Here is a 288,358-nt window from a genome sequence, read left to right on the forward strand (position 1 = left end):
GTGATGCTGTGTCACTGCAGATCAGTGTGTTGGTGACAACACATGCTTTGGTTTGTTTTTGAAGAACACTGACTGGCTGTGGTCCAGCTTTTCCGAACCGTGTTACTTTTGATTTCCACATCAAGACCTTTGACACTTTCCTTAAGTCATTTTGTTTAGTATACATTTTAGCAATACACTCATAGTTTGGTGTCATTTCGGTGATCGTTTGTTTTCAGTTGGAAAATCAGTTTGCTTGAAATTATACATTTGTTCTTGTATGTCCCCTTTTCTTTATTTAATGATGTATGATGGGGCTACTCCACATTTTTTTATAACGGATGATGGGAAGTGAAGTTTACCTGTTCTTTCCCTCTGTCGACTGTGTTCTATACTGCATTCCTGTAGCCACGTGTCGTCCTGTATGCGAGCACTGCATGTCCCCAGTATTCACTCCCCAAAGTGTTTTTGCTCCGTGTGTGAAGTCACTGGTGGGTTCATCATGCTTCTGCCTTCTAGGAAAACCCACTCAGGGCAAGAACATTGAAATAAAGGTGAACAGCTAATGTGGAAAAAGATTTCTTGCCTCATTTATTGGTCTTACTGCTGCAGCTGTTAGTATTTTACTGTACATCATGTAGAGGGAAACATGTTTGGATAAAATGTGTTTTGCCTAATAGTTCTATACATGTATTTGGAGCAGAACTTACTTACTTACATGTGTGTTCTCTGAACCCGGAGAAATCCCACACACACATATGGGGAGAACATACCCACTCAAAAGCAATTGTTCCGACTTTTGAACCCAGGTCTTTTTTTCTATAGGGCAACTCATTGTGTCTAAATGTATATGTTGAATTATTATCATGACCCTTATTTCCTCACTATAAAACACACATGAATTGTGTAGACAAAGAGCCCACCGCTTGACCTGGACAGGGATGTTATATCAGCAGACTGCAAAAAACAAATACATATTTGTTAATCCGTAGCCCTGACCTCCTGCCCCTCCCCCACAGCAGCATTTTCTTAAGAAAGGGAGTGTGAGATTAATGCACAGGATTAAAGCTTCAGGCATCTTGAGCGTTGATATTAATGTCCAGAAGGAGATTGAAAGAATTGCCAGAGATCAAATCAGCCATGTCCAAAATCAAATCAAGAATCCAAGATGGAAGCTAAGACTAAAAGTCGAGGGGATTAGATATCATGCAGTCCCAAATTAAAAGAAGACAGGATATCTTTTAATTATTATATGGAAAGATGGTGAGGGAGCAAACCCCTCCCTGAACAACAGAGAACAACGATTGGGGGAAATGAGGTGAATCAAACAACTACTGAAATTTTACTTTCTCCCTAAATCATGAACCTGCAAATAACGGTTTTATTGAAATTCAGTGAAAATCAAAAACCGGAAAAAATCAACATCATGGTAACATTTAATTTTACAATAAAATTTGCAACATGACGATCCGGTAAAATCAGAGGACATTATTTAGGGCTACATCTCTATCTATCTAATGCAGAGGTGTCAAACTCATTATAGTTCAGGGGCCACATCCAGCATAATTTGATCTCAAGTGGGCCGGACCAGTAAAATAATAGCATAATAACCTATGAACAACGAGAATTCTGAATTGTTTCCTGTTGTTTTACATTATATTACATTAGTATCTTTTTACAATGACATTTCTTGAGAAAATTTGTGCAATTTCAGAAATATGACCCTAAATTTACCATTTACACGTGTGCATTACAACCGACCGATCACAGTGGATCTATAAAGGCACAAACATTTAGTCACCGGTATCTGGAGCTGAAAAATAAAGTATAGTGTTTGACATTAAATTTTCACAAATCCATCCTACGGGCCAGATTGGACCCTCTGGTGGGCCGGGTTCTAGCCCGCGGGCCGTATGTTTGACGCCCCTGATCTAATGCAAGTCAAACCTAAACATGTTGTACTATAAGAATAAACAAATTCAACATTCATGTGCAATATTTTATTTACTCTGTGCGCAGGGTTCACCGATCATATTCACAGGGCAACAAGGGTTGGAAGGTGCAATGCTGCTAACAACAAAACTATGAATTCTTTAGGACATCCTTTCGTACTTCGTACAATAGAAAATCAGAAATATTCTGTCACTAAAAGATGCTGAGAACCCAAAGCTAAGAGGGTCCTGGAGAGCATCTGATTACTTTAGTCCACAGCAACAAAAATTATGAACAATCCCTCAAATTATTTAGCCGTCATCAAAACCTGAGAAATGAAAAAAAAGCAAATGCAAGAAAAGAAAAGACAGATCTGCTTCAAAGGGTCTCCAGGTCTCTTTTGCTTGGGACAGTCCAAGTCCTCTGAAACTCCCCTGAGCACGATTTTCAAGTAAATGAAAATGTTTCCAAAATGCTGCAACTCAAGTACTGACAGTGTTAGCTGTACAAACTGAGATTCTTAATCTCTCTGTTGCCAGTGTTTTTGTCGGACAGAGTGGACCCAACAACAGAGCACACAATCTCGTCTTAGCTCCGGTAGCTGATGTCACACAGTCAAGGCAACACCTTGGATTATTAGGATCAGATATATTCTGTCTGTCAAGTTTTGCGATATATCGGTCGATCTCCGTGGCAGTGAACATTGTCAGGTCCCGATCATTTTCGAGCATCCCACATGGCAGCTCCTAGAAACCAAATCACGTCCTGACGTCCTGAGCTCGATAGCAACTTGTGCTACAAAGTTGGCTGTGACAGACTCTCCTGAAAACCATCATCAAGCTTTGATTAACTTTGAGTGGAACTTTTTTCTCTATAATAATTTAAGCTAATGATTTGGCAAAGTTTTGCTTTGGTGGCAAACTACAAATTGAATTAAAATGTTTTTCATTTTCATTTTGTGGACTAGTTATTAAATGGAAGTTTAATAACTAGTGAAACCATATTTGTATTTCTTTGGGTTAATATATTATATATTATATATATATATATATATATATATATATATATATATATATATATATATATATACATATATATATATATATATATATATATATATATATACATAGTTTTTTTCTATTATCATTAATGCTAACATGGCAAATTGAAAAAACTATTCATGTTTCAATGTTCATGTGTATTGTTTTATTAGTGTTATTTTAAGTTACTGGCTGCAACTTCTGCCTTGTGTTTATTTATTTATGTATTCATTTATTTTCTTGTCTTGAATTTCAGGTCCACCACAGTCTACTATTATATCAGGCCAATCACAACAGATGAAAACTAACCTTTTGGCTCACTGGGGTATTTTCAGAATGTTTATGGGCATTGTCCATGTCGAATAAATTAATGAAGAAATAAGCATTTCTCCTGCTGGGGTCGATAACATGTTTTTTTAATTTAGAAATCACTTAGAGTTTTTTTGCTCTCTCCGTTTTTCATGGGTTATTATTTAGTCTGTGCCATGTTTTACTTTTATTGCGACTATATAATATACATAGGAAAATAATCAAGAGCAAAAACACAGAGCAGCCCACCTATTTTGAAATCTAATCTGCTGTCAGTGCACTGCCTTGGAATCATTCATTTAATTTCCACACGAATATCCTGACACGACTGGACAGTTCTGCGTGAGAGGCAACTCCAGGATGAGTTAATGGGCCTGGAGTTTTATGCCGGCACGATCTGAGCTGCTTTGGCTTTTAAGCTCCAATCAAGTGGGGAAATAGGAAATGATAGCCGTATCAAAATAAAAAGGATATCCAACTGACGAACACAGTGAGAGCTGGCCATGAGTCTGAGCACTGACAGGCCACTGCTGTACTGCAGGGAGTCTAATACGGATGTGAGAACACGCCGTTCCAACACATTGACTCCACGAACTTGTCTCCGGCATGATACGTGGGCATAATGATAACAGGAAAATGAAAAGATGAAGATGGAAATCAGCCCATGTGTGGACATTCAAGAAGCCAAAGAAATTGGTCTGTGATTTGTTCTGGAGAGGTATTTCATTTATGATGCTTTTTGCAGTGTCCCTTGAGGTAAACAGCGTGACAGCAGAGAAGGCCTTGATGCCCCGGAGATGTGCTTATTTTTGTGCGGCTGCTTTGCGTGCCAGAAGTGTCAAAATTGCCTACCATTTGAGAGGGCAGGTAGATGTCAGATCCTTTTAATAAGAGCGACCCCTAAAGCCTCTTATGTTTCCCTCCCCGTGCAACAAACCTTCTTATCGAGGCCTTAAGAGGGGACAACAAGCATGCTGATTAATTTTAGATCTTTTCCATGAAAAGAATGGCTTACAGTTTAAAGCAATCTCACACAATGTCCAGGCAAGACATGATGGCAGATTGTGTTTTACCTTAGGGATGAATATTAGTCAGGACTGTTTGTCCCGTTTCATGTTCGCATACAGTAAAAGCCCATATGGGGATCAACAATATCACATTCTTACAGTGGGCCTGCTGAACTCACTGTTATTATTAGATGGATGGCATTGTTTAATCTCTCCACCCCAACTGCTCGGCACAATTGATTGAACACATTGCTTTTTTTTAGCAGATGTTTTACTCTTAAAAACTGTTCTTTGCATTTCTACAACTCTGACATAGAATATCAGAATATCAACAATTGTGCCCTCCATTTTCTTATCCGTAACACAATTTGGGTATTCATGACAGTCTCGTGATTAGTGCCTGCTGCAATACTAGTGAGAACCGAGAGTTCAGCTTGATCGGGAATCATGTGCTCTGACTTTTCTAAGCATTTCGAGTGACCATGGCAACAAAAATCGTGAAAAACTGCGAATAATTTCTACATACGCATAAATGGGAAAGGGTCGAAAGAAGGATCAAAACCAAGCCCATTTTGGACCATCACAAAGTCATCATACTTTAACGTAGAGACGTGGATCAAACTTTAAATGGATCAGAAGACTTGGGACTGAAATTTTTGATACATATTAAGGTTTTTCAACAAGCATAGTTTAAGTTTTATACTTTTTTGGACATTTTCAGGTTTTATAATGCAGGCGTTAGAAACTGGTGTTTGGAAGGGGGAGGGGGAATCTAGAGTGGGAGGGGCTTGTGAGTCCCTTTTTGGATAAAACTATGACATTTTTGTCAAATTTTGGACGACATACTAAACTACAACATTTTTGTACATTTTTTGGACAACATACTAAACTATGACATATTTGTCAAATTTTGGTCGACATACTAATTTATGAAATTTTTGTCAAATTTTGGACCACATAAGCTTAGAGCATAAAAAGTATGACATTTTACCCTAGCAACTGAGTGGCATGGCGATGTAGTGGTTAGTAGGTCTTTACTATGTAACTATTACAAGATGTGCTGTGTTCAATCTCAGGTGTGGCATGTGTATATCACAGTTTAGTATGTTGTCCAAAATTTGACAAAAATGTCATAGTTTAGTATGTCGTCCAAATGTGACAAAAATGTCATAGTTTAGTATGTCGTCAAAAAAGTCACCAAAATGTCATAGTTTAATATGTCGTCCAAAATGAGACAAAAATGTCATAGTTTAGTATGTCGTCAAAAATCAGTAAAAAAGTCATACTATAGTATGTCGTCCGCAACCACCAAAAAGTATAGTATGTCATCCAAAATCACTGAAAAATGTCATAGTATAGTATGTCGTCCAAAATGAGACAAAAATGTCATAGTTTAGTATGTCGTCCAAAATCTGACAAAAATGTCATAATTTAGTATGTCGTCCAAAATTTGACAAAAATGTCATAGTCAGATGACTCTTTTAATTTAACAGTGCATTTGTACGTAAAATTACTGTTAAAAAAAAGTGTAAAGGGACTATTGGCCCGTCGAACATCTTTATATGGTCAAATCTGGCCCTCATTAAAACAAGTTTATACACCCCCAGTCGAAAAGCTTCATGTTTTAAATTTCAATCCACCCAAAATCGGCAGCAAGAAACAGGCACGCTCGAAATGTTGCCGTTGTGGTAGAAATGCATACAGTTTTCCAAGAGCAGCTCTAGACATATTTGTCCTTTTCAATTTTATAATTACTTTAAAAATAGCTCATCAGCTTTAGCTAATGGTTGAACAGGTGTGCCTAATAAAGTGGAGCTCATATCGGGCAATGATTTAAGAAAAAGGTAGCTGTAGTGCAGTAAGATTCCACAAGATGGTGCCAGTGCTGTATTTTCTGCACATCAGTGCATATCAGGCCTGTGAACATAAACTCTTCAATCACTGTTTGGATCTTTGAAACTGTGTTTAATTTTTACTTTTACTTGATCTGCAGCAAAATTGTCTTCATGCTTTTGTGTTTTTATGGCCTCTGTCATGACATTTACATCAGTGTTAGCAGCATAAAGGAAACAGCAAACTAACAAGCAGCAGCAGGTTGGTGGAGATTAATCACCCCTATTATATGAAATCTGAAAATTATTTAAGCTTCAAATAACACTTGTGGTGTTCTCCCATTCCCAGACCAGATTTTTTTTTGTTTTTTTTGTTTTTACACTTTTACAGTCATCTAACCATACACAAACCACGTAAACAATGACGAAACACAAACTGTTGCGTCTTCACATTCACATACAGATAACACTTCAGTTACAGCAGCAGCTCACACGGTGTTAGCGTTTTCTAGTGAGTCTTGTGAACATGATGGCATTTAGTGAACAGTTGTGTCCATGACTGTGGCGCTGACGTCATGAGGCTAAAAGAGGCACTGATTAGAGTTTGTGAAACAAATGTACAAATGTGGGCGTTTGCTCACTGGTTGACTACACACACAGTTGCAGGGAAACGCTTTTGAATTTGATATGTTTACAGCCTGTAATCTAAGATGTGCTATTGATTTACAGAGGCCCTGCTGCTTTAGGGGTTATGTAAGTGTTATGTAAGTACATGTTGCTGTCAGGGGCAGTCTGGTTGGCCGGTTACGACACGTTTAAGGCATCGAATACTGATTAAAACAAAAAACACAAATTCCATGTGTGAAGAGGAAAAAAAAAGCTTTATTAATATTTTAATATATATCAATAATACTTTATATACAAAATATCTACAACAAACAACCGTGTGTTACAATGTCAAAATAAAAATCCCAAGTACCTCTGTCTATACAAAACTATTATTTTTTGTCGAGCTTTACTTTAAAGCTCTTTTGCCATAGACACAACGTTTAAAGCAAATACATTAAAAAAGGAAACACCTGCTGTTGTTGTGTCTGCGTTAAAAAAACGAGTAAAGGCAACAGCACGAGCTACGATCAAGCCTGAACCTGACCCGAGAATCTGTGGGCATGAGGAAAATATGCAATGTACTGTACAACCGTTCTGCGAGCATACAGTAAGAAAAAAAAAAGACTTCCTGAACCTTCTTCTGCAACGCAGCGCAGATACACTCAGTGGGCGATGTATCAAAAATAGAGATGTATGAAGTAGTACGAACAAACAAAACAATAACGATAATAATAATAATAACAATAACAACAATAATAATAATAATAATAATAATAAAAATAATATTACAGGACATGACTTCACGGGACCGCCATCGAAACGCACAAATAGTTGTGACTCACAGATTAAATGATAATGGCGCGCTCGGCCACATCACTCTTTCAACAGACATGAGTGACACACCTCGTGCACCGACAACGCCCTGAACATTCTTTGAACATCAGGAACACTTGTGTTTACTGAGCTCCCAGGTATTGTGAGGGTTGAAGGACATTTTGTGACGTGAAGGGTCAACCTTTTTTTTTTTTTTTTTTCTTTAATTTCTTTTTTCTTGTCTTTTTCCTTTTGGTTACATTCTAGTCCAAACAATATTTTGTTGCACTTACAGGAGTAGAAAAACACTGAGGGTAGATCCTCCATTCACAGATCGACAGCAGTCAATAATTCAAGCAGCATCGACAAGGGGCTTTTGTTCAAATTTTACATTCATTTCAGACTGGTGGGTGTGTGTGTGTGTGTGCAAAAAAAGAAAGAAAAGAGTTTGTTTTTCTCTCGAGCACTGAGGGGGTCGTATCTGTGTCCTACATTCTGACTAGGGCTGCAACGATTATTCGTCGACGACTAAATTAACTGTCAACTATTTTGATAGTCAATTCATCGGCTTGAGTGGTTTCCTTTATAACAAATTAAATGTGAATATTTTCTGGTTTCTTTGCTCCATTCAACAACAAAGACTGATTTTTGGTTTGTGGACAAAACAAGACGTCATCATTCCCATGTTCAGGAAACACTGATCACTGACTTTCTGACACTTTTACAGACCAAACAAGAACTCCATTCACCGAGAAAATAACCGACAGATGAATCGATTGTGAAAATAATCGTTCGCTGCAGTCCTAATTCTGACCCCTGACATTCAACAGCGAGCGCGAAGAAGGCGAACATTGCTATGAAAAAGAGGGAAAAATGCTCTTGCGTGCGATTTTTACATCTATCATCTTCACAGTGATTCAGAGCCACGCGACAGGTGATATATGAGCCTGAGCATGGGCACTGATGCACCCCCTCACCCCAAAATAATCCCATTTAAACATAGAGGCTGATGATATAAGTGGTGGTGCCCACTTGGGATTCTTTACTGGGGTGAGTGTTCGGATGGACCAAACGATGGCGGCAGTACAAGTCCTCTCAGTCGGGGCCAACTGTTTGACCCCGTTCAACATTCAGGAGGGAAAGTTTCCAAGAGAAACACAACTGTTCAGTCTTTGGTTTCCAAGTTTAAAGGAGGAATCTGTTTTAAAGCTTTGTGCAGGGCGGAGGAGTCCATGGCTGGATGGAGGGGAACCGGTGACCCCGGCCTTGGGGACATCACCAAGGAGGAGGGAAGTGTCTCTGGGGTTACACCGACTGCGGAGCCACCCATTCCTGGGAACATGACTGGCATGCCTCCCTGGTACCAACATTTCTCCAGCATGGGCAGATATGCTGCAGCTGCAGCCGCCGCGGGGGGTATGAGGTAGAAGGGGAGGCAAAACGGGGGCTGGTTGGGTGAGAAGCTCATGTAGCTGCCGGGGCTTCCTGCCGTGTGACCGGCGACAACCTCGTCCTCTGGCGATTCACACCTCGCCCTCTTGACCTGAGGCTCATCGCCCTCCTGCTTGATGGCGCCGTTCGCACGCTCAGACGTGGCGCGCTTGAGCTCCACCTCTCTGGCGTAGCTCTCTGACCACTGGGATTTGGGGTCGCGCTTCTCGTTCTCTCCCCCGTACCCGCTGTCTGTGTCTGTGTCGCTGCCACTCAGCTCCCCCGCCACATGGGGGTAAGTCCTCTGAATAACAGGAACGCAGTTCTTGGCAGGGACCTCGGACCCCCGCTGGGGCTGTCCGGCGGGTGTCTTCAGTTTCTCTGAGGCTTGAGGGGCAGGGTCATCTGCTTCCACGCTGCTTTGATGCTGCAGAACTTCAGTGGCTACTTTTTGGATGTGGCTGATGACGTGGGAAGGGGTCAGGTTCCGGCTGCTTTCCTGGCTGGCCAGATAGTGGAGGACCTCTTTTGCACAAAAGTGAAAGCCAGAGCGGAACATCTCCTCGCTGCTGTCCACGCCATCACCTCCATGATCACCTGGTCATTCACAAACACAAGAGTTAACATCTTAACACTGCTGATGGCGACTGCAACTGTACAACTTGGCCCCCGCGGCAATGCTCGGAGCAAAACAGCACTCTTGAGTTTCTTTAGACTTACTTATTTGCAGGTCCTTCTGTAGTGCCATGATTTTCTGCTGCTGCTGCTCCAGGAGAGAACTCAGGGCTTTCACATGCTTGAGAGTGAGTTCCAGCACCACGGCTTTCTCCAAATGACCCAGTGTCTAAAACAGGAAGACCTTGGATAAGCGTGTTGATCTTACTTATGTAACACATTCTGCAGCCAAAAAGAGGACAAGCCTTCGGTGGGCAGTCATACAATACACACAAAAACTCTCTCCAAGATTTCAAAAAATCATAAACATATTCTTGTTCTTTTTTTGAGACTCTTACAGAGACTTTACACTGAATGTCTGGAGCAAACAGTAAAAATCATGTGGCGTCTCAGACAGACAGACAGACAGACGGAGAGATAGACAGACATGCCATACGTAGAATCCAACACTCACTGTAAGCTTCAGATGTTCTGGCAGCAGATCCTTCAGCTGGGCGATACATTCGTTGATCCTGTCACGTCGCTTCTTCTCGATGAGTCGGTGAGGCAACTTGTACGTGTCCTGTGATTGGGGGGGGTTGATGGACACAGGGTTGTCAGTGAGTCTCTCCAAAACCGCAGCAGTGAGTGGGAATGTGCATGTGCAGCCTTCACTCACCTTGTTCTCATCGCGCTTCATGCCTCTCCTGGGTTTGTACACATAGATTGGAAAATCCATTCTTTAGAGGGGGAAAAAAGGCAAAATTAGTTGAGTGTTAATTTGGTTATAATAATAATAATAATAAAAAGTGTTAAAGGGGGGAAACAAGCAAAAACAAAAACAAAAACAAAAAATAGCAGAATAAAATTGAAAGATTTCCATTTACCCTGACATGTCACTTATGTCCATAGACGGGTGTTTGGGTACACAGGGAGGTGGTTGCGCGCTGGTAATCCTCTCCATGTCGTTCAGCTGCAGACCACGAGCAAATTCAAACAAATTCAAACAAAAAACGATGCAAATGCGTCTCCACGTCAAAAACAAGAAGAAGAAAATAAAAAAATGAATAAGAAAATATCACAAACTCGCACAAGTGGAAAAAAAAATGTCTCCTGTTATCCAGTGAGTGTGCGAGTGTGTTCCCGCTGAGAGCAGCTGTGTTGTCACCCGCAGCTCAGTGTGTTTGACGAGGCTCCACGCGCGGCAGAGTCAGTGTGAGTGTGTGTGAGCGAGTGAGTGAGCGAGCGAGTGAGTGTGAGGGAGCTGGGTGGGTTTTTGACTACGTGTTAAATAAACCCTGTGACTACACGCACGTCTCCCTCAAGAGACACTGACTCCACTCCGTCACATGAGCCTCACGTGTTGGACGGTGCTTTCAACTGCTGCTGCTCAGTGTTCCCTCCCCCCTCACACACACACACACACACACGCGCAGTCCCGTGTACCACCATGCTCCAGCTCTCAGGGCACAGAGCGTGTTTACAAACGACGGCGGTGTGTGTTTGCTAGTTATATATCTATATATGAACAACATTATAACTATATAACTTCTACCTATCTATTATATAAATACTAATTATACATACACACTTAAGTGTGTGTGTTTGTGATATATATCACACGTACATATACACATATTCTAACTATATAACTACTACCTATCTATGACATTGATATTAATTACATATACATATATAACTCGGAAATATACACACATTCTAACTAATTATCTATCTATCTAATCTATCTACTATACAAACACATACATATGTATGTGTGTATATATAACAGACTTCCACATGTTCTAAATGTAGTCTAACTATTCAACTACTATATATATATTTACTAATTATACATATATACACACACACTGATATACATACATTCTAAATGTTTTATTTTTTATTAATATTAATGATCTATTTATCTATGTATGTTAATTCAGTATTTATTTGTCTATGTTAATTTAAATATGTATTGTTATTTACTTTGTATAAAAATATACTACATGTTGCACAGAGTTGTATAGTGTCACAAACTTTTAATTATTATCAAATGTGACATTTCTACTTTTATACACGTGCCACGCACTCACATTATGAACACGCACTTTTTTTTTTCTTTTCTTTTTACATTGTGTACCTGTATTGTGTTCAGTCCAGCACGTGCGCACACTGTCGCTGCAGTTTGGTTCTGTCTTTTCCTTTTTTTAACAGACAACGTTAAAACGGGACGTCACGTTGAGCTCCTCATGGCAGCAGGAGAGAGCCGAGGAGGGGGAGAGGAGGAGCAGGAGGAGGAGGAGCCAATCCCTGCTGGTGACGTCACGAGCGCAGACAGCCGAGTGTGCCCGACTAGTCGCTCGGTTCCATCCGGCGACATCCCGAAGTAACGAGAGACAGAGGAGAGACAAAACAACCCAGGAGGAGAGGAGGGAGCTTTGACACTTTATGTCTCTGATGTTCTGTGACAAGAAGGCATGATAAAAAGATGATAAAACAAAAAAATGTGGTTAATAATGTAATTTTTACAATATTGACATACATGTGACTGTGTAGAATGTGGTTGTCCACAGCTCTACTTTTAAAAAAGGTTTGTCCAAAATGCTCAGTGGTCAAAGAGATGAACAAACATACTGAATGTACAGAATTGATTGGTAAATACTTTGGTTTATGTAATATCGCCATCAGTGCCATCAGTGTCACATTCCATTGACACAAAAAGCACCTTTAAATTACTTTTTTGTCATTTTAATTTTGACACATCGATGGATAAATAAATAAAAATGTACTCAGGTATGAACAAAAAAAGGATAATATTAATTTTTTTTTTTAAAAATTAAAAAAAGTTTTAGTTTTGTAATTATTGTAGTTAAATTGCTGTAAAAATATGTACAACCAATTTTAAGAAATACAAAACAAAATGATGTTGAAAGATATATGCAAATTCAGAAATAAAGTGAAGTGGAAATTGTTTGTTTTTGTCATTGTGATTTACATACATGATTATTATATTTACATTGGACCAGTATTTCAAATGTTTATTATGGATTATTACAGATTACTGATGCTTTTCATGTCATGTAGGTTACTTTTACTGTCAGGACAGGAGTGAGTCATTTTAGACCCTGTGCTCTCCACCGTGTGTTAGTGTAGGAGGGCGTATGTATATAATCCGAAACAAACAAATTAAAAAAAAAAAATGAAATAAAACAAATAAAAACTGGTTTTACTTAATGCTGAGAATTTCTGATAATAATCCTGTGTTATTGTCAAACGATGAACAAATCCACAACACAGGCAGCAAAGGATAATTACGTAAATTTTAATAAATAATCCTACTTTTGTATACAAATTGACAATGCTTAGATTTTCATTAACGTAATCATTCATTTTCAGTAACAGTTCTTTTCTCCGTCTCACTTTTCTATACAAAAGCAAAAGTAAGCAACAAACTATGTACACACAGTAGTGGAAAAAACAAAATCAAGTCATACCTTTCAGAGAAAATGAGCATAAAAGCATCATATACTGTACGTGTGAGACTTTAAATGGAAAATAATAGGCACAAATGGAACATATTTGAAAAGTCTTTTGACTCCTGAACAAACTGTAAAAGCTGGAATGATAAATGAAATTCTGCAAAAAACCTTTTAAATGTCCTTGTAACTAAATTGAAAGATAAAGTACATTTATTGTTAAGTAAGTTTGCACAGATATGTGACGCACAGGTGAAAGAAAACTATCTGAATGTATTGCTCTCATAAAATATACTATAGAATGCAAATGACACTCAAGAAGGGGGAAAAAAAACAAGAAGGAAAATAAGGCTGGCGTATTCAATATTTTCTCTATATTTGCTTGAACAAAGACAAACCAACAACTCCCTAATTATCCAGTGACAGACAAAAATGTTGGCCCACAATTCAAGAACTGACTGATGGAACTTAAATCCACACACCAGTGAGGTTGCATATTTAAGTTAGTATATTGCACAGACGTACAAAAATTTAATACTGCGTGTTCTGCCCAAAACATAAATAGAAATCATAAAATAAACCTTAAAAAAACCCAAAAGTTTTCCAGTTGTCCCCATCGTGTGTCACGTTCAGTAAAGGCCTTATGTTAATAGTGATGAAGATTTATGTCTATATTTGGCACACATTCAGACCCGGACTGAAGAGAACGAGGAGGGACTGAGCTACACAGCGTCTTATCACTACCTACCTATGTTACAGAGCTCCTCTACCGTTATAAGTTAAACTCGCACTCAATATCAGTAAAATATCACTGACGTGCAACCTGTGACTGTCAACTCTGTCCAGATGCGCGCACACTCAAGTCCTCACGCAGGCTGCTGCGGGTTGACGTTCATGTGCTGCGGGTGTCCCAGCAGACCAATGCGCTGCTTCTGCTTCCTCTGTTCTGTCATCTGAAATCAAAGAGGAAAAAAGAAAATCACCTGCTGCTGTTCACACTTTTTGCCACGCTCTCCTCTCGTGTCTGCACTCCTCATTCCTTCACATCACTTCACAGAATTGACACAAACACACAATACGATGCATTTTCAATGACGGCAACGCGTCGTCCAGCGTCTCCAGACGAATGCAGCGCAACGCTCAACACTAATACTGAAACTCAGACGCAAGAAAATTTCAGAGATCAAGCAAAGTACACAAGTCATTACACAGGCGGTAACCTTTATACCGGCAGGAAAGAGAACATGTTTTCTGCTAAGGATGAACTTCAGTGAACACACGGGTGGCGATTTGCACCTCGACACTGAAACGCAACAACATTAAAAGTGAGAAGGCAGAGTGGTCTTAAAATGAGTGTTCCAGCAGAAATAAATCTGCGGAAAAAAAGGATGTGCTGGTGAAAAATATCACGACAACGTGGTTGAAATCCTGTGAGAGCAGAGCGCCGACATTGTCTCACTGCAATTTTCCAATTTAGCCAATTTACTTTTGAACCACAGAATGCAGAGAAGAATTGTGCCACTTGTGCTGCTTGTGGAGAAATTACGTTCCTGCTAAAAAAAAAAAAAAAAAGAAAAGTAAAGAAAGAAAGTAAAGAAACTAAGCAGGAAGTTAAAACAGTGACTCTAGACAGAATGTGATGCTGCCTGGCCTCCGCAGTTCTCACAAACAATAATCATTTCCGCCTGTCTGGGTCAAAATGTCTCCATAACACTCACTTCCTCACAGATAGTTCTCATTTCAAGGGTAAAGACATTTTTTACAACTCTGTTTACAAGAAGCAGTGGATTGCAACAATTGGGCAATTTCAGTGCACAAGACTGCTGTTGCACAACTGAGCAGTGCAGCTCAAAACCCGAGTTTAATGAAAAAGTAATTATCCTGAAAAAAAAGTTTCCAGCCCGCGCTCGTCTGAATGTCGAGAGAGGATTTATCTAGCACATAAACAAATCGATAAACAGAAGAACAAACACAAAAACTCCCAGAGATCAATAGAGATTTCCACAGAAACTAAAGATATGTTGTTGGTCTGTGGAAAAAATTAAATCAGGCCGACAGCCTCATGAGCTGCGTTGTGAATGATGACTCACTGCGTTTTGCATTTAGTAAGCGCTGCAGTTGAAAGAGCAACGAGCTGCAAACAAACAAACCCCGAACGACGTCTGCTTGACCACATCTGAAAAGAAAACCTCATGTTTTCCCCCCGTGATCAAGTCAGACTCGCTCCAGAGTCTGTGTCCGCGTGTCCCACGTCCCACCAACCTGCTCTTTGAGCTCTGTCAGCTGGCCCGAGAGGTTGGACACCAACTTCATGGTGGACTCCAGCTTCTCCTGCAGGTTTCTGAGCTCGTTCTGCTCCCCGTCTGCGTCACTGCTGACCAAAGACATGGCCCGCATCCGTGGGAACCAGTCCAAGTTATGGTCCTGGTGAACAAAAAAAATCTGCATGGTTAAGGCAGTGATTCTCAAACTTTACATACCAAGAAAATCATCATTATCATTAAAATACAGTGGTGTAAAATTTTAGTCTTGACTTTTCACAATAAGATAATTTGCTCTCTCATCATCCTCCTCTTCCTCACATATACTCCACACACTAATAAGGTGATTTATTATAATTTCCTCCAAATACCACCAGCTTGCATACCACTGATGGTACACGAACCACAGTTTGAGAACCATGGGGCTAGAACACCCTGGTGAATTTAGAGTGTCCTACTAATCGACTGGGTATCGAACTTAAGCGCCAGTGAGCCAATAAGCATGCAGTATGTTGTTGGACTGAGATCTAACAGTGCTCATGATTGGCCGTCTCGAGTCGAGCAGGATGTTGCGACCAGAGATGGAGCTCATTCTCCAAAGGAGGGCATATGTGTGTGTGTGTGTTTTGAGAGGCTGATGCTTATTTAATGAATGAAGATATGTTTCACCAAAATATGTAAAAAAAATAAATAATTAATTAACTGGGATTATCACGCATTGTTCGGAAATCGGTATCACGTTCCGGTATTGAACATTTTTCAACAAAACCCAGCCCCCAATGGAACAGAGTTATGATTTCATATTCATTAAATTAAAACTTGTCATTGACTATTTTGTTAAAATAAAGTAGTACTTTTATTTGTCAGTGAAGCTGGGCTGAGACAATTAAGCAAACAATCAACTACTAAATGAATCGTCAAATATTTTGATGATCCATTCATTGATTTGAGTTTTAATTAATCAAATGTGAATCATTGATTTTTTTTTTTTTGCTCACCAGTAATAAAGAAACCAGAAATGTCTTTGGCTGAGGACATTTTGAGATTTACTATTAGTCGACTATGAATGTGTTGTTGTGTCTTTCGTCACTGGTCTTGCCTTTTTTTTTTGTTGGTATAACGACTCATGAGGACATTGACGAAGTTGCTACTTTCAGGCTTTTCACTTATTGGTGATATGTTTATGTCACGTCTTGTCTTACTACATGTGACCTTAGGTGGAAAAACAAATGTCCTCATTTGATCTCACACACACACACGCACACACACACACGCAGCACACACACACACACACACACACACACACACACACACACACACACACACACACACACACACACACACACATACACTGCTGAACAGGCAGCACTCAGACAAGCACATAGCACTTGAATGCTCCCATGACTCATGGGAGCACTGAGGCACACTTTGACTTAGACTTTGGAGTACACATCTGAAATATTGGCTGTGTCAGCGAGTAGACTTTACTGTACACTCTGTCCTGGCCACTGTGCTTTCTAACACACCGGTGTTAGCAGCACTTAAACTATAACATGGAAAAGCATTGATTTTTATCAGCTCTTTCATATCCCTGAAGTCATATCTCCCAAAGAAAAGGGGACCAGTGATTCAGGTGTAGAGGTTTGACAAGATCATTTAAATGAATAAAAAAGCATGCTAGCGTGCTGCTGTTTCTGTCAATCAGCCTGGGACCCGTATACTTGAGGTGGCTGCTGACATGGCTGCCAGCAGGGGACACATACGAAAACAGATATTATCCACTTCACAAAAGAATCACCTAATAATGGAAAATAATGGAAATCGAAGTTAATCGAAATCGAAGTTAATAAAGTTTGCTCACTCCCCGCAAGTCCATAGAGAATAGAGCTGCAACTAACGATTATTTTCATAATCGATGAATCCGAGGATTATTTTCTCAATTAATCGTTTGGTCCATAAAACATCAGAAAACCTTGAAAATGTTGATCGGTGATTTCTTTATTATCCAGAGCAAAGAAATGGAGAAAATATTCACATTTAAGAAGCTTAAACAATCAGAAATCTTGTTTTAATCATGAAAAAAGCTTCAAACCGATTATCAAAATAGTTTTCGATTAATTTTGTTTGATAATCGACTAATTGTTTCAGCTCTAATAGAGAATATTAACAATTTAACACCAGATCTCACTGGAGTTGTTAATCCACTTCTGCCTCCGTCACTAAGTTAAAATGTTTCATCTTGTGATTTCTGCGTTTCAAATTCTTTGTTCAGATTCACCAAAGTCCAACCAAACGAGGCATTAGTAGACCAGCAGCTCCTGTGTCCTTGTGGGCTAAAATCACTGATTTTCTTGATGGACTTTAATGCAAGAAAGTGAGTAAGTTTACAAACTTCTTCAGTTTTCATTTAGAAAGACGAGGGGAGCACATTCTAGAGGAACAGCAGACATAAGAAGGCTTTTGTTCACAGGCTAAAAGATCATGAGCTGAAATAATGAACGCTAATCTTCGTCCATGTCTTTTATGCAAGAGATGTGTAAATAAGCAACTAAAAGCAACATTTTTATTAGATGAGTTTTTCCTTCTGTCCTCCTGTCAGCAGCCTCAGTTAAAAATAAACCAGACTTTAATGTACTGTTCTTTAGGTTTATATATAAACCACACACGTTTTGATACATTTTCTATTATTAATGATTAATAAAAGAGGAAAGATGGGGTAATCTGCCTTTTGTACATTTAGGATTGGCAGTTCATTCCATCACCACCACACCAAGGCTATGACGAGTTATCGCTGATGGTAAATGAAAAGCATTCAGCTCGTCAAACACAGAGTGAGTAATGTGATGCCGTCACAGGAAATGCAGTGTGCTTTATTTGTCAAACATGTTAGCACATGTCGTTTTTCTGTAGAAAAATGGTGGGTCTAGTTGTTTGCAGCGAGTCATGAAAGTGGCAGCAGGTGACCACAGCGACTTTACAGCAACTCGACATGTGGAGAAAAAAAAAAAGAAAAAAATAAATAAAGAAAAAAATAGGTTATGACACGTGGTTTTACTGGTCGCGCTATAAACAGTAAGACACAGTAGCTGCTCTCCTGGTGTGTGTTGGACAAAGTAGCCGCTCAACGGTGTCAAACTCCATGACCTGTTTTACTAAACCACACTTTTTTCTCACCAGTGATCACATGTCGCACCAAATCAAAGAGGAGTTCACACAAAGACAGCAATTGAACAGATAAAAGTGAAATCAATTCAAACAATTATAAAAGATGAAATGTAAATGTAAATTTAAATAATCAAAACAATGAGCTGAAAATTCTGATGGCTATGGGGACAAAAGACAGGAACGCAAGCAATGAAAGAGATTATTAAGGTCTGCATAATCTGGAAATATATTGTTTTGTGTCTCTAATTAACTCTACGTGTGAACATAGCTGAGAAGTTACAGCAGCCACACTCGACCTGGCTGTGTTCAAACACGGCCGTGGGGTCACTCGGGTGCATTCTTTCATGCTTCTGTCTCCTCCGGCACTTCATCAACACATGCCATTGTTATTGAGCGCCGCCTGAGCCGAACTCCGAACTGAGTCCAAGTCATGTGAACGCATCTATGTTTGAGTCTTCACAACATCGACACACATCCCGCAAGGGCATGTTACTGTCATGTGAACTCAATCAACACGGCCATCAGTACTAATGCAGCATGAATGAGGAGGGAGGCTGATACACAGCTACTGAGGTCACTGTCTAGAAACAGAGCGGTGCTGAAGAACTGCGCTGGAAAAAGTCCCTGGGTTTCAGTGGTTGATTTGGAGACGGATGGGCAAGTGGGTAGGCTGTCCGAACCACAAACCAATCCTGGGTTAGAAGGCAGCCCAAAAGGGGAATCACACAACACTAAGATAATGAGAGGCATAAAGTCATACTGAGAGAAGAGAAGGACTGTTATGAACAAGTTCCACTTCCTGAATGCAAAAAACGTCACAGATTATGTTTACCTATTCCACCTGCCTCCTCTCTCCCAACACACGCCGATACGATACCAAAACACAGATCCAGCAGGGCATCTCAGTGCAAGGTGTGAATAAAATAAAATAAAAATAACATATATAAGTTAGGCGGGGTATACCCTGGACAGTTCGTCAGTCCATCACAGGGACACATATAGAGACAAACAACCATTCATTCTTACACCTATGGTCAATTTAAAATGTGTCCAATTTACCTCATCCACCACAGCATTCACTTTAGGCAAAATTCATATTCTGAGCCTGGGCTGTTCTTTGGGCTGGTTAAAGCCTCTATGATGCTGTTGGTTTTCTGATTCATCCAAACAACACAGAAATTTGTACACCATGTAGGAACACCAGAGGACAAACCTCACTGCATCACTGTAGCCTCCACATACTACTTTTCCTCTCGTTGCACCTAAGGTGTGATAATGATCAGTTCTTACTAGGGATTCAACACTTTGTCAATTTCATGATATCACAATAGCTAAAGTGTCCGTGAGAGACGAGAGAGAGTCATCATCTGGGTAAAAGTCCAAACTGAAACTATACTTAATCAAAAGACCTTTTACACCATGTGCAGCTTCTTATCTAGGCAAAAGAAACGTAATGTCCATTTTCTTTTGTGGTTTATGCCCAATTCAAAACATACTAAATAATAACAAAAACTATACTACTAAACCAGCACGCTACATACATAGAGATTAGAGCAGCTTTTCTACTTAGGACACAACTTAACCACAATACGAATTTTAGCCCAAAACTTAACCAGCTCTTCAGAAATTCTGCTTCAATAGGACCAGGTCTCGAGAAGTCTTTAAAGAAGGACTACTGGTCCTGAAAAAGTCAGTCTTTATGTAGGAAAAGGTCCTACAGCTGTGACAAATACAAGTACACACACACACAGGCTTGTTTGATGGGGCCGTGTTGCTGGCAGCGTTGCCCTTTTGCCCTTGTGTTTACAAACGAAATCAGTTCCAGTAACAAGCGCAGCCACCTCTCAAGACACAACTTCACGCTGGTTCAATGGAAATGACGGAAGTTCATTTTCATTATTAAAACCGCACGGGCCTTGACAGAGAAACAGGATGCTCTGTGGTTAAAACAGCAACAGAGAACGTCAGTGCTGTGCCACAAGCCACCTGATGAGCTGAGAGCCCACTCTGTCTACAAATATGCAAATAAAAGCTAAAAATGGTCACACAGGCAAACAGGCAGATGTAATTCAGCACTAACTGATTTGAATGTTTGCAGGGAGTGGTTTTTAGTGGTGGACGTAGAATAAATTGCGGCCAAAAGTATGAACCAAACATAATCATCAATGTACATTTTAGACATATGACATTTCACCTAGAGCCCTCCACCATTGACGTCAGTCCCAGTCATTGTCAGACTAGTTTGACTTGTACACCCCCTTCTGAGCTGTTGATTCTTCCACATTATTGCAGCATCAAATAAAGTGAAACACAGTAGGGGAGAAAGAGAGAGAAAGTCATGGTTTTGTAACTGAAATCATGCAACATCACTACAGTATTCTATACAAGTGAATATCAGTCACAAGCGAGTCAAATGCGGCACAAACAGTCGGTCTATATAGGTCAAGAGCAGTGGTGTCACGTGTCATTGCCACAACAAATTAAAAAATGAGTTGTCAAATTAGAAATGTAGTTATAAAGTCACACTTACTGGTACTGGTATTCCTGTATGGCTCATGTTATTCACAAACCAAAAACAGCTTAGTCTCACACAATGTGGGACACATTTTAGTGCTTTTGAAAATCAAATTAATCCATAACTGTGGCCTGTTGCCTCCCTCCTATCACCACTACTACAACAAATGTTTTTTTTAATTCTTGAAGAAAACTAGCTAAATTAGCTTCAATTAGCTACATTTTGCTAAATTAGCTAAAAAAGTAACTTGATCAATTGAAATCATTCAAACAGCATAAGGAGACACATGGTACACTCCATCCTTTTTAATGGAGACCATTGTGACACAAACACAGATTATATATATTATATAGCAAGGCCATATTCTGCTGTCTATAATGTACATTCAACATTCTATTTTTAACTAATTGTTTACAGTCTAAGGGCTAATTTCTTCTTATATTGTAATTAAAAAATACACATTTTTTGGTAGTGCATATTTATTATTTATTATCTTTATCTTTTAACTGTCTTGCTGCTGTAACAATCTTATCTTATCTTATATATAAAGGAGGTGAAGAAGCTTGAGATTGGAAAATACAGTCTTTAGTATAAACTGTGAGTAAAACAGAAGTGCAAGGATATGATCCAGCTACAGTCATTTTAATGGCTTCGGTGTCTCTACAATACAGTGTGAAAGTGTGGTTCACAGGAATTTAGATGCTGAAGATAAACTGTGATTAATCACACACAATCATGCAATAATTACATTTTTATCATTTGACAGCCCTAAAAAATAGGCCTACGTATATCACGAATTTGAAAACTTTTCAATGCCTCCCGCACTACAATCCTTTTAGACAACACGATCACATGGAGGCCTGGAACCAGACACTAGCTCGAAAAGCTGTGAGTTAATGCTAAGGATGACTGGGTCAACTGACGGGGTCATCGGGGTCTTTCGCACCATGTGAGCCTCGTCCGCTCGGTGTTCACCTGAAAGCCACCGCTCAAAACACACAGCCTTGACAAACTTAATTTGGCTCAGCGGGGTGCAAGGTTAATGGGAGAGAGGATGGGGGCTAATCCCAAATCAGGCGGCTGCTCACAAGACTGCGAGAGTACAGCAGATCACGTCAAAAAAAACCCAGTGAAGTGGGCTAAACGGCATCAATGAGAAGCTGTGTCAGAAACTGACAGTGACACAGGAAAGTGCGTCAGGGAAGCAACCACTTCATAAGCAGGGGCTTTCCTTTGGCAGTTAATTGCTTACAGGTTATGAATATGATGCAGCAATCAAAACAATCAGCTCTCCCTCTGTCTTCATATTTTTACTGACACGTTTCCACCAAGAACATTTGGCTCAAGCAGTCGTGGCATACAATTAAAACCTGAAAAGGTTGTATGTGTTTCTGATGTGCTTTGTATTATGTAAAAAAGATTTATTTTATTTTTATTTTTGGGACATTGCCAGTTTGTCCCAAAGCAATGTTGTGAATAAACACTGACCTTAGCAGGACCTGAAGTCCTGGTTATAGTTAAGGTTAGGGCTTTGATTAAGCTGCGAAGAAGAATGTGTGTGTGTGCATGATTAACAGCCATGTTCCGCTTGGATGATAAAGCGAGGCATGGCTGTTTCGGAGGATTGACACATTTTATGCCACTGGAGGACTGTGAGAATGCTAATTTCTCATATGCTTTAAGCTGACTGATGTGATAATACTTTGGAAGGAATCAGGGTCACAGAGGTGGTGGATTACATAAAGCAGGGCAAATGAGTTTAAAAAAGAAAAGGAGGAAAAAAAGAAAGAAAACAAAAATGATTGCTTATTGGCAGCGCAGAGAAACTAAAGCATGCAGTAATCAATTCTATTCAAACCCGTTTAAACATGAGTGAAAGATTCACTGTTTTGCTTGCAAACGAGGTGGGATTTTCTGGATCGAGGAGTTGTCCAGAGTAAGAGTATTTCTGTTTTCCCTCTGTCAAAGCCTCTTTACCACTAAAATTAGCGAGTTCATCCCCGGCGAAGTGGCTGCAAAAGTTGACAACACAGTAGATCTCAGTGACAATGATGCACTGTTTATTTGTATCCTTTCACTTTGGTCCCTCTTTCAATTGATGTAAATAATTAAATAAAAAATAAAGTTTGAACCATTCATGGCCAGTGGCTATGCCACAGGAACTGGTATTGCTGCCAAAAAGGAAGAAGATGAAGAAGAAATCACTGTGTTCACCCGGGACGTAGACTTTCAGTTAGCAGGGTGAGTTTAAGCAGGAAATAACACACTCAACTATTGAATATACACAAAATGAGTCATTTTCCACATGATTTATAACGTGAACATTTTCCTGAGAAAAAATCTTTGATAGAGTGCAGCACATATGAGTAGCTGACACAGTGTGATTGACAGCTCGTATTGTCCAATAGGTTAAATCGCAAACTCAAACTGTGCATTTGCCGTTGTGGCCCCGTAAAAGTGGAATGATCTGCCTTTGCATGTAAGACAGGCCTCTGCCCTGTTTAAGTTGTGGATGTTGTTTCTATTTTATTAGGCCGTGAGCACGAACGCCAGGGGCCGAAATGGCTGAAAAGTGGATGGAGCAAGCCAAGATGAAGTTGCACTGAATTTCACGAAATTTGGTGGAAACTCGTAATAGCCCAAGACGAACAAAAGAAGTACACTGGGACCACGGCCTTAACTCAACAAGAAGTCAGTCATTTTGAATTTGGCGTCCATCTTGGCGATTTGCACGCAAAATTAACGAACTCGTCTGAGCGCGTTTATCGGACCAACGTAAAAAACGCAATTTGTATTAGACACATTAAAAAGTTATCGTAAGGTTTTGTGGATTCAAAAGGGGCATGGCCACAGTAACTATCGGAAGTTTGGCGAATTTCGACAGATGCCCTACTAACTTCATAACTTCAGCTTACAGTCTAGGTCGCCGAGGAACTTCGTGTGTGACACAAGAGACCAACCCTCAACACGTATACGCCATTATTATTATTCCGTGGCTTTGTGGTCATTTTTGACGAATAAAAGTGTAGACTACTGATTGAGGGACAGTAAGGACAGGGAATTGTACTGTACTAGTTTTATTTTGTTGTTATTTATTTTATTTGATCTGTTTTTGTGGTTTGTGGTTTATTGTTTGGCTGTGTTGTTTATGTCGTTTAATTTATTGTAGTTGTTTTTGATGTATCATAATGCCTCGTGTCAGCTTCTATGCCTTTCATTTATTGTGTTTATTTGTTGGACACCAATCCCAATCTGAGCTGAAGTTGATAAAAACCCACTTGCTGAGTCCTTAGACCCAGGATCCACACAAACCTTGCAGTGGAGATATGAATGTGTTGTTTGAATATATGTCTTTTAAACGCTTAAAACAATAAAACACAAATGCATGACAACATTCTTACCCTAATCATTTCAGCCACGTAGCTCTCTGGGCCAGTGTACTCTGTCGAATCCTTGACCTTCACCAGAACGATGAAGAACAGGTAGTGCCACATGTTGTGCTCAACTTTGATGTGTTCTTCAAAGGTAACTGTCTTATTGTCAAACTTATCTCTCTCCAAACCTGGGAAATAAATGACACACACACACACACGCACACACAATGTAAACTCAGTGCTCTCATTTCTTTGGAAGAGTCAAGAAACGTTGTGTTACAACATGACACAGGCCTGCTGGTTCTTGTGACCTACATGACAACGCCTGATTGAAATAACAAGAGGAAACAGAGTCACAAGAGAAAAGGCAGACAGAATGTCAAAGGTGAGATTTGCTTAAAATGTGAGTTAACTTTATTTTTGTTTGCTGTTGTCAAAGAGGAACAACCTTTTTCATGGTTGAGCAACACAAAACAGTAACGACGACGATACCCACCCAATGACTGTGTGTATGCTTCACACGAAATGACAACTGAGTGACTGCTTAGTGTACAGTCTAAAATGGTCAAGAGCCATATGGCAACAGGAAGAAACACTCCTCCACCACAGCAGCACCTACCATGACTAACCATTCATTCTGGGAAGAGGAGGCGTTTCGTTGTTTATGCTACTCAGAAAAACAGAGTTGTGATGCGAAGCTGCATCACAGCAACAGCAGCAGCAGCAGCAGCAGCATACTCATATATGAGCACGTACTACAGCAGCAGCAGCAGACGACTGTCACTCTTTCAGATGTCTTTTGACTATTGTCTGCCTCAGCATGGGGGCAACAACGATTATTCAATTAAACAATTATGAATCGATTTCCGTGCTTTTTTTTAAATAATTAAAACAAGCTCAGCTTAAAGAATCATTAAAATCTGATTCATTTTGGTTTGTGGACAAAAACAAGACATTTTAAGAACATCATCATTTCCAGATTTTGGGAAATGCTGATGAAAAATGGTCAACATTTTCTGAATTTTTACAGACCAAACAAGTAATAATCAACAGACAAATAGTTGTTAGTTGCAAGTCATACCTACTGATTATACTGTGACTACTGTGACAAATGGAAGGCAAGGAATTTCAGACAGGAGTACGACACTATACAGAGATGAGGGAAGGACGAGTGACCAAGGTCACGATTCACATTCTCCATAATAATCAACAATAAAATCAGCATTGACTTGGTTTACCACATTTATTTTTTACTTTTATGGTCAATATAAATACATAAATTAGACAAGAAAGTTCTTTTGCTGTTTCACCATTTTGAACACCTGAAGACTGTCATGTTATGTCTCAATTCTGGCAGGAGGTTCAGGAAATGTGAAGTAGAATGAATTTTAATGAATGAATGATTGTTTCTAACCAGATTTTCGGTCAGTTGGGACAACTTTCAGAGGCAGACCGTTAAAATATCACCATTCAGAACAAGTGTAACTGTGTCAAAAGGTCTCACCGCAAATAAAACAGGTCGTCTTCAGGATCTCCTCTTTCTTCTGCTTCTCGCTCCTCAGGTCAGCGAAGGTGTCAATGATTACACCAAAGATGAGGTTCAGGACAATAATGATGACCATGAAGAAGAAGAGCAGGTCATAGATCACTCTGGCTGCAAACAGGGGCTCCTGTTAAAGAAAAAGGGAGAAAAACTATGAAAACTAAGCTCACAGGCTGTCACACCTTTTAAAATCTCCACTGTAGAGAATTTGACTCCATTACAAGTTCACCTCTCCTTCTTTGGCTTTTAAACACTTACTCATTTGCACAATACAATCATAAATAATAGTAGTATTCATCATTTCACACTTTGGTTGAATATTCAGGTTTGGTTGGTCAAATGTGATATCCTATAATGAGTAATATTGTATAGAAAACAGGTACAGACCACATATCAACTTGACAAAAAACAAAACAAATCAGATTAACAGAGAGTGAAAACAATCATTGGTTGAAACCAAAAGATGTTTGTATTGGACACAAAGCAAAGAATATTTCCTTTACTGTCTTTAATATATTTGGAGAAGAAAACAAAAAAAGAAGACAATGTGGGAGGTTTAAAAGAGAGCTGAAGGACAGACAAACAGCTTGTCTACTTTGCAGTTCCAGCACCATAGAACCTGACACTCAAATCAATATCAATAACACAAGTTGCTGTGTACATTTTTTTTTCACAATTATAACCCATTCACTGCACGTTATACTACTTCGTTAACATAAACAACCCCCAAAGAAAATCATTAAAATTCTTCTTAATCCATCATTTGACCTGTAAAGTGCAACAATTCATTGTTAAAATGTTACGTTTTACTTAAAAACCTAATATTAACATTTCCAATTTTCTCTAAGGGGCAAAAGTTCTGTTGACGTAAACAGGAAGCAGACCCATGTGATTATTGTGCTGTTATTGAAATAGCACAGTGGAATGGCTCACAATGCACTGACAGGGAACTATCCCATTCTACAGAAGCCACCATTGTGTGTCAAGCACAACAGCAAACAGTGTAGAGAATTCACATGAATGCTAATCTGGCTGAGGTTTACATAAATCTCATGAGTCATGCCCTGGTTCTGTGGGTCAAACTGCAAACCTCCACATTCTGTGGTTGAATCTAAGCTCACCCTTATCCTGGATCAGTGCCATTAATGCTAGTTTTCTGTTTGGAGTTAAGAAAGTCCTCTGTGTAAACCCTTTGACCGAGCAGCACGGATCATATCTTCCTGGAGCTGAGAGCCACTTCAGACAAACTGATGCCTTCACTGCACTCGGTACAAAGCAGCTCATTCTTCTGAGATGGGACTGGCTGACAATTTTTTTCCTTTTTTTAATGGGTCTAATATGTACTTTTGAAGGCTTAAGGGCTCCTCTCGCATGTTCATTAAACAAATATGTCCTTAACTTAACTTAACTTTATCTATGTGGTAGGGAGAATGACGTGTATTTCATTTCGTTGAGGAGAGATTGGTAAAATGAATAAAACAGTTTAATAATCAAACTGATACATGACCACACCTCTCAATTGACTTTTTTGGACATGGAGTGACACTGACTTCCATGTTACTTGGAATTTAAACTGTGGGTGTGATTTTTTTTTTCAAAGTCATTGCATTCTGACCTCCTTAGACGGCTTCCGCAGGACATCCCCAACACCTCCTCCACTCCTGAGGCCGTGACTCAATACTGTCACAATGCACATGAGTAAAGAGTCACATGCTCGCTCCTTGTCCTCGATGACCACCGCTGATGGCTGGACCACAACGGAACCTATAGAGACAAACCAAAACTGTCAGACAGTCACTTCCTGTATGGTACACTAGTCCAGGTCTGGGCACCGAAATCATAATGCCACAAGGTTCACATACAGTTTCTCAACAATCTCAACATAATAGTGATCCAATGTTGATAAATGAGGTGGCTGCAAACAATCAGCATTCAAATACCATGTCTCCCTTTACAGCATATTCATGGCTCAGGGGCTACGCCCCCGGAGTTTACTGCATAGAGAAATGTAATTCTTTAGGGGATACAAGGGATATATATTGGGTCACCAAATAAATTAGTAGAATTATTCCCTAGCCCTTTTAAGATTCATTCAATCACACATTAATACGATGAAGTTGTGATTCATAGACATCTCTTGAAAAAGACGTTTCACCTTTTTAAAATTATTTTCGATGAAACAGTGAACTTTACATGATGCACAAATTTGGGAAATTGGGACCAATATAAGTAGCCAGCCTGATGGTGATGGATAGGGAAGCCCAGATAAGGTCAGGAATGGTCGGCTGATCAGTTTTTAGTTGGCAAACTTTCTTTGGAGAGTTTTTCCATCAAGGTCACTCAGTTTGCAAGAACTCACCATTTGCAGTGCAAAGTCCTCTGGGACATTTACTGGTTGGACTCCTTGACCTACATTAATCTGATGGCTATTAATCCTTGACCTTTTGATCCCAGGCACCTACATCAGCTCATTCACCTGAGACACACATGAAGCCTAAACCCCTGCCGTTTCACTCAGCTCCCTAAAAGCCGCGAGTTGGACCAGCCACTAATCCCATGACCAACCGACTCCGCAGGACGACTCTTGTCCGCCTGAGTCAGATGTCTGGGAGGACGCAAAGACCCTTAAAAACTTACACCCTTAAGCATGCATACAACAGAGCCAGACACAGTCACACACAAAAACACATGAAACACAGGAAACTCGAGACATGTATCAACATGCGGATTCAAACTTGAAAGAACCCAATGACCCCAGTCACCCAACTTCCACACACACTCACACATACACACATGCTTACCCTCCACCACAGTGTCTGAACAGTTTTCTCTCTGACAACCTCCACCAGAGAAGAACTCTCCCACCATACTGGCTCCATGCTCTGTTTGATTGGAAAGACAAAACACAAACAGTGAATAACCAGTCTTCACGTTTTATGCTTTATGCTAATGAAAATTTATGGAGACATCACACATACACGTCGTACGCGTAGGATATTACAAGCAAGGTAAACATAATTGTCGAAGTAAAGGTATGTGCATTCAATGAGACACACTTTTCATACTCTTTAGATGTGGCACTGGATTCATCTCCAAACTATGAAATAGGCTGTCCTCTCTAGTGGTGGGAGATGCTGCCAGTGGATTCCCGCAGGGTTCTAATTCGGGTCCCCTCTTTCTCTCTATTTACCTAAATCATTCGCAAGCTTAACAACTTTTAATTGCTATGTGGAAGACACCCAATCATATGTCCATGTTAAAGCCTGGTACCACTGGTGTGTCATGTGTTATGTCCTGGCTAACCAAAGCAAGACTGGATGCATGAACATTTTCTGAAACTGAATGACTACAAAACAGAGGTTGTTGTAATAACTCATAGTCCCAGCGCCTCTGGAGGTGACCAAATTATTAAATTTTTCTTGTGGGGTGTGTGTGTGTGTGTGTGTGCAGCAGGAAAACAACACATGTTTCTCTTGACTGTCTAGATCAAGACAGGACAAGTTCTTTATGTCCATTCTGGTAAGGGATTGAGAGGAGAGCGGAGTGTCACAGTACCTAGTGTTTTGTTGGGTATTCTGTCGACAGCCAAAATGAAATCGTCTTTGAAGAAGATGTAGCCCACGATGGAGAAGAGGTAGACAAGGATGAGAGCCAGCACTGCTGTCAGGACAATGGAGCGGCCATTGCGGGTCACACTTTTAATCACGTTCAGCAGAGTCTCTTCTCGGTAAACCAGATCAAAGAGCTGAAAAGACGTGTGTACAGCATGTGTTAAGATACACAGACATGGAAGAGAGAGTAGTGTGAGTGTACAAATGTCAGCATGAGTGTAAAGAAAGTTTTTTATTTAAAATTGGTTATTTTTTAAGAACTCAAAAGGCATCTAATTCCCATTTTTATATTGTCTTTCTCATGGGTTACAGTGCAAACTGACAACAAAATGCACACTGTACCTTCCTCATTTCTATTAAAGACATTAGCGATATGCATACATATTAAAGGTATAGTCACAGCCATCGACACTGACAGCCATGAGGAGATGTAAGGAGCTCAGGACAGAGAGCTGTGATCCCAAAACATTAGTATTTTAACAACCTGCAATTTTAACCATCTCTCTAGCAATCCTGCCTACTGCAACTTCAACAAGTTGGGTTAGTTGGTCATCCATGTATGTATGTCATTTGTATATAAAAGTGTATATATATATACATATGTATATATATATATACATATATATATATAAAAAAAGCATGATTGTATGGTTTGTGTTAGTGTCCACATACTAGCAAGCTGTAAAAGAAGACATGGACAAAGACCCCCAGGGTGCAGATAATCAGGTAGAGCAGGTGGTACAGGAACTCCACATCCAGGATCATGGCTATGTAGCCACGTGTGAAGGTTCCTCGGTTTCCAACGAAGCTCATCAGGAAGATGACCTTATTACATAACTGGAGAAAAATGGAAAATAATGTTCAATGTGAGAAAATCACTAGTGATATTAATAGTTGTATTTTTGTCACTGGTTAAGAAAAGAGAACGCCCTTTCGTCATTCATCTAAAAATAAACTGATGTGGTTGACCACCAGTGTGGTCTGGAATCTCCCAGGCTTATGTGTCAACACTTTGTATGTAGCTGAAATGATACCTCATTGGCTATAAACCAGTGTGTACAGGATTTTAAAATGGTTCTAGGGCTAAAATATTACCATTTATTTAGCTGGCTGGAGGACGATATGGAGGAAGATATTATTATTTATATTATATGTCAGGGTGGGGAAATATCATTAAATACCAGTGGTGTATCTCTCTTCTTTGGAGGATGATTAAATATCTAGATATGTGAGCGATGATATGATTCAGGGAAGGTACTTTTTTATTATGGAGTGATTTGATATGATTCAATATGTTTCAGTGCATTCTATCACTGCTTACTATCAAACAGATATTTCATAAAAGTTTTTTTTCTGCAGTTGTGAGTACATGAATCATTTCAGCACTCCCAACCTGTCATTGTGCTTTTAATTCAGCACAATACAAAGTGAAGTCTATCTGACAAACCATGCCCATAATATTAAAAGAAAACTTGTTATCATTTTGTCTTACTCAAGCATTTCGTCGCCGTCTTCTGGTTATCTAGGTCCGGGTTGCAGGGGCAGCAGCCTTAGCAAGGAAGCCCAGACCACCCTCTCCCCAGCCACTTCTGCCATCTCCTCGGGGGGGATCCCAAGGCGTTCCCAGGCCAGCTGAGAGATACAATCTCTCAGGCATCCTGGGTCCGCCTTAAGGTCTCCTCCTGGAAGGACATGCCTGACAAACACCTCCCCGGGGAGGTGGCCAGGAGGAATCCTAACCAGATTCCCAAACTACCTCAGCTGGCTCCTCTCGACATGGAGGAGCAGTGGCTCTTAACTGAACCCCTCCCGGATGTCTGAGCTCCTCACCCTATCTCTAAGGCTGAAGGAAACTCTTTTTCTGCCGCCCATATTCACAATCTCATTCTTTCAGTCAATACCCAAAGCTCATGACCATTGGAGAGTGTTTGAGCGTAGATCGACGGGTAAATCTAGAGCTTCGCCTTCTGGCTTAGCTCCCTTTTCGTCACGACAGACCAGCCGAGTGTCCTCATCATTCCGGAAAGCTGCCCTGATCTGCTTCAAGCATTTCATCCAATACATTGAGTCTTGCAAGCATAGTGAGCCTCACCAGAGTCTTTCACGGGCAAAGCAACTTTTATGAGCTTTCAAAGTCTTGCAGTGAGTCTCGGAGACACTTATACGAGATTTTGTAGTGAGGTAGTAGCATCATAGCAGTTTATCACGTATCAATGCATTTGTATCTTTAAAAATGACAGTCATATCAGTTGTGATCCTATGAGACTTAATTTCAGCATCGGAGACAATGTCAGCAGTCTTTATGAAGGTGAATGCTTAATTTGACACTAAACTACCAGGAGACGCTATGTTCTGGACTCTGTCGGTCATGTACCATGAAGTCCAATGTTCATTTAATGTGTGCCTCTTTCATGGGCATTGTGGAGTATATGGATATATGATGCACACTCACATTAAAACCCCCCAACAGTAGCAGAGTGGGCTCCAGGCCCACAGAGAAGATCAAGCGCAGGATGGTGGAGGCAATGAGTGCCCGGATGCCATGAGGCTGAGGTAAAATGATGACTATAGCCAGAGACACCAGCATGGCCATCCACAGCAGGGCAGACAGATGTGGCTCCAGTGTACCTAAAACGGAGCTCATGTTAGGCAGGATGCATTTAATCAGTGACACAGCAAACCATCAGTTACTCTGTTTTTATCAGTGACTCAGGGGTGAGACTCACTACGGCTTAACAAACGTTCCAAAGCTTATTCACTTAGTCGGTGCTAATATTATTCATTTGAGTCAACACATTAGTGCATGTATCGCGTTTGACAGACTGCTCAGGATTTCTTTTCTCTGAGGCACCAAGAGAATCCATTTGGAATGTCTCCTCTATGCCACATGCTCTGAGGCCTCGCTCCTCTCACCTCTCCACACTCAGGTCACATGACAGTCACTCATTTTTATAAAGCCCATCTGTTTAAAAAGGAACTTGGCTCCATTTGAATTCATCAGGGATGGTCACTGCATCGTAACCAGCTGCTGGGTACACGTAATTGGCAGTGATCCCAGACACAGCAGCACAGAGGACACACACAGACCTACAGCCTAAGATCATTCATCTCTGTTTACGCTGAAGGTACGAGAAGATAGAGGAACTGACCTTTACAATTCTGTTGTTCTGTTCTTCAACATAGAGGTGTGCAGCCTATAGTTATTTAAGGGTGTTCCCAACCACAGCCTCTCCTCAAATAAACCTCCCAGAGGTTACAATGCATATATACACGCACTCTAGTTCTGTTCACCAATTAAAATACATGTGAATACAAGGTTTCAGGATCCAGATTAAGACCTGATATTATTATTATGATATTATTACTTGAATTAGTCGTTGCTGTAGTAGTAGTTGTTCAAGTGGTCATGGCAGTAGCAGTAATGGTGGAAGAAATAATTCTAATAGTCACATTAATGATCTCAGCATAATTATTTTAGGTGCTGCTGTCAAACCTGCTGCTATTATTTACATTTTATTTGTTTATTTATGCACCCTAACCCCTTGGTACTGTATATTTTTTGTTGTGAATGAGCTTCCATGTTTCTCTTCCTTCCTCCTTTTCCTTTGCTACATTTGACTCATCTCTGTCCTCTCACGTTTGTTAATTGTAAATGAACACAATAGGCTGGCCAATAAATGCGATTAAAATCCCCTCCCTTGTGTTTAAGTCCTGTTAATTCTGCAAACCACGCATTTAAGCTACAAACGTGTCATTGTCAAAGTTGTAATAAATAACAGTCCCCTGGAGTCGTTTATTCAAACAGTTGGCTTGAATATTAACAGGAGATGTTTGAGCCCGTATGAACCCTGTCATTGTGACATTAATTATTCATTGTTGCGCAAACTAAACTGTGGATAAGTTGTTTTGTTTTTCACTTGATGACTGGTTTCAACATCACTTCTCCCATCCTGCACTGATTGGCCTGACCTGACATGAAATGCTAAGCTCTCACAAGACCTTTGACACCAGAAACCACATGGAGTTTCAAGAGCTAAGCTAACGACCTCTTTCTTTTTCTTTTTTTTGTCTCCTCTACACCACTGTGAGGAAGTTCAAACAAAAGAGACCTCGCCATTTGACCCCAGGCAGAACAATTGAAAGTTTATGCGAATCACAATGTGTGTCTTCTCTCTGCTTCTCTGCACTGGAACAATGGAGGCCTTAATGGCGACTGCTTTTCACATCCTCACAAATACTGCCCTCAAGGAGAAGTGCGGAAAAATGAAACAAATAGGGGACAGAAAAAAACTAACTGAAAACTGACACCGTCTATGTAAACACGGTCACTTTTTCCCACTGTCATGCAGGAATTCCTACCAGAAACCTTGACATCTCCCTGTGAGTCAGTTTCTGCTGATCTGTGATGTGACCATGTGACCTAATTTCCCCAATTTAAATCTCTAAATATGTCACATGACAGAACCTGAATGACCAAAGGTTAATAGGCTGTGGGCAGCAAGGTGAAACGTGTTGACCCACACAAAGAAGCTAAATCAGCCTCTGTTTTTTTCCAGGTAAAAACATCAACACTTTTATTTTTTTACTGACAACAAGGTTTTCTGTTTGTTTGCTTTTATGTGCTTTTTACATACTTAACTATAGTTTATATAAAGTGGTATATAAGACTGTACAAAAACTATTTAAGACATTTTATTTTAGAAGGAATCACATGTGATTCCATTAAAGATGTTATTACAGACTACATTTTATCTGAATCTACATTTTGTTGTATTATCTGAAAAGCATTTCAAGGGCACTTTTGTGGGCCCATAAAAAATCGATCTTTTCGCAGTGCGCCATGGTGGCATGGAGCCTCATTACAAGCTGACAACAGAATTCAAAGGACTTCGCACAAATTTGGAATTGCAATGCACCAATGTCTAGTCTAGTGTCTAGTCCACCATGAATGCGGACACAATAGCCAAAACTGTGTGCCAGCATGTCAGTGCCAGAATAGCCGCATTCCTCGTGTCACACTCAGAAACTTGTAATTAATACTAATTATTAATAATGCTGGCAAACAGCTCGTAATTCCTTTGTTGACTGAGAAAGGAACATGAGAGAAAGACGAGAAAAAGGAAAAAGGTAATATAATATCTGACAAGGACCTGTAGTTTCAGTGTTAAAATAAATGGAGCAGTCTTTAAAATTGTTAACAATATTTCCCTGTTATTGAATAAGGCTGTGTAGTCAACGATTGTCTTTGTCGTCCACCATCTCGCCCTGTTTCCACCAAGTGGTGCAGTTCGGTTCGGTATGATACGTTGCGCAATTATGCACATTTTGACAGACAAAAGTTGTCAAAGGTACCTGTTACGACCAGACCTTGGGGAAAACCTGATTGCAACATAAATGAGTGACAACCCCTAACAAGCAACCAGCAACATGTTAAAACCACTTTAAAGGTCCACTGAAAAACAAGCATGAGATGTCTGCTGGCACTCTGGCTGTGAGTGGTTCAACGGAAGTCCACTGCATGATCTGGAACAAGAGAACGAGGATTCAAGGCTGTCTGTGTTGCCATGAAGAAAGAACACAGAACAGCTGGGGCCTCTGTTGTTTCTTTGTTGACTGTTCTTTGTATGCTCTTCCTCCTCATTGAATTTGTTAAAGAACTACATGTGTTGTGCTGGTATACTGAAAGACTGGCACAACCAACGGTGTCTGGCCGACACACAGTGTGGTGCAAATGCAAGCTCGATCTGGTTCACCGTTCCAAACTGGACCACAGTGAGCCGAAAAGCACTGTAACACTTGGTTAAAAGTGGAGGTGTCTATTAGAAAATCTCTATCAACAATGGCCATATTGGCACAAAAACACAACAATGAAAAGAACTAATTAAGAGCAAATCCATTTTTACTCTCTGTGACATTGCTGTAGTTTAAGATCCAGATAGGATTACATTCTCATGTCACCTTCACCTCTGGTAAGGGAGGTGTGAGGCTACACCCAAACCACAAAGACAGGAGCACAAAATGTTCTTTTAAGACTAGTGCAACGGAACACTAATGATACATCTTACCGTGTGTGTGATCTGATCACATGCCAGCTACAATAAATACACAAGTGTATGATTGCAGGTGCTGGAATGTAAATACTCGAGTCACGTCAAGCGATGATCAGGACAATATGTCTTGTAGGAAAACAATTGAGATGAGTCAGTTGTCAATTAAAAAGTGCTCGTTTTGCTCATGGTTACCTTGAGGGTTAAAACGGGTGACATGAGGCAGATGTGCTCAGAAATGGCTTCTTGCCCTTAGTAACACAGGGTTCCCACTCCTTGGTTCATCAAATTCAAGGACTTTTCAAAACCCTTTCCCTCAAATTCAACGGCTGAATGTGCTGACACAGTTCAAGATGGGAGGGCAACGTGTAACCTGGGTGAAAAGATGGCTGCCAGCAGGGACACGTGTCATCATGTGTCTATAGAAGTGCGAGTAGAGTTTTGGTGATTACTCAGAATTCCTCGTGGGGGCCATAGACTTGGTTGAAGACTTTTGCACAGAAAAGTGCCAAACGGTTATATTTGACACTGTCACTAGAAGTTTTTGTTTTGTTTATGTGTTGCAGCTGCACCTGCATCTGGAGGGTGTCACTGAGCAGAGGTGTAGCAGTGTCCTTCCACAACCTGCAATAATGACGTAGTTGTTTGTTTGTTTTTTTAAAAAAAAACGAATGGCTGCCATACAGGTTTTCTAGTTATGTGTGATCGATACAGAATGTACAATATTTCTTCTGCTCCACCCTGGGTGCTTCCTGTACAGCTAATGTTTATACGACTTGTTCCAACTTCCTACGTAATTTGCCAAACCACTATTATTATCCACATAATTAAAACACACACACAATTCAACAGTGTGTGTCTATGTGTAAAGGAGTTAAAGGGAAGAAGTTTACAATGTAGGGACTGATGGTGACTGACCTCCACGGATGCCCTCCAGCGGGTAGAAGAAGGCCACCAGCAAGTTCATGAGCACTGCCAGGTTGAATGAGATGCTGCTCCAGAACGACATGTTCCTGGAGCACCAGTACAAGATGGGCTGGGCTGTGCATGTGAAGCAAATTGACACACATTACTTAGTGATGCAGAGGGAGCGAGAGTGGGGGAGTAAGCGGGAGGGAGAGAGAGAGTGAGAGACATTGCAGCAGCCTATGCACACAACTGTACATGGACTGTGCTACCAAAACACAATTTATCCAGTTTATCAAACTCCCTCACACAACACTTCAGGTTACACTGACAGAAATAAACACCACATGAGAAAGTGGTAACAATGATTTTGTGCTTGGAACAGTCTTCCAGAAAACCGTCAGCTTCTTGTTAGAATGTTTTCATATGTGGTCTAAAGTTTGCATGTGCTGATTCTCTCCTCTGCAGTTTCAGACCGTCCTTCTAATGAGAGGCAACAATTGTGAAGAGCAAGGATTTCTGATAGGAGACATGGTGTAACTTTAACACCTTACCATAACAATATGGTAATAATTCTGTAATACCAAAATAATATTATTGTAATTCTTTTTTATTACTGTGGCAATAGCCAATTTATGGTCTGATAATGAAGGAAAATGTGTGTGGGACATAAAGGAGGATAGTTTCAACTACATATTATAATATGGTAAATATTAATTTTAAATATCATGTTATCATATTATCATGTAATGATCAAAAGACATTGCCTGGCTATTACTTTGAAAACAACATCAACAACATAGTATAGAATGTAATACAAAACTGGGAATTACATTAAAATAAGATGGTATTGCAATGGTATTACCTCCTTATTACTGCATTATTACTACACAATTATCATGTTATTACTGTGTAAGTTACCGGTGAAACTGAAAGTGAAAGTAAGTGTTAACAACAACCACAACTTTCTTTGTCATCCACTACATCACACTAGACATTTGCAGCCTTATGAAGCACATATTGTTAGTCCATGCCATTCTTTTTATAACTTATACATAGCTTTACATGCTTTCTCCACGTCCATCCGTCCAGGGTTCAGAAGAAAAAGGAGCTATAAGTTATAAAGTTATAAGTTATAAGTTCTTTTGTCAAAATGAGATAATGTCCCGTTTGCTGTCAGTTATTTTGCCATTTGTGGGAAACCTGCTACGACTCTTCATTTTTCATAGTTGCATTGGTAAAAGGCTATTTAAGTGCTAATTGTTTAATACCTGGGACTGTTGCTGTCATCATTATTTAGCTATTATACTACTGTCAAGTCATTTCAACCCAAGAACTCAGGAAGAATGCATCTATTTCTCTTCTTTTACAAAGAAAGGAATTTTGACCGTGAGTAAAAGATTAACAAATACCAAATACATTATAATAATCTTAGTCTAATTTCACTGTACCAGTGTCTGAAGTATATGTGAGGATGAGGAGGAGGATGACAGAGCAAACTATCTTATTGGGAATAAATCTGCCTCCTGAGAAAAGTCTGGAGCTGACTTTGCTATTTGTCTATTTACACCACTGTATTTTAACATTGGCGATAATTACTGTGTTACTGTGTAAGTTTGAGAACCACTGTTCTATACTTTCTGTGCTCACTGTTTTCTGCTGTTATTTGTTGTTACCGTAGTTGTCCCGTCGTTCTTATGGCGCTGCTAACTAACGCCGTCTTGGCTGTACGCCTCACTTCTAAAACAGATTTTAATCTCAATATGGCTTCCTAATGAAATAAGGGTTCAATAATTAAAATAAAATCACAAAAACGTTTTTGAGACGAGAGAACAGTGTGCCCGATACCCATATATATTAAAACAAAATAGAATGTTAAAGTCCTCGTCTGCATTACTGTTAGTGATTATTCATCTAGGACCTGAAAGTTTTGTGTGTGGCATGAGTCAGAGAGACAGTTTCGAATGTGTCTGACAGTGACAGTGTCTGACATCTGTGTATAGGTGGTTTGTGTTTGCGCCGTCTCTCTGTGTTGCTGTGGTTACTCGTGTCTCAGCAATGACACTTTCAGCATTGCAAACACAGCACATGACAGGACACATTCAGTCAGGGAAGACGTTCAACACTTTGTACATTTCAATTACACAATCAGCCAGTGTGTCCTTTAGTGTACTGTGTGTTATGACTCTTGATCACACTTGCAATGTGGACGGGAAGGTAGGGAAATTTCAATGAAGCTTAATTGAGGGAATTGCCAGACTTGTAGCGACATTTTGTCTCAGCTTCCTGCTCACAAATAATGCCATCACTATTCTACTCTACTCTGTTCTATTCTATTCAAGGACCTGGAGGGATGTACTGGGAAAGTGTGTAAACCAGGAACTAAAATAAAATAAAAAAAGAGTTGAGGAGGAAGACGCACAGGGAACTGTGTTTGTGTTACCAGTAGCCTCTTGAGTACCTCGCAACTTCTTCTGCCAGATCATCTCATTGAAGAGATCCTCAGAGCGCAGGAAGAAGTCATTGATCTTGCTGCCCTGCTCGTCCCGCTCCGTGGTGTAATACACACGCAGCTTGGACTCTTGGGTGAGGAACTCGCAGATGTTGGGCACAGGGAACACGATCTGCTCCATGGTGCGATCCAGTCGCACAATCTGGACACAACCACAGCAACAGCCACTAATCACACACACAGTTACTGTCACTGCTGGCAGCAAATAAACCCCAACACTTTGACCCTGCTTTGTATTGTACAAGGAACAGTGCTTACAGATTAACAACCTTCTACTGTGAAGACCCACCCTTTAATCAAATACAAACTGACAACAAGTGGAAATTCACCTGCGTCATCGGGCTCCTATTAGGTGCCAATTAAACTGGCGTCCCCTCATATCTACCATGCTTTATCATCTGTTTTCCACCAAATGGGAACATAATTTACAACATTTACATCACGTGCTATTGAAGAAGACCTGAAACTAGCAATTGAGAGCATTAACTACTCAGAAAAATGTTGACACATGAGAAGTAGACACATTTATCTATAGAAAATCATTTTTTTTTAAACTGAGTTTTTGTGGACCTTTCAAATGGTTAAACTAAGTCATTTTTTTCATTCAGACCATGCTCTGATGTGAGAGAGAAAGGAATAAAGAGATGAGTAAAGCTGAGTGAAACGATCCTCTACTCACGCTGCTGTAACATGAAATAAGATTTTGAAGTTTTAGAAAAATAAATGACAATAAATAAATCAACATATACGGGTGTCTCCAATCCATGCCGCTTCAAAAATTCAAACTGTATATTGTTATAAATTGTACTTCGTACAGGTGACTTCAGGTGACTGAAAAAAAACTGAACCAACAACTCAGGTTCAGAACACAAGCCATAAATCAACATTCCTTTCAGTTATTTTATGTTGACAGGAAAACGTGCAAGCCTGCCAATGTACTTGTCATCATGCCAAGGTACACAGCGACACTGAAAAAACAGTGTCACCATCACGTGACTTGAGTCACTTTCAATGCCAGAACATGGCACAACACAGATGTCCTAAAATAGAAGTCAGGTGGTGGCTATGCAGGATGTCAACACTGGTAATTAAACTAAACAGTCAATATTGATAATTATCACAATTAACATCTGATAATTACAGGCTGATATCTACTCCTGAGTAAAAGCTGAATATGCCAAAAAGAAAGCTGTTAAAACTACAGTTATAAACTGCGTTGTGGGTAGAAAGGATTTGTTACACACATAATATTTGTGTAAATATAACACAATAATTATTATTAAGTTATCCATCAAGATGAGTTTGCACGATGAAAATATTACAAAGTCATATGGTACTGTGGAAAAAAGTCTCAGGGCACCACCTTTGTTTACTTTGTTGTTTTTACGTCTCTCCAAATCTGTGAGCATTGGCATTTTTAGATCGAGGTGATGTGACAAAGTTGGTCTTAAAAAGTCATCAAGCTGTACATTAGCTGCACACATACAACACGCGTATATAAAGCTCAAGCATGTCTCGTGTAAACCTTTTTCACAGCATATACTTGTCGATATGGAATAGTAGAACAAACACAGATTCTACCAGTAACATTAATTATGGTTCCACTCTAATTATAGGTCACACTAAATATTTTTTCTGGCTTTGTTCCCATAAAATAATTGAGAAATAACTATACTGTATGGTCATTAAAGCAGTGCTAAAACAACAAATCTATTAGACTAATAGGTTTTTGCACAGTGCTGTGTACTGGACCTGTGTGCCATGTATAAAACATATTTTGGTCATTATTAAATCAGCAAAATTGGATGTAATTCTTGATGTCTGAAGAAGAGCTTTGGCCTGAAATGTTGAAAAGTTTTTTTGTGACAGCAACAGTCGGTGATTTTGTCTTTTTGTCAATCCTGCCCCACCCAGTGTTGAATGAAGTTAGACGTGCCTGCCTTTTCACACTTTCTATAATTAGTATAAATGACTTAGTGTCAGGTAGTGGGAATAAAACAGTGACTGTGACAAATTCAAAAAACCAACTCGACACCCAGGACCTCACGGCCCAACTTAGATGAAACCTAGCCACTGACCTCGATCTGAGCCGTGTGTTTGGCATAAAACTCGAGAGCCTCGTCGCCTTCTCCGTATGTGCCCCCCGGCTTCAACATAGCCTGCAGCTCCTTGTTGTGTCGCGCTAACTGAAAACAACAGCGAGCGAACACATCAATAACACACGGACACCACAGAGATTATGTTTTGTGTGTTTTTTTCTTAAATATCAAAGCGCCGTTTGCTTTCCAGTTAATGTATGAACTTAGCATGTGCAACACTGAGCGACATTGCTGGTGTTGCACAGCTGACTACAATGCGTGCCATTTTCTCTTTCTTTGAATGCAGGACGTTTCCTCCTTTCAGGAGTGCAGGAGTGGCTGACGCAAAGTACAACTGTTGTTGTTAATATAAATAATAGTTTGAGCTCGACTATTAAGCAGTGCACAGCCTTGAGGGTGAAACGTGAAGATGCGTGTGTCACACGTCTTTTGCAGGCACAGCAAATGAAACAGACAAAAAATAAAACAAATAATAAAAGATAAAATATAAATAAATATATATATTTATAATAATAATAATAATATAATATAAATATATATATATATATATATATATAAAACAAAACAAAACAAAACAGAAATAGTAAAATTAAATTTCCTTGTATTGTACCTATATGTGCATGCTGCAGTATTTAAAAACAGCTGTGAGAGCCTTGGCTTACTTGATGCGCCAGGATGTAGATATTATGGCCGACATTGCGTGGGGACGCAGAGTGCTCTTCCTCTCCATCCTCACCCTCCTGTGGCTCCTCCACCTCGATCTCACCCTGCATGTAGGCCTTTTTTATCACTTCCACCTGCACGGAGATAAGACTGTCACCTAACATTCTACTTATTGTGCAGTGTGGCTTTGAACGATGGCCTACACACCAGCTCTTTGGGCCTCATGTTGTACAGTATCCTCTCAGCATTCTCGCTGTCATGGCGACTCTCCATGATTGCAAGAAGAAGCTTGGAGGCATTATTCTGCGAAAGAATAAATGAAGTCACAAACACGATCAACTCTCCGAGTCAGACCTTTTCACACCTACACTATCATCACTATCATATGTGGTGTGTTAAAACACCTGTAATCATAATCTCTAGAGAACAGTGTGTTGAACTAGCTGCTATATGTGATGTGATGGACAAGGGACTGTGTTGTACAAATGGAAACATCGTTAATGACAACTCACTTTGAGCTCCAGCACCAGATCCATCCTCTTCTTTCCCAGGGGGTTGATGTCATTGAGGATGAGGGCGATGATGATGTCAATGCCGTTGCATTCATGAGTGGCAATGCAGTTCTGTGAGGAAGTAAATAAACATAATATATAGTGACAACAAAGATACAACTCCGGTTTTGTTGAAGTTATCAGTAAACAGAGCAGCACAAAAGATAGATGGCGTTTCTAAATCAGGCATTCTTCAATTCTCACCAGTTATTCAATTACTAGGGCTGAGGAATGAGTCGATAACAGTTTAAAAGCTAAAGTCTAACTGCTTCTTTATTGGGCTGTGACCTACATCCCCAGGAAATTTCAATCAAATCAAAATTTGTCTGTCACTTCTTGAGTTATGCTGCTCACAGACAAACGCAAGTGAAAACATAAAGTCATTAGTGGAGGTAATAGTGTAATTTTTCCCCAAAAGCCAATGGAATAAAAAAAAACATCTGTATATACTGAATCAGTATGTTTATGCACATTTCCTCGCCTGTTTTACCTGAGTTTCTCCATTTATTACCATCTTATTTCTATAGTAATCACCGCTAAGGAAAATGTGTGTGGGACATAAGGAAGGATGAAGTTCAATTTCATATAATATGGTAATTATCAATTCTGATTCACAAAGCTTTTTATGTGAAGGTATGACACCAATTACCAAGCTACTAAATGGATATTAACAGTAAATGTAATTAAAGTACACAGGCAGGTTGAGTTGTAAAAGGGTGGTGGGGGGGTTTCATTGAACCATTAAGTGATGCCAGATTTGAATATCATGTACTTAAACAGTCATATATGTATTATTAAACTAGTCTTTTTGTTGCCACATACCGTCAGTTCAAGTTTTGTACTCCTAAGTAATGCTGTGTTAAGGTCACATTTTTGAATTATTGGTCAAGTTCTGAGTATTGAGTAAGTTCTGTATTGCTCTTCCATGGAAATCAAACTCTTCCCAAACTAATGTGAAGTTGTTACAAACTTCCAGATCCAGCTATAACTACAGTTAATTTTCCCAAACATGTGCCACACCCCAAAACTAATCTATGGCCTCCGGCAGTTAAATGGTTTGGAACAAGTGTGTAGCTCCAATTTAAAAATGCTGCTAGATAAATACCAGTGGAATAAAAAGAACAAAAATAATCCCAGCTCCTGCCTCTCTGAGCAGAAACACACAGCGGGCTTTGTGTAGCCTGGCAGTCACCGTTTTCGACACGTTTGAAGGAATTGTCACTTCAAACTGCAGCTCCAATTGCTTATTTAGTCATGCCAGTTTCACACTTGCCATTAAATGACCCCAAAACCAGTGGGAGCAGAAGACGTCACCATCATGTGAGAAAAGCAAGCGATGCTAATCCATGCCAAAGGACAAACACACACATGCTCCCCACGGTGACTAAAACACTTTGAATGGAGGGGCGACAAATGTCTCGCCAAACTGGACCTTCCATAAAAATGATTACCCTTAGAACACAAAGAATTTTAAATATACAGTATATACAGAGGGTATAAGAATGTGCAATTTAAAGTGTTTTATATCCTTTTTTCAGCATAACCTAGGCAATCTGATAAAAAAGATATTTTTTTCACCAATTTGTGAAATTTAGAAATGTGTCACAGTTCAAAGTTCACTTGGGTTGTTTTTATGAACAAAAAGAAAAGAAAAGAGTCTATTTTGTGACTTCTGCACAATTATTGCTGCTTTATATCACTACCGAAAATGCGATATAAAATGAATCATAACTTACTCAACAACACATAGCAAGACAAAAAACCCCCACATTATTTAAAGCCTGTATATGTGACCTATAAACACACATCCCCAGGATGTCCATTTAAGGAGCTGTGCATTATTCCCTGTGCAATTTACCATGGGTGAACCTGCGGTACAGATCTGTGCCACGTAAACACTAAGGGTTAATGTCACACAGTGTGAGCCTCCACGGTGGTGTTCTGAGAATATATGTATCACCTGGTTCTCATGACAGGGACCTTGGCAGTACTCAGTCAGGCTCTCCACAGTCTGGTTGATGAGTCCAACGTTCTTTTCATTGATGTACAGTCCCAGCAGGCCCAGTCCTCCCGTTGTACTGCCACAAATACAGTCCAGGAACTGGAGAGTCTCACACACTAGGTTATAGTTATTCTTGTTGTTCTGGTTGCGTAGAAAGTTCTGTGGATGGACAAAGGTCAAATATAGAGTCACTTACTGGGGCGAATCTTGTCAACATGGGTATATTTCTGTTAAAGGAGCAATATGCAACATTCGGCCTCGTGAGATGTCGGGAAACAAATATTAGCAATGTAAATATAAAGTACTGAGAGTGAGAGAATGACATCAGACATCCTTCTACGTGTGTTGTTTGTTATCTGCCTTCTGTTTTAGCAGCAGTTGTGTTTGAGTACCACACAGCCCTTCTATAAATAAGCTGCTTCCAAATGGGGTTGTTTACCATGTTCACAAGACAAGAACATTTAAACACTCCCTTGTCATATTCACAACCTGTATGGTGTTATGTATATGAAGTGTATGACATAATTCACAAGCAGAGAGGTGACCGGAGGGCGACTCTCTGGATTTACGTCCAAAGGCAGTTTGTTGTTGCATAACACCAACATCATGGAACATGTGACTGTTTTCTTTGGTGGCTGTACAAACTCTACAGCCACCAAAGAAAACAGAAACACACGCCTCCAGGGTAAATGATCTCTTTACTACAGTTTAATAATCCTTTACACTTTTTAATCTGCTCCAAACTCTCTCAATCTACGACATAAATGTCAAACATGTGCTTTTATATTCAAAACTCTGTATCAACCTGTGCAACGTCCTACATTTTTCCATCCATAACTAATACGAGACACCTCCCCCTCATTCTTCCAATAGGTATAAAGGGGCTAACCCATAAGTCAACATTTTTTTTTAGAATTTTAAAGACAGACTCAGGACCTGTCCACTGAATGATGTTTAGTCATTTTTACTGACTTGCTCCTCTTCTTTTTTGTGTATGCAAATGGCCTTATGTAATATTCAACATGTCTACACACTCACTTGTACAATACATTTACATTATTTAAACTGCTATGCTTCTTTTTTGATGTATGTTGCTCGTCTTTTGAAAGATGATATTGCTGCTCGTCTGTCCAGTTTGACTGAACTTTTGTGTTTGCTAACATTTGACAGTGAGGAGAGATTCCTCCTCATAAGCCCGGAGGAATCTCTCCTGCACAATGTTTTTGTAGTTATTTCACTGCTTTTCACTGCTTCTGCCCAGAGAATCTTAACCACATCTTTTTCAACACTTTCCTGTTTTATCCCTCAGTGAGAGTCAATTCATCAATGGTGCCTTGTTCTGCTTTTGTCTTATTTTTAGGTATGTATACAGCATCCTATACAGCAGCCAGACAGTGACTTGTCTGATCACAATCTTCTCAGTGAAATGATCGCCTGTGGTGTGATGCAACCAGTAAATCAATATCTAACAACCACACTCGGCGAGGCAAGGCAAGATTTATTCAGCAGCTATCATTTGCCTGTCACCACTTAGGTGTGTAAACGGGATCAGGGTGAGAAGGAAGTGTTCTGTCTGGCCTGCTGAAGCAAATCATTACCAAACACAACACACTCCTCAACGTGAAACTAGACCAAGATGGCCCAGATATGGAAACAGCCACATCAGGAAGTTATGCAAAAGATGACTATTTTCAACTCGGTTTCATTTCTGTATAAATGAGTGTGGTTAGGAAATGTTAGCATGTCATGGGCCATTTTTTTTCAACGCTGTTATGACTGACCTGCAGGTCTCTGTTGTGGTTCTCGCAGAGCAGCTGCATGAGGCGCAGGATTGGCTGCATGATGGTGATGATGACGCTCATCTCACCCTCCTCCTGGCCCTTATCGACGGGCGGGACGGGGGCGCCATCTGCGGCTGCCTGGTGCTCTTCGGCTTCAGCCTCGCGGCGGTAAGTTGTGAAGGCTTTCTTGGTGACGGCGGAGGCCTCCACCAGCTGCTCCTTCACCTCATCGGTCACCACGGCGACCACCGGCAAGTCTTTGACTGACAAGAGGTGTAGGACAGAGAGTCAAACATCATTATGAAAATATACTTGGAAAAATCCTGTTTCATGCAGCGACGCTTAGAATCTTGCACATAATATTTTTTTAGGGAGATTATGCTTCATCAGTATGTCACAATTTAATTTAACTTATGATTAAATTAAATCTACGGAAGCTTTATCACAGCCACCTGAAAAAAAACTAGAAAACCTCCAAATAACTGACAAATGTCGTTTTCCAAAAATATAATTTTGGCAAATTAATTTTCTGTATGAACAACTACTGTACTTGAAAACAACTGAAGCTTTCATTCTCTTCTTGAGAACTTGGTTTTAATGAAAACAAACATTTGTTTTGTTTTGTTAAATCCACTTTTACCGTTCTAGGTTTGTGACTCGGGGGATACTCAATGAGGTAACTTGGAAAGATATTCACAGATTCTACCTTCTGAGATCAAGTTCAAAGTAGAAAAAGTGACCTTGTTAATGCAGAATAATCATGTAAATAAATATAGGGCACTTTCTGTTCAAAAATAGAAAGTACACTGCCAACAGAGGTAAATTTTTCTAGCTCAATTTTTCCACATGTAATTCCCTTAAAAATTATGATCAAACAGTTACTCGTGACCTGAGCTCCTGACCCCTGACCTCGCTTGCGTGCTGGCGTGTCTTTGTCCTGTGGCTCCTCATCCTTCTTCTTGCTGCCCAGGTCACTCGTATTGACCGTTACAGTGGCTTTGATCTCCTGCTGAGCCAACTTCATGCGCTCGTTAAACACCTTGAAGAATTTCTCAGATTTGTTGTCCCTGGTCAGACGGTAGTAGAACGAGCGCTGGGCAAGAAGAATAAAAGAGAGGGAGAGAGGACAATTTATTTAAAAGATGATTATGCAACGGCTGCTCCAGACGGAGCTTTGGTGCTCTGTGATTACCAAGGTGGTTATGATTTGTCGGTCTGTGAGTGACATAACAGAAAAAATGCAAGAGGGAATTGGACCACATTTTGTGGGGATGAGAAATATTAAGATTGCATATGATTGGATCTGGCACCCTTTGGTCAAATACACACTGAAGAAGAAAATTATGTTCTCAACAAGTCTGACTGTACAAATGTGTCTGCTATCAGCTTGAGTGACAGGGAGAGAGGTGATGAGGACATGTGTCCTCAAACCACCTCCAAATGTGGTTTCTGTGGTTGGAACTGAGCCTTCAGGATGGACTGGGAATGTTCAGAGCTGAACTTAGTGCAATCAGCCCATGATTGGATCACTCCGAATGGGCCTGAATTCTAGGTATGACCAATGACTCTAGGCCATAAAATAAGTCTATGCTAGCATTAGGGCTGCAACTAATAATTATTTTCATAATCAGATTTTGAAATGATGATGTTCTCAAATGTCTTGTTTTGTCCACAAACCAACGATTCAGTTTGACTTATTTGTTAAATGATGCAAAGAAAGCAGAACATATTTACATTCAAGAAGCTGAAAAATCTGAGAAACTTGTTTTAACAATTTAGTGAAACACATCGATTGTCAAAATAGTAGACTCATCGAGAAATTCAGCCCCAGTTAGCGTGTGGGGAAAGAGGTTGTGGCATCATGCTGATTCAAGGTGGTTGACCTTCAATTTAACGCGAGCATCTTATCGAAATTCACCTCGATAAGAACATCTATGCGGTGTTGTCGCCTTTGCACTGACTCATTGTATGTCTTACAGTTCCCCCTCAGTGCTGAGAGTCAGATGTTTGGTTAGACGCCATTACATAAGCCGCTGCCGCCTCTTCCTCCTCCTCCTCCTCCTCTCACACATGCTGTGAGGCCTCACTGTGCTCACCTGATTTTGTCTGCTCTTTGTCCCCGGGCACAACATGTTTCTGGCTCCCTGAGGACGCGAGGTGTTTGCACTTAGGATCAGGACAAGCAACATCCTAACAAAGGCCCGAATGGTAATTTGCATGCAGCCAAATTCAAATAACATGCAGACACAGACGCATGTGCGTTAATGCAAAGGCATGTCAAAACACCACATTTACACCCGCAGGTAAAGACACACACACCCACATACAGCTGAGCTCTCGTAGAGCATGCTGCAGCTATGCAGCAGTGAAAGTTTGCAGCAGTATGAGTAACAGGTTTGTGACGCTGAGGTAAGGACACAAATATTCTGCCTATTGAAATCACACACAAAGGCCACTCTTGTCTGAGAGAACTGTGTGCACGGAGTTGTTGTTTTTCTGCAACACGCTCATATGTTCTGTCCCATTTTCCTGCCGACAATCCCTCCTTATGTAAGACCTATAATCAGCTGTGTGGTTACAGTGAGGGCATACGGCGTCTTGGCTTTGACACTGTTACATCAGCCTGTGGCGGGGCGAGCGGGGGAAAAGAGGTAAAGCGAGAGAGGGGAAAACCCTGCCCTACTTTACCGTGACAGAGCGGCACGGAGTGAACCTGTGGCGTGAGACGTAGCAGAGAATAGGACCGAAAAGAGGACAGGGTGGGTGGGTTGAGTTGCATGTAGGACTTATGTACAAGCAAGCATGTAGATCCTGGGGCACAGATGTGTTACATAAGACTCTAGCTAGGTTTAGCTCAGGAGCACTCTAATTTATTTTTAAGTGAAGAAGGTACCATAAATTATACAGAATTGTATTAGCCACCCATCTGCGTTTGAATTCATTTTATTATTTTAATCAGACACTTTTTTAATGCTTTTGTAAAGTAAGTGAATTTAGCAATGTTTTCTGTCTTCCTGCGCATGCTTTCATCTTATTATGTCATACTTGTTTGTGTTCACACCATGTGATCCCTGAGCACATAAATAAATGAAATTAAATGAAACATTTTTTTTTTTGAAATATGAAACAGTGAGACCCTCTCAGTGAAAATCTCTGCAGAGTCATTTGATTTCAGTCCTGAGTCATGCAGAACACTTAATGCGGTAACAAGTCCAGGTTGTTTTCCTCCAGTCTTTAAGCGAGTAATTTGGTCCCGCTTGTTTTTCAAGCCGCCATGTTGTTGACAGGATACGGGTCATTTGATGATTGTGATCTGATTAAGAGTCAAACTTGGGCAACTGAGCCAGCTGACAACTCCAGACGGAGACAACAGCCTCAGAATAGCAGCTCTACCGGGTAACCATGTAAAAAAATAAAAAATAAAAAATAAAAAATGTGGGCTTAGAAACTCACTGAGGCACAGTGCCACTGTGACTGATAATCTGACCATAGTGAAAGTCAACAGGCCCTCAGTATATAAATATAATTAAAATAACAAGATTCCGTCCAGATTAAGTCATAACAAATATATCATTGTCCCTGTTCAGGAGTTTCACAAAGTCATACTAATGAGAAACAACAATGTTAAAAATGTCTGTTGTGTTCCTTAATTGGACAAACTACAAGGTTTTAAGTTATCAGCTGAAGATGTGTCCGAGAAGCATCTTAAGTATTGTGCTTTCATTATCAAATGAAACCTACTAGGCAGCTAAGGCAACCAAAAGGCTGTTTACTACAATATATAATAATAGAATAATGTAAACAACAATCAGCTGTTGATAAGATATATGAGGGTAGGAAACCTGTTTGTAGCTTAATTTATAGGTAAGTGACTAAACACTGAATCCCAGGCCTGAATCAAGTATATTTATAGGTTAGTGAGTAAGAGTCCTGGTCTGGCCACATGCTTCACGCTCAGTGGCAGTTGCTACTCTTTGAACAAGGGGAAGCTCATTTGCAGGCCCAGTTATTCATATGTAAAACTGAAACAAGGAAAATGTAATAACAATGTTTTTATTTACATATTTGTGTAATATGTACAAACAGAAATGGGCTATATGGCCGAGCAAATAACACACAAGAGGCTGCTATGTGTATCTAGACTTAGTCAGAAAAGACTCCAGTCTCTTGTATATTTCTACAACACTGTCAATCAAAAAGTGGTTCCGCCTTTCAGACGGTTCCTCCAATCAACATGCATCGGCCCAGCGTCGGCGCCTGCCCACTGCTCCACTGACTCCCAGAAATGCTGACCTGGAAGTGACATTTTTGCCACATTTATCCAATCACCGTCTCACTCACCACAGTGAAAAAACTATTCTGTGCCATCTCATAGAGAATGAACTGTTATTGCGTTTTAGTGCACTTTTAATAAAGAAATGTAAAACACAATATTATATTTATTATATGACACCTTGCTATCTTAGAGCAATCGCCTCTGCTCATGCTGTACCTCGAGCGTCAACACCTTTTGTCATTCAAAGATGCGGCAACTTACATAAGGAAACAGATTCAGGTCATATTTTTAAACAATGCGTACCAAAAATAGCGCTAATTCCTCCTCAGTGAGTCATTCTTGAATTAAAGTGGTCCTTCCAAACTTTTCTTCCGAGGCAGATTAACCCTTCACATATCAATCATGCTGCTGTCACTTCAAATTCAGCACAACAGGTTTTAAGTCAACTCCTAATTCTGATCCAAAATAGTGCCTCAGTGGGTCCTTGTTTGCGATTATTGCGCACTTCTCCTCTTCCCTTCCTTCCCTGTCAGCTGCTATCCTGGCATCAACACAGGCCAGTTATGTAAGGCCTGTTTATACCGACAGCTCAATTTCTTTTTTATCTATCTCCCACCTTTCCAGCCTGACACTTCGGTGAGCGACACACAACATCTCTGTGCTTATTGGAGAGTTTCAGTTGCGCAGGGTGCGGTAAGTAACCAAGGAAATCTGCTCTTTGAAGCCACAGCAAGGTTGACAGATAGGAGGTTGAAATGAGAGAAGTGCGTGTTCTTCAAGATTCGGTTCAAGGAACAATGCAATGACAACAGCAAAAAACAACAAAGATTCAGATGATCTGACTCAATAACTGCAAAGGAAAAAATTTAAAACAAAAAGTATAAAGTATAAAGTATAAAGATTAAAATGCACAGTATGCAATTTCACACACAAAAAAGTGGAAATAATTCAGAGGTGAATTTCGACATACCCTCACTTTTCAGGTCAAGCATAAAACGATTAAGTATAAGGACCAAAACAAAAACTTGCGTGGATTCAGCCAACACTGAGAGGAGAGAGGAGAGGCTTGGTTGGTGCAGAAGCTTAAATTAGACTATAGATGATGTGTCAGACAGTTTGAAGAGGACACTGTCAAATGTGAGCATTTAATTATTAGAACATTTTTTTCTTTTGCATCATCCATAATACTAAACTCTGACTGATGCGATGCGTACTAGAAGGAATGAAACTGTAAAAACAAACAAACAAACAAAACATCTACCTTGGATTACAAAAAGAAAGCTGCAATATTGCTCAATAAAATCCCATCAATGACGTGAAAGCTTCTACTGATTACTGCACTTAAACAAACGTATGTTGCACATTTCGACCAATAAATCCTCCTAAATGCTGCACAGTGGCCCTTTAAAAGGAAAACCCCCCCGGCTCACTCTGTGGTTAGAGTAGTACAGATATATATGTGATGACGCTGATGCCTCACTCTGGAGAAGCTTTTTAAAGCTTTCCAAGAGGTAGCTGTGAAGTGAACGTGAACCAAGTGGTGATGGGAGACGAGGGGACAAGGAGGAGAGGGAGGGGTGTTTGGAAGGGGCTAAGGGTAGTAGCGTGCCATAACAAGCCTATTGAGTAAGAGTGGCGGCACCTGTTTTCTCCTGTGACAGTTGGGGATCTGAGGTCATGCAGGCAGCACCGAGTAGATGGATGGTTGGCTGGGAGGAGCAGGGACATCTACACTTCTTCTCTTACATAAAAACACACACACACACACACACGCATGCACGAGCACACACACACACACGCGCGTTTTTTTGGATAATCTTTCCAGCCTCTAAGTATATCCTCAGTGTGTGTGTGTGTGTGTGCATGCTTACTCATAGTCCTCTCTGCTGTCTGCTTAAGTTACATTGAACAACAACCTGGAGGATGTGAGCATAGATGCATACGTGCCACTCGTCGTGTTTTGTGGTCCGTGAAGTTCTTTTGCGGACTTGGGTTATGTGCAGAAATTTATGTAAGTCAAAAATTAATGCTGAACATGTGTTGCACCCTCTTTCAGTGAGTAACAGCCAAACATGCAGTCCTGCTCAAAATTACCGGCACCTGTCTCAACAGAAGAAATCAATGCAAATGAACCAATTCTGAAAAAGTCTAAATGTTAATACATATCATTCAATCAAATGTATATAATGCAAAAGCCTGTGCTTGTAAGTTCAGCTATTGACACATAATTATGTGTACTTGGCTTTTTTAAATTTGAAAGAAGTCCACTTTTTTTTTTTTTCTCAATTCTGGCCATCTTGTCCTTTTTAGTATTTCTTTTATGCTGCTGGACATGGATGTTAGGTTGTTGTCCCACTGTAAGACTCAAGACCTAATAATGTTGTTTCCTGCCACAAATAATGCATTTCATTCCAAAATGTTTTGGTCCTCCTTTGATTTCAGAATTTCTGAAAGCTTTCAGTGCCTCCAATACCAGAGGCAGCAAAGAAAGCCAGCGATTTAAACCCTGTTCAGGATTACCGGCAGGTTGGGGTCACACTTCGATTAATTATGCAAATAATCATTAGTTGCAGCCCTAGTTTGTACCTTCCTTCAAATAAAGATATTTCAACAAAGGCAGAGCTTTTTGAGGACACATTTTGTGAACTGATGAAAGACAACAACAACATGGCTGTTGCCTCTTTCATCAGAAATATATTCTCACATCCTCCTCCAGTGTAGCTACGAGTGTTGCCAATCAGCCAGTATGTGGACAGCGACAGCCAGTGCGTTTACATGCATGTTAAAAGTCATGTAAACACGTTAGAGTAAAATCAAACTACTCTTAGTTGGACTAACATACCTAAATAATTTGAAGTCTTAAACGGACTGGAGTACGTTCTGCGCACACACCAAAATGTCGTTCCTTTGACTCAGAAGTCGAAGGAGACGACGTATAATCTGCAATACTGTTGTCGGAAAAGAACAAACAACACCATGGCATTGGCTGCGAAGAAGACCCACTCACGATCCATCTCACCATTCACTGTTTGATTGTCTGTGACGTAAAAGGTCAATAGGAAACCGATTCAAAAGTGCTATCTTATAGAGAGATACAGCGCCCCCCTATGGAGGCGCAGTCAAACATAAACGGTCCATAAATTTAAATTCTCAGACTCAGCAAGTTGTCCGATTGACTCAGTTGAGCTATAGCCACTTTATGGCTTTTTTTCTTTTATTCAAACAATAACTGTAAGTATAATGAGCACATTGACGATATAACTGGTTGGTCTTCACTAATGCAAGTGCTGAAACTGCGTCAACAACATTTCATAATCACAAAGCAGTGACTGATGAGGTGAAGAAACTCATGACTCAGTGTTTAGGATGATTGGTGGCTTTTCCATTCAGCTGCAATTCAGTCAATTTAGTCAAAAAGTAATACTGTGACTGCAACTGCTATGGGACTGTTAAACGGATAAATGACCAGATGTGGGATACGTGTAGGGATGACGCGATACTACTTTTTTGTGTCCAATACCGACATCACATACTCAAGCATCTACAGATACTGATATTGTTCCGGTACAGTAATTTTAGACCCTTTAAACCATGACGCTGTGAACAACACATTTGTGCCATTTCAAGCTATTTCAAAGCCATAATTCCCCAACTGTGTAACATATTGTTTTCCCCATAAAGAAGAAATAAACAGCCCACAACATGACTCAGTGAAAATGCAATATCCGACCCAGTGAATTTGACCTGTATCGGACTCCTCCCTAAATATGAGGCAAGGAAAAAGTGTGAGCGAAACCTGCAACAGCTGAAATGGGCAACAAAATGAGTCTTTGAACAACAATGTTTCTGAGCAGACAACCCCCACAAATGCAATTATTGAGATTGAAATTTAATCAGAGGATCAGTAAGAGATCAGCCCAAATGGTCCAACTGAATTCCCGGGTTTTTAATATGCTTGACCTGATGTTTTAAGGTTAGGCTCTCATCATTTTGAAGTTTCCAGCTACTTTGATTATCAGGTGCTCTCTAAGGAGGTCGAGCAGTGGAGGGAGTTCTTTGTGTTCTGACCCAGCCTGTCCCACAGTGCTACCAAAGACAGTCAAGCTGTGCACCCTGGATGAATTCATTCTCAAGGAAACCAACAATTCACCGTCTCTCTCTCTCTTTTTCCAAACATTTGTTGGCTGCGCTACGACCCCAGATTACCGCAAAAACAAACAAATAGACTGCTTGGAGAAATCTGTGGGCATGTTTTTGTCCTGCTTTTCATTTAGACAACAACAACCCTTCTGTCCTAAAAAGGGGGCAGGCAACCTGTCGTTATGTAAGACAGGGAAATGTGATGCATCTGCTGATATGTTATAAATTCTCTCTGAACCATACACAAGCCATCAACAAAGCTCACTTGTCCCCGTGTCATGCCATGTCATGAAAAACACCTCACTTGAATTCTGACACAAGAAGCTTCTTTATCATCATTTACGACATTAACTGATGTGCTTATGAAGTTCACTGGAGGTTCTTTGCTTTAGGAACACCGCTCTGTTTTGTTGTGCTGTTGCTGCCGATTGCAGGTAAATCATGTGATTATCATGTGAGGCTTTAATTGTGACCTCAGAGCAGTCTTTGTCTTGTTTGTGTCACATTTTTGAATTATAATATCAAAGAGAAAGCTAGAGCTTCACAAAGGAATGAAATGGATCCACACCACAGGCTACTTAAAGCAGGGGGCTCAGGGCTTCTCTATCATGCTGTGACCTCACAAAAGTCAACCAGCACATGAATGACAGTCAACAAAGTCACATGAATTACAGGCCGTCCAGAAACGGTGTTTTTTGATAAACGCCTCCCAGAGTGGGAAAATCTCAAAACGCCGGCCTCGTTTTTTCCGTGTAGACGGCAAATGCGATACTTTAGGAAATGACGTCATATTGCATATTGTCATTCATTGTCTTGTGTTTGGAGATTGTTTGACAGCAAAAAAGTGTTGAATTGTTAAATAAGGAGAGGAGAAAACAAAACCTGTTTTTACTTAAAAACAAAACAGATCAGTGATTGTTCCACACACAGTCAGCTGCACTGCACATCCACAGCTCACTCATCTGTGACTCTGTTTATGACTGTGTGTGTGTGTGTGTGTGTGTGCAACGCCACCTACAGTAAATACAGTTGTATGGATCTCACTGCATTCTGCAGCAGAATTTAGCATTCTTGTTAAGTATTTAGGTTTATAACAGAAAGTCGCTAAATTTGCTAGTCACAGAGGAAAGTTGCTAAATATGCACAAGGAAACGGCACAAACCGTACACTTAACCAAACAGACACTATTTCCCTTTCTTTCCCCTGGATCAGTTCATTAGGTTTCCGTTTCTGTTATTATATCTAATGTTTACAAAGTCTTCTTCTCTGTTTTTTTAATGTTACAGCACAACTACAGTCCTGGCATAAGTACTACAGCATTTTGAGTCGTTTTAGGAGGTTCCGTGTGGACGGAGATATTTCCTGAAACGATGCGGTCCTTACGGGGAACTTTTTGAAAATGCAAAGAAGAAGAAGATTTGTGCCGTATTAATCTCTCCTGGGGAGGCTGTGAGGAGAATAAGGAGAAGGAGCTCTCCTGAGACCTGAGGGCTTGAGGGGTTGTCACTTTTATTGCCCTCTGTCCAGCAGCAAGGCTCAACCCAGTTAAGAGTTCAGCTGGAATGCATGAAGGCCACAGGGCTCAGGCAGCAACTTATGTAACAGGAGTCATGTGAGTGCCATTGTGTACACACCGGGAGGTCGGGCCTCATCAGGTAACGACACTTTGCAAAAGGGTCTGTTTATGCAAGACAACACACAGGAGCACGCACACACACAAACCACAAAACCAGAACACACTCACAGACTGCCTTCAAAAAGCACACACTCATGCAATAGGTAATTTACCAAGCTTACACATACTGTAGACGAAACACACACAGATAGAGAGAGAAAGAGAGGGAGAGAGAGCACCCTGCAGAGCTGAAATAATGCAGTTGCAAACACAGCAGCTCTCTCTTCCCTCTCACAGTGTTTGCTCTGAGGTTCGCAAAGAGTTAGCGTTGCTGTAGCAACGCCCCGGCTGGCTGTGCAGAGGCGATGACGTGTTTGGCTGCACAGCTTGGACTTCTCCCAGCTAGACTACTGTTCCTCTTCCTCTCACTTCCTTTTGTCCCCTTTGTGTATGGCCTGAACTCACTTTCTCTGTGTGCTTTTTTTTTTTCACCCTACAACTGAAAATGTCATTAGGTATTAGGAATATGTCAGATGGCTTTTACACCCAAGTGTGAAGGTGCACTTTAAAGACACAGACTCTTTCCGACTGAAATGAGTTGGTATACCCAGGATTTTTGCAGCTGAACTCGCTAACATCGTTCCCATTTTGTCCTGAGGAATTTCTTTCACCCCTGTATGAACTGTGACATCACAAACACAGCAGAAATGAGTCGCAGGAAGAAGTAAACAACAGCATGGAGATTTTGTACTTCTTACTTCAGGCCCTCCTAGAATCTATCTTTCAATTGATCGGACTGATGGAGTAGATAAAAACCCACATGCATCGCAGAGTCCTTTAACATGGGAGTAAATGCTAAATAAACACATCCCCACTGGTAAAAAGACCTGTTTAGGCCTGGGATAAAGCAGGTTTTTAAACATGTGGGAATGTGATATAGATTTGTTGATAACAGTGGACCTCAGGGGCAATGACTAAACTTGTTGACACCACTGCTGTGAATCCATGAGATAACAACTCTTTGTTAGAATTGGTTCATGCCTCTTTGAAGGGTATGTCTTCAGATGTGCCATTTATTTGCAGGAAAGACCTCTGCCCCATTAGCACCATGAACACTGTGACCCCACCCCACTTACCTGGATGACTGTGTTTCCGCCCTCCAGCAGTGCAATGGCTAAGAGGATGCTCTCCTGGAAGATCCGGTCACTGGTGGCATTCATAATAAGATCAATGACCAGATCAGATGCTCCCTCTTTGTCCAGGTGGCACTGCACCTCTGCCAAACTCAGGTCCCCTCGGCCTCCGACCCCGGAGCTGACAACTATGGCAACAGACGCAAAACATCGGTCACAACTACCCTCAGTTTAAACTGCTACACGTTATATAAAGTGATAGTTCAGGTGTGTGTGCTAATGAGTTAATAACATAGTCGACACTGACTGTACTCAGCGCACCCCTGTGCTGAGAATGAATTTAGCCATTTAACTAAAGCGTCACCTAATATAATGCACACCTGCTTAACTGGACTTGCTTGAGCTAAGTTTCAAACTTAACTCAAGTCTAGTCGCCTACAGCCAACTACTGAAAATGAATATGACTCGGATGACTGAGACCCTTCACAGACATACACCTGCAAACTGAGGTTTCTGTAACATTTGAAAAGTGCACTCCCCACACCAAACTCCCTAGAGAAAAATGATGATGATCTACTGCTTCCTCCTTCAGTAAGTTCAAATGTGTCATGTTGTGACTTCAGTGCATAAAAATCAAAAATCAAATTGACTCCGCAAACTAAAAACACTGATTTTCTCAATAGACTTTGGTGTGAGAGAGTGAGCATTTTACAAACGTCTGTTTCCGGGCAACAAAGGCTGCCAAATGGTGAGATAAAGCAGCAAACACGTTCTTAAGACATCATAGACTTAAGAAGCAGGTGGAGATTTTATTGGGTGAGCTAAAACTTATTTTCCTCCGTGTCCTTGCTGGCAGCCATGTTCACAGCGAGGGCGAGTGTCCATGTTTCAAGCTGGTTCATGGGGAAGTACCAGTAGCTACACCCAACACTTCAAACAACCTGTGTATTTTTATACATTTATCCATGGCAAGTAATTATAATATGATTTATTATGTGTCATTTAAATACTTGTGCTAATATTAATATGCTTTAAATGCTGCTGCCACAGCCAGCCAGGGAAGCCGTGATGAAATAACAGCACCCATCAGAGCCATCTCTGATGGGGCGAGTCACTGAATCAACAACAAATCCCATTCTGGGCAGAGCTTGGCTCTCTGGTCGCCTGGCAACAGCACGACCTACGTTATTGCTGAGGAGAGAGTCTGTGTGCTCAGTAGCCACAGCCAAGGTCCAAAGTCTTAAAGGGAGTACAAGGCCATGGCTGTGAATAAGATCTCTTACTTTTCTCTCTTTCCATCTTTCTTTCTCTCTCTCTTTATCGCCACCGAAGCTAGAGATGAAAGATGAGTCATCTCTCTGATGAGAGACAAGACGAGAGCGTGTCACTGGAATAAATAAATGTCATTTGTGAACTCTGTATTCAATTTGTGAATGTCGGTCTCAGTTGAGTTTGGATGACTGGAGGGACATTTTAAATTAGCTGGTCTTTGTTATCTGTAAACGTGTTGCCATGAACTTATGGAACTTGTGCACAGATGGCATGCTGGTGTACACAAACATGTGTGTGGTCCAGGTGGAAAGCTGCGATGCGTTTACTGAGGCACAACGGAAACTGCTGCGGCTATTTGTGATCTGTGTAACATCACACACATTTCCGGCATGACAGTTAGGTATGTTCTGAGAAAACATTCTGTGAGATTTGAGATTATTTTTAATTTTTAACTTCAAATTTCTGCCACGAGGGAATGCATTATCGACATTATCAGTGTCTATATTGTGTATCAATCTAGCATTCAAGCAAATAACAAATTTGTAAAAAATAAATAAATTGATATATATAATATAAATCAGAGAGTGTCCAGTTTACATTAATATGATGTGTGAGCGGTGTGGTAACTACTTTATGATCTATTTTCTATTATATTATATATTATATGCTTGATTCCATTTTTGTATGATACTCCAAACCTGATGGATCACTGACCCAGTTTCTCACAGTAAATCATATTGCAGTCATAAAATCTTATCTTTATGAGCATGCTATACAAACACTGTTACACACACACACCTGTGGGAGATTTTCCTTGCGCCCCAGAAGCGACTGGACCGTTGCTGAAAGCTTGGAGACTGTCTCTCCTCTGGCCAGGTTTGACATTCCCATAGTATCGATTAACCAAGATCTGCCGCAGAGCTTCTCCCTATCAGTGGAGGGGGAAAAAAATAAGAATGTTAGGAGAATAAAGTCAAGTTACTGCCATGCCATGTCACTGGAACCCAGACAGCATAACTGTGCTAATGTAGCACATAAGATCGCTACATTGGGACACACTAATGCAAGTCTCACATCAGTGGGTATATGCAATATTATGCTGTGATGATTGAAAAGGACAATGGTTTAAAAATATGTTTTGTTTTCTTGACCATCTACAATTTCTTCTCATCATTACACCCGAGAGCTTTTCCTTTCATATTTCTGGATGCTTAATCCTTTATTTAGTGATTAAAGCTGGGGTAGGCAACATATTCTTGGGCGTTATTGAACACAAATTCCATAGTATCCTTTAAGTAGAATGTAAATCAAATGATCTGAGAGAGAGCTATCGACTTCTACACTAGACGCAAAAGCAAACTAAGCAGCCGCTCAGGGCTCCAAGCCAACAGGGGGCACCCAAGAACGTCTATAATGGGTAGGAAATACAGATAATACTGTACAGGTTCAAGGGCCACATGGCGGAGTAGTGCCTACCGCTGTTGCCTTGCAGCAAAAAGACCCAGGTTTTAAGGAAGGCCTTTTTCTCCAGGTACTCTACCCCACCTCAATTTTTAAGTCTGTTTTTTTAATATTGCTAATATTTTTTACATTTAATTTAATTGATCTTTGCATTGCAAAAACAGCTCTCAGTAGATTTCTTTCAGAGTGCCATATGCTTATATAGTTGTTCAACCTCAAATCAATCATCAAACTCATATGCATACTTACTGAATCAATGAATAAATTAATCAAAGTTTCCTGGAGAAGTTAAGAGAGAGACACAATGCTCCTATTGGCTGATCTACTAAGCAGCTGTGCGTACATGTCCTTTGGGTGGGAAGGATGCTATTCCAGGATTGTCAACAACTGGGTTTTGGCAAAGAATATCAGCGATGGAATAATAAGCGGAGCTCAAGGTGGCAAGCGGCGATAGTCAAGTTTTTATACAACACTGGGATGAGCATCAACTGTTTCTCTTGCAATCCTGCCTACTGCAACTGTTTTGTAGAAATACAAATAAAACCAAATCTCTTTATAAAGCCTTTATAAATATCAGCTGCTCAGTGTGGAAGACCTTGTTCAACCTTTTCCCTGTGGTCATAGTCAAAGTCGAAACTGTGCTCTCTCGCCCACCACAACATACAGTATGCTGACATCAGCATTGCCCTGTTTCAGTTTGGTGTAAATCGGTGACACACAGTGACATACTGTACTGTATATGCTCCCAGCATAAGTCACAGTTTGTCAAAGAAGAGATGAACACCCAAAGCTGAAGTCTCAAATTGCATATCAAATAACCAATAGGCGGGTTAGGAAGTGAGAAAGTGAATGATCTGCTGGGAAAGCTGTGTCACTGTGAAGGCTTCACCACAGTCTGTCACTTGTCGACCAGCCGTAAGATGGAGGCCGGACTCAGTACCTACCCTCCTTTGATCCTCCAGTTGCTTCTGTGGCTGGCTGGGATCAAGCTCCTTAAATAGGCGAGGTGGGTTAGCAGAAAGCAATAAAATCAAACAAACAAAAAAAAGAAAAGAAACAAAAGAGGTAAGAAAAAAAAAAGGAGATTTGAAAATGAAATTGGAAAACAAAAATAAGGAGTTAATACAGTGCAAATTAGTTACTTTACTAGCATGCCGGAAATTGGGTATAAATTAGATCATGCAGTTAAAAGGGAAGTGGTTGTGAGGTTGAATCATGCAAGGGTATGTGCAGAGGAAGACTGATACTGTTGTACTATTGTAGATCATCAAAATCCAACACACTTAAAGCTGTGGTGCGTAACTTTTCCTTATCAATAAATGTCTGTTACATTTAGACGATTATCTGAAGTCATGGTTCTCAAAGTGTGCAGCTCTCTCACCCTTTCTCTCACTCCATCTTCATCTAATTTCACTAAACCAGTGTCTGAAGTATGTGTGAGGAAGAGGAGGATGATGAGGGCAAATGATCTTATCGGGAATAAATCTGCCTCCTGTGAAAAGTCTGTAGCTGACTTTACTCGGCCTACCACTGTATTTTAACGTTGACGATAATGGAGTTACCTCGAGAGGTTAATATTTTCTCAGGTGGTACTTGGTATAATAATGTTTAAGAACCACAGCTCTAATGAGATCACACAATCCTCATTTAGGGGCGGGTCACACTTTCCACATCCGCTTGTGTGCAGAGGTCCACTAGGGTCTCCGTGACCAAGAGCTTATATGCGTAAATGGAAATGCAAAGTGGCTAAATGGTGTTTAGATCTTGCCCGGAGACATTCCCATGCTGCACACAGGAAGTGATTTTTTTTTTTTTAATGTTAATAAAGATGGTGGCATCAGCAAACAGGGTGAACGAAAACACAAAAATGGAGCCCACAAGAAGTGAATCCTGCCGCTCAAAAAACCTGGTCGTTGAGCAGTTGGATGGGATAAATGCTTCTCGTCCCCGCCCACCCCTGCGCTGCTGCTGCATACACCCCCTCAGTGAGGTCTGATAACCTTGCTTTCAGATGAAGGAAATAATGTTACATTGTTTCTGTTCACAAAGACCAAACAGTTACGCACTGCAGCTTTAACTAAAGACGTTTGGTTTGACAGTTCAATCATCAATTATTTGTTAATTAATAGTCCAAATTCTGCTCTCACTTGACAGTCGACTTGAGAGAAGGACATTTCAGACCCCATACTGTCTGGCAAGTGGCGACTCCCTCATTAGTTTGCAGTCACAGCAGCGAAAGTGTTTAAATTATTTACATAATAGAATCACATGCTGTTGAAGGGGGTGGGGGCTGGTGGTGGGAAAGTAACACAAGCCATGAGAATGAGAGAAAAAAAAAACTGTCCAGCTTACATAATAAAACTGTGAGCTACTGACAAACTGTAGGCACCGATCTGACATGGAAAAACACCTCACCCATGACATCAACACCCACCCCACCCTACTGAAAGAAGTCAGGAAATTGGACCTGAGCTCCATAACCAAGTGGTGGAAGGAAGAGATGAACAGGGGGCAGGAGAGAAGGAAGGATGGATGGGTCGTACAGGAGGTTGGCAAACGCACAAGGGCAAATGTAGCATAATATTCACAGAGGTATGTACAAGGGAGCCCTCAAAAAATGGAAAAAGGGCAGAGAATGGGTTTTGACCTGATCCATTAAACACTGAGCACAAAAGTAATGGGGAACATGAGCAGTGAAATATGGGTCTTAAACACACCTCAGCTGGGACGTCAGGCTCAGGTGGAGGTGCCAGCTGAGTGGAAATAAAAAGCTGGTGTTAGTTAGTCACAGTTAAAGGATGTGGAATAAGCTGCATTCTCCAACAAGTAGCGACTTCCCTGAAATACCGCTCTGACCCAAAATCGTGAATCATAAATGCAGCTGTACACTGATATGTGCGTATAACAATGTTCATCTATATATAGATCTAGCTCCAGTGAGTGTTCTCAGACTTTTGAACAGCACTTTATATTTACACCAGTCTGTGGTATATGTCTGCATGTGCCTTTTTAGCAGCTCAGCAGTTTGCCAGTCACATGCAGAACTGCAAACCATACATATGTGTGCCAGGTGCAGAAAGAAAGCAAAAACACACCGTTACTCATGTTGTACCTTTACACAGCGTGAGTCTAACACAGTGCTTATGTTACACTGCAATAACAGCAGCAAGAAAAACAATAAGCACAAGCTCTGCACACAAGAACAAGGACAACAAAAAGAAGCTGTAAGCTCACCACTGCACTATTGATCAGCGATATCACCACTGCACTTTGGTGTGTGTAGTACTCTGTGGTTCCTTTAAAACACTCTGCTGCTGCAAAGGGTTGCTGCCTATCTCCTCCACAACACTGCAGTTATGAAAGGGGAATTTGTGTTTTTATATCCGTCCGAAAACACATGCATACACAAATGTGTTGCTGCTGAAAAAAAAGTATTTAAAATGATGCAAGAGTGGTAAAAAAAAAAAAAAACAATAATTTCCATCAGAGTAAATATCATATTTTCCTCACAATTCAGTAATTGTTTGCTAGTACAGACTTGGAGGCAATTTCCATGTTCTCAAGCTACTGGAACTAAAAAAACAGGTTTGACAATTCTGTAGGCAGTGAATATAAAAAACCCAAAAACAAAGCACAAATAACATTAAAATGAACCTTTGTGGTTTCCTAATGTTGCTAATGAGTGTAAGTTTATTTAAGTGGAGTAAAGTGGATCAAACTGAATTGATTAATAACTACATAATAAAACTGGCAATCACCTTATGAAATCTCTACATTTTCATTATATTTAATAAATAAAACAAATAGAACTCTAATGCAGAGCAGAGGACTTTGAATTACAGTTATTTAAGAGAAACAAAACTATATGTATACATACACTCGACACACACACACAGGTTTGTGCAGCTATCTTTTAAAGGACCTGCATCGACTCCCATTCATAAAGCCTTTAAAGTCAGTTAATGCCCAACCCTAACCTGTAACCTAACCACAAATCAAATCTTAGTCCTAAACTTAACCAGGTCCTCAGAAAAGTTTCTGCCTCATTAGGACAAAAAATTGTTCTCCATGAGGACGTCTGGTCCTGACAGTCAGTGTCAGTGCTTGTCAGAAAAGGTCCTAAAGAGGTGCCAAATACAAGTATGCACTAAACACACACAAAGTCACTTTGCAGAGTAGCAACTGTAAAACATTAAATTGAAAACATGCAATGGAGAGTAACATGGGCATACAGTATGTTTCCCCCTGTGGTCCAGTCATGCTGGTTTATGCTGACTAATTGGAATTTCCCTCTATCAAAGCATTTACGTCAACACACTGATTTCCACTGAAAAATGGTGATGCATCACACGTTGAATCAATGGTCGCCATCTGTCTCCGCTGTTGTCTTATTCAGTTCAAAAACAAACAGTTGTGGAGGGTGGAACATAAAACCCACCAGTTAGCGAAACACGACCTAATTACTGTCAACAGTTAGCGTGTGAGTTGCATCAGCTGGACGTGCTGTAATTGTCTGCATCAGTCGCACTTGTGATGCTTCCTACGATGTCATGTTTGTGGCAAAAACATAAAAAGAACCCCAATAAGATTTGTGGTTAAAAGAAACATTTGGCGCCGAAGGATCTCACAGATCAGTGAAACCTGTACACTCCTCCACAGATGCTGTTGCTTTCTACAAGGGGCTGCCAGAGGATAAACTCTGTCTCTGTATAAAATACAAACTAAGAGATGCAATCCACGTCCCAAGAAAAAAAAAAAAGCCAGACACAATGTGCACCATGTACACCTAATCTCACCAGGAAGTCGTAAAGGAAAATAACAGCTCATATTGGAAAAAAAAAAAGACGCCAGAGGAAAAGGCTAGAAAGGCGGTTTTGTAGAAACCTCTGCTGAAAAAATAAAATTGGCCTCTTGCCCTTTAACAGGGTCAGACCACGAACCACTAACAGGTGCTGTGTTGGCTGAAGTTCACACCCACTCCAACCCCAACTTTCCCATGTCTCCCCTCTGTCTGTCCTGGGTTGCCTGGGCCGAAGTGCACCAAGGCTACTGTCTCCTGGAGGACAACTCTGCTGCACTTTTATTGCCAATTACCACTAAAGGTCACACATCAGCGGAGGGTTTAGGATTCCAGGAAAACAGAGAGGGAATTTTTTTTTTGTTGAAAAAAATAAAACGTTGGTTGTTATGTAACTGCTGTCTAGGAGCTGGCGGAAGCCCAAGAACCATGCAGCATTGTTAGTGGAGGGAAGTGGGACAGAGCTGCCTGCCTGCTGCTGAGAAACACCAGCAGCACCCCCTGTTGACAGAGAAAAACACGGCAGCCCGACTTCAGCAGACAGGAGGACAAACAAAGACAACTGGAGTATCTGAGGCTCATAGAGGGGTGGCATCTGGATAAGGGGTTTAGTTACACACTGGATGTGACAGTGGAGAAGGGAAAACAGGCATGGCTAATAAAGTGAAATATGTAAAAGGTGAGAGGGGAGAGAAAACAGAAGTATAGAAGTAAAAAAAGAATAATCTAGAAATCTAAGCTAAACAAACAGGAACTGGTTGGGAGAGTTTGAAAGACACGTTCACACACCCTCGCATGCACAGTCATGCAGACCACCACGCTCTCCCTGCATAGAAACACGTCCCTTATATAACAGCCCATGTATGGGTTACGCAGTCACAGCCCCATCCTCCGCAAACCGTATTACATCACCAGCAAAAGACTCCATCTCCATCTGACCCTTTGTAACCTCTCGCAAAACAGAGGCTCTGATGTGGCCGTTGAGGAAACGCAAACACATGCAGTGGATGATACGATCAGGCCAGACAAAGAGGGAGGCTGACTCAACATGCCGTGTTTTATCACGTTTCTATTTCTGGAAGCATGAGATAATCTCGCTGCTAATGGGTGAGCTCTGTCCCGCTCCCTCTCTCTCTCTCTTTCTCTTCGCGTACACCATGCAGCATCAGGCCTACAGATGTTTCAGGCAACAAGTAGAAGTATGGTGGGATCGGTCACAGATCAGTGGAACTGATAGCCGCCTTCATTCCTAGAGACCTTTGGGTGGGTGTCGTGGTGGGTCAGGGAGCAGCCGAAGGGGGGTTACATAACAGCAATCAGTGGAGTTTATCTTGCTGTTCCTGCCAAGGAAGGCTGAGGTTTTGGCCAATCCACGTAGTAGCAGGGCATTGCATACTGTTGTTAATGTGTTTGTGTGCGTGTGTGAATGAGTGACATGCAGCATGTGCAGCGGGATAAGGGAGTTAGGGAGTACAGTACATTCTTGAGATACTATATATGGGAGGAGTCGATGAAACAAAGCTCTGGTCTCTGGACAGGAACAGCGCTGTTTTTGTGGAAGCTGGGGATTTCCATTGCTAAAGTACCAGACAGCATGTGTGACGGGGAGGGGGGGGAGAATATAAAAAGAGAAACTGAGAGAATGTTGCTTCCTGGACCCTTTCCAACCATTTCCCCAACAAACCCAAGAAATGTAATTGCTCACTTCCGTTGCACTCACCACCAACCTTGACAAACACTTTGTCAGAAATGTGTAAACACTAAAACCGTGGTAACTTTACCCATATTACAGTTACAGCATAAGTAATAATAACAAACATCAGGACATAATATTTAAATGTAAAATCAACGTGAACATGTGTGAATTAGTATGCCGTGCCAGAATCTGCTGCTATAATTCATGATAATTGATGGATATTGAATGACTTTTCTTTGAAAAGAAAAATAATTGTATTCTTCTTTACATATTTGCATATAATTACATACATTCTGCATTTATTATAAATTGGATTAACCAGTTTGAGTAAGGCATGCACAGTATAAATAAATTATGAACTTGACTTACAGTGCTTTTGCTTAATTTTTGGCAGAACTGTCCAGTTTCATATATGTAAATACAATTGAACCTAAATGAACAGTAAATGAATAAGAAATATATTTCAAATATCAAAGTGGTTAAAGTACTGACAATAAGCCCTGGTTTGCTTGGTTGTATATTATATTTAAATAATTTGTCCAAGAGAGAACTGATTTTAAATCTGCCATATTCAGGCTTTTGGTTTGTAATATGATGAACAATAATTTCTCTTCCACTCATCACTAAAGTGTACGTAACTACACCCACATTCTCATCACCATTTTCTCCTCACATCTGTGTAATTTCACATCTGAAATCAAGATCACAAAGTCAAATGTGGGACTACACAGGGACAAATATCTTTGTTGGCATGGGGGGGGAAATGAAGTTCAAAGATTTAGAATGGTTTTTACAGCACAAAAAAAAAAATGCATATGTATTATTAAAAAAATTAATTATCATAAATAAAAAATAATAAAAGAAAAAGAAACACACCCTCCCTCAATGAAAATTCCTGGGCCCAGAAGTCACACTGGATTTGTGATGTGCAATCTTAACTGCATAATATGCTGCCACAGGCAAAGACAGCTGGTGTCTTCTGGGCTTTTAGGTGAAGCTGATAACTGACGTCATAACAGCGTGCTTAAAGTCAATTCAGACTTTAAATAGATTTGTGTTTTTCAAAAATCTAATCACATCCCTAAAAGTGTATGATCATAAATCTACACAACAGACAAGCACACTGCGTAACATACTAGCTCAGGAGCGACACTGACAACAGCTAGGGATGGACTGACAACGTGATGATACACGCTACTCGCAGCACAAGCACATCTATGCCGTTAGTTGCAGACAAATTGGATGTACGTCACAACAACAGTAAGTAAAATGATCGACCTCAGCCACATCCATCTCATCATCAAAGGCAATCAGCTGCAAGAGAAGAAGTATAGGGGCACAGAGTTAGTGAAGCTCCATTAGTGATTTAAAAGCTCGGTGAAAAGAGTGCAGGTGTTAAAGCAGGCGAAGGAAAAAAAAACACACACACAGTGAAAAGGTGAAAGGACAGCATGATGAAACCAGAGGAATTAGTAACAGTAGTAAACACCTTCCCACGTTCATGTCACATTGTTTCACAGCATTGAAATCACACACAGTCTTAATGGGATAGTTTAGGTTTTTGAAGTGTGGTTCTATTAGGCGTGGATTTTACTGATTTAGTGACTTCAGTGATCCTTTGTCACATTTAACCTAAGTGACACAAACTTGCCAAACAAGACAGCAGTACATCAACAACTACAAGCTAAAAAAATGCTGGTTTTCTCTATGTACTTTGGTGTAGGAGGGCAGGTGGTTTACAGATTTCAGTGATCAGTCAGAAAAGGTTGACTAACAGTAAGTTCATAATAAAGCAGTGATTGAGCAGGTGTACATCAAAATACAGTAGATACACCTAAAATCTCTTCGCCCATGTGCTCCTGCCAGCAGGCATGTGAGGGCGAATGTCCTCGTCTCCAGTTGGTTCCACACACAAAAAACCTGAACTATCACTTTAAGCCTGTCTGACACTGATCAACAGATCAGATAGTTCAATGTTCAAAGTGTTTACTGATAAACAAATGCCTTCTTGCATAAAAGAGCTGTGAGATTTATTAACAGTGTTTTCTCCTCACCTAAAAATGCAACAACACAAGTTATTCGATGGGTCTCAGATCTCAGACATGGAGCCAATAGAGCAACAATCAGTAAATTCACTGTACTTCACGTGTTGTAGTGTAGTGGTAAAATGAGTAAAAGAGTAAAAACAAAAAAGTTCCCAAAGAATTTCATAGCAACAGGCAAAATGGATTTAGGAAAACGATGGATCCACCAAAACCATACGGTCGGAACAGATGATCAAATTATACATATGACATATGCATACATAGCAATATGAGTAAATGGAGTTTTGGAAAATAGTCTGTTGACTTCACATACACTATAAAAAATCTGTTACATTTAAATTAAATAACAATGCAAAAAAGTTTTGGATTTTCTGATGCCTAACATGTAAACAGGTGGTCTGTCTTTTAACAGCTTCATAAAAGTGTGGGATTATATGCAGCATAAATGTATTTATTTTTGTTTACTTGTATTTGGGAGCAGGTGAATTGATTATTATTATTATTATTGTTGTTATTATTATTATTATTGTTGTACTTCAGTATAAATGTAATATACTATACTGTATAAAGAGATTGTAATAAGTCATAAGATGGTCTTTAATGCAGGCGGTTTGCTTTCAGTGAAAATAAAATATAATCACTTTTTATACATAAAAACAAATGTATTTTTTATCAAGTATTTCCCACCTTTTGTTGTTGCTCTGAAACAGTTTTAGGTTCGGGTTTGGTTGGGGGATGAATTTGTCTCAGCCTGATATATAAACCCCTATAGTTTATCCTTTTATTGGCCAACTGATTTAAAACGACTGATTAGAGATTATTAAGAGAAGGTGTTATTAGCCACAAGATCTCACGTACAGTAAAGCAGCTGAGGCACACATGTTTCTATAGTGTTCATGTTAATATTCACCGCTTTCTTGTTTGATTTGGACTAAGTATTAGTAGGAGAAAGCAATGCAAGAATCTGTTTTCATGAAGTAAGTGCCAGAGTTTGACAAACATAAAAGGTGAGAATTCAATGTGTGTGTGATGACAGGTAAAAAAACTCTTAAATACAGTATAGTACTTTACAGGCTCCAGAGAGAAAACAAAGAGAACTCAGCCTCTGCCTTTATTGTTTTGCTTTTTGATCTTGTGTGAAGTGGGAACACAGCAACTCTGTATCCTGAGTGTTTTATGTCGTGTGTGGGCGACTACCGGGCATGACTACAAGCAGATGATGGGAAACGGCATACACAGTGGGTGCGTACCTTCTCCCCATAGCCGCGGTCTTTGGTCATCATTTCCCTCAGTGTCTGCAGCACTTTGATGCATAGTCGCTCCTCATTCTCCTCCAGCAACTGCTTGGTGTGCTTGATCAGTCTGGTCAGAGGGAGAAAAAGAAACATGAGTCCAAAGACTCCACCAACATCATAATCTCCTATAAATCGACCATTGAATTTCCATCATAAAACTACCTTTTAGTGTCAAACAAGAGGTTTGGACGACAAGGGCATGGAAGCATTTTTTAAGTGTCTTGTATATAAATGAGTGGCTATACTGGCTTCTGACCAACAGTTTCATAATCATTTTCTACTTGGCCTGATAGCACTTATTTTATGATTAGTGGGGGCAGCAAAATGTAGCACTTCACTTTAAAAAATAAATAAATCTGATGCACGTTTTGCACCACTGTCACGTTCATTTTAGATAAATGAATGGCATGCAACGTGCATTGACTTTGGAAATGACACGTGAGTTATTGTCTCAAGAAATGTATCATTCACTTTACTGTCGGTGTGAATTAGTCCCAGACATTGTGCAAATGTCTCGCATTAACTCTGCATTATATTGATTATCTCTAACCTTGTTGATTGGTGATTTCTACTCACTTTGATATGAATCCTCCACTTTCACACTTCTTACGAGCTTCTGTGTTCTCCGGGAAGAGGAGCTCGGGGCGATGCAGGACGTCAACCAGCACTGAGAGCTCAGCTTGGACCAGTGGCCTCAGACGGTCCTCCAGTGCTGACACAATGTCCTGCAGAGCATAAAGTAATGAGCAGCCAGAGGTTAGATGTAGTTTCATTACAGCAGACTATCATCATAAGCTTCTCCGACTCCCTGTCAATGACCTTTAAAGAGGACAAGGTCATCTCAGGTGACTGATGTCTGATCCTGGTTCCCTGAAGTTCTTATTCAGATGTAAATACGTCAATTTACTGTTGCAGTTTAAATTCGACAGACACAACCTTTCAAAAATGTTGAAGGGTAATTGAAGAAAATAATACAAACCCCATTTCCAAAAATGTGAGACACTGTACAAACGGTACAAAGATTTTCAGTGTTTTCACTGACAAATGTAATTGTACTTTGGAACCATTTTCAAGACTGAAACATGTGTTCTGGAAGGTTCCACAATTAGCAGATTAACTGTTAACAGGTGAGAGTACAAGAATTGGGTAATCCACCAGAAGTTTATCCTTTGCAAGAAAGGATGGGTTGTGCCAACCCTCATAAAATAATTAACAAGTAGTCCAAAAACAATGTTTCTCAGTGCAAGATTGAAAACTATTTTTGGTCTTTTATCATCTAAATACATATTACTGTGAAAGGGCAGAGACTGCTGTTGAATATGCGTGAACTTCAAACCCTTGGGTGGTATTATATAAGAAGCGGTCATGTTGCTATGATGGACATCACTTCACATAGTCTGCCACTACATCAAGCAATGCAACCTAAAACTATATGACACAAAGATAAAGCCATTCATCAACTTAACACAAAAGCATCTCTGAGTTCTGTGGGCCTGAACTCATCAGAGATGGACTGGAAGACAGTGGGAACGTGTTCTGTGGTCAGACGAGTCCAAGTCTCTTCTTCTTTTTGGAAAAAACGAGTATCAGTATTCATGGTATGGGTGATTTGCATATGTGAGTAGAAGTAGATAAAGTGGATGAGTTTAAATACCTGGTGTCAACCATCCGAAGCAGTGGACAAAAAAGAGAGGTGTAGAAGAGAGTGCAGGCAGGGTGGAGTGAGTGGAGGCGAGTGTCGGAGCTGACGGAAGGATAGCAGCAAAAGTAAAAGAGAATGTCTAGACTTGTATGTATACTTGGTGTCTCCAAGTTTAAAAGACGGAGCTGGAGATGGCAGAGCTGAATATGCTGAGATTTTCTTTGAGCGTGACCAGGATGGACAGGACCATTTCAACAACATGAACCTTGGAGGTGTCACAAGGCCCAAACATGACCTCAGTCTTTTTTTTATCAGTAAAATGCAGAACGTTAGTTGCACAATGCAATCAGCTGTTTTACAGAATATCCATTTTCCTAATTTGACCATTGTCGGCATAAAAATGGAATGGGATACTGTGTTTTCGAAAAATTTATCCAAGAGTAAGTAAGTACAGGGTGAAGAGAAGAGAGCCCAGAATAGAACCCTGCGGTACTCCACAAGTGAGAGGCACTGGAGAGGATTCAACGGCTCAGACACAGACACAAAAGGCCTACATTGGAATTTTGGAGAGATGGACTGTATGCTCCCATCAAGATGATATATTTTACCGGGAGCTTCATGTCCATTGTAGCTGGAACATGCCAGGCCTCATTCTGCTTGAGTTACAACAATGAGGCTTCAAAGACAGAGTGTGTGTGTGTGGTTGACTGGATCTTTCTCCTGTTTATTTAAGATGTTCATTTAAGAGCAGAATCACACAATGACAGCCAAACATTCCCGGGGCGACCGCTCCATGAATTTATGTGAGAAAAACAAAATATAGTGGGATGTGCATATGATACACCAACATGTTCCCCTTCTCTACACACACAGCCCCTCACATCTCATGATGATTAGTGAGAAAATAAGAGAAGTTGCATCACAACGCCTGCTGGTCTGGTAATGATTACAGTATGGTTTGGGCTTTTTTTGTGAGCGGGCAATAAAGGGAAGAAAAACTAACACGTGGGGAAAAAAAGAGACTGGGAGAATGTGAAGTTTTTTTCTTGCTTTCTAAATAAAGAAAAAGTGAAGGAAAGCATTTTAGGAACTGCATTATTTTTCTCTGGAAATGAAATGTTCTATAATCAGAGGCAGTATTTTTTGCAATCTTTTAAGTAAAAAAAGATGAACACCACTAAAGCCAAATCCTCAGGGTTCCTGTGACACAAACTGAATCAGATTCTTCAGACTTCCACTTAAAGTTGAGTCATTATTACAAGAAGGGGGGGGGGTAACAGTTGAGTTTTTCCCCAGAATGAACTTTGGAAACACTTCTACAGAATCCTGTTTGTGCTACATTTACCAAAAGCATTATGTCACTGAACAGCACTGGTGGGGGTGGAGTGTGTGTTGGAGGGACCTGACCAGGAACAGTGCAATACCACTATTTTGTGTCCAAGGCGATGCCAACATCACATCCTTGAATATCGACCAATAACGATCTGAAACTGATATTTAGTATCTTTTAAAGTTTTTGACAACACATTGTGCTTAAGTGTTACTCCATAGCCACAACAAATCCATTTCAGAAACATAATGTTCCAACTGTGTCACAAATATTCTGCTCCCATTAAGAAGAACTAAACATCCCATAACATGACTCAGGTGAAATGCTGTGGTTGCTTTTTATTTACTTGTTTAGAGTCTGTTCTTAGTGAAGAGTTTATATAACATTGAGGGTTTTCAAATAGAAAACATTTTGGTAACCTACTGAGAGTAAACATACAAGTTATAAAGTAAAATGTGTAGCAGTATAAATGGCACAATCACAAAACAGCGCAGACACAAGATGGTAGCATGTCACAATGACACAAAGCAGTCATTAATAATGACATACTCGCACATTGTGACATTGTGTGAAAAACCATTTACAATAATAACTTTCCTCGTAATTTACAAGTTGTTCATTATCTAAAAGTAACACACCAATGTCTTGTATATTCAAACCACTGACAAACCAGTTCACACAAGCCTATCAGCCCCACGTGACTTCTCTTTTTGCATCTTAATATAGTTGTTTTTATCTAAAGCCAGACAGTTTCATACATACATCGACACTATGGCAGAAAACACAAAGAAGCACCCACGAAAAGTTTCAGAAGGTTTTTTTCTACTGCTAAAAATAAATCTGGATGTTCATTTTCTAAGAAAAATGAGTGTATCTCATCTGTGATGTTTCTGACCAACAGATGAACTAAAAATACAGAATCTCACGCTACCCACCTGCAGCCTCTCGATTATATTCCTGTAGTCTTTGGAGGTGGTCAGGCCGGAGTCTCTTCTGGACATGTTCTTCGCTGATAGTCTCCAGTTGAGGATGCTCTTCTGTACAACATTGTTGGACTTGACAAACAAGTTGTTCACCTGACTGTCCAAGTCAACTGGGATTGCAATGGCTCTGCTTTTAGCTGGATAAAGGCGAGAATAAAGATATTTCATGCTTTTGCTTGTGTTACAATGGCTCCTTTGTAATGTAATAGCAGAGGTGGCCCAGCGTCTTACCCACGTCTGAGAGCACCTTAATGCAGGCTTCCACTGAGGCCTTCTGAACAGGGTTCAGCCAGTTACAGTGGTAAACCCTGAACACTCCCTGAAGCAGTTGTACAAATACTGGCTGACGAGTCTGTAAGACAGGGGGAAAAAAAAAACCCCCAACTAAGTTAAAAACAGACAATGAAGGAAAACATTTAGCAGGAGGACAAAGAGAATATGAATTTAACGACCAACAAAGGACTTTTGTGTTTATTCCCTCGGTAGTTAGAACACCAAACCACAAAAGTGCTGTGCAGTGTACAACTGTAAGGATGCTTCACCACCTCTAGTGGAAGGGTCTAAAGCTTCAGGTCCAGTGGGCCAGTTGTTTATAATAAAGTGCTCTCCCAACAAAACAATCCTCATCATTGTGTGACAGATGGTACAGCTGATATCTAACACCATGAACACAGAGCAGATCTATCAGCTGGCCACAGTCCTAGAGGACAATAAATACCTCAGTTATCTTTCCAAGAATGGCGGCCTTTTGCGATAGAAAGAGGGTCGTGATGTCATCATGTAAAACACCAGCAGAAGGATTCCGCAGATAGTACAAATGGTTACATAATTAAAGTAACAACACCTTGCACTTTGAAATGTAACAACTCCACATCACATAAAAAAGGTATGTTTAGTCAGACACATGACACCACAGAGGGATTTGGTAATCTATGGAGGATACAGGTAAATATTTATCAATAACTCCTGTGGACAAACAGAACACTGCTACGCCAAGGTCAAAGATACAGTGATGCCACAACTCAACAGTCCACCATCAGCACCACAGCCAAGCTAAATCCTGTGCAACACATACGGCAACAAACTGAGTCTGTGTTCTAATCTACGAAAATGTGTAAACCCACACTTCTAACATTCAAGACCTGATGGTAAATAACGGGTGTTGGGAAACATGTGGGAGAGTCACCTCTACTTACATACATGTGGCAAGTCATCTATGCAAAGGGAAGAACGTCATTATTGTGTAGTTCATGCAAACATGTGAGGAGGCCTCCTCTATTTCAAATGTGTGCGACTGTCTGTCATATGTGTACTTCAAATGCTGAACAGCAGAGTCCAGGATTACCTGCAGGCTTGTGCTCTGGTCAGAGAACGGAGAGCTGAAGAAACATGTGACGATGCTCATGACTGTCTCGGTTACGTACCGCTCGAGCATGGTATCTGCATGCTTCCTGTCACTGGTGTTGTTGCACACCTAGGTAATGACAGAAACGATATCAGTATCAGTAAAACACGGTCACTGAATCACACTTCCTGCATGTGGGTGACAGGTAACATTATGTCCACTGCATGCTGTGTTGGCATAATCACCCAAACCCATGGTAGAGCAAAGCCCTGCCTTTCTACTGACCACACAGGCGAGATACTGTGTGTAATGGCTCACCCTACAGATGTCCACCAGGAAGTTCTCAAACAGTTTCCACATATGGTTGGATGTATAGATCTCCTTCATCTCCACCTCGGTGTCCACATAACAGTGATTAAGGAAGTTGATGTAGGCAACCTTTACCTGTTTGGATGCAAAACAAACAAACAGAAGAAGTCACATTGACTGTGTTTGAACACAGGAGGCAAAAAAGCATTTTAGCTGTGAGGTCAGACCCTACGAGAACCTACACAAACTGCACAACATGCGATTTTCATTCACTGTTGTTCAGCACACGTCTACTTCATCTTAAAGGTGATATATATAAGAAATGTATTATATGTATATATTGTTGAAAAACGAGACAGACATGTTGGTTTGGATACTTTTCTTCTGGACAGAGAAGCAACACTGGGAACTTCAGCCAAGTTTAGCTAATGCCCAGTCTCGCTCTCTCTTCCTTTCTCTTGTACACTTTGTCTATGGATATTCAAGGTATATAACGTTCTTATGGCCCATTATTGTCACCTTGTCATCTCCTCTCATCATATTATAATGCTGCTCGAAAGCAGACACCCGTAACCAAAAACTGCGTATAAATACTTATTTACTTTGTCTTCATATCTTTACTTTGATATATCTTTACTTTTTTAGAGTACGCTATTGTAAGAACAGTTTTAACGCTCATAAAACGAATATCATAACTGATCATAGGTGCAAGATGCAATGTACTGCATCACAAGTTATTAGTAAACAAATCTGTCTGTGTGTTGTTATCGTGGCATAAAAGACATGTTAACTCTGAATGCTAAAAGCTCAGAGTTCAGGATGTCCTGTATGCAGTTTTTTTATTTGTCCACTTGAAAGTGATTCATCAGATTTACTTCCAAAGTAAATGCTTCATTTGAAGTTACAAACTTGCACCTTGACCTTAAATCTCAACAAAAACTACATCTGTGCCAGTGACTAAACACATACAGATGACATTGTTTGCCACGTATTTAACTTGAAAACAAATAAAAGAAACAGATTCCTCATACTTCAGGGATGCAGTCTTCATGGGTGACGACACGCACAATATCATCCAGGGGCAGCAGAGAGTTACACTTGATCTCGGTGTACACGTTCTTGCCCTCAGTGCAAACAGCCAGCAGTTCCACCAGGTGGATGTGGTACATTAGAGGGCTGTTTTCGTCCATGCGGTCTCGCTCCGAGCGCATCATCTGGATGAGGGTCTGAAAGGAGGCGCGATCATTGTAGAAAACCAAAACATCCTCGCCTGAGTTCACCAGCTGAGTGACGAAATCAGTCCAAAGAAATTGAGTCAGCAATGCATTGAATCACATTCACCCGTGTATAAAATACAGTATTTTATAAGATTCATAGCACAGACCTCAGCCATAACAATGTCCTGACATTTCTTGATGAACTTATTCTCAGCCTTCACAATGGTCTGCAGGAACTTCAGGTACTGGACGTGACGACCATGAGACTCAGTGCAGTGGACAAAGTGTTGCACCACGCGCTCATTGATTTCACTGCACAGCTGGAAGTTATTCATGAAGATGTGCTGCATGGTGACAGCCTCCAAGATCTGAGAGAGGTGGCAGATGTCAGGACAGGACAGGATAGAACAACAATACGTGAATTGCAGATGTTTCCTTCCCGCTGACAGATGTAATTAAAAAACTCAAATTAACAAAACATCTCCTCTGAGTAAACCCGATGCTACTCACCCCTGGATTAAGAAACAGGTTGATGTGCTTGTGAAGCAGAGCCTGGTTCTGCTGATTCCCTGCACAGAAATTCTGCAAAAACTCATGAGCCGTTTTCATGATCTCCTGCATCCGGATATCCTCGCCCTAAGGTACATGACACAAGGTCAGACATCTTCTTTTTTTATACTGAAGTGATGGTTCTGGTTACGTATATGAAGTACTGAAAAACAGTCAGTCAGTGCTGAATGCACACTGGAAACCAGTTTCAGACATGTGAAAATGTGGCTGCCAGCAGAAACACAAGGAAAAAGACACTTCGGTCACATAATAAAAATACTAACTTAATAAAATCTAGGCCCACATAAGTCTATGATAGCTGCTTTATCCTATCATTTGAGCTTTTAAATACTGTCAAATGAAGCTGTAAATTGCTTACTTTCCTGCACCAAGGTCCAGAGAGAAATATGTGTTTTTAGTTTGCTGTAACACAGGAGCTGCTGGTCTGCTGCTGCCTCCTTTGGTAAGTGTGTGTTTAAATACTGAATTTAGGATATAACACATCAGAACTTACTGATGGAGGCAGCAGTGGTTCAACAACTCCTGTGTGCCATGATGAAACATTTGATGATTATCTTTATGGTCTTTGGTGTAAGAGTGAGCCATTTACAAAGTGACAAAAACTAAAGTCCTCATCTGAAAAAGTCTGTCTCATGTCAAGATGAATATCCTTGGATATTTCAGACTCCAGCAGGTGTAGATTTTATGAGCTCAGCCTTTTGTTAGATGGCCAAAATCTGTTTTTCCTTGTGTCCTTGCTGCCAGCCATGTTTTCAGTGAGAGCAAGCTTCCATGACTCAAGCTGCTACACAGCATGGCGGGTGCACCCTGGGCATATAGAGCACAATAAGCAGATAAACTGCAAATGTCTACACGTCACGTAGTGTTTTTGAGCCTCCCTAAATAATCCGCATGCAATGCACCTTCTCATAGGGGATCTGCAGCAGCTCCAGCACCACACTGTGAGCTCCCATGTTCCTCAGCAGCCTCTGTTGCTGCTTCTTACTCTTCTTCCCGGAGCTCCCCTCCTGGACACATAGCTTACTGAGGCGCAGCAGGATCTGAAGGCAAACAGCAGGATGGGTATTTATTCCAGATGCCAGATCACAAACATGAAAACACAGCATTTGGGCTAAGAATAGTCTTACCTCTTTTACAACCCTGTAGTTGTAGCTGCTGGTGCTTTCTGTCTTTTTGTCAGAACCAAGTGAATCTCCCTAAAAACAATCAGGAAAAGAGGTGTTATAGCATTTTCATTTTGAAGGCCACACAGGTGATCATTTGCTACTATTACAAGAATGATGAAACATTGGTACTGTGCGACTGGTTTTAGAATTACTATTTATGTATCAAGGTCAAGATGCATAGGTCATTGTAGTCTGCATATCACACATTAATGGATCAAATAATGAAAGGATTATTCAACACAAGTATCCAGGCATCTAGCATGATGATAAACACATAAAAGATCTAATCTAGAAATAATCCTGCTTTCAGTGTCTGTGCAGAAATGTCTTGGCTTTTTTGTTTTTTTTACATAAAGGCTAAATCAAATAATCTATACTGAGGAATACAATGAGTGTCTTCTTGCTTCATGTATTCAAAGGTTAGCTCATGTTTCTAAGTGATGGTACACTAAACCTTCTTCTTGTTGTCAGATTCAGAAGGTCCATCTCCGTCCATCGCATCCTCTCCTTGCCTCTTGTACACCCACAATTCAGATTTCTCAACGATGGACCGCAGCTGGTCCAGGTCTGACTTAATCTGCTTATAGTTATCCACGTCCTGACTTGTCACCAGCAGTTGGACCTGAAGCGAAGTGAGGGGAGAAACAGATGTGCACATTTAAATATCATGTAAAAAGGTTTCTAGTGCTGTAGTGAAATATTACTGTGCACATGACCACATATTAAAATGAAAATGGTGGTACAGTGAAGGTCTTACTTGTTTGAAGGCCATGAGGACCTCCTGCCTCTGGCTGAAGTGTCTGAAGAGCAGGTGAAGCGCTCCAGACACGAGAGGTGGATAGTCGTGCATGGTCAGGTGGAGCAGGACCCTTAGGAAAGTACGACCACCGTGGTCATCCAGGTCTAGCGGAGTGTTCTCCTCACTGTAAAGACAATGCAACAAACATAAATTAACATAAATCTTTATTTTATAGCTTCTTCAGAAATGGAAAGACCAGGAAGCTTTGGATTTACCTTCCTCCAAAGATCCCCTCTGCCTGTTCTTCAATGTTCTCAAAGTCAAGATTTCCTGGAGTAAAAAACAAAACAAAAGTGTTAGGATTGATATGGGAAAAACATGTGAGTAAAAATGCATTTAAGACCACAGTCATTAAATCACTTATACCTGGCATCTGGCCTGGGACATTGTTGGTTCCATTCTGAATGGCTGGGTTTTCTCCTTGTGGGTTGTTCTCATCAAACTCACGTTTGAAAATGCACAGTAGGCAGGAGATCCTGTAGTCCAGCCTCACATTCAAAATAAACTAAAAGGCAAAAAAGAACAGTGTTACGCTACGGATAAAAAGCGTTGATTAGATTAAAAGAAGAACTAGCGTTTCGATATTCCACCTGCAGAATCTCAATGATCTTCAGCTTGGTGTCCATGACCATGATGTCTTCTCTCTCTGGTTCAGTCTGAGTTTTGACCACGTCTCCCTCGGGCTGATGAGTTGGTGTGGCGGGCAATAGGCCACCTCCTCGTAGCACTACCTGGGTCATCAGCTCCCCAACTCCATGAATGGACTTCATCACATTGCTGCCAGCTACAACATAAATAGTGAATTCAAATTCAAAGACATGGTGGATGTTTGTGTGTTTTAAAGGCAAGGCAAGTTTATTTGTCTAGCACTATTCATACACAGGGCAACTCAAAGTGCTTTACAAAGGCATAGACAATACATAAAAAAAAATCCCAGAAAAAAAGCAAGGCATTAAAATGACATTAAAATCAACATTACAATTAAAAAAGACATTTAAATTGTAAGAGATGAATTCATTCTTGTCTTTCAAATGCAGTAAGATGATTATTTGAGAATGTGAGAGGAAGCTGCAATAAAAAATAATGTTTTCAGGCCAGATTTAAATGAGCTGACAGTCCAAGCAGACCTCAGGTATTTAGGAAGTTTGTTCCACAGGCGAGGAGCAGAATAAATGCTGCTTCACTTTGTTTGGTTCTGCTTCCAATAACAGACAGTAAACCTGTCCCTGATGATCTTAAAGATCCAGTGTATAAGAATTAGTGACATCTAGTGATGAGACTGCTGATTGTAACAAACAGACTCCTCTTCTTCACTTTCCTTCAGGGAATTATGGTTATGAGAAGGTGAGCCTATCAGCTCCAAAAAGCCTATCAGGTCCAAAATGACTCCTGTGCTGCAGACAGGAAGAGATGTCAAAACAGAGGGCAAGAGCAACATAGTGCCTAGAAAATGAGACTGTTGCAAACAGGTGGGAATGTGACTGAAAAACACAAAGAAGCACCCGCAAAAAAGTTTCAACATGAAGTCTACTGCTTAATAAGCCCAGTCATTCAGCAGTTCTGTGTGCATGCACTGCTGCTGTATACACACGAAAGCTCCCTCAGTCAGCTCTGATAGCATTGGTTGACAGAGCATGTTTTAAGATGAAGGACGCAGCATACAAATAATGTTACACCATTTCTGTCCACAAAGACCAGACAGAGAACAATAATAACGACAACAAAATATCACACAGTTACACACTCGAGCTTTAAAACCAAGCTCTAAAATAATCTGTAATCTCTGGTAATCAATTTAAATCTGACATGAACCACAGCAACAGTAATATTAATGGTGTCTGGAAACCTATGAGGGTTAGGCACTTTTTTTGAATGACACGCACATAAAGAATTAATCAGATAATCAATCCGACAACATTTGAGCCAACTACATACGTCACTCGTCATAGATTCTCAGTAAGGCACAGATTCTCAGTAAGGCACAGATTCTTTGAACTTTCATGACTAGTTTTTCCAGTTGTATTATAGTTTAATCACAGCAGCACAAGATGCTGGTCAGGAGACAGAAACTTCTGTTAAAGGGGATAAATATACACATGGATGGTGTTGTTTTTGTATTACTTTTTACTTTTTAAAAGGTTTACTTACCTCAAACTTGACCCTGCAGGTCAAGTTTGAGGAAGTAAACTTCAGAATCAGTTGAGGGAGTAAGGCTCACGGAGATGGACATTTACCTTTGTTCTCCTCTTCCTTCTCCATCTTGTTGATGGGGTATATGGTACTAACATGAACACAGTCCAAAATGTTCAACAGGATCTTTGTCAGTCGAAGCAGGTCACTGAAGTTGTAAAAGCCGAAATAAATAAGGTTCCTGGCGAGGTTCACAACCTACAAATGAGAGAATTCACAACCATAATTAAGAACGTAATTAAAACCAGTGACTAATCTGTTATTTGGCTCCATACTGCGGCTTTACCTCAAAGGTGAGCTTGTTTTTCTCCCTGTCTGAGAAGGGAATGTTCTGCGACACCACCTCTCTCAGGTAATTCTCTACAAAATCCATTGTGAGGCAGAACCGCTCTTTGATCTCATCTCTGGTGGTTCCATCATTGTCATAGCTGGATAATGAGATGAGGGGCACAACATGTCACCTACACACATGTCCTCAGAATGTAACCTCAAGTCAGGTAAATGTTTTCCTGTGGCAAACTCACTCATCAATTGCAATTTTAGAGGGAATCTCAGACCAGAGACGAGCATATTTGACGGGTGTGACCTGCTCCTGAGGGTCGCGGTCTACGTGCATGTGCAGCATCAGGCGGCAGAACGAGGCCCGCAGGTCATAGGGCAGGTCCTCGTCCGACATGCAGCGCAGAATCAAGTCCACGTCCAGCTGACCAGAGATCTTGTTGATGGCCAGGTACTGACGGTCCAGGCACATGCGGGCAAAGAGGTTCAGCTGACACCTGATAGGAGTGTTAATAAGAATGATTTATGGTCAATACTTCATGCTTGTGAGGTGTGGTGTCATTTACGATTTTGATAACCACACATGATTTTGACGGCTGTCTGGATTCTAATGCAGCTCACAGTACTTCTTCAGATTCAAGCTGCTGTCAGTGACGCAGATGGATAACCTTTGGGTAAACTCTGGTTCATTGACATCATTAGCATACCCTTTCCTCCCTCCCTACATCATCTCATGAACACATTTTTTGAGGGAGGGGCATTTATTCACCAACAAACAGCCTCACCTCATGCACAGAATGGTCCGCCTCTTTGTGGAGAGAGAAAAACTACTCGACAAGAGAAATCATGCGGTACTCTGTGTTAATAATACCGTGATATTGAAGTGGGTCAGAGGACATCAGCTGAGGAGACAGTCTCTTATCCCTCCAGAGGACAGATTGCGTTCATGCATTCTAAGGAATGTGGCCACATGCGTCCTAAAAATCACCTCTGAATATGTATTTTGTTGTGATTAGAGCACACATTCAGGACAGATTGGAAGCATTCAGATTTTACTTAGCGTGAACTGCACTGTGAGGATACTTCAGGACGGATGTTAATACCAGGTCTGAACAGGACCCGAGAGACCCATGTCACTGATATAACATAACATATTCAGTCTCACCTGTAGTAGCTGACCACCTCCTGATCGTCCTTCTGGCCTTCTTTTGCATCCTGGGCCAACTCCCTGATGCTCTTACTTCTGATTTCCTTACAATTGTCCTTCCAAAAGAGCCACACCTCCTCCTCATCCTCTGCCTCCAACGGACTCTCTCCATTTGTCAACAGCTCAATCTCAAACTTTGATAGGACCAATCTAGGGACAAGCACACAACTTAGTCCAGGACGCTCTCCACAGCTGTGAGATACAAGAGAAGTATGAGGAACTCACTTGGTTTCAATGAGGATGTCAGCATTGGAAGGGTCAAGCACTGCATTACAGATAAGCTCCTGGGTCACAGGGATGGACTTGTTCATAGACACACAGAGATCTGACAGGTAGTCCAGAAACCTAGGTATGGATGACAACGCATGTAATGTTTTTCCAAATTCACTATGATAGGGAGAAGAGAGATGCAAGATCAATTTGGAAAGTATTACTAATAGTGCCGTTAAACTAAACTTCTCTTTGGGTGTACTGATCAGATGAAACTGTACATAATTGCGAGGGCATATATAAAATAATAATTATGAATGTAATCACCAAAACAGTCATGTTTGAAAGTTTACACACCCTCTAATGTTTAGTATGACAATATACACACAAGTTGACACACGCTGAAGTTTAAATGGCTGTTCAGGCTAAGCTTCAACCCCTGTGAATTGTTGGAAGTATAGTCTCTGTGTGAAAAGTCACTACACTTGAGACATACACATTCATACTCATGGGGAAATCAAAATAACTGGCAATGGACCTATGAGAAAAGTAGTGACACATAAAAATCAATAAGAGGATATATAAACATATCCAAACTAGTAGTATTTAAACTCTCATAAAGTAGTGGAAAAGTAGGGGTCTACTTGTATCAAGACAGATTATTATTATCTTATTATTATTCTTACTATACCATCAGTTCAATTGTTAAACACTAGGTTTAGAGAGAAGTCAATAAGGTGTATCTGGGTGTATGTAAGTTACACGGACTTAAGTCAAAAATCGAAGGAAAGATGAATTCACTATTGGAGGACAATTTACACTCATTAGTCCAGAATCTGCATGTGGGACACACACATTACAATGATCCAAAAATAGGTCTGAGGTAACAGAAGAAAAGGGAAAGATCTGAAGTGGCTATAAGCAGCTACTGACCTTAATGTCATTGAGCTGCTTTGGGAAAATTTCACGCAAAACAAACCAGGAGTACACATTGGAGGCCTTTCCTTTAGACAGGAAGAAGACCAGGCCGCAAAATCACAAAAGACTGAAGGCTAAGGACTAAGGGTATGAAGAATTTATGGACACCATCTCAGTATTTGCTTTATTTTGATATCTTGTTTAATTAATTTGCTACTTTCTCAGAAACGCGCTTTGCCTCATCGCGCCTGTTTTCCTTGAAGCATGGTACACATCTCACAAAGTCTGCCAGGGTGTGTAAACACATGAGCAGAACTGTAGTAAAGAACCTTCTTTATTCAACCTTCCGCATCAGCCTGAATAACACAGTGACACAGCAGAATCACACACACAAACTGTCAGCAAATAAGCCTCCGAGCCAAAATACTGCACAAGCTGTTACACTAAAACCCCTCAGCACTTGAATACATTTACATGGATTTAAATTCCTGCTAGACGTTAAACAAACAAATTTCACCCAAAATGGCCACAGCAGGTCTTTCTGTGTCAGTTTTATGATAGCAGTTTCTTCCTGTAAGCCTCACCTCGGCTCCCGGTTCTTCCTCACCAGTGTGACAAATGTGTCTATCTCAGCAGCTGTGATATGTTTCTCCAGGAGCTTCCTGTTGTTGTGGAGCAGAGCTGTTATTGTGTCTTCTGCCAACACGTCGTATCCTATCTGCTTTTGCATGAAGCGGAATTGTTTGGCAATATATTCCTGCAACGACCCAGAGAGAGTAAATGTTTACTATGAAGAAAAACAAAATTACAGTACCACAGTCAGTCAGAAAGGCGCCGTCGTGTCCACCCACCTGGTTCTTCCGATAGTCCTGCTGGGAATGGCGTAACACTCTGTAGCAAAGCCGGCAAATGTGTCTAAAAGGAGCGTGGCGCTGGTCACCAAGTTCTTCCAAACGAAGCATGGGACCATCACCACTATCTGTGAAAGGGGCTTGGAGGAGTTTGAAAATCTGCAATGGAAAAGAAGCATTTTTAAATCTTTAATCCAAACAATGTCGTTACAGTCTCCGCGGTTTAAGACCAACCTGTTTCAGGATATTCTGCTCTCTCATGAGTTTTTGTCTCTCTCTGTTGGGTTTGTTAACCATGATCTCCAACACATCTTGCCCACTGTTGGGAATGTCCACCACAAAGAAAACTAGATCTTCAAGAAGCTTGGTCACAAACCTGAAAAGTAAATCAAGTCAAAATATTTCAGTGACATTTGGGTTTAAATTTATATTTGAAATTTAAAGATACATACAATTGCTCTGCTATTTTACCTCCTCTCATTTTGTGTTATGGTTCCCTTTTCCAGCTTGCCAGCAATGGACGCCAACACTTTACTCGCATCATTAGCAAAGTCTAAATCACGTACTTCAGCTGGCGGCACAGGTACAATGGCAAACGCTTCCTTGTCTTCTTTGACTCCTGATGTTCCAATCTGAAAAAAAAAAACAATTGTTTTATCACACCTGTTGAGAAAAACCTCGGCCATGCCTCGTATTCTGATCACATCCAGTACTCACTCGTAACATCACTGGTTTCTCCTCCTCTTTGTCGATGGGGTTGTTGGTGCTGTGAACCCACGTGTTTGTGCACAAATGTCTTAGCCTCACATACGAGCTCCTAAAAGAGAGAGTGGAGTGAGACAATGAATCCAGCTGCAGGAAGGAGAAAATCAGAATTTCCTTTTTCCTTCCTTTTTGAATGTGAAAGAACTTTAGATTTACAAGAGAGGAAGGAAACATTGCACAGTTCCAATTAATTCAACAGATGCTCTTAAGTGAGGTTGGCAATAATACAAAAAAAAGGGCACAATTTCACTTTTTTACCTAATGACCTCTGTGACTTAATTACCAGACCACAACTGTGGAGCAGAATGAACACAGCAAACTTCATATTCATATATTATATTTTATATTAAATTCATAGGATAACCTAACCTCCTGTGGTTTAGTTTAATTGAAATTTTTGGACACTTAACATGAACCCAGCCACAGGTGAGCCACAGACAGTGGTCACCTAGTCCCAGGAGGGTTGCGTCAGGACAAGCATCTGGAGCAAAACCTTTGCCAAATAAAATATGCAGATCACTGTAAACGGCATAACAGGCAGATGATCCGCTGTGGCAACCCATAAAGGGAAAAGCTGAAAGAAGAATAATAATACTTGACATGGCCCAGGGTCGACATGCTCCATGAGTGAGATAAAGATTTCTTCATTTGTTTTAATAATTTCCATGTCTTATCATAGTATTATTTAGTACATTTAGACTGTGTGGGTGAGGAACTAAAGTAAAAACCAATTAAAAGAGGCAGAACAAGCTCTTTTACCTCTGAAAAGTCCATGACCTTTACTTTTTAACCATCCTCAGGCTGATAAATCAGCTTCAGCACACAACATACTGCAAATCTCATAATCTTTTTGGGCCAGTTGCCAGGAAACTGGAATAAATAGATTCACGTTCCCAAGAGAACAAAAGTAGTTAGTATTAATGAGCCCATGTCCTTTGTTTACTGGTGTCCTATTCAGACTTTAATAATGTGCATAAAACCTTGACCTTGAAGTAATAAAATAAAGTAGTAGTAGTAGTTGTTGTAGTAGGTGTTTTGATGAGGCTGAAACCATCATCATTTAACCTTAAGTACCACCTTAAGTACCACAGAAACTTACAAAAGTTGGCTGAGACATGATGACTCAGACTGTCTTCCTGTGGTTTTGGCTGACATACCAGTAACCAGCACAACCTTCATTTGATTTGGCCACGTTTTCAACAAAAGAACTGCAACAATAACACGATGAATGTCCCATTTAGATAGATGTGTGTTAGGGCTGCGCGACGTTGGGAAAACAAGCAATATGTGATAACTGCTGCTGAATATTGCAATGAAATAATGACATGAACACCATTTGTTGGAAGATTATTGATGTGATGTGATGTGCCATCTTGCTCATTTTCATTGTTGCGTTGTTTTCGTTGACTGTTCGCTTGGGTTTGTATTGTAATATGCATTAGTCTGCATGCGCTGCAGAACAAGAACCTGCTATAAGCCAGTTTTATGTGAATCTGATTAACTATGACAAAAATAACACAGACCCAGGCTGTGAGTAGACTATACAGGCACTGAAACCAAATGAAATCCAATATTTCCATTCCAACAACATGATTTTATTTAATATTTTAGTATAGTGTGCCTCCTTTAAAATATGTTCTGTATTTAAAACAAAAATATCTATCAGCTAAATAAAAGTTAAATAAATGTTTACGTCTCTGCATGGGGGGTTTCAGCTACAGTCTGCAGTTAGCATCAAACCTCAAAAGATAGTTTGTCTACTGCGGGCTATTGAAAAAACATGGTGGTCTAAAAGAGTGGCCTCCGTGGAGCTTACTACTACTTATTACTTACTTAATGATAAGTTTGCAATATGTATATTTATCTTCTGAGAAATGTCTCTTTTGGGCCACACAGTGACACATGTGGCTGGCACTGTTGCCTCACAGCAAGAAGGTTGCTTGTCTGGGCCTTTCCCTTTTAAAAAAACATGGAGTTTGCATGTTAGGTGTGAGTGAAGGTTTGTTCATCTCTATATGTTGGCCCTGCAATGGACTGGACCTGACCAGGCTTTTTCGCCCTATGACGATGATCAACTTCACCGCTCCCTCACTCTCACTCGACAACTCACTCAGTGCTCACCCACAAAGCACGGCCCTTCATAGAGCCGCAGCACTCTTACAACACAGGAGCTGCAATAAACAGGCTCTTGGATAACCTTAACCACCCTCATTAACATCTCCTTTTCTTCCTTTTGCTCATTCCTGACATTAGACAAATTGTGATATTAATTTTGTTCTCAATGTTAAAGAGGCTTTCTATTAGTTTTTTCCTATTTTCCTTAACCTTAAACAGGAGGCACCTGGGTATGAGTATGTCAGAGAGACTTCACTTTATATCTACAATGTAAAAATCAATTCAGTTTCCATGGGTACTTCTGAAAATTGAATTCTGGTCTTTTATTAAATATATATTGAAGGTAAGTAGTGATCATTTTATAGATTTTACTATATATTATAAGGTAGTATGAGTGTCAATATCGCATTGTGCTGAATTGAATTGAATTGAACTGAACAATGTATTATTAATAAAAGGTGTCCTATAACGTGTATATCCTTGTTTGATATGATTTAATTTATTTGACATAGATACAAATATATAAAGACAGTATCACACTGCATCACAAATACTTTAAGATGTCGAGGATGAACACATAAAAGTTATTTCCATTGTGGTCTTAAAATTTTAAACGAACATAATATACATCACCAAATATTCAAACTTTTATCCAGAAAAACTAATAATACATCAAATATAACACGAGAAATTGAGTCAATTCTTTGTTCTGGTCTAATAATCAATTCTCACAAGCTGTTTTTTAAACCTCGATTTAAGACCGAGCAGATTTGATCGCACATGGAAGTGAATTCAATTCACCCGTTACTTGTAAGAAACAAACACGAGCAAGGAGCAAGCTTTGTCAACAAACTGCCTGAGCAGAGACTGTGTGTGTGTATGTGTGTTTCATGATTACTGTATAGTCACTAGTGACCTGTACAGTGCCATATTTTTAACACAAATTCACTACACATAGTAACGTCTGTGCCAACTGTGTCTTTCATTCTAAAAGCATCAAGTCTGCTTCAAGTGTGTGTGTGCGTGTGTGGCTCATCAGGCCTTAAGCATAGACATCAGTGGGCATATTCTTGGCAGGCATTACGTAACCACTCCCACTAAAGCTAACAGGCTTACCTTTGTGTACTGGTTCTCTCAGGCCTTAATTAGCCCCCTGGCTAAACTGTGACGAACAGGGTTATTTCAGGTTTGGATGGGCGGGGCTAGCAGCACACAGGCATGCACATGACGGTGTAACACAATAGGGGCTTTGAATCAAGGTGGATAGTTTCTGTCCTTATCTGATGAGTTGTGACGGGGACAAACGTGCTACGGTAATTTTAGAACGATCCAATAACACACTGGAGGCTTATTATAGATGGCCAAAACGTGGAAATATACAGCAGTTACTGCTCAGCCAAGACGTCATGGGAAAGAAGCAGCTTTAACCTGCAACCTCCTGAATTATCACATTACTTTCACACCAAATACAAACAACAGTTGGGGAAAACCGCTGTTTTGCTAAATAAAACCTGTACGTCAGCATTGACTCATTTTAAGCTGGCCTTGGTTTAAACAGCAGATTTCCAGAGAAAGCATTCAACTGCCAGATGATGAGTGAAGACACATGCAATGTTAACAAAACATATGATTTGTGGTTTTAGCACTGACTCACATCAAGGTTTTTTTTTTTGCCATTTCTTTTTACTAGAGCTCAACTCATATGAGTTTTTTTATGTTTTATGTTTATGTTTTTTTGTCTTTTTCTTCTATCTGATAATGTATTAATTAAATATCAAATATATCAAAAACAGATCAAAAAAGTTCAACTTTTGGATGAAAGTTTTTTTGCCCTTAGCAGCATGTGTCATGTTTCTGCAAACAGAATTGTGCGATAACCACACCATATTTGGTTGCTGCTGAACAAAAAGAGGCAAAAATCGTCCCCATGATTCAACATCTACCTCAACAATAGCTTTACGTGCCATACCGAGATTGTCCTCGTATTGGGTGCCTGTGCTATCAAACCGTGACTCCAAAATTCACACTGACACAGAATCAGGTGTTGATTATTTTAGCAGGCTCACTTCCCATGGTTCACCTTAAAACAGAACCAAAAAAAAAACCACACAATCACTTTTCCTGTGAAATAATATTTTGAGCAGTGGTTCTAGCAGGGAAAAGTACCAGATCATGCGCTGGACGGGAAACCCCTTCAGAAGGATGACTGCAGCATTGTGTCTTGTAATTTTTTTCCGGGAAACTTTTATTAAATACTCTATCCCAAGGAAATTAAATTATGAGAGTACAAAACCAAAATAAGACTGGCCCGCAGACCGGATGTTGAATATCCACTGTGCTTGTTATTTTCCCACATAGTGTAAAACCACCCTATGACCACATTGATAAAACCATCGGAGCCACTACAAGAGGGGACAGTGAAGTGTCCTACGGGCACACCACGTTTGGACTGTCTTGGCTTTCAGTTAAAGGTATATATACATGTATATGGCATACTGATGTTCATTAATATGCCGTATCCCTCTTCAATAAACATTAAATAATGACATAAATTGCATCGAGTATTAAGTTTCCTGTGATTTGTACAGTGGCTGAGGATGAAATATGCTTGTACAATACTATGGTTTACACTCTTAATGAGAAAAAGATTGGGAAGCCCTGGTTTCCATCATAATTGCAAAAACTCAAACTGTCATCACCAGAAAAAACCTGCGCTGTTGAATAAAAATCCCCCTCTGCTTTGCACGTGTTAAGAGTTAAGAGTTTATTGCTGACACAGTTAGATTTGTGCCTGACATCACATGATCATTCTGATTAGGCAGCATGGTTTTTATTATTACTATTTAACAAACATTTTTTTCAAACATTAAATTGGGTTTTTCCTTGACGAGTGTCTGCCATTTCCTCCAACATTTAATTAAGGCATGTACTGTACGTACATTATGTGAGTCATAATAAAGTAGGCAGCTCTAGAACGATGGTTTTGGTGCGAGTGCGCGTGTGCATGTGTGTGTGTGTGTGTTATCATGCATGCTTGCACTATTTCACCTGGGCACCATGGAGTCCCCTCCTCTCAGCGTGGTAGGATCCAGCTCAAAGATGGAGGAGATGTCCATGCCATCGGGAACTGGTACCAGCGTGTACATGATTTTCTCCTGCGGCGCTCGCAGACGACCGCGCAGTGCTTCATTATCTGAATCCAGCTAGAGTGAGAAAACATGTGGCAATACTTTACACAGTGAAGTTCATGAATAAATCAAGACCACTGAGTGAATATTATTGATCCTGAGCTATGATGAGACAGGGAAGTTATTTATCAGTTCTTACTCCTCCTGTCACAGGCTGTGATCAGCTTCAGTCAACATCACTACAGACAATTGGGCTTTGAACAGAAGCTCTGATAAGGTCAGTGTTGATTTGTACAACACTGCCACCCAATGGTTATTTACAGAAAGACATCGCCTGAGATGATGGTGTAGAACGTAACATGAAAGCTAAATTAAAGTTAGTGGAGGTGTTAAAGCCTCTATCAGTGATGCCGTCTTTTGTCTAACTTCCTGACCTATATTTTATTTTGATCTGTTTTTAAATCTAAAGATCTGATCTAAAGTGAATGATACTGAGCCCTGTCGCAAGATCACTATAAACATAAATAGAGCAGACGAATAAGCTCATAAGCATTTACCAGTGCTATACAGCAGAAGATGATGAATCGGGCTCTAGCATTTGTTCTGTTTATGTGTGGAGAAAAACACAAAGAAGAGGCGGCGGATACACCACATACGCATTGTATCCCACATACCAGCATTCTGTTTATGTTCTGTCAGCATTGTATTTGACTGTGTTGCTCTAATTGATACATCATTTCATGTTGCAATCAGTTGGCTAATCAGTAGATGTAGCTAGTAGCAGCGCACACACACAGTGAGATGGTAATCCTAAATTTCTGACACTGTCGGAAAGTTTTGCACAAGCTTTATGAAACGGTGACTGCCAAGAAACTGCCATCTTTGGACCTCTTTCACAGTATGATAAGGGACGACCTCTAAAAAGCCAGGATCATAGAAATCTCCACAACCATTTCACGTCGGGCATCTTTCATCTGGGACATGCCAAAATAATTACCCGACTTAACTCCCAACAAGTGAGGACCACCTCTTTATGGAGTTCTGGCGCCTGAGTGGATAAAATGTGGTGAGATACTGGGAATGTTTCTGCTGGATTTTGTTTAAGAGCTCTGAGGCTCATGTCACTGAGCAGAGACTATAGATCAGTGATAGAAAATAGAGCTATTTAACATGTATCTCAATAGTGTTTCACTGCCAGCCGTTATAATGATAAGGTGTCAAAGAGAAACTAGACACCAAAGCAGGAAGGGCAGAATGATTATAGATTGTGCAGACATGACAATGATGTAATGAATGCTGAGGCCATATAAAGTGACAATCAAATGACAGTACCTGGAAATTAAAAGGTGCAAAGTCCACCACCTAGACCAGAAAGCAAAGATCCACCACATTAAACAGATTAGATCAATAGCAACGGGGCAACTGGCGCGGCGTTGCTAGGCAATCGCATGGAGGGAGATCGACTTACCGAGGATCGCTGCTCAGCATTCTCCTCCTCAAAGTCTGGGTTCACCTGGAACTCAAACACACACACGCACAGGTTAAATACTGTCCTCAGCATCATTAATTATTAAATCTACACATATGTGGCTCAACAGTTTATCCAAACCTCTAAAGTAAACAAAACAACCTCCTAAAATTAATAAGTGGTAGCATTATGAACCTATTGTGCCACAGACACACGGTGGTGCAACACACCTACCATTTGCACTCAGCATGACCTTAAGGGCTTGTTGTTTCGAGTGCTACGTCTTCACATTAAAAGCATTAAATTGAAAAAAACAAAGACTACTACTTTCACTTTGAAGTAGTCACAGGAAGTGCAGTGTCTCTGGGAGTTTACCTTTTTTTTTTTGTTACATTTAAAAATGTACATGTTGTGCATATTAATAGTTAAGGCAAATCAGAATTAAAGATCCATAGGGGATTAAACAATTGATGTGTTTTCATCATTCAGTGTGAGACCCTTTACTTCCTCCACCTATGTCAGTGTGGCCCACTGCAGACAAATATAATATGGATGAAGACGACTGGTGCGCATGTGTAAGGACTTCTATCAACGTAAGGTTAGTTACAAAAAGAAATGTTGACGCACACACCTCACCCATCTCAGCAGCCAAATAACATCCTGTGGCCAAATGTTTAAACCTGAACAGGCTGTTCCAGTAGCCTGCACCACCCCTACATGGGTCATGATGGACAACCTGGCAATGGCACAAGACATGGAAAAGAAGCATAAACAATTTTAAAGTCAAACTAATATAAAACAATATTATATGAGTTTAAGCCCCTTAACTTCACCAACACAATATAAAATACACCATGACCTTTGTTTACCATGGTTGGGTCACTTGTATTGAGTTGGTAAAAGCAACACATTTTTAAAAAAGGAATTAGGCTTTATGTGAATATATGATTTAGTGCAAACCTCTACTTCCCACAATGCTTTGCTGCTCGTGGCAGAGGTGGCAGACTGCCGGCCAGTGGTTCGGAGAAAAACATACTGCTTCTTCCTGTGATCGTCGCATGTGAGGAACTTCTCCTGCTCCGCATGGAATAACCGCACCACATCACCCTGCAATCACACGTGCTGATGTAACCATGTGTGACGTACTATAATGTATAATACACAAAGTTATGTGTTAAACAGTTTATGTTACAGGAGAATATGGCTGCCTACCCCTTTAAGTATTGTCTCCTTGTTGTCGCTCCATTTCATGAACAGAACCACTTTCCAACTCGTGTTACAATTTACAGAATTAACCTGATGGACAAAGCGGAGAGAGTGTGAAACTCATGAGATAGATCATCTTGGATTTTGAGAGCCTCTAAATAATGAAGGCTCTTAAACATATGCTTCATATTGTTATTTTTTGTACAGTCCTCTATGACAGACAGCCTCTATCACATACCTCATTGCATCCTGGGTTGTCAACTAGCTGGTGGCTACTGGCGTGAAGAGGCTGTCCAGCATTCACTGGGTTGAGAACCACTTTATCTCCAATCACCACCTGCACAAGCAGCAAATACAAACAGAACATAAACTAAGGGCAATTTTAATCAACTTTTTAATTGATAAAGTAATATTTAGACAATCTTAAAGCAAGATAACAGACTGCTGCTCTAAGGAAACACTGTTCATCAGTCTGCTTCATCAGGAGAGAATAACCCATAGCTATGAGGTGTGTAGGCAAATATGATTTTTGCATTACTCCAGATGAACACTAGAGGGAGTGGTGGACCATATATAAAGTGGAAGAACTGGCTCAGACAAGCGATTGTCTAAATCTGAGCAACTATCACTAACCACAGAGCTCAATTAATCAGATATTAAAGCATTAAAAAGACACAATGGGATATGATCCAAACAACATAATATCACATAAAAGCTTCACCAAGCACAAGCTGCAAAGAGAGACAAGCAGCACCAACAGGTAGGTATAGACACATCTCTGAAGCTGCAGTGATTACAGTGATTTGGACTTATTTTAAGATAGAGGAAGAAAAACCAAAACAAATGAGTAAAATTTTGTAAAAAAAAACCATCTGTATCATACCAGTCACATAAAGAGGCATCCCTAACCTAAACTATCCCTTTAGTGTCTAACATAGTAAACAGCTTGTCTTTTTTTTTTTTTATTTCATCCTCTCTTATAACAACTTGCCAGTCCATGTGATGTCTGTTTCCAAACCATGTGAAAAGTCTAAAAAAAAAGCCTTCATTTCTCCTGCTGAGTGCAATTAACTGGAATCCCACACCCGGCTCTACCCACACTGTCTCCCAGGGATCGCAGCTTGTAGAAGGGCTGGATGTAGAACCAGGATCCCTCGTTTCCCGCCGAATCCAGAGTCACTCTCATGGCATTCTTCTCCAGCAGAGCAGGTAGCCGCTTGTTCACCGTCAGATATTTATTGCTTTTCAAGTGCAGCAACTGTTGGCAAAACAAGTCACCCACTTACACGATTACAAGTCACAAAGTGATATAACATGGCCAGTGGAAACGATTAGAGAGTTACAAACTGATGATAAAGAATGGAAAAATGGCACACACCGGCAGAACACCACACAAGACAACACTTGACTAAACATTGACTGGAACTGTTATTATCTCCAATAAAATGTTGAAGTACATGAAATTTTCTACAAATATGCGTCTACTGTATCTTCACTCATTCATCCATCCATCTTATACTGCTTTATCCTCCATATTAAGAGGGTCATGGGGGGTGCTGTGCCATCTCAGCTGACATAGGGCGATAGGCGGGGTGCACCCTGCACAGGTCGCCAGTCCATCACAGGGACACATACAGAGACAAACAACCATTCACTCTCACAATCACACCTATGGTCAATTTTAGAGTGTCCAATTTACCTAATCCCCATATAGGATGCTTTTGGATTAAGGGAGGAAACCCCACGTACACACAGGGAGAACATGCAAACTCCATGCAGAAAGGCCCTCGTTCCGACCGGGCCGCGGACCCGGGTCTTCTTGCTGCAAAGGCAAGGCACCTTCACTCAATGTTACAAAATAACCTATGATCAATGTGCCTCCAATCCTGATGAATTGGTCAATCATAAAAAATCAGTGTGGATGTTGGCCAATAAATGATGATTTATTTATTTTTTTTTAAACAAATTAATAACATTTATATTAAAATTTAATGGATTTATAATATCAAATGATGATGCACAAAAATTGCTCAAAATCTGTTTCTCTGTCTCATCTGCATTTGTGTGCAGTGCACTTTCATTAACTTATTTTCTACCACTTTATCCTCAGCAATCTTTGCCTTCGCAATAAGAAGATCACGGTTTGCGACCCAGTTGGAACAAGGGTCAAGAAAAATAATGTATAAACTAAATATTCAATACATGAGTCCAGTGATCAAAATAATTAACTTAGTCAAATAAATTTCTGCATGGAAAAAATTGTTTTACCCAATTTCAGAAAGTGCAAAAGTTTACTCGAGCAATACTGACCGAAAAATCTGCCTAATAATCATTCTACCTCAAATGCCAAGTAAAACGGATACATCTCATACAGTATGTAACATTTGCAAGGACTTTTTCTCAAATGCATGTTTAAAATTAGTGTTTTTTTTGGCTGGAATTAAAGTCTATTGACTCTACTACATTGTTGTACTTGGAACTTTGTATCTGTGTGTGTCACAAGACAGGAATGCATGGCCATTCTCACTTTCAGGTGGCCTTGCACCTGTGTGCAAACCATTCCTGAGAGATTAGTGAAAAGACGAGACACAAACTCACAACGCTCCTTTGTGCTGTAGCAATTATTTAAAACTGGCTGATTAAAGTGTGAAGTGCAGTTAATATTTTCAGGCACACAGTGCCATACACGGTGGTAAATAGTGTAACAGCTCCGTTAACCAAAGCACATGCTTATCTTGTGTGTTCCTAAACGCACCTGGATGACATTTCCATACTGGATGACTGTTCCCAGCAGCTTGCGGTTTTCAGACTCATTCTGCTTCTTCTCCAGGTCGGCAGCATGCTAACACAGAACAGAGCACAGAGATGCTCAGTCATCACTAACACAATGAACTGTGGTCTTTGCACAGAATAGTTTTTTTTCTAGGTTGTAACATTGTGGGAAAGAGGGGCGTTGGTCTTACGTGGAGTTTGTTGAGGAGGACTGTGTCAGTCGTGCTGTTGCCTCCAGGTTTTGCCGCCTTCCAGAACTGTTTCTGTGCCGAGTATCTGTTCATAGGACACAGTTTGAAAAGGCAGTCTGGGGAAAGGAGACAACAAGAGGAAAATGAAAATTAATATTTGATATTTACACTCATTTCTTACAGACATCCGACTTCAAGGCTATATCTTTGTTAGTTGCAGCTTAAAATTTATATTAATAATTACCATAATACATGTCAGATAAGTTTGATTTTACTCAATTTGAAATTGGTCTTTGTCATGTGTGCACAGATGTATAATAAAACATGCAGTGAGCTGTGGGGGGTATTGTATCTGTATTGTTATTGTTCAAACAATCAAAGATATCATCAGCAGACCAGTACACACAATAAACCACTCAGGACGACAGAATAAAAGAATAAGTCTAGGAAAGTTAAACATATTATGTCCAATAAAAAAAAGCAGTAAAGCCAATGTTTACATCTTACCTTTAAGCTAACGTGATAATTTAATTAGTGTATGTGAAGAGGATCATAATTGTACAATATTCAATAACTGTAGATTACTACTGTTTTCGATGTAAAGGTCCAGTATGTAATATGTATATGAAATTATTTTAATTTGGAAAAAATTGAAGATAGAACAACTGCACTTATTACAGTTTTATTGTAAACCAAGTTAGCTCTACAGTAGCCCATAACGGACAAACTAAGGACATTTTGAGTTCTGATGCTAACTGAAGGCTGCATAGGCTATCCAACACACTGCAACATGCAAATTCACCAATAAATGTACATTTTATGCATAGAAGGATTACTAAATTAATCGAACACTATTTTGATAATCGATTCATCAGTTTGAAGCTTTTTTTCATGATTAAAACGATTTCTGCTTGTTTAAGCTTCTTAAATGTGAATATTTTCTCTGGATAACAAAGCAATCATTAAACGTTCCAGGTTTGACAAACACCGATCAACATTTTTTTCTGATATTTTATGGACCAAACGATTCATTGAGAAAATAATCGACAGATTAATCGATTATGAAAATAATTGATAGTTGCACCTCTATTATAATATATATTATAAAGTTACTGAATTATTACCCAGCCTCAGTTTATATTATGCAGTTTTAGATGCAGAATGTTTCTTCCTGATAAAAACAGTGGAAAAGCTTCAGTTAGTCACACCTGACTGGATGCACAGAAGATTACAATGCTGGTCAGATGTTGTGCCGACTAGTTTGCTACTGATATTCATGTACTGAAGATAAAACACTACATCCTTTTTCATAACTTCCTCCTCCATCTGTCGGCTCACTGGTGGGCAAACATTTCTATTTGGCACATATGTGCTTCCTACTGGAAATTCTCCAGAAAATAGTATTTTTCTCTGGACTATGGTAAGAAAAGGGGCACCCTGGACAGGTTGCTAGTCCATTGCAGGGCAATTAGGGCACAGCGACTCACAACCATTTACACTCATATTCACCCCTGCGGTAAATTTAGAATGTCCAATTAACCTGAATGTTTGAGACTATGGGAGGAAAGTGGAGTACCCGGAGAAAACCCACGCACACAAGGAGGGAAAACATGCAAAACTCTATAGAGAAAGGCCACAGTTTCGCAAAGCCAGGTCTTTTTACTGTAAGGGAACAATGCAAGCCACTAATTAATTCACTTTCTTTTTTGGACAGAGAATATACAATAAAAAACAAAGACATTTGCACTGAATCTCATGTGACTGACAGATGTGACCTATTATTTAATGGCTTCATACATGTGCAGTCTGGCTATGAGTGAACTGTAGCAGGGGATCTGAGGAGCTATAACCATCATCCTCTGTCAAACATGCAGCCAACTCATGAGGGTCGAGGGATTAGCGCTTATGGAGTGTCAAGTGAGAAAAAGCAGGACAGCATGAGAGTAGGCCAAGGACCAATGTGGAAAATGGGGCACTAGGAGAACATCTGTGTGACAAGGATGATCTAATGGGGTTAGAGAGAATAAGAAAACACATTTAAGAGAGAAACTCTCTTTTCTAATGCCCACTTGAAGAAAATGCAGATTAAAATAAAGCTATTTATAGTAAACTGTCACTTACTATAGCACTATAATTTTATTTTCTTACTGCTATCTGACAACAGAAAAGGCTTGTCTTTTGTTCTCATTAATGTGTGTTTCCATTCTGTTTTGACTGACTTCTTTTGACACATTTAACAGCTAACACAAGTGACTTTGTGCCACGATCAGACTACACAAATGCAGACAAATCTTCAAGCTATTAGGTCGCACATGACATATTTTCAGTGTTGGACCCGATTATGAATGTCGGGAGCGATGAACAGACGTGTAGTGTAACATAATTAAAGAACAATGATTGACAACTCATTGCCCCGCCTCTCCGGTGACCTAGGAACTGGCATAAGTGTAGTGAACGATGATTGGTTGGGGTCATACCAAGAATCCGTGTGAAAGCCAAAAATGTTATGTAATCTAAACATTGTTTACCACCCATTTTAGTTCAGTGTCCAAATTTCTAAATTTCATATACGGTATAGCATTTAGGATTTTTTTTTTAATAGACACTACTTTCAGCTAAGCCACAGTACAGTACAGATACTAGGGCTGAACAATTTCAGCAAAATATCGAAATTTAAATTTTTCTGGACACAGAATTACAATATCATTTTTATTGACTTTGTTTAAGCTTGACTTGACGTATTAAAAAATAAATAAATGTGGCCCTGGTTGATACTAGAGCAGGTTTAGTTCAGTTAACATCACTCTGTCGTCATTGCTGCTCTGTTTTGTCACATGCAGCTTTGAATATCATTTGAATAGCCCAGTTAGAATCTGGTGAGGGAAGTCAGTTCAACTCTTTGCCTCCACAACTGCAAAGACAGGACCTAGTTGAACTGGACAAACTATGAAAATATATCACAATGCCCGACTTCATTTAGCAGAACTGAAAACACTGCTCTTCAACGTTACAGACAATAAAGAAATCATTTACATGCATGCTGCCTTCTCGGTCCACAGACAATGTATCACGGGACAAAAAGTTATTGTATCCCTACAATTTTTTAACATGGATTATACACATATATGTGTGACGTTTATGCATGCACAAATACCCTTTTTGAGATATAACATATTAAATATTGTATGTTTTACCTCAGTACGTGAAATGTTTTCTGTCCATATTAAAAAAAAAAAGTTTAAAACCACAACTTCCTGGTTTCTTCAACTTTCACTCAAAGAGCAAAACCAGTCTTAAATCATCTGGAATTGATCACTTTTTATGAATACAGCCGGCGAAGAGACAGGTTTGCCTGGCACAGTGCCTGATATACAGTATATGCTGCCTGGTAGAGACAGCTATGATTTGAACAGTCTGCCACATTAATCTTCCAAGTGATTTTGAATCCAGCCCTCAACAGGTTGGTGAATTTAGTTAGCAGATGTCACTTTATTTTGTTGTCAATGAATTACACAATTTACAACAGTAAAGATTTGTGATTTCGGTGTTCCATTCATCCTTTCGTTTAATTCAGCTTACACGGCCCTTTCACAACACACGGTTCACATCATGCTGTCATGTTTACTTTGTGAGTGTATTGAACACTCAATGTCAACACTATAATTGCAGAGGCTTGAACAGCCCTAAGTTGATGGGAAAATTACACACTAGAGTAACAGACCCATCTTTGCTGAAAATTGTGCACTGGTGACTTGGTTACTTCAAAAAGTAAAGACACATTTTGTGTTACACCTTCCCTTTGCTCTAGTTGTGATTTATTTGTTTATTTCTAAATTATGTGAGGCAGATCAGCCTAGATTTAAATTTATTGAACTCAAAAAATAAATAAAAATCTGTGTTCGTCAAGCTCCAGCAAGGCACAGCATGTTGTCTGACATGGTTGTGTTTTGTCAGTTCTGGGAAAAATCCATGTGCAACTATCCAGTTTCTGATAATCAGTCATACTGTGCAACTTCTGTGAAACAAGTAGTGCAGAATGACTGGAACTGCAACATCACAAATCAACAGGACACACCCACATTGATGGTACGACAAACAACGTTGGGCACGTCTAGGGCACAGGATACATCTGTAGGTTGCATATATGCAACGTCTGTGTGCATCCAAACCCGGGAGTCAGGACCCACCAATGAGTCACAAACTACATATACATCTGTTTAACTGCCTGTTATTGAAAACTTCACTCACTCTCACCCATCTTCTACTGCTTTATCCTCCACATGAGGAGTCGGTGGTGCCAATCTCAGATGACATAGGGTGAAAGGCGTGGTCACACCTTAGACAGGTTGCCAGTCCATCACAGGGCTTATTGCAAATTTCCTATCAGCCACTCACAGCTGCAACTAGTGCCAAACAATTTGGGGTAAAATAAATAAAACAGATATTGCAGTTCTGTATTTTTTTAGCGAAGCTTCATTTCAATATTCACAATGTAATCTATACAAAACCTTGATGGAACATTTCAAAATGACACTAATTAAGTGCTATAACCTAAAGTTGCAGTTCAATAATGATCCAGCCTGAGGAATGAGGCCAAACATTTACAGGTAAAAAGTAATTGTGATTTAACACATATTACAATTGCTATTAAATTTGCATTTTATCTTTATAGTTCAATGTCAGAATCAGAATCAGTTTTATTCCCAAGTAGGTATTGACATACATGATGGAGCTTCACCACACAAGGTTCGATGAAAATATGTTCTACTACTGTAAAAACATAACTTGCTTCCATTATGTCTTCTGCCTTTTGTTCATTTGCAAGCACTTTAAATTAAAACAATTATTACAAAATCCCTGACTGTGTAAAATATATAAATTGCATCCCCGAATTGTCCACACAATCTGAAGGTCAAATAGAGAATTTGGAATGCTGGTACTCAAACTGTCTGGTTTGAGTATTTCAGAAACTTTTGATCTACTGGGATTTTCACACCAAACATATCTGAGCATTATAGAGAATGGTTTGAGTATGTCTGGTTTGAGTATTTCAGAAACTTTTGATCTACTGGGATTTTCACACCAAACATATCTGAGCATTATAGAGAATGGTCTGAAGAAGAGAAAATATCCAGTTTTGTTTGAGTGAAAATGCCTTGTTGATGCCAGAGGTCAATGCTGAATGGCCAATCTAGAGAGGCAACAACAGAGGTATGAAGACGACCATCTCTGAATACACAACCTTGAAGCAGATGAACTACAGCAGCAGAAGATGACACCAGGCACCACTCCTGCCACTTTATCATGTGACCTCTGTAACTGAACAAATGGCTGGTGTCACACAATGGAATAGTGAATAGGGCAGAAGAGCATTCCCGATTTTCCTCTTGTTGTTGCTTTCTCTCCAATTTATGTATGTTTAACAGTTTGGACAAAACCTCCTTCTTTCCATATCTCTAAAAGTGGTCATGCAGTGGAGAGACGGCCAGCTTTGTTGCCGCATAGCAAGGAGGTCACGGTTCAAATCCCGATTAGTCTGTGTGTGGGTTCTCTCTAGGTACTGTGGCTTACTCTCACAGTCCAAAGATATACACTCTTGAGATTTGGTTAATTGGACACGGATGTGAATGTAAATGAAAGTTCATCTCTGTATGTTGATCCTCAGATGGACTGTTAACCTGACTCAACCTTTTGCCCTATATCAGCAGGAAATATCTACAGCTCCCCCCCCACTCACCATCAAGAGGATAAAATGGTTGAAAACTAATACAACCTGCACAACAGTTCTAGTAGGAGGCCAAAACAAGTCAATATATGTTCACTCCGTAAAACAAATGACATCATCATGTTCACTCTGTCACATAACCTGTTATTAGATGTTGAGTTTTAATGGCAGGTTACTTAACTCTTCCTGGCTTTCAGACTGACAGAAACCTTTCATTCTGAGATCCAAGAACAAAGACATACATACATACACAGAGGATGTTACTCAACTCATTATTTGAGTTTTGTTAGACTGGGGGAAACAAATCAATCTTAAGTGTCCTGTCCTCTGGTTGAACTGCTAACCCTAGGTCATGGAGTTAAAAAAAAAGAAATACTCCATCCTCATCAAAAGCAGTTGAACTGTTAATACACAAAGTCAATTTTATTTTTACATGTAATAAATTACAGCATTGCAATGATCACATAGAGATTTCCTATTTAGTTTAGTTAAGACTTGTACAGAATAATTACAGGGGCGACGAGTTCGAGGAAAAACCAAGACAAATGAGTGGAAACACATAATGAGAGCAGATGCATGCACACGGATGCACTGCATGGTGCACATTCTCTTTATGAGCTCTGCCACTTAAATTTCACCCAGTCATTAATGTAAACAGACTCACTGTTTCCCCTAGTATTCATTTTAGGATGGCACTGATTGTGGTGCATTTTGCAGTCCTTTCTCTCATTACCATTTTCCATACTCTGCTCTGTCTCGAGGGAACATGCCTTCGTACAGACACCGCGAGAAGGAGACAAGGGGGGGGGAGTAAAAATAACTTCAGTGAACAGAAAATTCTGTCCATTGAGTGCAATTAGTGTTTCCCAAAAATTTTAATAAAAATAGTCAGCACAACTTTGATCTCAGTGGTGGTTGTGTGTCAAAAAGAGAGCAACCCCTCCTCAAGTCACTGCAGGACTAAGGTGCAAGGGTCTGTAGACGGTTTCAGATATTACGGTTGGGTTGCAGTGTACAAAAAAAACATTTGTTATAAATTAAATGAATGGACATTTGAAGGTTCAGTTGTCCAAAGAGTGCTTGACCTCTAGAGTGAGTGGATTCAGTGGCTGTGCTGTTCTCTCGAGACATACTTTTGCAGCTTTGGTTAGGGGAGGGGTGGGCAACCTCAGCTTAAACATGAGATTGTTTGTTTATTGTGTTACACTGTTTTTTGTTTCTATGTTTTTATGTCTGTTTGTTTATGTGTGGGATCGCGGAAATTAGCATTGTGCTAAATCCAGCATATTTTTACTGCAACTGACTGTATGTTCATTAATATGCACTGTCCCATCCAAATAAAATATTAATAAAAAAAAATATCATATGTCTTATCTCAATAAAAAAGTGTCTGTGTTGATATGGAACAATATATAGTTCACAATAAAATGTATTTATGATGCTAAATTAATCGATTACTCAAAAAAACATACAGAAATAGCTCCCTTATAATTTGGGGCCACATGAAATTGAGTGGCGCACCGCATGTGGCCCAGGGGCCACAAGTTTGAGACCTCTGGGTAAGAGGAACGGGTCAGTGCAAAATGCAAATCAATACATAGTTGTCCAGAGTGATCACTTTTACACAAAGAGACATTTCTGTCATGATGGGACAGATCTCCTCCACGATGACAATGTCCCTGCGCTCAGATTTTCCTCTCCAACATCTCGAGGAAAACACCAAGAATATTTCTTGTCCATCCGTCCTGTCAACATGCAATTGTCCAACCCCTTATACTATACGACATCCAAAGGTGTTAAATCAGATTTTGGCTAATTCAGTTGCTCTTGATTTCATGGCTCGGATAACTATGACCTGGATGAATGAAAATCTCCACAAATATCCAACTTAAACACTTGAAGAATTAATATGTAAAAAAAACATGGTCATTTCATGACTTGATATAATATAGAAGTCATCACAGACCAAGGAAACACGTTAAATTGAAATACTGGCTTTGCTGAAAACAATGGTGGAGGCCACAAACTCTGTTTATGTTTCGGTTTTGGTGTTGTGGTCTGTTGCACCACCCAATAATACAGCTCACAGCACTTGAACAAACAGGATGCCTCTACACAGCAGCTGCAGCTATGGGTCAGAAATGCTGAAAGTTACTAAAAAGCATCACTGTCTCTCTCAAAAAATATCTCAACCTGAGGAGAAGAAAAAGAAGTTTCTACTGATGAGGACACATGGAAACACAGCACAGAGAGTTTCTACCAAGGTTAGCCAACACTCCCTTTCACAAGGTCAAATGAATTTAATTAATTCAAAAGGCAAACACAGAACCCAAGAAGATGGAAATGACACTGGCACTTGTATCAACTCACTCTGCAGTAAATTAATTCACTTGCTTAGAACTTGACTGCCAAAACATCTAGACATGGAGGTGGTAGCCAACTTAAAAATACACTTAGTGGCATCTTTATCACAAGTTTGATGAATGACATAAAAACTGCACAAATTTATGATTCCATCCTGTTCCGTGCCAAACAGGTAGGACTTTTGCCAAAAACTTTTGAAATATCTCAATACCTTAAAAAGGTGAACATATAAAAGAAATGCTCAGCTGTCTGTATCTATTCACCTCGGACCATTCACGTTGCTGTTATGAGAACGGATTAGTTCGAGTACTGACAGAAGAGAAGCAAATTTTGAATGATTTTCTGTCAAAAACAGGTGAGGGACAGCAGGTGATAACAGCAGCGCATCTCTTTCTTTGATCTGTTTCAGCTGGACAGCGCAACTCTGAAGTCACAGGCAGTCATTTTGTCTCAATTTCCCTCTACAGAAGCGAAAAAAGGGAAGCACACTGTTTTCACTGTGTCATTTCAAGTTTAAAAAAAAAACAAAACAACAACAATATGTTGTTTTGATGTAGATTCTTTTACTGTTATTTTAGCGCTTCATTCAGGATTCACATGAGCATGTGTCGTGTGTGTATGCTACTTAGCTCACTGGCCAGTTCCAATGATCAACCACCACTCACCCAAATCCAGCACAGGATTAGGGTCACAGCATGAACGTGTGGTTTAAAATCTGCAAGCACTGTTGAACAACCTTGAAACCTAGGTTTCTGAAACTGTTCTCTCTTCTCTTGCATATTCCTTCAAAAATCCCTCCAAATGTAATCTTTATTTAACCATTACCATAAGATATCAAGATAAAACCGAGTAAGAGACTTTGAGGCCTTACCTCTGAACTTCTTAGGTGGGTTGTTGAGGTCACCCGTGTCTGGCTGTACCACACAGCGGTCATCTACAAGCCTGTGGAAACAGTATCATCAGTATTAATTACTCAAAATCCAAACATCTTGAATAACAAATGAAACCTTTATGGGTATAATTAAAGCTTTAATTTCTGTTCCTTTAAAAATAAAAATCACATTGCATTAGAACATTATTGTTATGCTAATGAGACACCAAAACACAATCACTATTAGCAGCTTAGATGAAGCTCAACTATTAACTATTTTTCCAGTGATCCTACCTACTGCAACTCTAACATCCAATATCAAAGCAGTAAGCAGTGAATAAGGTAAATATGAATCATAATCAGAATATCTCTATAACACATGAAGTGGAATTTCAATTTTGGACACTAGGGCTGCACTATATGGCCAAAAATGTCATAATAACACAATATGTTTTACACCTAAAATGGAGTCGTATTTCCAAACTTCTCCACTGTAGGTGCTCAGTGTGGACAGCAAACATAACCACAGCACATGTAATGGGTTTCAAAATGGAAGTGTAGTAGTGCTTTTATGCTTCTCCTGACCACTTTGACCATCAGTGGTCCATTCAGATTTATTCAACTCGTACACAGTGAGATACACAATTAACTCAATGAACTACTATTAGAGATGTCAAGTGCTGAAATAAATGCTGTGCAGCTTGGCTTGAAGCAAGAGGACACAATGGGTAATTTGGCATTTCTAACCTACTTCTTTTAATGTGGACGACAGGCGTAACTGTAGCAGGTGCAATGTATTTTAAAGCAATATTTTATATTTTAGTAGTGTGGCTGCAGCACTGGAGTGTACACCCCCCCAGCTAAAAAGAAGGCAAAACTAAAGTAGCTTTCTGAAGATTAAAATGAATGGTGCCATCAAAAAAAGCTGTGGCCTCCTGCCAAAAATAAATGCATCACAGAGTAATACGATTTGAAATATTGTAGCGAAAGTTATCAACCAAGGACAGAGAATCACAGCACAGATGTTTACACTGGGGTACTAGTGAAGAGATTACTGTATAACCAGCTTTTCCTGAAGAACATGACACTAGTGCACCTTCATTATTGTCTGTTGTGCCACTATTATTATTAAAAAAACTTGTCTTACAGTTTGCCTGAACAACACTAGTGCCATGGTTGGTTCCCAAATCACCACCAATGGTACAAGCTCTCTGTAGATATACTTGGAAGAACATTCAGTAACACACCAGGGCATGTAAGTAGAAGGACTGTGACTGGTGTGTGGGGCGACATTTAAGTGTCTAAGTGTCATCTTATGTCTTATCTCTCTTTTCATCTTGCTCCAATATTGTTCACACCTGCTTCTAAAGCATGCAAGAGAAAGAGGGAGGACATGCACTCTCCAGGGTTCCCACCTTCAAGTACACAAAATTCAAGCACTTTCAATGACCCATGACTATTTAGGGTGATTATCAAAATGTTCCAGTTCACAAACTTGTGGGGACTCTTACAGGTCCAAGTGGAAGTGGTGTCCTCGGGACACATTAGAGACAACTGACGTCCTCTGACCGACTGCAGTTTCACTGAATTTTTTACACTTCTCAGAGCTCATGTATCACGTTATTGAACACAAAATGAGCACTCGTTGTCACGTTTCCATTTTTCTAATGTTAAAATCTTATTTCATATTAGAGCAGCGCTACGAGTGCCTCCCCTTCTCTCTCTCTCCCTCTCGTTCTCATGCATAGACACACACACAGATGCAGGCACGCACACACACACACTGACAGCGGACACATTTGTTCAATTAGACTCTTTTAAAAACATTGCTTATGTTTTGTGAGAAGATATGATGATGTCAGTGCGTGTGTGAATACGGCGCAGATTAAGCCATATCCAATATCACACTGAAAACGTCAGAGAGCTGCACTCTGAGAATTGTGAGGAAGCATTCTAGTGTGACTAGAATGCTTCCTCACAATTCTCAGACACTGTAAAGTGCAACTCTCTGACGTTCCTCCTAGTGTGTACTTGCTGTACAGTGAGGTGTGGCTGAAAAGAGTTATAGAGAATAAATCATTTTTGAGAAATAAATCTCCCCGTGAGAAATGTCCATTACAGTATTTTTAATCTTCTTCAGTGGATCATCTGCCTCCATCTTGCCCTATCGATACAGTATTTTAATCTTGGTTATGACAGTGGTGCTTCCAGAGCTCAATAATCTCTCAGGCATTAAAAGTTTCAGCACCAAAATGACGATGGATCAAACACAACAACAAACACAACACAACAATAGGACACTGACCAGTCCAGTCAGTTGCATCTTTTTATAGCCTAATGCAGTTCACACTGCAACGCAGGAACAGTGTCATCATGAAAGAAGGAAGCACATGGTCTGAGATTCTCCACCGTTGCCTTGATTACACTCATGCACTGATGGGCCATGCTGCAGTAAGAGCAGGATTTGTCCTTGGTGTCCAAGGTCTAGGAAAAAACAATCTCCAGTTGAATTCTGGGAGACCGCTTCATGCATTAATCCCAGATGTTGGCTGCCACTATCTCAGTGGTCCAGGTGGCTGCAGGCATCTCTCGGGAGACATGTTTAGTATGCTGACGGCAACACTAACACCTAATACAATGATGCTATTTATAGACATGCACTCTTAGCTTCTTTCCTGTGCATGTGTGTGTGTGTGTAGATTTAAGTTGGTAAATTTGATGAATAAGCCCTGTCATGCATGCTGGCAGTCTCCAAAGCCTCTGTTGCCATGGTGGGTGACGTACACAACACTGCACAGTGAAAGTGAGGTTTGTCAGAGGTGGTGAGGAGGAGGAAGCTCAGCACGGCCTGAACAGAAGTGCTGAACAGAAGGGTGACATGACATGGGGAGGACAATTGCAGTGTTTGACAAAAAAAAAAAAAAAAAAAAGAAGAAAAGGAGGGGAGGACAACACATGCTGTGTTCATTTCCACCTTGAAAGAAGACAAACAAATACTCTGGGGTAGAAAATAGAGAGGAAACAGACACTGGAATTGAGTAATCTAATATCAGCCATGATGGACATCAGCAACCAGCCTCTGTTCTTCTCCTTTTTCTGACCTTTTGTTATCTCTTTGACTGTCAATGGAATGTCAAGATTTGCTTAATTTGCACATAATGAGATGCACTTTTAGCTCATTGCCTACTATTAGGAAGGAGGAGAGATGTCAAGTGCTGAAATAACGGCTGTGCAGCCTGTAGCTGGAAGAGACAGTGGGTAATTTGAGGCAAGAGTAAAAGTTAACACAAACCACCAATAAGATAAAAGTAGCAAATTGACCTCTCAGGATGTTAAGAATAGAATGTTGTTCAAAATGGCCGAACAATAAATTCATTATTTTTCAATTAATTTTCAAATCAGAATCGCAATTTGAAACCACACAATTACCAAAGCACAAAGGCTACAATTGATATGCTCTGTATTTGTTTGTTCAATGCCCTATGCTAATTTTTAGGAATCCAATACATTCATGTTGAAAACAATCTTTAGGTTACCTACCCTACATTAGATAAATTAGTGTAAAACGAACACAAAACTAAGTATTGTTGTGTTTGATTAACCTAGGAGCCCGCATGGGTAGGAGTGGATCCCGTTCAATAGACAACTTCACCCCCAGATGTCACTGAATAAATGAAAGTTTGAGGTCATATAAGTCACCACAAACAAAAGTTAAACGCGTCTAATCTAATCACACCTCTGGATCCCAAGCCAAATTTTGAACCAGGCAACGCGTTCACACCAAAAATAAATTAATTCGGAAGCAGAAAAGTAAAAATACTTGGTGTTTCCTTGCATATTGTTCCATCACGAGTGGGCGTGTCAAAGTAGACCGCAAACAAGAGGAAGAAGGAAAGACGTCATAGTGGTGAAAATGGCGAAGGAAATGGAAAACATGTTGTGGTATGCAGAAGAGTATCAAGGTTTGGTGTCTCCTGAATTCCAGCTCACAGAAGCTCAATGCGATCCACCATGTTGAAACTGTGGTGTTTACTTCCACTCACGTTGTATACTATCCCACGCCAACTGTTGACGTAAGGCGGTGGAAATTCGGTTCCATTTAACTGGCCTGGGCCCACCCAGTTGACAATTAGGCCCACGCAATCAGAAGGCTTCCTTTTACTCCACCACCACTTTGATTAGTCTACCACCAGATATATCAGGTATTCGGAGTGGCAGTGACTTTTGTTAATATGCCGGGATCACTTCGGCACCTCAGGTGCCCAATAACTGCACTATGCTTCCAATTCAGCACTTTGTCAATCAACAGATGCTCAGCTGTTGAGATCCACCCCATACCAAAATACTATGTGTGTGTGCGTGTACAGGTCATTCAGATGCAGCATCTTTTTCAAATCTTTACAAACACATAAATCTTTACATTTTTTGGAATGCAGTGAACGCCTCTTTTTGTACTCGGACCAAAAGAAAGAGGTCAACCTGGTCTTTATTTACTCTGAAATAAAAGCTCCTGAATCAGTTGGTGAAGGCAAACTTCTTGTGGTACATTAAATCCATGAAAATGCTTAAATATTAATGTCGTGAAAACATCACAAAAATACCTGGTGAGATTTTTCTTTTTCCACTCACTCGCATAGAGCAGCAGTGGGGAAATGCAGTGCTTATAATCTGTTCTCTTTGTTGTGATGATTTCTCAGTAATAATGTATACAGTGAGGCTGGCCATCTTTGCAGCTGCCAGGTTTACGTTGCCTAGCAACGACGGACGCGACAGGAGTGCCACGATGTGTCTTTCATGCATTTTTGGAACAGCACGTGAATGTGGCCTCTAATGTGGCCTCTGCTCCAGGCAATTATGCAGCATTTTAATGCTACATTGAGGTGTTGTAAATATGCTGGTTAATTATTTTGATTATGTATTTATTAAAAGACCATTACCTGATTAAAATGTTTGGTTCACATGGCCTTCCCTGTATGATTATATTCAGAGTGGCTCTTGAACAAAAGATGTTTTTGTTAATTGTTGGTGTAAGCCTAAAATGGTCAAACAAAAACTGGGGAGCCATATACCTGTAGAGACAATAGAAGGATGGTTGACAGAAAAACTAATTTGAACTGCCATATGATCATTAACTACCAGCATAGTAAATAGGTGAATAGTTGTTGGTCTGGGGTCACCCATACTGTGATTTCCGCCTACACTACTGCTGTGAACCCCCACCGGTTTGTGGAAAGCACCGAGGTCACAGACGGAACTAGAGCCTGAAAGGGAACCGTGCTGTGTACGTTTTTACAACGTAATGTTCCACGTACACTTTGCCATAAAATGTGGACAAACAAACAGTAATAACGCTTTTTTTGACAGACACAAAATAAGCACACATTACACATTAAAGCCATCCACTCCATGAATGCAGCCATCACAACACCCCATCTAAAAACAGCAACCATGAAAACCCTTACGTGAGCTATGTGTTTATTTATTTGGTATCTTGTACTGTGTTCTAGTTGCATATTCCTTTCTCAAGGACAATATTGTGCGAGGCTGAGGCTCCATCCATGTAGCAGCCTCATCATCTGGATTTGTGCAACAGGCAGTGGAAGCAGATGTTGACGTAGTGAGATGAGACTCAGACTTACCCTAAGGTGCTGATAAATCCACTGGTGGAGCCCTCTGCATACAGGGAACAAATGTCCCCAATATGGAGGAAACTGGACATCTTGTCCGACATGGTTGCTCAGGGTTGATGACACCTGCAAACCAAAAAAAAAAACAACGTCATTTAAGCTTCATGACATTCACAGATGTTAAGTATGGATTATCTGACGCAACCACAGACAATTCACCTCACTGAGGCCAAAAAGGTTAAACAGTCGATGTACTGTAGATAATATCACAATAAATGTCAAAGAGGAATACCTAATTGGTGAACTAACTAACTGTAGTTTCAAATGTATTCATGGGGAGACAATTACTAATATTTACAAATCATATTTATCACATATAAGGAAAGACATCATATGACTATACAGTATATTGAATGTTTTTTTTCCTCTAACAAATAGTATTAATCTATTGTATATTAATACTATTAAATTGCAGGAAAGGGTGGTAAATGCCAATCTGCTCTTCCCAAACCACAAAATGACATGGTCTTAAAATGTGTTGTTTTGTCAAAAAACTTAAGATTTTCAGTAGATACTGTATACTATATATACACTATATGTAGCAATATTAATGTAAATTCTTACTGCTCACAGAAGGCACATTTGAAGACCACACAGGCTGTGTTTTTGAGTGAAACAAACAACTAAAGCTATTGTGTGCCTTGTGCTATAGTGAGCAGTGTTAGACAGTGAATCCAGGTCATATACAGTATATACATATATATATAAAAAATGTATATACACATACAGAAGGAGAGAGTAGGTAGGTTTGCTGTTTGTGTGTCTGTCAAACTCATTATTGCCATGTACTGAATGATCTGACAGAAAGCTGGTCTTATTCACTTATTAGGAAACTGTCAATATGTGTGTATGTAATGCTCAATGTCTTATGCACACACACACCACTGTTATGTTTACAGGTGAATTTTGCTCTCGTTCTGTCACACTATTACACATAAACCCATCCACACGTGAGCATGATTCTAACGTTGTCCCATTAGAAATACGTTTTCTGTTGACCTGTAATATTAGATGCACATTTTGAATCAGGTACCTCACATCAGCTAATCACATGGATAGAATATAAAGTTTATATTTTGTGTTGTTGTGCAAATGTCAGGGCCGGTGTGTACGTGTATATTCGTGCGTTTAGTTTGTAACGTTTTCAAGACGCTGAAATAGAGACAAAGCTTTGGCCTCGTGCTGAACTAAATGTCAAGTCACGTCAAATTTTATGTTCTGTTTTTGTTTTTAAATGTGTTGTTCGTTGTTTTAAATTAGCACGAGCTGCCGCAGAAACGACAGTAACAAAGAGGCGCGTGGGCCACTTCCTTTACAGGGATGCTTACAGTGACGGAATGAACCATAACTACAGGCAGACAGACACAGAGAGAGAGATGAGACTTTTACCTGTCAGAGATGGAGGAAGGCGTCAAAAGCATGAGAGGGAGCCGTGTGAGGAGGAAGAAGAAGTGGGTCAGCACAGGATCATTTCCACAGCGCTGTCCTCGCTTAAGTCCATGGCAGCGAAAGTCCAGGTGAGAGCAGCTGAGCGGCGTTATCTGTCTTAGACAGAGGAGTCCGCGGACACAATCCGCGTCTTTACCTCCTCCACATGTCACTGAGGGAACGCCCCTTTCGGTACTATTTATACCTACGCACAGCCTTCTGGGTAATGTAGTCCTTTTGGGTAAGTCGTTGGAAAAAATTCTACATTTTCTAATGTGCGTATGTATGTATGGTGTGTATATGTACGATAGTGTATGTGTTCTTTATGTTCAAAATAAATACACATAATTGATTAATCTGTCGATTATTTTCTCGATTAATCAAGTACTTGTTTGTTTGGTTGGTAAAAGGACAGAAAATGTTGAAAAATGTTCATGCGTGTCACACAAACCTGCAAATGATGATGTTCTCAAATGTCTTTTTTGTCCACAAACCAAAATGATTACATTTGAATGACTTATTTTTTATATGGACCAAAGAAACCGGAAAATATTCACATTAAAAAGCTGAGAAATCAGAAAGCTTGTTTTAATTTAAAAAATAACAAACAAACTATCAAAATAGTTGACAATTAATTGATTAATAGATTAATACTTGATGAATAATAGTTGCAGCCCTTATTATAGGAAATTATCTCATAATTATGAGATAGTAAGTCATAATTATGAGATAGTAAGTCATAATTATTACTTAGCGTCACATAATGACCTATGTGAGCTATTACAGAGGAAACACTTCTCCACACCAAGGACTGCAAAGAAACCCACACCCTTGGCTTAGGTTTGGTGTGAAAGTAAAACAAAAACTTAAATGAAAACCTGTAGTGCTTAAACAACAGTTACTCTCAAATAAGGCTACACCATGTGACCAGGATGATGAAGAGCTAATAGGTACTTTATATAGGTACTTTATATAATTGTTTCCAAAATCAATTTAATGCCTTTGCAGTTTTAAATACACTTCTTTAATCTGCCACAGTGACAAGCCGTGCTTGAATCTAAACCACTGCAATGATGATGATATTATTAGTATTATTGTTGTTACTATTATGATTATTATTACCACCAATCAGTCCATCAGTCTCAATATATCAGACTCAATAAAACACACTATGGAGAGCATTTCAATTTAAATCCTCAGTAGCTGACTGATAATATAATACAACATATCTATAGGATATCTATAGAATCACAGCTAAATATGATTGTGTTGTTTACTCCACTATCAAAATAACTCATTTAATGCATGTCAGGTGTCGTGGCTGCATGGAACAAGTAACTTGTGAGGTTTCTCCCTCAGTGTCTACAATATCTAATGTATATACTGTCAAAAACAGAAGCACACACACTGTTTCACAATGGAAGTCTCATGCTGGGAGTGTCAAAGTGTGAAAGGACTTGAAATAAAGACATCAGATGAGTGCGCAGTCTCCTGTCAGAAACACTAAGTTGGCAACTGACTGGGTGTCAGATTCCAAGGTTTGTAATGAGGACATGATTCTAAGTCTGCTTAGTCTTTTTTGTTTTATAATCCATACTGACATAGACAAGTTTCCAAGTTTGTAATGTAACCTTTTGAAACCTAAGTTGCACTGCTGTTAGGGATCTGGTTTATATGTAGTTGATCCATAAATTAGTGTAACACATTCAGTTGCGGGAACAGACTTAGACTCATAGTATGAATAAAATACAGAATAGGTCGACAATTTTTATCGTGACAGGTAATTTTGTGAAAAGACCCACCAACAATTTGTAGGCTTTGATGGACAATGTGTAAAATGTGTAAAAGCTTGATTATTCAGATTTAATTGCAACATGAATGAGAATTTCATTCAGATCTAATTGCAACATGAATGAGAAGCATAGACTCAAGAGGCGGGAGAACACTTTCATCCCTAAAGTGGATCAAGTGGGTTATAAACCAAACACACCAATTAGCTGTTCATATGGTTTCTTAGCTACAAGATGTGGAGGAATAATGAGTTGAGTGAGTGTATCCTCCACACACCACACAAGTGTTAACTCACCTTAAAGGTGCTTCTCTTCTGTGCATTCCTAATCTGCTTTTCACAGAACACAATGAAGTCTTGGGCATGCAAATGCCAGCTGGATGGGTGGTCAAGGGATGGAGACTCATGCAGACAGCTTCTCTCTGTTTGTTTTTGTGTGACGTAAAGGTCAACAAGAAATAATTCAGTACGCATTAGCTTATAGAAAGATACATTACATTACATTACATTACATTTTATCCAAAGCGACTTACCATAAGTGCACTTCAATATTTGTGTACAAACAAGAGCTAGAAGTAAGTAAATGCTTCAAGTAAGCCAAACTATAAGGTGCTAGTCATAAGTGCTTGTCTTTCTTTTTTGTCGCTGTCGTTGTCTTCGTCAAGGTGGAGTCGAAAGGAAATGAGTTACATCGACAACTATGGCAGAGTCAGATGTACATTGTCAATAAATCGTCCTTCTCCTCCACATGTACAGTAGTATACCACCTGTCTTAGTCGAACTATGGCCGTAGCTCGATTAAACTGTGCATGTAAACGGACTGACCGCGTGTCTGTTTTTATTTGTCACAAAGTTGCAGCAGGAGAACATGCGTTTTCCTCACAGCAGCGTTACCGTTAGTAGTGTTACACACCAGAGCTTTAGCCAACAGCAAGTCTGTCCTGCTTAAAGTATAGGGATAACATGATAACACTTTTTCATGCCTGACCATGCCAACCTTAAGTAGCCTATCTACTGAGACTGATATCAGTCAAATACAGTATTTTCCTTTTTTTAATCATGCAATGTAAACTGAACTAAAGCCTTGATCATGCCACATGATTTTTAACAAGGCTTATTGTCCCTAATAGGGAATTGATAGACAGTCACTAGTTCAGAAATATTCAAAGACGCAGTCTGCTGGGAACTGTCGACATCTCCCTGAAGTGCCGCAGACTCTGATCTAATTTCTAACATGCTGGAAGTTTCATCCAAGTCTGTGAAGACATAAGCCATTCAAGTCAATCATAGGCCAGTACATTGTGTCAGTCCCTGGAAGTAAAGTCAATGGGGTAAAGAAAAAAATGAAGATAAATAAATAAATAAATAAATAAATAAAAATAAAAGTTCAGCAGTCAACCTGTAGACCGTGATGAGACATACTAATTGGTGACTCTTTCTGGTGAAAGTTATTGTAGTGGTTGACCCTGTCACTGCTCACTGTAGTAGTGCTGATGTCATTTCCAAAATGTGCTCTTACTGTGTGAAAATACTTCTTCTCTAATAAAGAAAGAAAGGACCCATAACATGACTCAGTCAAAATGCTGCTTCTGCTTTTCTTTTTTTCACAAAATCACACAGTTCATTTCTTTTCGGCACAGTCAAATATATACTTTTCGAAGTGCTCATATGAATGTGTATTCAACTTTAATCTAATGTCATTTAGCCTTTCTGTAGCTATTCCATGATTCATCAATTCATTTAGTGGGAAAAAAAAAGTTTTCCCCACACAGTTTTCATTTCATGGCCTGTGACTGTGTTAAAGCCCCTTTAAAAAGAAAAAAAGAGGTCACTAGACATCAGGCATTGGTACATGGCAATCGAGTATGAGGAGTCCTACCTCACTAAAAATAAAAGACAATTATACTGGTATAATGACCTGCATATCCCCAATGGAAATAGGCTGATTAGACCAGCTGCAAAGATATTCTAATTAGGCCTTACCAATGAAGGAACAATGCATTTTAGTTTCTGTGTTGCATCTTCCATTCAGACTGACATTTTCTGACCAGCCTCTTTGTTTGTGGTGGTAGTAATCATGACAACGCTTAATGTTCTGTGATGAAAACAACTAGTGAATAAAACAAATGCCAAGCATCGTTCACTGTGCAGTGTACAAAGTGCGGAGGATCCCTTCAACACATCTCCTTGGTCACGGCATAATCAATATGCCAGACCAAACACAAATGCCAGGGGAAATTATCTGCTGCTTGATTTGCAAAGCAGGTGCAAGCTGAGTTCAGTTTTACAAACACTGCACTGAAGGAGAACACTGTCCAAGAATGTGCTGGTCTGAAGTTTAACCCTATTTAACCCACAGAACTTAAGCTGCTTTAACTGCAGATTATCCATTAGGCTCTGAAGGAAGGATCTCAGCCACACCCCATGATATAGACCTGGTTTACTATTTAAAAATGTGCACAAATTAAGTTTAATTTAAAAATACATTATTGGATGTTAAAATGTTTTTTTTCTGGGTTAATAATCAAAAATTGTAGTTTAACTTGTAGACTGTTTGTGCATCTAACCAATAAACACATCGTAAATTAATGTATTGTAGTTTTGTTAACATTAACCTAATAATGGTCTAGCACATATCTCCACAACATTCACAGTGGCTGCTGCTGCGGTTACATAGGTGAGAAAGGACTGGTAATAGGATTGTCACAGCTTAGTTTGCACTTGTCAGTGAACTATTAGCACGAAGTTGAAAAATCCTGGTGCAGGTGCAAAAGCTCACACATGATTATGATGTCAGACTGAGAATAATCACAACTGTAACCCCCAATGTCAACTACATAACACCATCCACCATGCAGTGGGGGAAAATGTGCAATAACATGCAATAACTAATCTTATAATTAAACGAAGGGTTACACCCTGGACAGGTTGCCAGTCCATCACAGGGCCACATAGAGACACACAACCATCCACTCTCACACCTACAGCCCATTTAGAGTGTCCAATTTGCATAATCCCCAAATCTGCATGTTTTTGGACTGTGAGAGAAAACCCCCACACACTTATATTAATACTATTGTACTAGGGGTTTCCTTTTATTTACACCTTTAAAATATTGCTTCAAAATTCTACTCATCCATCAAGCACAAGTCTACTAAGAACTGCAGATGTGAATTAAAAAATTGCATCATTCTGTGCTGTGTATTTTAGGATATATACTGTCTGTCTGTCTGTATGCATGTGTGTATCACTGCTGAGAGCAGCCGTATGTGCGATGGAGGTGGCTACTTCCTGAGTTTCAGAACTTCCTGCTCAGCCTGTTGCAGGTGTTTCACGATTTCACATGATTTCACATCTGCGATGGGAGGAGTCACAAACCCCACACATATGCCCTTCCTTTAACGCTTAAGTGAAGCTGCAAAATGCAGCCTACTCCACTCCATTATGCATGCTGGAGGGACAAAAGGGCATATATTATCATGTCTTTTAGTGAGGAGGAATTACATACTTTCCATAGCAGCACGTAATGGATGTACTGATATAATCAAGTGTGTTAAAATAATCCATTGAAGACCAGTCAAGTTATTTTTTGTGAGTTTCCTTTTAACACTAGACTGTTGTAATTCCAATTGGGCTCCGAGATGTCTTTGCCAGCTGAGGCCCGACAGCAGACAGCTGTCAGCTTCTTGTTTCCTTTCTTGATTTGGCTGCAGGATTTAAGGTGAGGACATCTGCTCCCTCATCAGAGAGTCACTCCACTTCTGAAAAAGGAGACTGCCAGTTGTAATTTTATCACTGGTCACTCAAATAGTGTCTTGCTCCTTCATCCATGTGATACATGGCTCAACTCATTTAAAAGTCAAGCGTTATTCCTCCATTTGTTACATTTGCAGTCTCACCGTTAGATGTCACTCATTCTTACGCTCTTGACCGTTTAAAGGAACACGTAAATATTTCATCATGTTATTACTAATTATTATTTGAATTATTTGTCAGGGTGAGTAACTTCCTGCTGCCACTCTGTCAACACAACATCACCATATCACACCAAACACACATTGCATCGCCGCCTTCTCAAAGAAAGTCATGAAATGACATAACAGGGTCCGTTCAATGGGGAAGTTCACCTCATGTGATTAACTAGTGGTTGCTAGGTGACCATCCTGGAAAGAAGCCATTCGTTTCACAGCTCAGCTCGTCAACAGTCAGGATTTGATAACAGCCTTCATGCAGCTCTGAATCAGTCACTGCTGTTCAGCTCACCTCCAGTACACACCATCATTCCACCCAAGCATAGTTGACCCAGGGATGTCACAAGTATTTCTTATGTTACTGTTTACTATATATTCGTATGATGTTCATTAAGAGAACTGTGACGCACACGAGAGGGCACTATACTGAAATTGTCAAAAACTATTTTTTTATCTTAAAAAGAAATAAATCTAGTGTCAATAGAGGGTAAAAAGACAGACTGTTGCACAGGATTTATCTGAGCCAGACATTTAAATCTGTCTTTTTCTGTGTTATACTTTTCCCCAAGGTCACATGCACAGCTAATATCCAGCCCCATTCATCCACATGAAGCTGCACACCATCTCTGACTAAACATTGTTGTTTACTTTGGCGTTGTATACTAATGCTGTATGTGTCAGAACATATTCAGCTGCGATCTGTTGAGTTGTTTGACATATTTGGAAATGTTCTTGCTCTTTTACACCTTCGGGACAAACCGCAAACTTGGTGGGATATGGCCACATGATACTTTTGGTGCAAAAAAGTGCATTATTAAGCTTCACAGGTGCTGTTAGCAGGGTATTTTATTGTAGGACAGACCCAGGTGTTTCCCTGCTCCTGTTTTATCTTCATGTTTCAAGCACAGTGTGTTTTGGAGAGAGTGATATTAATTCTCTCACACAACTCAATGTAAAGGCAAAAAAGCCAAACTATTTAATCCCTGGTTAACAAAAAAAATAGGTCAAAACAACACTCTGTGCCTGGGCTTCTCCCACTGGGCGACACAAAACCCAATCAACTTGACATCTGTCTCCGATCAGTAAAGGCTGCCATCTTTCCATCATTTCATTTCTCTCTCTGCCCCAGTGTGGCTCGAGCATGGAACCCAATTCTGGATGAAACGCGGTCTCAATCCTAATTAACCCAGATGTGGATATTAATAGGCTGAAAGCAGGTCTAGACTAGAAATGGGGCAGATTCAAAGGAGGCGGTCCTGGTTTGAGAATGGTCCCAATAAAGTGGGACACCTTCACCCCTCCGTTAACAGGGGAATACATAGGCTTCTATATAAAAACACCCCCTGGCCCTTTTTAATTGGTCCACACCCCTCCTGAGGCTTACGTGTGATGAGAGGCTGAGAATATCTACACGTGGAGGCTGCATAGAATGAACACAGAAATGTCAAACTGACGGAGATCCATGACACAATTGGTACTTTACATATAAATTTGATGGAATGACAAAGTCATGATGTCTTCACACACAGAGCTTTGGCATCTGTAAAAAAGGCACAAAGATCAATTCTGCAGCCTATATAGCTATTTAAAAACAAAAATACCTCAGCAGTGCACACGACTCCCCTGCTCCTTCAAGATTCATGTTCTGTGTGAGAAATGAGACTTCGATTTGCCAGAGCATGATGGCAGCTTTAAGTCTGCAAATGCAGGGGGACAGAGCAACGAGTTACAACATGGTGAGATTAAATTATCCAAGAGTACAGATAAACTGAAAGTCAAGCACGTAAGACATGACACAGACACTATCTTTTAAAAGGTGTATGTTGCAGATGAATATCTCTCACTGTGCCCTCCCCTTCCAAGTGTGTTAGCATCAAAACTCAAAAGATGTTTTGTTTGTCCATTGTGGGCTACTATAAAAACATGGTCATCCACAGTGACGGCCTCTGTGGATCCTCCTGATATAAATAATAAAGAAAAAGACTGGATTCTGGGGTAAAAATAAAGATTCATACAACCAGGTAACTGTACACCCATAAATAATGAAATGTAATTATTTTATTTACAATTTCTGCCAAAATAAAAATAATTTCCCCTTCCTGTCAAGTTTTTAGCTGAGAATAGATAAATCCAGTGGAAGGAACTGTGTGCAGTTGTTGGCACCACAATGACACACTTTCCTCTGAAGTCCGTCTGCCCTGCTGGACAGTTTGGACAGCAACTCTACAGGAGTTTTGTTACTGTATCCTCCCGAGTAGTCAAACGTCAGCTCATCTTGTGCATCGATGTCCCGTCCAGCAAACAAAGCCAGTCGAGGAACCACAGAGTGCACACGGACAGGTAGCATGAAGAGGTTGGGCAGGCAGGAATGGTTGAGAAAGCGGCCTACATTTCCCACAACAGCTGGGTCCACAAACGTCTCTGTAACGGAGTCTGCACCTGCATGCTCCCTCACAGCTATGATGTAATTATTTTCTTCAGATATCTGGGTAAGCTGCCTGCGTCTGGCCTCCTCAAAACTGATCACCTCTCCTGCATACTCACACACAAATGTCCCATGTGGGATTGACTCCAGTGTCCTTACTCCCCAACCTCTGTTCTGAGTACTGTAAACCTGCAGTCTGTGTCTCAGTCCTCGCTGGACCACACGATTGGAGCAGGAGTCACTGCAGGTGCAGAGGGCATTGCACTCAAACACAGGTGAGCAGTAACCAGAGTCTGTTTGCCTGAGATCTAGCAGTTTGCCATCCCCATCATATACCTGTCCATGAGTTTGGAGGCAGGAGCAGGTCTCAGGACAGCAGGAATGAGAAGGACAGGTGCATCCAGGAAGGGTGACTTCACTGGGGTCAACGATGCATCCTGGTCCCTCAACGTTGTCTGGGGAATACTGCAAAATGAAATAGAGTCAGAGTATATTAAAACCAAATCCAACAAATGTTTGCCAATATTTAAATTTGTGACAAAATAACAGTCAGTTGCTTGGCAGAAAAGAAAACAACCTGCAATAAATAAATTGTTTAAAAACGATTGACGAATGAACACTCACTGGTTCTTAGTAGTAAGATCCTGCTGCTTGTCTTTGTATAATGTAAAAGTAAAATGATTTTCTTCCTGGGTCTTGCTCAGGGACACATCAGCATGTAGACTAGAGGAGCTGGGGATCGAATGACCTTCCACTTGAAAGACGACCCGCTGTACCACTGTGCTACTGTCACCTCAATTATTAGTTACTACGTGTGGGAGAGGAGAATGCTGAGAGTTCTCATTAACAGCTGGGCTGCTTGAACTCTAAAAGATGGGTTTATAAGAGTGAAATTAAATGTAAATTATAATTAGGACTGAAACAATCACTGGATTAATTGATAGTTCATCGATTACTAAATCATTAAAACCGATTTATTTTGGTTTGTGGACAAGACAATTGAGAAACATAATTATTTTCAGGTACAATTGCTAATGACAATTACAATACAAAGAGATATGTGTCCCTTAATTATCTGGGAAAAAATAAACACCTTATACTTTGAGATATGCAAAGAAATGGTTAATTATACATAGACTTCTTGCAGATATTGAGAGTTGGAGTTACGTCCTCTGCATTGTTTCTTGGTTTTACAATTAATATATAATGATAAATAGGAAATATATTTCAAATGCAGTTGGCTGCTGTATACATACAGCAGTGCTGGCCCATGATGCACACAGTTGTAAAAATCACACAAGAAGCAATGTTGTAGAGAAAAATGAGTAAGGAAGTAGGACAACTCCTCTGGTTCTACAGAGACAGTTATTTTTGAATTCCCTATACAGCACTGCAGTCAGGAGACGTGACTGTGTACTGTGAGGATTTACTGCCATCTGCTGGTAAAAGCAGCGACTTGTTCAGTCTGAGTTTTAGGGACAAAAAGCAAAAAGTTCTCTATTTATATAATACAGTACTAAATTGTTTAATACCAAGTCAAATGTCTGCATTCAATTAAAGATAAAAATTGTCTACAGGACGGAAATCGTTGCAGATTGTGGTTAAACAGATGGTTGTGTTATGAAGGTAAATCTGCATCGACTTTACTTTTTTTTTAGCAAAGTTCCTACAACGGTGTTCGCCGTCATAAAACCAGACAAACTCAGGCTAAGCTGTAAAACACGATGCTGCGTTCACGTTACCTGAAACTCAGGAGAAGAAAGCACCGCTGAGCTCTTTTCAATTAAAACAGGAACATTTTCAAAGCCCGAACTAAGATCTTCAACGCCATCACGTTCACCACTGACTGCGACAGTGTTCATATTTGTGCGGGGATAGCGGATGTAAGCAAAGCTGCAGCTTCCGGTTCCAGAATCAGAGACTAGCTCCCTCTGGTGACACATTTAGGTTATTACAATGCTGTGACCTTTTTTATTTTTTTAAATGTGAATATTGAACATTCAAATACATTTCGAACGGCATCATATGACAGTAAGATAAACAACAGTTAAAATACAAAGTCATAACCAGTATGGACAAAAGACGGACATTAAATGAAAGACACAGAGAGAGAGACAAAATAAATACATCAACTACACAAATTATGGTGATACTGACAGACATGGCACTTACAATTACTACTACTACTACTGCTCCTACCAATGATAATAATAATAATAGTAACAACAACAAAAACAATAATAATGATAATAATAATAATAATGATAATAATTATCATTATTATTATTATATTAATATAAAAGATTAGATTAAAGGGTGTGAAAATGAATAACTTAATCTAATTTCACTCTATCAGGGTCTGAAGTATATGTGAGGAAAATGATGGTGATCTTCCTCACATAGTGAGAGCAAATAGTCTTATTGGGAATACATCTGTGTCCATAGCTGACTCTGCTCGGCCTATTTACACCACTGTATTTTAACGTTGGCAATAATGGTGTTACTTCAAGCGCTACACCTTTTTTCTCAGGTGGTATAAAAAGTTTGAGACCCTCTGAAGTAGATTTAAGTCAAACATCAGCAGTAACGCCATATCACCTGCAGATGGCAGGCCAAAATAAAGAAAGGATTAGTATTAGTTTGCATGTTCAGTAAATGAGAGGAAAAGGGTCATGAGAGCAACAGGAGTCAAGGTCATGAGTTCGTTTTCTCACTAAGGAACAGTTACACAAATCAAATGTTCCTTCAAATTCTGTCTCGAGTGTCAAAAAACTTTCTCAGTGGGACACATTACATATCATGTCATTTAGCAGATGCTTTTATCCAAAGCAACTTACAAGGTAATTGAGCACAATCAGTCAGGGGTGGAGTTGAACTTGCGACCATGAAGTCTTTTGCACACAGGGTACCGGTCTTAACCACTGAGCCACTCCACCCTCCATGGACACGGTGGCATGCACGCGCACACACAAATACTGAGGCTTAAAACATGTCCCCTGGAGAGATCTCCTTCTACTTCTGTCCTGATTGACTTGTCCTCAAAATGGCTGCAACACTTCCCCCCAGCTTGTTAGGAGAGTCTGCTGTGGCCCACTCTATGCACTCTTGTCTGCTTTGACTCTGGAGAACAAAGGAAATTTCAAAGGTTTCCCCTAATTTGCCTTCGTTGGCTTGAGTAGGCATAATCACGATTAGTTGACCCCTGAGATTTTGAAGGGGCTTTTTGTGACCGCTCCACCGAGTTTGTCAAAGACAGTGAAGGAAGCATAAAGAAAGAAAGCATAAACATTATTCTTAAGATGTTGCAGACTTAGGCAGACACACAAGTTATAAAGTGAAGCTTTTGTTTTATATAAGGAATTTTCGGATATTTAAACAAAAACTTACACATAGACAAAAGCAAAAATAACAATACATGTTAACATAACATAACCCGTTTTCCTTGGGCCAAGAGTAAGGCAAAAAAAAAAAAAGAAATGCAGAGATACTACAGAAACCCAGAGAGCAAGCACTGGCACAAGTACAAGACGGTACTTGTGTCATTATTCAGCCTTTACTCACAGTGACAATGATATAATGTCTGCAAATGCAGCTCATGCACGTCATATTTATTCATTTATTTATGTTAAAGAAAATGGAACGGCTTTTATGCAAGACAAATTTCAGACTTGCTTGACAGTAAAGTACTGTATTGTCAACCAACCAACCAACATTAGAATATAGAAGTGAAAAACGAAGTGAAAGACTGCCCCCGACGGGAAGTCACTGTACATGCACCTGGTTTCCTCTACTGCTAATGCTGAAAAGACAGAGAATGTAACACCTACCAATTTAGAGTTATAGGTTGCAGTCACTTTTCGGCAAGCCCTGCCTAAAAGGCTTTATGCTGGGCCTTGGCACATGTCCAGCTAATCTGAACTATTCCTTTAAGCCCTGTGTCGAAACATCCACTAACATGTGGTTGTGTCTTCAGCCGAGATCAATGGGTGTTCATTGCTGCATCATATTTTTACAGTTCACTCCCACGAGTAAAACAAGCAAAAAAAAAGTCTCACAGTGATTTACAAAACAAAAGGGAATAACAGTGCATAATCTCCACAGCGCATGCCATCAAGCCAACCAGGCGTGCTCCCTGTATCTCTCAAGAGGCTCCCATTCTTCCAATCCAATCGATGCCTCTTTGTCTGATTACACTTAGCCAACAAAACCAGGTCACTGTGTAAGTTTTAAATGGAGTATAATAAACGGTAGACACTTTCTCAACAAGGCCACGGTGCTGCGAAGCGACAAAAGAGTCTCACCTCAGGCAATCATTTTGCACATGTTCACTGTGTCTTTTGCAACCCCAGTTCTGTTGTGTCGTCAGTATTAAACATTCAAATCACGCTGGCTACTTCAGGTCCTGGACAACAACCTGTCAGTCATTGGTTATGAACAACGGATGATGCAGTAAACAAAAGGAGCAGCTGAACCCCCCGGGTCACAGTACACATTTTACATATATTTCCAATTTCCTCAGTGCAGTGTTTTGTAATTATTGCAGTTGTCAGCGGTGGTAATAGGAAAAGGTGCGCACGGTGACTTTTATTACCTCATCATGATCATACAACTACCCTGGCTCCATATGTCTACAACGTCCGACCTTCAGCATCTGCACAGATATGAAATGGGAATGAATCAGTGAGAAGTCAATTTGTGCCACTCGATGTGGAGAATGATTGCAGTGTCATGTCATCAACATGGATATGAAAAAAGTGCGTTTTCACAAAACCAACACGCTTTTTGTCCCCAAAGACAAAATGTAGTTGCATAACTACAGTTATCTGCATCTTTGGACTGTAGAGGAAGATGGAGAAAACCCACACACACAAAGGGAGAACGTGTGAAGTCCACACTGAGAGACACTGGTCAAACTGGCCGCTGTCCATAACATATCAGTTCATCCTGACAGGGCAGAGACACGACAGTCATCTTCAAGACATGTTAATCAACCACAGTGGCTCTACTGGGAAGTCCAGCATCACCTGATCAGTCTGACAACAATGAATATCCAACAAAATGTTTGTGTAAATCCACTCATCAGGTGTTCACATGGACGCAGAAATTAAAAAAATACAACAGAACGCAGCAGCAGCAACACACACACACATATTCCACGCATCCGCTCTTGGTGGCACTAGAGGATTATGATTATTTAATATCTTCTTTCTTGTTCTTGTTCTTCATGGGTCAACAGATGGTTAGCCTTTTCTGAACTTACTACTAATGTCTAATCTGTGCTTGAAGAAAAGTCAAAAGCAACATAAGGTCTCTCTCTCTCTCTCTCTCTCTCTCTCTCATTCAGAGAGTACTGTTTTGATGACCATCCAATCAACAGAGTAATGGAGCGAGGCCACCTTTGATTGTATTGTCCTCTTATTGTTTCACCTTCACGACACAGTGGAGTGTATGATTGTTATAAAACACTCACTCCGTTCACTCGCACTGTACATTGTCTGTCTGAATTAAGTCGACTGTTTCCATTTCATACTACGTCTGTTATTTCTGTTAAAGACACAACTGTCGGAGCTACCGTACGGTATGTCTAAAAAAAAAGAAGAGAATGAGCTTTGTGCGTCCCTGCGTCAGTCGACACAGAGACTGAACACACACACACACGCGCACACACACACACTCACACTCACAGTATGCTGCAGGCAAAAAGCAAAGATTTTTAATTAGGCCCTGAGAGAAAACAGCAGAACACTCTGTCCAACTGTTCATTATGTGGTTAACAGATGATTAACTTTACAGTGATGCATAATGTTTATCATCCTTCTATGGCAATGTCTTCGCTCATTGTCCCTCCTTTATTCGGTTGGTACAGAGGCAATGTGATAACAATAATGACCTCCAGTAACAGAGGTAAACAATGAGTAACATCATCCTCTGCTGGCGGTTCTATGTTGTACACAGTCATTATTTTATTATTTCATTATTTCAGTCCCAATGACATCAGCTCTGCATCATGTTTTACAGATTGTCGACAGATGTTTGACACAAAGAAGAGTGTCATGTTCTGTTGACACCGGTGGAAGTCATTACTTCGTGGGCTGTGCCACGCTATAAATGCGGCACTTGTTTTGCCATCAATTTCACATTTGTGTTCAGTGTTCTCGAAATTGTTCATTTGCATTCTGATTGAAAATCTAATATGGAGTGATGAAGGTGTGCTGTGACGTTTGGTGTTTACCTTCCAGGAGACGGTCTGCATTCATGCCTTCAAAGTTTGCATCTATCAAACCTGGCAAATTCTTATCACAATTGTGTATTTGTATGCATGAGTGTGAGAGAGAGAGGGGGGGGGGCTACAAAGAAGGACTGTGCAAACAATTAATCCATTCATCTTCTACCTCTTTATCCTCCACATGAGGGTCGCGGGGTGCTGGTGCCAATCCTAGCTGACACACGGGGGTACACCCTGGACAGGTTGCCAGTCCATCACAGGGCTACATAGAGACAAACAACCATCCACTCACACCTTCAGTCAATTTAGAGTGTCCAGTTTTCCCTAATCCCCAAATCTGCATGTTTTTGGACTGTGGGAGGAAACCCGAGAACCCGGAGAAAACCCACACACACACACGAGGAGAACATGTGTTCTGTCTCCTCCCATATGTTAATGTTAATCATGTTTAGTGCTTCACATTTTGTCATGTCAGGATTAGTTCATGTTTGTCCTTTGTGTCTCTTTATGTTTAGTTAAAGTCACCCATGTCTTGTCATGCACTCATCTTTTTGTCTTTTTATCTTTCAAGTCAACTTTATTTCTAGAGCACATTTAAAAACAACCAAGGTTGACCAAAGTGCTTTACAGAGGTAAAGGCACAGCAATATAAAACATAAAACCAATAAAAACATAAAAGTAAAACAGTAAAATAGTAAAATGGTAAACTCTAGATTGAAGTGTCCCGAAGTGAAGGAAAAGAAGACAGCGTGGGTCTTCAAAAGTGATTTAAAATGTTCACTGGTGGATTTAATTTCCATGGGTAAACGGTTCCAAAGTTTAGGGGCAGCTACAGAAAAGGCCTGATCGCCCCAGGCTTTTTAGTCGGGCAAGAGTGCTAACCACTACACCAACCGACCTGTGATGAGTCTAATCTGAAGAGGATGCTGTAAAGCTGAGACATATTTTATTCTGTTTTCCATTTGAGTGGGGGACCAACTCACTATTTCGGTTTTGCTTACTGTTGCCAATAGAATATTCCTACTGTTAGGGATTCACTTAGTTGCCAACTCTTTTGGCAACTGACTCTAAATCTTTTGAGTGCGTGAGAAGCTACAGTATGTGGGAAATCCAGCCAAAGATAACAGACCTATTGGACAATTGAATTGCTTTTTAATGGAAGAAACTAAATTAATAACAGTGATTTCCAAAAGAAACTTCTGGGCATTTATTTATAAACTAAACATTTTAGTAGATTTAAATAGAGTGTAGACACAGTTGTTATCACATGTTCTTCCTTTCTGTAACTGGGGTATTTATTCATCCCTGTGTGTTGTGTTATTTATGGACCAGCTGCTGCCAAGAAATGCTGCTCACTGAAGGATCACACTTTATGGTGACAAAACAATTGCACTCAACATGTCATTGTGTTGTACCTCACCAGCTGTCAATATTCTCTTGAGTTTACCCTCATGCTACGAATTAATGTGCTATTTTACAACACATGCTTAATGTTTAATACATGATGAGAACCAGATTAAGGCCTAAATCAACTTTACAACTATTTCATGGATTGCCCTACTTATCAGCTTTTAGAGATGAGGCATTGACTTCATTCTTCATGATGATGATTATGAAAATCAGAATAAAACAGAGTGTAACAGATAATTATGTGGATCATTTACAGTACATGGGTTTTGTATTGGAGTGGACTTCATTTCTAAATTTAACATCAGACAATAATTTGGTGTTGTGGGAGAACTTAAGAGATGGATTGAGGAATTATGGTACACAAGCAACACAATCACATCCTTTGGATTTTCTCAGAAATTCACCTTATAAGCTTCAATTTTTTGCTCCTCAGTATACAAACTCTATAAATTACAAGAAGCTGTTAACCTCTGTTTTTCAGTCTGTTACAGTTTAAAGGGCTGGAGAGCTTCAGCTTCTGATTCAGACTTGCTTTCTGCCTACATTTTTAATTAATTGCCATCTGTGCTAGATACGTATATGGATGTAAGAGAAAAGAAAAGATAACAATTCAGACACAACGGAAGCCACTGGGCTGACTTGAAATAATTCATGACTACGTTTAAATGTCCTGTGGATAAGCATTTGTGTCATCTAATGGTGAGACTGTGCATTCTGACTTTAATCTCAGAATTCTGACTTTAATCTCAGCATTCAGACCTTTTTTTTCCCTCAGAAATCTGACTTTAATCTCAGAATTCATGCTGTTGTATTAATTTTTTTTCTGTCCTAATACTCTTCTGTACATTTTCTACATGCTCCAGTCAGAATTCCTCCACCAGTACCACCACAGGAAGCTCACTGGTGGTACATACAGTATACCACCGTTTGAGAACCATGGCTTTAGACAACTACAGTGTTTATACTCTCTCTCTCAACTCTCTCCGCTCTTCCACCGTCTCTGCTGTCTCTTCTTTCCTCATTGGTTTATGCGGTTATTCTACATTTGCACAGTATCGTACAGTAAAGTATTGACCCTGTATCATAAATGGATGAAGCCTTTTGGTTTGAAAATGAAGCATAGGAAATTGTATGGAAGTAGCAGTTACAGTAGCAACCAGCAGGCGACTCCGCTGGATGTAAAAAGAACTCCATTTATGAGAAAATTACTTTTACTTCTCACTTGATTTATAACGGCACTTAAGAATTTCTCGATCAGTTAATGCTCTCAATGGCATGTTGCAGGTCTTCTTCAATTGAACATGACTGTAAATTATGTTCTAATTTAGAGGAAAATGGGCAATAACGCGTGGCACACAGTGAACACCAGTGTCCACATTCACACACTGAAGCTCCTGTGCCGTTGTTCTTCACCTTCCTTCGCTCCGCACCTTTGAAAGCATACAAGATGCTTCTGTGGTTTCCCACCTGCAAGGTGTTGACCTTGTCAGTGGTATTTCAGGCTCTGGGGACGTCTTTCACTTGGTCACCAGCACCCTCAAGTGGATAGAGGGAGGGGTTGTCATGGAAACAAGCCACTGGGATGGGACATGTTGCGGGATCCAGCACTTTCTTTGAAAAGCGTTCATTGATAGCTATCCCAATGAGATGATTTCCGGTGTTTCAGGCTGCACACTGAGTCTTTATGGAGGTTTTTCTTTTTTGCTCTTGCTCTGTACAGATAAAGGGATGCAGAAACTACAGTCTGTTTGCCCTTTTCTGTCCACCATTGTCAGCACAGGACACAGGACTCCCTAAAGAGTCACTGACATTTACTGACATTTTTCCTACAGCACCTACTGACATGAAGAAGAGCTGCAGCCAGAGAGGAGAGAGTTTCATCAGTTTTATCATCAGCATCTCTATCAGCGACTGACGTTAGAGTGACATACGGGATCAAGGTACTTCACCTACGATAAACAGTACACGTGAGACATTTGAACCCGGGTTTCAGCATTAATGAGCAGATTGAGTACATTTTTCAACTGCTTTCACTGCTTTTCCTTCCAAAGCTGTAAATGAACGACTGAGAGCATATATTACTAGAACATAGCTACATATTATATGATGTTACATGTTTTTTTATGTCTTCAAACAGTTGGACTGATTTAAGACACTTTATTATTAGGGCTTTTATACTGAAGAGCATGAATTAATTAATTATAAAAATTGATTTATTTGTTAATATACTTGACTTTTGTAAATGTGCTTATCACATAAACCAATTGTGAATGTCTTACTGTGTATATCTGCTTAAAACTGGAAATGAATGTATGTTTAAAATGTTCACAGACTAAATTTGAGCTCAATTAAATGCATTTATGTCACAATTAATGCTGCATCTCTTTTCTGCTCAGAAAAGTCCACACAAAAGCTATTGCATGATCTCACTGATCACGTTTAAACAGCTGCTAATGAACTGTGCACTGTTTCGTTCGCAATGATTATCTGTCTCCATTCCAGCAATGAGTGAGGAGCAGAAAGACCGTGCCAGAGGATGAGAATGTTGTCAGAGGGGACTAAATGAAGACCGTGTGATTGCGCCACAAAGCTCAGTGCTGACAGTCAACTTCAGAAACATACAGAGCGTCTGGGCTCCCACTGGAAATCCAATTTTGTGGACATTGAGCTACTGAGACTGGAAATTACATTGTGGTGGAGTGATGGACCTTGCTGAGACGTTGTTGGCAACAAAACATATTTATGTCTCACTCTTGTTTTTTTTTTTGCAGAAAACACAGACTGACAAAAGGCGAAGGAAAGCTACCTCTAATGCTATATCAACTGAAAATTACACCATGATGAATAATTTCAAATAAAATCCCTTTGGAAGAAAAACGCTGAGAATATGAAACAGTTGAAAGACGATAGCAGGGAAGGTTGGAGCTAAAAGAAAACTACTGCTGTAGTCTGTAGCTGCTGTAACACTCCATTATCTATAATCACCATCTTCTTTGATCTCATCGCAGTTGCATTACTGTCCCTATGTTGCCTCCTTTTTTAAAGCTGTGAAGATGCAGATTGTTGCTTGGTAAAATATATATACTGTATATATAAAAAAACAGATGCAGGCACTATATTTTAAGTACTACATTTGTTTTTGAGCTTACTGTATTCGCTCCCGAGCATATTGTGCTGCAATTATATTCTACCAGCGCAGGAATTTAAATTATTCACTGATAATTGCTTTGCAAAGGCAAACATGCTGAAGTCTGCACCTCCAGCCACCCCACCCCCCACCCCGTGAATAAACACCCAACATGTATATGAGATGCAATAACAAGTTACACTTATAACCTTTATTGCCAATCCGTGAATGTCTGTTTCCCCCAAGCACTTTCATTAAAAACACAGTGCAACAAAATGAACGACATGTACACATTGTAAAAATGAACCTGGTGTTGAAATCAAGGTTAAAAAATATGAGGAAAAAAGATTTTATTGAACTTCTCAATAACAACATGTTTGTGTGCGGAAACCACAACAAAATGAGTGACTGTAGACATATTCTAGCAAAATAAGAAAAAAAACTTTAAGAAATGTAAAAAGCCTTACATCTACGTAGTTGATAACATTCATATTTCTATTGCTGGTTTACAGTAGTTGCTCTGCAAACATAAAAGTCTAAATCAAACATACTTTTATTCAATGTACAAAAAATAAGTCATAGCTGATACAACATTACAGAAGAATTGCTAACATTATTCAATAGACGGTATATCAAGTCTAAACGTACTTTGTCAGCTTATATTTCAGTTGATAGACAAATTCGTATATATATATCTATATATATATATATATACTGTATATATTTCAGTGCACAACAGTCAACAGTGAAACTGTTTTACAAGAGAAAGAAAGATTGCAGTGTCTAAAAGTTCTGCCAGAGAAAACGGGTCAAAAACAGGTCAGATTTCAGTGCCTTCTCTTCTCACACATACTGAATCTGTGACAATGCTCATGCTGTGTTCATTAAAACAGGTACTAAAAATAAAGCACAGTGACTGCTGAGTCCAGGAGGCTAAATAAAGCTGCCATATTATGCGTGTGTAAATGAGCAAAAAAGTAAAAAGACTGTGAAAAAACAAAAAATTCTGAAAGTGTCGGTTCATTGATCGCTTCAAAGAGCAAGTCTGCGAGAACCACCGAAAAAAGGGAACAAAGAGAAAAATGTTCACTTTTACACAAAGAAGCAAATATGTATATTTGTGCTCCTAAAAAAAACATGTCTCTGTGTCTCTGACTGTAGAGTTAGTAGGTTTCACCACATGTAATAGCTGCGTGTGGTGTCCACTTGGCTAGGTTTGGTCTCAGAAGAGCCCTCCTTTTCCTTCTCACTGTCTGCCTCCCACAAGTTGATCAGAGGTGGGTACAACTCGTTCAGTGGTATTGATGAGGTTTTCTGCATGTATTTTTTCAAGGAATGGTGATAGTTTTTTCTTTTCCACCTCTTAGCAATGTACACACCCAAAGAGGCCAGACTGACAAGGGCGAACATTGATCCCATGACCGCTGCAAGAGCAGTGTTGGTCCCTTGGTCAGACACTTCCACAGCAAAGGTTGCTTCCTTTGTTGTCACATTCACGCACGACTTCTGCATTTGTTGGTGAACGTTGGAGACGGTGAGGCACACTTCGTACTCAGTTGCTGGTTGTAAATGGGTGAGGTTGTACTCATGGACATCCACAGGTACTCTGGCAGTGTAAGTAATATGTGGGTTGTCAATTTTCATGGTGGCGGATGACCACTTGAGGTTGGAGGTCATTACGTTGGAATTTATCTTCCAGGAGACCAGGATTGAGTGGGATTCTGTCTGTTTGACATAGATCTTCATGAGCTGGGTGTTGTCTAAAAGTGTGCCATTTACCCGTATAGCTATGACTCTCGTGTCTGCCCCCTCTGAGTTTTGAGCGACACACGTGTATCTGCCCGAGTCTTCTACTTGGACATAAGAAATTCTCAATGTCCCTTCGTTGTTGAGGCTGTACTTGTCAGACAGGGTGTCCGTCATCACCTTGTTCCCCATAGGTGTCACCCAGTAAATTTCAGGGTCAGGCTGGGACATGGCTCTGCAGTCCAAGTCCACGGTCATGCCAATGTCCAAATTGAGGTGGCTGGGGAAGGTGTCATGCGAAATCATGGGCAAGCACTGGTTTGCTAAGTTCGTCTGTAGCATCTCCCTCACATGCATACCTCTGACCTCTGTTGGCATGGCACACAGCATAGACAGAGGTTCCATAAAGCGAACGATAGTCTTGTTGGAGCCCATCCACTGGATGACGCAGTCACAGCGAAGAGGGTTGCTATGAATGCTGATCTCCCGTAGGTTGGGGAGAGAATCCACTGTAGACTGATAGAGGGCATTCAAGGCATTGTTGTTAAGCATTAGACTCTCCAAGGCAGGAACATCACGAAAGGCTTGACGGTTGATGTAAGAGAACTTGGGGTTGTTTGTAGCTTCTAACTTAGTGAGCTCAGGGAGGTTGTCCAAAGCATAATGCTCAATGGAAACCAACTCTCCCATGTTGTTTATACCCAGCTCCTTCAGCCTCAACATATTCTTAAAATCTCCTTCTTCTATCTTATGCACTGGATTTTTATTCAAATCTAAGAACTTGAGGTTAGGTAGCTTTTGCAGCGCTCTCTGAGGAACGTGGACCAATTTATTGTCATAGAAAGAGAGGCTTTCAAGATTATCAAGTCCCACAAAGGCATTTCCTGGGACATCTGTCAAATCCATTCCTGCCAAAACCAGGCTTCTCAGGTTGCCCAAGGGTTTGAAATTAAAGTCTATTATTCCAACAACAGGATTTTCACCAATCATCAAGATCTCTAGATTGGGTGTTGATTCAAACCACTGGCTGTTGATGGCTTTAAGCTTGTTGGAGTTGAGGTGAAGCCTGAGCAGGTTGTGGAGCCCAGAAAAGGCATTGGCAGAAATGGCGTTGATCTGATTGTGGTTGATGTAGAGCTCCTGCAGGTTACTGAGATCCTGCAGACAGTAATCGGGCATTTCTGTTACCTGGTTTTCCTCCAGATGAAGAGTGGTGAGCTGCGACATATTGTTAAGACCAACATCACGAATGCTACTGAAGTTGTTCTGGGACAAGTCCAGCTCAGTCAAGTTGAAGAGCTGATCCAGCTCCTCATTGGTCTTGGCAATGTAGTTGCTCTGTAGGAGGAGAACCTGAGTGTCACTGGAGAGGTTGCCTGGGATGCGTGTTAAACGGAGGTCATTGCAGTCCACAGTGATGGCTTCTCTGTAGGTGGACTGAGGAGTAAACCAAGGCCGGATCTCGCACACGCATAGCTGGGGGCACTCATTGCTTTGGACAAAGGATAGTCCTATAGATGCCAAGATCAGGCCAAGGAGAACATGGCCTAGAAGAAAACAGTCTAAACTCCGTCTAGCCATGCTGGGGAGGAACAGGTGTCTTTGGGAGAGGGGGCTTTGCAGTCATCAACCAGACTCAGCTGTGGTTATGTCTTTCAGTCCAATGAAATGGTCAGGGGATGAATCCAGTGGTAGAATTTCACATCAAGATCCTGAAGCTGCAGTATGATCTGAAAAAAAGAAAAACAATATATAAGTCTTGGTATATAAATCATTGTCTTGTGTTTTCATTAAGAACAGAGTTCATAGTGCATAGTGAATGTAAAATGAATCTGGGTTATCAAATTTATTCTGGTCCTAATTTGTTTGTGGTATTGAGTAAAATACCTCAGCAAAATTATTATTTGTATTCTACTTATGACTTAACACCTTAAAGATTAATGTTTCCATCCCCATCAATGTCAGCTATATTATGTTAGTGCTAATTACCAAATGCAATACAATCGTGGTAATAATTATTCATATAACAGTAATAATAGTTGGTTCTTCTCAAAACAAAGTTACAAAGTGCTTCGCAGTCAAAATATGAGTACAAAGACATCAAATAAACAAAGACACAAATAAATAAACCCACTAGTAATAAGGTTTTGCTATTTAGATTTCTGTGACCATGCTTGTTCCATTTGCCAGATCTCTTTGACCAAGTCACAGGAATGTTTCTGCTGCATGAAACGGACTCACTGGAGGTTCTCTATAACTTATCCTGTCGATTTTGTTAAAATTGTCATTAAACGGTCCAATCCCCATCGTGACCGTAAAGGCAGAACTATTGCCATAGAAAGTGGGACAGGGATGGACATCAAACACTGACAGGTGGATAGACGAGCTATGATGTAGTAGGCAGGTGGGTATACAATACATTGCAATTGTAATTCAAAGCACCACTGTGAATACAGCCTCACACAGGACCTTGCATGGCTACAAACTAACAACAATTGCTGAATCGTCACATAATCTGTCATGTTTCTTGTAAATGCAGAAATTACTGAGGACAATAGACTGACTGTGAAGAGCAACAACAACTGCATCCCCTTTATCCTTGTGAGACTGCAAGAGTTTGTATGGCATTGACGGTTTTGAGAAAATGCAATTTCAGCTCATTACAATGCATTCACAAAACTCTGCTCTTAACGAAACGGATCAAATCCCACTGAGGGCTTTCATCTCCCCAACTGGCCCAGAAGGACTTCATCATTAGTCTCTCCGAACATCATTAAACACTATGAGATACTAACATGTGCTGTGCCTCAAAGCCAAAAAAAGAAGAAGCACATTTTAATTTTTAATACATCATTTTTAGCATTCTGTATTTAGGGCAAACTTTAAAAAAAATAAAGGCTTGTATTTTGTTTTTTAAAGATAGGCACACACAGATCTTATTTCCCGTCAAAACCTCAACAAATGCTCTTTAAAAGGACTGCAAAAAAGTGTTATCATTGTGGGTATCTGCAAGCTTTATGGCAGTAAAACTACTCACTCAGTCACTTTTTACTTTTACTTAGTGTCAGTGTGTTAAATCTCTTCCTTTGTCTGAGCACATTACAGATGTCTAAACATTGTGGTGTGACTTAAACTTTGACTTAATGTTAGTTTTACACCATTTTATTGTCTGGAGTCATTGTATGTCCAAATTCTGAATTAACTGACTTTACCTCTTACACCACCAAAAGTGGTTTTAAGCGAGATCTGTGATCCGTCACAAATATTGATGCTCCCCTCATGAAGGAGCTCTAATAATGATATGACTTCATACTCACTCACAGGAAAATACCAGCAAAATCTAAAAAAATCTAGAACAATATGTTCCAGCATTTTGTTAGACTATCCTAAACAAAGGTGGTGAAAATGGTAAAGCTGGTAAAAATAAGATGACAGTATACTGTGTCTGGAGCATGGAGGGCTGTTTCCACGGTTGTTGACCATTGGGAACTTCCACACCTGCACTATTAAGTCTAGTTAAATTTCCCCCCTCTGTGCAATTTTTACTTTGGGCTTGAGGGAACAAAGTAATTCCACTCTGATGCACACCCTTCAGACATTACAGAGGAGGAGGTCTCTCCGGTTGTTAGTTGGTCCGACCCAACTACCACATGTATGGGCCGTGTATATGTAGCATTTTAAAAATAAATGAAAAACCCATCGAAGAAGCCAAGAGATTTTAACCAAAGCCCCGTGCAATGACACTCCTGTCACATCTGTTGTTGAGATGACAGTGAAGTTGTGGCACTGACTCAAAGCTCCAGTACGGAACCTCTATCGCCCCTTGTTGATTTTTGAGCAATTACCAAAACAGTCTGCGGTCTCTAAAACCCTGCATGACCTAATTTTCTCTCCCCCATCCCCTCTCTCTCTCCTTCTCTGCACTTGGTTAAGTTATGTGTTGTTCATCTGTCCTTTGACTGCATCCAGGAAACAGCAGCCGTGACTGGCACATGCAGATACATATTCATGTTCAGGAAGCAATTTTAATAACAAACGATCACATTTGTGGGAAGCACTTTGTCTTGGTGTTAACCAGCCATAGTGCAGCTACATAAAAGCTACAGCTTTCATACAATATAAGAGACATTTGTTTATATCTAAAAGTTATGCACTACAGCTTTAATTTACACATTGATCTGAGAGGTAAATAAAAGAAAACAATGCAATCAGAACCCTGTTTCCACTCACAGTAGCTTTGCTGCTTGATGCAGAAAAACCTGTGGTGTCTGCTCATCACTCAAACCCAGAGAAAATACACAGAATTTCATTTCAGGAGCTTTGGCCGGATGATGATGAGTTCCATGGTTATTTCTGACTCAGAAAAGTTAGCCCAAGAAACAAAGACACAGAACTTCCATTGTAAGTTGCTTTGGATAAAAGCGTCTGCTAAATGACATGTAATGTAATGTAATGTAATGTAATGTAATGTAACTTGAAACTTTAACATTGGATGGGATTGGGTGCACCCAGAACAATGCACAATGCTCTCGATGCTCTTTTTTGACCACACACTCTAGTTAAAATAATTAATTTGTGTGCAGTGTGCACAAAATATGTGAATTGCCCCAGGGTCTGATCTAAATTTGGCCAAGTGTACTTTACTGTCTGGGATGCAGCAGAGCACACACTGTAGCAGCTGGTGTATTAGTTGTAGAATCTCAGTAAATGACACTCCTTAAATTACACACTAAATTCCAGATTCTCATGGAATGCACTTAGGTTTGCGAATACTTTTTTTGCTGTGGGGCATAAAAACTGAACCAAGGGGAACTTTAACAACCCTTTGACCTTTCACACCTTGAGCTGGGCCCTTTAAGTGACCATTCTTTATGTTTCATCCTCTGGACACATATGTGACCCACTTAATAGATCTGTTCACCAGTAATACTGCACATAAACCCTACCTACTGTATGTATCAATGCAGCATTTCTTAGTCACAGGATTAGATTACCCACACTTCCTTATCAAACCTTGCAGAGTCTTACATCAACACCTATGAGATCCCACGACTCAATTGGGTCCTTTTTTACTAAAGGTGGCATCCAACTGTGCCGTGCGGGCAGGACCACAGCACCACAGCCTCCTCCAGCACACAGCTTTGTGGTCAACACCAGCTTAAGAAGACAGCACTTAAGAGGCTTTCAAACAAGAGCGCTGACTAATTCATCTGAATGAAAACTGCCCGGCAACAGCACCAGAGAGACATCAACACGTCTCTGCTCCTCCTATTCTGGAGATTCCCTGTGGGACAGGGCGGAGCATGGGTGAAACAGGGATAGTACAGCATCTCGTCTTCAAGCTTTAGCACTTTATACTGAGGCGAGAGCTGCACCAGTCAGGATTAGTGGATGGAGATACTGAAGAGCAGATTAGCCTGGGGGTAATGCACGGGATTCAAACCCAGGAGAGAAACAAGTTGTTTAGAATTTTAATTAAATACAATATAGACCAAAAAGAAAAAAACAACAACAACTGATTTAACAGTTGCTAGTTGTTACTACAAATGAAGATATTAATATACCATATTATTACAATGTTACTTTTGTACTGAAATAAAATGGAATGGTCAATATTCTGTCAAAAGAATGTCCAGGACAATTGAATATTGATGATGACTTTTTTTGTGGACCAAAGTCGAACAACAGGAGCTTCAGGAAGTAAATAATTGACAGAATATAATCAATATTCAAGGGAAAATTAATGTTTTCATTAAAATGATGAATACAGTGAAACAATGCTATTGTTCACTCTGACTCCTTTTTACATTGTAAGCTACAGATCACAATTTTTTCAGTAAATTATTATTTAAATTATTTATATATTAAAACATGGCCTCCACGTGTACTTAACTAAACATAAAGCCAACTGCAAAATGGCTTTCAAAAGTGTAGTCTGATCAAACTTTCTCAGCCATTTCCCAAAGATGACTTACAGTTTTGTCTGTGGTCCCTTCTAAGATTATTTCAAAAAACAAAACAAAGTTTAATACTGGACACAAAAAATCTGACACAGTTGTCAGAATTAAAAAAAAAAAAAAGGTAGGGAATGTGGGTTTTAAATGTTCTGATGTAACTATATGAGCACTTAAAAGACTGAAACTAAATCTGTGTCAACATCCACTCAGTGCAGGTCTATTATGATCCCTAAAACCACAGGAAAGCTTAAAACACACAGCAGGTGGAAGAACATTTGACAGCACCAAAGGCAGGAAAGGCTTTAAACACAGCCAAACCTCAACCAGTGAAGAGGATACGAACAGCTTTTATCACAGTCGTATGCTTTACTTTTCTCTTTAAAGAAGGAGTCTAATCAAACACAGCACACATTAGTGGGACCAGTGTTTATCCTCAGACTAATATGGGTGCACTAATGTGGAGAAGCAAATTGATGTCTCCATTATTCACCCTGAACTATTCAGCCACTTCCAAAGCCCCCACACACCATCCTCTGCCTTCACTCACTGCCATTACTTAAACACAATCCGTTTATTTTGTTACTTGAATGTGGGGCTGGGGAAATAATTAAATAATAATATATGACACAACATCATTTTAGCAATAAAACAAAGCTTCCATCTACCAATATCATGTTTATGCACTGCGCAAACACACACAGTACTTAACTGTCAATTAAACGAGGGAGAAAGGGAGATGAAAAACGATCACGACACGCAGAATACTTGCTTGTCATTAAAGGCCTGTGCTGTACCAAAGATTATTTATCTATGCGGTGCTCTGTTGATTTCTATTATATTTCCACAATGAGATGACGTCATTAAGATGACATTAAGTCAGGGCCTCAAACTCTAATGACTGGGGACTGAGCACTGAGTCTGGTGAGGAGGGGGAGCCGGTCAAGTGAAGAAAATCCAACTTTTTGTGAAATTTTATCACAGTCTGATGTTTCAATGACTCACAATAAAAATGTATTTATGATATATATTAAATTAATATTTACAAACAAACACACACAAATAACTAAGATATTAATCTGTTAATGAATGAAACTTAGTGGGGGATGGACAACTTCACCTGTTGCATCACAGCCTTTATGCAGATCCAGCGACAGCATTTAATGGATAGACTCTTATTAACCATAATTCCTAATGTTCAAGTTTAAATTAAACAAGTTCCTAATATAAATCCTCTCAGTACACAACATGCATAAAAATGTTAAATGTTTCATGAAGGAAGATCACATATGAGACTTCACAAAACAGGAGTTTCATATTGTAATGTAACTAAGTGATGACTTTATATAAAAGCAACAAAGAAACAATATTATATGACTGGAATAAACTCTAAATCAGTGCAGAGTTTCACATTTTATAAAGTAGCTCCAGGTTTTTAACGATGCCAAACTTGCTTGACACCTTTATGTTTGTGTATTACATTATTCTGACGAGAATAACTGGTCATTATTACTGATAAGTATCCAAAATCTCCGGGCTTCCTTCCAGGCTGACAACTCTTTTAGAAGCACAACGCTGTCTCCAGGTAACAGGAGCCGAAATGCAAAGCCACCGTTTCAACTCTGACCACATTTGACAGCCATGACAACACCCAGTTTCATCTCATGCCATGAAATTACACTCCTGTCACTGCCATTGGAAAAACGTCAGTTATAGTGCGATACTGAAATACAACTTGTAAATTGGCAGCCCGGTGTTTTATCGCGCAGCTCTGAGGTGTGATAGAATGGAACACCTCTGCAGGTGGTACTGTAGCGTATTAATAGTTTTTTCATATTAGTCAAGCTCCATTTGACCTATTGTGAGACTGTTGCGCTAATAATGATGCTCACTGCACTCATCCAGGCAGGAGCAGTGCAACAAGGGAACTGCCTGAGGCCCCAAAACTATATTATCTTGGGTAAAAATAATTCTGATAGATAATATTAACATCAAAAAATAGCTTAAAACCAATATCCCTACCATACATTTTTAGTAAGAAACAAACTACATAGGGCCACATGGTGGTGTAGTGGTTAGCACTCTCGCCTTGCAGCGAGAAGACCCGGGTTTGAGCCCCGGTTGGAACAAGGGCCTTTCTGCATGGAGTTTGCATGTTCTCCCCGTGTGTGCGTGGGTTCTCTCCGGGTTCTCCGGCTTCCTCCCACAGTCCAAAAACATGCAATGTGGGGATTAGGTAAATTGGACACTCTAAATTGACCATAGGAGTGAGTGTGAGAGTGAATGGTTGTTTGTCTCTAGTTGTGTGTGGCCCTGCGATGCACTGGCGAACTGTCCAGGGTGTACCCCGCCTATCGCCCGATGTAGCTGAGATTGGCACAGCACCCCCCGCGACCCTCTGGTGGAGGATAAAGCGGTTAGATGATGACTGACTGACTGACAAACTACATATTTTAAGGTGAAGAACAATAATGTTAAGCATAATATTTACAAATTCCAAAACCAGGGATATTAAACAACTGTTCTGAAGTTGCTTTGGTTAATTAATGCAACCATAGCGGTGTGAACTCACATAGTTTCAACAGGCTACATCAAATGAAAACGACACAGAGGAGTATCTGGCCATGTGAAGTGTGATGCAGAAGTTTAATCAGAGTTCGAGTATACATGCATGTACTCCATACGCCATCTCTGTAGGTGGCGCTGCATCTCTCTATAAGTTAGTGCAGTGAATCAGTTTCCTGTTGACCTTTACGTCACAGAAAGACAAACTGTTGCTGTGTTGTCAGAAGAAAGACGGTAGTGCAGTTTATACGTCGTCCCCTTCTACTTCTGGGTCAAAGACCCGGGAGGGAATTTTGGCGCATGTGCAAAACGCCAACTCCCACTCCAGTCCAACTAAGGCTAAAACATGCAGGAGTAATCGGACTATGAATTGATTTGCTCAACTATAGTCTGACTATTGCGTTTACATGACATTCAGAAATCAGAATTATTGATTTAGTCCGACTAAGATCAAACATGAATGTAAACGTACCATCCTTATTCCAAGCTCATTGGATCACCATGGCTGATGTTTGTGAATGTGGTGGAACAATAAAAAGTCGTCATATATCACAAGAAAACTAGATATGGTTTTGTCTAAACTGTTGTTAGCTCTGTGGACTCAGATCTTAATTTTCTGTCTGAGTACAATCGGGATCATCATCAAGGAAATTCTTTCTAAAATGTGATAACAAAAGAGACCGCGCGATGAGGGAAAACAAATTACAGGGGGAGCGGGTGAGATAAACAACCCCAGGGAACTCCTATGAACACATCATGTCACAATGGGAGCAAAAGCAACGTGACAAAGACACTACTGAATTAGACGGCAGAACTTGAGCGACAAGGAAACAAACTGGAGTTTATTATTCAGAAAAAGACAAGCAGGCAAAATGAAATATAAAATACATCGAATATACTAAGTCAAAAAAGCCAACGTTATTTCACCCCCAATTCTAAGTACCAAAATAAATATAGAACAAAATGCATTACAGCCTCCTGAGACACAACACAATGCAATCAGACTTTGGTCGACACCTTCCAAATAAAATGAATTAAAGCGAGAAAAACAGGACCTCTACATTCACTGTGCCCAACAAACCAGTTACAGGCCTAAAATAGGCAGAAATCAAAAGGGATTGGCTCATATTTCTTGCATTATTATTGTTTAATTATTCCTGTAGAAGTGTGCTCATCCATCAGAGGAGACACATCTGTGTCCTGTGTTGTCGACAGATGAATGGGAAAATAGGCTCAGTAGAAGGGTAGCAAAATATACAGTAAATACCAATCTTCTTCAAACACAATAAGTTGTCCCTTTTGGTAGTTTTGTACATCCAAGAACTTGGAATATAAAGGCAGCCTAACACAAGTTTCTCTGTGGGCAGGGAAATTAGAAAAGAACTGGTATCGACCAGAGTTTCTCAAACTTTTCACAAGGGGACGCACTTTTTAAAAGACGGCAAACCATCGCAACCCAATTCACATTTTTTGTAATGCCTTTCATTACTTGGAACCAGCCATACTTCAGATGTGTCTTGCAGACAAAAGTAAAAGCAGGAAAACACATTTGTTTGTTTTTCAACATCTGAATAAGCTACTTTGAGGCACCAGCACACACTGCTGGGTTTTTACCGTCATATAATAGCACTATTATACAAGCAAGTACGGATTTAGTAGATGCAGCCTGTATGTGCTTGCTGTTTTCACAAAATACGACACATGTTGGGTCTTGTACTTGGCTGGAGGTCACGGGGCTACTTTGTCATCAGCCGGTCTCATGTCAGTCTATTGATTAAACAGCAGCTTGATTGCTCTCCAAGTGGTTGACACTCAAAGTGGACGGACAAAATCTCCGTGGACACTTGTTTGGAAACCCTCAGCTGACTGAGCAGATCTGTGGGAGTAGGCACACTTAATTGTTAGTGGAGCAGCTGCTCATAACTCTTCATTATAGTAAGAGAAGCAATCTACAGTCTAAAAGGTAAAATAAAGAAACATCAACCTATCACCTCTGCCAAGGTTTTGTCTGTTTGACGGTGAGCAGCATCGCACAATAAATAAAGCACGGCAATGTTTTTATGTGTGTGACAAAAGGAAGAAATCTTGGTGGTGGTTTGAACTGAGGCTGGCACTCTCTGAGTGATGAACAGAAATGACAAATCAATTCATTTATAAGGAGAATTATTACTGTTTTATGCTATCGTGAAATTAATATATTTTGGTAATGGACTCTCGAGTAGACTGAAAAAAATACATTTTTAAAAACATTTCTTGAGATTATTACAAAATGAAAATGACTGTACGTCTAGTTGTTAGTGCCGGCGCTGCTGGATGTTTCTTAATGTATGACATCAGTAAACAGTCTCCTTTATATGCAAATACATTTAACTTATGTTGATACATTTCCACAATGTGGGACTAATAAAGGACAATCAGATTAAAGGAGCACTATGTCCCTTTTACACATTTATCTCAGGAGACACCTGCATTATCATGTCCTTTGTGGCTCTGTAAGGGATTGAGTCTATATATTATGCGTTAGCTATGATGTTGCATCATGGGAAATGTAGGATACAGTGTTTTGCATTACCTATATGCTTCAATAGTAAGCACAGACAGTCAGGATGGGTCTGCAACACTAAGCAAATATTATGAATACGGCCCATCTTATTCCACTGGTAGAGCTTCTTGGACAAATCAATTTTCTAACACCAAAATAAGCAGGTAAATGCAGTTTTTAGTTGTTTGTCTTCCTGTTGTTATTTTCTCCCGAGAGTTGGGTTTGATGTCACAAATGCACAGTAAATAAGATACGTGTGCAGCACACAATAAAAAGAAAAGCCCCATTAAAGGGGCGCTGATGGTGTCAGGGTGTGTTAACTCGTATCTTTTAATTCAGTCCATCTTGAAAAAAAAATCATTTTCGATCCAGTGCACATCACAGTGTCAGACAGGAAAAGCTAAGTGCAGACTCTGTGAGCAAACTGTCAAAATAAAGTATTCGATAGTGAAAGGACTGCGTTTACCTGAGTGTGATGTTAACATTATTGTCGATCAGAGCCAGAGCCGATAAAAACCTGAGTCTATCACAGAACAATTTGACCTCTTCCTATTGCAGACAAACGCCAGATGTGAGCAGGTGTTTGTGGATTTTTTCACCAGTGGGAAAGAGGCTATAATTTACTTACACCTGAGCCACAGCCATCTGTTTTTTACTGCAACATCTACAGGCTGCATTCTAACTTCATTAGCTGATGTGTCGGTGTGATGCTTTCATTTTACACAAACCTATATGTGAGGCAAATGTCAGCTCTGGCTGATCACACTTCTCACACACACACTCACCACCAAACAGGTGTGTCAATCTGAGCCACATACTAAATATTTATGTGAGTCTCATAAAGACATGTGTTGTCTCAGACAAATTTGAGGTCACGGTGAGCTGAACTGTTACCGTGTCTGTTGCCCACAGACAAAGGGTTAATGATGTCTAAGTCCTTCTTATCTGAGAATAAAGGCTTGAGCTAAATAACCCAACGCCTCAGCCTACTTTATGCCCAAGGGACCAAAACGTTGCATGGGGGTTGGGGTGTGGGATGGAACAACAATCCCGACAGGCTCTGCTGTCTCCACAACCCCACCCGACACACACAGACACCTGCAGCACACATGCTCTTTTGTAAGATCATCTCTGGCTGTAAGTCTAATGATTCTGATAATCAGGTTCATGAAAAGTAAAGATAAGCAAACACTGTGTGTGTGTGTGTGTGTGTGTATGCATGTGAGATTGCAGAATGTCCCCTTGGGGCAACAGAATAAAAAGAAATAGCCTTCTGCTTGCTTGGAAATTTGCCAAAGGGAGCAACAGCGTCACAGCAGCAATCAAGACAAAGTGTGAACGATTTATGTCCAACAATGTCCAACTAACAAATAGACAGACGGACGGACAGACAGTTAGTTAGTTAGTTAGTTAGTTAGTTAGATAGATAGATAGATAGATAGATAGATAGATAGATGGATAGACACCTGAAAGCTAACAGATACAGAGGGAACAGATGTTCTGTTACTAGATATATAAGAAATAAACACTATTTTGGTTACCAAGGAAATCCAACAAAGATAAAACAAGAATCTTAAAATTAAAATTAAAAATTAAATTAAAAAGATGCAGGCTCCTCCTGGTGGCTCTTCAAAAATGAATCACTACAACTGTATGTTGGTGACTCAGTCATGTAAAACATGAGTGATTTTACCAATGCACGACTATCCCGATAATGGAAATTGACCCTTATCGACTTATTGTGTGTATGTTTATATGGCGATGTGCAAGAATATCTGCCCCATTGTTATTTCCTGGTCATTGCTGAACCAAAACTCACTTTTAACCCAGAGGACCTCACAGAGAAAAGAGCAGAGCAGTGATCCAGGAATGATTCCATCAACAAATAAATGATCCTCAGATATAAATGCCTTTGTCATCTTAACTAACACTAAATGCCCCCTTTTCCTCTGAAGTTAGGTGATGCCAGTCGGCAGTCTCCACCACAAAAGCGCAACAGCTGCAGCGACAGAAGCAGCGTTTGTGAATCACAATGGACCCCCTGCCAATGCAGCCTCATTCTCAGCAGCAGCAGCAGCAGCAGCAAATCTCTCACTAACACAGGTCCTTGTCTTTATCCCCGAGGAAGACTCCGAAGACTTTTTTTTTGGCTCAGAACAGATGATGGATCGAGACATCTGCCGACGCACTTGGGCATTTTAATATGCAAATCACATTTACGCAAAGCTGCTGCGCACAAAAGCACGCATCCTCCTCCTGTCCTGCTGGAACAGCCAAGTCTTTACCGCAACGAGATCAAAGTTTGTTTTCTATGGAACATCATTTGACGCATCGGTCTCAGCCGATACGTTTAATAACACATTCACAGAAGCTGTCATATACATGTGTGTGTTCTGTGAGGTCAACACTTCAAATGTGAAAACTGGAGAGCAGCTCGAGCCAAACTGCATTTATATTAAAAAAAAAGAGAGAGAGAGAGAGAGAGATATTGTGTCCTTGACTGTGTCTGCAATCTGATTCAATACAACTCGTTGCATCGTCCTTGCAGAGAGAGATGTCTGATGAACGGCAACATCATTATTTCTAAAGTCCCTGATTTCACACGTTATTTTTGCTGCAGCACAGAGGCTTGGTAGTTGTTTTTAAACGATATGGAACATTTCTACACAAAACGTGCAGCTTCGTAATAAACTAGTGCGGATAAAGCTGCTGGCTCTCACCTTGTTGGCATTCCAGTCCCGATGTCTCCGTGCGCACTGCTCCGTTTTCCTTTTTCTTTACCCAGGTACGCGTCGACACACAATAACTGAACAAAAATAAATGTTACTGTGCCACGAGAGCGGGTTCATCAAGCGGCGTATGATGGCACATATTCCTGTATCCAGGCGACTTGTATCCACTCAGTCCCAGGGCGCTCTGGGGGAGAAACGCATGGTGCACTCGCAATGCAGAGAATCATAGACCTCGAAAAACCTGCTGCAGACCGAAACCACCACCGCCACCGCTATTTAGCCACCGATTTCTATTTATTTATTTATTTATTATTTCAACGCTCGCTACCGAAATTCCCTCGCTCGCTCTGACGCCCGGTACCGCTACTCCTCCTGTTTTGGATGGAGACGGAATATGATGAAAACACCTGGCGCTGTGCAGAAGAGTCAGCTGATTCTCCAGCAGGCGATTGGCTGAGAGCGTCTGTCTGTCTTTCACTGTCGACCAAGCACAGCAAAGGAGAGAGAGAGAGAGAGAGAGGGAGAGAGAGAGAGAGAGAGAGAGGGAGCACCATCTGCTCCTCTGGGCTGGTGATGAGAACAAAGAAAGGAGACAGGGCGACGGGGGCACAGGGTGACGAGTGGAGGGTGGAGGGGAAGTGTGCGGGGCCATGGGGGTGGAATAAGTTGGGGGGTGGGTGGTGATGGCACATGGCAGTCTCCTCTCTGATCCTCCTCTTCCATGCAAAAACACTGAAGTAATATCCAACACACTTAAAAGCAGTGTATCACTTGAACAACAAGAAAGAACATTTAAAGCAGGGGTGTCTAACGTATGGCCCATGGGCCAGAACCGGCCCCATGCGGGTTCAATCTGGCCCACAGGATGAATTTGTTAAATTGTGAATTACTTTGTTCTTCAGCAGTTGTAGTTCCACTGTGATCTGTAAGGTGTAATGCACATGTGTAAATGGTAAACTTAGGCATAATACTTTTGGGGGGTATAGGTTATTATCCTATTATTTTACAGGTCTGGCCCATTTGAGATCAAATTGTGCTGTATGTGGCACCTGAATTAAAATGAGTTTGACACCCCTGATTTAAAGTCAGCCTATGTGATCTCTGAATTGCCAAAAAGTGTTAGAAAATATTGTACTGTTACTAAAACATCACTAACATATCAAGAAACATTCAAGATAGGTTAACAAAAATGACACAGCCTGACACAAATCCACAGCTAACATTTTAGTTTTACAGACTTGTAAAACTGAGATAAATCCCTGAGGTATTAAGTGCACATGCTGAAAATGGCAGTTTATGACAAAGATGAGCACTGTGCAATCACATAGTGTGTCTTTCACTTTTATTGACAGCGATCACCTCCGCATGTGGTTCCACCCGAAACTGAAACTGACTCTTCAGTTTTGAGGGCGCAGCATCCCTGTGTCCTGCACTGTCCTACATGGTTGTGAGCAGGTAAATAAATACAAACAAGCGGGGACTTTATTTTGCCTGCAGCAAAATGATAAATGTCCTCCATCCAGACCATTAGCCAGTGCTGACACAGCATTGTGGAGAAAGGTCTGACTTCTGTATGTGCAGAGTCTACCTCTCAAATAAAAATGAAGTCTGTCTGTAAAATCAGAAAGGCTCCTTAAGCGAGCAGTATACACTGACTGACCAGAGGGCTCGTGCAATCAGTGCAGTAAATGTGATGTACTGAGAAATAAAAAATGTGTTTGGATAAAGTACACTAGTGCAGCCTAAAGTTAGGTCTCACAACACATACACTCAGGTCTGTGAGGTGGAAAGTGATTAAAAGATGGATTACAAAACCTGTAGAAACTGTTTGGACTCTGGGAACAGTGAACTTCACCTGAAAACAGGCTCTGTCCAGCAATACTATCAGACCTGACTGAGTGTTTTTGTGTGTACAACTGCAGTGCAGAGGCAGATGGGAACAAGAAGCATTTATGATATCTACAGTATGTGCTTTGCTGTTGCTTCCATCTACATGTTGCCAGGGCGACACAAGATCTCAAGACAGGTATAGTGAGAAACACATTGTGAAGAGCTGATAGACTTAATCAGCCTTGTGTGAATCAATTTGACAGTGAACATAATAAATGTGTTTCAAGTATGAATCAATCACGGACGACGAGAGCAGTAGAGCGCCATACACTTAAGGTGCTTTCATATCTGTATTTTGTTCCACTTCAAGGAGTAATACGTTACAAAGTTGCACTTAACCTTAGTTCGATTCGTTTTCACACTGTAGTCTAGACTCGACACGCCCTCAACGCTATGTGCTTCTAAACAGTTTTGTGATTGGTCGTAATTTTGGGAAGTTCTCTTGATGGTGGCGTACCAGTGTTCAGTATATGAACATTTCCAATTTGAGCGAGCGACTAGGCTACTCCGAGAAAACAACGCCATATATCTTATGATGATAAGAAGACACATTGCTGCTGCATCCAGACACAGTGTGTATGCACAGTGTGCATTTGTTGACCAATGACCAATTCACTGGACAGTTTGTATTCCGAAGACACATCAATTAAGCTGCTTGGTTACATCATTCACACAAGCACTTTAGATCCGATCTAGGGGTTTTGGAACAACAAACTAGGTATGAAAGCACTCTTAATCTGAAACTCTTTGCTAATGGATGATACAGCCATGATCTGTGCACTTTCATTTACATTTAGTGCTCATGGGCAAAAGTTTGGGAGACATTAAATAACACAACAATAATAAAGCATCTCGACTGGAACAATTCACACACAATCAGCTTAAATAAAACTATAATACGTGGCAAGTGGTATTATCAAATGGATGAATTGTCAACAGGGGTGAAGCATAATCTGGTTTTGTTTATGCTATAATATACAGTAGAATGTATGTTGTAGTTTATTCTGTGTGTTCACTGGCCGACTGGAACTGAATATGCTGTGCATTAATTAATCGTTTGCTGCAGGAAAGAAAAACACAGCTTAACACAGCTTGCACATCGTTACTGCACATAGTGGAGCATCCATGGCTTCATGGTGGTTGTCTTTTCACTTCAACCAGAACATTGTAGACTCCATTCCCTGCTCCACTAGTCTACATGCCAGTGTGCCGTCAGCTTGTGAATGTCTATGATAGATCATGGCGAATGTGCTGAAACAGCTTTGAATGGTCATCAAGACTAGACAAGCTCTATGTAAATACAGACCGTTTACTGTGCATTTGTTTAATGTTTTGGAGAGATAACTCAGCTGAATGGACAGGAGTGTGTGGTCCTGTTGAAAAGGGGTTAAAGTACATATAATTTTTCACAGAGCAAATACAGAGAAAGATAATGCTAATGTGCTGTATCTATTGCATAAGTCTCTACTTTTCTTCTGTGTTTTTTGTTTTTTATTTTGTTGCTTCAAACCTGTAAGATGGACCATTTGGTTTTTGTTGCTGTTATAAATGGTCTGTATTTATACAGCGCTTTTCTACTCTTGATGGCCACTCAAAGCTGCTTTACACTACAGTTTTTGCCATTCACCCATTCACTCACTCTTTTATACAAGTGCAACTGTGTGCAGCGCATTTCTTCCATCACTCATCTTTCACACACGAGCTGGGGCTGTCCAAGGACACATCGCTATGTAGACGACGGGAGCGGGGAATCAAACCAACAACCTTCGAGTTTGAAAGAAGACTCGCTTTTCCACTGAGCTATCGTCACTTTGTAACTCAACAAGTTACAAAGTGACCCACTTAAAAATGCTAATAAGTCTGCACATGTGCAGGATTTTACTCTTAATAGATTTTCTGTGGAATATGTCAGTTTACATGGTGGTAGATGATCGAATATATTTTTCTTTCTTCTTTTGTTTCTTGCACACTCAATTGTATGTGCCTTTTTTATCAGTTAACAAAGTAGTCATTATAATCTAATGACTTTGCTTTTGGCAATTTGCTTTTCCATTAGCGACAGTACCTGGTACCTGGTACTGTTTTTGGTACCTGCTCTGGGGAGCTTCCAAGCGAGACAGAGTCTGTGCTCTGGTCATGCAGTAAGTACTGAACAAATATTTTTAATGAACTGATTCTAATGATTCAGTACATTGAAAAACAACTGCTTTGCAAAGTCACTAGTCACTATTGTAATGGAAAACCAACCAAACCATGTAGAGGTGTGGTAATACTATACAGTAAAGTGGAAAAATCTGATTAGAGCCACTCATTTTATCCATAGATAATAAGATGGCAGCAAATGTGCAAAAGCAAGCCCAAGCTGTGATCAGAGTAAGTACTGTAACATCAGTGTATGCAGTAAATTCAGATGAATCCTGGATAACATTCAAAGCAGCGCTCACACTCCATTAGCATTACAATCACTGGAACATCACTGCGATTTAAAGAATCCATTTGCTTAAAGCTGCAGTGAGACGAGGAGATTATGTAGCCACTATAGCTGAACATGCAGCGGGTGAAAGTGCCGCTATTACTTCTTCTCCTCAGGTCTGTTGCCATGTCCACAAAGTGCATGGCAACTGCAGCAAATCAAAAACTGAATGTTAAGAGGTGGAAGCAGTGGCTCTGAATGAATTACTGTATTTTGGGAACACAGTATGAAAAATGTTCTCCTTTTTCATCAATAAACATGTAGCATGTACTTTCTGCTGCTCTGGGGTCTCTCAATCAAAACAAAAAAACCTAGTTTGATGATGTTGGGGAAAAGTGTGGCATCATGGTAAGTGTTGTTTTGTTATCTTGTTTCGATCGAAGCCTATTATGAATCAGAATCAGAACCAGAATACCCCATTAATGCCCCCATTAATGCTTTTAATTAATTGGATAAACCAGGAGGGGAAATCATGGTAAAAGACTTCAATTGTTTGTTGTCTCACACTGAGAAATAATTTTTTTTTTTTTTGGCACAAAATGTGAAGCTGTGATCCATCCTTGCTTGCAAAGACTAAATCTTTGTTGGATGCTGTCTTTATATTCAGCGTTCATACCCTATCCTGTTAAACCTGCTAAATGTATTGTAAATCTTCCAGAACAGCAATACTCGTCCAATATTGACGAGTCACTAAGAGTGTTGCACATACTGTTACATTCTTTTATGTATTTGTGTAGATTATTGGTTTAAGCACCAAATATATTGTCTTTGTACAATTATCTATGGTAAAACAAATTAATTTATAAATTAATTAAACTTACACTTGTATTGTAATTTGAGAAAGCATCCCAATTTCTGATGGGCTGGGGATGGTAAGTACACTATTCAAGAACAGAATTTGTTAGATATTTTAATGCAGACATGTTATATTTTAACTGTGTTGTAGTTTTCTATGGTCAGAAATGTCTTTTCTGACGAGTGCCTGCTCTTTTTGTAATGCCGCATGCACTGTCGTTTAGAACAATCCCGCTCCATGAGTGCCCTTCACTTTCAGGCACTTCCATCTTAATGCATTCCTTCATAAGCGAGAGCTGCATCTTCTTCACATCATGTGCTTCTTGACAACTGTGATAATGTCACCTACAGTAAATCATGATACAACATTACACAACCACCCCCTCCCTATGCCATACATACAGCGTAGTGTAGGGAGCCGTACATGCACTTTATTGGCTTGATTGTCAGACGGTTAAAGCTTTGCGCTGGCAGGTATATCTTCCAGGATGAACGCAAGCATCAACCGCCAAAGCCACTCTCGGTGAGTTCTTATCTTGCACCTCGCCTGGTTCTTATCCACAGAGAGATGAAGACAGATCAGGCAGTGTGCAGCTGGACCCACACACTCCAATAGATAGAACTGCACTAGTGTAGGATCTCACTGCAGCACAGACCTGTGTCTGATCCTGTTACTGTGGCAGACTCATGATAAACAAGAACTGCTGGTGTTGTCACTGTCACATTTCCTACACATAACCACGGCCTTGGAATGGGTATCAAGAACCGGTACAAAGGCCACATCTGTACATCTGTATTAAAGGGCCAAATATAGAATTTTTGACTCATTCAAATAAATGACAAATGTGTTATTTATTATCAGACAATGCATCTGAGGTACGGGTCTCATCCCCACAACAACAGAGGAAGTTGGATTGAAAAAAATAATAATACAATTGCCAAAAAGTCTACGTCAAAGTCACTTCCTTCAAAGAAAATAAAAGCCATATACTCTGCTCTTTACTATTTGTCTGTCAAATTGTGTGTTTACTTTGACCACATGTTAAATATTTAGGAATAATTGGGGGCATTTAAGACCTGAACTTAGAGGTGTCTGAATGTGACCTGCTCACTCAAGACAGATGTTAATACTGCAGTGTGAATAGCAGAGTTCCTTAGCATTTTCTGATTTGATACTGCCAGTACCAGGGAATTATAATGTATGTGTTGTTGTGATGTGTTGTTTAGTACAGCTATCTTAGTGGGCAAAAAGGTAGAATGTCTGTGCTCTAAAATTGCAGAAAGTGCAGAGACTTGAATCAGGCCAGCTTGTTAAGCTGTTTTTGCTTTTGCTTACAGCATCCTCTGTGCAGCCCCCTGCTCCAACGCTGACAGAAGGCTGAAAGTAACACTTGTTATACTCAAATGTGAGGCCACTTCGTTAAGATGCTGTTGGCATCACTTTTAAGAGCTCCTAATTTATGTGCTAAATAACTCCAGTGACAATGTCAATCAAGCAGCAACCTTACAAGTCAGTCCAAAAAAGGGAACATGACTCAGGGAAAAAACACTTTTGCCAGCCCTTTACTTCAGTGGAGTCCATTGGTTTAAAAACAAATAACTCTTAGCTCTGTTAGTGAGCAAATAGTTAGAATTTCCTGTTCCTCTGTTTACAAGCCCAATTCCTTTTCTCTTGACCATGCTGCCCAAACACATACTTCTCCCACAACACCTCTGCGTTCAGGTGTCCTCGGCACTAAATTATAGAGAGGTATCAATAATAGTATATAATATTTTTATTTTCCTTTATTTTACCACTCATTGAGATATAGGATGTCAGATGGTGAGGTTTTCAGATATTGAATTAGCCAGTCTTTATTTAACAGTTTAAAAACAAAATATGGAGTAATGTACAACAACAAAACCTTTTTTTGTGTGTGTGAAACAGGCATTGCAGGACCTCCTCATGTTTGATTTTCCTCTGACTGTGTACAAAGTAATTTCAGCAGTGAGTTCAGCACCACGGTCAGCTCACCTGCACCGCAACTGTTCTGTGTCAAAGCGCTCCAGTCATACATGGTCTGGAAAACATTTCATTCAAACTGAAGGGACTTGCTGATTTTTTGGAAGCGGTTTTCTGAAAGAGAACAGAACCTGGTAACTTAGGAGGTGTTACATCCTGGTTGTGCACCACTCACTTGCTCTCATTTACTTCTTTCAGGCATTACTTCTGCTCCTCTTGAAAACTACCTGGACCTGGGCCCTTTGGCAACGCATGTTAAGCCTACAGTCACAAATCTGGGTTTTGAAATGGACAGTGATTTTAAATTGGACGGTCAAATTGGTGCATTAGTGAAGTCGAGCTTTTTTCACTTAAGACAGTTGGCAAAGGAAAAATCTAACAAACAGCACTTTGAGACAATAATACACGCTTTCATGCGTCTTGCCTGCAATACTGTAACACACTTTATTTTGGAGTCAGTCAGACATCCCCCTCATGTCTCCAGCTTGTCCAAAATGCTGCTGCATGTCTTTTAACTGGAGCATGTAAGAGAACTCATTTTTAAATCCTTAAATGGTCTTGCCCTGTCTTACACCTCTGAGCTGCCCAGTCTCTGGGGTCAGCTGATCAGCTGTTCCTACAGATACCAAAATCAAGACAGAAGCTCAGAGAGGACAGAGCTTTTTCTATCGCTGCACTCTTTGGCTTTCGACCCAGTATGAGGTGTTGGTTTTTATCTTTTTTACAATTTTCAACATTTATGTGTTTTTATACTTTCTACAGTATTTTATTGTTTCATTGTAGGTTTTACTGTTTTTTCTGATGTCTCTCAGGTCTTATGTTTTTAAATGTTCTGTATCTCTGATGTTCAGCACTGTTGTTGTTTTATAAATTAAGATTGGAACTATGTCTAGGAAGACATCAGTCTGTTCAACACCTCATTATTCAATAAACAGGCACTGTATAAGATACGACACACACACACACACACACTCCAACACAAGACTGTACCATGCTCACATGTATTACGCTCTATTTTAACCTCCAAAGCTACTGGCCACTTACTTATTAGCTACGCCTATTCAACTGAAACATCTTATCAGATTTAGAGAGATTGAAATGACAACTAAATGCATTAGGACACATAGAAGACAGAGGTGTGCTGAAGTTCAAACTGAGCATTATAATGATTAAAGTGCACTTTGAATGTGACATTGTTGTTGGTGCTCCACTGGCTATTGTGAATATTTCAGAAAACTGCTGATCTACTGGACTTTTCATGCACGTTCCCACAGAGAATTGTCCAAAAAAAGGAAAAAAATAAAATAAAATGATTTAGAAATGACCACCAATGTTTGCAGAAGAGCCTCGCTGACGATGGGCTACATTCAATAGAAGAGGACCTCATTATTTATTGACATAAGCTACACATCAACCTTACAAAGCCTGGTTATACAGCTGCTACTGGATCAAACATTCATTAAATTGAAGACACAGGGAAACTTAAGGTGTCACAATTGAGTTGAGAGACAGAAATAAACAGCAGTACCACTCAACTACTTTGAGACAACATGGGTACACAAGGTACATTTCAGTTTTGACTGTCATGCTGTGTATGTACAAAAGTGGAAGGTGAGTGTATGTAGTTCTACAGCCGGATTAACTATGCAGCACTACAATCCTGCGCCAACTTAAAAACATTCTGACATGAGTTTAGACTCGATTGGTGATTTCAATCCTCGGCTCTGCTCATGTCCATATTGATAAATATGGACATGATTGTTGTTTCTGTTTATTATTTTTCTTTCATAAATTTGTGCCGACATGTTTATACTTTTACCTCGTGTAGCTGGAGTGAAGGCCAAGGGTAGACTAACAATGTCTCTGTCCTTGTGTCCATCCTCGCGCCCTGTCTACTTCATCTCTTTGTGCTCTGCAGGTGGCAGCTTGTCTGATCTATTAGCTTAGCCCACCACACAAGGTTACAGGCAGGATATGATCCCCTTGCTCTGGATAACAAAGAAATCATTAAAAGTCAATCATTTTTGTTTGTGGACAAAACAAGACATTTGAGAACATCATCATTTCCGGGTTTGTATCAACATTTTTTAAAGGTTTTCAGATATTTTATGGACCAAACGATTAATGTTTTGGTCCATAAACCCCATTTTCAAAGGCTCTTTTTACCTTGCCATTTCCATCACTGCACTCATTCTGTATTCAAGGTATCAAGTGCTTCTATTGATCTCCTCGGTTAACTTGTGCAGTAAACACCATGGTTTATCAGGCCGTATCACCTCCTCACAGGATGACACACTGTGTACCGCTAAGATTAGGATAACAACAGTTTTATGAAGAGTGCCAGTAACAGACACCACTCTGTGCCGAGTGTGTCCCTGTCTCACAGAAAACTTTAATCTCTCTGCAGTTGGACTGAATTCAAACTTCTTTGCAAGTGGCATATATAACTGCCAGTTGCAATCGAAAAACTGCTTTGTTTCACACTTAGCGGCAAAAAAAGGAGAAATATCAATTAAATGATCCTGTGTGATATGAATATGCAGCCATGGAAGTACTGACGGCAACAAAAATGCATGCTCTCCCTGTGGAGGCACTAAACTGTTTAATATCAGTGTTGCCATTCACCCCAGCACAATGTAAGTCTTCCCAGCCTACAGTGCAGAAACAGAGAGCTATAAATAGGGAGAAACAAACAAATGGTTCTCATTTTCAGGTGGTGTCAAGTGGGGAGAGGGAGAGAGGGAGGGAGGGAGGGAGGTGTTTCTGGCGGATGTGGGTGTGAAAAATGATTGAGGGCCAGACTTGGCTAAAGCTGGGCCCAATGTGATGTGGCATTTGGCTGGTGAGTCTCTGGGAGGTCAAGCTGTCAGTAAAACTGACAGTCAGCTGAGCGTGAGCCAAGCAAAGCTGCTGCTGCTGGGGAGGAGGAGGAGGAGGAGGAGGAGGAGGAGGACAAAGCAGGAGCAGACGGAGATACTGTCTGGTTGGCTGGAGCCTTTGCGTGTCACAGTCCCAACTCTCACTTCGAGTGGTTCATTGCGACTCAGGACAAGAAGAAGAACAGTGACATGCCAGACAAATTGAGAAAGTAAAGTTGGTGTGAATTACTCTGTACTATTAGCCCACATTTCAGTGTTTGCATCGTTCCCCTTTAGGCTGCGAGTGCTCACATCATGTTCCTGAGGCTAAATTTGTCTATAAAACATTCGCCCCAAGATCACGATCACTTCATCTGCTGCCCAGCTCGGCTTCCTTCTCTCTGTTCTGTTTAGCTCCTGCGAGTCTCAGAGCTCATGTTGCCATTTCCTCTGGCAAAGGCAAACGATCCTCCCAGGGCTTCTTCATGTGTCAGGTTTTCTGCTTAGCATGGCTTTTGCCTTCATAATGCACCAATGCAAAAGTTAAAAATGCATCTCACGGACAGATTTGAGGACAGATGAGTCAGTGAGAAGGCAGAGTCACCCGAGGATCTAGAGATCAATTTGTACTTTAATCTGTTACCTGAGGGTGCAAATCACAGACATGCAATACTGTCTTTTTGCCTTCATCCTATGTTAATAATCCATCACAAGCTGTGATAGACGTAGTGTAGATGAATGAAAAAGATGAATATTGCACCTGCTACATAAAAAAATTGTAATGTAATGTAAGCACGGCCAAATATATATAAAAAACTACCTAAAACTGACTGCAAATATGTTGATATATAAGATTATTTATTTGTTGTCATTTTTCATTCAAAGCTGGACACTGAAGACGCAGGCTGTCAGCAGCGCTGTCGCTAAATACACCAGACTCCTCTGTTAAATATTAAGATTTCAGACATTACCGTGCTATATGATGGAGATTAACACACGTTTTAAGGATTGTTAAGTCTTTTTAACTGATCTAGAGTTTGGCATTGTTAGGTTAAATACTTGAAGTCTTGCTCATGTCTCTTCCAGAGTGATGGCACGCTGACCAAACAGTGACAGCGGCAGTCTGACGACGTAGTATCAGTTCAGCTCGCTCGGAACCTCGCCTGAAAATCCTCTTTCCTCTACTTGGAGGTGAAACACAATGTGTCCACAGCATTCTAGCTTTTACCAACAACACAGACAATGATTTTACCCAACAGTTTGTAACTATAGCTGCTAAACTGACAGTGGTTGCTGGGCAGATTAGGCGTCATCACTTTCTCACTTTTTTTTTCTTCCGCATTTTTTTCATCACCTCCGTGTTGCAACTTTCTCTCCATCTCACAGGTTTGAGAGGTGTTTCATTACTCAGTCACTTCCTTCACTACCTTATGGCACACATATGTAAACTGATGTGTAAATGCAAATTCAGACTTTCAGCATGCATTCAAAATTAATAAAAAAAAAGAAAAAAAAAAAAAACCTCTGCTAAGTGCCGAACTGTAGCTGCTAAAGGGTTGTGGGCTTCAGAATATGAATAAGCAAACACCCAATAAGAGGATTTCTCTGTAGTCTGTCAGCTGTGTGTGACGATGGCAAAGGAACAATCCTGCATGCTCCCCCATCTCGTCCCATGAGAGCATGCAGCCTTTTGCACCACTGAAGAAGGGAATTTACGCCACAACATGCACACCATCTTTAAATATTAATAACATCTGCCTGGTAACAAAACACGCTCTCCATGGGAAGCTCCCCAGCTATCAGCCTCAGAGCAGTGAAGACACATCAAGCCTGAGAGCGAGGTCAGCTGTTCAGTCACATGCGTGGATTTACAGGGGAAGAATGTTGGGGAAAACCACAGCCAATGAAATTCATATACAGTATATTCCCACGTGGAAACCCAAAGACATATCAAAAGGAGACTGATAATCTGCTCTTTCTGTCTCTGCTTTAGCCCCCGTCCCCTGTGACACACAACAGTGTGGATATATCCTTGTGATAACAGAGCACCTGCAGGGTGGAGATGGAAGTGAAGCTCATACGTGAACAGATTAACCATTTCCTCTCAAGGAGACAGCTACTGCTTTCAAGACAAAAAATGTGTACACGACGTTAGAGAAAAGGAGTTGCTGTGTTAGTCCAACTAGTACCAGACTTTTAAATATCTAAACACAATGAAATTCTACTCTCAAATTCGGAGTTGAATTATTACTGCATGTATACAACCAGTTGGACTGAAACTGACATATAGTACATGCTCTGTACATACTTCAGAGCCTTTGACAGTGAATAACAGAAGAAGCTGGTAGGGCTGCAACTAACTATTATTTTCATAATTGTAGGGTGGGAGATTTTCTGGAGCATTTTTTAACTGTATTGCTTAAAATCCTCTTCACACCCTGATTGTGACTTATTAATTAAAAATTTAAAATGTCAGTCCAGTAAAAACAACATCCAATCACATTGAACGACCCAAACACATTCATTCAAACTGCTGAATTCAAAATGGAGCCTGCTCAATTTTGATCTCCAACCCTTCCTTTAATCTGTCCATTATTTTCTCAATCAATCCAGTACAATTTGTCTTGTTTGGTCCATAAAATGTTAGACAATGTTGAGCGGTGTTTCCCAAGCCTCAACATGATGATGTTCTCAAATGTCTTGTCAAAAATTATTCAGTTTTAATGATTTGTGAGCAAAGAAACCAGAAAATAATCAAATTTAAGAAGCTGAAAAAAAATCATTCTTCATTTTAATTCATTCTTTAAAAAAACACTCTAACAGATTGATAATGATAATTGATGATCAAAATAGTTCACGACTAATTCGCTCATCAATGTGATTAATCCTGAATCCTTTCGATGATATACAAGTTGTGCTTTGGAACCATTGTTCTCGTGTTCAATACACACCTGTGGCAATCGGTTGTTTTTTTCTTTTTTCACTCCAGTGTGCCTTAGATGTGGTTACATTGCAATTTAAAAATGATAATTGTGACAATGAAATTAAAATGTTCATTAAACAGTGCATTTGTATGTAAAAGCTACTGTTAAATAAAAAAAGGTCTGAAAAAAGTTTGGACACTCTGTAACAGCTGTAACAGGAGCATGTGAGCATCTGCTATTAATATGAACAACAAACCAACCTGATGTGCTTGAATAATGTGTGAATGACACAGCTTTGTGTATGAAGTATTGATTGTGACACGAATGATTTAGAAACTAGCTGAGAGTTAGCAAATCATCATCATTCAGCTCATTCAGCAACAGACTGATCCATCTGCACTACACCACAGAGCCACTTAAATGTATTTTATTTTATTTCATATTAGAATTACTGTATATCTCTATCTTTGATCCTTCTATCTCTAAGTATATCACCTTTCTTGTTTTTCACTTTTGTTCAAGTGCTTTTTTTCCTCTGGGGATCAATAAAGTAAATTTTGATTCTTATCTTAACATAACATTAATTACATTGATTCCTGGGACCTCTTCATAGAACCCTCGGGGTCCCTAGACCTGTTATTGATAACCATTGTTCAAACTACTACAATAGTTTCTGTCCTGTGTCACTGACAGCTAGACTGGGAGGGGGTTGGACTATGCAAATGTGATGATAGTGTCTCTTGGCTCCCAGAAGGTGGAAATCTTTGAGGCTAAAATTCTCCCTAAAGCAGTTTAAGGAGTGCCTACATTCAAATGACCACATCTTCTTCAAATATTTTCAGATTTACATGTGTTACATGTGTGATTATGAAATCACACTTTCATAATCTGTAAATAACTCAAAATGTCCCCTGGCCCACTTGTTGCTGATTTTGCCATGGCTGGGAATATTTCTTATACTTCCTGTCTGAGATTGTCATTACAACATTTCTGCTCTAATTAACTAACCTTTTTTTTATCGAAGATATAATTATCAAGGCCAAAGAATCTATTCCGATGACCTTCATTAGCTCGTTCACCATGGAGCTGTTCAAAGAGGCCTCAGGTTTCTTATTGTGTTAGTTGAATAGCAAACGCCTGGCGCCATTAAAGCTGGCTGTGAATACAAATACACAAAAGTGCTGATTACACCTGCTGGCCCTCAGTGAGCAGAGAACAACGCAGCCATTTTAAACGAATCAGGGGGAAAATGGCAAAAGAGGATTGTGTCGCTGTTTAACTCCCCCTCCCACTCTTCAGATGAGTGGCACTGCAGACAGAAGGAGCTTCAGCGTCGACCTCATGGGGAACAAACATCCAAAGAACAGCCAAACTAACAGCACAGGATCTCAACTGGGTCACAGTGCTTGGTTTTGTAAACCAAAAGGCCATTAGTCTCACTTAATGGCAAAGTCAAACTGTTTTCAAAAAGACATTAAATCTCTGTGTTGTTCTTTTTTTTGTGTCAGAGACACATGTTTATCAAAATGTTCTCCTGCACCAAATGAAAAGAATGTTTACAGTTTAGTTGTTTACTATGGCCACCATCTTAATGCCAATTTGCTATGCCAATTTGCTCTTCAGGAAGTCGTACAAAGGGTTTCATGGGTTTCCAATTTTACCGGACAAAGACATTTTCATCCAACAATTGCACCAAAAAAGAAAAATCAAGCCTGTAATTTATAAAGTGTTTGTGTCTAAACCAGTGTTTTCTCAAAGTAGGGTCCAAGGACACATGATGGTCTGCAACCGATAGCTTGATGGCCTATAACATAAATGACCAATAAATCCTAACAGCCTTTGTTGTTATTCAATTCATAGTTCATTGTTTTTTCTCAAAAAACAAAATTGTATTCACTAAAGTTATTTAAAAAAAACAAAACTGGGTGGTTTTTGCTGTAAAGTACACTGTTCATGCATGATGCATGCATGGTGGCTGGCACATGCACGGAACCGATCATATTTCCGGGTTCTGATTGGGCACTGACAGGGTCCATCTGAACATAGGCATGCAGAAGTAATTTGACTCCCAACAACATTATTACGGTGAGTTACACCCAAAAAAACAACCCAGAGAAGATGACGTTGTAAACATTAGACAAAATAACCAAAACGGAGGAATGAATCCAGCCAGGGGAAAGAAAGTTTGTTTCTGTTTGTTTAAGTTTCTGTTTTGTGCCATTTCCGTGTGCATATTTACAGACTTTTTGTATTTTTTTTGAAAAAAAAAGCGACTTGTGACAAATCTACCATCTTTGTCATAAACCTAAATACTTAACGAAGTAAATGAGTGAGATCCATCCTACTGTATTTACTGCGGGTGGAGAGTCGGACACACACACACACACACACTGAGAACTGCTGAGTGAGCGCACAAACAACACATAAATAGAGTCACAGACAAGAATGAGCTGTGGATGTTCAGTGCAGTCGACTCTGTGGAACAAACACTGATCTGTATAGTTTTGTTTTCTCCTCCGCTTGTTTTATGATTCAACACTTTTTTCACCTGCATGTGTGAAATCTATAACTCTGGGAGGTGTTTTCTCTAAAATGCTGCCTCCGTGTAGACGGGACACTCTGGGAGGTGTTTTCTCTAAAATGCTGCCTCCGTGTAGACGGGACACCTTTCCGACAAAAAAGTATGCATATTCACCTAGTGTGGAAGGGCCCTTAATCTTACCTTCTTTGCATTAAGTATAGACAAGTATATTTTTTTTATGCCTGAGTCGTATAATGTCTGAACCTAAAAACGGGATTGCAGCAACACAGTCTTATTCAGAGTAGAAGCAGCATGGATCAGCATATCCACTTTTTCTTTCTTCAGGCAGTAAACTCTGATGGGACATGGGGGATGGGTTGGGGGAATTTCTGCAGCGATGACTTGCATTTCTATCCCCGTTCTGCATAAATCGCGAGTCTGCGACCAACAAGTGGAACTGATGCCGTGTAAGGTTTGACATTGTTGCCCTTTGAGGCAGAAAAGGAGAGCAGGGGAAAGAAGCTTGTGTATTTGCATTCTGCAGCAGAGCAGATGGAGTGTCGGTCATCCATATGCATGAGGCAGGCGACTGCCAGCCTTTCACCTTGACCCCTGCTATGGGACTGTGACCTTGGGACTCAATGGGAGAGAATGGGACAAGCCTGAGCTGTATGGCTTTTATGTGGTGGCTGGGAAACAAGGCTGAGCCTCGTGACTCCACCACTCCAGGCTGCAAGTGTGTGGAGGAACGCTGCTCTGCTCTCTAACACCTGCCTGGCCACATGCAATTCATGTTGGTAAATGATGGATGGAGGGGGGGGAGATATGGGAAAACGTCTGAAAGACACTGATGTATCTGTGGCAGATGCCTTGGTGAAGAGCGCATCGTTCAGAGAGCGATGGTGGGTACAAAAAACAACAGCAAAATAGCGACAAAGCAGTGATGTGAGGTGTTTGAGCAGCTTCAGAATCAGAATCAGTTTCTATGTTGCCTGCCAGTCTCAGGATTGGAACCCAACCCATACACTTTGTTCACTTACAGCCACTGAGGAGACATGTTTTCACATTTTGTGTAGATTTAACAGATATTTTACATATACTGTATTAGCCAGTCACTTTATTAGTTTGATGTGTAGCCTTTACACTTGATATATTTCACTTTTGTTAAATAAACAAGGTGTTACGGCTAAGAAAAGAAAGAAAAGATGATGGTAGCGATGCAACATGATGGGTGTCGACGTCTAAAAAATACTAAAGAAGTAGTTGGTCAATGACCCACTGTATGGTTTTCACCTCATCTATATCTGTCCATCTTTTTTTTTTCCTTTTTTAAAAATAAACTGACTAGATTTGTGTTTGTCTTTTTGATTTCAAAGAACAGCTGAAACTCTGGCCTACTTGTGTTCTTTTATTTGGAACCATTGTATCACTAAATCATTTCAAAGTAATTTACTCCCTTCAACAGAGAGCGCATCGCAGATGGCACTTTGCATTACTGTAATTACGCGAAAATTCCAACGGTTTCCGAAATCTGAGAAGTTGCAAATCAAAGCCAACATGAGGTTATTACAGTAATTTCACCCTCGCTGTTAGAGGAAGCCAGCAAATCAGCATCTTTGTCACCAGAGAGGACAGCGTTGGATGCCTGTACATGGTTTCTTTTTTTTGGCCTGTTTTTGAACATTGAGACAAAAACTGAAACAAATGAAATTTAAATATTTGTAACTTCTAATTTAACACGCAAAATCTGGTGTTCATGTACAACTACAGTGTTTTGTTTTGTTTTTCATCATTTTAAATTGTTAATACACCATTTTAACATGCAGTAAATTGTAAATAACTGAAAATGATTCTGGACAAATGGGCAAAAGCATTACTCACAGGATAATTTTCTGGCCCTTTTATGGTTAAATTAAGCAAAAAAAACGTCCACACAGACATTTTGAGGCTTAGGAGTTAAATGATTATGCTGCGCTATGATATTTTATGCTGTATTTTAGTCAAGTATTTTTGTTTTCTTCCTCTTTTATCTTTCTGCATTTTGTTATTTTTTATTACAATTGGATTTGTTAAATTAAACATGAACATTAAACTGCATGTATTTTTGTTACATGAAGCAAATTGGGTTGCACTTGTGTATGAAATGTGCGATACAAATAAAGCTGCCTTGCCTCACTAATCACTACATTCTCTCCACCTCCACATTCACGTTTTGCACCTTAATTATTGATTGTCGTTTGTGTCCTTATGTGATTTTGTCTGTGAGATCTGACAAATTGACTCACAGACATTTGAATGTGTTGCTTTTGTTCTTGCGCCATCTGTACATTTGAGTTTACTTACATTTACTTGAAACTGAACAGAGAAATAACTGCACTGTACTAATAATACTCGCATGCTGACAAAAGCAAAGGCACAAACATCCTCTTAATTATTCAATTAACCTTTAATCCAATCCATAATATAAATGAACTTTTCACAGCGCTGTTCGGGAGCTGTTGGTGCCTTTGCTGGAAGCACATTCCTCACCCGGTGATGGGAATTTAATTTCCAGTCTTCAAAGGCATCTCGGCCTCAGAATGCCAATGATGATGACCTTTGCATAAAAACGATGAAGGAACAATGACATGCCATTTCATGATGATACAGCAGAGGAATGAAGGCTATCTACTGAAACATGGCAACTGATATGTGATTAAACATTTGCATTCATCCAATGCTACTGTAGCAAAACAGCACATGACTGGTTACACGGCCTATTCGTGAATCTTTGACTATATTTGTTCATGTAGTTTTTCCTTTTTTCTTTGAGTATGTTTTTGAATATGATATGTTTTAATAGATCAGACTGGTACTGGCTTGAACAGGGGAGAGGTAGACATGCAACAAGAGTAATAATGTAATGTCACTGCAAGTGACTGTAGCCTCAGTATATAGAAAACACTCATTCTTCCTGAATGAGACATGACCATTTCATGACCATAAACTGAGTTTTTCTAACTGAGCCATGTATATTTGTCATTGTGATTTAACACAATAAGACTTATGTCCTTGTGGATTATTGTACAGGAATTGTATATACTTGTCCAGAGGAATAGTAGTGATTAATGAAGAGCTGTAGTTTTCCTCAGAGAGACTCATGTAGGCTTCTGATTCATATACTTAACTTTATTTAACTGCTGCAGTATATCACTTTTTTGGGACAATGCTGTCTTTGTCAGTATTCCCTCTGCAAAAGCCGACAACACATTATTCTCTGTATATGCAAGGAATTCCCATGTGGAAGGAGGGAGTGACTGTGCTCAAACTTTGTGTGGAGGTGCGTGTGTGTGTGTGTGTGTGTGTGTGTGTGAGAGAGAGATGGCTGTGAAAAAGGAGGGCATGGTGCCATCATCATGCAAGTTTTCCTCACAGTCAGTGTTGGGGAGAAGTTTTCTGTCAAGTGTGTCTTCTTTTAAAGTCACCCTGCTGAGGTGAGCAGAACAAAGAGACGGCAAACACAAGCTGGGACATGATGCTGAATGTGTGTAGAGAAACTATTACCTTGGAAATGATTCTACTAACTGTAAAAAAAGGAATGGATCAGGTTTTTTGAAGTCTGGTTGTTCGAGGTACTGACACATTTGTGACGCTGACCTCAAGTGTGTGGGCATCCACTGTGCTGCTGCTGCTGTGTGAGAACAGACGCTCACTCTCACTGAAAACACAGCTGCCAGAGAGGACATAAGGAAAAACAGATTTCATCGACTTCACAAAATGTTTTCTCAAGAAAAAGGATTTCTTCTTCGCGTTTGTCTCACTTTATAAGCCGCTCAATCCCTGCCCCACCAAACTCCATTAAGAAAATCTGGGATTTGAACATCACAGCACACAGGAATTGATGATACACCGCTGCCTTCATCAGCAAGTTCAAATGTTTTGATATGCGACACTGGTGTTAGAAATCCTTTGTTAAGATTTACCTTAGGGATATAAACATACCAAACTATGCAGCAGGCAAACTGTGTTTGCCTCCAGTGAGATAAAAACACTGATTTTCTGAATGGACTTTGGTGAGAAAGTGCAACTTCCTTTTCCATGAAGAGAGGCTGTCAGACAGTGAGATAAGACAGCAGACACCTTCTGAGGATATTGCAGACTTAAGCCAGGATACACTTTATTAGATGAGCCTTTTGATGAGCGGCTAAAATCTGATTTTCCTTGTGCACCTGCTGGCAGCCCCACATGTTTTAGGCTGGTTCCCACTGATGGTGGTGGCGGCAAAAGCATGGCAACGGCAAGCTGAACTACAAGTCTTAACAGGTTGACTGTTAGTATATGAAATCTGGCAACAGACTGTACTGTGTGTTTTCCCACCATGAACATAGTTAATGACAAACACCATTTCAATCCCTGGAATTGCCATCACACTCTTCATAATAATTGTATATGTAATCTTTTTTTAGTACAAGCCTCATAAATTAAGCTCCCACACAGTTCATTGACAAATAGAATTTTCCCTCTCTGCATTCATTGTTTGTGTGTGTGTGTGTGTGTGTGTGTGTGTGTGTGTGTGTGTGTACTTGTTTGTCTCTGCGCAGTCAAGAAGGCCTCGGTCTCATCATCCTCTTCATCGTCACCACACTCCAGAGGACTCGTGCAGCTCATCTCTCACCACAGTCTCAGGTGTCTCTGCATAATTGAGAAATTAAATGAGACAATCAATTGGGTTATCTTGATATTTTTCACTTACCGGCTATAATTGAATCATTCAAAGGTGCTGCCTGTCAAAAATCGAGTCAAAACCCTGATAAAATGAAATAATTACCGCAGTAATTCTGAGAGGACAACAAAGCTGCCGTGTCTGGTGCCACATCTTCATTGTTACTACATATGACATGACTTCCTCTTTGGCGATCTCTTTAGTGATCAAACTCAGACAAAGAAACACCTCACCTCTGAGGAGGTTGTAAAATGAGTTGGCAGCCATTCTATCCATCCATTTATCTAAATATATGGAGATCTGTGTGTCTGTGTGCATATACGTGGCAGGTTATGCAGATTAGCATCATAAATGTCATTGTCTCCAAATACTAGAGAAAAAATTGGGCTGTATGTGGCCGCTGAACTAAAATGAGTTTGACACCCCAGCCTTATACTGTATTTGAATAAGTTTTTCCATGAACTCGTCTTACAACACACTTACACTTACAACACTGAGACTTACATGAGACGCACAATTGATGTTATGTCCTGATAAAATGGATAAAAACAAAAAATGAAAAGTGACTGGATGAAAAAAACTGACAAATTAAATGAGGAAACAGATTATTTTAAGACCTGAAGGAAACAAAAATAAACTGAACTAAATAAAGGATGGTCATTCAATCTGGTCATAACCTATAAACACTGTCAGCTGCTCCCAGTCTCCTTCTAAATGACAGATCATTCAACCATTGCAATCAAGAGCTGAGGAAACTCTCAGAGACAGTAATCTGGAAAATGTGATAGGTCTCACTATTGATAAATGCAAAATGGGACTGACCTATCATCCATTTAAGTTATGTGAGCAGTAATTATTTTTGGGTCACGATGTCACACACACACACACACACAGCATATATTATGACAACGGTGTCCAAGGACACAGACGGGAGAGCTGCATTAGACCGAGGACATCGTTCCATCACACGCAGAAGCTCGGTAAGCTCAGTGATAATCAATACTATCGCTGTCACTTCCTCCTCACCTGAGGGAAGGACACCGTGTGGCTGCTGCTCATATGTTGACTGTCCCACCTTACGAGTCATCTTATCTCTGTAGGAAGAGTTTAGTGCTTTTTTGAAAGACATTTGAAATAAAAAAAATTGAAATTAACAGCAAACTCTTTCCATCAATCTAAACATTTAAACACAAGTTTCTGGACCCCCCTTTAAACCCTTAACCTTAAAGAAGTTAATATTATTGTTTTGTTTTTTTTACCTTCTACCATATGGGAGCAGCACTCCCAAACCCCTTCACAGCATACAGTATTTCCCATAAAGCAGCTTATACTGGCTTGATTTTCCTCTCCATCTATCCTTGAGGACACCATATTGCATGAACAGTCTGTGTTTATTTAGAGAGGTGTAGATCTAGTGGGTGGACGCACTCACAGAAAAGCCTCCTCATTTGGCTATTTTGAAAGAGAAAAATATGAAGGACATCTGCTCAGGTCTCTGAGGCTAATGATTATCTTCCCACGACTGTGACTGTGCTCATTACTGTGCTTCTGACTAGAAAGTGAAGTTTGTAAAATTCTCTCTCACTACTCTCCCACACAAAAGTACACAGACAAAAGTCACGTTTTTAGCTTGTGGGGACTGAGGCGCCAGTGATCTACTGCTGCCTCGTTTGGCAAGTTTGTGTCACAAAGGTAAATCCGTACAAACGACTTCAAAACATCAAAGTCAAAAGCAAACACATCTGAGCTGAATGGTGGAGGCAGAAGTGGATCAACAACTCCAAAAATGACTAATTTTCACTATGGACTTTGGTTTGAGCGCAAACTTTTGTTTCCAGTTGGAAAAAGGCCGCCTACCATCGAGGTAAAGTTGCAAACATATTCTTGAGATATCGTCAACTTAAGCAGGACTAGATTTTATTCGGTGAGCCTTTTGCTAAGTGGCTAAGATCATTTTTTACAATGCGGTCATATTCTCAATGAGAGAGTGTGGGATTTTCTTTAGAAAAACTCTATTCAACTGAAAACACCTGCTGCTTTTTAAGTCGCCATTCTGCTTGTTTCAGGACACAGAAATGCTTCAAATAGCATTTTGTACAATTTCATTTCTCTTATAGTCATAAAATCACTGAACACAAACTTCACACACTCATACCAAGACTACCATCTTCGACGTCTAGTTTCATCATTTTACATGACCTGAAGCCTTGTACATTTGTGGAGATTTAAATAATCCTCACATCACACACAATCCTCCCTACTATTCACATATACTCTCCTCCCATAGCAACCATTGAAATGCTGATGCAGCATTATTCACCTTTAAAGAGGAGAACTATGTATCTATCCACCGCTTAAATAGAATAAATTAATAAATCTGAATACTACATGTAAGACTACAACAACGTTATGTTTTAATATCAAAGACAAAATGGAAGAAGCCCACTTTGCCCCATATTAATCACAAACTGTCTTGTGACTGTATTTACAAAATACAGATGAAGAAATGTTAATTAAGTTTACATCATCATAATACGTGTGTGTTATATTATATATATATACGCATATATATATACACATATATGTATATATGTACAGTATATATACTGTATGTATGTATAATTATATACAATATACAATTTTCAAAAATATTTTTTCTATCTTTCTGTAGTGGTTAATACACCAGTATGTAGATACTCTTTAATCAAAATGACATTTGTATTGCTAAAATATAATTATTATTGTTATTCATGAATGTATAGAACAAAAACAATGAATAAATAAATAAATATATGTTTGTTTATATGTAAAAAAAAAAACAATGGTTGACGGCACAATACTTTGTGTGCTTTTAGTCTCAGTTCCTGCTTCATTTGCACGGGAATATGCACAATCTGTGGAGAACACTGTGGGGCCCAAAGAATTCTGGTCTCAGTGTCGAGTTGATCAGTCGTGCTGCAGGAGGCTTTGGTTGCCTGCAGGTAAACAGTCAAACAGTCATGTGGAGGGCAAAAGGGGCAGAGCGCATTGACGGAGATGCACCAGCTGTAAAATTACAAATTCAAATGGCCTGTTGTTGTGGAGACTGAATCCACTGAACCCAAAGGTTCCTGAACTTCTAGAGAGTACTACCCCCCTGACCAGATACCTTTTTGGGGATACAGCATGCTGACTTTAGCATAACAGTGATACAAACAATTAGAAAACTTGACTGCCAGTGTGTGGCTAAAATAAAGAGAAATAGCAGTACGAGTGCTCTGTAGTGGCTTTTCTTGGAACTTGAGACAGAGGCTCTGAGGATCTTTGTGGCCTGAGTGAGAACAACACAGCTGCTGCTTGTGCTGTGTTTCTGGCTTCTGGCCACTGCCTCTGGTAAAGCATTTAGTATTCAGCTGGGACTCCTGGGCTGTTGCCCATACACAGAGGAAGACTCACATGCACAGACTGCTCAACAGCAGATTATTCTACATACATTTCAATATTTGTCCTATTTTAATCCCTATTTTAAGCTATTATTTTAAGCAGCATTGTAAGCATCTTCCCTTAGTGACAGTTTGGTGAGGAACCTTAAACAGCAAATATCAATGTTTACAGACTCACTAGACACTTTATTTAATGCAAACAACAAAGCAAGCACCACAATGGGAAAGAAAAGTGATTGAAGTGACTTTGCATGTGACATGTTTGTTGGGACTGTTCTGAGTATTTGAGAAATTGCTGATCTGCTGGGATTTGATTGATTGATCCACTATTTTTTTGATCAAAAACACCTTGTTGATGTCAGAGGTCAGAGTAGAATAGCCAGACAAAACAAACCTTTATGACTACCAACTATCGTGTATACCTAATAAAGTGACCAGGATGTGAGTGCATGTGGCTCAGGGGAGGCCTGTCACGTCCACAGTTCTGAGTAATGTAAAAATGTTGAAGGATGAAATGACAGTGCTCTAAAAATGATTATCTGATTATCTATCCCAGATTAGAGCAGGAAACTGTGCATATTTGATGAGTTACAGTCTTGAGAGGATTAAAATAAAGAAGAAAAAAAAGTTTTATTGATATTAGCAGTAAATTAGATTTAACATGAAATGATGAGGGCTGCAGGGAGAAGGAGGAACTCTCTGCTTAATACCCGCCAGTGCTCTGAATTATCAGCAGCTGCTCATTCCACCTTACCCCCCCACAGACGTCTCACCAGGTGGTTTTATCAGCAGTGAGTGATTACCCCAATAACGGCTTTGTCATTAAGAGTTAGAAGGGAAAAGAGGGGAAAACAGGGACCGAGGTGGAACACGTGGACAGCGTTAAATCATATCCGCAGTCATTTGGGGAGGCCGTGATTTTACAGTCTTCAAGTTGGGGGAAAAAAGAGATGGTTGATATGTGCTGACAGGACCTTGGCTGTGATGGAGAGACTCCATCAGTCCTCTTCACCATCTTGTCACCCACTCCTCCCATCATCACAGGGCTTACAATCAGAAAAGGAATGAGGCTGCATGGGTGCTGTGTCATCCCTGCCCTTCCCACGGCCCTGTACGTAGATTGATTCTTCAGACACAACACCATCATAACAAAAAGAAGAACGACTACAGAAATGGACAAAAAAAGTGGGTCCAGCAACTTTGGTTTCTTCAGAAAGAACAAGAGTCTGTTCAGACTCAGTTTTACCCTCATTTACTCACGTTGCCCCTTCGTACTGAGTTATGAGGGGGATGTTATGTGGGTCATGGTCAAAGTCAACATCGACAAAATGAGACACCACCCAAGAAAGTGACAAGTCACCAATAGTCTCAACATAGATTGATTGAAGATTGAACAAGCCAAAACAAACAAGAACAAAACAAAATCATGATGTCATCAGATGGATTGAGCCTTGGAGAGACTGGTTCATTCCCATTTTTTATTTCCCTACCCCTATGACTTATTCTACTCCCTGACCGTTATTCTACTCCAAAGTTAGGGTTAGTCATTGAAATGTTGCCCTACAAAACGGAATGAACCTACTAGATTTCTTTAATGTAAAACTTACAATACAATAATAACAATATTATTTAACTTTTTATAACTAATTAACTTTTCTGGAATATTGTTTACATATGCTCACAAATGTGCACAATAGTGCATGTTATAATGCCTCTGGGGCACCTTACATACAGTAACTTCATATTTTTGTTTTAAAAAACATAAAGTAAAGTCAGCTGCTTTTCAAAATGTGTACATTATTGCTTCACAGCATAAAAACATTCTATAGAGATTCTGTAGAGGAATATATTCAAGGCAAAATGATTGCTCATTATGTACAGTATATCCATCTAGTAAAATAACATTTTATCAACAAGTTTCTCAAAGAGAGCATTCTGACAATTTTGTCTCAGCTTAAGTCCTGAAAATTCTTCACGTACAGTAAAGTGTCATGTAGCCCTACTCCTCCTTCCCAAAGAGAATGTGGACATCTCCTCTGCCACACATGAACGCAAAAAATAAAGTGGTATAGGGTGAAAGAAATAAATGGCTTTAACACCTAACCCTAAAAATGTCTGTCTGGCCTTTTGATTAGTTTAACCATAAAAGGATCAGAGAATGTCCTGTGACTAAGTGCTTTGTCCATTTTTCCAGAACAACTTCCAATATCTGGCAGTTATTTACCATTTACTGCATGTTAAAATACTATTTTAACAATTTAAAATGAAGAAAAACAAAAAACAACAGATTTTGCGTGTTAAATTTGAAATTGGAACAGTATTGAGTCTCTCAATGTTTCTCGGCCTCTCAATGTGCAATAAATGGACGGATGTTCTTCGCACTCTCTCCTCTCTGGCGTCAAAGACGCTGATTCTCCGGCTTCCTGAAACAGCACAAGTGAAATTACCGTAATATCCACATGCTGGCTTCAACCTGCAACTTCTCGCCACTTGTGCAAACGTGTCTTTAGCAATGCGCTCTGTGTTAAAGAGTTTGAGCAATCTACAAGGTAAACAAAGCTGTCGTCTAAACATAAATCCCCAAATAATAGACAGTGGCTCCATACGTCTGGATTCTTTCACTTCATGGGACGAAAACATAAAGACACTGTGCAGATCTCCATTTGACATTTAGACAACACCAACGCATGCAGGGAGAAATTATGCTTGAAAGGTAATGACGGTTGACGATGCGAGTTAGTGCAACGTGATGCATGACGTAACTTTCATTTTCCAGCCGTTGCACACCGCTCAGAAACGTACACAGCAGAGAAATGCTGTGACTCATGGCTCTCTCCTGTGCTGCTCATTAGGCTCAAAGCTGCTGTTCTTGTTCACAGGGTTTTCAGGGTTTTTTTTCCATCAAAATGTGACAAACATTGCAACAGTAATGAGAACAGCTCACCATTTCATCTGGTGATTTCTGGAACTAAATCCAAGTGTTCGAACAAAAAATAAAACAGAGGAAGGACAGAGAAGCAGGAGCTAATAAGGAGGCACTAGAAGATTCTAGGTTGGTCTGGTTGCTGGGCTGCAACGTCAGGCGGAAGCATGAGTGGACACAGTACACAGTAATATAGATAAATTCTGCAAAGTACTGGAATTAAGCAGGTCACAATTGATGCGTTGGTATCTCCCAGCAGTCAGAATACAAGCTCTCGTGAGAACGTGGTCTACTTTAACCTGTTTTTGTGTTTTTGCAGTCATGTCTAGAAAGTCCTGTCATCATTTTCAGCTGCTCCAGTAACAAGATAATAAACAAGGTTGGTCACCTTAAACAGCAAATATCAAGGTTTACACACTCATGAAACACTTTATTTAACGCACACAACAAAGCAAGCCCTAGAGTGGGAAAGAAAAGTGATTTAAGTGACTTTGAATGTGACATGTTTGTTGGGAATGCTCTGAGTATTTGAGACATTTTTGATCTACTGGGATTTGATGACAAATCCACTGTTTTTTGGGTCAAAAACACCTTGATGATGTCAAAGGTCAGAGTAGATTGGCCAGAAAAAAACAATAACTTTATCTTGTATAGCTAATAAAGTGACCAGGGAGTGCATGTGGCTAAAGAGAGGCCTGTCACGTCCACATGTCTGAGTCATCAGGGTAAAAATGTTGAAGGATGATTTGATTATCTGATTATCCATCCCAGATTAGTGCAGGATACTGTGCATATTTGATGAGTTATCAAAAAAAAAAATTTGAGAGGATAAAAAGAGGCAGAAATATAGATTTCCAGTAACAAGTAACAGCTCGCTTGGAACCTCGCCATAGCAGACAGAACCAGGTACCCAGTGCTATCGCTAATGGAAAAGCAAAAAAAGGGCAGAGTCAAGCTGTGCCGGAGCTGTGTAGTGGAAAAGCACCAGTAGTTTAGATTACACCACAGACACAATACAAGGCAATCAGAGATGGCAGACATTACCCCATTCACGCAACAAGGCTCTGGCGGCCTCTGCTGGTCAAATTGGCAAGTGGAAACACAAGCAAACAGACAGACACACAGAGCCACCAAAAACAATACTTCACTCCCACTCCGTGGTGTGAAGTAATAAAGAGATAAAGACAAAACATTAAAAAAGACAGGAAAAGATAAAGAAAAGGGAGCTGAGCTGACGTTAAGGCAGAAAACTGACTATAAATGGCGCACATTGATCAGAAGATAAAGGAACCTTGGCCCAGGACCCAAATTATTGGCAGTTGCCCACAGAGGCTAATTCATCTTCAGAGATTAGCCAGTTGGCTCTGAGGTTGTGGTCGGATGAGATGAAATGTTTTTGCAGTCAGGAGTATATATGCCTGCCAATAAATTATTTACCTTTGCATCAACATCGTATTTGTCATATTTTGTGTCACTACTTCAATGTTTTATTCAGGCAGGTTCAAAAATATCCTGGAATGAGCGACAGTCGCATGAAAACTTTCTCCTCATGTATTCATCACCAGAACCGAAAACCCCAACATTTCAGACTATGATGGGGACATCTGATTTTGGCTCTCCTCCAGGACAAAATGGGGGATCATTTAGTGCACGAAGCCCACAGAAGTCCATCAAGACTGAATCGTCTCCATGGAGATGTAACGGGGACGGGCCCTGTAAATCAAAGTGAGTAAAAATGGAAGCTGATTCACATTAGTGATGGCTAATTAGCTCAAAGCAGTGAGGGCTGGGAGCTGTCTGCCACTGGCTGGTGCCGTGTGTCTCTATAGCGTCTTCGGAGAAGCTCCAGCTTTGTGTTTTCATGGGTCATTTTACATCTCCCCGGGGTGTGCTAAAAATGACACAGTTTAAGATCAGTTTTTGCAAAAACACTAAAAACACTGATGTCAGTGAGGAGCATAAATGAGAAGAAGATGACCTCGTGTTAACGGTCCCATAAAAGCACATGTTTGGTATGTTGTTTTTTTTCAGAATGACAGCAAGAAGGCTGTTTTCAGCTCTTATGTCAAGTCTGACAACAACCTACTCTCTCCCTCTCTCTCTCTCTCTCTCTCTCCCTCTCTCTCTCTCTCTCTTCGTCTCTCTCACCACCAAATTGGCTGTTCACTTTGCCAGCAGAGGAAGCAGCATCCAGAAGGACTCTCAGTGTGGATGATTAATTCTGAAAGCACTTTCTTGTCAGGAAGACCTTTACTGTGCTGATAGAGAAAATGTGATCTGCCAGGCCTTTGAAATTCAAATCATGGCTTTCCACTTAGCGTTCCACTGACGCCTTTGAACGCGCTCATGAAAACAGAGCAACAGAGATGCAACTGACATGAGTTGGCAGACAACAGAAGAGGCAAACTCAGTTCTGTCCCCAAAATAGTCGCTGGTACAAACTCAAAAGACACAAATAGATCATTAAAATTCTACAAGACTTAAGTAGGTCCAAGGTTCTTGAAATATATAAGAACCTGGCTATTTTTGTACTGGGACTGTCATCTTTAATACACTGCACTGTGTGTCTGCCACCTGCCTGGTTGTTTTTTTTTTTTGTAAAGCTGTGAAGAGCACTGCACAGCAAAAGTGACAAAATGACATGAAACAACTAACATTTCATCACATCTTTTTTTTTTTTTTTGACATCACTCACTGAAATAGTATATATTTAGCTGTTACCTCACCGCACCTCAACTTATTGCCCAACTTATTCGCAGAATGTACGAATAACCGAGGCAACGTGTCTATGAAACTGTACATAGACAAAGACATGGAATAAATAAAAAACTGCTTATAATAAAACAAAAGTCCAAACCTTTTTTGAAACTCAAAAATCAACATCCTGTGTCATGAGCAGCCTGTCAACTATTAAGTTTGATCACTGCGTTTATGTTTGTCAGAGCACTAATTTAATTACATTTGAATGTGACACCTCCTTTGACTATCCTGGACAGGATTTATAATTTATTTTTTCCAGGGGCATAAAAATAATTAAATGTTAGTTGTGTTTGTTATAGTTTTTAGACACTGTTATGATATATTTCTTCAAGTTTACAGTGTCAGAATAAATGCTTTTACAATTTCAAGATTTGAAAACAGTTTGATCTCAGTTTTTTTGTGTGACAGTCAGCTAAATAAAACAAAATGTAATGGAAATTTAAACATTCTGAGTACTTTTTGCTGAGGTGTATTTATATAGATGGTGAAAATGAAATTGCCCAGGTTGTGCTGAAAAAAGATATAAGCATATTCTTATAGCCTCTATACATTTTAACAGTAATGGGGGAAAAAACTGCGTAAATGCTCTGTGTTCTAGGGGTTAAATTAAAAGTTGATACATGCAAAACTGATGATCTATATTGTAAATGTCAGGCTCATGCAGCAATCTTGACAATTACTCATTGCATCTAACAACTGCTTCTTCTTCAGAACCGTCACCTGCAGGTGCACGTGTGAAGTCAGAGGATGATGCAAGAACGGCTAGAAACCTCTCAGCACTGTGTATCACCTCATTAAAAAAGATTTATGTGCACTAGCTCACCAGGTTATCATGGAAACATTTCATCCTTTTTATCCAAGCTTGGTGAATTATTAAATTAGTTTTTTATTATAAAATTATTATTTTGGGTTTGGTAATAATGTTCACAGTGACATGCCGACATGCAGGTAATGTGGCATTACTGTAAACACATGCAGATCTGAGATCAATGGCATTTTAGCACAAACACAAAAGAAATAGTTGACATTTTGTAGCAATTCCAGTCTGAACTTTGCTCGACCACATGGAGAACAGAAGCTGTAAAATCTTGAGCAGTACACTCAGAGATATTGTCTTTTTTTCCACAAAATGAAAACAGAATTTAAAAATTTACATCATGTTTGATTGAACATGAGCTGAGACTAGTGATAGAGACCATCAACTCATTCAAGTGAGGAGTAGAAGACTTATTTACCAATAGACAATCTTCTCTCACCACCTGGTGTCTTTTCAGTATATTCTTACAGCCTGATTAACTTCAAAGAGCAAACCAGATGACTCCAGAAGACATGGTCTATGTGAACAGTACAGGATCTCTACATGACTTAGTCTTAGGTAAATGTAATTCTCCAGTTCTGTTCCAGATGATCTGTGGTCACAGCCACCATCATTGTTCTCCATCTCGCCTTTGTCCGGATGGGATGCATCTGCACTCTGTGATGAGTTTGTAGTGTCAGTCGAGCTGAGGTTGGACAGTGTTTCCTGCACAGGAAGTCTTCTAATTGAGTAAAATGAACTTGAAGTGTGTCGGCTGCAGCTGTGGAGACTCTCTCTTTTTTCTACTCCCTGTCCCTCTCTTCTCTCTCAAGTTTCAAATCACCAGGACACTCCACAGCTGCACTCTTTTCACACGACACAAATTTGTCGCGACACCTTTACATACAAAGTTGGTGAGTTTTACCGTTAACTCCCGAAGTTAAAGTGAAACCACACAAGACAACGGTTTCTTCTCTGCAGACGTTTCCACAACAGAGCGTGCAACAGTGCTTTGGTCATCAGTCATCATCTACCGCTTTATCCTCCACCCGGGTCTTCTCGCTGCAAGGCGAGAGTGCTAACCACTACACCACCATGTGGCCCTCCAGTGCTTTGGTAGATGGTAAAAAGAAATGACTGTTCAAAATACGGCGACTTGAGGCCAGCGCTCCCATTGCGTCAATCATGTCCATGTCCAATGGTGCGGAGCGACATGACAAATCACGTTTAGTGTGAGCACAGTATTAGTCTGTCAACATGACAATAAGCTTTTAGGCCACTTTCATGATCAGGTACAAGCCTCCATGAGCCATTTTACCTGTATCTGCACCTCACAGCTCTAAGTTTTCTGGATATAGTCTAGACAAGTAATGTTATGGTAAAAGACAGTCATAAACAACTTAAACAATTTACTGTGTGGTTCGACATTTGTAAGAAGTATTGTGTAGTTTGAGTCATTTCAACCATGTGGCTCTGGGGTGTTTTTGTTTAGTGCAGTCACACTGTGGGTGTGAACTCAGATCATCTTCCACACATTTTTAGAACAAACTAATCTTCAAGAGCTGAACACCCACCTCATGGAGCACCCATAAAATCCTAAAGGACTTGGTTTAATTTTAAAGTAACACCCATGTTGTGTATATGGAAGGTTTTCAAAGTCATATGCTGTTTGATTGCAGTTTCTGTCCGGCACCACTACCTGTTGCCAAAGAAATGCACATAATTAGCACACAACAGTTATATTTAATCTTTTCAGGGCTGTTCTCATAAAGTTGTTTGATACCATGACAATATGTGTTAGCCATGAGCTAAGCTCCTTTTGAAGAAGTGATTTGAGAATTTGACAGCACAGATGTTGATTCCATTGTGTTGCTTGTATACAAATTCTCAGTCTTCTCTTCGCGTTGGTCTGGTGCCGACTCAACTTCTGAGGCTAATACTAGTAGTTGAAGATGCTCAACCCTCAAGTCTAGGTGAGCTATACCTCGTTAATACCTCTTTGTCTTGCTTTTATGCTCAGGGGATGTGCTGTAGCCTCATCTTACCTGACACTTCTTTCACAAACATGGCATATTTTGCCAGCAGTGCAGCATCATTTGTTTAAATTTAGCCTCACCGTGTCCCCATTTTACCTCTTAGAATAATGTGAATCAAGTGACACTGTGCTCTGTTCCTGACTCACCTGCCATCCACACTACCCCAGCATTTTTGAGCCCCAGAAACAGATCTTTGAAAATACTGCTGGCTCCACTTAAACACTAGGGTAGTGTTTTACGGCACGTTTTCACTGGCGTGACTCAACTCGCCTTGGCATGGCATGGCATGGTTATTTTGCTTTTCCATTAGCGATAATACCTGGTACATGGTACTTTTTTTAGTACCTGCTGTGGCGAGGTTCCAAGCGACACAGGAGCGTCGCCACAGGAAGAGGCACAAGAATCAAACCAAACAATGCCGATCAGTTAAAAAGACCTAACAATCCTGAAAACATGGGTTCATCACCAACATTTAGCACGGAAATGTCTAAAATCTCAATATTTAACAGAGGAGTCTGGTGTACTTAGCGACAGCACTGCTGAAAGACTGCGATCGCAAGCGGTGAGCCGCTGTATTTTAGGCCAGTGACTGTGTCTCCGGCCAGTGACTGTGTCTCCGGTCATGGAGGAAATACTGAACAAATCTTTCTACTAATGATTCAGTTACACCTCCTCGGTGAGGAGGTACTACAGTAATGGAAAACCAACCAAACCGTGTAGTGTCGAGGCTTGGCGGTACTATGCATTAGTCTGGACAGGCAGAAAACAAGACCTTTGGAAAGTGTGACTCAGTTACCCGCATTTACTTCCTGGTAGGTTGTAACATTGCTACTCATAAGTAGAACTTCCTGTCCCATTTACAGTGACACACACACACACACACAGCCAATGTACCCGACTGGTACAGTGATGAAGACTACTTCTGATGTGGAGATGAAAGACTCATCTGGACATACTTTTATTTGGAAATGCATCGATTAAAATATTATTCACGATTGATTGCATTAATGCAATTTAACATTTTTATCTATTCTAAATGTCCCTTGATTTCTTTTTGTCCCATTATTTTTTCTCATTTTAATGCTCTTATCAACACAGAAAAGTGGATCGGCTTGCTTTGTGCAAATGTTTTCTTTTATTGAGACAAATTTGCTGGGCCAAAAAGAATGTAAATCTTAATGCCGTTAATGACGCGTTTAACTGACAACCCTAATTTATATCGTATATTTCTTTCATATAGTCCCTTTATGTGGAAGATAACATTACATATCCACAACAGGTAGGATCAGTAAACAGCTAACTTCAAGCAATGCGAAACTGTGTGTGTGTGTGTGTGTGTGTGTGTGTCCTGACACAAACTCTTCACTAAAAAAGAAAAATGCTGGCTCTCAGGGTCTGGTGAATGGAGGACGTTGATAAGCGCAGAGGGATGGAGGCATGTGTCTTAAAAGCTCCCTCATGGTGTCTGCTGTACACAGTTTGTCAAACAGACCTCAAGCTTATGTTTCCCTTCCCAGGCAATTTTAGAGGCCATTAACATCAGAAAGAGAAAAAGAAAGATTACGCTTCATGGATCCTGCATGACTAACAATCAGACCGAAACACAGTTCACATGACGAGTGCAGAATATAGACCCACTGAGCAATCAACAACACATGTTTCTGTCACTCAAGCTGTGAGAATGGAGACGGTAAAATCTGTGAGAAGGCACATTAAAAAATCCTCTCTGCTTACAGATTCCATTCAAGCATTTCAGTGCATGAAACACTCTGCAAATGCCAAAAACCAAATGTAACTACAGACAGGTTTCACACAGAATGCACATATCAGAAATGACTGGTTTACTGATACAGTTTGTAGATTTTAGTCACGCCTCATAAAATCTATGCCCACTTAAGCCTACAATATCATAGGAATATGTTTGTCATTTTCACCGTCAACCTTTTCCAACCAGAAACTGAAGTTTATAAACCACTCCATCTCCCGCACCACAGAGAAAATCAACATTTTAAGCTTGTAGGGACAGAGGACAGCTAATGGCCTTAATTTGCCTGGCTTTGTAAGTTACTGCCACTTCTAGGTAAATCTAAACAAAGGATTTCAAATATAGAAGTCGCAAAATACAAAACTTTAAATAAATGACATCAGTGGAACAGTGGATCAACAAATCCAGTGCCATGATGTAAACATGGTTATTTTCTCTATGGAATTTGGTGCATCAAGTGAGCAAAAGAATAATTCCAACAATTTCCAGTTGGAAAAGGCCGTCTAACAGTAAGATAAAGCAGCAGACATATTCTAGAGAAATTGTAGACATACTGTAACTGTGCATAGGTTTTATTAGTGGACCTTTTGTTAAAATCAGTTTTTCCTTGTATCCCTGCTGAAAGCCATGGCGTTGGTCTCAAGCTCTTGGCACAAGAAGCACACTGCACTCAGCAATGACTTTGTGTTAGTATCTCATCAAAGCACACAAAAACTAAACGTCTCATTCCTTTAATACTTTTACACAAACCCCTTATGCAAACCACAAGGAGTAGATTATCGAATGTTTGAAATGAATGTGGTAACACTAAGAGGTGAGTTATTGACGATAATAGCCAATAAAATGTCATCAAAATTAGTTTAGTACCTGTAGTGTAACATCACTGATGTGTGAAATGAATTTGGTGCAAATACACTGCACATGAAAGGTATGGAATATTGTAATTTCTCTGTGTGGTACTTCTCAGTGTGATGTGATCAGCTCAGAATTTTGGCTTTTTAAAAATACGCTTTACTTAAGAGTTATGTATTTCTAGGAGATCAAGTCTGCGAATGTTTTTGCAAATTTAGCAATTCTGAACTACATGGAAGCGAGGAGATGTCGTTTGAGATGATATAGTGTCATCAGATGTGTTTTCTTGCTAAAAGTGGAACCATAACGTGTGTGTTGACAGGCAGCTGCTCTTTCCAGTGCTGCATATCGCTACTGAATCTGTTAGTGGTTCATAGTATTGACCGTACTGGCCTAGTTTCACCCCTTTCATTTTAGTCAGTCAATAGTGTGAACTCGCCACAACAGCTATACTCTGATAAGATGGCATGTGGTGTAGCGTGAAACACAAAGGGATTCCATGACTTTAAAAGTCGTGTGGTGGAAACTTGGATTTGCATAAATATACTGTGGCTCAAAGTTGGGTGTTACCGTCTCTACAAGGAGAGACATGAAATCTTTCTTAGAGGAGAACGGGACATGTGATTTACAGCCGACATGTACATACATCTCCTGGAGCAGTAAATGAAAAAAAGAAAAACAAATGTAATTTGGAAATTAAACAAGAAAATGTTGCCATCCATTTAATACTCTTTATTACTTCAGATCTTTTTTTTTGTATATGTAAAATAAATTCACATTTACTGGATCTTGTCGGCGGGCAGACTTGGCTCACAGTAGAAGAGTGGGTCATAAGGTCGGCCATGAAAATAGATTCCACCCTGTTAAGTATTTTATTGAGTCATAAACCACAGAACACTGTGATTAAGAAGTTATTCATTTATGAATCTTAAGGTGTTAATACGTGATTGGAGAGCCAGCAAATTGTACGTCACTAGGCTGACTCATCAGGACAGTAAAATGAATCACACACACGTTGTTTAAGGGCACTACTTACATTGACTTACATTTGTTTCCTTATACTTAGCCAAATCGCAATATGAATCACTAGTTGCCAAACCTTATTAAAGCTTTAACTAAACTTGCCATCTAGAAAAGAGTGGCAAGTAGGGTTTGTATTTCTATTCTGCCACCTCAGAATTAAACCACATAAGTGACCTGACACAGGCGAGTAAACTTGTACATCTCCTCTCCTCTATACAGACGATGTATATTGTTTAGTCAACTGCATTTTAAGAGTGATTTATCTTGCCAAGGAAATCTAGAAGTTTAAAAACCACTCTCTCTCCTCCCACACCAAAATCTGCATTTTTAGCCCTCAGGGACTACTACTGCCTCACTTGTGTCATCAGTGAACCCAGATTTTCAAACTAGGTATAGTCACAACGTAACACAAATTTAAACTAACTGCAGGAGGCAGGAGTTGATCAACAACTCTCGATTGCCTTGGAAGAGGCTTTCTAAGAGTAAGAAAAAGACATAGACTCAAAGTTCCAGTGTGTAATATTTAGGAAGGTTATTGGCAGAAATTGTACATAGTATCCATACAATGTGTTTGTATGAGTGTATAATCACTTGAAGAAAATAGACATTTCAAGGTTTTCATGGCCACAGAATAAGCCTTTTATACTGTACACACTGCAGTCAAGGACCTTGCTTTAAGGAGTCTGCCATCCTGCCCTGCCATGTGAAAGTGAGAGTCAATACCTTCGCACACATAGCTGTGATGAAGGCATGATCAAGGAAACCGTAATCCAAAAATCTGCTTCTTTCTAATTGGGGACATGGTAAATGTTCATGCAGTTATGCTTTTAAAGACTCACCTTGACTTCAGTTTATTTGGACAGCCTAAGCAAATTCTTATCCTTAATCTTAACCTTAACCATAAGCAGTTAATGCCTAACCCTAACCTTAACCTAACCTTGAACTTCACCTAATTCAATGAATACATTTGACCAGTTCATTGGAAATTAGGTTCTGCCACGTTTGAACAAGGTTTTGGTCTCCGAGAGGACTACTGGTCCTGATAAGGTCAGGGTTTACACTAGAAAACACTCTAAAGAGCTAACAAATTCTCACACACACACACACACTTCTTTTTGAAAAGGAAAGTGACTCAGAATAAAAAGCTTTTAGCTCCACACATTTGGAGATGAGCCAGACGGCTAAATGCATCACATTACAGACAAGGATGACCCTATAAAGCATTTTACTGCAGTGGCCCAGCTGTTTTAGAAAACTGAAAAATGAAACGGGCAGATTTGCTGTGGCTCCATCCACGTGAGACATGTTTACAGGTCTGAAATTTTAATGAAGAAAAAGTTCAAATGAGCTGTAAAAACATATGTGCGCCGGGAAATGTTAGCCCTCAAGAAACACAGTGCTGCAACAAACAAAGCCCACTTCCCACTGAGACACCCTCAAACAACGCAACACAAAAGGCACCACGTCATATTTTATTCATTCATCCAAGAGTGTTTATGCAAAAACAAACAAAAAAAATCCTAAACAAGTGTGACAAGCAGCTGTGCTGTAAATATGAACCCCGTGGTCCATTCCACAGCTTTGTCACGTCCCACCCATGCTGCTGTCCATCAACACAGAGACCTCACACACACACAAACACCATCAGTGTTTGGCACAAACTGCAACAACAACAACAACAACAGCAACAAAGCTTTGAGCAGCAAAGTTTCACTTAGGGCCGTCTCTCTTGTGGTGGACTTGGCTTCACTGAGCCTAACGTCAGCTGGATGGCTGTTTCCACAACAACTGTCCCACTTAAATCAAAGAAGAGCCTGAGGCGTACACTAACATAGAAAATCAACAACGGACGCTGTCAACATGACATGCTTACACACCACAGACCATTGAATTCTTAACAGCAAATTACACTTGTTACAGTTAATCATTAGCATCCTCATTGTAAATGTTGTAAATGCCGTCCTATTGGGTTTCACGTCCCCTCATGTAATGTTACCTCAATTTGACCAGCTCTGTTTCTCATGTCATATCTGTGCTGCTGTTGCTGCTGCTGCTGCTATTGCTGCTGCAGTGATGTAACGCTGCACAGAAGGGAGGTTCCTCCCCGTAATCCCAACACTGGGCTCAGTGTTGCAACTTACACTTGGAAATGTAAAACATCTCTGCAGGGTGGTGTGCACCACAGGGTTCCCCAGAAGAGAACAATTCCCATCTCAATTATTTAACACAGAAGCGTGTGATCCATTATTTACCCAGCTCAATGTATTATTGACTTTGCAAGCTGGAACATTTATTGGAACTTTGTTTTCCATGTTTGCCTGAGAACAACAAGACAAAGCTGCGTATGTTGCACGTGTTTTTCCTTTGAATGACCCTCGTGCGTGTGGAGACGATAGTAGCAGGTTTGAGTGTGAGCATTTGTATGTGCGTTCATGTTTTTGTCAAGCTAATTTGTTTTCCCCCATGCATTGATTAGCACTCGCTCGCGGGCAGATCCGACAACTATCATCTCCATCGTCAATATGCATGTCTGAATCTTCCGACCTTGCCAGGGTAAACAGACAGCGACGAGAGCAAAACAGCTTCCTGAGCATCCTCCCTCCTCTTGTTTCCTCCGGGTGTGCAATGATAAATAGCTTTTCCCCTGCACACAGTAGGTGAACTCGTATTGTTACTGTGTGAGGCTGCATCACCAGGGATCCTGCCATGCTCGCCTGATGCCATTTGAGGCTGAGAATTTTAAAGAATTGCTAATGAGAGAAGCATCGTCACGGCGAATCAGTGTAAGCTTCAGGCACATCATGGAGGGGCGTCAGGTTTGAGGCAAACTGATGAATATTCTGCACGGCAACAGCAACTTTGACAAAGGCAAAAAAAAAAAACACAAAAAACTTTCAAGTAGGTCGCGCCTGCTGCACTTCAACTTCACAGAAAAGCACATTCTCTATTAATCACCAAAGTAGACAAGCGTCTAAGCCTGCTGGAACGGCTACACAGGCATCTGAGAGAAGCTTTAAGAAGATGTGCTGCTGGATTTGTATGTGTCAGTTTCAAAATTGCCATTTCATAAGAGTCAAACTTCACTTTTTTGCTTAAATGCATAGTTTGTAATGTTTGCTGCTATGAGGTCTCTCAATCAAATAATACAAAAGAGTTTGATGACGTTGAGAAGGATTGTGGGATTATTGGGAATTGTTGTCTCGTGTAAGTTTGCACTTTATGGGGAGAGCTTTGGTAGCAGAATGAGTAGCTGTGACCGTTCAGTGATAAAAAGCAAGTTATTCATGGCTGTCAGGACAGAAGAATTTCAACAAACAAAATGAAGTATTACAGAAACAAATAACAAATCTTAGCTTTAAGCAGATTGTACCAAACAAACCTTATAGATTGTAAACAAGCATATTGTGACACGATTGTTTAGATTTGACCTTTGCAGTTCTATTAAATAGCTGACCAATGTAGCCCTTTAAAAAGAAAATAAGGTTGTTGTGAGGGAGGACATGAGGACAGTTGGTGTGACAGAAGGCTTAGAGCAAGGTGGAGGCAGGGGATTTGCTGTGCTGATCCCTAAGGAGAGAAACCGAAAGAAGAGGAAGAGGAAAGATACTAAAAAATACTAAGATATTTGTGGCTATCTCTGACTATCTATTTACAAGTGGTATTTGGATTTAATGGTCATTCACAGTATCTGCAGTCATAGCCTCACCTATATTAATGTTGTACGGGAAGCAGACATTTTCCATTGTGATGATGATCGCCAGTAATTTGCTGGTGCAACTTGATATACAGTTGTACACATAAGAGGGCACCAAAGAACGCATGTCATGAACTTGAACGTGGAGTGCTAATGCTAAGTATGCTATGAGCAGACAAAACATGAATCCCATGGACAATGTCAGTGTAAATACTTGTGAAGGTGAAATTAGAGTAGAATTCCCCTCCTGCTGGGGAAAAATGATGCAAACACACTTTGGCAGGACCTGAATGAAATGCTTTAACTTGAACTTAATGGTTTATTTGCGCTGAGGCTTTATGAACATGCTCCAAAAAATAAAGGGACAAGAGCCTGGAGAGAGTTGACGAGTGATGTGTGAGTTTGGTCAGAGGCTAAGCTGAACATAAAGACTGTCACACTCCTATACACATGGCTGATACATCACTTTTACTTGGCTTATAGCTATCTGTTTCAATCTCAGCCTGAACACACCATTAAGCACAGTCACAGCAAGAGCTGCAGACATAGGCCATATAGGTGGTCGCCTAGGGCTCCATCTACTGGAGGGGTGCCAGACAACCACAAAGGGTGTTTTTTTTTTTTTACCATTTACTAATATTTATTGCTAAGCAGAATATATATATATATAGATTTTTTTTATCTTTTTTTGCCAATTTTGTGCGCATATTTCTATTGTAAACTACCACACTAGTGCACAGTTGTTTCATTGTTCATTGTGGTCAGCAGGACTGTCACACTTCTTCATGGAAAATAGCTTTGCTTGTCTGAGGAGTTACTTTAAACAGTGTTTCTAGAAACCGCTGTGGTGTGTCTGTGTTGGGTGACAGAGGATAGAAGGGGGGGTTCAATAAAACCCAATTCTCGCCTAAGGCACCAAAATGCATAGGGCTGGCCCTGAGCACAGTCTCCACAAATACTGACTGTAGTCCACTGACTCTCTTCTGAAAAATCAAAAAAAGGAAAAAAACAAACAAAACAAACACAAAAAAAACATGTGCAAAAGACAGAATTAAAAAGAACTCAAACACCATCTATAATACAACCAAATTTAAGAGTAAATGTGCTGACTACTGTTGCTTACATGAACATTGTGACATTAACAAAGCTGCTTTTAAGGTTGTTTTCTTTTTTAACTTAGATTGCAGCTGTAAGAGCAAACCACCTGCAATATTCACCCCCCCGGTCTGGCAAACAGCCCAGGATTCTGCAACAGCAGCATCCGGAGGGAGATAATCTCTCTGCTGGAAGCCCAGTCAGAAATCACACTGTCGCTTTTGCCCGTCATGTGAGCCACATTGAATCACACCAGGCAATTTCAGAGTCGAGTCCCTTGCAACCAGTGTTTCTGCACCTGTAATTGGATAAGCTGTCAGCTGGGGCTTCATGAAAAGAGCTGGGTTCGACTGTACCTACAGGTCATTGTGTGTGTGTTGCATGTGTATTTCCGCACACACTATATTCCTGTGCTTTGGAGTCATATGCGAATGCTCTGTAGATTAAATGAGCTAAAAAAAAAAAAGCTTCATTGTAATTCTGCGTTATTTCAACCTGTGATTTTCTCTTCACTGATGTGGAGTGAAAATTAAACACTAACTTGTCTATAATTAGAAGTTACACATCGTGCTCTTACCTTCTGTGACTCGCCAACGTGAGCTGAAACTATTTCAAAGCTCCTTCTCAAAGGTTTTGATAGTGAGCAATGCATTCAGCTTCCAGATCCATTCTCATATTGTGCTAATCAATATTTAGCACATCTGATATCTCTCTGCACAATGTAGTGATCAGAGACAACGTTTTACTTTCAAGACTGAGTGAGCTATTGTCAAACGACAATAGTGTGCCTCCTGACAGCCAGTCAAAGGGAGTAGAGTGCACAAATAAAACCGTCAGCCTCGTCAAAATGAAATCACGGCGATGTTGCTTCATTGTGTCTGTTTGTCACTTCACTCAAGGTTCGCTGGGTTTGCAGAGGCTGAGAAAAGTTGTAGCTGCTATGTGAGGACACACTAGTGTTTACGGCTGAAGGTCACAAGTAAGACATGTTTGTATGACACACATAAAGATGAATGTGGGAAATAATTTTATCTTTAAATACAGATATTTACTACACACCAGTGAATATGTGTTGATGTTATTATTATTATCACCATGTAAATGAAATCTAGTCAGCATGATCAGTAACAACTGTGACATTCAGCAGACATTAGCCGTTATTTGTAATTTTTTGCAACTTTTGAACGCAAATCCAGCATTCACTCGTCTTTCAGTTCGACCCTGTGAGTTGACGTTCCACTGTTTTTTTATTAATATTATTTTTTAAGAGGAGCTTAATACAATGGACCTTTGCTTAATTCAGCTTGGATCAGATTGATTTTACTCAATTGATCTAAACTGCTTACAGCTCAGGTCTGTCGTGTGTTGAGCAACCATAGCTGAAGCAGAGCGTTAACAAGTGTGTCACTGAATTGATTAGTGATTAGTTCACACAATACTGATTTATTAATATGACTCTATCTGTACCCAGATATACAACCCGGTCGGAACAAGGGCGTCCTCCAACAGTCACACTCTAAATTGACTGTATAGGTGTGAGTGTGTGAGTGAATGGTTGTTTGTCTCTATATGTGGTCCTATGATGGACTGGCCAGGGTGTCCCCCGCCAATGGCCCTATGTCAGCTGGAATTGGCACCAGCACCCGCTGTGACCCTCATGTGGAGGATAAAGCAGTAGAAGATGGCTCTCTCTGACATTCTCTCTCAATATAGCAGTGTTTTCTTGTTGTGTCTTTGGAAATAGTCCTGCACTGCACACAGAGTGGCGCTTTTTTTAAGACCTGAAACTAGTGACTGACACCACAAACTGCAAAATGAAATGCATATCAAGTGAGAAGTAGGGTCATTTTCCCCATATACTTCCACTTAGACTTCTTTTGCAACCAGACATGCCCCCTGATGGCTATACATATATCGCTATGGACTATGTCCATGTTTTATGTACACTCTCAGCTTCAACCAGAAAAAAAAAAAAAAGAAAAGAAAGAAAAGCCTGTGATGTAAGGAGATTTTGTGTGGACACACTGCCTTTCCTTTTTCTTCTTACAACAAGAGCAAGTTGGGAACACTGTCTGCAATCATCAATTTTTAACTTGGCAATTACATCATTGGATCCCTCATGTCGTAAAGCAAAGATAAAGTGTTAGCCCCAATCCCTTGGAAGCAAACCATCATACAGGCATTAAACCACTGCCCCGAGTCACATACAGCTGAGCTCTGTTATTGCATCCAACTCATATGACATCCCACAGAGCACGGAGACAGTAATCGGATTAGCTGCGGTTTGGAGGAGACAAACATAACAAGTTGTGCTCCATCCTAAGACTTCCCCTTTAGCCATCGTCTTCATCAGGTGCAATTGTCCGTTATCTCCTTCCCTCAGTGTCTGTCTTCCGGCTCTGCTCTGAGGCGACAACACTTTGCTGCAAAACCAATTTACCCACATCCAACAGTCCAATCACTTCTACAATGTATCTTTATCAATGTCACGACAAGAGAAAGATGTTGTCTGGAGGAAATAATTTCATTTCCTACTGTAAATGGTCAATCGGAGCAGTGGTGAAACAATTACTCCATCCCCTGTTCTTAACCTAAAAATAAAGATTTTTAAGTCCAGTAAAAACCGAGTGATTTCTGTGATGGCTGCTTGAGGAGAACTAGGTTCTAATAAGAGTTCAAAGGCATGTCCTGGCCTGACTCTGCTGCAGCAGCAATGCAATACTGTGGTGAGCTGGGCACAGGAAAGGAAGCACATCAATAATTCACTGTGATCTCTGGCCCGCATGTAACTTAGCTTGTATCCCCGATGGCTCACACCAAAACACAGAAAGGTTGTACTTTTCTCATCTAAAAGGGAATCTCCACTGTGACTTTAACAGGAAGCTGTGCCACCTGCCTCCAAACTCAAGGCAGGTTAGAGCCAGATAAAGGTAAAAAAAAATAAAATCTGCTGCACTTATGAATATTTATGCGAAGCATGAGGCGGTGCTGCTGGAGGCGAGAAGATGCAGCAAAACTGAACATTTAAAGTATTCATGCACGAAATTGTGCCAGAAAACCTAATTATCTTACTCTAAACTACTGGAGTTGTACTTTCCATTATAATCTGTAGATAATTGTTTTTCCCTTCATAAAATTATCGATTTCATACAAAATATTTTCATTATACGTATACTGTACCTGTATGTCGATCTACCTACCCACCATCCATCTGCAGATGTGGTCACTGCATCTCTGTCTCATATCAGTCTACATTCAATGAGGTTTGAAATGAGATTTTCAAGTTGATTTTAATGAGAAAAGCTGTAAAATCCCTCATAATATCATAAGTTGACGCCATAACCTGACGCCAAATGCTTTCAGTTTAAAGATAATAAGACACTTTTTTATAAAAAAAATGTTCTAGCGGAAAGTACATCTGCAACTATTTTCCCTGTTTCCCCACTGCAATCAACAGTCTTACTGGTAACACAGTCTAGTCAATTAATATCCATCCACAATGGCTACAAATCTAATCTGCAGAACTCGACAGAAGCCTGTTCTTTCCACCTCAAACACTTGCTTTGTCAGATCCAATCTTGGGGGGTGGAGTGGCTCAGTGGTTAAGACCCTACCTTGTGTACCAAAGACATCATGGTCGCAAGTTCGATTCCACCCCTGGCTAATTGTACTTGATTCCATTGTAAGTCGCTTTGGATAAAAGTGTCTGCTAAATGACATGACATGTAATGTAATCTCCATCCAATTTTGTTCATCTTTCAGCGAATGAGTGCTGCAGAGAAACTGCAACCCAACCAGTGCTGCTGCTTACATTTAGCAGCGCCCTGGTTCCTATATCCTTGGATTAAGGCTCATTATCCTTTGTCTGGTGATGTCTGTTTCATAAATAATAACATTGCAAGTGAAAAATATTTTTGAATACAGCATGCTGAGACCTCAAGGACACTAATATATCGACTTTTGCTGTGAGCATGTGAAATCTGAAAGCACAGTGGAGATATGGTTATGCAAAAGAGTGTGTGGGTAGGAGGGTTTGTACATTTCCAGATTTGTTCGTTCTCTAAAAAAAATGAATTGTGTTGTTGTATTAAGGAAATTGATAATCTAATTCAGAAACTTATTTGATCTTATTTGTTGAAATCCTCTCCATGTCCTGATATGCATGAATAGATGTTGTTGGGGGAAAAAAGAGGAATAAAGTCTGTGTCTGTAGCACTTCTACCAATCTTTCCAGTGTGACCTTCCTGAGTGCAACCTGTCCAAGTTGAGCCAACGACAACAACAAAGAGCAGTGGATAATAAAAAATGCAATTCAATCAAATCAATATCAGCACAGAGTTTCGGGTAAGGAGAGACTGCCCCATCTGTCCATGCTCACCTGATGGGAGGGGCTTAGGAAAATGTCCCAAAATGTTTTGACGACCTTAAGATGAGACCCAAACATCATTCCACCTGTAGCATTAAGGCTGCATTACATTTTTATTAAAGCAAATCTGACTAACGTTCTAAAAGCCTGCATCATTATGTAACGATACCAGACTCCTCCTTAAAGCACTTCCTGCAACAGTAGCAATGGTTACATGTACAAAATGCCTTCAGTCCAATTGGAATATACGCTTCCATCGTTTACATGGACGCAAAATGGAATGATCCGATTGTGACATGTGCATCAAACGTCATTTGGAATGGGCTGTATCGGAGCAGTTCTCTGGTTGGCATGTTTACATGTTTTTATAAAAGCCTTATCTGATAAGTAATTCCGGTTTCTTGTGTCCATGTTAACATAGCTGCTATCTCCCCATATCCGGCTCTTCCTCTTGCTCTCTCATTTTCCTCAGTCATCAGCCCCTCAAAATACTCCTTCCATCTTCTCAACACATTTCCATCTCTGTCCTTAATCACTCTAACTGGATGCACATCCAGCTTTGCCTCTCTGTCTAACCAATCAATACAAGTCCTTCTATCTGCCTTTTCCTTCACCCCTTGCTTTTTGCTACGCTCGCTCCCTTAGATTCCCACTACTTCTTCCTACTTTCTTCATCTTGCTGTCGTCTTCCTTTGGATACTTTCCTGCACTCGTTCCACCACCAAGTTTATGTGCAGAGGATACACTTAAACACCTTCCCTCACCACTTTAGCTGCACTTTCCCAATCAACTAGCAACTCTTTACTGCCTCTCAGTGCCTGTCCTAACTCCTCCCTGAACTCTCTACGACATTCTTCCCTCTAAGAAAATCATTCCAAATGCTAACCTCTGCTGATTGGTCTGTGGATGTCAAGTCACACATTAACCATGCAGAATATAAATTAACTTTTTAATATTGACTATATATATGATATATATATATATATATATATATATATATTTAATATGACGCAGTCAGAAATCTAATCATATTATCATTTCCTCCAGTAATTGGCTGTAATAATGGTTCATTAATAATTGAGAATGATGGCATGCACTGCTGGAGTTGATGTAATGTTGGCACAAATGATTGTGTCTGTCCTAGCATACAGGAGGATGGAAAACCCAGCGTATAAATAAACAAGTCTAATCCGAGCTCTGCCGCCACTTTGAAAATCCTGAAGTTCAGTTTATTCATGCAGCTTCACAGCAGGGAGCGCCGTCCGACATGTTCACTGGAGGAGCGCAAAGTTTCTGCTATATTTTTATCTGATCAGCTTTGTTCTGGCAAAACCTCCTGTAATTGATGACAGAGACATGAGACAAATCAGTTTAAACGGAGCTGACGGATGGAGACGGAAGATGCTGCCGAAAAGAAAAAAAAAAAGCAGCTCATCTGTTCTCCATCTGCCAGGGTGACAGAGGCATGAAGCTGTCATTTTTTATTTGCTCCAGCACTTGCTTCTCTCTTCTGTTCACAACTCAATCCACAACAGCCTGTTCTGGTTCACTCTAATACTGGATTACTGTTCTTAATCAGTTACTGGTTTTATCCAAAAAAAAAAAAAAGAGACAGATCAGTGATGGCATCTCATAGTGTCTTTCTGCTACTAGGAACAGCACTGTTACATCAGGAGTGCTGTTTCTTGATCTTAAATTTGCAAAACAATAAACCATATTATTCTCGTCTCACCTTCACCTACAGCATCTTAAACACAGGACTTTCAGCTCCTCTCTCTTATTTGTCCCCCAGGCTTTACAAGCAGGCAATGAGGCTTTTAAAGTGTATGTAGCTGTAGTTGTAGCTATGCACTGTGTTTGACTAAATCTGCAACTGTCGCTGTGCTTGAATCAGCGAACAAAGACGCCGACTACAGTGAACGTGTGCCCCGAGTGATATTGAGTGGCTTACACTGTCAGCGTAACTATAGATCAGTTAAAAAGACTTAAAATTCCTAATGTAATAATAATAATAATGATAATAATAACTATTATAATAATAATACACTTTATTTGTATAGGACCTTTCAAACAAGGATTGCAGCTCACAATAAAAGGAAAATAATATTTAAAAAGAAAAGTAATGCAAATACAACAATAAAACAAAACACGGGGTAGAATGTAAAGGAAAAGGCTAAAGTCAAAAAGTAAAAACCCTTTCTTTAACTTTGAAATAAAGGCTAAAATCCTGTTTCAACTTTAAAATAAACTAAAAATGCAAATAAAACGGAATGAAAAGGAACTAGATGAAGGCAAGAGTAAAAAAGATATCTCGTGAACTGGCTTCCCTGATATAACAACAGCTTTTTCCATCACTCCATTCAACATTGTGTGAAGTCATGTGACAACGGCGTGAATATAAGAGACATTTATACCCGTTGGTACTGACTCACTACAGCTTTAAGTAAATTGTTTATAAATCTGTTGATTTTACAGTCAGCAACCGCAGTCAATCCATGAAAGATGACAACAGGAGGAGGAGATGCACCTTTGTGAGAATGTCGATGCATTTTCCCCTGACATTCTCTAAAGGTCAACCCTCTCAATCTGCTGCGGTGCAGGTGTTGCAGCACACAGACAGTGGATGGAAAACATAAAGACCAGCATGTAGGCAACCGCACTACCACAGCATCACATCTTGATTCTACAACTCGACTCGACTGCAGCGACAGAACAAGCAGCGTCATTAGGCTCTGTGCTGCAGAATAACTGGGAGGATGCCAGAGGTTTGGGAAACAGCTGTAAAACGCCCATTTAACAAAGACTGCACTACTTTTGCAGACTATAGCAGTATGAAACTTCTTTAAATATTTTAAATAATAATGTTTTTAAAGCCTCAGTGTGTAACTTCTGTTGCTAAAACACCCCCAGACTTTCCCATGCCTCAGGTGAGCCTGCAGAGCTTTCTGCAACGATGACTCTCTTTCAGCATTCATTTAGTTATCTCACTCATGTTTCAGAGGACCAGGGTATGGTATTCAAAGGCCTGATAAACACCTCAAATATTACACTGAACCCAAGCTGTGTTTTATTATGTGCTTTAAAATCCATGTTTTGAAGGATACACAAGTGATTCAGCTTTCAAGTGATATTTTCTGCCGGTTAAAGGCTTCTTCATGTTGATATTGGGTTTAATATTATGACATTTTATGGGTGTGTATCCTGTGTCAACCGGTCAGCATACGTTTTCAATATTTACAGTTAAAGATAATTTGTTGATTTCAATTTTCGTTATTTATTTTGATGGATAATTACGCCTTATGTTGTGAAGCTAAACCTTTCATACATCATACAAGTGGACTGATTATTAATCTATCCCATGTTCACATGAAAACAATAATATATGTGGGAATTAATGATCCTAGTCTTTGTGATTTATGGTTTGGACCTCAAAGGATTTTCCGGATTTCAAAAGTCTGGGAACAGCTGCCTTTTCTCTTTCAACATTTCATTCATCTCCCTTATGTCCTGTCGAGATAATTACTCATCTTCAAGTTTGCTACCTTCTCACTTGACGAGAGCAACTGTAATGCTTCTGCCTTCCCTCGTTCAGTCATGATGTAAAACACATCGCTCTAAAACTACTATACTGACAAACACAGAGAGAGTCGAGAGCCGACAGACTTAATCAGCATTGTCACTGGTCATTTACTTTGAAAAGTTACACACCACCGCTTTAAATGTTGCCTTTTGCACAAAGAAATCATCAGCACGTCGCATGTTAAGTAGAATGAATTAATGAACAACATAAGCAGCTTTTCTTCACTGCTTTTTTTTTCCCCCCACATTGTGAATTTGTCACGGTCATCAAAGGATCAGCAGCAAGTTTCTTAAAGCACATCTGAGGCTGGCTGAAAGAAACCATGGGAATAATCTGGATTAATAATGCACACTAAGTAGCAGCCAGTGCCTGGCAGCTGTAGCAGATCCTCCTCTCAATCCACCCAAAAAGCTGATCGTTCTGGGACTCTGTCCACACGCACTGCCTAACACAATCCTGTAGTGATGTTTCCATCACTTCGTTTTAACTGAACAGATCTATAAATGACAACAGCTATGCACATTAGTGGGACACACTGGTGGTGCTGACCCTCGACTAACTGCTGAATCATGTCTGATATTGACAAACTGGGCTCTGACCTTGGGAGGTGTCTCCCACGGCCTGACTGATGGCACATAGATGCCAAGCACAACAGCATCGACAGTGACTGATCATATCAGGGCTCCCTAAGCCTTCTCTCTGATCCCAGGCCCAGACCCACTAAACTGTCTCTGCGAAGTACAAGTCTGAGATCACATAATCTTGTCTTGTTACACTGCATTATGTTGCCGTTTGTTCTTAATTAGGCTTGAGCCTTAGCACACGGTGGCCACACTAGGAGACGACACAGCAAACAAAGATGTGTGGTGTTGCGACAGAGACACTATCGCATTATGTAACATATAATACATACGATACGATGCGATACGATAAGGCCCCGTGTGTATGAACTAGATGAATGTATTTAAATTTAGCATGAATTAAATATACAATAATTATACAGATTTTTTTTTTATATAGAATCAGTATGCTTTCTATTGACATCAGGAGTCTTCTCTACTTTGAGGTTTAGTGACAACTGAAGGAGTGAGATATTAAGCTGCAACAGGCAACTTCTCCAATACATGAAGCTAAATCATACATATTAAATTTGAATTTATTGATATGTTTCTTGTGTTAATTTGCATGTCTTACATTGGGTTTTTTATTACACTGATTTTGGATGAACCATGTGTCAAACAGTATAGGTTTTCTTTAACCTTTAGTGCTCAACTGTGGCACAGATCAGTAAATTGCCATGGGAATAATACACAACTCCATATATGGACATCCTGGGGGTGTGTGTTTATAGGTCACATATTCAGGCTTTAAAAGAATGCAGGGTTTTTTGTTTTCTTATGTGTTGTTGTGTCCAAGTTATGATTCATTTTCTATCGCATTTTTAGTAGTGATATAAAGTAGCAATAATAGTGCAGAAGTCACAAAATAGACAGGATATAAGACACAATATTGCACATTCTTATAGCCTCTGTATATAATGCAAGTTCAAACATGTTAATGTGAAAAACAGTAAGGGAACAGTGAACTTGTAACTGATGATAAACATTCAATATCCCATTTCCCACTTACAGTTGCAGTTCTTCACAGCTTATGTGTAAATGGTCATCATCGCCCTTCCCCATGTAATTCATCATCTGCCTGCTCCATGTGATAACGCTGACCTCTCCTGGACAAAGAGCATTCCTGCAAGAGTGAATGAAACACAACAAACATCAGAAACCTATTCATTGTAATGTACATGGGGTGTGGGAGTCATTATTGCTATTGATACTACTGTTTTAGTTAAATGTAGTCAATTATTTCATAAAATGTTTGTTGTTATTAAAACAAACTGAATTTGATTTGGCCCAAGTGATAAAAAGCAAGATGATGGGTTCATGCATAATTTTTTACTGTGGCTTATTTTCTTATTTAAAAGCGCTTTCATAAACATCTGCTTGGATGAGTAATCTCCTCTAGAGGGAGCTATATCCTTTGTTTTACACAGTGTAAGACAACCTGTTGCAGCCAAACCACAGCAGCTCAAACCAGGATGGTGATGATGAAGAAACAATATTTATGTGTGTGTTTGGCAACAGTTACTGTAATGCTGACTTCAGTACATGCTGCATTGTGACAGATTCCAGTGTCAGGCTGTCCCTGGATATTTTCATTTCACATTTTTGTCTCTTTGTCTCAGAACACCGTGGATGTTTTGTTGTAGCCATCAAGGTCGAGTTTGAGTTGAGTTCCAAGATGGGTTTAGTGAAGCACCCAATGCCCATTATGATGTAAAACGGTTGATTTTCTTTGGGGCATTTGTGGGTGAGGGAGAGTGAGCGGTGTACAAAGTACACAGACTTTATCAGAAGATAATTTTGTTTGTGATGTTTTCAGAAAGAAGGGAAGCATTTGTGCCTGATGCCGGGTTTTGCTCTGCAACACTGAATATCAGTGAGATGAATGTGAGATGTTGTTGTTTTTGTTGATGACAATGTACTATCTGCACACGCTGTTTGGGTTTTGTTGCTCTACTGAACACTTGTTGGCAAAGTTTACTGCACTAATTGCATCAGTGATATTTGCAATTTCGTGAGATAAACCTCATTATGCTAAATCCACTGATGACCAGTCAAGTGAAACAGGACACAGTATGAACTTATGAACTCATTTATCTTGGTGTTCCGTCTCATCCATTTCTTCAGCTTGTATTGTTTTCAAAGACTAGATTTGATGAAAACACATTTTATATGAGATCCCATTAAATAGACCCTGGTTGTGGCACTTCTGTTTGTTTACATTGAAGAAAGTGTTTTCATACCTACAGTTTGTTTGCTAAGGTATGAATGACAAGATGACTTTGTAATTTAAAGAGTTTCCTCTACACAGAAAAAGCCCTGTAAAGGAAAATGCAACACTCACTGAACTTATTTGTTGCATCTAACCAAACATTAAGTATCAAGTACTAAGTATTTAAAAAAAACACCAAATGCAATAATATTTAAACAACAATTAAATGTGAGGTCTACTGTATATTTGAGATAAGACCCTTAAAGTCCAATCAATTCTACATTATAGTTATTTTATTTTATGGCTGGGCGACACGTCCAAAAGGCTTTCCGATCAGTCATTATAAATATTTATCTTCTCATACAGTAGGTGCGTTTCTGCCATTTTAATCGTCATATATTAGTCATTTCCAGAGACTGGCAGCCACACATGAGTCACAGATTTAGTTTTTTCTCACCTTCCATTAAATGACACATGCATATAATTACACTTTAAATTAAATGATCTCTTTCTAAAATTTCTACTTTACCGATTAAAAATAATAATTAGGTGTTACAGTCTGGCACAGCAGTCTGGAACATTTCTATGTCTCGCACATAATGGCAGTAAAAATACTCATTATGCATAAAAAGTATGGGAAATAAAAGTCTGAAGGTTTTTTACTGATGCTTTGAGAAGTGGGGCGTAAACAAGATTTTTGAGTTTTCATTCAAATGTGGAAGGAAAGGGATTATCAGGCAAACACTGTCCTAAGCAGTATTTAAATCCCAGTAAACACACTGATGTGACGCACCAGTCGGCTGTTTTGATCCACCCTAATGGTGATACATGATTACATCGCATTCGAAAAATGACTTTTACATACTAAAAAGAAAACATCTCACCAGTTGCCACTGGTAGTTAGTATAATTTGTTCATGTTTTTTGAATTTCTTTCACAACGTTTCACAGCAGTGGAGTTTCTGAATATCCTTCCAATTCAAGAAATTTGCAACCAGAACAAAGAACACAGTGTGCTGTCCCCAGCAGCAGCAGATGAAAATAGAAATTGTTTTCATCTACAGTGTTCACCTCGGTGCTTCGACAGAGGACTTACAGAGTGCCTAAATCCTCCTTCACCTCTTCTCTGTCCACTTTCAACATTATTATATGATTGTACATCTAATGTATCACACGTCAGATGCAGGTCACAGCGAGGCCACTTTGGACCATTTATCGCTGCGCGGAACAAAAAAGGAGCCCACAGTGAGGTGGCACTTGACAGAAGCGACGGGGAAATTAGCTCCACATGTCTTCCGAGTGTGGTGAGAAGGAAACTGACATGCTCACACATCAACACTGCTGAGCATTTAAAGAGCCAATTGACCTAATTAGAAAGAAAAGGTAGCTGCATTTCCCAAAAGATGTGTCCAGCACAATGGCGGGCAACGATCCAAGCACAAGGCAGCATGGATTTGATCTAATCTTATTTGGACGCAGTCATGAGGTGTCTGAACATTGCTCAAAACTAACATAGCGGATAATACACTTTCAAGAGCATTATGAAAGACCTGGGAAAAGGTTATTTAGTGAGACAGAATGGAAATTCTTTCTTGGACATTGGAAGATTAATCTCAGTTCCTTTGGTGTTTATTTTAATACACCTCTGATACTTATTTTACTGTTTTTTCTTAATAACATTGAATATACATTACTTTCTATCACATGTATTGGTGTTTTGTGATAATTGTTGGTATTGTTATTATTATCAGGTATTCTTCGTCATTATTTAGAGCTGTATACTGTACAGGATGTTGCATCTTGATTGAAGGAATTGTAATTAAACAGTCCACAACCCCACTCCACTCACACCGTTTCCATATGGTGAGAATCATTAGACAGACAAGGAGAAAAACGAAGAAAATCCACTTTCTTGTGCCAGTGTAGCTAAACCACCGCCTGAAGTTGCAGTTGGCATTATAAAGAGCTGCTTTCTAATCCGGCTTTACTGTACTCTCCAAATATCAATCACATATTTTCAATCACATATTTTAATTTTTAGCTGAAGCTGGGACGTCAAGGGTCTCTTAGCCCAGCGTGTCAGCTGTTGTGTCATGTGAGCTTATTAGGCATTTGAAAACTGCTTCCAAGTTGAGGGAAATGTGTTTGACTTCAAAAGAGCACAGGATCTGACCCAGAGGCGTAAAAAAACCCTTGGATGGATTCTGAAGGCAAATCACGGGAATGCAGGTGAAGCTTATTACAGCTTATCACAAAGCTGCAAAATAATTGTGGGGGGTTCATAATAGGTGCAAGTGCTTTTCTTTGACAGCACGATCAAAAGGAGAGTCAATGGAGCCGTCAGGAGACTTAAAACATCCTTTGATGGAGAAAATGGATTTGACTGGAGAATAGATGACACTGAGCCTTGGCCATGGGCAAGAAAGGAAAGGAAATGGCCTTGAAACCGGATGGTTGCCGGGTCAAGGGCCTGGGTGTGTCCACTACTGGTGTCCACAACAACTTTTGTAGTGACATCACAAATGCATGCAGGGAGTCATGAGTCACATCTCATAGACGGCAGATTGGAACAAATGGCAGACTCCTCCACTCACCCATGCCTGGGTTGATGGAGTAGTAAGTTGGATGGGATAGTAAGCTTTGGCCTCCAAACACAAACAACACGCTCTGGCTGGTTTGTTGTAGAGACATGCTATATATTGAAGCTTTCTTTTAATGCCACGGAAAACAATTCTATTGACTTGTTATTGAATTATTGCTCAGTGCTACTTGAACATCACACTGACGTCACGGGTAATGAGCTCCGTGGGCACTGAAGGGCTCTAATCAAGCAGATGTATGAGCTGCCTTCCGCAGCATGTCAGTCACTTGTTTTTTAGAGAACTGTCAGCAGTATACCACTATGGCCCATCCAACATATAAACCCTGGTGTGGATTTGGTGCCTCATTTGACAAGAGCTGACAGATTCTCAATATCTGATCCTATTTGAAGACAAACATAAAGACTGTATGGGAATGTTGCTCAATGGTCACCTCTAAACTCACCACACACTAGAGGATAAATGGTCAGATTTCTATTCCAATCAGGCTCTGCTGACAATCGTGAGTAACTTCTGATTTTAGGCTGATTTGAACAGATTATCGGGTAAATGATCCTGTAGTGTGAGGGATTAACAGACGGGATTATAGCATCATCTGACACATTAGAGTCTTCCTGATTTCAAATGGTAAGTATAAAACATGTTTGATATTTATGACGATTAGGGCATTGACCCCGAAAGGATTTGAGGTACAAGCCGAGCTGATTCCGTCTTCTCAGCCATGACTTCATCCACCAGCTATTAACTGACAACGCCGACAGTCCGCCTCCATGTCTGTTTACATTCCGAAGTCACGTTAAATTACACAAGTTTCTGCGAGATCCCACATCCCTGGAATCTCCTCCCTGAAATCGTTGGATTAAACGCCAAGTGCGTGGTCCTGGTGTGAGGCAGGATTTAGCTATCAGAGGCTATTTTCAATTTTTATTTAACCAGATAAAAGACCCATTGAGACCTTTTTCACAAGGGTGACCTGGCCAAGGCAGCAGCATACGTCATAGTTAATAAAAACAGGGAGATAACAGTTACAAAACTGCACTCAAAATTGCACTGAAACAATGACATGCACTCACACTTTTTTTTTTTTTCTTCTTTCTCTTGGGCCCCAAAGTTTTAATCTTAACCTACATGTAACTTGTCTATGGTTTACTTGTAATGTGTAATGTCTTGTGATTTATATATTATTTTGTATCATGTCCTGTTGAATGTACTAACCTGCCTTAGGACAACGGATGAAAATTAGCTATTGCGCTAACTCCGGCATACTTACGTTGTTGCTCTATGCTGACATGTTGATGAATATGCATTGTCCTAATTCAAATAAATAAATAAATAAATAAATAAATAAATAAATAAATAAAACAACCATTGAACTACAAAAGTGCAAGTACAAATAGAGTGCAGGAGTTATGGTTGCAGTAACAATTCAAGAACACAGGCACTATTCAGTGGATTCCCATTGTCGGTCTCTTAAGATAGAGCGGAAAGCTCTCAGTGAAGTAATAATTTTAGTTCAGTTTGGAAGGTATTCTCAGCAGAGGGGGCAGAGAAACTGAAAGCTTTTTTTTTTCCATTTCGGTCCGAAAACAGAGAGCAGGTACAAAATGTCATTGGAACGTAAGGGGTAATGGCTTTTTTGTTCTCTGAAGAAAAGTGCATAAATAACAAGGAACCAAGCCAAGAAGAGCCTTATAAACCATGAGACATCCAGTGTGTGTAGCGTCTTACATTCAAGGAAGGCATGGAAGCTTTAGCATACAATTAGCAGTGGTGGGCTACAACCAGGAATCAACCTCAGAGCACAGTGGTAGACCGGAGTCAAGGACTGTAGGCAGCTATTTGAAGCACACATATTATACACAACATCGCCATAATCAAGTAAAGGTGAAAAAAACTTATTTCTGTAAAACAAACTGAGTTTCAAGCTTAATTTAGAGACCACATTTCGAACATGTGCTTTGAATGAAAGCTCCCCATCAATAATTAATCCCAGGTACTTGTAACTGGTGACCAGTTCAAGAGCTTTGCCATGGATAGTTCTAATTGAGGGGATATTCTTCAAGGGAACAGATGAATTTGAAAATAGCATTACTTTGGATTCAGTGTCTGGAGATGATGCATAAGGTGTGAACTCTAAAACTCTACCTTACACAGAAACGTTCACTCTGTCTTGCTTAGTGTAAGCCACTCCAACACCATCATCCAAAGCAATGAGGTAAAGGTGTTTTTCTCTCTGTCACTCCTACCATGTGGCTTAGTTGTGTCTTTTATTGACAGAATGAGACTTTTCACAGCACACAATTGCAGTCTTTCAAGCAAACTGCTGGCAAGAAAAACTGCCTATTGATTTCCTCAGCTGAGTAGGTATGCTTCCGTGCTGCATCCACTGTGTCTTCAGTGAAGTCAGACACAGGACTTGATGACAGCTTCATTAGTTATGCTGCTTCTTTTCAAATTAATCTGTGCTTTTGCATATCTTCCAGCTGAAATAATTATACTTGGCTGTTTATGCCGGCAGAGGTGAAAAATTGGGAATAGCAAATTGCTTTGAGATGATTGAATGATGTAAACAGCTTACTCATACTAATGCTGCATAGTACGGGTTGTGCATTGTTCTTAAACACAAAGCAATAACTATTATTTCAAGAGTCCAATTGTGTTTTGTCAAACATCTAAGCCGTGAGTCTGATAAACTGATGTGTTAGTCTCTAGACGTGACACATAATGAGATTGTCCCCATTGAAAGAGACAGGCACTCTCCCCCCACGGGTTCTTGTCAATAACAGATACTGTTAGTGGTCAGGCATGAGCAAATCAAAGGTTAAACAATATGATTCCATTAAATTAGTGTCTCATGTCACATGTCAAGAACATGACCTAGAGCGAGACACAAATTGTGACAAATTATAAAACATACAATTATAGATTATCATGTAGCTGAATAGAGGTGCTTCTTGGTGAAGTGTAAAAGTGAAGAAGATTGCACACAAACCCATTAAAAAAAACTCCAATTCCATTTCATCTGTCCAAAGAGGACAGAAAAACTGTGACTTGTCAACATTAGAAATCTCTAGTCTGGGTTGTTTTGTTTATCTTTCAAGAACAGAGTCTTCCAATTTCCACCCACTTTCAAGTGATGCAACCAATTACAGTTAAACATTGATCTTGGAGGTCACTTTGTATCTGCCTTTACATTTTTCTTCTTTCCTTTCCTTTTGCAAAATGCCACCTCAATCATTTTCTTTAACATAATGTTTTAAAGCTATGCTTTCACTTGTTCACTGTAGTTCACACTATGACACTAAACATCGTTGAACAAATTTACATTTAAGCATTTAGCAGACGCTTTTATCAAATGCGACTTACAAAAGAGGAATGAGCGGCATAGAAGAAGTCTCGGAAAGAAATCCACTAGACAGGAACAGCGGAGAGAGGGTGAGAGTGCAGAAGTGGATCCAAGTGCAGAAGAGCTGGGAATTCAAGACCTTCTTGAAGATAGACAGGGACGCCCCTGGATCTGGTAGAGTTTGGTAGGTCATTGCACCAGCGTGGAACGACACACGAAAAGAGTCTGAATAGTCTTGTGCGTGTTGGCACATGTGCCCTTTTACGCTGTCTCAGTCTGCTCGAAACGCCACAACAATCCATTTATTACTCACCAATACCACAGATGTGTTGATAAGGGTCATATGGAAGATCATTCTAAAATTAAGCTTTCATAGATTTTGGTTTTATTTTATAACAAACTTGACATATATAAGGCATGTCAAGAAGAAAAAGAAAACGTGGCCTGTTGATTTGCGGTGAACTTACCATTCTTTTCACACATTATACCATACACAGTTCACATTCTGATAGGAATCTATAAATAAAGATGTCTGGGGGGGAAAAAAAGCTGTTGTCAAAGATGCAATAAATACGAGACCCACCAATTTGATTGGTTGGATTATCTCAGATAAGCATGATTGCCTTGTGTATCTATCAATCTTAACCAGGCCCACATGTCCACAGGTGCACAGCACAGACAATACACCAGACACATGGAAGCAGCAACAGGTAAACAGTGAGTAGCGGCAGAGATGGCAGAGATTCTGCAGCCAGAATTCACAATCCATTCAAGTGATTTGAGTCCCGTCCAAATGTGCCATGTCAGTAATAATTACCGGAAGATGTCAGTAAAGATAATATTGTGTCATCTCCTGTTTACAAGTAGTTTTCCACAGATTTTCAAGCATGGAGGTACGTACATGACGACAGGAGGTGACGGCGGTGCGTAAATTGAGTGCCACTCATTGGATTGGGTTGTCAAGGTGAGGTTGTTTACCAGTAGCCGCCACCGGAGCTGGGTCAGGGATCACCAGGTTCACTATCTCCCTTGCCCTCCTATGTCGGGGACCTTGTCGGCAACCCAGGTTACTGGGTAGGGTCGATTGCAAAGCCACTTCGACCAGTGGCGGCTTTGCAAAGGGGCTCAGTGAAGGGCTCCTGGGACATTTACCCTTCCCAGTTGTGGCAGTTTTGCTGAGAATTGGCCATTAATATTACAGATGTCCCGTGGTAAAGTTACATTAGTCCACCTCCCCATGTACAAACTAATCCTGTCTGGATAGGGCTTACATTTATTTTGACGCAGCTATACACAAAAGAGAGGCATCTGTGCTGCTTTTCAGCGACAATGCCATCGGAAGGACATGAAAGGATTGAAAAGCAAAGCTGAAGTCGGACTGTTACGTATGTGTGTCTTTGTGGAAGTATCGCTCTCAACGTAGACAAAGCTATCAAAATGCAGCCTGCTTTTGCTGGCTTTTCCTGAAGTGCGGAGGACACCGATAAAACCTGTTTCACTATAAGGAAGAACAATGAATGAATAAGGCAATAAGTATCTGTAATTTCTTTGTGAAAGGCTGCAGGTACAATGCTGATTTCAAAGCTTGGGAAGCTATTAGGGGAATTTTAGATGGAACATGCAACTCAAGCAAAATTACATAAAATGTAACAAGCCGTTCTTTCTTTTGATGAACACAAAACGCTCTTGTGAAGAACATTATGGTCTGAACAGGAAAAAAAATCCTTTTGCCGAACATGTCTCCACTTCAGGTTGTGGAATATTTCAACTGCACATGGTGTTGCTTGCTTGTTATTTGAGTTATCAGATCAACAGCAGTAGCCAATCAATAAACTGATTTAGACTAATGGGATTGCTGTCACTAACAGGACCATAGGATACACCTATGTTCTCTTTCCATGCTTTACTGGATGTCTGCTCTTTCCCTGTGTTCTTTGAGAGGTGTTAAAGGGATTACTAAAAAAATGTAATTAAGTAGTGAGTTCAATCTTCAGGTTTTGTGCTTGTGGATGCACCTTTTTAAGAATGTCACACGTTTTGTTTTCGCTGTGTCATACACAAGAGACTGCAAACATGTTTTGCTATGGTTAGCGTAGCTACACCAATTACTAACCAGAGTTAGAGTTATAATGATCAATTTCCTCAGATTCAGTTAATCTGGGAAAAATCTCAGCCCTTCATTTGAAAAGTGCCCCTGAAAAAGGTGTTTGAATATTTGCATATGCCTCATTTCTGCTCTCACATATCTACAGTTAGTGGTTCGCATATTTTCACGTAGGCAGTTTTACGTGTAATACATAACCCCTGTCACTTTCATAGGAGATGACAAAAACTTAAATTTCACACACTATTCAAAAAGACTTGAGCTGCTGTGATTATTAAAGCCACAATAGAAGTGTCTTTCTTATTTCCTTTAGCATAGGATATACATATACAACCCTGTGAAAGAAGATAATACTGTCCCACAATCTAACATGGCAGAATTACTGTATATAAAAACCTGTGGCTACTCAAACTGGGAAAATTAGATGAACTTTTAGAAAACCCTACATCCCTGTATACTTCAAACCCTCCAACACTTTACAACAGAAACCTGTTCACCCAAAGGACAAAACCACAAGGCAAAAACAGGGCAGTGTGATGTATGCAGTAATTAGGAGTGTCCTGACTAAACAACTGCATAAACTAACTGCATTGCCCCAGTGGCAGTTTTTGATAAGGTCCACATGGGCAATTCTCTAGAGGGTACCACGAGAATGAGAAAACTAAATAAAAAAGTCATATTATTTGTGCTCAGGTCATCATGTTATGTGTGGCAAATGGGCGCCCTAATGACAACACAAATTGCTTACAAATACAGCACATTTCATTCATAATAGTGTGTCAAACTGAATATATCTGGGGTGGGGGCAACAGATGGACGGTCCACCCCACCCAGGGCATCATACGAGCACTGCATCACACAGCAAAGAAGAGCCAGCTCATCTGAACAGTACTCAGCTGTCAACCTACATCTGAAGGACAGGGGACACTCTTCTGAGGGTGAGAATGTCCACATTCTGGACAGGGAAGAGCAATCGTTTCAAACAGGAGTGAAAGAAGCCATCAACGTCAACTTGGAAAAAAACATCGCTCAACAGAGGTGGAGGCCTACGACACCTACTATCAATCTCAGCTCTCTTCCAAAAAGGCTCAACACACACACAGAACAACACAACTCCAACATCTTCAACTTAACTTAACTTAAGCTAGTCCAGTTACTTACAGCTAACTACTACAGATAGTGAAGTAAAACCTGGATAACCTTCACAGACATTAATTATCACACGTCAATAGGACATAGACAAATACAATAATTGTTCTTTGATGGATACACACAGCAGTTTACATTGGATGCAAACTGAAGATGAAACCATGATCTGTTTTCTGTAGCTCTTATTTTCCTGCGTGTCAAAATAAAAGCTCCAGAACAATTATGGGTAATGTTCCACAATGTACATTACACTAATTCCCCTTACATTATTTTTGTGTTACTCCCACACACACACATCCCGCCGGGGAGGGTAATAACTTTTATGTAGTGCAATTTACTTCCCCTGTAAGGCAACCCAAAGGGGCTTTATGGCTGCAAACCTTCTCTGATGACCACTGATTAAAATAAGGCTAACTGTAGATGACGTAGTTCCTTCCTGGTGTTAGTTTCATGTTTAAATATAAATATTTTCTCTTTTTTAACCATTCTCTCTGAACTTAACAAAGACAGCATCATAATATTGGGGTTTCCATTTTGATTTTTGGACATTAATCTTTTTCACATTAAGCAGTTAAAAATGTCCCCTATTTTGACTATTGAACAAAATGGAAGACTGATTCATTTAAGTCTTTTGTTTTTATTATTTCTGATAAAAATCCAACAATCAAGTGTTCACAGCACATGATCTCATTACAGCGTGGTTCAGTACAGTACACTGACACACTTCTCCATTGGTAAATGTAACACAGTGTGAGAAGAGGCCATGTGTAATATTTCCTGGATAGAAGAATTGAAGTTTTCATTTCATCTTTAGAAGGATTCACAGACATGGAGGTAGATTACGATGATAAATACAATTTACCCATGAATATGAACCTCATTTGAAATTCATCACGTCATCTGGCTCATTGATATGCACATACCATCGCTCTTTCTCACGAAGACTACGGCACTCAAGTGTGGTTCAACATCCCCATGCCATCCTGGTATTGATCATCTATTTTCTCTTGCATTCTGCCAACATTTGCTCTCTCCAACATTAAGTGGTGGATAATCAAGTCTTTCTGAGAAGTCGTCCAAGTATTATGACAAATTAAACTTGTGTTTGCCGTGGGTGAGAACAAACAGTTTGAAAATGGAATCCTAACCTCTGATATACAGAAAAGAACTTTTCCAGGGGGATCCTTTCATCTTTCTTGAATGTTCAATGTGATATACTACATATACACTGCCTGTGAATTATATTTAACCCAGTTTTTTTTTTTAATAAGTTTAGATCGAAGGACTCTATCATGCAACAGTCTATTATAACTTAATGTGAAACTTAAATAAAGATCAAATATATCCCGGGAATTATTTTTCTCCTCTGCATGCTGTGATTATATAACGTGGGATTGATTACATTACGTAGTCGATCCAATCCATCCATTCATCTGCGTGTGTAGCACATCTGACAAGGTTGGGAAAAAAAGGTTGAATGCAGCTGAACGTACACCGTGCTCCCAGGCACAGTTCTTCAATGTAAGCCCTGAATTGGAGTCAGTCTTTAAAGTAGAGGGCATTGAAGTTGATGAGATGTTTTTCACCAGCGACTCCTGTGTCTCTCAGCTTGTCAGCTTTTGATGCTGCAAACAATCTCCAGGTAAATCTACTCTGGTTCCCATCTCCTACTGAGTTCCCATACACAGCTGCCAAAGCTTACGTAACATTTGCTCTGCGCGCTGAGCTCCATCCTGAATAAGTGATTCCAACAGGTATAGCAGCAGCTTATCTTTGTGCCGTGATGGCTGCAGCTCATTTAGAACTTGAAAGAACTATAGATTTTACATCATTTGTGCACCTGCACTTAGCATCACAATGTCCTAGACGTGTTGGATTGCAGGAATTTCTCATTTTACTCTCAGCACTCAAACATAATGTCTCTAATGTCTTTTTAAAGGCTTAGTGTTCAAGGGACAATATGGATTATGCATTTAGACTTTAAAATATGTACTGCAATCTAAGTTAAAAATATTGGGGTCCATGTTTTTTTTCTCCTTCCCAGAGACTCAAGATTTCCAGGTAGTTTGAGGATCAGTTACCACACAAACTGAAAGATGGATTTATATGAAGCTACACTTATAGTGTACATTCATGCTCCGCCATCAACCAGAGGAAATGTTCAATGACGTTGTTGTTAATGGAGGTTCAGTCAGAAGTAGGAGGAACTGCCATGCGGCACAATGACTGAACTCAAACCAGGCGATAGAATCATCAAGATCGATGAGCAACAGCAGGCATCAATCAGCAGTTAATGCAACATATCAAGTTTTTTCCACGTACTCAGCTAGAAGCATTAATGCTGAACAATTATGGGTCTGCTCCCAGCATTTTTAAGAGTTGCTACCCAGCTGAATGGCAGCAGAACTCTACGGTAGTTTCTGTCTTGTTTTGTCATCACAGTGTGGAGAATATAACACTGGAGAGATATGGTCTCTCCTGTCAGACCTCGTGCTACAGCATTTTTGAATTAATTGAAGGGTTCTGACAGACATGTCGGAACATCCTGATAGTAATGAGTTGCAGCAATCCAATCTCGATGGAACAAATGCTCCAACTAACAGGGACAAAATGAGTCAGGTGGATGAAGCGAGTCAAATGTCACATCCAGATGAAAAATAACTGGAAGCCACGGTAACTCTAGAAGCCATAGTGAAGCAGTCAGACCTTTTTCTCTTAGGCATACTCTTTATACTAAGTAACCCCCTGAGAAAATATCGAGCTCTTCAAGTACCATTAGCACCATTATACTGACTTTTCACAGGAGAAAGATTAATATCATAAGATAATTTGCTCTCTCATCATCCTCTTCCTCAAATATACTTCAACCACTGGCATAGTGAAAATAGATTCATACCCTGGTATATACATGAGAACAGTATTTCTGATTTTCCTTTAAGTACCACCAGAGGAAGCTTGCATTTGAGAACCACGGCTCTAAGGTCTTTAAGGCTGTGTATAATGACCTCAGTTTTATCTGAGTTTACAAGTAGAAATACATTTATTATTTACTTTGTACTGTATCTGAGGCTTTTTATTAAAAATGTCTTTACAGTTTTATTTAATAGATGAATCTGGAGATTTTTCGGGGCATAAGCAATATAATAATAGTAAGAAAGATATTTAAAGGTGACATCGAATGCTCGTATCACACATATATGTTAGTTATGGAGGTCTACTTACATATATTAACTTGTTTTCATGTTGAAAATCATCCTAGTCGCTGCAAACGAGCAGATCGAAATATCTCCTCACTGACGCTCTCGTCAGCCGTGCTGTTTCAGACCAAAATCACACCCCCAGAACGTGGACTGTGTTGTGATTGGCCAGGTACCTGGAAGTGACGTAATTAGCACATCTGTACGCAACCGGATGTGCCCGGACTAGTGCCTGCACCAGGAGGAGCTACGGTGGTGAGAGGAGTGGTGAGGTATACTGATGACAACGTCAACATACGGAAGTGCCGATCTGCTTCGCAGAGCCCAGGAAAACAATAAAACCCTATTTTCAGAACAAATAGTTCTGTAAATTTAGGGTTTCATAAACGAGGTAATGACGCAGATACACACACAAACGCAGCGTTAATTGGAGATTCCGGTCTATGTCGCCTTTAATGATGGAGAGCACCTAACAAAACAATGTACAACGTGGTTAAAAGTGCAAGTCTTTTCCACAACATAAACATGAAAATAATTTGCAGGCAGTAAAATAATAAATGGCTGTATTAGGGTCGTGCCGATGGACGATATAATTTTGACAGCTATTCAGATTCAAGAATTCTAAGTGGCCTTCATGCAAAAATTGCTTTTTGAATAGCAGGTGTCCCAGCATTGATCTCTGTGGCACACCAATTAATAGGTAATAGGTATGTCAACACTGAGTCAGGTGAAAAGCAATTTCCCTGTCATGAATGTATGAGTGAATTGATATCACCTGGAAATTACATGCACATTCATGTTTTGAGGCCATCACATCTCTGCCTCTGTGTTCTTCTGTCATCTTGACACTCAGAGGTTTTCTCCTTCTTGTCATTTTCATTCATTTTATTCTTCAAAAACCATCCAGCAACACAGTATATTATATTGAAATGCACCACAAGGAGAAATTGTGTTGTCATCAGTGCAAATAACCTCCTTGCACCTCATTTTAGTCTCCTACAGGGAAACTGCTGTGTGTATTTCATTCAACGGGTTTCATTTTTTGTCATAAAGCTGTGAATGGTGAAGCAACAGTTTCCTGCACACAGCCTCCTTCACAGCTGCTCTTTACAGCCTTCCTCATATGTTTCTCACAAAATAACAGAATTTGCTGTTTGAAATGGTAATCGTGCAGAGACGGACCACCTTTCAAAACAAAAGAAAAAGCCAAGGCTGCATTGTCAAGTTATGATTGCCCACATGAGAAGACAACAAATGATTGATTTGTTCTAACCCATCAATGATTTGATGCACCTTGAATGGCATGTATAGGAGCCATATTGGAGGTAGTCCTATACTGGAGGCATCCCCCTGATGGCTCCAGTATAGGATAAAACAAAACAAAAAGGCAAAATGCTAATGCTAAAATAACAACAGCACTCAGAGAGCACAGACCTCTACCAAGTCTTCCACACTTTGTTTGCGTTTTACTTACGGCACCTAAAATGTTTACATTTTGATCCACTGGATCCATAAAGTCTGATTTAACAGATCAGGATGAATTTTGTCATGGTTATTTATTATGTTAATAACTAAAAATGTACAATATTGCACCCAACTGCAGAGCACATTTAGTCTGTAGTGGAATTAACATCCTATTTTGTAGGGGCAGGAATCACAGGGTACCTCACAATATGATATGCGACATATGGTCCACAATACCAATAATAATCGCAATATAACAATTCTGTGACGATCAATATATTGCAAGGTAATCATATAGCGATATATCACGATATCTGTATAACTGAAAAAAACAAAACACCTCTGAAGAGTTAAAGGTGCAGGATTTCTCACAACATTGAGAACAAAACTGGTAGGAGTGCCATCATTTGTTAATTAAAATATCGATATTTGCCCCGGTGTATTGATTATCACATTGCAGGAAGGATGACAATATATCATCAAATCAATATTTTGACAATAATAATTTTACTATTTAGTCTACTGTTGTAGTCATTAGTCATGTCAGCAGATCCTGATGTGTTTGTCGATACCGATAATACATCTTAAAGCAATTATCTGCCAATACAGATATCATGCCAACAATATCATGCATTCCTAGTAATAAGCAGGTAAAGATGAGGATGAGACACATGCATCTGAACTAGTTAAATGGGACTCCCCATGTTAAACTGCCACCAAATCCACTATCTGGATCCGATCCAGATGAAACTAAGTCTGATGGCAGAGTGTCTGATACTGCACACAGTACACGTACCAAATTATTCAAATCTGATGAGTTTGATAGAGTTTTACAGTTTTGAGAGATGTCTTGAAACGGCATCCGTGGGTAGATTCTTACCAAAACACTTGGTGGATCGCCTGCCCGTCACAAAAGAAAAATCAGATTGATCGGTCAAATACTGTAGACAGAAAGTTGCTAAAAAGGAAGGACAGACAACCCTATCCCAATGAAAACATAACCTCCTTGTCAGAGGAGGTCGTGATGGTGGACGCTTCAGCTTTTGCTGCTGAACTTACTCAGCCGAGTGTGGATGAGCACAGTGAAACAGAGTCCCAGTCAAATTAGAAATTGAATATGGATTCAGAGCAGATTGTAGAGCACTCTGTGGTGCTTAGAGAACGGTTTGCAACAAATCACTGTATTGAAGAGAGCATCATAACTACTGTGTTGCCTAGCAACATGGTGTTACATATGTCTTTCGCAGCTGCAGAATTTATGTGGTTTAAACATGTCCTCCTCTCCGTAGCTTTATTCTGCTGTTAGTTCTGCACAACTATTGGATGTATGGGGCTGACTGTTGCAACATATAGCCATGCACAGTAATGTCCAACCGTTTTAGGGCACCATCAGTGTTGTTGTTTTCATCAAATACGTCAAATACTGTGATCCCTGGCATTTGGATTGAGTTGAAATGACTGAATATGATCTTTGTCTTTGTACAATATAAGCATGTCTTGAATAAATGTGGTGTTATAGACCTTTATCACAGCATCAACATTTGGGTTTCACTCCAGGTTTAAGAGCCAGGGTCATGCTATTGTTCAAGTGTAGTTGGTAGGTCAAACCGAATACTTGACACTTTAATCTGTCAAAGCCGTTCTTTTTTCTGAAGAAAAGAAGAAAAAAAAGAATACATACATACATCCTCGACTTCCAGCCAAAACTACATTAAACTGAAGTTGCCTGTCATACTCCAACATCCCTGCATATTATCCAAACACTGTAACTGTGTAACCTTAACCTCCATCAAACTACAATGCTCATTGGAGTCTAAAAGCTGGTTTGATGAATGGACACATCCATCAGGCCTGAGAGATAATAAGAATTCAGACCTATTCCTGGGACATGATGAACTCACAGCCCTGCTTCATTTTAATTAAGCCAAAGTCAGGCTCATGAATTATACAGGCCTTTATTCATCTTTGGACTAGCTCTAAAAGTTTCATTAGAAACTCATGCTTGCTTGGTATCAAAACCCTGTGGTGAAACATCTGGGCCACAGCAGATTTGCTTTTATCTCTCTTTAGATGTGTTTCAAATACTCCAATCCAATCACGCCAGACGTGAAATATACATTATCGCAGGGAATTGTGATCGAAGACTGCCATGTTTCAAAGCATCACAGTAAATATGTATCAGATTATTTATGGCATGCAGATAGATACTTTCTAAGCGTGACAAGCCGCTCATCCAGACACATTGATTAACACGTGCTCTTTATGTCGGTCTGTTCTGTTTATCGACTCATTCCACGCATCAAAGTGCAAATCAAAGGGATCAGAGTGAATGGCAAGCAAGGTCATGAACTTCAGAGAGGACACAGCACAAATGCATATGTGATCAGATAAATAAAAAGTTGTTTGTTTATGAACACCATCAGATTGTGCTTTGAAAACAGAATACTCTCTTAAATGTGAAGAGCCACGCACTGAGTCATCGCAATGAGGGGGAAATGGAATATCAAGCAGGTTAAGCAACTGATTGGTGATAATCAGACTTAATTTATCCAAGAGCAGTAGCCTCCACCATCACAGCTCTTACCACGTCACACACACTCTGAATTGTCTCATTTTTACAGCAAAGGACAATAAATTCAACAAGCAGAAATATGGCACTAACATCATTTTATGTCAACGCTGCTAATGCCCTGTTAATTTTTTTATATTTTCATTTAATTTATTCTAGTTTTTAAGGTGCTTGACTCTATTTTATTATATTCTATGGTACTTGATTTTATGTTATTCTGTTTTTTTTCCCCACCTTTTTACTAAGAGAGAGCCTCATCGAATGTCATTTTACCTTGTGTATATTGACAATAAAGATATTCATTTATTCATTCATTCATTCATTGGCAGGATTTGGGCAGAATAAATAAATAAACTATCAGTGTGCTCAGAATAAACAGGTTCCTTTAGAAATCAGACGTTATGACATCCACATTTACACTGGTGGTTTTCCCCTGATGTGCACATGGAATGAAAAAATGGTTACTTGGTGTTGAGACTTGAAAAAGCAATGAATGTAATTTCTTCAAGTGGCCTCTCATGTAAAGACCAATTTCAGATATTCAGGACAATGAATCTCATTGTCTTCTGTTGAGTTTGAGGTTAAACAGGACTGTGGTTTCATTTGAGGGCAACCGCAAACTCAAATAATATTTAGCTTTTCCTTCAAACAAACAACTCACAACTTTACTCTATACCAATATTAAGGAGTACCACAAGGGTGTGCTTTGGGGCCTATACTATTTACATGCTCCCCTTGGTTTTCTCCAGGTTCCTCCCACATGTCCAAACATATGCAGACACCACTACACCAACTGTGTGGCCAACACTGGTTCGTACTTTGTTACATTTTTATTTTATTTTAAGACCTTTTAATTATGTATACTCTAGTGTATGCATTTTAAGATCCCAAGAGCAGAAAGAAGAATTAATCTTATCAAATCTGCCCCTTTGTCGCAATAAAGACTTTTCATTACGTATTGTATTATGATACAATACATATTAGAATGATACAATACATACCATAAATAAATACTTTGTAAAGTATGTATTTGTTTTGTTAGATATATCTAAAAAAAATAAAAATGACTGAGACAAACAAACAGCGAACTGTGAGATGAAATATTTAGTTAGCGCAAGCAGCTTTCACTCTAGCCGATGCCATGGTGCTCTTTCCCAACAGCAGAACTGCAGTTTATATGACGCCTCCCTCCACTTCCGGGTCACCCCAACCAGCCGAGGCAGACGGCTGCACATCTTTGAGCCTCATTTTGTCATGGATTTATTCCTGTTATAGGGGAGGGTTTTTTTTTTCTCTCCACTGTTGCCTTGTGCTTTTGCTGATTGTGTGTTTCCCAACCCTGGTCCTCAGGGAACACTGCCCTGCACACCTGATTCAGATGAACAGCTTGTTATCAGGCTTCTGCAGAGCCAGGGTTGGGAAACACTGAACTGTTGGGCTTCTTTTTTTCCCCCTTGCCTTATCAGGCAAGACGCCTTATAATATTGGATTAGGCTTGATTTTTGTCACATACATTTGTTAAGAAAAATGCTTTATAAATAAAGTTCTCCATGGGGGGTCTGTGAAAAATCTCCAGATTCATCTATTAAATAAAAATAAATAAATATTAAATATTTTTTAATAAAAAGCCTCGGATACAGTACAAAGTAAAAAATAAATGTACTTCTACTTTTAAACTCAGATAAATCTGAGGTCATTATACACAGCCTTAAAGACCATAGAGCCGTGGTATAAATCTATTAGCCAGGGTATGAATCTATTTTCACTATGCCAGTGGTTGAAGTATATTTGAGGAAGAGGATGATGAGAGAGCAAATTATCTCATGATATTAATCTTCCTTCTGTGAAAAGTCAGTATAATGGTGCTAATGGTGGTACTTGAAGAGCTTGATATTTTTTCAGGGGGTTACTTAGTATAAAGAGTATGCCTAAGAGAAAAAGGTCTGACTGCTTCACTATGGCTTCTAGAGTTACCGTGGCTTCCAGTTATTTTTCATCTGGATGTGACATTTGACTCGCTTCATCCACCTGACTCATTTTGTCCCTGTTAGTTGGAGCATTTGTTCCATCGAGATTGGATTGCTGCAACTCATTACTATCAGGATGTTCCAACATGTCTGTCAGAACCCTTTGAATTCTGACAGGAGAGACCATCCTCCAGTGTTAGATTCTCCACACTGGCTCCCTGTGATGACCAAACAAGAGGCTAGCTGTAACTCTTAAAAATGGTGTAAGCAGACCCATAATTTTTCAGCATTAATGCTTCCAGCTGAGTATGTGGAGAAAACTTGATATGTTGCATTAACTGCTGATTGTTGCCTCCTGTTGATCATCACTCTTGATGATTTGATTTCCTGGTTTGAGTTCAGTCATTGTGCCGCATGGCAGTGACGATGAAATTTTTTTTCTTATAGAATTTTTTTTTTTACTTTACTTTACTAAAATTGGGGACATTGCATATCTCACTTTTTCTTGTTCACATTTAAATATTAATTTTAAGAATACAGGCTCACTTGTTGCATTGTTTAGATTAGAAATTATGCCATGACCCGCCAGGTGCATGCACCTCACCCCACCTCCTCCTCCTCCTCCTCCTCCTCCTCTCTGACTGACTGACAGCTGGACATGCTGCTGGTCATTCTATTAGCGTTAAAGGTCAGAGTTGAGTCCCAGAAAGCTGCTCGTCTTTCACTGATGGGGGTCAAGGCACACAAGTGATTGTTAGAAGACTTCTGGTGGATTTGTGAGTACAGCTGAGTGAAACCCTCAAGCTGCACATCAATTTAGCCTCTTTTAGTGATGCATTTCCAGGAGATTTCACAGAAACATGATATGCATATGCCATGTTTCTCATATACTCGTCTAATTATATGCTGCAGCTAATGAGACATCTGTAAATTGCAACGCTGAGACACTGCAATTATATTTGAAAAATTGCTGTCTGCCTGTTTGTGATGTCATATCATAGCTTATTCACATTCGACTCTCTACGTGAGGAAACTCAAAGCAGAGATGTGCATTAAAACAACGTTTGCCAATTTAAGTAAAGTCAGAGAAAGCTGCTTTGCAGTTCTAAAACAGAGGCATCCTTGGACCAACATCTCCCACAAAGGGCATGCCAAATATTAAAAAACAACCTTGGCTGTGGTCAAGGGCTGAGGGGAAAAGGTGCTCCAGTCTACATAATAAACAGAACCACTGGAGCAATACCAGAATAAATAAATATGGCAAGAATGACTTTGAACAAATTGAGCAATGGTTCCTTGAACAAACTACTTTCCATTTCCATTTCTGGACTATAAAGCTCCGTCCAGATGGACGAAATTCAACTTCACTGTATCATCATTTAAAATTGAGTTTGATTTGTCTTGAATACAGGAACATGGTGTTGACCTGAGGCTCCCAAACCATGGCACCAGGCAAAAAGATAACATCAATTCAATAAAAGCACAATAACACAAGGTTGTTGTTGTTTTTTAAACAACAGCTTCCTGAAGCAGAACAGCAGCTGGACTCTGTGTGGCCTTTTCCAAGAGTACAAAGAAACATTTAAACTTAAATAAATTCTCTTTGTTGAAACACTTTCAATAAATAATTGAGGCGTTCACACATATCATCATCACCACAGGTTTTGTTGTTTTGAGTTTTGTTGTCTGTTAAATTTGACGGTAGACTGTCTTCTCAATGAAGCTTGGATTTCACAGTTTTGTCATTCATTAATTGAAACATTGAGTTACCGTGTGTGCTGTGGTCCAATTCTTCTTCCTGGTTTGGCCAACAAGCATGCCTGTGGGTGGAGCCAGTGGTCCCATTCAATGGACCAAACCAAAAGCTGCATTAGGGGTTTAAGGTTCGGTCCAAATGAAGGTGGGTTATTTTGGAAACATAACTCATGTTTTTGGCTTGTAACATCAACATGTTTGTTTACAAGTTGTGCTAGTGTTAGCATTGCTAGCTGAACTTTTAACATGCTTACACACATAATATGTGTTAATATAAAAACAATATATAAATATATAATATAATATATACATTTTAGTTTTTAATGTTTGTCTTCCTGTCTTCTGATTGGCTAACAAGGCTTTACAGTTTTGGTTATATCGCCCCCGTTGACATGCTTTTACCAGAAGTCAACAGCAGTTTGTTTGTGTTTTCTTGTAGACAATGATGTCTTTGAGAACTTTGTGTATGTCGACTGAATTATATTTAAAAACCAGAGGAGAAAAACCTCAAATACCCTCTGTTCGTTTACTCTCGTTATTGTTTGCCAACCACCATAAAACACCAAAAAGAAGAAGAGGAAGAAGGAGAAGGAAGACTACTATACACTTGAATATAAAATTATAATTTAGTTTGATGTCTGTGGAGAGCAGCATTAAACGTGTCATCATACTGCCGGGCAGGAAAGGAACTTAGCAAGATCAGTTTGTTGAGGTAATGTTATGGTTTGTTGTAGAGTTGACCTTGATATGGGCCGAGATTTCTTCTGAAGTTGCTAGATTTTGATTCATTTGCAATGTTTTTTCATTTTTGGGGAAAGAAATTCAAATTTCAAACATCATGCTGTGCTTCTTTGTCCCCTTGACTGCATGGTCCACTTCTCTTCACACACATTTTTGGGAAGACCAAAAAACAGTCACAATTAAAGTCACAACCGTTTATTTGGCGAACACATTTCAGAGACCGAGAAATTAATATTTCAAAAATGTATGTAAAAAATGATTGCGACACATGTGGAGATACATAATAGACAGAGACCCACCTGTTGTTTCATAATGGAACATTCCAATCCACAATCTGTCACTGTCATACATACAGATAAGAAGCATGGCATATCAAATAATCACATTCAAAAGACATCTGACACACATAAATAATTGCACACACACATAGACCCACACACAGTATACACTAATACATACATATAAGAGGATGACGACATTTACATTTGTCACATGCAGTGGCAGTAAGAGTAGCATTTCTTTAAACAAATGATGTGTCCCTGGTATGATTGTTCTTAACAATATGCAGAACTGACTGAAGGCCCAATGTTATGCTCAGTATTTGTGCCATATACATATAATGCTTTGTGCTTAAAGTCAAAATGTACAGTAGTAAAATGCAGATTTTTAGGGGTCCCATGTTCACCATCTTAGCACTAACATTTCATAATGAGCAATAAACAGAGCATGAAGTGTGAAGTGTGGCCACAGTTAAACCTCTTGTGTTTTGGGATGGTGGTTCGCTGTCCTGAGTTCGTTCCATCAGACAGATGCATTTGCCTCACACACGACAGATGATCCATCGATGAAACTTTTTGTTGATGTCCACTCTTATTGTCTTATTGTTTATTTTAAGGTTTCTTTGCATGGTAGAAAGTTGTTGGCACTATAGTCCAGAACCAGAGGGGAGGTAGATGCAGGTAGTGGAAGAGTCAGTAACAGCACCTGCTCTTTCTCGCACTCTCTCTGATTGGTCAGTTTCCTGTTTCTCCCTGACCAGCCTTGCAATCTGTTTGGTCAAAGCCTCCCGTGTGTAAGGCTGCACATTTTGTTGTGAGGCTGTAAACAGAGTAGAGAGGAGGCGCAGAAGTGTCCCTCAGATCCCTCGATTTATCGATTATGCTGAAATGTTATTATGGATTAATAGATTAATTAATCAATAACCCACACAACAACAACAAGCAATCAAACAAACAAATATAATCCTCTCAGTCCATATGTCAGAGCCCAATGAAATAACAGGTGGTTCTATATATTTAAATTAATACCAGTCAATACCACAAATGTCAAAGTGATAGTGGGGGATAGAGGAAAAGTCAAGGGGTCAACATAGTCCTGGTCCTCGGTGATGCACCAGTGGAGCAAAAAAGCATCTGCTAAGCTGCACCACCACTGGAAATAAGGTGAGAACATTTCTTGTATTATTATTGTTGTTATTATTATATGAACCTGGTTTTTTCAATTTTTCACTGAATGTTCAAAGCGGTGATTGAAGAAAAGTGTGTTTCCATATTGGCAGTTGGTTCCCCAAAATAAGCAGAAGTGTGGGTCAAAATGAAAGGATAAGGAGGCGCAGCTTGAGGTAAATAAAGAGGGTCAGTAGCTGCTGGTACTGGCGCACGTTTTGTTGCAGCTTCCCATCGCTTATTGTAGTAATATTTGCTTCTTGTACCAAGTCAAGAAACGCTGTGGTTTCCTCATCAGTCCACACGTTCCTCCCCTTGTCCGCTGTTTCCTACTGTTTTCCAGCACAGTGAAAAGTGGAAGCCAGACTGATGTTGCTGGAGCCTGTTTAAATTGCAATTTTCCATTTACTTATTTTTTTTAATAGAAAGCACATGGCTGATGGGCTGATGGAAACCAGCCCACAGTTACTTCAATAATGATTTCTGTGGCTGGCACTCAACATTGTCTTTCTACATTGACTGGTCTCATCTTTGAATGAATGTTCTCTCTACTATAAACTGCAGCCACAGGGACTGGGGACCATTCAGATGTTTGTCCTCACACTGATGTCAATAAGACTTTGTCTCACCTACATGCATGTGGAGGCATTGGTGCTTTTTTTATCTGCTGACTGAGAGGCTTTTGAGGCTGATGTACAGGGAGCTGACCATGGTGGTCTCCTCCTGAATGGAATCCTTCAGCTCAGGCTCACTCATGCACATTAGGGCCACCAGTCTCTTGGGCAGCTTCCCACTGAACAGCAGGTAAATACAGGGGTTGGCACAGCTGTTCAGGCTGGCCAACAGCATCAGGATGGTGAAGGTCGCAGCTGGAAACACAGAGGAGGGAAATTGAGAAATTCATGTGTACTCTTCTTATTTTTTATTTTCTATCTCTGAAAGGATGTGACACATGTTTAAATTCATAGGGCTGACATGATGTTTATGAATGTGGTCTTTATAAATCAGGGCAGTCAATGACTAATATATGAAAGCAATTTTTCTTGTTCATTTTCCTCTATCTGATAAATGTAATGATTACAACACACACATTGCTTAAGGGACCATGGTGCAATATTTAGATATTGGTACAGATATTGAAGACAAAGTAATTGCTGATCATTTCCTGATTGTATGATTTCTTGTTTTTCCATTACCACATTATGAGCCCTCTATTTCTATCTCAGGAGCTGGATCAGCTCCACAGAGGCTGCCACTGTCAACCACCATGTTTTACAGTATAGTCAACAATGGACAAACTAATCATCTTTTGATTATGTTGTCTTACTGAAAGCTACATAGGCTCTCTAATATACAAACCTGAATATGAAATACATGAAATGGTCATCAAAAGAGATAGATAGATATATGGATATCATTTGGATGACAAAATTAAGTTGTTGTTTTTTTGCATTTATCAAGTTTTTGGGAACAAAAATTCAGCCAACCTTTGTTCTTGTTTCTGTTACATATTTTGTCTCGTCATAAATCAATATACTGAATAAGCTATACATAAAATTACAACTATTAGTATATTTTTAACATTGTTATTTAATTTGTTTTAAGAAATGTTTCCAGGATCTTACTCTGAGTTGGCGCCTCGAGATCCCAGACAGACCAGAGCTGCACAGTGAAGAAAGGCGCCCAGCAGATGATGTACGCGAGGACAATGACCACGGTCATCTTCACCGTTTTCGCCCTGGCCTTGGACACTCCTGCCACACTGCTGGCCCGCGTAGATAGCGGCTTGCTGTACGCCTCTCCGCCGTTGTGCGTCTTCGTGTGGAAGTTCAGGTGCACGGTGCGGCAAATGCGTACCTGGCACGCGACCACCGTGAGAACGGGCACCACAAATATCACCAGTGTCGTCCAGGTCACGTAGGCTCTCAGTCCCCACGGCTTGATGAACTGCGCCCAGCAGTCGTACACACCCGGAGCCACCTCGACCCGAGAGAAGATGAAAACCTGCGGGAGGCTGCCGATGAGAGAGACGCACCAGGCGGCGCACACCGGACCGTTCCAGCGCGCCCTGCGCTTTTGGAAAGTCACCATCGGTTTGCAGATGGCTTGGTAGCGGTCTATCGTCATCACCACGATCATGTAAGTGGACGCAAACATCCCGACCACCTGCAGGTACTTCACTGCGCGACATAACACATCTGGACCGACGAATCTGTCCGTGATGTCCCATATGAGCTGCGGACAAATCTGGAAGAATGTGACCACCAGGTCTGCGACGCACAGGTGGAAAACGAACACGCGCATCCTGGAGAGCTGCTTCCTCCGCTTCCACAGCACCAACAAGAGTCCGAAGTTCAGGATCCCCGCAGTGATGAAGATGATGGACAGGAGAACTATTTCCACCTGAGCCAAGTGCTCATCCCGAGGCTCATCTTCGGACAGTGCACCGTCCGCACTGATGTTGCTGATGTTTATGAGTAACAAAGCCATACTTTCACAAAGCAACACAGGCTTTATATCACCATTATTTGTTTCTTAAACTTTTTAAAGAAGCAGCCTGGAACTGGGATGAACCACAGCAATCAAGTTGATAGTCTCCTGGCAGAAGGTGGTGTTGTAATAAGACAGAGTAGAAGACTTTATGGCGCATCTCTCCAGGAGGGAGGAGCAAACCTCCTCCAGCACTACACTAAACATGTATTTCTCTCAAACACACACACACACACACACCCCCCAATAGAACAATGCGTTTCACATAAAAAAGACACAACACTATCTTTTTTTCAATTAAAGCATAAAGAATACATTTTATCCATAATGTGGTAACTGCAGTTGAACTTAAAAGAAAATCAGCTATCACAACCAAACATTATTTTACCATGAAAATAAATACCTGTTTTTACAGTAACTGACTAGAGATTTTTTTTTCCCCCTGGTCAACGGCCATCACACTCTTATCCTCATTAATCACACCAGTCCAACCTGTGAATAAGTGATGCTGCTACAGTTTGAATTGGCTGAGCATTGTTATGATTTCAGCTGTTAATCTGAGGGACTCACACAGACAGCAGGACTCTGTAATAACACATATGATGGAATGCACTGCTGTTTTTGTCAAAATATGGCAGCTGTGATGGTGATTGCCTCGTGCGCGTGTGTGAGCTCATCAAATTTACATGGTGATGTAAGATGTAACACAAGCAACCCTTGAGTGATTTACGATTAAACTGCATTCCCTGTGTTTATCAAGGCTTTACATAACTGAGGAGTTCATCTTTCTCCATCTGGTAGCAACTTTTCTTCCAGATGTCACGGAGATTCTGCAAAGTGACACCTATTTCTTTGCCGGATGTGATGCCCAGCCTCCTCAGGTCATGGCCACTGACAGGGAATCGAGGGATTGACCATGCACGGAGTGCTGCCAGCAGCTTCTCCTCGCCTTGATACTTAAGCAGCTCGCACATTTTACTTTGAGTGTCCAGCTCCCGGGCCTTTTGAAGAGATGGAAGAACATGTTAGAATTAAACCCCTGAAAACTGGGTTTTAGACTTGAACTGTATTTTATAATAAATGTAATCAACAAAAAAAACTGAAGGGTCAAAAAATAAAAAATCTGGACTTTGTAGGTGTGATTTGACCAGATGTAACTAATGACACATACCCGTAGCTGTCATCAGGTTCTATATCAAAGGCTCCTAGTTTTTGATTGGTCCACAGACATTTCTTACAATCCCCAGTCCATTTTAGACCAGTGAGAAAGGCACATAATATAATAATAACAACAATGTGGCTCTAGTAATAAATGCCTTTGAAACTGCCCTTATTCCTTTTTTTGCACGATAATCGCATTTAGTTTTTTCTAATTGCTTGACTTGGTGATCAGTATGATCACGACTGTACGACAGTTACATTTAAAGGGATTGTTCAAAAACATAATGTGTTGTTTTGATTGAGAGAGAATGAGCCCCAGCAACAGAAATTACATACTGTGCATTTAAATGTAAAGCAATGCATGTCCTCACTGACAACATGGCCACCTGCAAGGACACAAGGGAAACAGATTTCAGCTATTTCCCCATCACAGCACAGAGGAGATGTTGATCTAATGCTGTCTCATTCAGCAAGTTTAAATATGTTTTTTGTGATGCTGAAATCCATCATTCGGGTCTATCCAAGTGACACAAACTTACCAAATGAGATAGCAGCAGACCAGCACATCTATGCAAGCTAAAAGGCATTGATTTCCTTTGTCTTTCAATGCAGTAGAGTGTGAGTAGTTTACAATCTTCACTTTCCATTGAGAAAGGCTGTCTGTTGCTGACATTAAGGGTCAAATGCATGCTTCAGACATCATTGACTCAAGTTGACACTGAAGTAAGTCTTAAATCATTGCTATACATCAATGCCTCATACAACCACACTTCAATATACCTGAACTATCCCCTTAATTAGATTCAAATGTAGTATTTCATGAAAATATCCTTTTCAAAATGTCCTGTCTTATTTACTTTTATCCAAAAAACTAGTAAACAAGTGAAATAAATTTTAAAGTTTAACCACATGTAACTTTCAGAACACAATCCGTGTTTAGGGATTCTAAACATTTCCCAGACTGCTTATTACCAACCCACATTAGTATGGGTGTATGAATGCAGGTAGAGCATACAGCTCAACAGAAGCAAGGGGCCAACATAAAGTTGTGTTGTTTACCTGCGGGCATTTTCATGGTCTACTAATCTGTTAATTATTTTCTTGATTAATCAGTTAATTGATCTCCAGAGAAATTATGACTGCACTTTCCTAGAAACAAAGGTGAAGCAAACAAGTTCAAAAGTCAAAAAACCCAGATGTAAAGACATTTATCTTAATGAAGAAGCTAGAACCAGTGGTGCCTTTTTTCCCTAAATCTTATGCTTGAACCTCATCCAGCAGCCACTGCATTCGGCTTTAAAATCAGCTAATCACTTCATCATAGGTGATCTCAGCTGACATGCACCCACTGGCTTGTAACACAAAATAATCAGAATCAATATCTGCCTGGAACATGACATTTTCATTGCAGATACATTGAATACTGCAAGCCAAAGTGAATCACACAAGGAATCTTAGGCCATTTTTAATTAAAAACCACCATGAACACACTGAAATCTGATTGTTTATGACTGTGAAGGAGGAGGATGACACTTACATCAATGATGAAATCAGTGAAGGGTTTGACGCTGTCAGGCTCATCTTTACTCTTGCAGAGCTCACGTCTGTATTTGACCAGGAACAGAGCCAGACTCTTCTCCTCCTTGGACACCTTCAGCCGGATGTCCATCTTCTCCACCTCCTCTGGGCAGCGGAAGAGCGCAGCCAGAATGGTCATAGGTTTGGGAGAGAGATCTTTGGCTTTTTGCCACACATGCTTCATCTCCTCAACATTGCCATCTGGAGGCAATCCTGTGAACGTGCAGGGACAAGGAGAGCTAAGCATTGCAAAAAAACAGGACCAAGAAAATATCGATTTACCTGGAATAATGGTCAATAACATGTCTAATGTCTTGCTATCTTGTTCAAACACTCCTATAAAATGAACATTTAAAAGTCACTGGATCATCGGTCTAGTGCCAACTAATACGAGAGATCACAGAGCCACAGGAGTCAAGAGGCATCAAAGTCCACTTCATCTCAGGAGAGGCAATTGAATCATCCGAGGGGAATGATTCAATAGCTTCTTAGAAACGGAACAAAAGTTTTCAGTCATTGACATTTACTGACACTATAAATCAAAATCACTTAGACCTGCACGCACATAATGGCAGTCATTATTTGCTACAGTCAATTTTCAAGAGGGGTGGACCCTTGATAAAAGAAGAAACCAGTGAAGTTTCACATGAAACTGGCAAATGAACTGACTTGGACAAAGCATTTTTTCACTCAATTAAGAGTTAAAGTCAGGATATCTTGGCCTCTGCTAATTTAAATGTATTTTACACTATTTCAAAGTTACTGATTGAAATTGTCATTGTCCCATAACCCACACTGCTTAACACACAGTGTGATTGTTGCAGATGGTTGTGTTGTGTCATATTGTTGCTTATCTCACCCATGTACTGTGCCAGTCCCAGCTGGTACGTCAGCTCCAGCAGATGAGCAGCGTGATTACCAACCACCATCTTTTTGAGTTCCGTCCAAATCCTTTCTCCCGATATCCCTGCCAGCCCACAGCGATTTTCCCTGATGGCAGTAAGTGTCTCTGGTTCATGGTCATCTGGATCCAAAGCCACCCTGCCATAGAACCTGATATGAAATTACAGACCTGAGATTAATCATTGTTAAGGAAATTGATTTCAGTTTTTATCTTTTAAAAGCTTGTATGTTTTGGTCTGCATTAGGGCTGAACAAAAAATTGTTTAAAAAAACAAACAAACCCCCCAGTTCAAAACCAATTTTGATCTAATTTCTAAATGACAACGATTCTTCTGCATTTTATTTCATGAGATATTTTCCTCTCTGAGTTTCCCACCCTAAATGCTGCCTTCTCTCTCATGAAGCGCTTTTACATCACGTGATTCAGTGGAGGCGGAAGTGTGTCTGCAGATGAGAGTTTACAAAATGGATGTTGATGGAAAACCCAGGTGGTAGTGATGAGAATCACACAACCATCCGACTTTCAGCAGTGCTGTCGCTAAATACACCAGAATCTACACATTTCCTTGCTAAATGTTGGAGATTAACCCACATTTTCAAGTTTGTTAAGTCTTTTTAACTGATCTACAGTTTGTCATCAGTGCACGTCAGTCTGTCGACATCACACATTTTCCCTGGTTATGACGTCACAAGTTAAGCTAGTGGAAACACGCCATATGTCACTTAAGCAACTACAACAATAATAATAACAACAACAACAATAAGCCCATTATGCAGGGAAATGTTCAGTGCACTTGGTGGAGATTTACATTCCGAGTGCTTCCCTGGTTTGAAACAAAATTAATTGCTCACCTGAAATATCGCAGTATTCTAAGGTAGTCCTCTTGGATTCTTTGCTCTGGGCTGCCAACAAACCGAACTTTATGGTTTTTTAGGTCTTCATATCCTTTGAAATAGTCATACAATGTGCCATCAAGACCTGTGAGAGCAGAACAGTCATTGACATGGGCGTATTAAACAGTGACAAGTCTACTGAGGATACATCAACATTAATACACATATCACGAGACCACTCATGTACACGCTTAATTCATGATTCAGTAACACACTCTTACCTAAAAACATGGAGTTGATGGTGAGGTCCCTCCGCTCTGCATCTTTCAGCCAATCAGTAGTGAATTCCACCTCTGCATGACGTCCATCTGTCTGAACATCCACTCGCAATGTGGTCACCTCAAAGTTCTCATCGTGTAACTGTTAGGGTAGTATGTGCATGATAAATATCTTCTTCCAGACAGAATCCACTGTGACATTACATTCACCTTACTTGCAAGTTCTAGGGAAAAACACACAACATAGGAACACAACTTCCTGTTTCCATGCGCCAATCTCTACACAATACTCTGGCACCAAGATCTACTTAATTGATCAGACAGATCGATTGTACTTGGTATTAATGTCTGACCCTTGCTGTGATGGTCCCGTGCTTCTCTCCTTTATTATTGATCATCCTTATACCAGCAGCTTTGAACATGTGCTTCATCTCCTCCGGAGTGGCTGTTGTGGCAAAGTCTACATCTTCCGGACGCTTCCCAGAGAGCAGGTCTCGCACAGCACCTCCAGCAATTCTCAGCTCATGTTTGTGCTTCCCAAACACCTCTACAAAGAGAGGAGTTAAGTTTAGTAATGTTTCACAGGCAGTGTGACAAGAAATTTTACCCCCCTCCAACTTTCAATGGTATAATATATATGACAATACAATGAACACAACAGTCACTTTTTAAAGGATTTGTTTTCAGTATTGACACATACAGACACTGTAGATGGAAGCACAAGGACACCCCAAACACTTCTTCCTCTTGTTAGCTTTGATGATGTACAGTAATGTTGCTGTACTGCCACCTTCTGGAATTAAACATCCATTACAGTAGGGTCTCAAACTCAAATGACCTGAGGGTCACTGGAAATAAAAATCCCATCTTTCTGAAGAGCGTAAAAATTATATAATGATATAATTTGCATCTATTTATGATGCAAAATTAATCTGGTATTCAAAAATAACTTGATATTAAGTGGCAGGCCACATGAAATTGAGTGAAGGAGTGAAGTTTGAGACGTCTGCATTACGGTCTTTTTCATTAGTATCTCCAAACAATAAGATACAATCACATTGATAGAATTTGTTAAATGTCACTGCAGAGTGGTGTTTGTGTACACATAATTCACAAAATGTGCTGTTTCAAAAGTCAGTCGGCACCAAGATTCTTACAGATGTATGACAAATGAAGAGATGTTGCTGTATGTGCATAACTGAACAAGCCAAAATAGGGGGTGAGGAAGAGTTTTTTTTCCTAGCTTCACCTGGAATTTCAACAATTCATATATATAATTATGTATGTGTGTATGTATATATATATATATATATATATATATTTTAAATGATCTCATCATGAACATTGGTGCCCAAATTCCACTCAAACCCGAAGGAAACTGTGTGACCACAGGTGGAGGTTTCATGTCTGCAGATGTAGTCTCACCTACGAGTCCATTAAGTCCGTCAGTGAAGAGACACTGGAACTCACTGGTCTTCAGCTGCATCGTGTAAAGACTCCTCCAACACAAACGTGTGCCTCTAATCACACGAGGACTCAATATTCTGCTCCACATCTAAACAAACACTAACTTGGTCATAAACCTTCGTTAGCTGTGAGCTAATTAAGGCTGTATGTCCACGTGCACCTGTCACGACGATTAAACATTACCGGCACGTACGTAAACGTACCAAATATATACGAGAGACGTTAATACAACTTTAACATGAGCGTTTCTAAACATATAAAGCAGTTTATCGCTTCAGAATATCACGTCTGTCGTTGTGCTGCGCTCCAGGAAGAACTTTGACAACATGGGACTGCTGACGAATAGAGTGAGGCCACGTCAGAGTCCCGGGGAGGGCTTTAAAGGCGCATGTAGACGGTATCTTCTCGCGAGAAGCTCGCGTAGCTCCTCCTGTGAGATTTCCTGTGCTGGGTTGTGTGTGTATTATTATTATTGTTGCTGCTGCTGCTGCTGCTGCTGCTGTCAGATCAACAAATGGGTCAAATGGCTAAAGTGGAGCTGACGCCACTCAGACCGTGGGACGACTTCTTTCCCGGTGCAGAGAGATTCGCGAAACCAGACGTGAAAGATTTAGCGAAATGGAACAACAGAGTCGTCAGCAACCTGTTGTATTATCAGACAAACTATCTGGCTTTAGCCATCGTCGTCTTCCTCATTGTCGGGTAAGTTACATGTGGAAAGTTAGGTTTTTTATTTACACAGCAGCCGTGACGTGTTCATTTGACTGTCCCTGTTTAACTGTCACCTTTTATTTAACCTTCACTTATCCCTGTTAGTGTAACTAGGATGAAGTCTACTTTGGAGGGATTTCTAATTAGACAGGTGAAGACTAGGATGTACCCGTTGATGAGGCAAATGTGAATAAAGTATGTCCATTCATATCAAATGGTGGAAAAAATATAGGAGATCCCGACCAGAAAATGATATTAGAATGTTATAATTATGACTCAGCATCCCCAAGTGATATGTCAGAATGAATAAAACATTTTTGCTCCAGCTTCGTCTGCATCATTTTATATTTTAAGTCAAACATTGACACAAGTCTTCCAGGATGTGTTTGATGGAAACTGTAGTATCTTAGATCCACGAAGTAAGAGACACTCTCCAGTATCTGGCACCATTTATTCAAGCAAGTTAGCCTCTTCAAGCATAAGTCTGTCTAACATATATATACTATCATATAAGATACATCACCATTGGTGGTTTATTTTGGCTTAAGCTAAGCTACTGTTTGTGTGACCTCTCATGTCTTACAAAATGTAGAGAAAGCAAAAAAAGTGCAAACCTGCCAATTCACATTCCCATCAACATGGGGGAGCAGTAAACAAATCACTCTATGTCCTTCAGACCTCCCTTAATATCCTTCATACCCAGAAAAAATCATCAAAATGACTCACAAACAGAACAGAAACTGCCCACACATGTGTTACAGAGCGGCACAGGCCAAACCACAACTTCCTTTCTGCAAAGCAGTAATCACAGTAGCGGGACATAACAGCATGTCTTTACTATAACTATTAAATAAAAATATTCCTTTCACCTTTGCCAGCTGCTGGAAGGAGCAGTTTATTATGTGATAACTCGTAGAGTCTCTACTATATGAAATAGCTCGGGTTTGGTTGGTTTTGGTTCTTCCTCTGTTGCTATAAATAGTGATGCCCTCTGTCATGGTCTGCTGATCTATGTGATGACATATTGTTGCAATGCTTTGTCCTACTCAGCTGTTGCATTGCAGATAGCAGAGTTATGAGCGCATCAGCTTAATCAGTTGGACCCTGTTTGCTTTGATTAGGTGAAAAAAAACAAGTGTTAGTTGTTTTGGGGTCAGGATGAGGAAATAACCAAGCAGACCTGTGACTCTTTCAGACACGTGTCTCTTAAAATCATACTGTCTGGGTTTTTTTTTTATCCAGTTTGGAAACCGCACTCACATGGACATGGATCATTTGTAATGCCAAATATTTAATTCCCAACAAACTGTAACCACCACTTAAGTACTGACTGATAACTGGTGGTGTGTCTCTACATGCACTTGGCTCTAAAACCAGAACATCCTTACATGGCACAGCATTCAACGCTAATCTGTCGGATTTAAGTCTCACTAATATAGATACAATTTACTAATAAATATATGGATATATATATAAATATATATATATTACTTTGACTGGACAAATATATTGTTATTAACTTTTTTTATCATATCTATACCAGTAAATACTGTAACATGATGTGACAGGGCAGAAAAGCCAAATACACTGTTGCCTCTATGTAAATTGTCCATCAGAGGGCGTTGGCAAGTACTTTTCTAATGGTTAGACTTTTATGGTCCATGTCCAAATATAGTTATTTCCGTGTTTTTAATGTTTTGATGTTTTCTCTACCATTATATTCTTGTGAAGCACTTTGTAGATTTAATTGCTGTGAATTTGTATAACTGTTGTTGCTGTTTTAAGGGAATTTGGACAGTTTGGGGTGTCATCAATATAGAATTTCATCATTGTTATCTTTAGCTCTGTGATACATCGTTATCCAGGATTGCCACTGTTAGTGAAACCATATACTGTATATTGTGCTTTCAGAACATAGAGGAGAAAACACAACACAATCCACCCACTTCACTTCTCACCTCACCTTTGAAGCCTTGTTGTTGCACCGACAGCATCTAAACACTTGGTGGAGCCAGTGACCACACATATGACTGTGCTGGACTTCGTGAACTGACCCATCTGTGCTCTGTGGTGTGTTCTTTTGCGTTTCCACCCTGCAGGTTCCTGAACCCAGTGGGAATGTTCACCGCCATGGCCGTGGTGTCGTGCGTCTTCTTGGGCTCAGTGTGGGCTGGAGAGAACAGAGCTGTGATCAACAACTTTAAGAGACAGAATCCCACTGCGTTCGTGATCGCCGTCATGGTCGCCAGCTACATGTTAATTTCATTGCTGGGAAGCGTCATGGTGTTCATGACGGCCATCACTTTACCTCTGGCTTGTAAGTTGAAGATAATAATGTTGGCTTTGGGTGTTTGACATTTTTGGTTTCTAAACATGAATGACACAACATTTATATTCACTATACTGTATGGACAAAAGTATTTGGCCACACATGTTAAGTATTATATTCAGGTGTTTCAATCAGGCTTTGCACTAGGCCCCTTTATCTCCAATGAAGAACAATCTTAACGCTTCAGCATACCAAGCCATTCTGGACAATGCTATGCTTCCAACTTTGTGGCATCAGTTTGAGGAAGAGCCTTTTCTACAGTTTTCCAACATGACTGTGCCCCAGTGCACAAAGCAATAATTATAAAGACATGGTTTGACGAGCAGAACAGAGGTTGTGAGCCAGACCTTCTCGTCCAACAACAGTGCCTGACCTCTTCAATGCTCTACAGAATGAATGGACTCAAATTCCCCAAAGAAACACTTGGAATCTTGAGGAAAGTTGCAAAAGGGGGACCAACGTTTGAATACGTCATTACAGGCCCTGTTGGTGTAATTGGTCCGGTGTCCGAAAACTTTTGTCCATATAGTCTCTGCACAGTACATGATGATTAAGATTTAAGGCTGAAATCTTTTAGGCCACTGTTAGATACATATAGATAGAGACAGAAATAAAAGAACTTTGGGACACCTGGTAAAATGAACCAAAAGATTAAGAAATCTTCAAGAAAGAAAGGAGAATACAATTAACACTGACGTTTGACATTTTGTTAATGAACTGTTGTTGTTATTTTTTATTTTAGCGTGCATATATGTATGTCCTCTTCTTTCCGGTCGTATCCTAACAAAGAGACGGAAAATAAATATGGTGGCCGACGACTTTTGCTCAGTGCTATACATAAATACATTTCTGAAGTGCAGTCTAGTCATAGTCTTAGTTCTTTTAAAATTCAGTCAAATATGTTCTTTCATATACTGTGTCTGATTATATCATAGTTTATGGGTTTGTTTTTGCCAAGCGTTTCAAACGTTACCAGTCGCTCTCCCATCTGCCTTTCAGTGATATGTGCACACGCTTCATTTCGCCTCCGCAACATGAAGAATAAACTGGAGAACAAGATAGAGGGCGCTGGACTGAAGAGGTCACCTATGGGCATTTTGCTGGAGGCTCTAGGTCAGCAAGAAGAGAACCTGCATAAGATCCAGAGTTTTCTGGAGGGAAAACTCAAGGAGTAGTTGGACATACACTTACACATGTCCTTCTTTTTGGCCAGAGATCTTGACTTTTTCTTGGATTGAACACATTTCTGTATCTCTGTCTAAACCTGTTAAAACTTTCTTTCATACACAGTGTGTTTACTTGTGTGTGCTTTGAAAAGACTGTTATCTTTCCCTCTGGGTTATCAGTCACTCCACCCCAGAACTTGTCAGGGTGCTTTTCTCAAACGTGTCTCGGTGCTGCCTCATGTTTCTGCTATGCATCATGTCAGTGTTGAACACAGCTGCAGACTCCTTCCTTGGTGCAAGAATCTGCGTTCAATCAACCTCAGAAACAACTGGCAGTCTCGAGAGTTTACTCGCAACGTAAAACTGTGAGAGCACACTGTGAATGCTGTAGGAACAGTTCACTCCTGATCACACATTTGAATAGAAACCAACCAACCTCATAGATGAAGAAAACTGAGACAAACACGGAGTCAGATCAGTGCCGATAATTAAAATGAAGACTTCAAAGGAGCGTGAGGTCTTAACCCGTGGACATCAGTATTCCTCCCGCACCTCTTGACTGTTTAATCTTGACAATGCCCTCTGGGTGATGGATTGGCTAACTTTGCCTTCCTCTCCACTTTACCCCGTACTAATCAATGGGCTGCAGTAGATTATAGTGTGGAGAGCTGAGAGCGCTGCACAGTGACAAAGTGGATTCATCTGCAGTCATTCACCTCCAAATCCCAGTTACTCACTGCGTCAGCTACTTGGGCTGTTTCATATTGGATTTCATTTGAAATTGGCTGCAGATAGTGAGAATCCATCTGGAACATAGTGCTCTGTTATTTGGTTTAAAGGGGCAGCGTGTATGGTGATGTGGACATGTGAAGATAAGAGTGATGGGTATTAAAAAGAGGAATCAATTCAAGTGCTGGAGTTCATATTTAAGGGTTGTGTAGTTGTGTGAGATAGCGACACATAAGCGCTGACTTTGCTTGGCCTTTAACACCTGAGACACACGTGCATGCCCTTATCAAATACTACACTGTATAAAGAAATGGACGCAGCCTTCTGGTTGCAAAACAAACTCCCATTTTGAAGCTTTGAAATTTCACAGATGTCACCTGCCACCACGCCCTTATTGGCTGATACCAGCTGTCAATCACACTGGTGTTCTTCTCTTACGTGCAGTGCTTTTTGTCTATTTTCCTCTAAATCATTTACAGAACTGGCATCATATTCAGTTAAATAAAACCAGAAACTAGTGACGATCATCCTCACCTTTTGGGAAAATGTTTACTGGTGTTATAAATAAAGTGACATGTAGGTGCCTTTTCCCCATAGACTTCCTTTGAAACTTAAGCTAAAAATGCTGATTTTCTCAACTGACTTTGGTACGGGAGAGTGAGTGATGTACAAACTATTTAAAAAAAAATTTTTCTCTGTTAAAATGGTGAGAAAATAAAATGGGGAACATACTTTTAATATGTCATAGACTAAAGCAGGCATAGATTTCTCTAAGCAAATGTCCCAGTGTGTCTCACATTGGTTCAAACTGACTATGACAAAAACTTTCCCCCTTTGAGAATGACTAAAATCCTGTCTTAAGCATTTGACGGAGTGTATTTCCTCTTTCAGGAATGCGTGACATTTTTCGAAACTACCCCACTCGTGACCTCTGCACACACAAGTGTAACCGTATTCCGGTGGCTCTCCAGTTTAACTTTGAGTCGAGCTGCAAGGCTTTACCACCCTTGTGCTACAGTAGTGATTTATGTTCACGACTGAGGTGCCTCATCTTCATCCATATTGTGCAACTTGGTGAGTGAACACAAGCACCGGTGGCTACGAACTCAAGTAAATTCATGTCTCCGAGGACATAGAGGAGGCCCTTGTTCTTGCTACTGCAGCTGCTGTAAGGAAACTACACACACACACACACACACACACGTGTGCTGCCGGCCGCACGCTCAACAGGTGTGTGTCCTCTGTGCTTCCTCCCTCCAGGTGCTGCAGAGACTAAATGTATCCTTCCATGGTGTTAATGCATGAATCAGCGACACTTGCTCTCTCTCTGTATTAAAGTAGTCTTCAGTGAGGCAACATACGTTGCGACATAAACAAACCTGTTTATTGTTTGAGCCCGAGCTGCTGAATAACAACACTCGTCTCCTTGTGCACGCTTTGCAACACGTCCCTACTGTTTAGTTTCCACAAAACAAAGGCGTGGGATGCAGAAAATCTTTGCATCATATAAACTTAAAGCAGTAGTGCATCAGATTTTAAGTATAAACAAAGGTCTGTTCCACCCAAACCGTTGTCAGATGAGTTCACACAAAGGCTAATAAGTTCCACGCGACTCTCAATTTCTCCGTATAGCAATGTTTAGGTCTCATGCCACTCAATGACATTTCCTATGTCATTGACAGCTGCACACAGGAAGTGATTTGTATTACCTTAAAAAAAAGAAGGAAATATGGCGGCAACAGCAATATTGTGCTAGTAAAGCAACACGGCCGCAAACGATAAGACTAAAAACTTAAATAAGAGCCCATGAAAAGTTCTAGAAATGAACTCTTGTCACTCAGCAGTTTGACGGCATAAACACTTCCTGTCCATGCCCTCCCTCATGCTGCTGCTGTATTCACACAAATCTTTTTCAGATGAAATACCGAGCAATGTTACATTGTCTCCAAGACCAACTACAGGCTGATTAATAACATCAACAACAACAAAGACGACCAAAAGTTGCGCACACTGCAGCTTTAAAGCTGTTGTTTGGGCACATCTTGAGAGCTTGTTGCCTTCAGTTTGACCCTTCCAATCTCCACCCATCCTCCTCTGCTTCAAAGGCTTTAGCTTTTGGCTGGCTAAGCTGGTTAGCTCGCCTCATAACTCAGACAGACTGTCACTCAACAGATCCGTCTCCCTGGACCCACGCTGCAGCTGATCAGGTGACACGTTAATGATGACCCGCCGCGACCTTTGCAGTCTGCTTCAGCGTCATGTGAGCTTCGACCTCTCCATACGTTCCACAACTCTCCTCTCTGCCTTCCTCTATGGGATGTCATCCATATTAGCCGATGAACAAGTGCATGTGACCACTCAGCTAATCCAACTACTCGCACCTTGATAACTTGTCAGAGCTATGAGTCTGTGGATCAGCGTGCAATGTGCCGATCCTTGAGATGATTTACAGTCACTTTAATCCCCGCTCAGCTGAGCTGGGTTCAGTTGTTTACGTGTGACACCTTTTGTACCTGCTCAGAGGTTGGGTTTACATCCTCTGCCAGTTTACATCAACTCATGTACGAATCCATGTCTGTTCCACTTTTAATTTGAGGAGGAAAACACTTACTACCAGGACATGGAGAGTGAAAGAAGTGAGAGTGCTCTGTGCATCTGTTGAAACAATCAAGAAAGCAACAAGAGAAGATGTCTTCCAACAGTTTAAGATCGAAATGGAGATGGTGACCAACAATCACATTACGCGACAAACAATGACAGTGTCTGCGACTCAAGAACATTCTATGGGTACGTGACAAGAGATTAATACAGTATGTTGAGTGCCGCGAGTGTAATGTAAAGACATTTAAGCTTCACACTGGGGGCACAAACATCACAAGCAATTCAGGATGCGGTGTGTTGCCCAAGGACATGCAGGCTATAGAAGCCAACAACATAAACTACACTCACCCCTGACATGGGACAAATAAAACAATTATTTATATGACTTACATATACAGGATATTTAGGCTTTCTTGTTCTACAGTTAGTGCAATGTCCATTAAGGGGATTAAGTGCAAAGAGAAAACAGCTGCACATCACCAGCCACATCATTAAAGTTGCAGCTGTATTATCCAGAAAAACAAGATGATAATCACTTAAATTCATTGCAATGAGTGACACTTGTCACACTCCTGACATTTACACCCTTTCATATTATACGGGCAAACATTGATTGGTGAAACAATCTGATAAAATCATTATCTGGAAAAAAAACTCCTTTTTTTTATTTAATGCCAGGTTTCAATCAGTACTTCCAGACATTGATCAGTGCCAGAACTATGAAGATTGAAACCCAACACCTCCACATTAGGAGTCTGTTAAACCAGAGGAAAACACATAGGAGCTCATTGTTTATGTAGTGGAGTGTCGGCTGGAACAGCCTCTTCCTGACGTGTGGCTGCAGCTGGTGTGAGGCAGCAGAGGAAACAGACAGAGGGCGACAGCTGGATGCAAAAACACTCCAGCCCCCTCTTACTGCCTCTGTTAAAAACAAGGAGCTGGGAGTATCCGAGACCTCCCTCGAGCTCTCTCAAGGAGCACAACACAAGAGAGGCACTGCAAGAAAAGAGAGGCTGCTCAACTGTGGCCCTCTGAAGAGGTGACGAATGGCCAGGATACATGAGCAGAGGCAGAAAATGTGTGGAAGGAAGGGGAGGGAAACGAGACCAAGGGTTCTCGTGTTATCTATAGGAGGGTGGAGGCTCAGTACATGTCTGCAGCAGACTTGTGTTGCGTGGATGCCTCGAGGGAGGGTTCGGTGCCATAAACACTGGCTTGTCATTCCCAGGGAAGACAGAAAAGGTGGTTTTAGCTCACAGAGGGTGTGACAGCTTTTAAAGACTGGTTTGGTCGGTTTATGGCTTAAAGAGACACACAGAAAAAAACAAAAAAAAACAGCCTTGCTGCACAGCAAGCTGTTGAGAAAATAAGAGTGACAGATCTCTGCAGCAGGAGAGCAATTTTGAATAATAGGTCGTTTATTCATAATTAGTTATTGTGACTGATTGCAGCTCTGCACTCAATCTTACGGGCTCAAAAGGCGAGCTGGGACGCGGTTATCTCTGCATGCTACAGCCGAGCAGATTCTAAACCATTTATATGAGAATGCAGTTATCCAGGACCACCGTCCTTTTCTTCAGAGTATGAACACGACTGAACTATATGTTGCCGTTTCCCTCCGAGTGGGTTACTTCAAATCCTATTTCATGGATGGAAGAGACATTCACATACTTAATTGAAGGGATTTTGAGTTAAATTGTGCATTTTCCTGCACTGAGAGGGATGACATTGTTTTCTTCTGACTGAATCCTGAGAGACAACGTGATGTTCTCCTTAATTTTATTAGTTATGCCGTATTAACGCAAACATATGTGTAGTTGTTGCTGCCACACGTATGTCTACGGATTTCAGAAACCGCTGATCAACATAGATTAGATTCTCATGGAGGGGTTTCCAGAGCATAGTCCAAAAAAAGGAAAAAAATATTCAGTTAGTGGCACTTCCTCGAGAGAAAAGGTCAGATGAGAATAACCAGATTATTCTGAAATGGTATTTTTGATCACAACACGTTGAGGCAGAAGACCACACCCACTCAGTTACTGGGCCTCTGTTTTGTCAGCTGGTCTTCCTGTTGCATTTGAGCACCCGTTGGAACCGCTGTATACAAATGTGCTGCGTTCCAAGATCTCTGAAGTTTCCAAGTATGAAAAATCCCGTAAAAGACGTCTCATGCGGTAATTCAGATTTCACAGCCAAGTAAAGTTCCAAGAGGTCTTCTTCTCCCGGACTCCTTCATCTATGTTCATGGTCTGTTCTCGTCCGACATGCTGGTGCTCAGTTTTTCGTTTGGCACCTTTAATAAAACACTTTTACCACGCAAAGGGTTCAAATGCTGATTTTTCTTTTTAATTCAAACAAATTCAATTATACAAATGACTAAGAACCAGCTTAACAACAGTTGTTTACTATATATTACATGCTTTTCAAATACATAAAAAAATGCTCTAAAAAAGGGGGGTGGGTGGGGGCAGAACCAGTGTATTTACAATACCGACATTTACACACAGCTTCATTCTCTGAGAGAAATTGGGAGCACCAGTCCATGATTTCCAGCATGGATGCAAAAATAAAAATAAACAAAACTAAACTTGACTTTCGGTCTCCTTGCGGCGACTGATCAGACGTGGCAGTATAATTTTTGTCAGTCACTTCGAGTAATACTCAAACGGCGTGACAGTGTAGAATTATTTGGCTCTGTTGTATGTTCCAACAGTGAGGTGGATGAAATACTGCGTCAGTGTGAAGCAATGCTGTTTGATAAAAGTGGATCTGGTGACTGGACAATGTTTCAAAGTAGCCATCTCTCTTTTTTGACTCATTTAATGAGCTTAATCCTTCATTTTGACAATGTCTTTTTTTTTTTTTTTAATCCTCGTATGATCCTTCATGGTAACACATTCGTACATGTGTGAGTATCAGAAGGGTGAGTCATTCTCCTTGTTCATAACGGCTCAGGATCCTCTAACAGAGACGGTCATGGTCCTTGGTTAGTGAAGCTGGCATCTCTACAGGGTTTAGTCCAAAATCCCTTTGGTTATACCAAACAGCCCACAGCAGGTTCTGGTATAGTTTCAGTGCACAAGCGCCTTCACCACAAACACTCGAAATCCACAGACGTAGACGATTTGTTATGAGTCAAACACGTGGATGTGGGTAAGTTTGGCAGCTGCAATTATGATGATAAGCAGGAGTCCACATTAAGTTCCTTCATTCTTTGGATGGATCCCGTTCACAGAGAAAAGGGTAAGTGCAGTCTAAGGCACGATGACAACATGTCAAGGTGAAAGATTCGTACAGCACAATGACACAAGAAAGGCTACTAGACTATAGTCCCTGGTTTTGAGTCTTCGTGCCAGTAAATCTGTTCTTCTGGGTCCATGGGTGTGTGCATTTGGCTGCTGACGTCTATGTAGGATCTGTAAAAAACACAAGATTGAAGGACATTAGACAGGTGACGCACTGAATGTAGCTTATGACTGATTAACCATTGGTTTAGAATTAATTCACCCTGGGTTGTGATTTTCCAATCCCTTACTAAGATCGGGAATGTAAAAAAAACACATAAATGAGTTAGTTGGAGTAAGTGATTCTAATTCTATAACACCTTATATCCCATTCAGTGAACATCTAATGGTCTAATAGCTTTCAGTTCTGTGTTTGTGTGGGGAAAAAAAAGGTTTAACGTAACCCTGGACCGAGTCATATACATCACTATTCCAGCCAATCACCAACAGGCAGTGTTTGTGCCTCTGCACATGACAACAGCAAGAAGAGAAGATGAGGGAGCAAGAGACGGTAAATCTGGCACATACTAATGTATACTGCCAAGGCGAAGGAGTGATCTCCACTTCAGTCACCACCAGACCGTGTGATGTTTTGAATGGTATTGATTAGCGCCTTCACACCAGAGACCCGCAGTAATGTTAAGGCGAGTGTTGCAGAACAGTGGTGTATATCCTCCACAACATAATTTCATTGTCAGGATGGAGAGAAAAGCGGAAAACTAAAAAGTTCTTTGACTAGGACAGGGTAGTGTGAACACCAGTGAATCTCTCCCACAGACTGAACAGTGAGGCTGAGATAGAAATCTATCTCTGGACTTCTCTGCTAACCACTGTGCTGTGGCGCAAGAAGGTTTTTGCGAAACGTAACCTGCCTCTTGCCCCCAGTGTCTGCTGGGACTGGCTCCCGCTCAGTATGTTTACGTGGCACTCGAAAAACATGTTAGTTAATTTCTCTAAAGTGGGACGACTGCAAACGTACGTTTAGTCAGCCTGGGTCGACTGAAGGTAAAACAAAGGCACTCTGCACTGGTTTTCCTGTTTACGACTATGCAACACAAGGTGGATGCTATCCTTCTCAAACCATGAAGGTGTGTGACTCGTGTGCATCTGTGTGTGTTCATGGGGCTAGTAGTTGCTTCCTTCTGGATGTAACTATAACTTGTATTGCTTGCTGTAATGATGTATAAAGACTGACAACCACCTATGTGGTACACAAAAGAATAAGACAAACTAGATTTAGATCTATTTTATGCTCTGTCCATTTAAAGAATTGGAGGCAGGAAGGATTGAAAGTAAGACTCAGAATGGTGCTCGACAGGCTAACAACTAGCCATGAGCTAAACCGGAAACAAGTACTTGTATACTGGTAACAGGACAGCCGTCACACTGAATGGCTCGTCTTAACTGTGCATGGAAGTGTGAAATAATAAATGATGGACTTATCCACTCAGACCAGTCCACACCATGATTGACAGGCACACAGAGGGAGCCAGTAAAAAGAGTGATGGAGCTGTGAAAACACTTGTTAGTTACCAAGCAGGTGCAGTTGTCTTGTTGTGTGTGTGTGTCCAGCACTGTAGAATGACTCGCCCAAGGGCATGCGGCTTACGTTCTAGTTTGTTGAATTCTGCCATCAGTGTGCTGTCAGCTGTAGTAGTAGACTTGTTTGCAGCTGGTGTAGCGGCTTTAGATCATCGCAAACGCTCACAACATCCTGTTTAGACGTTAGCTTTGGAGCTGCAATTATAAGAATTTGGCCTTGCTGTATGTCCTGCTGTCTCAATAACGTGGTCAGTTTTATAATCACATAAACCTAAAAGCACTTGTTTGCTTGTTGGGACTATATCTTGGTGTTTACCCTTTGCCTTGCTTTTTAGTAATAATTGTAGATAATGATCATTTGTTAATAAAGACAGTTTTTTTTGCTGCCAGGTCACTCAATGTGGACAGGTTGCATCACTTGTGTTGGCTGACTGAGAATGTGTACTTGTACAATCAGCTGCTGCAGCAAAGATGCAAGATTTTCTATTTATTCTATTTTCACACTTTAAAAGCAGATGAGTCTTATAGAATATGATGCTTTCCACGTTCATTCTTTCTCTCCCCCTACACTGTAGCTAAGGTGTGGGCAAAAACAGCTGATGGACAACTAGTTTATTTTTTAAATGATATTCTGCTTGTGTTTAACCTGTCACATCCGATGGGTGTTTCATTTCCTATCTATGTGTATTAATAATTTAAACCCTTATTTAAGGGTGCAGAACATCTGACAGGATGTGTTTTGCTTTGCTTTTGTCAAGAATCACTTACTCCACATTTTATGTTCCAATTCAGTTTCAAACCCAGTGTCAAACATTCTCAGCCAACAAAACAGCGAATGCACACAGAAATTATAAACACACACAGCCTTCCAATATTGCAAAAATATTCAGGGGTCACATTTTCCCTCTGCCACACAAGTGCTCTCCCGTCACCAAAACACCCAAGACCCCAAAAAATGCAGCAGGAAAAAAAGAAAAGAAAAAAAGGTTCAAATGAGATGGTTTCTGTCAGTCCCTGCAATATTTATGAAAAGACACACCACAACCATCACCGCCATGATAACCATGTGGGGTAGTTTTACATTCTCTTCTCTCACCCATATTTCTCTGCTTTGACTCTGATTATTGGGGAAAGGGTTTAATGTTCCTGGTCAGTAGCACAGGCGGCAGCACCACACCTCTCTAAAGGCCTCACAGGGCAGGCCATCCTATTACAGCTCCGCCACTCAAACTCTGGGGAACATCTGCGCATGAGAGGGGGCAAAGGTCAGGAGTGAATGACAGCTCATGGGCAGGGAGCCTCTGTATGCCAAACATCAGAGGAGGAAAAAGAGAGAGAGAGAGAAACGTGACCACTGGATGGCAATATGTTTGCCGGACGAGAGAGTAGGGCAGGCATGTTTTTAAAGAAGCCATGCAGTTACTATATCATACAGGACAATGGACAATCAATAAAACGTTTCAAAAATGCAAAAAATCACTTCAAAACATTGACAAGCAGATTCTGAGTCACACTGCGGACGAACTGACGGAAGCAAACGCTCAGGCTCTAGCTGTCGCCGTTTACTTACTATGAGCTACCTTTAGCAAAGGACACCTTACTGAGCCTGTGCCCTCTGGAAGATTGTGGCTGTGCAGGGCTGGAGGACACCTGTCTGACCCGACAGGCGGGGGAGGAAGAGGAGGAGGAGGGAAAGGAGGAGGTGGAGGAGGAAACTGAGGAGGAAGAACTAGCAGGAAAAAAGGCACAGCGCCTCCAACCATCAGGGCTGGGCCAGGAAGCCTTTAAAAGCTGTGAGCCGCCATATCTATAAGAAAGCAGGGCCCAGTGTAGAGTTAAGGAGGAGAAGAGAACCATTCTTAAGATCTGAGGAGGAAGTTGGCTGCATAGATTAAATACTACTACCGCTTAACCAGGCTGTAACATTAAATAGATACATAACATAGAGGAGACGTTAAAGAAAGGGTAGCACTGGTTAAACATTAGTCCACAGAACTGTTGTGTCTGCAGGATAACCAATCCAGGTAATTAAAAACTAGTGCTTAGCTCTGGGGATAAGGAGGATCAGGGAGTGGCTTATTGGATAAGACACTGAGTTGAGGCCAACTTTTTTTTCTCACCTGCTGTGGGTGGGGTGGCTGTATGGGGCTGTACTGTAAGAGTATGTCGGCGGTGCATGCATAGGCATGTCATATTCCATCATACCACCGGTTGTGTGGCTGTGCCAATTGCCAGTGGAGGACACTGAGGATACTAGAAAGAAAAAAGTGGTACAATGATAAGTGGTTAGTAATGGACCAAGCTTAAGGTGAAACTCATTAATTGGGTTTCCATGCGTGTGCTTACTGTACGTTTTCGATTTGCAGGACAAAGAACCCCAACAAAAAATTATGTAAACAAAACATGTTAAAACAATCTTGTAATTAGGGGTGCAAAGGATCAAAAAACTCACGGATCAGATCATTCCGCGGATCAGAGTCACGGATCGGATCATTTTTCGGATCAGCAAAAAAAGTCTGGCACAATCTTTTCGCTGAAGTGGGTGCGCGATGGCGCACCGTCGTAACGTGGCTCAAGCACTTTCAGCATGTGTTTAAAGACCTCGTTTTGCGCAAGCGAATATGGCCTCATGTCTGCACCTATAAACACACCGATAGTGTTTGTGATGGCTTTGGCCCGGTCTGATTGTGCAACAAGGGGCTGCTTAAATGCCGCGGTGATAAGCGGTTGTTGAGCAGCCTTTGTTTTCACTCCTGTCAGTGAAACACCGAGGTGATGTCGCTTCAAATGCGTGGCCATGCTTGATGTGTTTCCACTGTCATATGGCTTTCTTGTGCCACAGTGCCTACACACCGTCACGGTTTTATCCACTAACCTCTTTCCTTCGTCATTATATTTGACAGGGAAGCCAAAATGCTCCCATACAGGGGATTTAAATGACGCGGGGCGTTCAAGCTCCTCCGTTCCTCTGCTCGCCATGGCCACACTGTGTGTGGATGGAACATGCGCACAACTTTTTTTTTTTCATAAATCAATCCACGGATCACGTGTGTGCCGAACCGAAGATATTGATCCGAACGGATCACGGATCAATGATGATCCGTTGCACCACTACTTGAAATACAGCCTTTTTTACACTCAAAAAAGGTAGAAAAGTCTGCACGTTGATAAAAAGTAAATAATGCAATAGAAACCGTTTCAGCGAATTAAGAATGCCGGGTAAAAATGTGACAGTAATGACACTCCCGCTTCCCCATTTCACTGCACTGGAAAAATAGCGGAAACAGCAGTCGAGAGGAGATTGTATGTGGACTGATAAGGAAACCACGACTTGTTCCTCGACTTGTAAAGCGTAAAAAGCATATATTACAACAATAATGAATAGATAAGATAAGATGCTTTCTGATGTGTTGACATATTTGCCAACACCAATTGCTTATCCCTGTGTACTAACTCCCAACATCTGCTGAACAACAGTGGATGTAAAAAAACTTGTTGTTTAAGTTTCACTGTTTAAGTTTGGGATACATTTTGATGGAAACCAGGCTAGTGTTATGGAAGGTGCAGGGGTCTGACCTGATGAGTAGATGTTTCTGTTGTTATGGCTGTAGGGTGCAGGCATGGTCTGATATCCCAGGCTCTGCTGGGAGCCTCTGTCGTAGTCGTAGTTGTACGCAGCTTGTTTGTGTGCAGCATTGCGATGGTACCAGCCTCTCAAATGTTCAGCCACCATTGCCTTTTGGATGTTCTTGGTGACGTGCTCGCCGCTGCAGGGCACCTGACGGTTCCTGGGTGGCCGCATTGTGGCGTAAGGGTTATGCAACATACCATCTATCTCGTCGTTACCGTAGTGACTGTGCATGTCTTGGCTGTGGTAATCTGTAGGGGCGGGGGGATAGGAAGGATTGACGTTATAGTGTCCCTCAAGCTCGTTATCATACATGTAGTGTCCATTGGAGTAAGGCTCTGGGTCTGCGTATCTGGGAAAGCCTGTGACATAGTAGGCCGTTGTGGTGGGTCGGGCGCGGGGCTGGTAGGCGTAGGAGCGGGTGTCAGGCTGAGCCAGGTTGGGCATGCTGCCCGTGTTGGCATACAGGTCTTTTCTGTGGCGACCTCGAGCTCTGCGTCTGTGGGTGTGGTTACCAGGAACACTGTATTCCACACTGGACTGGCTTGTGTAGGAGGAGCCGTCATCGAGGACCTCAGTGCTGTTGCTGCGCCGGGCGGCGGTGAAGGTAAACGTTGGCATGGGAGGTCCGGTCTCTGGCACAAACTGAGACTGAGACTGGGACTCCAGACTCCCACTACGCTGGCGGAAATGTTGTGGAGCATCGTCCGATCTACAAGCAGAAAAACCAGTGGGTTTTCACGCACGTGCCGTAAGAATAAAGAAAATACAGAAGTACACAGTCCGTCTCTGAGGCCTCACCTGAGGTGGTTGCTGCTGTAGGCATTGCGGGTGAGGAGGGGGGTGGGGGGCATGCTGCGGGCATCACGTGGCTGCCTGGAAGCAGGTTTAAAAGGACTACTGTGGCTTGATAAGGCATCACGGTGGCTGTAGTGGAGAGATTCCTGGACTGGTCCATAATTGTATCTAGGGCACAGATAATATCTATATTTTCAGGTCATCAAAAACTGATGAGGAAAAAAACATGTTGCATGTGCTGCATTCTAGTAATCACACACATTTGAATGACTGTAATTTCATACATCGGTATTTCTTTTCATGCAATAGTAATCACAGAGACAATTTACGTCCCTACAGCTGAGGGCACCACATTGCTAGTATCATTTTGTAAACAGTTGTGAAATGGCTGCCATTTCCAAGTTTCCAGAGCCACTTTTCCTGTTTCCCCTTTCTTTCCTCTCAACTTGGAGTTGTTGCTGCTCCTTCACAGGCAGCGACACGTTCTTCTACATCTATTTTTAAAGCCAGTGTGTTTGGGCTGATAAGAGGGAGGTAGTTGGAGACGCAGAAGAAAGAGGGAGGAGTTTACTGGCAGGAATGTAGCTCAGGGTCTGATCTACAGGTCTGTACTAGCTCCACACTTAAGGGGCTCTCCTCAGCCACACACTGAAAATCAAAAGAATTAATATGCAATGGTGTTGCCAGTGCCAGCTATATACCTGCTGTCTGAATGTTGGTCATTGGCAGAAGTGCGTCGGTCTTTGTTGTAGTGGATGTCCAGAGTTTCTGCATGGTGCGGTCTTGGAGAATACTGCACTGATGTGGAACGGTGCCTTTGGGAACTAAACTCATCTTCTAGGGAATAAAAGCAATAACTTGAGTAAAATGAATCTGTAATACAGGATAACAATATAGATTTAAACTGGAGGGTGTAAACACATGGACATTGGGCATTATTATGCTTCCACACTGACCATCATCCAGGGTGAGGCTGTCAGATAGAGAGCTGAGGTCTGAAGGGTTGTTGTCATCTGAGAACAGGAAACAGGAACAGTTCTTAGCATTTTTAGACTGGTGCTTTTTGTTGGTGAATTTGTAGCCATTTGTGATTGTTGTAAGTACCTGCTAAGATCACTGAAGCTCTCTGTGTGGGCTTCTTTCCTTTCTTTATCCTGTAGGCGTTAATCTCCCTCTCAATTTCCTCCAGCTTCCTCTTTGCATCCAGAAAGTTGTTTCTCCTCTTCTTCCTCACTGTCTTGCAGAGGTCATCCTCGCTGGCCAACTTGGTGGCTGCTTCCACAATCTTGTGCTGCAAGGCAAACATGCTCTCCAGATTCCTCAGATGTGGGTCCTATAGACAGACACACGCACATTCCCCATTATATAACACATGCTGTCAGTAGAGATCAAACATATCCACGTTCCAAGTCAGTATTTATTAAAACATCTAAAAACTCACATATTCTCATTCATATCCTCATTCTTAGTCATTACACAACCAGCTACAATTCAGAACAATATTTTAATTCAAAACATGCACAACAGCCTCATCTGAATGATCTCCAGCTAAACGTCCTTTATGGTAAATCACAAGCGGTAGAAATTTGTCACAACAAAAACGATTCAACCACAGCTGCACTCACCTCATCATAGGGGAAAAGGTCATCCAGCTTGAAGGCAGTACCAACACGACGGCGAACTTGGGGAGCCTTCTCTCCTGAGTTCAGAGGATACTCTTTAGGTAACCGGCCTGTAAGCTCCTGCAAATGACGACAACAACCGAGTCAGCTGAGAGTTTGGACACATCACATACAAAAATATCAGACTGAATGAGACACTCACTGCTTCTCTCATGCAGATCTTTTTCAGTTCCTTAAGTTTCAGTGTCAGTATGTCCTGAAGGTCTTTTTCTTTCTTTTTTAATTCGGCAATCTTTTCTTTCTTCTGCTCCTCGTTGACTTCTGACTCAGCAGAACCTGAAACAAACACTCAACTGATTAATTACAAATTATAGCCATAAATCATCATTCATCAAACTAAAGCAAAACAGAAGCAGTTCGCCATTAGCTGCTTACCAGCTGAGATGAGGCTTCCACTGCTGGCCATGATAAGAGGGTCTTTGCTCTCGATGCTGGAGAGTTTACTGATCCGTGGGGCGCAGATCTCTGTGAGGTCCATGGCGATGTCTCCTGAACTTCTGGTTGTGGTCATCGTTGACTGCAGGGAATAAAAAAGAATGGTCAGGAGATGAGAACGATGAAGAGTGTTGTAGGGAGGATTCATTTTAAGTATTTAATTTTAATGGCAGCGCATTGCGATAATGGCGGCTCATTAGCATACTCAGTTCTCCAAGTGCACGGTTCTGTCATCAATCAGCGGGGCTCTATTCCTGGATGAACAATGACACACCATCTGCCTTTGAGGAAGACAGAGGCTGAATAACCTCATTCGACTACAGCCATACATGCTCATCTATTGCCACTGCAAGATCCACAGCACACCCCACTTATACTATGTAATAGCTCTGATGCTCAGCAAATATGCATCATATAACACAAACACATCCAGCACAAGTGTCTTCGGGGCACAGGGACACAATTTAATACTTGCACAAGCACCTGGACCGTGAATACATGAGCTTTTTTTTTTTATTCTCAATGGCACGGCCATAAACACGTATGCCTTCTTTTCCATTAAGTCCCACACCAGGAATTTTAATAATAACAGATATTGCTATGGCTATATCATTTTGACTACCATATCATAAAAGAAACTGGAAACCTTCCCTCAAGGCATTTATAAGCTCTTTGCACTTTTAGTTTTTAACTACCCAATAGGGCTGCACAGTGTTAGGAAAACATGTAAGATGCTGGTGTGGGTTATGACAAATAAACAAATCCTTAACTATACAGTGTTATTGTATTTCTGTTTTGGGTGCACAAATATCATAAACTCAGACAGAGAGTAGCCAATGCAGACACATTATTTGAACATCAAATAATTTAAACATCTTAATGTACAGTCCTTCAACCCAATTCCTTCTACCTGTTCCAGTAGGTTACAACAATACTTTAGGCACACTGATATTAAACCCGTGGGCCATATCCATTTGTATTTACACAAGCATTTGGGACATGAATGAGGTAGTGTATCACATGAGTAAGAGTCACTATTGCATTAGATTGTGCCACTTGGACAGTATTTTTTCAAACCACATTTCTGTCTGTGTTCAAACAATTCATACTCTGCATGCTTTAATTGTCTGCAGGCTACTTATTTTACTGCAACACTGGTTAATGTTTCAGAATAAAATATGAACGCAAAGTAAACTGCCTGGCTCTTCAGTAAACTGGCAAACTGACAAACTGGAGAACACAATACACGCAGCATGTATCAGCATCTGTCATTTGCTCATCCAGCTTGGCCCTTTTTCCTGTTTCTATTATACACACACACACACATTGTAAGTAGGTCACTCAACACAAGGCAAGCTCTTTACACTGTCAAAGGTCAAGCATCAGTGTCAGAGGAGCATGAGACAGTTTCTCACTTGCTTTCATTTGGCAGGAAGTGTGATCAATGCAGAAAACAGAGACTTACTTTACTTTGCTTTCTGTCCAGGTAGAACTGGTGCTGACTGATTGCCATCACCCAGATGGTTTTAATCAGCGAGTGGCTGGCATACCATGTGTGAATAACCAGCCCAGTCTGTCCAAAAGTTCGCTTAGTCACTGTTCTTCTGTGTAAGATAATGAGATAGACATTCAGCACTTCTATTGATCCTTGCAGCAAATCTTTTTAATGGCCAGACAGAAAAAAAACATCGATGGAACATAAACCAGTTTTTCATTAAGATTAAAAATGCATTAAGCAAAGACTGGAAAATAATTCAAATTACATCTTTATTCAATTAAGGGTGTGTACAGTGAATGTAATGAAGAGAAGAGATGCAGTGACATCAAGCTTTGAAACAGACTATGTGATTTAATGACAGCTGTGGAGGCTGGAAGTGCCACATTAAAGCTGTGAGAAGAGCAGAGGTCTGACAACAACCTTAGAATAATAAAGTGGTCCTTGACCAGGAGGAAGCACCCATTTAACAAGCAGGTTAGAGCCATTAACATGTTATTCCATATTGACCACAAGTCGCAGATGCCCTTCACAGCATGTCAGTTGCAGGTTAAAGGCATCAATAGCAAGAGAGAGGGAGTTAAAAAGGGAACACTTCAACAACAGATAAAGATAAGATACATAAGATACATGACAAGAGGTTTTGCTTTCTCTGACCTGTGCGGATCGTTCACTTCCACTGCAAATTTCTTTTCACGGAAATACAAATTCTCCAACTGCTTCCACTGAAACAACTGCAGAGATAAACAGACAGTTTGGGAGAAAAAGGGAGGGGTGAGTAAAGACAAATTACACGCCGCTGAGAATGCAAGTCAACACATGACTTAACTGAAATGTTGATTTAGAGTATGTAAGTAGAGAAATCATTTGATATAAAAAGGCTGTAAAATACACATCTGTAGCACTTTATTCACAAGGGCTTAGAGCTTCCCATATGAGAGGGACCAGTCTCATCAAAGACAACACAACAGACCAGCAGGTAGTAAAACAAAAACCACAGAAACCTGCCTTTTAGCAGTTTTCTTTCCCTGTCGACATTAGCAGAAACAGTATAACAGCTGAAGTCATGAATGGGACTCAGCAGGCCAGCCAGTCAGGTGTAAGTTCAGGCGAACACAGAAGCAATTATAATGGTGCTGCAACTGCAGGGAGAGAGACCGTGCCAGGCAGCAGACCAGCTTCTCATTTCTCTCTGCTGTAGAGTAAAACAGACGCACGGCTTCTCTGTGTCAGAATGAAACATCTGCTCCACAGATAGTACTCTCATTTAACAGATCTGGAGCCACTTGCTCAAAAACAACCCTTCTCTGCTCTCATTCTGGGAAAAATATACACTGCCAATAGAAAGTTATTATAATTTTTAGCTGACATTAACACAAATTACAGAGAAATTGTACCCTGTGAAAGATATTAAAAGTACATGGCTCCACTTCCTTGTAATACACATGATTTATTCCCAGCAAACAAACTATAGCACATGAAGTATCTTTCTCTCCAACAGTGTGAGTCACAGACAGATGCCTGTATCTCTATTACAGAAAGCAGGTACGACACTAGACTGGAAAATAAAACATAAAACCTACTGAGGAGAACATAAAATAGGTGGACAGAATAAAAGTTCTTACCCTAAAGGTTTTTTCCACAAATCAAATCCCTGTTGGATTCTCTGGGTTTGTATTGAATCCTTTGACAAAGTTTCCCACAGGACTGAAGCGTACTCGAACAATACACTTTCTTGTCTGTTCTCAGGGAGTCAGATAGGTGTTGCAAGAGTTTCAGCTGAGCTGGCCACGCCTCTATAACCTCCCCCCTTCTGTGACATCACTGACTCATCTCACCGCCTTCAAGGCTTTGACCTGCTGAGACACACTCTCCCTCTTTCTCACACAGCTCACTTCCTTTTTAGCCAGACCAGATGAACAGGTTGTACAGAACTATTTGCTCTGCCACCAGTCACTCACAGATGAGCCATTAGATCTACACACACTTGGAATTTTTCACGTAAATCTAGGAAGTCCTCTGCTATTCATGTTCAACAACACAAAACACTGTTGTGTGGGTAAATCTACCAGAAACCCCCACTGAAGGCAAACATGTCAGGAATCTGTTGCTATGGTCTAATCATTAATAGCAGGGGCCCCTTACCAGGTAGTAAACACTCAATGGACTATTTGTCTGATGCTAGCCACCAAGCGTGATACCACAGGTTCATGAAATTCATTGGAAAATCCAATTTTGCATCAATTTAAATGTTGACTCAACCCTCCTATGACATACTAAGAAAGTCGAGGTTTTCTAAAATAAAAATGGTCTTTATGGTTGTGGGCATCATGGTGGAGCAGTTTATATGTTGTTTGAGCAAATACTGTACTTCTTAACAATAACACAGTGCATCTGCAAATGGAACAAAGAGTAAGATTACTCAATGAACAATGGGAACCATCCAAAACCTCAGCCCATTGTGGAGGGAATCCCGCATCATTTCACATCCCCCCGTCGTCATCACTTGGCATCATTTACATTGGGACAAAAGATAACAAGAGCCTAAGCAATAAATGCACTTTCAGTGGTTCATGCCTTCATTCCTATTAGAGAAACTCCACACCTGTGTAGCAGCATGCAGATGAAACTATGAGATGGAGCTACTGCCAAAATATGTCAAGGATGTGACACACCTCAAACTCTACAATCACAAGACTCTAAGGAGTTGAAATGGTCCAACCAGTCGTGAAAAAGATACTCTGCACACCTAAAAGCCAGCTGACACCAATACTAAAAGAAAACAGAAGTCCTATGTCTTAAAACAGTGCTTTCATGATCTGAGTGAATACATTTATGCTTTCATCCTCAAAGAACAACTCCCTTGTTTTTGCCAAATGTTTCGTTACAAGCACATGGAAGTATGCCAAATCGGCCTGTGGTTTCAGATGGGATCAGAGCGTTCAGCTCCAGATCGCACCGACAACTCAAGGTCCCCCCAGAGCCAAGTGTTCGCAAGCACTTACAGTACATGGACGAAAATGTGTCAAAGGGTCTGACTCACACGCTCGTACAGAAAAAGATCAGCCACACCCTTCACATTACATGTCACATACCGACAATGACTGACTGCCGATGCTGTGCGTATCCACAACATGACACAGAGATTAAAATTGTGAAAACCTGACAACAGGAAGAAAACAGAAGGAAATCGACACTATTCTGATTCATGATGGGGCAAATTACATTCAAATAGAAGTGACCAGAAAGAGGACACATTCAGTCTTCATTTAATCTTCCTTTGGTTTTTGTTCCAAAAGAAACTTACAAATCCCTACGTCGTTATTCCTACTAGCCTGACATTCCCAATTAACTTGAGATTTATTTTGGTTCTGCTTGCTCATCATAAATGTGGACCAGTATGTGGTCTTACAGTGTCCTGTTACCCACTGGGAAAGAGCCAATGTGACAGAGAAAGAAGAGGAGGGACAGAAAAGTCTTCCAATTTAATTCAGATAAGTGGTGACTTTCCATCTGCTTCAGTCGCACTGTTTGTCCTGGAAACACAGCTTAATGTGCCATGTCCTGATATTAAAGTTTTTGTAATGAACCATTTCTCTTTTCTGAAAAGGTTTTGGCTTTTAGCATGTTTTTTTTTTTTCCATTATCCTCTTTTGATCCTTCATGATCTGTTCCTTCCATCTACAGATCACTTATGTACAGTGTCTATGTATTATAGCGAGGACAGATCATTCATATTACTATACCTAGCACTTAACTCTATCCTGAGAGTGTGTTTTTCAATTTCAAAATAAAAAAGGACACTGGCTTGCTAACAAAATAATGCGGTATTAGCAATAATTAATCAACAAATTTAAAAAGAAATTATATATCTTTTAAAATAAAACCCAGCCGCTGATGTCACCACTGGTTCGTAACTATTTTGTATTATTTAATTACTTTAATGTAAATCAAAAAAATACAACTTGCCCAACCTTGAAACATGTCTTCACCTTACATCTTTAATGAATTACGTTGAAAGATTTAGGGCTGCAACATGAGTAATACCTAGACCACACACACCCACACACAGACAGAATGAATGAATGCAGCATGCTGAGAGGGGCTGAAGTGAGGGACAGGAGGGACGGGCTGGGTTGAATACAAGAACTGTGACTTAAGACAGGAAACACTGTTGAATATTCACAGGATATAAGTAAGGACTTGATTCAAGACAAAAGAAAAGCAGCCACACACTTCCAATTATAAGCTTTTTTTTTCTTTTTACCCACAACAGGAAACTCTTGTGAGATGACAGTCCCTTAAGAGAAGTGAGGTTTTCGTAAACCCTAACACCTTCACTATCTCCTAACTCCAAACATACACCCACCCACCCGGCTGGCTGAGTGCCAGCCTCAGTCCCTGAGGCCCACAACTTCCCACAGTGCACTATAATTATACCTTCCACTGAGAGGGCTGGGCAGACAAACTGTGGCTATGCCCATTAATGCATCAGCATCCAGTAAAACAGCACACCCTGCTATGTCAACAGGTTCCTGCTGCACAGTACCAGCTATGATAGGTTCTATTGGGGTAGAAATCCTTAGTTTGGGCCACTCATAGCAACACTTCACATAAAGGGCATGATAATCAAGCACACAAGAAATGCAGTACATTTTTGTGAACAGTATTAAATGGAACAGTGTCACAGGGTAAATATTAAATGAGGCTGTGTTTTCAAATTATGAGGTAAACATAATATATACAAGTATCTGTGAGACACATGTTCGGGGATCAGTCTGCCCTGAACGCCGGGTTTAATTGTTTCTGAACCCACTAAAGGCACATTCACAAGGTAATCATTCTCCCAAAACAGTCTACTACAGGGCTATTTTAGGCACTTAATGTACTCCATACAGCATACAAACAATCAGTGGTGCAAAGTTACTACACAGTCAAATGTCCTGACAGCACATGATTTCCACTTCAGTCAGCATTTTGGCACAACGCCCACAACCATAATTATTAACAGGGGCATAGTGGAAACATTAACACAGATCATAACTGAAACACATCCATCATTGCGTCACAAATTCACACGATGGGCGTAGAATTTACAAAACAAAGATACTGCGCTGTAATATTTGTTGTTGCAGAAGTTGGGTTCTAATTTGAATGGGTGCATTTTCTAAGATTTTAATATATATTTTCATTAGTTACATCCCTTACTTAGTTTAACAGTTTGTTTGCAGGACGAACATGGTGGTAACAAGATGACGTGGTGCACACAGGCTTCCAGAAGCTGGCCAATCAGCGTAAATTTGGCTTCTGCTTATTTCAGACAGAGAGTCAGGTCAGTGGCTGCTAACAGCCAATTTGAGATAATTTTTGGACTTTTTATGTCAAGTATACAAAGCTAGTCTATAAGTCCCAGAATCACAAACAAACTGCATCATGGGAGAGTGTATTCCAATATTTGGCCTGATGAGAACTATTAAAAACAGTAAGGGTCAGTTTTTTTCCCTATTTTTCTCTGTCTAAATAGTTATTTGTGTATTTATGAGCAAGTGATTCCACTGTTGGTCCTGAATGTATTTGCTGATAAATCTTCAGCCTTGACTTCACACAGCTGTTCTCACTGTACTGATACTCCAAAAATATTTTTCCCCATCTGTGTTCCTTTTTCCTCCCATGAGAAACAGAGTCTTTACTACTTACTATTTACCATTTGGATGGATCATTAACCAGCTAATACAAAGCACCATGAACCATCTAACAAGAGGCTTGGGGCTGGAAACTGAGATTTTAACTGGTGATTTATAACACAGGGCATCAGACTCAAATGGTGACAAACATGTAATTAGTAAGCTTAGCATTTGCCCTTCTAAAGACACAGTTAGACCATAAATAACATACTTAATTTATGGAAGTATTGTCTAATGAATTACAATGCTTTTTTCAAACCCCACCCACAAATTTTGCATTCCTCAATAATGAACACAACGTGAATAATCAAGTAAAAAACTAAGGATAATAATGACTTTTAATAGGAAAATAATAACATTACAATTGGAAATGAAAACAGCTGACCAAATACAAGAGATTTAAAAAGAGCTTAATCTACCTTTCTTGGTTTCAGCTTATCCTGCAAATCGTATTGGCCGATGCCTTTGTAGCTGACTCCAAGCCACCACGGTATTCCTTGTTTGTCCTGCATGAAGGCACGCACACACACACACACACACACCATCGTTCATTAGGATTCATTAGGGGAAAAACAGCAAGAAAAAAACAAAGGCCTGAAGGCCTGTTACTGAAGCAATTACCACATCAGACTCACAGCAAAGAAGGGATCAGATGCATTAAATGCCTTAAAACCTCTGCAAGCCTGACTGAGTTATTCTAACATTAACGTTTGATCTTTTCAGACACCTTGAGTTAATAGGCTTGTAGGGAAAGTTAGCAGATGCAAGTAAAAGCAAAGGAAGCTGGAGGAGTTGCTTAGATCATGCAAAACCAAACATAATGTATTCTGCAATGACTGAAAGGGAGTCCTGTCTTAATCTTTTATCCCACCCAGGAAGAAAAGATTGGTGTTCATATTTAGCTGCTTTAGCTAAAGGAAAAAGAAAAGAGATGAGGACAGCATATTGACAGAGGGTTTTTCTGAGGGCAACATCCACATTACTCCCCTTTCTTTCATAAAAGGATAAATTCTGCTCCAGATACACTGGACATCTACACTACCCTGGCATTTTCAAGCCTCCAAAAGGGAGAAGCTTTTTTAAAAAGAGCTGTTTTTCAGTCTGGACTGGCAGAAACAGAGATATTTCAAAAAATCGATGATGCAGTTTCCCACTTTGGCTTCCTGATAAGTTCTTATCAGTAGCTCCATTACCTAGGGCTGGGCATCACTACTGATTTCCATGTTATTTTTGCTTGGTTATGAAAAACAAATCCTTAAATTGTATAAAGTGTTGGTCTTTCTAACCTACATCATTACATGTTATGTTAAAATGTACCATAAAGTAGTAACATTTTATTTAATATAATGGCACAGAAAACTGTACAGTGCAGTCATGAGTGATAACTCAAACACTGCCATCAAAACCTGATCAAGTTCAAAATACCCAGCCTAGAAGCACAACAGTGCAATGCCAATGCCAAAAGAGATGTCATCTTGTTTTGCCATAACAATAGGGAACACACACTTATTTGTGCGTGTGTGCAAGTATTTCAAGATCTTACAAGATTTGTGCAGAGGATACAGAAACTCATATATATATATACATATGTATATACATATATATATATATATATACATATGTATATACACATATATATATATATATATATATATATATATATATATATATATATATATATATATATATATATATATATATTACAAGACAGATCCAAGGATTTGATCGATATGGGATCTTTCAAATGTAAATTGATATGAATCAGAATATACACAATTTCAACCCTACCATTAAAACTTCCTCACAGATGTTTTTTTTTTTTGTTTTTTTTATAAAGCAAACAAACTGCAAACGAGACAATCAGCTTCTTGTTGACACTGGCATGCAAAAGCCAACTGTATGTGAATGATCCCGTGATATACATTATGCTTAGTATGGATGCAAATGTCTGGTCAAACAGAGCTGAATTCTCATCTAAACACAGACAGTTTTTGGTTTTAAATGCCCCTTTTTAAATGAAAATGTAGTACCATGAATGCAGTAGAAGCTTAAGCTACGTTTTACTCAGGGCATCACTGTTACCTTCACTGGGTAATAATGGACTCCATATGTTGGCAAAGACTCCACCAGGGCCAGATACCTTCAAAGAAGAGGAACAGATTAAAAGAAAGTCAACCTTACTTACATTTTATCACTGTCAACCGGTGGCTGTTGTACGACAGACAAAATGGCTTTTAAGCTACCACCAATGAGAAGCCACAATCATTTGCAGTGACAAGTTCATCGATTTGTTTCAGGGCCGTGACAGAGGGAGGGGAAAGTCCATTGATCAGTACAAGGGCACAAATCATAGCAGTGTGAATGACCCTGGGTTGCACTGAGTTACACTCCCAGAAAAAATACAGTGGAGGACTGAGATCCTCCCAAGGCTGGCCGGCTGCCTCCACTAAGCACACCTCCTCTAATTAATAACACATTCTGGCACAGTGACAGCAGTCACCTCTTGTGACAGCAGCCTCCACAGTGCATGCCCGTGAGGTTTAAGAGAGAGGCATAATGTAGAAAACTAACTGTAGAATCCAAGATTGGAAAAAATAAAAAAAACACATGATGAAAAATATAAGAATACTGTAATAATTTTTCCAGAACTTACTGCACAATGGCTTGTCCTCTGGTCAGCCCCTTCAATTTCTTGTAGTGTTCAATCACTTTGTCCTCACTGCAAATAGAAAGATAGAGCATTTAATGAAGAATCCACCAAGTGTTACACATTCCAGCCACAGAGGGATCGTTGTGAGAGGGCCCATTCTTTTATACACATTGTGTGTGCTCATGCAGAAAATGCAGCCTGCCCCACTGGCCTGTTGATGGCTCTCATCCTCATCCCATGCAAATACATCCCATCTACCTACCACTGTGACCATCCATTCTCATTACTTTGCGAAAACGGCAGACTCACTGAGACCAAACGGGCAGAAAGACGGACATGCACATGTATTCTTGCATGAAACATAGGGCTAGGGTTTTTGATGTGGATATTAAACTCTATGCAGTCGCCTCAGAGGCTGCAGCATTTTCAGATTATGATTAGAGTAATAAAGAAGGGGTAAGCAGAGGAGCGATAACCAGCAGTGTGGAGCAGCAGGATTAGGGCTGCAAAGATGAATCTATTATGACTATTTTGATAATCAATTGATAAGTTTGAGGGTTTTAAAAACAAGTTCTCAAAGACATCCTTAACACTGAATAATTTTGAAAGACATTTGAGAAACATGTGTCAAACCAAAAAATTTATAAAAAAGAAATCGATTATGAAAATAACCATCAGTTGCAGTCCTACATAGGATGATATGAAACTTTCATGAGACAACTGTCCCAACCAGAATAATAATGCTTGACAATATTATTGTGTTAATAATAAAAAAAAACACAATATATATATTTATTGTTTCAGAAATGGGTCTGCACTGCCTTGATTTCATTCATCAAGGTATCTGTGATGACTTCCCTAATGTTAAAGGCTGATGTGTTGATAATCATATTTATTATGTTAAATATATTTGTAAAATAAACTTCATACTATAAATAAATAAAACATATATAAATATATATATATATATTTGATTAATACATACATGTTGAACTAAATCACTCACACTTTCACATATACATATAAATATCCCCAAAACAGAAATATTAATTATTAACCATTTTGTCAAGCCTCATCATAGCCTTAAGATTTTAGAGGACATTGCTTAAGTAACAAAGAAATGTTGCAAAAAACGCATAATGAACATAACAAAAGCAAAAAACAACTTCCAGTGTTTTGGAGAACAGCTTTGATGGTTACATTTAGTCAAGGTGGTGCTGCTTCTGCTCATAGGCATGAGACAATATGAATTTCACAAATCCTGATCCCAATATGATCTTGATTCAATATATACAGTAATTGTGATAAATGAAAAATTTAAATGAATATCTTTAAATGCCAGACAACACAATGACATTTTTTTGGACTCTTAAAGATTCATTTATTGTGGTAAGTCATGACCTGTTATACAGCACTTTACAAGTCAATTACGTGAAATATATAAGACCCCGCCCCCCACTTACAATTATACCAATAATGGAAATTCACCCATTATCAACGTATTGTGAGTGCTTTTTATTGCAATGTGAGTGCTTTTTATCCTCGTGTGGAGTAAGGGGAGACAGGCAGTAGTCCTTCATTCAGTCATAGTCTGGCAGCACCTCCCTCTGCTCTTTAAGGGCTAATGGGCAAACGTAATTAACACAACCCAGGAATTAATTAGTGACCTCTTTAGAGGCAAACCCAGTCTGCTAAGTACCAGGCAAGTCTAAATGCAGCAAAGACTCCCAAACACCTTTTATCGAGTAGAAACACTGTCTTCCACTAGGTGTTACTAACCATTGAGGTAATGTGACAGCTGAATTGTAAGCAAATTTATGGAGAAACCCCACCAGCATTAACTGAAAAGTATTTGTGAGACTGTTTACTTTCCCCACAGAACTTCAGATATCTTACCAGTAATTGAGAGATGGGTGCTCCCTTAAAACTCTGGTTGGTAGAACTGGCAGCTCCTTCAGGTCAGACCTGGCAGTCTCCGCACTACACAAAATCAAACACAAAACAAATAAAACAATACATTATCCATTCACAATTACAAGAGACATTTTAAGAGACATTTTGATTTGGTTGCTTTACACATTACACTAAAAGAGCTGTACTTTATGTGTGAACGCCACTGATACAAGTCTCCCACCACCACACATAATAAAAATTGTCTGATGCTAGATTTCCAACATGGTATAGTTTAGTAGGTGGGGTGTGGGCTGTGCCTGATGGCCGTGTAGCACGACATCATACCAATGTGACAAAAATTAACTGTGCCATTGAACATGACACAACGGACAACAATGGAGGACAAGGTTCTCTTTTTTCATCAAGCTTCATCTGTGAATAGACTGCGGGCGTATGACTTCATATTTACACCAATCGCAAGGGAGTGACGTGTTCCTGTTGCCCAATCAGCTGGCTGTCATGGGTGGAGCCAGCTCTAACCGTTCTATACCCTTTCACTCTGGTATCCCAAGGAAAGAGTACCAAAGAATGGAATTGGGGAATTCCAAAAAAAATACATTCTCTACTGTACTGAACCGTTCCACTTGGCGGAAGCATGTTTTTTTTTTCTCTCTCTCTATCTCTATCACATTGACTGATCTGTCATAGTGTGACTGGCTATCAGACAGAAATCAAGCCATGTTCCCATGAATCTCTAAACTTTTGATGACACCAGTGGGCATTAAATCAGTAGTTTCTGTTTTCACTGCACACATTCCGGTGATAGGCAAGTCATTATTAGAAAGGCAGGCTGTCCAAAAACTACCCTCTCTATACCCGTCATTGAGGTGGACAAGGAAGTGCAGTTTCTCATGTTGAGAAACTGAATGTCCAAAGAAATTGAACTGCTAATTTAACAGACTTTTATCCTGCCAGCTTCCTAATTTAATGTCTGTTGAAAGTCTGATTGAGCCCAGTCTGTAAATAAAGCCAGTGACTTTACAGCGAGTAGGTCCTTTGAGGACGTTTCTATCGAGCGTCTAAGGCACAACACTTCAAGTAAACTAAACCAGCGTATTTCCAGTAGATGCAAACACGTCTCCAATGGATTCCCTCACATGGGTTTCTTTCAACACATTAGGCCACATTTTTAACTACACACCAATCAAATGGAAGTGCAATTCTATAATGTCAGCACTGACAGCTTTGAGACTAGGTCATGGTTGCCTGGTTTGTTGAGGGGAGAAAAAGGAAAACTGGTTTTAGCCACTGAACAAAAGGCTCAATTAATAAAATCCAAAGTTTGGAAATCATTCACTCTCCCTCACTGAAGTCTGCAAAGACAATTTGCATATTTAGCTTGCAAGGACACAGGAGCTGTAGGTCTATTGCTGCCTTGTTTTGTAGATTGTGTCACTTAGGTCAAATAGAAAGAAGGATTTTAAACACTGAAGTCATAAAATAACACATTTGATGTTACTGATGGAGGCCACAATGGATCAGCAACTCCTGTGTGATGTGATTTTGTTTTTGGACTTTGGTGGTGTGAGCACGTAAAGTGACACAAACACCAGTTTCCAGACTTTAAAGTTATTTAGCAGCAAGATAAAGCTGCAAACACATTCTCAAGCAACGGGTGTAGATTTTATTTGACAAGCCTTTTGTTAAAATCTTTGTGTGGCAGCCAATAAGATAGTGAGTGAAAGCTGTCTTTGGTTCCTGGGGTGCGCATCAGCGACACCCTTGTGGTAGTCAGCCCCTCATAAAACCAAACTTTAAAAAACCTGAACAGTTGTTTATCTAGACATCCTATGTCCACCAAACAGCATTGAAGAAACCATTTTTTTAACTACTTGTTTCGGGGGAGACACTTTAATAAAAATGGACTGGATGATTGGGGCCACACGGTGGTGTAGTGGTTAGCACTCTCGCCTTGCAGCGAGAAGACCCGGGTTTGCATGTTCTCCCCGTGTGTGCGTGGGTTCTCTCCGGGTTCTCCGGCTTCCTCCCACAGTCCAAAAACATGCAATGTGGGGATTAGGTAAATTGGACACTCTAAATTGACCATAGGAGTGAGTGTGAGAGTGAATGGTTGTTTGTCTCTATCTGTGTGGCCCTGCGATGGACTGGCGAACTGTCCAGGGTGTACCCCGCCTATCGCCCGATGTAGCTGAGATTGGCACGGCACCCCCCGCGACCCTCTGGTTGAGGATAAAGCGGTAGATGATGACTGATGACTGACTGACTGGATGATTAACACCAAAGGAATCCTAACCAAGTGAAACTGAATCCTATGATAGTAATAGTGGTTAAGACTCCCATGTACTCAATACCAGCAAGTGTATCAAAAGAAAAGTCAAGGTAAATGTTTACTCAAGAAAATCTAGCCTAAAAATCTGTTCAGCTCTTCATGTGTTTTAGTTTTCACAGTGTGGTTTGAATTTTTATCTGAAGCCATGGTAGCAATGAATATTTGCAAAACTTTAGAAAAGGTGCAGTGTCGGTAAATTGATTTCATCTTTCTTATCTACAGTTTTAAGAGTAGTACTGTTTGCCAAGACCAAACTTGAACTTTATTTATGTCTTGCCAAAATTCATTTATAAAAGCAGATGCAATGCCTTTGAGTAAAAGGTCTTGGCAAAAATCTTGTTAAAAATATCAAATTCATTTCATGCAGGTTCTCAACAGCATTGCAGATATCAGTTTTCCCTTTGTTCTGTAGGCAAACTAAAGTTTGGCGATTCAGCTTCACAGCACAGCCAGTGATCACACCCTGACAGATGCCGAACATACAGTTCTATTAAGCACAGGCTTCAAAAGTTAAAATAAAGCAACAGAGCAACTGACCTTGTTATCTGAACGGACAAATTGTGGTGTTTGTCACTGTCAAGGTCCCTGATAGTAAACTATGAGTCAGTGCGGCATCGTGTAGGAGGGAGCTCTGAGTCTACACATTGTGCTGGACAAAAAGGGCTCAGGGTTGGCGGGTCGGTCCACTGGAGACTTGAACAAAAGCTATTCACAAACACTTGGCAGCCCCTGCCTGTGTTGAAAAGTACTGTACAAGCCTCTGGGATATTGAAAACAATCAGTGGCCTCTCAGACAAACCTAAGATGTGTAGGTCAGAAATCATTTGTTTTAGAACATCCTCAACTAGAGTACTACCAAAGTTATCTTTTGCAATATAAATTATAACAACACCTTCAACTATTGTACCAACTAAGTAACTATATATGTGAGCTATTAGAGCAACTTTGACTCATGTACCAGCAAAGTACTCATCATTACAGACATACAGTATATAACATTTTAGCAAGACTATTTTTTTTTTAAAATCTCTGACCTACTCTTTGTACAACTACTACTGTAACCCACCATTTGAGAAAAATACTGTAACTATTAGAACACCTTCAACTAGTGCACCACCAAGAAACATTTGACCTTATGTTTTGTTTTTTTTCCCCTTTATGAACCTCAATCAAAGTCTAACGGAATTTAACTCCTGCTACCATGGTAGGACAAATCCATAATGATCCAGTTAAGTGAAACAGCTTACTAAACAAAAACAAAGGTGAGCCACTGCAAGGGCACAGGCACTTGAATCGCTCTCCCCCATAGCTCCCTCTCTGAGCTTGACTGGGTTTTGCTGCCACGGCACCTCGCTGTGTGTTTGATGGCATACATTTTATGAGGAGCTGGGGCCCAGTGCAGTCGGGGTGATCTACACTGCAGCCGTGCTGCCCTGTCAGCAATCTGGAATTCATTACTATGTCTGTTATCTCCCAGCAGCCTGCAGCATGGGGCAAATCCTACACCCAGTACAACCCAGCCCACTGCAGCCTACTCAGTGTGGGAGAGATAATACTCATGTGTCAGCTATTCCACAGGGCTGAGACGTGGTGACTGTGGAGGGAGCAAAATGAAAGAGCCTGTTGCTGTGAATGAACCACTAACTAGAGGCTACACCTGCAAATAGAACCAAGGTCTAAAACTGTTTGGGTGTAATATTGGTTTCATGTGGATACAATTAGAACACAAATGACATTGTGTTGATCAAACTTAATTTAAAATTACTAGCTGTTAAAACATGGTAGCCCAGACAAAAGTCCAAAACTCACTGGTGATAAGTGAACAGGAATAAAATCTCACCGTAGTTACGGTTAAAATTGTATTTTAAAACAGAGATTTCCTATTTTATTTGGCAATAATGAGTGCATCAGTATGGTAGGAAAAAGATGAAATGCATTATCAAGCAAAGGAATTCAGTGACAGTACAAGAACAATGTAAAATCTGATGGTGCATTATTTCCATAAACAGTAGGGGGTTGGCTGACACACCACAACATCATGACTGCAGTGACGCCAAGTTGTCTACCATTGGACAGTGGGTCTGGCTCATCCCTCTTAAGGAGGACGAGGTCTCTCAAACTCCTCAACAGCTAATCTCACTGCTGCAGGGCCCTTTGCTGATTAAGTGTAGAGGAGACACACTTGTATTACATGCTATAGGGGATTTACCAGGCTGGTTCCATCAAAGGAGCAGAAAAAAGCACATCATTCATGAGAATAAATACTAGTGAGGATGAAATGGGGGAAGCACCAGTTCAACAATAGTGTTTGATACTAGACCCAGTCGTGCGATGAACCTTACGTTTGAGGACAGAATTTTTTTTTGACCATTTTCTACACATTCAAAGAGAAAACATTTAATGTAATGAAACGTAATGTAATACAAATATGTTTTAAAATGTTGTCAACAGACATGAAAGGAATGGCCCAAGAGTATCACAACTTAATGAAAACCATTAATGAAGTGAGAGGAGAAAAACTGCATCTGTGCAAGTAAGAAAAATATTTAAACACACTCCCATTCTTCTTGATTACACCAGATTTGTTGGCAGGTTGTCTTTTATTGTGCTTTCAGAGTCAAAACAAAGCAGGCCCATCCCCACACCCACATAAACTTAAAGTTCAAACTGCACACCATACTTCATGATTAAGTAGCTCAAAGTCTAAACACTAAGCTACATAAGTCTATACTAAAGCTGAAATACATAATTAACATTCATCATGTCAATCACAGTCCGTAATAGCAGGACAGTAAATAAGCACAATGTAGCTCAAACCTATCTTTATTTTGCAAGAGAACAAAGGTAGAAGCTGACAAGAAGTCGCAGAGCATTTTCAGCATTGCATATATCCCCATTCAAATGACACACACAAACACAATTCCTTACAAAGCACAAAGCTATGTGTTCACATAAAAGCTAGAGGGGGCCGTCAGAGGCAAAGCACACAGGTTGTTCTGCTTCAACCTGCTCAGCCACTCATTCAAAGAGTAATATTTACCAATGGCAACCAATGACCTTCACTCCTGAGTTGGGCAAAAAAAAACATACCTTATCAGCAGCTCAAGTCTCTGAAAGCAAAGCCCACTATGAAAACACTATCTTCTCAACTTCTCTACTGTACTGAACAGATTATGGAGGCTTGGTTTGGTACAGAATCTGCAACCAATGTCATGGAGCAGAACGTACAGTGTGTGCTGGCTGTTTTTGTCAAGCAATGTGACATTTATGAAAACCTGATGCAATCCCAACACATTTTCAAGTGTGGTTGTACGAGATACTGATAAATAACATGGATGCACAATATCATCTGTCAGCACCGGTCAGTATTGACATTAAAATGTATTATCAGACATTAGCATACACAGTGGGCTGAATAGGCTGTTGCCTTCTTGACTTCTATGCCTGCCCCCACTCTAACTTTTTTTCATTTCAGTCCCTTTGCATCTACCTGCAGGTCTACATCATTGTGAGACAAAAGAACAGGTGTTCTGATTTTAAACTGCAACCTTTGGACCAAGCGCATGGCAGCAATGTCACGAGAGAATCATAAAGGAAATTATTAACCAAGGGAAGTACAAGGTGAAATAAAATTCATGAGTTGAGCATTAACTGACTGTACACAACTATTATTTACACACTGAGCACTGACCCAAGAGCTTCACAAATCACGTTCTGCTTCTTTGGCAGAGTACAACAGCAAACTTATCAGGTGTGCTTTCACTGCAAACTGTAGTTAATTAGGGATGCCAAGATCCCCCACTATGAATAATGCCTGAAACAATAGGCTGCTACTTCCTTGACTTATTATTTTGAACAATGAAAAAAACATATATCTACATATGTTGCAACATGAACATGCAGCAGTACATCCCTATAGTTCATGGTACATGCTAATGCATTTTTGTCCACAGCTAAAATATCAATAATATCTAGTGAAAACGTTGCCAACCACAGGGGGCCTCAAAGTTCCAAAGGGGATAAAAAAAATTGGATTTTAAGGGAATAATACTTATTACATAAAAAATACAGATGAGTATTTCATTCATTTATTAAGGAAAACAACTAAATGTATTGATTGCATTAAAAGGTCCAGTGTGTAACAATTATACCCCATTCCCCCCGGTCAAAAAAAACCATGGTTTTCATCAGTTGGAATGTGGTCATAAGTCCGGCATACTTCATTTCATTCTCGTATTGATTTTTCCTCGATAACACAGAATGTGTAGCCCGCTCCACTACTACCGGCCACCTGCTTAGGTAACTCCTAGACATCACCACCATAGCAGTGGTAGAGAAGGACATTAACCTGACAATGCTCCATGATGCAGAAATTGTAAGCAATTCACCTTTTACTGACCTACTTGTCGGCCCAGTAACTGAAGTGCCAGTGCTGATCACATGACTTTGTTTACAATTTATAGTTTATTTGAAATTTGCCTTTGTGATGGGAACAGAACCAGCTGAAAAATAAACAATGTTGTTGCCTTGCAGGAATAAGCCCTGGGTTCACAACCTGGACGGAACAAGAGCTTTTCTGAATTGTATGGGTTTTCTCCTAATACTTCTGCTGAACAGTCCTGTGCAAAATAAATTGCCCTTCATTGCCCATAGGTGTAAATGTAAAGGTTAGTGGTGGTTCATCTCTGTGTGACCTGGCAACCTGTAGTGTGTACCTCGCCTTTCCCTCTGTGTCACCTGGGATTGGTTCAAGTGACTCACAATATGTCTCATGTGGCAGCAATGGATAAATTTACAAACATGCATTAAGGCACTTTTGCCTTTGCAAGAAGAAGTTCTGGTCTGAACAAAGGCCTTTCTGCATTGAGTTCTCCCAATGTGTGTGGGGGTTTTCTCTGGTTCTCAACTTTCCTTCCACAGTCCAAAAACAGTCAGACTTGGGGATTAGCCAAATTGGACACTCTAAATTGACCATAGGTGTGAATGTGAGAGTGGATAGGTGTTTGTCTCTATGTGGCCCTGTGATGGACTGGTGACCTGTCCAGGGTGTACCCCACCTTTTGCCCTATGTCAGCTGAGATTGGCAGGAAAATAAAATGATAGACTCTTAAATGTTACACACTAGACGTTAAAAAGCTTTTTTAATCTAAAATAATATATACAGCTCAGACTTCCTGCAGATATTATGGGTTTCAGTGCACGCAGATCCTTTTTTTGTATGCCAAAAAATAAATTTAAACACAGGTATATTTATAGCAATTGTATTAGGCTATTTCCCTCTTGTTTTTTAATATGAAGTGGGAATGTGGTTGTCAAAGTATCCACACAAATATATGAAAGGGGTTGGATCATGTGATAACCTTGATGTGACATAGACATCTTTTTTCACGTTAAAATACTGTTAATTTCTTACCTGCTGTGGCTTCCTTTGGCCTCCTAGAAAACAGAGAGCAAGGCAGTTAGTCAGCGCATTATTCAAAAATGAATTGACAAGCCTGCTAATAATGTTAGCTGCCAGCTTAATTGCACTTAGCGCCACACATTCAAACGTCACCACATGTTAAATGTCTTCACGTTAACCTTTGCATGGAAGCACAGGTTCACAGCAGAAAGCAGCGTGGCTGTAAAGGAGTGAGATTATTTCACAATAGTTCAGTCCACAGCGCCCTGACGACACAACTGTTTTCAAATGATGCGTGTTCCCGGACTGTCTTCACTCTCATTGGAAATGAGTGACAAAATTATCGCCCGCAGAGCCTGCGACAAAACTCTTTCTTACCTGCAATGCGAATGCGGCTAACTTGAAAACATTTTCGCTCTCGACTTCGATGGTCTCCTGTGGCAAAAAGAGTCAAATTAGCCGTTTTTGTAGAGGAAAACACTCACACACAAAGTGCAGTCTGTCCGAAACACTTGACTTGAGAGCAAATCTTCCCGTCCCGTACCTCGATCCCACCGTTACCGACTGAACCAACGCGGCGGAGACAACATTGTGTTAAAACGGTCTGTTAAGTAAACCGAACAAAGTTTATCAGAACCCGAGTTATCACTGCGTTTTCGATAAATGAAAAACTACAAGCGGCAGCACATAAAGTTCCCGATTTAAATCACAGCCCCTGTCGCTAAAGTGGTACGGTCTGAAAGCAGGTTCAACAGCCTCCGTCTCCCATGGTGACCAGTGTGCTCTCCCCGCGAAAGAAAAAAAAGCACTGCAACGTTTGATCACTTGCTGCATTCACGTGCGGCTCGGACACTTCCATGTTCACGTTTACGGAACTTAATTTTCTACTAGTTTTACCGCATAATTTGAAGAACAACGTAGATGTATGTTCATTGATATATAAGAGATATATGGTAGATTAAAAATGCTTATAGACAGCAGCAAGTTAACATTAACACTTTAAAGACTTGAAAATACAACACATAACAATGTTCAGTTATAATTGACTAAATCATAAACCCTAGATCGGTGAGTGCATTTCTTGCTTTAAGTGACTGCAGTGACTTTTGAGTCGGTTCTTTGCTTTGTGTAATTCACACGTTTGAATGACACGCACAGAGTTGAGAAGTTGAAGTGCAGAATTCCTAACAGCACTTGAAAGTAGCAAATACTAACAGTTTGAACGTGTACCATGTGGTCTCAAGGAGTTTTTAAAGACAGTATTAATATTGTGGGTAGCAGCCTATAAGTACATAAATCATGTGTATGCAGTATTATTTGATGTAAAGAAGGCAGGAATTTATGATATATGCTAAAATACAAATCTGTTTCTCAGATGTTAGCCGATTAATAGTCAAATTAGCCATAATCCCCTGACAAGGCAGTCATTGATTTAGGATGTGCCGGATTTGGTTATTAGATGCAACAAAAATAAATATCTGAGAAACAAATATCCAAAAACACTTACATTAAACACCAGTGACTTTGCATTCAGGAAGAAAAGCTCCACTGTTGTATTCTCTTTTAGGTAGGTGATCTTCTCGATATAAAACCTGTGAAGAGCATTAGCACAGTCCACTTGAGAGGAAATGACAGGGCATTTTGCCTGTGTTTCTGCAAATATCTGCAGACTTCATCATGTGTGCAATTTTACTGTACACTGTCAGTCACACAGGAGGAATTAAACTGTGTTCCATCACCGCCACCTGCTGGCCATTACAAGCCATTGAGCTCACAAAACCACATTAATGTGTCTCAGTCTTACATGAAAAACACTGAGAAAGAACACACACACACTAATATTACATGTTGGGAAAGCTTATTTAATGAGCGCACTCACCTCACGAGAAATTTGATCTCCAAAGGCACAGAGGTCTTGGAGAAGTCATGATCAAGGACTTTACGATCCAGCTGGAGCCACTTATTCTGGCCACTGGCAAGGAATAAACAAATAAATCATCAGCGGTGAATACAGCTGTGTCAGTTTTTTTCCTCTTCTCTCATCTTCTAAGGCCTCTATTACCTTCTGTAAATGAATGAATCGCAAGAAAATGTTTAAAATAGTGTGTGTCAACATTGCACATTTTGCCTTAAAAATATCAGCAAACCCACTTACGTGTCATCTATGAAGCACAATCCAAAATACTCTTTCTCCTTCAGGTTAAAATGTGAGGCCACCAAGTCTAACAGCTCACGAGACAACAACTTGGGCTGGAGAGTTGAGAGCAAAGGAGACACGTTTAGTAATAATTAGTACAGTGTGTAAGAATTAGTAACATCTCATAGTGAGACTGTAAATTGCGACAAACGGAGGACTCCTCCGCTCACTCCTGCCTTTCTCGACAACTTCAGGGAACTATGGAGACCTTAGCATACCAGAAATGATGTTGTTCTTCCTCGTTTGTGTAGTAAGACAGCGTGTATTCTAGGGATGCATGGTGTTGGACTTTATGCTGATATATCGGGAGTGTTCAGGCTTTTTCTCTGCGCCCAACTGCAAAGGTCATTTAGTCTCTTCTGTAGTCAAAGTAACATAATATTTTTCCTACTCATGTCGCAGCAGACGCAGATATACAGTACATTTACTTCATTGAGCAAAATAAATAAACATTAAAAAAACAATAGTTGAGATAGCAGCCTATTTAGTCTACTGTTGTAGTCAGTTGTGGTCATATCCACAGATATTGGTGTGGTTGTCGATATCTGATAATACATTTCAAAGCCAATAGATGCCGATACCGATATCATGCCGATAATATTGTGAAACCAAATCATTTTGATTTACAAGGGATGATACACTTGCGCAAATATCAATATTGGTAGTATTATCAATTTTGCCAATAAAAGTCCACATTGAACCTTTGAATGATAAAGATTTATAAATAATAAAATGCTGCCATGAAACATTCCATGAACCATAAGGATATGGAAATACGTCGTTACATTACATTACATTAAATGTCATTAAGCAGACGCTTTTATCCAAAGCAACTTACAAAAGTTAAACATTTGGTTACAAACAAGAGCGAGAAGTAACATAAACCCTCCTGATGCACTGGACCTTTAAAACACAATGGAAAATTAAAGCAGGAAATCAAGGTAACTCTAATATACTGTGTCTGCTTTACAGAGTAAAAAACAAATGAATAAAAATGGACAAACTACCTGCACCAGCAACTCCAGATCCCTGCCGTCGAGAAGGTGAACCTGGCAAAGACGGCCTTCAGTCATCTAAAGGGGGTATGAAAAAAAAAAAAAAAGACCACATGAGACACGACAGGCTCAGTCTCCACCTCTACCTGTGCCTCTCCACACAACTCCTTTCAGTGTTGTAGCCCCGGGGATAAAATGGCTGCCTCTATTTTGTGAGTGGAATGGTGACTCACCTCAATGTCATATTTGTCTTTGTGCTAAATGAAAAACAAGGTATGAACTGCCACCAGGCATGTGTCCACCTCAGGGATCAAACTCATTACAAGAACATCATCCTTATTTTCAAGATATTTCGGGCCATAAATCATATTTTCACGAGTGCAACATTGCACTGCTTGACTTTCACCCACGTCTTTCCTCTGCATCAACACGACTCTGATCAAAATCCCTGCAATGTTATCATCCCACGTTTTCCTCTCCCGCACACTCACCAAACTAAAGGACAATGATGTGCTGCTGCATACTGTAATTGAATTTCCATCCCTTTGTTTCAGCTGAATAGTTTGAAGAATGAGCCTGTTGCAGTCAGCAGAACAGCCTTCCATACACAGAAACACTATTGTGTGGTGATTAACAATACTGATGCCATGTTGCAGTGTGTTGATCTGTAGCTGACATCCAGACCTATATTATGATCATTTAAACATGTGTAAGAAGTGGTACAAATCCAAATGACACCACTCTGTTCATTAAAGACACGGTGTGAATTTTACATTCTTGATTGTGCTGCCCCCTAGTGGTAGAAAGAAGACATTGTGGCAGACAGCAATGTCGCCAGTGGTTCCAAACATTTGCAAAAATTAACAAACTTAAATTGACCTTTATTTCTTTTTCTGAATAAAAGCATTTCCCTAGCTGTTTTTAAATCTCTGCCTTTAGTAGATGTTTTATATCTTTCCCTGTGTGCTTTCAAACAAGACTGTAAAGCACGATACTCTTATTTATATGTTTTTGACAGTATCTTTATAATATTGTTTTGTGAAACACATTGAGCTGCATTTCATGTGTAAAAGGGGCCATACAAATAAAAGTTGTATTATTGTTTTTAAACTATTATTACCTGCAGGGAATCTGGGTAAAATGAAGAGGAATTTTGAAAACAACTTAGAACAGAATATAGCCTGTGGTTATCATAAGGATTAAGATGATTTTCCCCTTATATTTTAGGGAAATCTGTCTCTCTATATTATTATTATTCACGTTAATTTAACCATGATACACATGGATAGGATGTGATATACTTTATTTTGGCTTTTTGTTTAGAGCTTTGAGTCTGCAAGAGCCCTTGTTCTCATGAAAATTAAAAAAAACTAAAAAAAACATTTATATACTTGTTTTTTTTATGTAACCCATAAGTTTATTTTTGCCTCACAAAAACAAATTAAATGAATACTCTGTTTTACATTTCTACGTCTTAAAATCAAACGGGATTCACGACAGTCCTCCTCATTCAGAGACCTGTTGTGAAGCCAACAGGGGGCTGACAGTGCTGTTTTAGTTTTCTGAAAACAATAACTTCCTGTGTTTTGTCAGAAAAACCTGACATATGCTGGAACCAATGTTTATTTTTTAATGTATTGTAAGTCTGCCTGTAAGTGACCAGGAGACAAATAAACAAATAAATTCCTTATTCCACCGTTCATTTTTCATTACAGAAACAACAATACAGCATTTTGTGATTACTGTTTGATTACAGAAACACAAAGCAGAGCCTCACTGTCGAGTGTTTGTGTTTGTCCAGGAATTTGTCCCAGGCACCTTTTATTTTCTTCTTCTTTTGACTTCAATGAAAAACATGTGGCATCCAAATGCTTGGCCACTGTGCTGGAAAGTGGCGGTCACGTTTGACGTCCAGCTTTGACCGCAGGAGGGGAAAGACACTCTCCGCCGTGGCGTAAAACTAGAGTCTACGAGGACATATTGTCCTCGGCAAACCACAACAGAGCTGTCATTTCACTTTTACGCTGTAAAAGCTACTTTTACATGTTGCTGTTCTTCAACGCCCTGAACCTCAGTGAGATTTATAGTTCTGTGGGCAGAGCTTACTACCAAAAAAGGGTTTCATTTGCAGTCATGCAGACTTGGTGATGTGTTAATTTCTTTGCTCTAAAACTCTGGATTTCAACACTGCACCCACTCCTTCTACTGTATGCCCACGTACAATGTGAGCTGCAGAAGAGGAGGAGCTTTTTAAATCTCCCCACATCTCCAGATTCTTCTGATCAAGAAGAAGCAAAAGGTTTCACTGGCCGGAATAGAAATTCAAAAGAGCCACCCTCAATCAATGAAAACAACACCTCCACATAAATTGCTTCAATAGGAATTGCCTGAATTGATATGCAGTAATTCCCATGGATTATTCAGAGATTATTAACCACACTAACCATTTCAGCAAAACCGCTTTAGGAGCCTTTCAACACTTTCAACGCTGCATTGTCGTGAACCAATGACGTCGACACATAAAGAAACAAACAAAGGCCTTTAGTCAACAGTGGGATTTCAAGCTATTAAGGTTTTATATTCACCTTCAGAATCTTTGCATGTGACATCCCTCATCTCCCTCCTCTTTCCTCCTTTTCTCGTCAAACCATGTCCAAATATATAGATAGATAGATAACATATAGAATTGTGCTGTGAAACATAAAGGCTACCCAAAAAAACAAAAACTCTAAGACTGATGGAGACCTTCAAAAAGTGGTCCTGAGACCAAGACGGTAATTCTGAGAGACAAAAACGTTTTTTGTCTTTTTTCTCTGGTACTGAAGAATAAGCACATGCATACTAAATGTCACATGCCACAAAAAAAAAGAAATCTCAGAGAGCATGTACGGAGGATGTGTTAACCACACAAACAGTGCTCAGGTGTCCAGGTGTTCCAGCGACGATCCATTTCAAAGGCGACTTTGAACATTCTTCTGAGATCAAACAGTTGGTCACGCTGCTTTCTAATGACTGCCATATGTGCAGTGAGACAGAGAACCTTGTTAAAAAACACAGGCTCTGTGACTCACCAAGAGGCAGCATGTGCCTCCTCACAGTCCCACAAATAAACACAAGCAAACACTAATGAGCCAAATCACACAAATGACTGACCTGATTATAAGTAGTCTAAGTGATGTAAAACCAAGAAATACATCTGGCAATCAGTAATTAATCACATTCAGTCGTTTATGTTCCCACCGCTGGACAACGTGCCATACCTGGTAGCATTTCCCAATCTTGAACCAGGCTTCCAGGAAGCGTCTACCGGGCATCAGCCCTCCGTTGTACCACCTCCTCAGGGTCTGATGCGCCAGGCCCCAGACAAGCTGGCTGCCCGACGCCATCAGGTCCTCCATTCCTCGCATGATGCTCACAGCCATGAGTGCCTTTTCTACTTGTACCGTTTCAGGACCAGGACAAGTGATGGAGATGATCTGCCGAACACTTTGTTTTGCCTCAGAACTAGAAGCTGAAAGGAGCATCTGCACTCCAACACACTCACGCACACACACAAAGACACACAAGGTCTACTATGTCCTCCCAGCTGATGTAATGTCAGTGAGAGTCGGCGCTCTGGAGAGGCTGGAGCAGAGTAGCGTGCCTCAGGCTGAGTCCTGGGCCCAGGTCCAAAACACTGCCTCAGAGTGTAGGGGAGGGCAGAACAGAACCACGAGGACTCTGCTGCACAGGCTTAAGCTCTCCTCCACATATAAACACACTTGTAAACACAGTCCACACAGAAATAAACTCTGACTGGCCTCTCAACCACTTAAGTCATAGATACTTGGCTCTGTAACTCTTAAGCTTTGCATCCACTGATTATTATTTAATGAACCACTTTTTCTTGTCCAATACTGATGTCACACCCTAAATCGATACCGATATCAGTCCAATAAAATGGTTTTCAAAACCTTTAAACCAGCCATTCCCAAACTAAAGAGTGCCGGGGGACAACTTTGAAATCTGGGAATTCTCTTGAGGTCAACAGCCGTACCTTAAATCACAACCCTGATCAACACACAAGACTAGGATCAATAATTTAGTTATATTTAATGACCCTTCACGGCCCACCTACAGTACCGCCACAACCCACTAGGGGTGTACCTTGAGAATGACTGCTTTAAACTATGAAGCTGATAACAACACATTTATGATGATGCATTCACCACCGAACCAACAGCTTTTTTTATAGTTTGTTAAAAGAAATTAATGTGAAACTAAGGGTTTGAGATTCATTCATTCATTCATTCATTCATTCATTCATTATCTACTGCTTTATCCTACACGTGAGGGTTGCAGGGGCCCCCAGAGCAAAGTTTAGTTTCATATAGTAAATATTTAGTCAATACATCATTATTATACACATAAGTGCAATGTCAGATACATAAAGCAGATTGGAGGGAACGTAAGTGTTGTTTGATGAATGTTTATGGTAGAGCAATTTTGTAAATCAATTGTTGTGTACTTTACTATTTCATAAAGGTAAAACTATATGGGCATCATATATCTGACTGTCCTGAGAGAGAGTCCCAGACTGGTCGATCTCTAAGTGAAATGTTGTTTTCCACCATTTCATTTTGTGCCACTACTGCAAATGACTTCATGTTTTATTAGAATTACTGTCAAATGTCAACATGTATTTCAGTTTCTTTGTCTGTGAAAGGGTGTGGGAATGTTCTGACACTTTTGTCTGGGATGTGGGAGCAATTTCCTGAGGAGACCAGACATCTCCACCCATTCTGTTCTGCAGGAACTCAGAAAACCATTAATCCTGTTTGTATCGGCGAGAATTGTGCAACTGACGGGGTAAAAGTAAAAGCAAAAACCGCACGGGAAACCCTTTTTAGAAAGGCTTTGGTGCAAAAATGTGGACATAAACGCAACTAAGACCTTTGTGCAGCTGCATTTAATAAGCACACACACAGACAGACAGACAGACAGACAGACCGCACACCTGACACAGATAAACAGGACAAACAGAAGCAGAGCAGGAGAACACATGAGATGACACAGATGTCAGCAGCTCCGTCCTCCCATTCAGCTGGAAACTATATCTGACTCCTTGTTTATGTGACTCCAGTTTCCAAGAATGCTTCAGTGTTCTCAGTCAACACTTAGCACTGTTTCATTGAACATGATCAGCTTGGTTATCTCAGAGGTGGAGTGCTGTGACACAAGTCTGAAGTGATAACCCAGAGGAAAGATCTGGGATAAAGGTATGAGAAGCAGTTACAGTGAGTAGTTAATAGTTCCCAAAAACAAACAAACAAGAGCAGGTTCACACAATGAGTGCTGGTGCTGTTCTGTGACTCATCTGCTGAGTAGGACAGCGTGGCAAACAGTGATCACTGATCCCAGTTCTCAGTCACCCTTTATTACACACACACACACATATCATAATCCAAAATCATCCAGCGCATCAGTCATCCATGTAATTGCACACATGCAAAGTGCAAATCTGCTCCAAGACACACACATGTTGGAAATAAACAAAACAATTACTGCAGTGAATTGGCAACACTGAGTGAGCACTGGCAGAGGCAGGCAGGCGTGACAAAGGGCTTTTATAGTAAATTAGATTATGGGCAATTCTCAGCCACTCACTGCGTGTTCATTTGTATCTTCATTCTGGCACAAACAGATTCATCAACCGTACTTTTTAAAGCTCAACATTCGGTGGGCGAGTAATACATTCAGCAACAGCCTGGTTCAGTGTTTTAAGTTAATAAAGCAAGTACTGAATAAAACTTTAAGAAATTATGATCTTCTTCTTAAATATATTGTACTGTATATGCTCTGTAATGATGAACATAATTTCAGGGCGACCGTTTCCATTGATCTCATATAGGGCTGAACGATTTAGAATAAATATCTAATTGTGATTATTTTGACGGGAATTGCAATTGCGATATGATTCAAGATATACTTTTTATGTCATTATTCTCACTGCCATTTAAAAAAAAATATTTATAAGGATGACTGTGTGATATTTGTGCAGATCTGTGAGGAACAAAGATGTTCTCTTCAGTTTGTAGTATAAGATGTGTGTAGATCAAGACAATAAATAATCTAAAATGATATGTTGACACACATTCTGTCTGTTTTGTCAACAAATATTGCGCCTCCTAAGATTTGCAAATTGGATGGACGTTTAGCCATAATCCTGTCCATTTAAAGGTTCAGAGCCTTTGCCAAAGCGCATCAAGGAACAAACGTGTTGTTCACAAATCACAAAAATGTCATCATCAACAAGTACAAGTTTCCAATCATTACAGATATTTGTATAGTATTATTTATTTAGTTTGTAAAACGTGAGGTCATAGCCATGTCAGATAGTGAGTCGTGAGCTTGTGATGCTGTCATGCAAGGATGTACATACAGTATATGTGGAGGTTGACTGTAACCAGCTAACCATGATAAAATGTGTACAGGCGTATTAGGCCACAGCTGCCTGGAATGTCAGCTGGGCAAGTCAGCCAAACATATGGTGGACACAAGCTGCTGCTGCTGCTGCTGCTGCTGCTGCTGCTGCTGCTGATTACATCCATGAACGCCACATGTGGAAAGAGCAGAGTGTTCCCGTCGACATACTGCAGTGTTTATATGCTTTCACATATTTCTGAGGTTCAAAAATGCCAACTTTCCACTAACTTTAGAGGATAAATGGCAGAAGAGCAGACCTTTACAGTGCAAACAATATACATACAAAATAGACTATAAAGAATTAAAGTCATGAGATAAATTGAAGGACTTCATATAGTCAATGCATTCATTTCTACTCAGTGGTCATAGTAGAAGAAGTTGTAGTTCATTTTCAGTGTAAGAACATGCAGCCACAGACATGAAAACACACGTATATTGTAGCCTATGTGAAATGCCTGCAGGCATCCATAATCCCAGCTGATTTGCACACTCTACACTGAGGTTACGGTGGGGGTGAAGATGTTGGAAGAAGTGACAGTTTACATTCATCCCAGGGGAAAGTGTCAACTGTCCACACTCATTTGGAGATGACGAGAGGCACATCTGTCCCAGTTGTTTAACTTGAGTTCACTGACGATTCTCAATGATATTACACGGTATAACGTACAGTATGTATAGCATTAAGCCTGTAGACTATAACGTTTAAACACAAACAAAAGTCCGTTGCATTCAAACCATCTTCAAAATGAGTTCACACAGGCTCCACACGACTCTCTCTCTCTCTGTTTCTCAGTATTGTAGTTGTGTTTATATCTTGGTCGTTCCTGCGCTGCACACAGGAGGTTATTTTGTTTTGTTTCAAGACAGACATGTGTCTGCACTGCATTTGTATATTTATAATATAATTAATAAGTTACCGTCATACTCCAAAACCTGTTCACAGCCTTAATCAATCGCAAGTTTGAATGTAACAAACATTTGCTTATATTTCAAGGTTACACAGTACAGTTATCAATTAAATATAGTTTATTAATGAATATATAATATACTAATATGATTACATAATTATATAAAAGAGACAGGTGTTGTTCAGTTAAAGTTTACATACATTTTATTTAAAAGAAAATGTATGTTATTATTATTATTATTGATTTTATTTTATCAGAAAGGAAAAAAAGAAAACCAGTACAAAATATTGCTGAAAAATCTACATCATAAATGGGTTGTCAGCCACACTGATGTCTCAAGATCAGCATTGGCCACAGGAAACACCTATATCGGTTACCTCCAATAATCAACCCATTGACTTCTCTCTAGTATTAATCAAAATAACAACTTTAAACCTCATGTTCTCAACTGCTTGAGTCACATAAGTTGGGTTTTCCTTTTCAGAGTATGAAATAGTGTGTTTTTGGGTGAAAGTGCTCCCCTGAAATAACACATTTTCAGCTAACAATGTCAACACAACTCCCAATTCTCCTCCATCTCCAGCCTGGCACCATGGCTACAAACACCATGACCTCATACCTCACGATCCGTCACCCTCTCTGATGTCACTCCGTTATTCTACATGAGTCATGTGCTGCACACAAGAGGGACAATATAAAACAACAGCTTGAAAAGAGGCTCACTCTTTTCAAGCTGTTGTTTTACATTGTCCCTCAGGCTAAGGACAATCAGTTACTGTGTGGACATGCAGCAGAGGATTTCATTTTCACGGTGCAGTGCCTCTTTGATGCCAGCAGAGGGGGAAATCAAGCAGCACCAAAAACCTCTGGGATCAAAAAGGAAATGCATTTATTGCTGGAAATTGTCTGGTAAATGTTGCTGTCTGGAGGGTTTTCCTATTACTTTTATGCCAGTGTCATGTCCTTTCCTTCTAATAAAAGGACCTCATTCCACATGTGATGCAAGGACTGGTAGTTTAATAAGAGTACAGACAGGTAGGCTATTACAATTTAGCCCCCTGGTCTGTTCAGCCCCAGAAGTTCAGTGCTAATAGGCCTGGATCTGTTGAGAATACAAGGCAAGGTGTGACAGGGGCAGCAGCGCAGTCCAGATCATCACAGTTCCCTGTCCCTGGGCTCATTTCAGCACGAGATGGCAATTACTGTGTACAGTCGGTGGCAGATTAATTGTCTAAAAGGGGGAAGGAAGGCCCGCTGAGTGAACGTGACAGAGCCCGAGCGGAGCAGGCAAACAGCTGTCCACCACACGGGCCTACAGATGACGAGCTCTGCCACATACTGAGTCTGCAGCTGACACACTGAATAGAAGATATTCAGTGCAGTGTGCCAGACACACAGCATAACACACACAGCCAAGAGGGATGGTTAAGTGCCCGATCGTCATCTGTGCTTAGAAACGGGGCAGGTGGACACATGTGTCAGACACTGTGACACTTGATAAGAGGAAGATTTGTAGTCGTACATCATACATGACTAGATCAAGTTCATGAAACATGAAAGAGGGCCATCTCTAGTCATGCATAGTTTATGCCCCACCTTATTAATGGGCATTTGAGTCCAAGAATCCACATGCAATACAAGTACTGTGTGTTTATATGCTGGGCAACAATTCAATAACAACATATATCATATTTCTCCTGAAGTGTTTGTTGTTGAACAAGTGTTTGTTGTTTTCAATCCATGACAAAGTTCGAACCTACAACTACATGCTGACTTCATTCACAAGCAATAATTAGTCTTTAATTAGCTGAACTGTTGATGTGAAGTGATTTGAAAAATGCTTATAATAACCTTCTAAAGTGATAACTGTATGTCCTGAAAATTAAACGTAGGCCTACATAGAATTTGAATCCAATTTACATCCACATGAATTAACAAGGTAACTTATAAAAATAAATCACACTATCAGACACTATGGTCAAGGATTAAGGATTGTGTTCAGAGCAACCTGAAGCAGAGATACACTAACACTGAACAAGTTTAATATTTGTTTATTTATCATATCAGTCATATCAGTGTTACTAATATCTCACATGTATCGTCTGTTGTCTGCATGTTGTTTACTTGACATAAAACCCACTTGTTTTTCATTTCCAGCGGTAACAACAAAGAGAACGGCGATTTTAAAAATACAGTCTGAGTCTGCCCTCAGGGCGTCACATCTGAGAAAGTGAGAGGCTGCCATAATCCATTGTGACTGAAATTGTCACGGCATCTGTTTAAGAAACCACAAGACATGTTAATTACAGCCAATTAACACCATGTGATAAGGCTCCATTTGGCAAATGAATGGAGAGACAGAAAAGATTTTTTGTGTGTGTTTAGGTGGAACAGTCAAGCGGCTTTGTGTTGCCTGGCAGGGGGTAAAGAAAGACAAGAAGGCAGGGAAAGAGGCGACGGCCTGGGGCTTCATGCTGCCACCATTCACCTATCGGCTTGTCGCTTGTGTCTGGGGATTTAGGGCCAGCTCCTCTTGCTGTATGGGGCAGCGCTAGGGGCCATGCTTGAGGTCACAGGGCATGACGAACCACGTGTGTGTGTATAACCCAGATGCTACGAAGAGGAGGTCAGACTGGGGTAAGCGTGTGGGAGGCAGAGGCCGCAGTGTCAGCCAGCAGCCTCACACTGTCTGTTGCTATAAAACATCGCCCTGGGGGACTGCGGGTGTCCAGATTTACTCAGACTTTTCTTAGTAGACGCATAAAGTGCCTGTGACGTGGGTTTTCCATATCATAGTCAAGCTATGAGAAACATGAATGGTCTCTGTCTCTTCAGGCCTACAAATGAAACAAAGACGAGGCAGAGAAGAGGGGGAGGGGAGGTGACACCACAAGTCAGGGGCTGTAATGAGCTTTAAGGCAAAAGGAGGGGGAGCAATTATTTAGAGATAGAGAATAATTGTATATGGTTTGTTTCAGACATGTATAAAACTGCACATCATTCATAAACCTATGTAATTATTTGTAGAATGTATGATACATTTGGTAACACTTCACATTATGATATAGTAACATCAAGGCAATAGTATGGTAGTCATTTTGTCATTAGTAGCTGATATTATGCTTATACCATATTATTTCTAATGCAATTTTGAACTTGGGAATAATAACAATAATATTTGTGTGCTAATAAGGAGATCTTATTATAGTGACGGCATGTTATTTCCAAAATAAAATCCAAGTCAACGCATGGTAATGACAATTAGTTCAGGCTTCCATCACATTAATATGAAAACCATATTATAAAGTAGAACTACATCATATCTTGTGTCCAACCCTCATTAAAATAACAATAATATACTTATCTAATAAAAAATGAGTACCATATTATTACAATGTAAAGTGTGACGGCATTGTGATTTTTAAAATGATTTGTATAAATGACCTTTGATGCAACACTGCACGTATACTGGAGACGAGACTGTCTTTGCACCATAGAATTACAAGCCAAGAAGGAAAAGTATAACTGAGTAAAGCTATAGAACTATATGTGTTCATTTTGTATCTATAATTGGAAATAATCTTCACAGCTCAGTGTGGAGACCAAGAAAAGACCACAGTTCATATTAAACGTCTTAATATCAAAGTGTAAAGGTCCAGTGTGTAGCATTTAGAGGTGTAGAATTGCTTTAAAGTGAAATGCAGTAGTTTTCACAGTTAAAGAGTAAGCTCATTATATGTACACTTATGTTGACTTCCAGAAAAACAGTTTGTGTTTTGAAGCAGAAGCGTATTACCTGATATACCATCAAAGTAGAAGGGAATGGCAGAGAGGAGAGAAGTTTGGAAGAGTGTTTACATCCTGGTACACATTGCTGATGTGCTTTGGAAAGGTAAGAGGTAAGAGGTGAACGGAGGAATCCGCTTTTTGTTGCAATCTGCCTTTAAGAGTGATGCATGAAAAAATACTACCTCAACGTTTAGATAAACAAAACTAATCCTTGTTAAACTACCATCATGACTCCATATTCCCTGATTGGCTTAAAAACCATAAGGTTGGAACATAAGTTCATTTAAGTGGTTCTCCACTTTTCTTTTTATTTCTGACTATGTTACCAGTTTGCTCTTGGTATCTGAAATCTGGCATTTAACACATTGGCCTGGGTTAATCTGATACCATAATTTAACACATGTGAAGCTTGCAAAGGTCATCTGTCCCCTCAGATACACATTTATAAATCCAATAAACACACACACAAACTGCTTACACATGATTTCCAGCAGCTGAGATCTGCATTAAGATGATGGTTTGTCACAAACAATCCACTTTACTAACTACATAATCAGATCAGTTACATGGTCAGATAAGGGCAGACACCACGTGGGGAATATCAGCTGATCCAGATGTACTCAATGCTGAAAACTGCACTCTTAGCTCACATGCAGCACACAGACGCTCACACAGCCAAAACAACGCGAGTGGTCTTGGAGGAACATTTCAACAGTCTATCAAAGCACAGAATATATCTAATACCGTCTGATATCCAAGTGATTTCAAGAGATGCTGTGGTTTGAAAAGAGTGACGTCACCCATAAGAATCTGAACTCCCACTTTGAAGGCTTGAGATTTGACCAGCACCATGTTGAAGTTTCACAACTGGAAGATCACAGACATCACTATTGAAAGATACCATCTGTCATCTGTCTACACATGTGTTATGGTCTATCATCTATTTTACTTCAAATAGAAAGATCCATCCATCCTCTACTGCTTTATCCACCACATGAGGGTCACTGTGCCAATCTCAGTTGACATAGGGTGAAAGGTGGGGTACACCCTGGACAGGTCGCCAATCCATCACGGGGACACATAGAGACAAAGAACCATCCACTCTCCAACCATCAAGTGTCCAATTTGCCTAATTTCTAAACCTGCACGCAAATTCAATACAGAAAGGCATAGAGTTTGTTCCACCCTGGTTGCGAACCCCGGTCTTCAGTGCTGATCACTACACCAACCATGTGGCCCACTTCAGGAAAGTGCTTACTGAAATTATAAATGAAGATGACTTCCATTCAAATGGACTTCCTTTTGCAACCAACTGAACTACTATGTCCACATTTAATACAAGATTTATGGTGTTTACTGAGCCTCAAAAGGGGATTTATATGAAGGCAGAGCTTGTAGAACAAAGAGCTTCAAAGCTGAGCATCAGCACCTGGTTGACTGCAGCAATGTCTAATTCAACACTTTTAATACACATCGAAGATTCACAAACAGCTGCTATACTGCGGATGTCTCACTGCTTTTCAATATTTTATTGGTCTGAAAGGACACGGCATGTTTTTAACTGGGCTAATTTTCTAAGAAAGTGCCTCAGAGACATAAAAAGAAAATCTCAAAGCATAATGCAGGAAAAGATGAGGCGGCAAGAGAGAGAAATAGAGAGTGGAATATTGAAAAATAAAGCTGCATAGTCAGTGTTTTCACATCAAGAATGACGGTAGAAAGTTAAGGCTTGCAAAAGTGGACCAAAAAGTATGGGACAAAAAAAAATATTGTCACACATTGCAATAAAAGCTCTTACAATGAGTTGAATATGGTTAATATTCTATCTGGATAATCCTGAAAGAATAAAATCATTGGAATGGAATTAAGTAACCTGAAAATGCCAAACACACAGGCCTCACGATTTATTTGAAGTGCCACAAGGGGGAGCCTGCAGCTTTCCAGTCAGTTCAGGAACCCAGGAAGTTTTTCTAACATTTTGTGGAAACAGAAGAGAGTTTACACATTTTCTTGATCTCATAGATATGATCGAATTAAAAAGTATTAAGTATTTTAGAGATGTTTCACAATTATATTTATAATTAGAATAATTGAGACAGGAAATCTCCATATGTTTCCATGACTGCCCAAAAGACAATCATCATGTAATCCTGCAGTGCTGTATTTTACCTCATTGCTTTTGTTTCAAGGCTGACAACTTCAATGTTCACCACATGGCCAGGCCCATAAAGGCAGAGAGCCATTGTTTTAAAATAAAATTAGAGACTTTGAAAGGGAACAATAAAGTTTCCAGAAAAAAAATACCATTCAAATGTATTTAAGGTTGATGGAGAACAAAAAGAAATGAAAGGAAAGTGGATACTAGACTTGGAGACGTGACTCTAAATGTCTCCTGAATTTATGGGCAACTGTTTGCTTGCTTTTTCACCACATCTGTAATAACACATCACGGACTGACATATTGCAGTATGTCATTGTGATGTTCACACTTTGTTCTACTGTTCCCAAATGGTAAATATCTGCTTTGTGAATACCATTTCCCCTGATATCAACAGTTCACATTTTATGAATGTACAGAGAAAACAAGAGCTACTGTTATTTACCGAAAGGGAAATTGTTCAATTAATTTTCTGCCAAACGTGGTCTAATTACAGCCTCTGATAACAGTGGCAGTAATCAGAGACGTCTGTCGGGAAACACTTTACCACATGTACTGTAAAAGCCATATCTGGGTGGAATGAGTATTACCAGGGGAGGCTTGTAATTTCATTTCCAGCCAGCCACACAGACCATTAGTCATTTGGACACTTATACATTACAAGGGTTCCACGACAATCAACAGATGTGCCACATTATGTCAAGCACGGTGAAAAAGGCTGAGCCTCCTCAGCGGATTTCATGTCAGTCTGATGTCAATACAAATTTATACAGCAACTAAAATAAACAGTTTCAATTTCTGTGTTTGACAATTCCTGTAAACTGTAATTATAATGTGACTTCATAATGATAATCGACTGCAGGTTATTTTCAATATGAATTAATCTTTTTGATTGATTGACCAGTTGCACAATTCCATGATTACAAAATCCCATGACTCTGGGGAAAGTCTTAAAATTATTAGTTTTGTCTGTGCAGCCGATTAAATTCTCAATTAAGTCTTTAATTAACTGACTAATCCTGTCCTGTAGGGATGAACAATTTGGAGAAAATATCCAACTGTGATTTTTCTCTAATTGTGACATATTTCAGTTCTGATTTGATCTGCAATAGTGTTTTTTTTAACCTAAGCTTCAGTTCAATATTGCTATTTAATGTAATCAAGAGAGTTGAAAGATATGAATTGTTTCCTATACTTGTTTTAAAATGAAATAAAAATTTCAGCCCTAGTAAGATAAACGCAGTCTGGCCTGAAAGATACTGTACATAAATATATTTGTACACATGATACTGCCAACAGCTACTGCCTTCCCCTGAGGATACAGTATTAGATTTCCTCCCAGTGTGCTTGACACCTGTTACATCTGTGGCCTGCAAACTATCTTCATATCAGCTTTCCACGAGGCTTCAGTGTCACCATGCACTGTCCTGACATCATTCACTTATAACCAGGGATGGAGCAAATGTTGCTAATGGACAACATGGCACACTGTTGCCTTCCACAGAGCAGGCTCTTGGTAAATATGACAGAACTGGCGATATGAGCTGGGTGTGCTGCGGCAGTAGTGTACAGTAAATTAAAGGAGAGGACATACAACCGCTCATTAGAGACAATGCATGTCATAGAAACGGAAGAAGCAACACAATGGGGCAGTGAAAGGTCATCTATACTTCAAACAGTGGGTAACTTGATCACCACAAAATGATATTACAAGAAAATCTGCAAGAGACACATCCACAACAATTATTTCTTTTGACAAACAAGTGTATCACAGTTTATCTATGACTGCAGGCAGCATCTGTTATCACACAGGAGCAGGAGCAGCAACATTGTCTGTTGGAGTTCTTGTGTGGAAGTGACAAGAGTTACGGGATTCCTTGAAAGTATCTTGTAGCTGTTGCTCTAAGCTCATTCCTCAAACTAAGCTCATTCCTCAAACCCACCCAGTTTGTGTACTCGATAAACCTTCACAGCTGTTTTTTTTTTTGGCCTCCACTAAAACATGTTTGCCATTGTATCTCGACATGAGACAGTCATTTCCAAAATTGTCACTGAACCGCTCAGTCTCCCAAACCAGGGTCCATAAAGAAAATATGGAATAAGTTTTATTGTATTATTTTGTGACATTTGCATTATGCAATTGAAATCTTTCATTCAGATTTTGCAAAGTGACACAGAGATACTAAACAAGGCAGCAGCAGCAGCAGCTCTTGGTTTGGCTGGTTTGGCTGTCAGCATGTGTGTAGAAAGGCACATTTTCTATATGATATTTTTTTTAATATACTTCAAGACAAAGTATCTCGAGTACCACACAGTGGCAACAGCAATGTTCTAATTTCTACAATATTTAGAAAAGCTTCCACTGGGACTGTTCAACTGTTCACTTCTGTATAATTTAATTATATCAGTAAATGGAATTTCTTTCAATCACACAACACTTTATACCCATGTTTCTCAAACTGGGGTACATGTACCACGAGTGGTACATGAGCTCCCTCTGGTTGTGCTTGGTGGGAAAATCAGAAATACTGTTCTACTGTATATACCAGGGTATGTGATCGGAGTGAAGCTGAGGAATTTTGACCAGAATGCGTAGAAAATTAAACCAATGACAAAATAATAATGATAATAAATTAAATAATAATAATTAAGGTCACCTTATCTGTCGCTCCATCTTGATCTAATTTTGCTATACCATAAGTCTGTCGTTGACTTTGCTCGGCCTATTTACACCACTGTATTTTAACATTAGCAATAATGGTGAGAGCTCAGTGTTTTCTCAGGTGGTGCTTTATACCCTTATGACCACACCCTGGTTCTTTGTCAGCTGCTAACACACAGTCTCGTCCACTGCCCTCTCTCCCTGTCACAGAGCTTAGCCTGGCCTGTCTGAGTGGACCAGCAGGGTGCCCTGTTTCGGTCCACGGGGCAGGTGATAATAACCTCCCTCACCTCGTCCCTCCTCCTCCTCCTCATTTCAAGCTGGCGGTGGTGAAGGTGACTGCAGCTGGATGATTTCTTTCTTTTTAAAGTGCAGGGGGATACATGTTGGAGGGTGTGTGTGTCAGTATCGGTCTAGGTGGGGGTGTTGGTTACAAGTGTTAACCCAATAATAGTTGAGGCTGACATAACACCCACATTAATGATGAATGCTGAGCTGTGAGCACCTATACATCCCCCGTCTCCATTGTCTTCCACATTGCACTGCGACAGCTCCATAAGTATAAATCCACACACAATAGAAGCCAAACAAAATCGGGAGTCTAGGTTTGAAAAAAGACAAACCTCGCACAGCAACAGGAAATTACTTTGAGGGGGAGGTTGAGAAATTCAGAGCATCACATATGCACGGTAGTCTCTAGTGTCTCTTTTTACCAAGCATCCACCCCCTCTAGCACTAAACAGGCCAAACACTCACATGGGGGTTTTAAGCATTGAGCTGTATTGATCACTGAAGATTCAAGGCTGTAGGGTACATCTGCTCTAGAAGCACAGTTGTTGTTGTTTTTTTTTTTCCAACTTAACATCATGTTCCTCTCTGTTTGCGCCTGAGAGGGTAATAATAGCAGCGCAGGCCCCGTTTCCATCCACCTCCCCCTTCTTTACACTACATACACTCTAAGTGAGTCTCATTGTGGTCATTACCTTTTAGGCTTTCAAACATCACCACCTCGCCACCTCACAGCTGGGCACTTCTGTGTGTGTGTGTGTGTGTACTAGGCTGTGAGGAAAAACAATGATTCAAACGTATCTTTGTGAGAACACTGTGGCTTGTCCTCACAACATTAAAGGGCTTTTTGAGGGTTAAGGCTTAGTTTTGGGGTTAGATTTAAAATGAGGTTTAGGTTAAGGCATTTAGTGGTCATGGTTAAGGTTGGGGTAAGGGGTTAGAGACTGCATTATGTGTATGAGTGTCCTCACTAAGAATGCTGTACAAGCATATATGTGTGTGCGATAGAGAGTGACAGGCAGAGAGAGTTCATGTGATCTGGGGGCATGCATATTTAGGAAAAATGGAGATGGTGATCACAAGAGATGGATGGATG

The 288,358-nt window shown here is 40.1% G+C and overlaps 8 protein-coding genes across 19 annotated transcripts in view; 1 reads left to right on the plus strand and 7 right to left on the minus strand.

The window, feature by feature from the left end:
* Positions 1–6,961: 6,961 nt before the first annotated feature.
* Positions 6,962–10,713, minus strand: bhlhe40 (basic helix-loop-helix family, member e40). Its single transcript, XM_044024959.1, has 5 exons — positions 10,494–10,713; positions 10,286–10,346; positions 10,082–10,189; positions 9,673–9,796; positions 6,962–9,549 (listed from the first exon to the last, which is right to left on the minus strand). Exons 1-5 carry the CDS (start codon positions 10,568–10,570, stop codon positions 8,687–8,689), a joined length of 1,233 nt encoding a protein of 410 aa, XP_043880894.1. The 5' UTR covers positions 10,571–10,713; the 3' UTR covers positions 6,962–8,686.
* A 2,202-nt stretch (positions 10,714–12,915) lies between these two features.
* Positions 12,916–112,934, minus strand: itpr1b (inositol 1,4,5-trisphosphate receptor, type 1b). 5 transcript variants are annotated; one of them, XM_044023600.1, is made up of 64 exons: positions 112,544–112,934; positions 111,107–111,220; positions 105,468–105,538; positions 96,508–96,623; positions 96,300–96,386; positions 94,644–94,802; positions 93,783–93,881; positions 93,551–93,634; positions 93,299–93,445; positions 92,970–93,074; positions 92,339–92,383; positions 92,203–92,232; positions 90,791–90,945; positions 85,580–85,679; positions 85,334–85,494; positions 85,097–85,238; positions 84,863–85,021; positions 84,596–84,768; positions 83,109–83,228; positions 82,842–83,033; positions 81,922–82,173; positions 81,684–81,825; positions 81,442–81,595; positions 79,798–79,991; positions 79,574–79,712; positions 79,423–79,477; positions 79,166–79,331; positions 78,863–79,030; positions 78,370–78,438; positions 78,145–78,282; positions 77,183–77,308; positions 76,840–77,040; positions 76,487–76,738; positions 75,465–75,590; positions 75,147–75,275; positions 74,998–75,015; positions 74,520–74,546; positions 74,033–74,153; positions 73,754–73,938; positions 70,423–70,571; positions 69,802–69,913; positions 67,785–67,820; positions 62,730–62,765; positions 60,957–61,004; positions 59,350–59,479; positions 57,283–57,467; positions 47,025–47,208; positions 46,116–46,378; positions 44,293–44,493; positions 42,294–42,404; positions 41,989–42,084; positions 41,781–41,915; positions 41,098–41,205; positions 38,951–39,161; positions 36,520–36,642; positions 32,007–32,182; positions 30,227–30,391; positions 29,499–29,688; positions 28,745–28,825; positions 27,559–27,707; positions 25,905–26,070; positions 24,428–24,588; positions 15,348–15,509; positions 12,916–14,038 (listed from the first exon to the last, which is right to left on the minus strand). In XM_044023600.1, the coding sequence occupies exons 2-64, from the start codon at positions 111,196–111,198 to the stop codon at positions 13,952–13,954; spliced, it is 8,364 nt and encodes a 2,787-aa protein (XP_043879535.1). In that variant the 5' UTR covers positions 111,199–111,220; positions 112,544–112,934; the 3' UTR covers positions 12,916–13,951. The 5 variants fall into 5 exon arrangements, with proteins under 5 accessions (XP_043879535.1, XP_043879538.1, XP_043879536.1 ...); XM_044023603.1 differs by lacking the exons at positions 60,957–61,004; positions 62,730–62,765; positions 67,785–67,820; positions 74,520–74,546; positions 74,998–75,015 and having other exon boundaries at positions 38,969–39,161; XM_044023601.1 differs by lacking the exons at positions 60,957–61,004; positions 62,730–62,765; positions 67,785–67,820; positions 74,520–74,546; positions 74,998–75,015 and having other exon boundaries at positions 38,930–39,161.
* A 7,211-nt stretch (positions 112,935–120,145) lies between these two features.
* setmar (SET domain and mariner transposase fusion gene) lies at positions 120,146–122,635 on the minus strand. The gene is made up of 2 exons (XM_044023211.1): positions 122,510–122,635; positions 120,146–121,232 (listed from the first exon to the last, which is right to left on the minus strand). The coding sequence occupies exons 1-2, from the start codon at positions 122,627–122,629 to the stop codon at positions 120,453–120,455; spliced, it is 900 nt and encodes a 299-aa protein (XP_043879146.1). The 5' UTR covers positions 122,630–122,635; the 3' UTR covers positions 120,146–120,452.
* Positions 122,636–131,865: 9,230 nt separating this feature from the next.
* Positions 131,866–147,481, minus strand: lrrn1 (leucine rich repeat neuronal 1). Its single transcript, XM_044025024.1, has 2 exons — positions 147,058–147,481; positions 131,866–135,006 (listed from the first exon to the last, which is right to left on the minus strand). The coding sequence occupies exon 2, from the start codon at positions 134,855–134,857 to the stop codon at positions 132,704–132,706; it is 2,154 nt and encodes a 717-aa protein (XP_043880959.1). The 5' UTR covers positions 134,858–135,006; positions 147,058–147,481; the 3' UTR covers positions 131,866–132,703.
* Positions 147,482–219,458: 71,977 nt separating this feature from the next.
* Positions 219,459–223,384, minus strand: avpr2b.1 (arginine vasopressin receptor 2b, tandem duplicate, 1). The gene is made up of 2 exons (XM_044024900.1): positions 222,337–223,384; positions 219,459–221,580 (listed from the first exon to the last, which is right to left on the minus strand). The coding sequence occupies exons 1-2, from the start codon at positions 223,199–223,201 to the stop codon at positions 221,372–221,374; spliced, it is 1,074 nt and encodes a 357-aa protein (XP_043880835.1). The 5' UTR covers positions 223,202–223,384; the 3' UTR covers positions 219,459–221,371.
* A 217-nt stretch (positions 223,385–223,601) lies between these two features.
* On the minus strand, positions 223,602–229,754 carry trnt1 (tRNA nucleotidyl transferase, CCA-adding, 1). Of its 2 annotated transcripts, XM_044024898.1 has the most exons (8): positions 229,381–229,754; positions 228,309–228,502; positions 228,171–228,179; positions 227,959–228,097; positions 227,696–227,822; positions 226,800–226,993; positions 225,900–226,153; positions 223,602–224,202 (listed from the first exon to the last, which is right to left on the minus strand). In XM_044024898.1, the coding sequence occupies exons 1-8, from the start codon at positions 229,508–229,510 to the stop codon at positions 223,957–223,959; spliced, it is 1,293 nt and encodes a 430-aa protein (XP_043880833.1). In that variant the 5' UTR covers positions 229,511–229,754; the 3' UTR covers positions 223,602–223,956. The 2 variants fall into 2 exon arrangements, with proteins under 2 accessions (XP_043880833.1, XP_043880834.1); XM_044024899.1 differs by lacking the exon at positions 228,171–228,179.
* A 123-nt stretch (positions 229,755–229,877) lies between these two features.
* On the plus strand, positions 229,878–233,747 carry arl6ip5a (ADP-ribosylation factor-like 6 interacting protein 5a). The gene is made up of 3 exons (XM_044023048.1): positions 229,878–230,124; positions 232,233–232,450; positions 233,462–233,747. Exons 1-3 carry the CDS (start codon positions 229,937–229,939, stop codon positions 233,635–233,637), a joined length of 582 nt encoding a protein of 193 aa, XP_043878983.1. The 5' UTR covers positions 229,878–229,936; the 3' UTR covers positions 233,638–233,747.
* A 5,535-nt stretch (positions 233,748–239,282) lies between these two features.
* LOC122768024 (FERM domain-containing protein 4B-like) overlaps positions 239,283–288,358 on the minus strand; it is a 56,890-nt gene continuing 7,814 nt past the window's right edge. For 2 of the 7 annotated variants that reach the window (XM_044023677.1, XM_044023676.1), the window contains exons 2-24: positions 271,005–271,070; positions 269,956–270,050; positions 269,680–269,772; positions 269,308–269,392; positions 268,179–268,235; positions 267,813–267,835; positions 260,053–260,136; positions 258,160–258,225; positions 257,589–257,646; positions 255,926–256,012; positions 250,480–250,556; positions 249,793–249,931; positions 248,268–248,409; positions 248,035–248,168; positions 247,836–247,952; positions 247,315–247,543; positions 247,167–247,223; positions 246,912–247,047; positions 246,214–246,378; positions 245,361–246,124; positions 243,905–244,037; positions 243,365–243,591; positions 242,900–243,027 (exon numbers count right to left, since the gene is read on the minus strand). In XM_044023677.1, the coding sequence (XP_043879612.1) occupies positions 242,975–243,027; positions 243,365–243,591; positions 243,905–244,037; positions 245,361–246,124; positions 246,214–246,378; positions 246,912–247,047; positions 247,167–247,223; positions 247,315–247,543; positions 247,836–247,952; positions 248,035–248,168; positions 248,268–248,409; positions 249,793–249,931; positions 250,480–250,556; positions 255,926–256,012; positions 257,589–257,646; positions 258,160–258,225; positions 260,053–260,136; positions 267,813–267,835; positions 268,179–268,235; positions 269,308–269,392; positions 269,680–269,772; positions 269,956–270,050; positions 271,005–271,070 (3,087 nt within the window). In that variant the 3' untranslated portion in view covers positions 242,900–242,974. Of the gene's footprint in view, positions 240,375–242,880; positions 243,028–243,354; positions 243,592–243,904; positions 244,038–245,360; positions 246,125–246,213; positions 246,379–246,911; positions 247,048–247,166; positions 247,224–247,314; positions 247,544–247,835; positions 247,953–248,034; positions 248,169–248,267; positions 248,410–249,792; positions 249,932–250,479; positions 250,557–255,925; positions 256,013–257,588; positions 257,647–258,159; positions 258,226–260,052; positions 260,137–267,812; positions 267,836–268,178; positions 268,236–269,307; positions 269,393–269,679; positions 269,773–269,955; positions 270,051–271,004; positions 271,071–274,252; positions 274,445–288,358 lie in introns of those variants that run through there. The other 5 variants (XM_044023674.1, XM_044023673.1, XM_044023678.1 and 2 more) reach the window with 5 other exon arrangements.

Source organism: Solea senegalensis, linkage group LG4 (assembly GCF_019176455.1).
Source record: "Solea senegalensis isolate Sse05_10M linkage group LG4, IFAPA_SoseM_1, whole genome shotgun sequence".
Lineage (NCBI taxonomy): Eukaryota > Metazoa > Chordata > Actinopteri > Pleuronectiformes > Soleidae > Solea > Solea senegalensis.

Excerpts from the sequence above, each read along its gene's own strand:
- itpr1b (XM_044023600.1), bottom strand. The coding sequence starts at position 111,198 with ATGTCGGACAAGATGTCCAGTTTCCTCCATATTGGGGACATTTGTTCC. Across the intron at positions 79,332-79,422 it reads GAGGGGATCTTTGGAGGAAG|TGAGGAGAACACTCCGCTAG; the intron begins GTAAATCCAAAG and ends TTGTCTTTACAG. Across the intron at positions 30,392-32,006 it reads TACTGTTGGGGGGTTTTAAT|TTATGTAATAAGGTCATCTT; the intron begins GTGAGTGTGCAT and ends ATTTTTCTCCAG.
- setmar (XM_044023211.1), bottom strand. The coding sequence starts at position 122,629 with ATGAACACTGTCGCAGTCAGTGGTGAACGTGATGGCGTTGAAGATCTT. Across the intron at positions 121,233-122,509 it reads TTTCTTCTCCTGAGTTTCAG|TATTCCCCAGACAACGTTGA; the intron begins GTAACGTGAACG and ends TTCATTTTGCAG.
- trnt1 (XM_044024898.1), bottom strand. The coding sequence starts at position 229,510 with ATGTGGAGCAGAATATTGAGTCCTCGTGTGATTAGAGGCACACGTTTG. Across the intron at positions 226,994-227,695 it reads AGAATACTGCGATATTTCAG|GTTCTATGGCAGGGTGGCTT; the intron begins GTGAGCAATTAA and ends ATTTCATATCAG. Across the intron at positions 224,203-225,899 it reads TCACTGATTTCATCATTGAT|GCCCGGGAGCTGGACACTCA; the intron begins GTAAGTGTCATC and ends TCTCTTCAAAAG.
- lrrn1 (XM_044025024.1), bottom strand. The coding sequence starts at position 134,857 with ATGGCTAGACGGAGTTTAGACTGTTTTCTTCTAGGCCATGTTCTCCTT.
- avpr2b.1 (XM_044024900.1), bottom strand. The coding sequence starts at position 223,201 with ATGGCTTTGTTACTCATAAACATCAGCAACATCAGTGCGGACGGTGCA. Across the intron at positions 221,581-222,336 it reads TCTCGAGGCGCCAACTCAGA|CTGCGACCTTCACCATCCTG; the intron begins GTAAGATCCTGG and ends CTGTGTTTCCAG.
- bhlhe40 (XM_044024959.1), bottom strand. The coding sequence starts at position 10,570 with ATGGAGAGGATTACCAGCGCGCAACCACCTCCCTGTGTACCCAAACAC. Across the intron at positions 10,347-10,493 it reads GACATAAGTGACATGTCAGG|AATGGATTTTCCAATCTATG; the intron begins GTAAATGGAAAT and ends CCCCCTCTAAAG. Across the intron at positions 9,797-10,081 it reads CAGAACATCTGAAGCTTACA|ACACTGGGTCATTTGGAGAA; the intron begins GTGAGTGTTGGA and ends TTCCTGTTTTAG.
- arl6ip5a (XM_044023048.1), top strand. The coding sequence starts at position 229,937 with ATGGGTCAAATGGCTAAAGTGGAGCTGACGCCACTCAGACCGTGGGAC. Across the intron at positions 230,125-232,232 it reads GTCGTCTTCCTCATTGTCGG|GTTCCTGAACCCAGTGGGAA; the intron begins GTAAGTTACATG and ends TCCACCCTGCAG. Across the intron at positions 232,451-233,461 it reads CATCACTTTACCTCTGGCTT|TGATATGTGCACACGCTTCA; the intron begins GTAAGTTGAAGA and ends TCTGCCTTTCAG.